The sequence below is a fragment of the Lynx canadensis genome, chromosome C2, assembly GCF_007474595.2.
Source record: "Lynx canadensis isolate LIC74 chromosome C2, mLynCan4.pri.v2, whole genome shotgun sequence".
NCBI lineage: Eukaryota > Metazoa > Chordata > Mammalia > Carnivora > Felidae > Lynx > Lynx canadensis.
Window position 1 is genome coordinate 90,816,256 of NC_044311.2, and position 270,367 is coordinate 91,086,622.

The following is a 270,367-nucleotide window of genomic DNA, read 5'->3' on the forward strand; positions in this document are numbered from 1 at the left end:
GTTCGAGCCCCGCGTCAGGCTCTGGGCTGATGGCTCGGAGCCTGGAGCCTGTTTCCGATTCTGTGTCTCCCTCTCTCTCTGCCCCTCCCCCGTTCATGCTCTGTCTCTCTCTGTCCCAAAAATAAATAAACGTTGAAAAAAAATAAAATAAAAGTGCATTTTGACATGTCATATATTAATAGCAAGCTCAACTTGCTTTGTCTCTGTCCAGAGATAGTACCAGGGAGAGAGATTTTAAGGAAGAAAACAGGACTTGGTGGGACTTAGTAAAAGAATGAAAAACTATTATGGGGGCTACATAACTGAGAAAATGATAGTCTGTGGAAACTAAGGAAAGGTTATTTATCCGGAAGCAGGGTATACTTAAAAAGTATAGTGATATCCAGAGGAAAAAATGTTCAGAAACGTGTAGCATTAGTACGACAGGACAAATGCACCCCATATGGCAGATTATTAAACTCAGGAAGGAACAAGGACCAAGTTAGAGGACCGGTCAGAGTTCAGAGTTTAGAGGTTAAGTGTTCTGGAGTAAAGAAACTCAGTTTTCCACATCAGTAGTAAGGTCTCCAGATATGGCTTCCTTACTCCTGCCTCTGTCAAAGATTCAGGGAGCATATAACCCTCTGCTGGGTTATTAGTAACCTGAGTCAGGCAGCAAAGCATTAATGAGGCACCAACTGCATACCAGGCTCTGTACTGTGAAAAATAATAGACTTATTCCTTTGTTGCCCAATCTCTGCTTCTGGCCACTTTTTTGGCCATGAGGGAGGGAAGAAAATGTGTGTCTCTAATTTTCCATAACCAAAGCACTTTCCTCTGCCACTCATACTAGGATTTTACTTTTAGGGTAAAGAGAAAACAAAAAAACCCCAAAAGGCTATGTCAGAGACAGCAGTAGAAAGAGGATCAATTGACAGCTACTATTTCAACTGAAGAACACAGATTATTTCAGACCCCCAGTACTCCACTCCCTACTCCCCAAAGAAGACACAAGAATGAGGCACAACACCTCTGCAGCAAAATCACATTGATTTTGGAGCTTTCTTTAATTTTTAATTTTTTTAATGTTTATTTTTGAGAGAGAAAGAAAGTACAGGGGAGGGACAGGGGTGGGGTGGAGAGGATCTGAAGTGGGCTCCATGCTGACAACAGAGAGCCCAGTGTGGGGCTGGAGCTCATGAACTGTGAGATCACAACCTGAGCAGAAGTTGGATGCTCAACCAACTGAGCCGCCCAGGCGCCCCTGGAACTTTTATCTTCCATAAAAAGTAACACTCCAGAAATGACAGACTAGTAGATTCTTACTTCTAAACAGACCACTTCTTGAGATGAAAAAAAATTTAAAGATGTTTCTTCAACTGTGTCTTTTGAAAGCTTGGCTCAAGACATCCTTCCAGCAGTTTTCTTACTCAATTCCTTTATCTTTCAGCTCTTGTTTAACACGTTTCAAATAACCAGGATCAGGGTAGCCAAACCTGCAGAAGGAAAAAGCCCTTTAGCTTCTTCACAAATGGTCTTAAGAAATCTGTACAGTAGATTCCTGGCATTAACATTCAGTGTTGCAAACATGAAAACAATCTTAAAGACAGATGACTTATAATCACTTGTAAGTGTGTAGAGGTGAGTCATTTAGCTGGTAAGTGAGCCTAGCTGTCTGCCCAGGATCTGCCTTCCAACAAGATGTTTTCATTTTCAGCTCATTGGTAAGCAGTCACTTTCCTAAAGTCATACTATACTATATTTTTATGGAGAATAATAATTTTCTACAGGAGAATTTTCAAATTTGGTAAATTTTCAAAAGTCTCAGGATGCATTCCTTTTTTTTAAAAGTTCTTTTTTATGTTTATTTTTGAGAGAGGGATAGAGTGTGAGTGGATGGGGGGGGCAGACACACACACACACACACACACACACACACACACACAGAATCCAAAGTAGGCTCCAGGCCCCAAGCTGCCAGCACAGAGCCCGATGCGGGGCTCGAACCCATGAGGAAACTGGACAGCTATATGGAAAAGAATAAAACTGGACCACTTTCTTACACCATACCCCAAAATCAATTCAAAATGGATTAAAGACCTAAACATAAGACTTGAAACCAAAAAATTCCTGAAAGAAAACATAGGTAGTAATCTCTTGGACGTTGGTCTTAGCAACTTTCTTCTGGATATGCTCAGGCAAGAGAAACAAAAGCAAAAATGAACTGTTGGGATTACAGCAAAATAAAGTTTTTGCAATAAAACAAAAAGGCAAAATACTGAATGGGAGATGATACTTGCAGATGATAAATCTGATAAGAGATTAACATCCAAAATACATAAAGAACTTATTACAATTCAACACCAAAAAACCCACACAAATAACCTGATTTAAAAATGGGCAGGGGACCTGAATACACATTTTTCCAGAGATATATAGATGGCCAACAGACACACAAAAAGGCACTTAACATCACTAATCATCAGGGAAATGCAAATCAAAACCACAGTGAAATATCACCTCACAGTTGTCAGAATGACTAGTATCTAAAAAAACAAGAAACAAAGTGTTGACAATGATGTACAAAAAAGGGAGCCCAACAGGTGGGAATGTGAACCAGTGCAGGCATGATGGAAAACAGTATGGAGGTTCCTCAAAAAGTCAAAAATAGAAATACCATATGATCCAGTAATTCCACTGCTGGGTATTTACCCAAAGAATACAAAAACATTAGTTTGAAAAGATATATGCACCCTATATTTATTGCAGCATTATTTATGATAGCCAAGATATGGAAGTGACCTAAGTATCTATAGATAAATGGGCAAAGAATATGTGATATGTATCTATATCTATCTATATGTATATACACTCTATAGCTATGTAATAGAATATTACTCAGCCATAAAAAAGGATGAAATCTGCGGCACCTGGGTGGCTCAGTTGGTTGAGCACCTGGCTTTGGCTCAGGTCATGATCTCACAGTTTGTGAGTTGAAGCCCCACATCGGGCTTGCTTATGTCAGCACACAGCCCTCTTTGATCCTCTCCCTCTCTCTTTGCCCCTCCCCCACTTGAGCTCTCTCTCTCTCTCTCTCTCAAAAATAAATAAATATTAAAAAATTTTTAAAAAAGGATGAAATCTTGCCATTTGCAACAACACAGATAGACCTAGAGATGATTATGCTGGGTGAAATAAGTTAGAGAAAGACAAATACGCCATATGACTTCACTTACACGTCGTATCTAAAATACAACACACACACACACACACACACACACACACAGAAACAGTGTCACAAATACAGAGAACAAATTGGTGGTTGCTGGAGTAAGGGAGGCTGCTGGTTGGGGGAGATAGGCAAAAGAGGTGAAAGGAACTAAAAGGTACAAACTTCCAATCGTAAAATAAACTAAGTCACAGGGATGAAAAAAATACAGGGAATATAGTCAGGATATTATAGATATTACGTCTATAATGTATATAATATACATTATATTATGTATATAATATATATATGTAATATAGTCAGAATATAATAACTTTGTATGGTGATAGTAACTAACTACACTTGTGGTAAGCACCACCTAATGTACACAATTGTGGAATCAACAGCTGCACACCTGAAACTAATATAACATTGTATATCAACTATACTTCAAAAAAAGACTTTATTGTATCCAATCCCACTGCTGTAAAGTCTCCTTATAGCCACATCCTCAAATTGCCGTATTTTATAACCTCTAAATCCTATTTAGCAATCATTATGTTTCAGAAGGTTCTCACTTTTGCGGGCCCCCAAAACGGGATGTTTTGTGGTGGATGTCATTCCATGTAATGACATCTGAGATTCCTAATACTCGAGACTCCCCCACCGTAAAAATCAGCTTTTGGTTAAAGGCCCTACGAAGCAGTCTCAAAACTTCGATTCCTTCCTCATTATTGGGCAGGTATGCTGTTCGTTGTACTCCAGAGTATGCCTTTCCTGGGTTTGGGTGCTTTTCCTGTATGAAGACAAGAAAATATCACCTGAAAACACTCCCATGTCTAAATTTTACTCTACAGATAGACATGCTCACTTGTAGATAAGGAAAATCAAAAACAAACAAAATATTAAAGGTTTGTGCATATTCCCAATAATTCATATTTCTCCTCTCTCCCTACATTCATGCTGGAAACACTATTCATCTTCTGATTTGCACCATTCTAACACATAATCACCACTCACTCTTTCTCTGCCTTAATAGACACAAAAGATACCTAAGTTATAAGCAAACATTGCTACCTTTATCACTATTTAAAGCCCTTGCATGAAAATAATACCCTGGGAAATCCAGTAATTGGCAAGAGAACAGTCTCTTGCTCTGTAATTCTAACATACTGGAAAGAAACCCATGTACCTCAAGAAACACTTACTGTTTGAATGCCTCCTTTCATGTTATAATTAATCACAATGGAGCCACAGGATTCATAACCTGGAAGTGAGTCTCCTAGGACAGTGACAGTCATGGTTCCCTCTGGCTGATTGCCTTTCTGGATACCATAGGAAGTCTGGCACACAGGACAGACCGGTTTATAGGACATGGCTTTGTTGATACAAGGGGAGCAGAATTCGTGCTTGCACTTGGGTAGCACTTCTTTGTTACTAATCATGTCCATGCAGATGCTACATATGTCCTCTTCCTTGTCCATGCCTGACGCCCCAGAACCGGCAGAGTGCTGGAATGTGGGTGAAGCTGTTTTTGAATCATTACTGTCAATGTCCATGGATGTTTCATGGTCCTCATTCCATTTGTCTCCAGCTAATGGGGACATCCCCACTTTTTTAAAGATACACTGCTTTGCCTTTGCAAGGTGATCTGGCAATCCAATCAAAGTCATTGACTCTTGATTCAGTACAAAGTGTACATTAGGATGCTGTTTCCTAAAGCCATCAGCAAACTTGGTCCCATGTAAGTGCATTCTCTCTTTGCCCAAAGGTTTCAGCGAAAGAACTTCTCTCATCACCTGACATGACACATGTTGATAGACATCAATGAAACTTGCATAAGCATGGGCAGACAGATCTAATTCCTTGTCCTTAGGTTCAAATAGGATGCAGGTTTTCTCAGTGTTTCCTGAAACCTTACATTGAGTGTCATACTTTTTTTCTATCTTTGGTATCTCCTGGAGTATTTCAGCTTCTAAAAGCTTATACTGAAAAGTATCAACTTCAATTCCATTCATCATGCATCTGGGAGTTGATATTTTCACAGGTCCCATGACAAGACTTTCAGAGTCTTTCAGAGCAAAAAAATATCTGGCAGCTGAAATGTCATCTTGGGTCCCAAGGAGAGTTAATTCTCCTCCTTTCTCCTTTATAAGGAGCTTTGTAAACCGATGATTCAATTCCTGTTTGATTTTATTTGCCTGCTTACTGTCTGCGAAAGCAACACATTGTTGCTCCAGAAGTCCTACAGTTTTCTGAAATTCACTGACAAAAAACTCCTGAGCTGCTCTGAGGTCACCTGGTTGATTCGAGGTGAAGTCTAAATAGACTATGTTCGAACTCTGCTGGGTTATTATTTTTACACCAAATCTGTTCTGTATTGAGTCCATTTTATCAGGATAGATTAATTGGAAGTATTCAAAGAAAGGCAAGGGAATTTCAAAATGGCCACTTTTTTCTTCTGCCCTGTTTTTTGGTTCAGGGGAATAAGGGCAGCCGTTCTGGTGCTGATGGACTGGCTCCTTCTCTGTTGTCAAAGAGGAAGATTCATGTTTCTGCCCCCTTTCCCGGAGTTGCTTATTCAAGAAGTTATGTATTTTTTCAATATCTCCGAAGGTACCACACACCTTCTCAATTCCATTGTGCCCTTCCATCTTTTTGATGTTGGGGCAGATGGTGGTTATGTGTTCCCTCTGCTCTTTAGAGAAGAGGTCACAGTTCAGGTCAGCTGTGACACTAAGAAAGATCTGAAATTTTAAAAGGAACAAACAAAATCTCTCAGACATCAGCTCAACAGTCTCCTGTCAGGACAGTGTCTAGAGACCAGACAAATAGCCATTATGTCTTTCCTTAGCAGAGAGGGTGACTTCTTTCAAACCCTTTTTGCGGAGGATGCCGTATGCTACAGCCCAGAGGTTCTCAGCTCTGTCTGCACATTAGAATCACCTGGGGAATGAAAACAAAGCAAAAGAAAAACAAACAAACAAACAAACAAACAAACAAACAAACAAAAAAGCCAAGGACCAGGTCCATCTCCAGAGAGTCTGATGTAACTGTAGAGCCTGGGCACGAGGCGTATTTAACAAGTGACGTGGACAAGAATTCTGGATTCTAGAGCCTCCCACTCTCTCCGCTATTGGGGAATGGAGTGAAGGGAAGGTACTTCTGCTCTCGGGCCAGCAGCTGTGGTTCTCACAAGAGTCTGTGAGCTTGGAAGGGAGTCATAAATCTGAAAAGGATGTTTTTTCCTATTCTTTTTTTTCCTATTCAGTTTTTTCACTTCTTCAATTCCCCTCCTTTTTAAAAACAGAAACAAAAACAAAAATTAAACACCTAACTGCATGCAGTATTGCTGGGCCCTCTAAATCCTGTCCTTTGAGAAGCTCTAATATAGGACAAAAAAACAGCAGTTAAGCTAAAAAGGACAGAGGCAAATTGAATGTAATCGAAAAGCCAGATTTCTATGATCTGCTCCCCTCAAGGTTTTTGCATGTGCTATTTCCTCCACATGTAACGTCCTTCCTCCAGATCTTCTTTCAAATGTTTCTCTGAATGCGGCCACTTCTTACACCTCCATCAGGACCACCCAGACTCCAAGCCACTGTCATCTTGCTCCCGGCCTGCTGCAAGCCCTCCTAACTGGGCTCTCACCTCCTGCCTCTGCTCTGGCCCCTTCTGAGGACACTCAGTCCTCCACACAGCAACCGTTACATTACATTTAGAAATGTAAATCAGGGGGCGCCTGGGTGGCGCAGTTGGTTAGGCGTCCGACTTCAGCCAGGTCACGATCTCGCGGTCCGTGAGTTCGAGCCCCGCGTCGGGCTCTGGGCTGATGGCTCAGAGCCTGGAGCCTGTTTCCGATTCTGTGTCTCCCTCTCTCTCTGCCCCTCCCCCGTTCATGCTCTGTCTCTCTCTGTCCCAAAAATAAATAAACGTTGAAAAAAAAATTAAAAAAAAATTAAAAAAAAAAAAAAAGAAATGTAAATCAGATCACCCTACTCCCCTGGTTCAAAATGATTGATCAGATGAATCCCCTAATATTGAAGTTAAAATCCAAAGTCCCTACCTTCATCCCCCCAAAACCTGACTTCTGGCTATTTCTCCAAATTCCTTTCCTGTCACTCTCTTCCTTGCCCACTGCCTTTTAGTCACACCTGTCTCCCTCCTTGAAGCCTTGGGGTTGAGGATAGAAGCTCCTGTCTCAGTGCCTTTGCACTTGTGCTTCCCTCTGCCTCAGACATTCTTACCTCACTTAGTTAGCTCCCTTACTTCATTCATGTCTCTACTCAGACACTATCTCATTTGAGAGGTTTTTTCCTGATATCTTATTTACAACAGTGGTCTCCAGATCCTGTGACAGTGCCTGGCACACAGCAGGCAGTTGATATTGATTGGTTGAATGACTGCATGGCTGGCTCCTTCTCATCACTCAAGTCTCAGGCCAAACGTCATCTCCTCAGAGAAACTGTCTCTGACTTCTGGTCAGAAGCAGCACCACTCCCTTCCCCTTCCTCACCCTGGCCCTGTCACCCTCTAAGGCAAAACCCTATTATATTTTCTTCATAGCACATATCACTGCCTGAAATTATTTTACTTATCTTGTTTACTTGCTTCTTGTCTTTCTATGTACCTCCCCACCCAGCAGGGACCTTGTCTATTGTGCTCACTTCTATGCCCCAAGGCCTAAAAGAGTACCCGCCTCCAAGTAAGTCTTCAGCAAGTGGTGGTTGGATCAATAATGAAAGATATGGTGAATGGAGAAGAAGGTGCAGGAACATACCCACCTCCTTCTTTCAGTCCTCACCTTTTGGACACAGGAATCCACGGCATTAGGAATATGTTCTTTGTTTGGATGCCTTTCACCAGAAGCATCTTGTGACTGTGCCAGCGAAGATGTTCTGGGTCTTGCATTCTTCTCTGTTGGATTCTCAGTGGGCTCCAGAAAAACAGTCACAAGTTTGTTGTCAATGATAATTTGATGCTTTTCTTTCTTCAAAACTCTCTCTTTAGCTTCAATGGAAACATTTAACACATACATACACATGGGAAAGGCTTCAAATAAACCTCTTATTCGCGCATCTGTACCCTGCCCCAGCAGCTTCCCAGGAAGGCTGCTCCCTGCATCCTGGAATGGTGGACTGATGACAGGGCATCTGTGCAGGAGCTATTCAAACTCTAACGGGGGCAGCTGTAGAAATGAAAGCTCATGATAATGGAATACAGTCTACTCTTTAAAAGTCGCGTTTCTGAAAATGTCTCCAACTTCCCATTTTAATGATATGGAATAATATTCATTATATAAAGTTAAGTGAAAAGAGCAAGAATCAAAAATAGAATTCCTAAATGACAAGAGTTTACAGGTATCTAGGGGAGGGAAAGGTGTTCTTCCCAGAGCTAAGAAATTTGAGTCAGGATGAGGATACTGGAAAGCATCAACTTTAAAATGCAGTCTGATCAGGGGCCCCTGGGTGGTTTACTTGGTTAAGCATCTGACTCTTGGTTTTGGCTCATGTCATGATCTCACGGTTTTGTGAGTTCGAGCCCTACATCGGGATCTGTGCTGACAGCACGGAGCCTGCTTGGGATTCTCTCTCTCCCCTTCCTCTGCCCCTCCCTCTGCCCCTCTCCTGCTCATGTTGTCTCTGTCTCTCTCATAAATTAATTGATTAATTAAAAAAAATGCGGTCAGATCAGATCACCAACCAACTGGGCACTACTGGGCTCTTGTCTCCCTGTTGGGTTGCATCTTTGGGCAGCAAGAGGCCCTCCCCCACCATTCCTCTCCCCACCAGACAGTGTGTAGCAAGCAAAACGGAGTCTCTTATGTCAAACAGGGGCCTGGGTCAAGCAATGACACAAGTAGTTAAAGGTACTGCAGCTAAGAGACATCGCTGGGCCCAGCATCAGCTGACACCCCAGAACTGATAACAAGCAGAAGCAGAGGAGGTCGGCAGGGGCCCAAGACCAATTAAATCCCTTTAAAAAGCAGGAGGGGATTTTTGCAGCAAACTGTCAGACTCTTCAGACATGACCTCTCTATGTCGGACCACTTAAAAAAAGGCAGCTGCAGAGGAAGGTCCTGCCCGACTGATCTACGAAGAGAGCTGAGATCCTTCACCGCTTGAAAATAATAAGCAGTAAGTGCTGAGAGCTGACCCCAACGAGAGAGAGGCCTTATCTCAACTGCGCGCTCACAGACTGATTTCACCTTTGGTTCGTTAACTTCCTACACCCTTCTGTTACTTTGTTGTGTGGCTCGTCTTCTGTCCCGTTCCGTGTGCTGTGTAGGAAGTGAAGTTTAAATCACATGGTGAAATGTCACTGAGTGTGGAATCCTGAACCTGCTTTATAATTGTGGTCAACTTTGCTATATATATATGCCGAATAAAGCTGACCCTTTGTGGAAAGACACAATTCCTGTGTGCACCTTCACCCCGAGCTCACGACCCGGTGCTGTGCTTTCTCCCGCCCTCTGTCTCCTACGTCACCTTGACCTGGGTCTGCTTGGAATCCCTCAGGGCCGGGTCCCTTTGCACCCGCAGCGGCCCGCTGCTCACCTTCCCTTTCCATGAACGTCACCTGGAAGGTGACCTGGTCCCTGGGGTCGAGGGGCTGGACGGTGCACTCCCCGCCGCCAGAGTTCTGGCTCTGGAAGTAGATTCCCAGCTTCAAGCGTGTTCGGGGGCTGGACTCGGACACCCGCACCAGCAGCGGGGACGGAGAACGGAGGGTCGAGGCCATGGCTCTCGGCGTCGTCGGGCTCCGGGGGTGCGTCTAGGCCCGGGCGCGAGTGCGCCGCGCCCAGCCGCCCTGGGCCGCAAAGTTTCAGTTTCGCTTTTCCGGAAATCCCTCCCCGTTTCTGCAGAGTCGTTCCCCCTCCTCTCTGGGCCGCCCTCCCTGCTGTGGCCCGCCCGCCGGGTGAGTAGGTCCAAGTCCCCCAGCCCCTGACCCGCCGCCGGCCTGGGGTCGGGGGGGCGCTGCCGCTTCTCTCCTGCGGGCTCGGGCGAGGTGGGGGTGGGGGTTCCCAGGGCCCTGCGTCCCCTTGTGAGGATGGGGACCGCGCAGGGCTCTACGTCAAACTAAGTTTCTCCTGTGTTTATGATTCCTTTTATTAACTCTTCTTGTTGTTACTATTATTTGCGGCTAAAATGTAATTCACATTGTGAATTCGGGTAAAACGTACCTACATTTCTTTTAAAATTTGAATTTGTTTACCTGCATTATGACATGTCAGCAGTTCTCTCCCTCCAACTCTATCCTTTAGAGTGGCCCTTGGGACTTTTGTACCCTGAGGCCTCGATTTGGCTAACAGTACCGACCTGGGTAACGTCCTGTCCTGCGTACCAGGCAATAAAGATAAGAGCAGAGGCCCTGACCTCAGGGGCTGGGAAAGGAAGGTGGACTTGTGAATAAAGAAGCAAAATCTTTTGGAGGCCTCCAAGAGTAAGTTGGAAGCAGAATCTTAAGAGTGAGGGGTGGGGAGCATCTGAGGCACTAGGATCCCTGGGTCTGAAGCACAGAGGGAGGGGCACTTAGTCTTGGAGGAGGTGAGATGGGACAGAGGAAGTGTCTGGGTCAATGCCGACCAATAGAAATAGGATAGGAGGTGTGTAGGTAATTTTAAGTTTTTTAGTACCCATATTTTTAAAAGTATATGCTCATTGATCAGTTAACACCTGTGTCAATTGACCTCAGTACAAAGTTGTTCTTTACAGCCTTTATTACAATAGCAGAAGATTGGGAACTCCTTAACTATCCATAAATAGGGAGACCTAGAAGTTTAATAGCTTATAGTGCATCTATACAATAGAATGTAAAAAGCAGCAAAAAGAATGAAGAAACCCTTTATGTGGTAACATGGAAAGATCTCAAAGATACATGACATGAAAAAGGCAAAATGCAGAAGAGTGTGTAAAAGATGCTACCTTGTGTGTAAAAATGCCTCTGAAAGGATCCAGGACAAGCTAATAACATTGATTGCATCTGGGAAGGAAGCTTAGGGGTACAGGAGGGAGACTTTTAAATTTGTTGTAAATGTGAACCAGTAAATATTATACCTGCTCAAACAATAAAATGTAAACTTGAATACATTTCAATCTTTATTTTCTTTAAGGTTATTTATTTATTTTGAGAGAGAGAGAGTGCACGCGCATGCACAGGAGGGAGAGAATTGCAAGCAGGCTCTGTGCTGACAGCACAGAGCTTGATGTGGGGCTTGAACTCACGAACTGTGAGATCATGACCTGAGCTGATACCATGAGTTGGATGCTTAAAGCTTAACTGACTGAGCCACCCAGGAGCCCCTACATTTCAATCTTTAAAAAGAATGTATTGCCTCAAAGCAACAGGCTCTGAGGCCCTGAAATGAAATTTTGTCAGTGGGCAAGGAGAGTAGGGGCAAATGTGAAAGTAATTTAGGTGGTCAGGACCCAGTGATGGGTTGAATATGGCACAATGGAGAAGATTCTAGATTTCTGATTTGAGTGGGAAAATGGTATATCACTTACTGTACTGTGGAATCCAGGAGATAATGTGTGGATTTTGGAGGGGCTGGTGAGAACAGTAGGGGTTAGGGAGTAGGGAGGGAGAGATTATGGGTCCAGTTTTGCAGAGGCTGTGTGTGAGGGGACTATGGGACATCCAGGTGAAGTTGAAAATTGAGGATCAGGAGAAGCATAGCCTAGAGATAGGTATGGAAGTCATATTTGTGACTGGTGAGTTGGAGCCTTGAGAGTGGATGAGATCACCCTTGGAGAGTGGGTCGAATGAGCTGAGAAGCACCGGTCAGACAGATTTCTGGGTCATTCAATTAAGGAGTAGACCATGGAAGTGAATCCAGGCAAAAGGCCTGTAAAGGCAAGGTGAGAGGTAACAAAAGAACCCAGGGAAGTTGGCATAGGAGAAGCCAAGAAGGCAGAGTTTCAGGAATCAAAGAATGAAATGCTATAGAGAACCGTCAAGTAAAGATTAAAACAAAAGATAGACTGCTGAGATTAACCATGTGGAGCAGTGCTGGGGTGAGATGGAGAGCCACACTACAGTGTGCTGAGCGTGCAGATGGACAAGAGGAGAGTCAGCTCCTTCATACTACCCATGGAGAGAAAGAATAGGAACCACTGATGGAAAATCGGGAAGGCATTTGTTCTTACTGTTGTTTTTAAATTGGAAGAGACTGAATGGGGCAATATGTTCCTTGTTTCTAATTTCTTTGGGCTTAAGTGAACCCCACTCCCACTGCCAAGTCTATCCCTAGGTCTTCAAGGAAAATCCCTAGATCTGAAGGAAAAACAAGTACAACAGCATCTAAAGCAAAAGCCCACTGGAAGCCCATAGCCAAGCAGACACTGAAGCCATCCTTCTTTTGTGAAAACAGCAGTGCCCTCTAAAGGCAGAAATGTATCTTGTCGTTGCATTTTGGGATTCTATTGGACTTGCTGCTTTTCCTGATTCTTAAGAATGATTAGTGCTCTGGGGGGGGGGGGGGGCGCCTGGGTGGCTCAGTTGGTTAAGCATCCAACTTCCACTCAGGTCATGCTCTCATGGTTTGTAAGTTTGAGCCCCACGTTGGGCTGTGTGCTGACAGCTCAGAGCCTGGAGCCTGCTTCGGATTCTGTGTCTTCCTCTCTCTCTCTGTCCCTCGCCTGGCTCATGCTCTCTCGCTCTCTCACTCTCATAAATAAATCAGTAAATCAATAAATCAATAAAAGAATGATAGTGCCGTACTGCTGTCGATAGTGCAACAAAAGTTTTCTGCAACAGAGGCATTAGAAATCATTTCAGAGGCCTGAAGGCAACTATGTGGGCAACAAAGGTGAGCAACTGTATCTTCAAGCATTGCCATCATCATTCTCCTAAAACTTGCCAGTCTTTAATTCCTCCCTATTAGAGGGACAATTTTTAAGATACATTTTTTGAGAGTTTCTGATTTTTATCCAGAATATCCCCCCCCCCTTTTTTTTAAGTCTTACTTGTTTTGAGAGAGACCACAAGTGGGTGAGGGGCAGAGAGTGAGAGAATCCCAGGCAGGCTCCATCCTGCCAGCACAGAGACCAAGGCAGGGCTCAATCCCACGACTGTGAGATCATGACCTGAGCCAAAATCCAAGAGTCAGCCAGCCGCTCATCTGAATGAGTCACCCAGGCGCCCCTGACATTCCGCTTTGTACTTTGATCAAGGATATTTATCACAAACTTAGTAACACACACTCTTCACTGGCACAAGCACAATTTCTTCTTTCTTCAGATACCCTTCAGGCGTCTTCATGCACTCGTAAGTCCGGTTTTTCCTCATTTTTTTTTCTTTTGAGTGCAGTGCTCAATCCTACCTCTTGGTTTCATCCTCCTCTCCTAGATATGTAAAAGCTTGCTCCATGTTTCAAGGCCTGGCTCTGCCCTTGCCTCTTCCCATAAAGGTTTCCCTGCTGTTGTCCACATAGCTCTTTTCTTTCTCTGAACTACGGGGAAGGTTTCAACTGGAACCTCTCTGTGAAGGATAGAAGGCGAACAGCAACAACAGCAGCAAAAACAATGTGTGCTTCTTCACCAATGAAATTAAAAACTACTCAAGATCAGAAATCATATTTAGTCTTCCTATGGTGTATTTTTACCAAATTCCCTGAGAAACTAGTCCATGCTTATTTCATCGTTTCTATTCATTCCTAGAAGCAGGCAACCATATTTGGGAATGACAAGTTTATGCTTGGAAACACAAAACAGAGTATAAACGGTTAAAGATCCCAGGGGCCTAGAGGATGGACTTTTCCAAGGTAGAAAGTGTAAGTATCTACACATGATGAACTTTGATCAGCACATGAATAGTTTTTCCTGTAACAGAATCCTGGGGTCTTTAGTTCTACTTGGCATTCTTCTTTGGTTTTAATAGCCCAATGAAAGTTTTTACCTTGCACCATGTGAGAGATGGGCAATCAAGAATGTGCTAATGTAAGCAACAGAGTCAACACGAGAATGGGCGTGGTTTGCTTGTTTGTTTGTTTGTTTGCTTTTTAGACAAACGGAGCTCAACGGGGCTTGAACTCCTGACTCTGAGTTCAAGACCTGAGCTGAGATCAAGAGTCAGACACTTAACCCACTGAGCCACCCAGGTGCCCCAAGGATGGGTGATTTTTAAAAAAATGTCATCTCGGTATCGTTTTGATTCTATCTACTCATTCAGCAATTCTGCCTTTGCAGGATGAGTTGGGGAAGATAGGAGAGGACTGAAAATCAGAGAATAGAGAAAAGGCACCTCATGTGTTTAAACTGAAAATTCTATGTTCAGGCTTGTGTCCTGAAATAAACCATTGAAAGTAGGTTCTTACTAGTAGATGGGGAGGTGTAGCTGATGAGGTTCATGTGCCCATGTCTCCTGTTTTGTCTAGTGAAACCCCGAAAACCTTTGGAGATTGGAGGCCTCTCTGGGAGTTTGGGGTCATTTTGGTTTGTGACCTTTGGACCTTTTCATGTGCTAATCTCCAACCCTTCATCTCACCCTGAATTAGAAGTTCATTGGCCTTCAGGGAAGTAGGGTAGGGTCAGTGTTTGCTGGGACATTTAGTATTTCAAGTATGTCAGGTACACAGATTAAACAAACACGCGTTCCCCTTCCCCCTCAAACTTAGTGCTTTTTGTGGGGTTTTTGTTGCTATGTATTTATTAGGCTGTAATTGTTATCAGTAATTCTGTAGTCGTTCATTTGCAATTTTTTAAAAACCATTTTATTTATCACAGGGTCCTGGAGCAGTGGCTTACAGTGAGAAATCAGGTAGGATCACCTCACTCTTGTTTCGGCGGATCTCTGCTTAGGCCTTTCCTCCTTGGAGAAAGGGGAATCTAGAAGCAGAATGTGTCCTCCCTCCCCAGGTGCTCAGGTGTGAGAGGACATCATGGTGACCCAGCACATTCCTCAGAAGGGAGACTGCTTCAGGGGCAGTGTGACACCAGCAGGCGTATTCTCTTAGTGCTCCCATTGATCTTTTGCTTTGCCCACCAGATGTGAGACTCTTCTGACCACAGCCCCAGAGCTGATATTGGCCAGAAGTGACCCACTGATTGTCCTTGTGCTTAGCAAGTTGTATGAGCCGAATGGAACCTGCCTAATCACAGGAGTGGCCCACGTGAGATTTTTGACCAAAGCACAGGCCAACTTGATTTGACTATTCATATGCTGCCACCAGAGACTGAGGCCACCAGAGATCTTTCTAGGTGGCTCAGATTAAAAATGGGAGTTGAAGTAAAATGTAATTACTTACTATTTTATCTGTTTTGTGACACACATTTTTTCACATCTCTGAAATAGGGTTACTCCCTAACGGTCCGTAGAGTGCCTTGGCTTAACTGGCATCGTTGTTTCCTCTCTCAGTGGCATGTGATAATGATGGCTTAGGCTTCATGAAATACAGTGTCACAGGTTGGTTTCTCCAGGAAGCAGAGACTGAGATGGAGTTAGGGGTACACAAGGTTTATTGTGAAAGGAAAAGAAAAGAAACCAGACTGGGTGGTGGAGACTATGATGAAAACCTGGCAGAGCTCTGCCAGCCTGAAAGTACCCATTACAGAAGCCCTATGTTGAACGTGAATGACCGGGCTCAGCCGTTGATGGGTGCCACCCTGAGGATGCTGTGACCTTGGCTGGAAAGCTGACATGGACCCTGAGGGACGACTAACAACTGGAAGCTGTTACCTTACCCTATTCCTCCCTTCATAACTGCATTGAAGTTTGGGGGAGGGGGGGTCCGAGCAGCACATCTTATCTGCCACATACAATAAAAATACTTCTTAGGTTTAATTCCACCAGAATTGTGCCATGAAAGTAGAGTATGATGAAGAATCATTTACTGTAGCACTATCAGTGCTCCACACACTTGCTGGACCGTGCCCCCACAGAAGCATTCTCAACCGGTGACTGATGGAAGTTGAATAAATATCAGGTTTTACCCCTCTGGTGGTAGAACTGAGACACCTGATCTGCACTGCCCCCTAGTGAAGTGAAACTTCATTTGCTTTGTAACACACCCTGTATTCATTTCCTTCCTTGCAGGTCTTACTTCCTTTTCACTCCGCCCTCTTCATCCTCACCCACCCCTGGTGTTTTCTAGGGTCACCTCCCGAATAAACTTACACTCAAATCCTTATTTCAGAGCCTGCTTTAAAAGAACCCAAACTGAGACACTGACAAAAGCAAACAAGTTAGGAATAAAGCCTCCATATATATTTGACTCATAATTAGGTCCTTTCCCATACATAGGCCTTAAGCATGGGTTCCCAGAATCACCGTATTTACATAGATTTTAAGAATTCGGGAGTCCCCATACACATAGTTTTCTCACCACCATCACTGTAACATACCATTTACTGAGTACTTACTGTGTGCCAGACACAAAACTAAGCACTTTATAGGTGACCTCTCATGAACAACTCTTGTATATCCGTGGCCTAGTTACATGTCTGGTTGAAAAGGAGAACCAGGAAGGGGGCGAGAGGAAGTTCATCTCTTTTGCACGTGGGAAGCTCAGTGTCCTGGTGTGAAATGGAATTACATCCTTTGCAAAGGAACCCTTGCTCATTTATTTTTTATTTTCTCTCCTTTTCCAGAGACTGCCACTCTTGAAGAAGGCTATGGTTGGCAAATTCCCATTGATCACAATGCCTTCACAATTTTAAAAAATAATGAGAGTCAGCTGTGTGAAGTCCTTCAGAATAAATTTGACTGTATCTGTACCCTCATCTCTCCATCCCCAGAAGGTAACAGTGAGTCTCTGCAAGTCTTCAGACAAATGCTCATTCCTGGGTTGGAGTTATCTGTTTGGAGGGATGACCTCACCAGACACACTGTTGATGCTGTGGTGAACGCAGCCAATGAAGAACTTATTCACGCGGGAGGCCTGGCCCAGGCCCTGGTGAATGCTGGAGGCCCTGAAATCCAAGAGGAGAGCCGAAGGTTTATTTCCAGATTTGGTAAAATACCAACTGGTAACATAGTTATCACAAGAGCAGGGAGGCTTCCCTGCAAGTTAATTATCCATGCTGTTGGGCCCCGGTGGGTGGCAAAAGATCGTCAGAGATGTATCTGTAAGCTGCAGAAGGCCATTAGAAATATTCTGAATTATGTCACCCTTACCGAGTCAGACGTTGAGACAGTAGCGATTCCAGCCCTGAGCTCTGGGATTTTCCAGTTCCCTCTGGACTTGTGTACACAGACCATTGTGGAAACTATCAGTTTTTATTTCCAAAGGAAGCAACTGGCTGGTAATTTGAAAGAAATTCACCTGGTAAGCAATGAGTACCCTACTGTTGTTGCCTTTAAAAATGCTTCAGAAGTAATCCTAGGGGTGAACAAGCCAGGATCCCGGGTGAATCAAGAAGCCACCCCACCTGTCAACACGATTATTGTAAACAATTTGACTCTCCAGATTGTCCAGGGCTACATTGAACAGCAGGAGGTAAGTCTTTGTTTCTGATCTCTTGCCCTGCCAAAGGAGATCCCTGATTACCTACCAAGTATTTTTTTTTAATGTTTGTTTACTTAGTTTGAGAGAGAGACAGGCAGGTATGGGGAGGACAAATGGGAGAGGGGCAGAGAGAGTGAGAGAGAGAATCCTGAGCAGCCTCTGCACTGTCAGTGTGGAGCCTGACTTGGGCTCAAATTCATGGGCTATGAGTTCATGGCCTAAGCCCAAATTGAGAGTTGGACACTTAACCAAATGAACCACTCAGGTATTTTTCTTAATACATACTATTTCAGATGCTGTTTAGAAAGCATCTTGTTAAGGCTAAGAGTATGAACTTCAAAGACAGTCCCTCTGGATTTGAATGCCAGCTGTGCCATTTGCTAACTGGGTGATCTGAATCGAGTTCATTTATCTTTTGGCCCTGGGTCTCCTCACCTGTAAAATGAGAATAATCATAGCACTTATATCTTAGAGCATGAATCAATACACATAAAATGTTTAGAATAGAGCTTGGCACATGATAACTATGATTATTATTGTCATTATTCTTAGGTAGCATGAGGAAATAGAACAATCTTTGATTCCAAGGAACTTGAAATCTATTATACTTTTTTTTTTTTTTTTTTTTTGGGACAGAGAGAGACAGAGCATGAACGGGGGAGGGGCAGAGAGAGAGGGAGACACAGAATCGGAAACAGGCTCCAGGCTCTGGGCCATCAGCCCAGAGCCCGACGCGGGGCTCGAACTCACGGACCGCGAGATCGTGACCTGGCTGATGTCGGACGCTTAACCGACTGCGCCACCCAGGCGCCCCGAAATCTATTATACTTTTAAAAAATGTTTATTTATTTATTTTGAGGGGGAGAGAGTGTGAGTGGGGAAGGGGCAGAGAGAGAGGGAGAGAGAGAATCATAAGCAGGCTCCACACTTAGCACAGAGCCTGATGTGGGGGTCAATCTCACGACCGTGAGATCAGGACCTGAACGCATATCGAGAGTCAGATGCTTAACAGACTGAGTCACCCAGGCACCCCTATTATCCTCTTTTTATCTAAGAAAAAAATTCTCTATTTTAAAAATCCCATTGGGGAAACAAACCATCTGAACATTTCTGAAGCAACCTATCACTATTAAACAAAAAAGTCTTGGGGCGCCTGGGTGGCGCAGTCGGTTAAGCGTCCGACTTCAGCCAGGTCACGATCTCGCGGTCCATGGGTTAGAGCCCCGCGTCAGGCTCTGGGCTGATGGCTCGGAGCCTGGAGCCTGTTTCCGATTTGTGTCTCCCTCTCTCTCTGCCCCTCCCCCGTTCATGCTCTGTCTCTCTCTGTCCCAAAAATAAATAAACATTGAAAAAAAAATTAAAAAAAAAAACAAAAAAGTCTTAATACAAAATAAATTCGCAGTATTTAAGAGTATGTAAATTTGTGACAAGAATGTAGTAGACCAAGAAAGATTACTTCAGGAGACATGGGTTTTGAATTTGATCTCAAGTTATGATGGGTATGAACTGATGAGAGTGGCAGCCTGGCTGCTTAGAATGACTTGATCAGAGAGACACAGAAGTGGTTGACAGACTGAAAATAATGGACTAGACAAGTCAGGACTGGTCAGGACCAGTCAGGAGATCTGGGTGAAGCTGTAAGTTGTATACTTAGTATACTGCTCTGTGTCAGGGGTTGTGGAGAATACAGAGGGTAACTTAGCATTTAGCCAGGGCTCATTGGGCACAAAAGTGAGGGCCCTGGCAAGGAGGAGAGAGAATCAGGGTAACCATGAACCTGGATATTTCTGGGTTAGTGAAGCTCCCCTGTTGGGCAGAGCACCTTAAGGATGGGGATCATGACTTGTTCATCTCTGTGGCCCCAGGGCCCAGTCTGGGCATGCATGCATGCATCTAGGTGTTCAGCAAATTATTGATGAAAAAGTTAAGGGGCAGCAGGGAAGAGGAAGAGAAAGAATATAAGGCTATATTCTTTTTATTTCTGACCAGTGATGTCACACTTAAGTTTCTCCTATGGCCACAATCAAATAGACTTAATCATAAGTGAGAAAATACCCCAAATCGCCAGCAAGACAATTAGAGAAGAAGACTGAGGGGACCCACCCCACAAGATGAAACATTTATTCAGTAAGTCATTAATATGCCACTTAAAGGGGCGCCTGGGTGGCGCAGTCGGTTAAGCGTCCGACTTCAGCCAGGTCACGATCTCGCGGTCCGTGAGCTCGAGCCCCGCGTCAGGCTCTGGGCTGATGGCTCAGAGCCTGGAGCCTGTTTCCGATTCTGTGTCTCCCTCTCTCTCTGCCCCTCCCCTGTTCATGCTCTGTCTCTCTCTGCCCCCCCCCCAAAAAAATAAATAAAAACGTTGAAAAAAAAATAAAAAAAAATATGCCACTTAAAAAAATTTTTTAAGTTTATTTATTTTGAGAGAGACAGAGACAGTGTGAGCAGGGGAGGGGCAGAGAGCATGAGGGGGAGAGAGAGAGAGAAACCCAAGCAGGCTCCGATTATCATGCAGAGCCTGATGCAGGGCTTGAACTCACGAAACGGTGAGATCATGACCTGAACCGGAACTGAGAGTCACATGCCTAACCGACTGAGCCACCCAGGTGCCCCATTAATATGCCACTTTAAAATTAAAGTGGAGGGGCGCCTGGGTGGCTCAGTCGGTTAAGCGTTTGACTTCAGCTCAGGTCATGATCTCATGGTTCATGAGTTCAAGCCCTATGTCAGGCTCTGTGCTGACAGCTGGGAGCCTGGAGTCTGCTTCGGATTCTGTGTCTCCCTTGCTCTCTGCCTCTCCCCTGCTCACACTCTGTCTGTCTCTCTGTCTTTCACAAATAAATAAACATTAAAAAAAACTTTTTTTAAATTAAAGTGGAGATATCCTAGTTGAATAACTTACCCCTTTCAGTTTACTTTTATTTTTATAAAAGTAAAATTTTATTTTATTTACTTACTGCCAGCACCATTAAGGACCTTAAAATTAAAAAAAAATTTTTTTAATGTTTTATTTATTTTTTGAAAGAGAGAGACAGAGTATGAGTTGGGGAGGGGCAGAGAGAGAGAGAGGGAGACACAGAATCCGAAGCAGGCTCTAGGCTCTGAGCTGTCAGCACAGAGCCTAACTTGGGGCTCGAACCCACAAGCTGTGAGATCATGACCTGAGCCAAAGTCAGACGCTTAACTGACTGAGCCACCGAAGCGCCCCAAGAACTATAAAATTTTTAAAGGGTGCCAGTGCCCCCAGATTGGAAATTCCGATCGCACTTTCAAAGCGAAGCATTCATTAACATCCATGAAAAGTACCTGGGTTGCCTGCAAAGGGGGCCAAAGCCGTCAGGATGATTTAGGAGGATTTGAGCATGAGGGGAAATAAGGCCACCACCCCCTGTCACACAGCTCTCAGGACTGCCTAGGAGGTGATTTTACTGAAAATACAGCCCATGTGTATGTGCAGCTCATTGCTGAAAGGACAGACAAAGAACTGGTAAGAGCAGTTGCCTGTAGGACAGGTGGGTGAGTGAGGCATCCAGGGAACCCAGCACGAGGGAGGCCTAGTTCCACTGAAGACTTTTTTCAACTCATTTGTACTTTCTTTAACCATGTACTGCTTACCTTAAAAATAAAAACATCAGGGGGCGTCTGGGTGGCTCAGTCAGTTAAGTGGCCAATTTGGGTTTAAATTATGATGTCACAGGTTTGTGAGTTCCAGCTTTGCTGCTAGCCTGGAGCCTGCTTCAGATTCTGTGTCTCCCTCTCTCTCTCTGCCCCTCCCTTACTCACACTCTGTCTCTCTCAAATAAATAAACATTAAAAAAATTTAAAAAATATAAATAAAAACATCAGGAGGTAGAAATTTGCTGAGAAATTTTATTTCCACTCTCTGTAAAACAAAACAGAATTCACACAAAAATAGTAAAATGGGGCAGGGAATGAAACCATTTCTTGATAAAGGTTAAAACAAATCGCAGGAGATGCTTAGAATCTTGGAATATAGGGGGTATAAGGCAGCAAGGAGCTGACAGATGTTTGCAATAAAAATTGTATCATTTATACATTTTACCTAATTTCTGAATTGGACAAATGGACTCATGGCAATCAAATGGTCATTCTTTGGACTTAAGAGTTTCTATCTACTGTCAAATGATATTTTGTGAATTTAGGGTCTTCAACAGTATTTTTAAAAGCTCCTCAGCAAAATAAAGATTTAAGAAAGAGTAATTTAACAAAGATTCCTGTCCATTTTTTTTTCTTTTCAGACAGATGTAATTGTTAATTCTGTAAATCCACTGTATGGTCTTAAGTTCGGACCTGTGTCGACATCAATTCTACAACAAGCAGGAGAAGAAATAGAATTGGAATTTAACCAAAAAATTACTGAGATACCTCAAGAGTCTCAGTTGGTACTGATCACAAAAGGATTTAAATTGTCCTGTCAATATGTATACCATGTGTTATGGCATTTAAGATACTCCAAACTGACAACAGTAAGTGCAAAATAAGTTTCTCTTTACATAGTTCCATAGTCTGTGTAGTCTTTCTGGATTTCCATCATGTCATTACATTTATGAAACGTTGTTAAGTGGGATAGTCCTCATTCTCTACCACCCTGAAATATGGAAAAGGTGTTGTCACAAGTTATCTTAAGAAGTTTAAGGGACGCCCGGGTGGCTCAGTTGGTTAAGCATCCGACTTTGGCTCAGGTCATGATCTCACGGTTCGTGGGTTCGGGCCCCACCTTGGACTCTGTGCTGACAGCTCAGAGCCTGGAGCCTGCTTTGGATTCTGTGTCTCCTTCTGTCTCTGCCCCTCCCCTGCTCATGCTCTGTCTCTCTGTCTCTGTCTCTCTCAAAAATAAATAAACATTAAAAAAATTAAAAGAAAAGAAGTTTAATTTAAAATATTACATAACCCATGTCTAGATTGTAAGTGAGCAAAGAGACATGGAAAGAGCAGGGCTCCCTCAGTCTACACACCCACTCACCTCACCACACCATGACCCTGTCGGCCTTTTCCTAAGAGGGCCTGGAATTCAGCCTCTCCATATTTCCCTCCATCTGTTAAATGCCAGAAGGATCTGGGATTTCCCTTCCAGCATTATTCCAGGTAAATCTATTACCTAAGGTATCTTCCCACCTATGCATGTGGTAGAGAGAGATTGGCTTTCTGGCCAGCTCTTCACCTGAGGCACATACAATGTACACATTAAAGAGTAGGGGGATGGGGTGCCTGGGTGGCTCAATTGGTTGAGCATCCAACTCTTTTTTTTTTTAATTAAAAAAAATTTTTTTTTAACATTTATTCATTTTTGAGAGACAGAGGGAGACAGAGTATGAGCAGGGAATGGACAGAGAGAGGGAGACACAGAATCCGAAGCAGGCTCTAGGCTCTGAGCTGTCAGCACAGAGCCCAGTGCAGGGCTGGACTCACGAACTGCGAGATCATGATCTGAGCCCAAGTCCGACGCTCAACTGACTGAGCCACCCAGGCACCCCAGAGCATCCAACTCTTGATTTCAGCCCAGGTCATGATCTCATGGTTTGTAGGTTTGAACCCCACATTGGGCTCTGTGCTGATAGTGTGGAACCTGCTTGGTATTCTTTCTCTCCATCTCTCTCTCTGCCCCTCCCCTGCTCTCTAAATAAATAAATAAATAAATAAATAAATAAATAAATAAAATTTAAAGAGTAGGGGGTACCCCCTCAGATGTGGAGAAAGGCAAACAGTTCCCTTCTCTGACTTTATTTTGTCACCATTTCTGGTCCTTTGACTAAGAGCCCTCTAAACCCAAACTGGTTCTCCAGTCACTCTCTACCCCTCAGTTTTCTGAGGCTCTTCCACAGACAACCTTCCTGTACTTGTATTCAGTCTGGATGTTGAAACGTTGATGGAAAGTTTAAATGTGCCCAATATATTAGCACTTCTTGAGGAGAAATCACATAGGACATTAGGACATATCTTAAAGACTCTGGATAAAGCTGCTTGCTTCTTTTACCCTCTGTCTCCTTTATTAAACTTCCAAGAGCTCTTTGTTTTGACCTGGAAGTGGCAGGTAAGTGGGGATAAACTGATGTTTGGCTCTCTGACCTGACCTGGGGAGATGGGCAAGGCTACATTAACTGGGAGAAATCACGGTGCCCAAATGTCCTGAAGAGGATAAAACAGACCCTTAATTATTTCTCATCATCTAACCTCTCATCATCTCATCATCATCTAACCTTATGGCTGCAATGGGTTCCCCATGGAGTGGGGCCTTTCCTGCTCTCTGAGGAGGCATGGACATGATCCTGAGGGAGAGTGGGAGGTTGGCATTGTAAAATATGGGGGAATCAAGGGGTAAGTGAAATTTTATTTTGACTCAAAGGCTGATCTGTTTTTCCTACAGACACTGGGAATGGCAGTGAATGAATGTTTGCAGAAATGCCTTGAATTAAATAACACTTCCATTTCCTTTCCTGCCCTTGGGACTGGAAGCATTGGTATATGGATGAATATAGCAGCTAAGATTATGTTTAATGAAGTTTTAAAGTTTGCCAAATGCCATTTGAAAAAACAATTAACCGTAAAGTTTGTGATCTTTCCAGAAGAACTGGAGGTCTATAATGTAAGTTAATATCTTAGAAATGTCTTGTAGTTTGTTCATTCATTCATTCACTCAGTAACATCTGTTTAGTATCTCCTGTGAAGACATGAGCTAAGCACCTGTACAACACGGTGATATTCTAACTTGGTGAATTTAATTTTTGTAAATTGCCCACCTCTGACCTAGTAAAGAATGTCATTATAGAAGCCATCTTTTCACTGCTACCTAACTTCCCTCTTTTTCCTTTGTTGGAATTTATTCTTCCCTCTGCTCCTTAAAGGTAAGTAAGTTTCTAGTTTTAGTATGAGGTCCTCTGCTCCTCTCTCTTCTCTCTCCCTACAAGAACACAAGTATTCTTATTCTTACAACTTCTACCATAACTTCTGCAAAGTCCTGTCTTCTGAGTCACCTTCAGACCTGTACACCTAAGCCTCTCTCATTTCCATTTGGTTATCTGATTGTCATCTTAAATCCAACATATTTAAAACAAATTCTATCTTCTTCTCTCCAATCAACTTCTTTGGGCAAGTTAATTTGCTTTTCTGTGCCTCAATTTCCTTATCTTTAAAGTGGGATAATAGGGGCACCTGGCTGGCTTAGTTGGTAGAGCATGAGACTCTTGATCTTGGGGTCATGAGTTTGAGTCTGTAGAACTGGGCGTAGAGCTTATTTGAAAAAAAAAAAAGTAAAATAAAGTGGGAATAATAACTACCCTCGTAGGGAGCTGTTGTGAGCATTAAATGAGCGTATACACATAAGACACTTAGAATGGTACTTGGCATACAGATAAGCCCTTCATGAAGGTCAGCTGTTGTTGTATCAGCTGTAAGGAGCTGTGACACACTGAATGCTGAACTGTATACTAAATTAAATGACTCGTTTGCTATCTTTTTTCCCCAATTAGATTATAAATTCTTTCACGGCACAGATATATTTGGCAGCTTTTGCCATGTCCTTGGTACTGTCCCCAAATTCAATCTGTTGTTTCTTAAGTTCTATGTAGATGACCTCAGAGGGAAGTTGGTTGTGTTCTGATGCAAAAGGGAGGGATGTGTGTGTAGGAGAGTGTGTCCATGTGTCTGAGTGCAGAGATCTGTGTGTCCAGCTTCCTTTGTTTTCACTTCAGCTCAGCTTTTTGTTTTTAGAGTGGCCAGATTAAGCTGAGTTTCTAACCTGTGAAAAGTTCCCTGATATAGTCAGCATAATTAGTATATAGTGCTGTGCTGTTCTGCCTTTAAAGTGCCGTCTCTGTGCTTTATTTTCGCTTAGCTGGCACTTTGAGAAGGGAGTGTCATGATGTTAAGGAAGAATAAAAAAGGAAGTGAAATAAGATACAGAAACTTAAAATAGGTTTTCAAGACATGTTTTTGATTCTGCCAATAGCAACATCCAAGTGCTAGCGCAACTTCCCAGGCGTGCGTCTGGGCTTTGGGTAGAAAGGGCCTTGCTCAGTTCTGGCAGGGAGAGTGGCTCCGAACACTAGTCCTCTGACTGCTCACTCTTCCACCTCCCAGCCTGTCTCCATGTGGGTGGTTGCCATTTTATCTCTCCCTACAAGAAAACCAACTTATTCTTATTCTAGCTTGCTCTTTCCTGGAACAAATGTAAATGTTCTTATTTCTTTTGCTGCCTGACTAGACACAGGGAGGTTTGTAGCATTTGCTGATATTCGTTGCCGACTTCAAGCTCTGAATGTGAGTTCACTGAAGGTGGAGTTGGGAAGAGATGTTCAGTGAGCTCTTGTGAGCCAATGTCAGCCAGCCCTAGTATACCACTGTGTCTCATCCACAGCTGACCTGCAAGGTGGCGGAGAGATACCCAGCCAAGTAGCCTGCCTTCCAGGCAAAATGAATCATCCTGTCTTTTAAATGAAATTCCCCCTAAAAGCAGAGCACTATCAGTGGGCCCAGATAAATGCCCCAGCCATATCCCTGAATTGCTCATTAAGTATCATAGCCCTACAAGGGGAATTAACTGCAGCTAGAAAAGAAGGTTCATTCTCTTCAATACACAAACAAGAATGTGCATGGCGGTTCAAATGAAGTAGAGAGGTCAACCACAAATTCGGGGCTCTCCTAAGGATTAATAATAAAAATAGCTGCCATGTATTGCATTAGTCAGGTATTATGCTAAGGAGAAGCTGTCTCATTTTATCCTCTCCTCAATCCTGTGATGAAGCCACAATTGTCACCCCCATTTTACAAAAGGGAAAACATACAAAGAGGTTAATAGGCACACAGCTAGGCAAGTGGCAAACCAAGATTTCATCCTGGGTCTGTCTCACCTCAAAGCCTATATGTTCTTTTTTTTTTTTTTTTTAAATTTTTTTTAATGTTTATTTATTTTTGAGACAGAGAGAGACAGAGCATGAATGGGGGAGGGGCAGAGAGAGAGGGAGACACAGAATCGGAAGCAGGCTCCAGGCTCCGAGCCATCAGCCCAGAGCCTGACTCCAGGCTCCGAGCCATCAGCCCAGAGCCTGACTCCAGGCTCCGAGCCATCAGCCCAGAGCCTGACGCGGGGCTCGAACTCACGAACAGTGAGATCGTGACCCAAGCTGAAGTCGGATGCTCAACCGACTGAGCCACCCAGGCGCCGCAAAGCCTATATGTTCTTAACCACTAAACAAAAACACAGAGAGGGGCACCTGGGTGGCTCAGTCGGTTAAGCAACCAACTTCCGCTCAGGTCATGATCTCGTGGTTTGTGAGTTTGAGCCCCGCATCGGGCTCTGTGCTGACAGCTCAGAGCCTGGAGTCTACTTCAGATTCTGTGTCTCCCTCTCTCTCTGCCCCTCCCCTGCTTGCACTCTGTCTTTTTCTCTCAGGAAATGAATAAACATTTAAAAAGTTAAAAAAAAAACAACAAAATAACGTGAGAGATGATACATTTTTCAGTTTTGTGACTCAAATGAGGAATATCTTACACAGTAATTTATATTATACCCTGAACATTGATCATTCCTTCAGGTTTTCGTCAATATTATAACCATGTTGGAATATGACTTGTATATACACATATGTAGAAACCTCTGGCCTTCTGATAAGCACCTATTTTATTCCTAAGTAAGCCTTTCAATGAGGGGTGTGTTTTCAGAAAGAGCAGAGAGCAACTTACACAGTTTCTTATAGGAGGCATTACTTTGGCAAGGTCCCTGCATTCCAGAGAATGGATTTGTCAGACATTTAGACTTGACCTGACTCAAGAAGATCAACCAATACCAAACTTCCAATAAAGTGAGACTTACATTCACACACTTAAGAAATTTCCAATTCATGAATGACAGTGAGTAAATGACTCCCAAGCTGACTGAAATACTCGTATCTACCGGTATTTCATGATGATAAGGTTTACTGGATGGAACAGAGTATCTATAAAAGTCGATGGATCATTGTTCCTTTGGCTATTTAACAAATATTTATAGCATATCTACTTTGCACCAGACACAATGTCTCAGAGTAAGGAATACCTTCTCTAGGGACATGCTGCTGACATCCTTCACGTTAGGTGCTATGGACAGTTGCTGCAGCCCTGAATCTGCCAGATTCCTGCTGTCTGGGTCCACTTTTCCAAACCACTTGCAGACCATCTGCTTGTTATTCATACTTTCTATGTTATTGACATTGACTTAGTAACAATTTTCTTTCACATTTAGTTCAAAAGCCTTGCCTAGTTGTTTCTAACCCTATAATACATCCTTACTTTTTTTTTTTAACTTTAGAGAGAGAGAGAGCAGGGGAGAGGGGCAAAGAGAGAAAGGGAGAGAAACTCAAGCAGGCTCCATGCTTAGTGCAGAGTTAGACGTGGGGCTTGATCCCAAGATCCTGGGATCATGACCTGAGCTGATACCGAGAGTCAGACGCTCAACCAACTGAGGCACCCAGGTGCCCCACATCCTGGTATTGAAAATGACTTCTAGAGAGAGATGTTTTTTATTCATTTTACACATGACAGATGTTATATTTATCAGCAGATAATGCTATCCCATTTGTTTTATTTCCAAGTCCTTGGACAGGGATGCAAAAGAAATACCCTGTCATGACCTCTCCAGGTACTAAATATGGTACGACTGAGGGCTTTTTGCTCTGGATATAGCAGCTGCAAATACAATTGATGAAGAAAATGTCCTACAGATTAAGAAACTTCATTGTTAAAGTTCAGGTGCAAAGCCAAATCTAGTCTTTACCTCATTATATACCATCTTTCCAATGAAGTAATTACTGCCAATTGAATCAATTTTAGATAAGGAAGACACTGGGTAGTGGCTCCAAACCCTTGCAGAGATTAGTTTTTTAAAAAAGACACTCTGTTAAAGGATCTGCATGGTAACACACACAAATTTTTGTCTATAGAATTATGTAATAATAATTACAACAAGAGCTAACATACATTGAATGCTTACTGTGTGCCAGGTAGAGTTTTAAGCACTTTACAAGAATTGATCACCTATTCAGTCTACAGACGTGTGTGCATATACCTTTTTTAAATGAATTTATGTTTTGTTAATTATAAGAACATTTACCTATGTTTCTCTTCTTGAGTGACACATCCACAGCTTTAGTTCAGTGTCTAACATGCAAGAAGCAGAGCATGAATGTTTGTGGAATGAATGATTATATTTTTCCTTGGAATACACATTCTTTTTTTTTTATATACCAGCTTTTGGTTTTCTTTCCAGTTTTTCTATTCTTGTTTCCCCAAGATACTCTAATAGATTGTGGTACTGCATAATTTGGGGCTGGAATTGCTATTCTCTAGCACTTACCAAAAGGCTGCTTTAGATTTGTGGCAGTGGGAATGGGGATTGACAGAGTGGATGAGGTCAGGTGTGGCATGTGCAGGTAGACGGAGGGATTTTGATGACAATGGCTGAAAGCCCCACTTATGACTCTCCTGTTTTTCTTCTTACAGGCTTTCAGTGCTGAAATGGCAAAGAGTAAGTCCAGGCTACGGGGTTTCAATAATTACAGTGGTGAGTACGAAATTCACAGCCTTAGAAGTAGAGTCTACCCACCAGAAATTCATTCTCTTCTTTATCATCTGAACTAATGGAAGGGAGAAGAAGAAATAAGCCAAATATATTTCACTATGCTCCTGCTTGGACACCAACCTGCTTTATATCTGATCATGATCCTATTTTTGCTCAGGCCAGTCTCATGATATGAATAGAGAGAAGCTAAGCCACAGTGGGTAATCCACAGTGTGGGTAGTCCATTCATAGATAGCTGTCTATACTTTTTCCCTAAGAAAAAGTTCTGCCCTTCATAAGATGACGAAGCCAATTACTCTTTCTGCTCTGAATGGGGTTACATCTAAATGGAGATACTCATTAGTCATTCTAGAAAACACATCTAGGTAATACCAAATAGTAATAAATGGATTAAGCTGATGCTACCCAAACTTGGGTAATCACTGGGATCATAACAGAAACTTTAAACAAACAAACAAACAAAAATATGTATAGGCCCCAACTGTGTAGATTCTGATTCAGGAGCTCTGGGTCTGGGCCAAGCATGTATATTTTTCAATGGCCCCCTAGTCAATTTTACTGCTGAACTAGGTTTGGGGATCACAGGACTAAACTAACCCTGGTTGGTGTTAGAGAAAGATTAACTTTGTCTCATAACTCCTTTTCTTTAGTGGAGTTTGAGTTGATGGAGTTAGAATTGCCTCCTGACAGCTAGGATGTATACTTCGGAAATAGTACACATCTACAGTATTCTGGAAATAGTATTAATCTACAGTATTCTATGAATCTTAAAAACACTAGACATTCAACCAGCAATAGAAACTCTCAGGCTATTTCCCAGTAGGGTCACAATGGTTTGCTTACACCCTTTAACAGAAGAGTTTGCTTATGGATATGCTGTGGTCCAGCAGTGCTGGAGAGCTGTGGTCTGTGGCTGTGCCTCTTAGGAACCTGCTTATTTATCTGTAAAACGATAATGACAGACTTTTGTGAGGATAATTGGAGATCATGTATGAAAAATGTTCTGTAAATGCAAAGCATTAAATAAAGGCCATGGAATAATGAGCAAGAGGATGGACAGACAACCCAGGTGCCCCAGAGGAGGGAGAGATTCCTTCTGACCGGAAGGGATCAAGAATGACTTCTTGGACAGGTGGATCTAAGTTAGGCTTTGAGGATGGCAGATTTTCAATGGCAAGAGCTGGTGGGGTTGGGCACCAGAGGTGAAGAAAACCCACAGAAGCAAATAAATGCAGTGCATATATGGGGAACTTCACTGAATCTAGGAAAGGTAGCTAGGAGTCTTAGATGAGGATAATATGGAAAAGGAACATACAAATGTCTCTATGTTGTTAGCCTGAATAGTAGGGCCAGAGGTTACCAGTTATGTCAGTAATTTTTGAGGGCAACTATAAAAGAATTATGATAGCACAGGACAATAATTGACATTTAAAATGGGTTAATGGTGATGATCTCAGGTTAACAAGGAAAAGTTAAACAAGAAAAGCAGGGAAATGTGTTTTCATTAGAAATATTTAAGTAATTAAATAAATAATTTAGCTAATAAATAACTAATGTGTTTTGGTGCTAGAAGAGTATCCCTTAGTGATCTGAACCAGTAGTTACCCAGAAGAACAATTCTTTTTTTTCTGGTAGTGATGAATAAATGAAATATCACCATGTATTACTTCTATTTTCTCCTAAAAAGCAATATAAGCTCCCAGGCAGAACAAGGGTTAAAAACAAACAGACAAGCTCCTATGCCTCCAATTTAAGAACTCTTGTCACTTCTTTAGTCTAAAACATTGGATTTTATTTTTATTCAAAGGAAGCTACCCTCCCTCTCTTACTTCTAGGTCTGTCTTGGTACTATTTCATAGTTCCTGGTACCACCCAACTGTTATGTAAGGGTAAAAGAAGCTAATTACTGCTACTAACCTGGGATCACTCCTGGGGAGGCAGACTGCCCACACCTACTAGCTCCATGACCACCACTTACTAGTCCTATAGCCATGGGCAAGTTACTTAATAACTCTGAATAAGTTTCCTCATTTGTAAGAGGGGCTGTTAATAGCAGCCTCCCCTATCCCGTAGGGTTGTTAGGAGTGAACAAAATAATTTATGTGAAGCACTTAGAGCAATGCCTAGAACATGGTAAGTGCTCAATTTACTTTTACCTTTCAAAATACGTTTTTGAGATTCTTCTGAATAGCTGAAGTTCACTCCTTTTTATTGCTATAATAATATTCCATTGTTGAAGAGCAATTGAGTCATTTCTAGTTTTTTGCTGTTACGAATGAGAATGTGAACTTTCTTGTACATATCTCCTGATACACACATGCAAGAATTTCTTTACAAGATATAATTATAGGAGTGGTTGTTCCAGTTTTACGTCCGTCACGAATATATACAGGAGCCCCTGCTCTATATCCTTCCACAAACTTGGTATTGTCAGGCTTATGAATTTTTGCCAACCTGGTGGGTAATTTTTCATATCCCTGATTACCAGTGAAGATGAGCATCTTTTCACACATATAGGGGCCCTTTGTGTTTCCTTTTTTGTGAAATCTTTTGCCTGGCTGGCTACTAGGTTCTTTCTTTTTCTTGATAATTTGAGAGAATTCTTTATGTATTCTAGATACTGCCTCACCTATCAATTTCCTCTCAGTTAGTCCATTGCCCCCTGAGTTGTTTTTTTTTTTTTTTTTTCAGTTTGGGTTCAGGGTCACTCTAATCCATCTAAGAGATTCTTCTTCTTTATATATATCTTTGCTTGTTATAGAGAGGGGTTTTAGAGAGGGGTACACATGGGTACCCCCTTTATTCCACATGAGTTGGAATAAAGTTCCATTATCTTTTCTGCTGGGATATACCATGTCAAGCAATAGGAAGTGCTAAGCTCCAGATTCTGTGGAGGTGTAACATGTCTTTTTCCAGACAGGTGATATATAAAGAGGAATCCCAGGTAAAAGAATTATGAGTAGTTCTTCCTTTCATTATACTTGGGTAACTTTCTAATTTTTCAAAAATAAATGTACTATTTTTACAATCAGAAATACTCATATTGTTCAAAAAGAATTTTCACTCTTTAAGTTCTATGGCTTTCAGAGATGTTTGATTTCAAACTCGGTAGTAGCAAGAGATTAAGGAAACTCCCAGTCAGCAGGAAATAAAGGCTTACCTCATTTTATTGAGCTTCACAGATACTGCTTTTTTTTTTTTTTTTTTTTTTTTTACAAATTGAAGATTTGTGGTAACCCTGCATCGGGCAAGTCAGTTCGTGCCATTTTTCCAACAGCATTTGCTCACTTTGTGTCTCTATATGACATTTTGGTGATTCCCACAGTATTTCAAACTTTTTCACTATTATTATGTTTGTTATGGTCATCTGTGATCAGTGATTATGACTCACTGGAAGCTCAGATGATGGTTAGCATTTTTTAGCAACAAAGTATTTTTTAATTAAGGTATTTACAGACATAATTTATAGACATAATGCACACTTAATACACTAAAGTATAGTGTAAACATAACTTTTTTCTGCACTGGGAAACCAAAAAATTCATTCGACTCACTTTATTGCAGTATTCATTTTATTGCGGTGATATGGAATCCAAACTGCATGTATGTCTATAATAGTTGGTTAACATCCAGGGTGATATCAAGGTGAACTCACCTGTGAATTGACAAATGCAACAGAGCAGCAGCAAGACATGAGAGAGCCAACCCCTTACAGGCACCACCGTTCTCAAGGAGACTGTAAACCACACATTTAGATTTCCTTTGTATCCAACACAGCTCTCAGAGCTAGGCACTTAATTGAAGTTGCTGCTGCTGGCAGTGGTCACGATATCCTCGGGGCAAATATTGGCATTGGTGATTTGTTCTGCTCCGGTTTAAGGCCCACCTGCCTTCTGTGGTTGTTCATGATAGTCTTTTCAGTCCCCCAGTTGACCAGAGAGGAGAAAAGAGAAAATGGGCTCAAAAGTAAATCTCCTGCCATCAGCCTGATGGGACGCAACATGGAAAAGATGAAGGAGGCCCAAGCGTGGATCCGAAGGATACTGACCCTCCAGGACCACCACATCATTGAGAATTATCATATACTCTACCTTGGAAAAAGGGAACATGACATTTTGACTCAGCTTCAGAATAATTTAAGGGTCTCTATCTCAGAGATTATCAGTCTGGAAAAGGTAATTTTAGAGATTAAAGGAGCCCAGGCTAGCCTCGTTGAGGTGGTTATGAACATTGAACATATGCTGTGTGAAGTTCAAGAGGAAATGGCAAGAAAAAAGGAGCTAGCCCTTTGGAGCTTGTCAGGTGAGTAACTTCCAACTGAGTTGAAAAGTCGGCTCTCCCAACTGTTCCTTCTTATGGGTGTGAGTGCACATGTATATATGTGGGTAAGATATAGCATGGGAGAGAGAACAAACCATGCTGGTTCTGTGTTAAGCCATAAACTTTTATAACTGTTTTTTGGCTCTCTTTCTACCAGCAAGGTTAATTAGAAAATCAACACACACACACACACACACACACATACGTGAGTGATTGGATTTACTTATGATGAAATGGATTGCCTAAGAAGCAGTTAAATGCCTAGCAGTTAAAACCCTAGGATAACATAAGCCCAGGCTCTGGAGAAAAAAGTGCATCCTTAATTCTACAAATGGAATGTTTAAATTTAGACAGACACATTACACTTGATTAATTAATTTCTTTGAGTTCTATTGCATTTATGTATTTGTTGCTAGCAGCATTAGGAACCCTAAAATTACTTTGAGCTCTCTCACCAAAGTAAATTATTCATTCTTACTGTGAAGTACACTCAAGTATCTCCCATGCAGCAGGGCAAAATTCATCATGATGACTGGGAATTTGGGTTCAGAGATATCCTTTTAACATAGCCCTAGAGCTAAGAAATTATACCACTGAAAATGCCACCTTGAGAAACAGAGACTTATTTCATTTATTTATTTGATTAATGTATATTGTGTCTATGGTATGTGCCAAGCATTGTGATGGGTGCTGGGGATACAGTGATAAGATGGATGTTGTTTCCACTCAAAATCCAAGTAAGGATACTGAGAAGCAAGCAGGTTAGTTATGAAAGAGGAGGGTGAATGTGCTCTGGGAGCACCTTGGAGAGGCACTGTGATATTGCGATTTATAAGATATGTTTGGTCATTCAGATGACCAAAATATATGGTCATGTACATTTGGTCTTTGTCAACATTTCTGGCTTACAACTCTCAAAGCCCTTGGATTTCCTAAGTGTTGAGAGTGATAAAGATGTCTTTTGTTATGTTAAAGAGGTGACTCTGGAAAGCCCCTAAGAACGGGGACTGGTCACTAGGACACCAAACTCTGTGGTTGGAGGATTGGAACTTTCAGTGTTCCCCCACCCAACCTCCAGGGAGGGGGCTGGAGGTTGAATCAGTTGCCATTGACCAATGATTTAATCAGCCACGACTATGTATGGACCTCAGTAAAAACCCAGAAGGACAGGTTCAGAGAACTGCCAGGTCAGCGAGCACGTGGAGAGTTTTAGTGCATATAAGTTGCATGTAGGGAGAGTGGCTTGCTAGGAGAGAGCATGGAAACTCTGCACCCTGTCCCCATTCCTTCCTTGCCTTATGCATCTTTTCTGTCTGGCTGTTCCTGAATAATATCCCTGTATAATAAACCAGTAATCTAGTACGTAAAATGTTCCTCTGAGCTGCTCTAGCAAATTAATTGAACCTGAGGAGGAGATGTTTTGACCAGCTGGTCAAAAGTACAGGTAACAACCTGGACTTGCAAATAGTGCCTGAAATCCACAGAGAAGGTCATTGGAATCTCTAGTTTGTAGCTAGTCAGTCAGAAGCACAGGTGACAACCTGGCTTTTGACTGGTGTCTGAAGTATGTGTGTGTTGAAGAGCAGTCTTGTAGGACTGAACCCCTAACCTGTGGAATCTGATGCTATCTTTGGATAGACAATAGCAGAATTGCTTGGTTGTACATATGGGAAACCCTCCTACACACAGAGACTTTGAAATTGGTCTCAGGATACCAATTTAGGCACTTAGCCCAGACTTGGGAGGTCAAGGGAAGGCTTCTCAGAGAAGGTGTCATAAATGGAGAATGAAGAATAAGTAGAGAGGTTCCTGGGTGTCTTAGTCAATTGAGTGTGCTGCTCTTGATTTTGGCTCAGGCCAAGATCTCATGGTCGTGAGTTCAAGCCCTGCTTTGGGCTCTGCACTAGACGTGGAGTGTGCTTGAGATTTTTCTCTCTTCTCCCTCTGCCCCTTCTCTGCTTGCTGTCTTTCTCTCTCTTTCTCTCTCTCTCAAAAAAAAAAAAAAAAAAAAAAAAAAGTAAGTAGAAATTAGTAAGGTAAAGAAACTTTTCAAGCAATCAGACCATAGCAGGGTCTAGATTATGAAAGACTTTATAAATCACATGGAAGAGTTCAGAGTTTTTCTTGAACAAATGGGGAGCCTTGAAGGATTTTAAGCAAAGATAAGGTCAGACTTGTATTGTAGAAAGATCACTGTGATGTTGATGGGTTGGTACAAAAATTCATATGTGAAATTTTAAAGGGCACCTTATTTTCACTTGTGTTTGTAAAAATAATTCAGGCAGATGTGGTCAAAGTGAGTGGGAGTATACAGTAAGTGTTTTATCCACATTCCCCAGAAAAACCAGTGTCAAAGAACATGCACAAAAATAATACACAAGGATAAGACCAAAGATTTTAATTTCTACTTAGTTTGAATTGTAATGACTGTGGATATTTAAATTGACTCTGATACTTTCCAAGAGAACAAGACGCAAAAAAAACACTGGCCTATAAAACTTGTGGCATTACTTTAAACTAACTGCATTCATAAGGTTGATCCACTCTCCCAGCAGTTGGCAATTTAGTCATGTGAGTCCCATGTTCTGGTGCAAGGTGGCATTTTTGATAGGTGATGACTAAGCATAGTATTCCACAGCAGTGTTTCAGAGTTTCCTACAGACTCACCCTCTCTTGATCAGATTAAGACCTTCATTAACAAAATGAATACATTTTCAATGAGTTATTACTACAAGAAACATCAACTATCCGTCAGAACAATAAAATTTAAATAATAGAAGTTAGGGATTTCCTATTTTATGCTGCTTTTTAAATCCTTCCTGGTGAGTGCTTCTTCGGTGCCCAACCCAGGGCCAGGCATATAATAGGAGCTCAGTAAATGAGTTGCTGAACTCAAGTGAACTGAATTCTATTACTATACTTTATTAATGTCAGCTATTGCTCTTGAGATTTAATTTACAGTCTCTTCCTTAGAAATTTCCTGGGTTTGGAGTTTCTCTGCTATGAAATTTTGTCCTTCCTGCTTTCCAGATTTACAACTTGGCCCCTCTAGTGACTTTCTTAGGATTTATTATCTGCTTTTTTGTGGTTAAATTGAGACCACTCAATTAAATAATGTGCTGGGAATTTTGTCATTTTTGTATACTTGGGTTTACGTCAAACTGAAAATAAACTGAAAGAAAAGAAGTCTTTTTGGTAGTGGTGGTGGGGTCCATTTGTCCACCTGTGTATTTTGTCCAGTAAGGAGTTGCTGGGCAATAACAGGTTGTCCCTTGAATTTAAAAAGGAAGGAACGAAGGAAAGTTAAGGGAGAAGGAACAAAGGAAGAAAAAAAGGAAAAAAGGAAGGAAGGGAGGAAAGACAGGACACCATAGACTCTGAATCTCCAAATTTTGCTCTTTGTGGTTGGGTGGCATATGAGTGATACATGTACCAAATATTCTGCCTTGCCACTTACAGAAAGCACTGATGAAAGCCAGGTTTATACTCCTGGGTATGTACCTATTAGCTATGTGATATCGGACAAGTCACTTAACTTCTCTGAGTTTCAATTTCCTTCGTTGTAAAAGTGTGTTAATTATAATTATTTCAGTGGTGGTGTTAAAATGCTCAAATGAGGTTGAGATATGAAATCTTTTTGAGAATCTTGAAGTTTTATGTAAATGTCATACTGTTTTTCATCATTCCTTAATGTTTTGTTATGCCTGTATCTTTTTGTTGATGAGCATCCTGGCTAGAAATATAAACATTACCTATTGGCAACACAATTCTATATCATCATTACAACATTGATGGGGGAAGTATATACTAATGCTCTTTTTTCTCTCACCCCCTCAGCCTCATAATCCAAATCATGTGAGGACAAATTTATTAGCCCCCTCTCTTATCCTATGACTTCTCATTATATGATACTCTCCTTGCATGCCTAAACATGTAAGGCATACAGTGTAAACTGGCTAATCTATTCCTTTAAACATCTATAATTTGTTTCATTGCATTTCTTTACAAACCTTTTTCATCTCACAGAGTATTGAGACCAAGTTTTGTGTTACTCGTTTTTAGGACAATGGACTAATTGGCAACCAAAAAACCAGGATGAAATGAAAAGGAATACATTTCTGAAATGCCTAAAGCTTTCAACTGAGGAAATTCAGAATCAGAAGAAACAGTTTGAAAGCTGTGGTTTCCAGGTTATAAAGGTATACTTAATTAAGGGAAGGGTTTGACCTGTCGTGGGTCTATAACCAAAAGAAGAATTCACCTGCTGATGACTCTAAGCCAGCTGCTCATTGACCTGGAACCCTGGGATTAAGACTGAAAGTGGGGCAGGGATGGGCACCAGGAGGTAGAAATGATGTCAGGATATACAGAAGCACCGATGAAGATTTGGGGGAAAGTTATCTGCCTATCTTGAAGCAAAGTGAAAGAAATGGAATAGCATTTCTTATAGCAATTATAGCAATTATAATTGTTTACCTATTTTTACTTCTCATTAAACTGTGGGCTCTTAAGAAGGCCAAGAATGTGTATACACTGTTGACCAATTTGTTACCACTTCTTGGCACATAGTGAGTGCTCAGTGAATTTTTATTAAATGGATTTATCAAAGAAGGGACAGGGAGTTTTGAAGAGACAGAAGTCAAAGTAGGAGAGGGTTGGGGCTCGGAGAGACTCTTTAAAAACTTTATATAAAAAGTAAATTGCTTGCAAAGTAATATGCACGTAAGAACCATTATCGTTGAAGTGGAGTATCAGGCACTTGAAATACGGGTTCTCACCCTTTTTTTTCAGTGTTTTCAGTTTTTCATATCCTTGGGTCATAGGTGGAGGAAATTGACAATGTGTTTCTCATGGCTGTCTTCCAAAGAAAGAAGAAAATGGTGGAAGAAAGAACACATAGGGATCCCGTGAGCCACAGGTTGTTTCAGCAAGTTCCTTACCAGTTCTGTGAAGCAGTATGCAGAGTTGGCTTTCAAAGAATGTACTCGATGCCCTGTGGTAGGTATTAGCCCCTCATCACTGGGGGGCTCTATATGTGGGAACTGGTAAGCAGACATCAGCAGATGACTCACCACTAATAGTATTTGTTGCTGTGGTGAGGGGATCGCTTGTAATTGGGATTTTGTGGTAAAGTCATTTGGAAAGGGTCATATTTTTTATTTTTCCTTCATATTTTTTATTGCTGATGGGTTTAATGTTGACGAAAGTGAACGGTGAGACTACAGTTCACTGTTTTTCTCTTTTCTGTGGTCATGTGTTTTATCTGCAGAGAGCACCCTGAAGGTCTTCTCTCTCTCTCTCTCTTTTTTTTTTTTTTTGGCTTATTTCCACAAAATTATTATCAACATTACCAAACCTCATCCCTTAATCAAAAGAGCGCTTTCCTGAACTTCATAAAGTTGCTCTTTTCTCTTCCATCCTCTTCATTTCCTGTAGGCTGCTAGTGAATGAATTAGATATCTGGCAGGGGAAGTAAATAACATCTTAAGATCCTTTTCAGCTATGGGGCTTCTATGTGTAGCTCTCATGTCTCTTTTCAGTTGTGCGAAAATATTGCATACTTAACTGCTGTTTTATCCCCTTCAGATGTCTGTCTCCAAAGGAGCCTAAGAAGTTTAGTGATGATCGTGATGGATACCTAATGATGAGGCTTGATTTTGCCTGATCTATTGACTATGTTCTTGATCTTTATCTTTCAAAATATATAGCATGACCCTTGCTGTGAAGCTAACTCCAACTCTTGATTTCTAGAAAGCAAAGGGTCTAGAAATCATCTTCTCTTTGCCCCAGAGAGAACATAAGCAATACCTGGAGTAAAAATTGAACATGGAAAATTCCTGGGGGTAAAAACTCACAAATGAATCCCCACCAAGAAGTCTTTGATTATAACTAGAAAAGTGATATTGGCAAAGTCTTAAAAATTCACAACATCCATTTGCTCCTAAACCCATTGTAACTGGCCTTCTCTGCACTCCCCCTCCCTACCCTTACCTAAACTATTCTAAGACCATCACTGTCCTATTTTTCAAATCCAGTAGTGCCTTCTTTTCAGTCCTGTGGCAGACACTGCTAATTGCCTGCCTGACATCTGTACATGTCTTTTTCCCTAAAAGACACATACATCACCTCCCAAGGAAGACAGCCTCCAAATCTCATCTTGTCTCATCATCAGCTTCAAATCCAGAAAGTCCTCTCTTAAAGCTTAAAAGCAAAGTAATTGCCCTAACCCACTTGTTATATAATGAGAGGAGAAGGAGCAGGAAAATTGCAATAAAAACTCCAATTTTTAGGGGTGTCTGGGTGACCCAGTCAGTTAAGCATTAACTCTTGATTTCAGCTCAGGTCATGATCTCACATCGTGAGTTCGATCCCCGCATCAGGCTCTGCACTGACAGTGTGGAGCCTGCTTGGGATTCTCTCTCTCCTCTCTCTTTGCCTCTCTCTCTAACAAAATAAATAAACTTAAAAATAAAACCCCTCCCATTTCTAAACGGTAGGAGGAAAGTCACTGGTCCATACCACTAATCATGCTGCTGGATAGGCATAGAGAGTATTCTCTATTCTGGGAGTGGTAAGACCCTTGTTTTCCACTCTGGGAAGAATCTTCCTTATGTATTGCCACCCTTGGTCATTTTTAGGCCCTCTGCCTATCAGGGGTCCGTGGATTGCCTCAGGGACTAGAATGCTCTCAGGCTACTGTAGCCAGGCTTGCAGTTTCTTCAGCAGTACAGTTCCTTTAAAACCTCAGCAGGCAGGAAACCTGTTTGCTTCTGGTCAAGTTTGTGTCTTTATAACCCAGCTAAAGGTCTTGTCTCCATCTAGTCTTTAAGCCTTAAGATTCTGGTCTTTTACCTACTGGCCTCTGTGCTCTGTCCATGTCCCTAGGTCTTAGCTTAACACCCACTGCCTGAGGCATTTCAGATGATTAGAGTCATTATGCCCATAATGTGACTGTACCAACATGTCTGTGGGGAGCATGCTTGACCAAAGGTGCTTGAGAAACACAGGAGATATTTTATTACCCCGAAGTTGTTTTGCAACTCTTTTTTAAACCTCGTTTTTTTTTGTTTTTGTTTTTGTTTTTTTTTTTTGAATGTATATTCTGAGACAGAGAGAGAGAGCGAGCATGGGCAGAGGAAGGGGCAAAGAGAGAGGGAGAAAGAGAATCCCAAGCAGGCTCTGCATTGTTAGCACAGAGTCTGATGTGGGGCTTGATCTCACGAACCGTGAGGTCATGACCTGAGCCTAAATCAAGAGTGAGATGCTTAACTGACTAAGCCATCCAGGTGCCCCTAACCTAGTTTTCATTTGGACTACAAAGTCTTTTTTACCCTGCAAGGTTCCAAATTATGGGACTCTTGGTCAATTCAGATGGCCACCTATAGGCACAGGGGCTTCTATTAATGAAGTTGTATGTATATATTTTCTATATTGCCTTGTATTCCAGCCAGTTCATCTCTTGCTTGTAGGGCTTGGCTGAATGTAGCAAGAAGGAGAATACATGCTTGCAATTTTTTTTATTGGGTTCATTCATTCATTCCACAAGTGTTTCTTGAACACGTTCTATAAGTCAGGCCCTGTGCTAGGTGAGAGGAATACCACAGTAAACAGAACACACAGAGTTCCTACCCTTAAAATTTATAATCTAGTGAGTCCATCTGTTACCCATTCTTTAAATGTTCATGTTTTCTGGAGTTCAAAAGGAATCCTTCTCTTTTGTAACCCTACAGTGTCACCCTGGGTGATTGCACCCATTCCTATGGCTTCAAACTCCTACCTCTATGGATGAGTTATGAATTTGTAACTCTGACCCCCTACCTCTCCCCTGACCCGCAGGTCCATATTTCTGACTGTCTTTTGAACATTTCTGCCAAGATGTTCCAGAGCCACCTCAGACTGAACTCTTTTCTTGGCCATACTTTACCCTGAGAAATATGCTTCCCCCCTCCCTCCCAGTACTCCCTAACCTGACTAATACCATCTCCATCTATCTACTGGGTCTCCTAAGCTGGAAACTCTACCATCTTCCACTCCTTCCTTCCTCTCATTCTTATGTCCAGGCAGTCACACAGCCCTACTGGTTCTCTCTCGGTGACCTTTGCAGCCCAGTCTCACCTTTCTATTCCTACTGCCTTTGTTGTTCTTCCCCTGGGCCTGGACAATCATCAGGTCCTTTGCTTGCCTCAAAACCAACCCTATCCAACCTACCCTTTACTCTGCTACCAGAATTATCATCCTAAAAAAATACGCGTGTTGCAGGGAGTATGGCCGGAGTTGCAAAAGATGAGCCTGCAAACAAAGTGCAGTTAAGTGAAGGTCCTCATACTCGAGTCGGAATGAGGCTGGTCATTAGAAAAAGGATTGGAAGTGACTGGATAGGCAGTGTTTCATTTAACATGAGTGGTAATTTTTCAGGTAAAGGAGGGGGGTATACTTTATTGTAAGGAGGGGCAGTGGCCTCCAAGTTATCATTTGTGAGTGGCGGTAGAGGCCATTCTGGTGAAGTGTCTTCCTCAGGCGCGATAGCCTTGATTTCTTCAGAAGAAGATTCATCCTCAAAACTATCAGATGTAAAATCCAACTCATCTCCTTCTTCTTGATGAGTTTTTAATTTAGGTGAACTTCTGTTTTGTTCTGAGTCAGACTGTAAAGGCTATAAAGCCATCTCCAAGAGCATAAAGACCAAACTTTTAAAGAAATGATATCTCCATTTTGATGAGCGTGCCTAAGTGTTTTCATAATCAATCTCCATTGTTTAAGGTTTAAAAGATTTTTTCTAGAAGGGGAAACCAATAGCAATGTTTTTTAAACAAGTACCAGAGCTCATCAAAATACATGCTTATTTAATATCTATTTTTCTAGTCGCCTACAAGGTAAAACCCCAAACCCCTTAGCAAAGCACGTAAGGCCCTAGCCCCACATTATTCACCCACCTTGTCACTATGTTCCTCAACACTTCAGCCATGAACTGCTTAAGAGTTTCCTAAATGTGCTGGAGATTGCCTTTATGCCTTTGCATGTGGAATGCCTTCCTCTCTCATCCTTTTTTAGCCCGCAAAGTCCCATTCTTTCTTCCAGACATAGCTCAAATGGCATGTCCTGGTTGACACCTTCCCTAACTCCTGCAGGCCCAGGAATTTGCTTCCTCTTCTGTCCTCCTGCACTTCTGGTATTCCTTTGTTACCACATCTGTAACTCCAGTAAGTATCAAAATTTACAGTTCCACAAAACCTGGGTGTGGGTCTTGTCTTCTTTATTGCTGTAAAATGGAACTTTACCTACATCTCATGCTCCTATGTCTGCAGATGAGGAAAACTCTTGATGGTTCAAGATGAACTCAGTCATTTTCAGAGTTTTCTTAGTCCCTTTGGGGTTTAAACTCAGTTCCTGCAAGGTGTTCCCCTTCTTCTCTTCTGAGAGTGCTTTAGATTATGGGACAGGCATTTGTGAGGAAGGTGGTTTGGTGCATGGTCTGCATCTATCTGTTCTCTGCCTCCCAATGTCCTCTGCTAGATAAGCCATCCTGGGCATCAGTCATTAGCACCCTCCAGTACTTAAATTCATGGTGCCCTTTGCTCTTAGTGTCTCCACAGGGCACTCTGTTTTTCATGCTGAGGGAATTCCTTTCCAAGCCAGTGTCTGTGCCTGTCCTAGAGCACAGGAAATTTTTGAGTGTGCACATCCTCCAAGCTGAAGTGCAAGGTCTTATATAGCAGTCCTCAGCTGTTCTGGACATCTTCCCCAGCCATTGCTACTTTTCACTTAGATGCCAGACTGGAGGAGGGGGTTGTACCCAGTAGAGTCAGGCAATGGTTCCTTCTACTTTAGAAGTCCCCCTCCCTGTTTTTCCGAGATTCTTGTTGTTCTGCCCCATCTCGACTCCCAGGGCTCTTTTGAGGGAATGGAGCAGTGAAGTGAGCCCCTTCTCAGAATCCCCAAGAGTTCTAGTCATGTCCTCTCTGGTTCTTCTCTTCCTACCAGGTGAAATGAAGAATTTTTATTTATTTTGAAGTGAGAAAATTATTCTGAGAATATCTTTCATCCTTCTCTCCTCTGTTACATATGGCATAAACACCATGCTATGAATTCTTTAGGTTTTTATTAATTTTTATTTATTTTTAAAGTTTATTTATTTTGAGAGAGACAGAGAGAGCATGAGTGAGGGAGGGGCAGAGAGAGAGGGAAAAAGAGAAAATCCAACCGGGCTCCACACTGCTAGCACAGAGCCTGATGCGGGGCTCAAACTCCCGAAACCATGAAATCATGACCTGAGCCAAAACAGAGTCGGATGCTTAACTGACTGAGCCACCCAGGCGCCCTGAATTCTTTAGGTTTTTAGATTTTTGGTTCAAAAAACCCTTTTCTCTCTCATAAAACCTAACTTTCAAGACCACAGTCTCTGCTTTGATTAAAATTAATTACATAGGATATAATTATACACACACACACACACATACACACACACACAAACACAAACACACACAACTGACCTTATTCTAAGCTCTATCCTTTTTTCCCTGAGTAATAAGTAGGAAGAACTCAATGGGTGGAGGAATCAAGAGCAAGAAGAAACTCCCAGGAAATAAATCTTTGATTTTTATCTCAAAATATTTGCTCTCCACATAAAATTGTGTTTACATATGGGGAGTTCCCTTTGTGAATTGTTGAGACCAGGGATCATGTCTTAGTCATTTTTTTAAGCCCTAGAGCTGCATTGTCCAAATGGTTGCCACTAGCCACATGTGGCTATGGTGCACTTAAAATGTGGTTAATCTGAATTGAGACATGCTCTAAGTGTAAATTAATTTCACTTCATTTTATTTATTTATTTATTTTTAATTTTTTTAATGTTTTTTTTTTTTGAGTTGGGGGTGTGTAGGGGTAGAGAGAGAGGGAGGCACAGAAAGAATATGAAGCAAGCTCCAGGCTCCAGGCTCTGAACTGTCAGCACAGAGCCTGACTTGGGGCTCAAACTCATGAACCATGAGATCAAGACCTGAGCCGAAGTCAGATGCTTAACCAACTGAGCCACCTAGGCACCCCAATATATACTGATTTTAAAGACCACTACCAAAGAAAAGAATATAAAATATCTCCTTAATAATTTTTATATTGATTACATGTTGAAATGATACCATACTGAATATAACAGATTAAATAAAAATAATTACATTAGTTTTACCTGTTTCTTTTTACCTTTTTATGTGGCTACTAGAAAATGTAATAGGACTAGAGAGAGTATACATGTTAGTACCCAAATAGGCAATATGATTCAACAGATCATAATGATCTTTTTTTTTTCTTTTATCAGACCCAAAATATGGAGTTGGTATATACTTCACCAAGAATCTGAAAAACCTAGCATACCAAGTCAAGAATACATCTGCCACAGATGAACTGATCTATGTGTTTGAAGCTGAAGTACTCACAGGCTCCTTCTGTCAGGGTCATCATTTAAATATTTTCCCCCCACCGTTGAGTCCTGGAGACATAGATAGCCATGACAGCGTGGTTGACAATGTCTCCAACCCTGAAACCTTTGTTATTTTTAGTGGCACACAGGCTATGCCTCGATATTTGTGGACTTGCACCCAGGATCATGTACAACCACAGAAGGACTCAGCAGGACCAATGATGCTATCTTCACAGCAGCCTTGGGAAAGATTCTCAAGTGGTAGCTCTGTTGATTAACCTCTGTTGATTAACCTCCACATCATTTTGACAACTGGCATGTCCTTACTTTGGAAGAACTATCCAAATAATGACCATCAGTAAGTCAGAGTGGCTTGAATATGTCAAATGGGTTGTCCATGTGGACTGATTGTGTTATTCAAGGAACCCACCACATCCTCACATCTTAGTTCTTTCATCTTTGTCTTCATCTCTTGGGATTGAGGTGAATAGATCCCAACTAAAACACTCTCAGGACCATTCCCTCTCCTTCAAGTTGTCCTTTCACCTCTTTTACTATAGGTAACAGCAAAAATGTTTTACATGTAATGAAGGGATTTTTCTAGCATACAATCCAAGCCTTTTTAGTTTCTAAAATGGATAGTGTAATAGCAGGATGCTTTTGCATTTTCCAGATAATCTTATATAGTGTTTTAGATATCAAAATAAATCACCTTTGTCTGAGTAACTGGCTTTGAAAAGTTATATGTAAAATGACATTATTCGAAGTGGAAGGACATCAAAAGGCTGATATTCTACTGATATCATATTTGGATTCAGCCATATCAAGCAATGCCATTCAAGCATCATGAGGCCAAATGATTAATTCACCAAATATTTCTTGATCATCAGATGTGTTTCATTTTTCTGGATACTGGGGACATGATGCCAGACAAGGCAAATATCTTCAGGCAGCTGGCAGCCTGAATAATCAGAAATGCAGCTATATGATTGAGTATAATAAAAGAGGAATTACAGATTCTTTGGAAAAATTTAAGAGGGAGAGGAATAAATTAATCAGGGGTTGGGAGGAAGGCCTTCTAAAGAAAGTGAAACTCAAGATGAAACCTGAAGTATTTGTAAGAGGTAGGTGAAAGAGGGATGCAGCAAATCAGGAGCAGAGATGGAAGAATACTTTATGCAGAGAGAAAAGCTCTTATCAAGGCTGAATCCACTGTGACTTTGCCCAAATTTGACTTCAGAGTTCTGTAATGTAAAGGCCAGCTAATCTCACCATTTATCTCTTGCCTATTCTGAAATCTGTATTTCCCTATGCTTCCAAAATTTCCTCACCCTCATATCCTTACACAGAACACTTCTTCCTCCTCTTACTGTAACCAGCATTCTTCCTCTTTTTTTAAATCCCCTTCACCTATTTCACCAACCCCACCCACCTCCCCTCTGGTAACAATGTTTGTTCTCTATAGTTAAGAGTATATTTCTTGGTTTCTTTTTTTTTTCTTTGTTTTGTTTCTTAAATTCCACATATCCGCGAAATCATATGGTATTTGTCTTTCTCTCCCTGGCTTATTTCACTTAGCGTTATATCCTCTAGCTCCATTCATGTTGTTGCAAATGGCAAGATTTTATTATTTGGGGGGGGGATGAATAATATTCCATTGGGTATATCTATACCGTATCTTCTTTATTGATTCATCTATCAATGGGCTGCTTTCATAATTTGGCTACTGTAAATAATGCTGCAATAAACATAGGGGTGCATATATCTTTTCAAATTAGTGTTTTTGTATTCTTTGGGAATAGTGGAATTACTGGATCATATGGTAATTCTATTTTTAATTTTTTGAGGAATCTCCATACTGTCTTCCACAGTGGGTGCACCAGTTTGCATTACCACCAACAGGGCATGAGGGTAACTTTTTCCCCACATACTTGCCAACATTTGTTGTTTCGTGTGTGTGTGTGTGTGTGTGTGTGTGTGTGTGTGTGTTTTAATTTTTAAAGAAGTTTTTAAATTCCAGTTTATTGTTTCTTGTGTTTTTTTATTTTAGCTACTCTAACAGATGTGAGGTGATATCTCATGGTGGTTTTGATTTTCATTTCCCTGATGAGTGATGTTGAGCATCTTTTCATGTGTCTGTTGGCCATCTGAATGTCTTCTTTGGAGAAATGTCTGTTCATGTCTTTTTCCCATTTTTCAATTTGATTATTTGTTTTTTGGGTGTTGGTTTATATATTTTGGATACTGAGTCTTTATCAGGTATGTCATTTGCAAATATCTTTCCTCATTTTGTAGGTTGCCTTTTAGTCTTGTTACCTTTGCTGTGCAGAAGCTTTTTATTTTGTTTTTCCCCTAAACCATGTCTCCATACTATCTACCTTCCCTAATGTGGCCTTTTCTCTCCCTCTAGTTGTGTAGGTTGCTCTGTCAGTATTCAGGTCGATTTTATGGGATTCAAAATGATTTGATAGTTATCTAATTGTGCTCTAGGGATGAGAGGAGTGTAGGGCCCCCCTACTATGCCCCACCATCTTAGCTCCTTAGAAGCTTTATTTTGATATAGCCCAATAGTTTATTTTTGCTTTTATTTCCCTTGCCTGAGGAGACATATCTAGAAAATGTTGCTATGGCTAATGCCAGAGAAAGTACTGCCTGTGCTCTTCTAGGATTTTTATGGTCTCAGGCCTCATATTCACATCTGTAATCCATTTTGAGTTTATTTTTGTGTATGGTGTAAGAAAGTGGTTTGGTTTTATTATTTTGCACGTAGTTATCCAGTTTTCCAACCACCATTTGTTGAAGAGACTTTTTCCCATTGTATATTCTTGCCTCCTTTGTTGAAGATTAATTGACCATATAGTTGTGGGTTTATTTCTGAACTCATTCTGTCCATTGATCTGTGTGTCTATTCTTGTGTCACTACCATACTGTTTTGATTATTACAGCTTTTGTAGTATATCTTGAAATCTGGGATTGTGATACCTCCAGTTTTGTATTTTTCCAAGATTGCTTTGACTATTCAGGATCTTTTGTCATTCCATATAAGTTTAGGATTATTTATTCTAGTTCTGTGAAAAATGCTATTGGTATTTTGGTAGGGATTGCGTTAAATGTGTAGATTGCTTTGGATAGTATGGATATTTTAACAATGTTTGCTCTTACAATCCATGAGCATGGAATATCTTTCCATTTGTGTTGTCTTTAATTTCTTTCACCAATGTTTTATAGTTTTCAAAGTATAGGTTTTTCACCACCTAGGTTGTTTATTCCTAGGTATTTTATTCTTTTTGGTATAATTGTAAATGGTATTGTTTTCTTGATTTCTCTTTCTGCTACTTCATTATTAGTATATAGAAATGCAATGAATTTCTGTATATTGATTTTGTATCCTGCAACCTTACTGAATTCATTTATTAGTTCTAATGGTTTTTTAGTGGAGTCTGTAGGGTTTTCTATATATAGTATCATGTCATCTGCAAATAGTGAATCTAATATTTCTTCCTTACCAATCTGGATGCCTTTTATTTCTTTTTCTTGTCTGAGTGCTGTGACAGTATTCTTCCTCTTGAAAGAAGCATGCTTCCTATCTCATATGGTACTGTCTTTGGATATGGGCAAAAGAGGCCCTGCCCTGAACCTCTGGTTTGAGAGGGCCCCACTCTGGTCTGCTTCTATGTGTTCTCATCTCTACAAGATAAGTAGTCTATAAGGTCAAGAGAATGTATCAATTATAAGCCTTCATACTTCACTTCTAAGCCACCCACTAGGTACCTGGAACCCCAAAGTTTCTTGACTGAACAGCTCCAAGTCTATTTCCAGGGCCTAACTCGACCTCTTTCTTGGTTCTGTCCTCTTGAGGGTGGACTGTGCCACAGTCTGCATCAAGAATGGCCAAAGAGTGACTGTTTGGGTCATGGACAGTAGGGCTGAAGCATTCATATGCCTGGGGGTAAGCTTGCGATATAAAGCTAAAATAGTGCTTAAATTATCTATAACCTTAAAGCTTATATTAAAAAAAAATAAAGGCATAAATTAATCAGCTAAGCATCCAACTTAAGAAAATCAGAATAAATTTGAAAGGTAAAAACAGAAAATAATGAAATGGATGCAAAAACATTACAACAGAGGGAATAAAGTAATAGCTATTTCTTTGTAAAGATTAAAATTCTTTTAAATGTTTATTTATTTTTGAGAGAGAGAGAAAGACAGAGCCTGAGTGGGGGAGGGGTAGAGAGAGCAGGAGACACAGAATCCAAAGCAGGCTCCAGACTTTGAGCTGTCAGCACAGAGCCTGATGCAGGGCTTGAACTCACAAACCGTGAGATCATGACCTACGCTGAAGTCAGATGCTTAACAGACTGAGCCACCCAGGTGCCCCTGTAAAGATTTTAAAAATATGCAAATCTTTGGTAAGATTGATAAAGAAAAAACAAAAGGTACAAATAAAGAATTTGAGGAATAAAAAGAGGATGTAACTAAAATACATTAGAGATCTAAAGGTAATAAGATAATGCCAGAAACAATTTTGTGCTAATAAGTTGAAAATTTAGACAAAATATAGATTTTCTCTTGAAAATATAACCTATCAAAATTGATTGAAGAACTAGAAATCCTGAATGTTCTAAAATCTATTAAATAAATTGAATCAGCAATTGAAGTTTTACCTACCAAGTAAACAAATACAAGCTAAGATGATTTTACTAAGTGAGTTCTACTAAATCTTCAAAGAACAGATAATTCCAATTTTATATAAAATCTTCCAGAGAACTTTTTAGAGAAATAAGAGGAAACTTTCTCCAACAATTTTTTCAAGGCTAGTTTAACCTTGGTACCAAAAATAGACAACGAGTATAGATATGAAAAATCCAGATACAAAGCACAAATCTGAAACTATTAACAAATATAGTTCAGTTCTGTATAAATAAATAAATCATGGTCAAGTTGGGTTTATTTCAGAAATTCAAGGATAATTTAACTTAAGAAAATCTGCTAGTGTAACTCACCATATAAATATATAAAAGAGTATGCTCATTTCAATGTATAGAAATAAGTCACTTAATAAGCAATTCATAAAAAACCTAGAGCATTATATTTCATAGTAAAACATTAGAACAATTCCCTGCAAAATCAGGAATGAGACAAAGGATGCTATCACCACTTACCTTCTCCAATGAGTTAGAACTCCTGTCAAACACAGTAAACAACAAATGAAAAACATGACTAGTGGTGGAGAAATAAAAATGTCATTAATCAAAGGAAATATGGTTGTCTATAGGAAATCCAAGAAAGGAGCACCTTGCTAGCTTAGTTAGTGGAGCATGTGGCTCTTGATCTCAGGGTTGTGAGTTTGAGCCTCAGGTTAGGTTTGGAGATAACTTAAAAATCTCTCTAGAAAAAAAAGAAAATCCAAGAAAATCTGGAGACAATTATTAAAATGAATAAAAGCATTCTGTAAGGTGCTAAATAGAAGTTATACATAAATCAATTTCATTCTTATGCATGAGAAACAATAAATGTAATGACTTTTTTTACCATTATAACAGCAACACCAAAAAAATAAAGTAACCAAAAATAAGTTTAACAAAAGATGTATAAAAACTTCATGAAAAAATCACAACATGTTTTGAAAGGCATTAAAGAAGACCTTATAAATAAATGGAACTATATACTATATTGTCATCCAAAGGGAGACTTAATATAATAAAAATCTCTATACTCTAAAAATAAATCTTATCAATTCAATGAAATTTCAGTCAAAATCATAAAAGTTTTTTTCATAGAAGTTGATGGAGTAATTGTAAAATTTATATGAAATAAAAAGACCCATGAAGAGCTGAGGCAATTAAAAGAATTGTTTTTAATGTTTATTTATTTTTGAGAACAGGAGTGTGAGTGGGTGTGAGGGACGGAGAGGGAGACACAGAATCCAAAGCGGTCAGCACAGAGCCCGACATGGGGCTCAAACTCATGAATGGTGAGGTCATGACCTGAGGTGAAGTCAGGTGTCCAACTGACTGAGCCACCCACGCTCCCTGAGCTGAGGCAATTTTAAAGAAGAAAAACAAAGTGGAGGTGACTTGGCCTACAGCATATCATGACTTACTATACAACTACAGTAATTAAGATGTGTTACTGGTGCAGGGACAAACAGACCAACTGAATAGAATAGAAAGCTGCAAAACAGACCTATACCAATATGGAAATTTTAGAATATATGTATCTTGAGTGAATATATATATATATATATATATATATATACACACACATATATATGTATACATATATAATACATTTACAAATATATATCAAATACATTTATAAAAAATATATTAAATATATAAATATATGATATACATAAAATATATACAAATAAATTTATAAATATATGAGATAAATATATCTCTCAAGTTTATATATTATATATACTATAAAAATGATATATTCTGCAATATTTATGATATACTTTTTCACATTGCAGGTTTTATGGTGTCCATATTTTTATGGTACATTTATAAAATTTTCCCTCAGATATTTGCAATTAGAAGCTAAGTACCATTTAAAAGTCATAATTCAGGTGATAAAGAATACTGTTGATTTCTTACTCAATTTTCCATATGAAGTCAAATGGCTATTTGATGCTTGCATTTTTGCTCACAAGTTCTTATTTTCTGAGTGTCATGTGACTATATACACATTTTTCTCAGTATAGAGCTTTGAATATGTGTATATATATGAATGACAGAGGTAAAGTTGTGGATCATTGGGAAAACAATAAACCAGTCTTAATAAATGGTCTTAGACAACTGGTTAAGGAAGTGGAATAATAAATTTGGATCTTGTGGGGATTCTTGTTGAAGTGACTTATTAGGGAGTGCTTTTGGGAATGTGGGAATCAAGGAGACAGCATAGGGCAGGGGAAAGCTAGCAAGAGTATAGTCTCAGCTGAAGACTAGCTTCAATATAATTCCAAGGGAAAGCTCTAGGGAAAAAATTGTACCGTTAGAGTAAGCTGAACACTGTAGCAGCAGTTGGCTTTTTTCTTTTTTTAAGTTTATTTATTATGACAGAGAGAGAACAAGCAGGGAAGGGACAGAGAGAAGGAGAGAGAGAATCCCAAACAGGCTCTGGCTGTTAGCACAGAGCCCAACATGGGGCTCCATCTCACGAACCTCAAGTTTATGACCTGAGCCAAAATCAAGAGTCAGATGCTTAACCAACTGAGCCACTCAGGCGCTCCAAAAGTTAGCTTTTTGAAGTAATGTCAGTTGTTGGCCTAGGTCTGTCCTTGAGGGTGGGAGCGGGAGCCTTCTAGCGAGCTGGCTCCTATTAGGCTTGCACTTCTTCAAAGATGGCAGTTGAGAGTTACCTGCCAGCACTCACATCAGGTTGGGGAATGGGTATATTGGCCAGATGGAGTAGATTCATTTCATTTCCCCACCCGTACAGGTGGGGAAGAGTGACCAATTGTCCTGATTTGCTTGATCTTCCAGGTTTTGGCACTGAAATTCCCACATCCTGGGGAAACCCTCCCAGGACACACAAAACATCCTGGTCTTCGATGGGTGTGGAAGGTTGGGGGAAAATTACAAAACCCATCCATATGACAGCCCAGAAAATAGGAGCTGAAAGCAATCATGCTTCATGTCAAATAGATATAGCAGATTCTTTGACATCTGTAATCACTATCAGTGTTTTTTCCCCTGCCCATTAATATTAGTAACCATGATTTGCAGTTTACAATAATTATCATCCATTGTTGCATTGTTCTGAGGAATATGACTTAAATGTGCAGTTTAAGTGCATTATAATCATAAGCATTAACAGTACACCTTTGGCTTTGCCTGTGGATTAACCGCTGTGCCTTTTACAAGTTGATTTTTTTTAACATTGTGAATGTGGTGACCATATTTTATAAGAGCAGAGATAATGAAATGAGAATGATTATAACACCAACAACAACATGATCCAGACATCACTGCATAAGAAAGATAAACAACTATGTAATATTAATGACCAATGGAAGACAATATATAACTGGATTAGGAAGGTAAATAACAAAAACAGAGCATACTGCACAATATGCAGAAAGACTTTTGGATTGGCTATGGTAGAGAAGAGGATTTGAAAGCACATACGGAGACTGAATCTTACAAGTCTGGGATAAGACAGACATGTACTTCAAAATCAAAAGTTTTTTAGTTTCTCAAAGATACCACTGCTCAACTGAAAATAGCAGCTACTGAATTAGCTTGGGCGTATCACATGAACCAATGTGCATTATTGTATTGTACTTTCTACTGCTCTATGGAACTAAAAAAGGTTACATTTCCTGATTTAAAAAAAAACAAAAAACCAAAACTCTCCTCTAGCCCTTTAGCCAATTTAACCTGAAAAATGGAGTTTCAAATTGGCTTCTTAATGTTTATTAAGATTTTTAAATGAAACCATAAACATAACAAAGGGTGTTATATCTTGTCCAAAGACAAAGTAGCCTTGGCTCATTTATCTGCTTTCAGTGAAAATGTTAATTTGGACAAATTCTATTCAGTCTCCACACTACTTACCAAAGAAAATGAAACAATCTCATTTGCTAAACACCTTATACATAACAATACTAAAAAAAGGTGTGGTTTACTCACCTGTGATGTGGAGGTTTTAATAATAGAAGTGTTTGCTCATTTCAGTTTCCTCAAAATATGCAGAAGCATTTAATTAAATTTTTGGCTTTATAGAAATGGAAGGAGTTAGCTACCTTAAACATGAAACATCTTGTAGGCACAAGATGACTATCATTGAGGGTACCTTGCTGGCTCAATTGGTAGAGTATGAGTCTCAATCTCAAGGTCATGAATTCAAGCCCCACATTGGTCATAAAGGTTACTTAAAAGATAGATAAATAAATAAAACCACATTATTTAAAAAAAGATGACTATTATTATTGTTAGCCATTAGAAAAGATGTTAAAATCCTGGCCTGCCATAAAATCATATTTTCATAGCGTGGAACAAGAAGAATGTCCTGTTCCAATTTGGAAATATGTTGAGGATGAGAATGGAAAGGACTACAGTGAAACAGAAATAAACATGCTGGTTCTCTAAAAATGTGTGATAATCTTGAAGAGGCCATAAGGAATCTAGAAAAAGATGAACCAACTGCACCTGAGTTATTCAGTGTTATACTAGGTTGAGTCAAAAACTCCAACAGATTTAAAAAAAAAAGATGAATTTTCTGGAAATAAAACTGTTTCAGAACTTTTTAAGAAGTCCCCCCCACCAAAGGCAACCAAGTTAAACAGAACTTTCTGAGTTTCTTTACTAAAATTGTAAACTTACTTGGAAGCTAACTTCAGTTTTCACAAGTTTAAATTACTTCTGTGCTCTAAAGCCATTTTCCCTGGAGAAGAGAAGTTTAACTTATGATGACATACAGTGTGCTTCAGAGTGTTTTTTAAATGATGAGGATTTTAGATATGGAGAGCTCACATGGTTAATTTATACATGCAAACACCCTGATTGACAAACATCTGGCTTACCAAATCAAGTCCATAGATACAAAGCAGGTAGATACTTTGGAGAGCTGGAAATGAATCCCTATAAATTTAGAAATGTGCTGTGCTCGTAAATAAAATTCTAAGTATTCTGTGCTCACTTTTTGATAGAATATGTATTCACTTTAGCTATTATGTAAAAAAGAAAGAAAGACCTAAAGACTCCAGGCAATTCAGATAAGTAGTAATGGAAAAGGAAACAATGAATGAAAAAATTTCCACTGTATCATAGAACAAAGAAACATACCATTGTTATTTTTAAATTTAATATAGGTAGTATGTTTAATTAGTCCTACTGTATTTACATTCTCCTTAAAAAAAAACTCTTACATTTATGTTTCTTAAGAATATACAATAGTAGATCACATGATACTCTATTTGGAAAACCCAAAAGACTCCACCAAAAAAACTGCTAGAACTCATCCATGAATTCAGCAAAGTCGCAGGATATAAAATCAATGCACAGAAATAGGTTGCATGTCTATACACCAATATTGAAACAGCATAAAGAGAAATCAAGGAATCTATCCTATTTACAATTGCACCAAAAATCATAAAATACTTAGCAATAAACCTAACCAAAGAGGTAAAAAATCTATACACTGAAAGCTATAGAAAGCTTATGAAAGAAATTGAAGACACCCAACAAGGTGGAAAAACATTCCATGCTCATGGATTGGAAGAACAACTATTGTTAAAATGTCGATCCTACCCAAAGCAATCTATACATTTAATGCAATCTCTATCAAAATAACACCAGCATTCTTCACAGAGCTAGAACAAATAATCCTAAAATCTGTATGGAACCAGAAAAGATCCCGAATAGTCAAAGCAATCCTGAAAACAAAAACCAAAGCTGGAGGCACCACAATTCCAGACTTCACGCTGTATTACAAAGCTGTAATCATCAAGACAGTATGGTACTGGCACAAAAATAGACACACAGATCAATGGAACAGAATAGAGAACCCAGAAATTGACTCACAAGCATATGGCCAACTAATCTTTGACAAAGCAGGAAAGACTATCCAATGGAAAAAAGATAGTCTCTTCAGCAAATGGTGTAGGAAAAATTGGACAGCAACATGCAGAAGAATGGACCACTTTCTTACACCATACACAAAAATAAACTCTAAATGGATGAAACACCTGAATGTAAGACAAGAAGCCATCAAAATCCTAGAGGAAAAAACAGGCAACAACCTCTTTGACCTTGGCCACTTCTTACTTGACATGTCTCTGGAGACAAGAGAAACAGAAGGAAAAATGAACTATTGGGATCTCATCAAGATAAAAAGCTTCTGCACAGCAAAGGAAACAATTAGCAAAACTAAAAGGCAACTGACAGAATGGGAGAAGATATTTGCAAATGAAATATCAGGTAAAGGGTTAGTATTCAAAATCTATAAAGAACTTATCAAACTCAACACCCAAAAAACAAATAATCCAGTGAAGAAATGGGCAAAAGACATGGACAGACACTTCCAAAGAAGACATCCAGATGGCTAACAGACACATGAAAAAATGCTCAACATCACCCATCATCAGGGAAATACAAATCAAAACCACAATGAGATACTACCGCATACCTGTCAGAATGGCTAACATTAACAACTCAGGCAACAACTGATGTTGGTGAGGATGTGGAGAAGGAGGAACCCTTTTGCACTGCTGGTGGGAATGCAAACTGGAGCAGCCACTCTGGAAAACAGTATAGAGGTTCCTCAAAAGATTAGAAATAGAACTACCCTATGACCCAGCAATTGTACTACTAGGTATTTATCCAAAGGTTACAGGGGTGCTGTTTTGAAGGGGCACATGCACCCCAATGTTTATAGCAGTGCTATCGACAATAGCCAAATTGCGGAAAGAGCCCAAATTACTCGGCGATAAAAAAGAATGAAGTCTTGCCATTTGCAACAATGTGGATGAAACTAGAGTGTGTTATTCTAAGCGAAATAAGTCAGAGAAAGATAAATATCATATGACTTCACTCATGTGGAATTTAAGATACAAAACGGATGAACATAAAGGAAGGGAAGCAAAAATAATATGAAAACAGGGAGGGACACAAACCATAAGAGACTCTTAAATACAGAGAACAAACTGAGAGTTGCCGGAGGGGTTTTGGTGGAGGAATGGGCTAAATGGGCAAGGGGCATTAAGGAGGACACTTGTTGGGATGAGCACTGGGTGATAAGTAAGTGATGAATCACTAAATTCTATATCTGAAAAAAAAACAAGTTCTTTTTAAAAAAAGAGAATATACAATAATATAGCTGACAAAATTTAAATATGCAAGAAATAGTTAAAAGAGTTAAAATAATTTCTTGCACCCAAGGACAGAAAAGAACATAAAAATATTATGTTAAAAAATATTGTTATATTTTTCTTACACATATTATTTACTTAACTGTCATTAGTCCTCTTATTACGAATTACCACTTTTGACTAGTCCTGTTGCTATTTTAAGTAATAGCATTTATGCAACAGAAAAGAAATATAACAGAATATATAATTTCAAGTAAATACCTATTTTTCATGTTTTTATGTTAAAGTGATAACATGAGTATAATTATATTATTATTTATTTTCACACCTATAAGATTGAGAAAAAAAAAGCCAGACATTTTCAAATGGTAGCAAGGATATTTAGAAGAGAAACTTATATACTGCTTGTGAGTATAAATTGGTACAACCACTTTGTGAAATCATCTAGCAATATTTAGTGTATTAGTTTTCTATTTCTGTGTAACTAATTACCAGTAAAGCATTTTCACAGTTCCTGTGGCCCAGGAGTCTAGGCTTAGCTGGTTTGCTGGCTCAGGGTCTCACAAAGCTGTAATCAAGGTATAAGTCAGGGTGTCTTCTCATCTGGAGGCTTGACTGGGGAAGAGTCACTTCTAAGCTCTCTAAAGTTGTTGGTAGAATTTATTTCTTCATGGTTGTAGGACTGAGGGCCCTGGCTGCTTTTGGGTTGTCAGCTGGAGGCACTTAGGTCCTAGAAGCCATTAGTAGATCCTTGCCACATGGCCCTCTCCTTAGGCAGTTCACAGCATGACAGCTCACTTCTTCAAGCCCCACAGGAGCATGTCTAGCCCCAGTTTGCTAAGATAGAGACTTATATAATGAAATGTAATCATGGGACTAACATCCAATTATCTTTGCCATATTCTATTGGATATTAAAATTAAGTCACAGATCTCACCCACACTTGACGGGTAGAGATTAATATGGCAACACCAGGGGGCAAAGATCAGGGGGCCATCTTAGACTTCTTCCTATCACAGTTAGTGAGGTTAAAGATGCAATATCCTAGGATCTAGCAGTTTCCCTACACACATGAAGATGTGTGCAAAAATTTGCATAGCAGCATCGTTTGTAAAAAAGAAAAACCCTATTGTTTTACAATTTAAAAATGTCTCAAACTACAAAAAGATGAAGTCAGAGAGATATTCACTAATAAAACACATTGCGTGGTATGATAACATTTTTGTAAAAGTAACATCATATATATATATATATATATATATATATATATATATGAATTTTGCTTCAGCAATGGCCTACTGTTGTCTAACAAATTCTCCCACCACTGAGAATCACTGGACAAAACACAAAAACATTAAGGCATGGAGGAGATACCATGGCAGTGAGAATTTATGGGTCCAAGATCTGTAAGAAAAGGGAAGCCACAAGAGGTGAGCCTGACATTTGCCATCACTTTTCCACCTGAGGTGATTGCTAATTCTGAAAGCAGTGGCTGAAAAACTGAGTGGAGCTTTTAGCTGTCTCATGGGGCTGAGGAAGCTGGGCCAAGGACAAAAGGCCCTCATCAGGAGTAAGAGTGAACTGGAAAGAAACTAGTTTTCACAAGGACTAAGTCCAGCTCTGAATAGTCTCAGTTCCTGATTGGAATGAATTGATCTCTCCTCAGTTTAACGATGGTTGGGTATACTTGCCCCCAAGTGTCTCCCTTACAACAACCTCCCTTTCCCCAATCCCCCTGCTCAAACTCAACTCACTCTAGAAGACACAACATTCACCAGTGGAGAATACTAATGTGGCAGGGAGAGATCCAGGACAAATGAACATTGCATAGCCTAGGATTCATGTAATGTAGTCCTCCCTTTCATACTTATAAATGAATTGAGCTACCAGACCTCTTTCACACTGCTTCTCTGCCAGTGTTTTAAATTGATCTGATAAAACATGTCACATGTGAGACTTTCTATTCTGTGACCTCTGCTTGGCTGGCTGGCTTCAGTCCTTCTTCTTTTGAAGGTACTGCTCAAAAAGAATTCCGTCAAATTTAACAGTAACAATTATTTGCCCAAATTTTCATTTGCGAGCCCTTGAGAGTGAAGCAACTATTTATGCTTCATTCAATTTCTTAATTGTTTTTGATACTTCTCATACATTATCAGGCAAAGGGGAGGGGGGGGGAAGGAATACCCAGAAGTTTCCTCACACGTGTTGCCTGTGAATGCCTTAGACATGAGGCACTGACTTAAATTTTTTTTTAATGTTTATTTATTTATTTATTTATGAGAGAGAGCGAGCGAGCAGGGAAGGGGCAGAGAATGAGAAAGACAGTCTGAAGCAGGCTCCAGGTTCTGAGCTGTCAGACTCACCAACTGAACCGTCAGATCATGACCTGAGCCGAAGTTGGACGCTTATCGGACTGAGCCACCCAGACAACCCACGAGGCACTGACTTTTAACACTTGTAATACGCCCTCAGCCTTCATTTATTCCATGATTCGTTCAATAAACGTGTGCTAGGTACCAACCATGTTAGAGGCTGGTTATGGACAGGTGAGGCAAGGATCCATCCGCCCTGGAAGAGCTACGAAGACAGGTTTGTAGACATACTTCTGCAATTCAAGCTAAGTACAGTCCTATGGTCCCTACACCACGATTCTCCAACCTTTGCCTTTGCCTACTACCCTCCTCCTCAGCGAAACCTCCCAAATCCTGGACTCTTCATTGGTTCCCGCTAACCTCTAGGGCTTGCAGAGAAAGACGGCTGGAAGACTACGTCTCCCGGCAGCCTCTGCATCAGGGCAGCGGAGGGGAGTGCGCAGGCGCATGGGTCGGCCCCCGCGCGCAGGCGCACTGCGAACGCCCGCTGAGCAGGGTCTTGCTGCTGGGTGCGCGGCGGCGGAGAGCGAGGGCCTGGTGAGCACCGGCGCTGGCCGGCTGTTGGAGCTTGTGCGCGGGAGAGGAACGGCGGGCAGGCAAGCGAGCAAGCGGCTCACCCCAGCATCGGCACCGGGATCGGTTGCCTTGAGTCTGGTGAGTGCGGGGCCCCGCGGCCTCGGCCCCTCCCCCTCCCGCCGGCGGATCCGGTAGTCCTCGGCGGGACCCGGGAGAGGCCCTGGGGCGAGGGCGGGCGCCAGACGGGCTCGAGCTTGGGTTCCTGGGCCCGGGCGCTCGCGGCGCGTCCATGCGTCACGGCCCGGCGGTCCTAACGGCCGCGCGGCCGGCGGAGGGGAGGGTGGGGGTGGGGATCGCTGGTGTGATCGCCATCGGGAACGCCGGTCGAGGCGAGGCAGGGCGGGGCGGCGGCGGGGCTGGAAGCGGCGCCGGGGACTGCGGGGCGCCGAGGCAGCGGGGCTGAGAGGAGGCGAGCGCCGAGCCTGCGCCGCGGCCCCGTGCGAGCGGGGGGCGGGGGTGGGCAGCGCCGGGTGCTGGGATTTGAGGCAGGAGGGAGCAGGGGGCGCGGGTAGAAATCCCGTCTCGGGAATTCACAAGTTACAGCCCGTGCTGGAGCCGGTGGTTGGGAGGGGGGGGCGGGGGTGGAGACGGACGACTGCAGTTTACAGATGTCATAACAACATGGGCCTGAAGCGGCTGACCGGGGTGTGGTAATTATAGGAATGACAGAACTTAGTCTGCACACAGCGTGTGTAACTGGTGATGCGAGGGAAACAGCGAAGTATTCGATGAAGCGCAAAATGGGAGGAGAAAAACTGAAGGATGACTGGAGTCAAGGAAGTCTTGAAGGAATGTTTTAGGTTTGAATGAAAGTATTTAATGTTTCACTTTTAAGGGAAAGATTTCAAAATCACTGATTTTTAAGGTTTAAATGCCAAGTAAACAAATTTGAAGTTTTTTTTTCTAAAACATGCTAAAATAAATATTACTTTTTCATCCTTTTTTCTTTTAAGAAACAGTTCCTTCAAAACCTCTGTTTCTCAGCAGTAGATGAGTAAGTGATTTTACCCTCTTGTTGCTTCCAGGCTCATTCTCGAGATTAACTTGTTCTTGTATTTGTAATATTTTGGAACGGATCCAGAAGTTATTTCCCCTTAAAGATTGTTAAGATGCAATTTTAACTTTTCGAAGGCAAATGATAGTGAAGTATATTGCATTTTCACTGAAATCATTTATTCTTGGGGGGGTCACTCTGTATACTTGATTATAAGATGGAGGATGTGCGAGAAGGAATGAACATTTGAACTCCTTTCCAGGTATTTTGCCGAGTACTTTAGGTATGGTAAAACATTTAATGCTTACAGTAACTCTGAAGTAGATGTTAATTTTTTCCATTCTACAGATAAAAGCTTTGAAAGTCAGAGAAGTTAAGTAACTTACCTAAGGTCATCTAGCTCTTTTTGGAAACAGCCTGAAAACCCAAGATCACTGCCATTTTAAGAATTATTTCTCCCCTCCTTACATACCTCTTGGTTGTATATGTGTGTGTTTTTTAAAAATTATTACTTAATACATTCATTCAGTATATACTTAATGAGTGATTGTATGCCTTCAGACTAGGGATACAGACGCAGCCAAAACGCTGTTACTACCCCCATGGAATTGATAGTGTGGAGGGGAAGACTGACATAGAGTGAATACAAGTATTAACTGCTTGGCATTTTATCAGTCATTATAACTGAGCAGAAATTGTAATGTACTCTAGTAAATAGCAAAAGAAGTTTAAATGGAATTAGACATGAGCCTTGAGTTTACAGTCTAGTAGAGAAACAAAACATATAAAAACCTAAAACCAAATGACAGAAGTAAACACCTCACCTGAAGTCAGTATACTTGCATTTTGTTACTTTAGGCCCTCTTCAGAGAACTATGATTTAATGTTATGGACATTGACTTTTATCTACAATTGGTACATAAGAAAAGACAACATGAAAAAAATCTTCATTGCTAATTTATTTATTGGGCCTTATGAGGTAGATACCTTAGAGACAAATTCTTTATAAGAGCCCAGTGGTAGGCTTTTTTTTTTTTTTTTAAACAAATGACTGTTTTTATTAGATCATTTGTCTTTTGTAAGCCATCCTGTTTATCCTGTTGCTCTTCACACTTTGGCTATTGGGAGTGGGGTGGGAGTTCAGAGCTGTGTCCAACTTTTGTAATTTTCCTTAGCCTCAGCCATGTTATAAACTATATCAGATAGTTTGGAATTTCTCTCAGTTGTTTCCTGGACTATTTTCTTTGTTCTTTGTTGCTCTCAATTTAGTTTCTACCTTTTCCCTTTCATTTGAGATTAGGGATTATAGCTTACCCTTCTTATCACGAGTGTTTTAACACAATGTTTGCTAAATTAGCGATTGTCTTGATGATTTATGATGTTTATGTTTTGAAGTCTGTCAGATTGTTTTTAGAAATATGTATGAATACTTTGCATAAAATCAATTAAGATTTTGGGCCATGCAAATAAAGGTGACTGACCTAGTGATGAAGGTTAATTCCCTATTACTCAAAGTCTTTGTTTTAAGATCGCTGTACTTTGCAGGTACTATGAATTCAGCCATAATAATGGAAGAAAACATTGGAAATGGTAAACAATTCAATTAGCTGATTGGGGCTGATTTCACTCCGTTCTTGCTGCAGTAAGCAGGAGGTGGCCCCAGGCCAACGGGGGGCCAGATAGGGCCTGCATTAGAAAATTTTGAGGCCCTGCAGTGAAAGAGCAGGGATGAAGACTGATGGAACGTGCAGTTCTGGTTTTTTTTTTTTTTTTTTAAAGATGTTACAACCCAACCAAATACAGATCTAAGTGATAAAATGTTTCTGACCTAGTATAGTAGATTAATTGGGGCAGTTCTTGAAAGCAGGCAATAATCCAGAATGTGGATAATGGGGATAATCTTCTTCACATAACAAGAATAATGCTGCCCTTCATATACAAAGATAAGTCTGCTTACTCATCGTGATTGATTTTCCAGCATGAGGAGGGATATTTGCTGAGTTGTCCATGAGTCTCTGTATTCTGACCAACAAGGCAGCTTGGGGTCAGAATGGGGGCTTGTAGCTAGGAAACAAAGACAAACAGGAGGGACTAACATCTATTGATGGATCAAGTACTACATTAATTGTTTTCACTTAATTATCCTTGCAAAACCACTTTGAAGAGGTGGTAACATGTATAGGGTGGTTAGGTAACTTGTCCTACTTCATGGAGTACATGATGGAGCTGGAATTCAAACAGGGCTATTTGTACTATGTTCACACCAACCATTGAAACTTGTTTTTTTCTTGGTTTGCAGTTCAGTCTTCCAAGCAGAATAAACTAGATTTAGTTGGTTTAGCATCATGAAATGTTACTGTGAAGATCTACTTCACTAAAGGCTGAAGGAAGACTGTTTAAGTTCCTTCCTTTATTGCCATTAAAAATACAATTTTTTAACTAGAATAATATGTGAAAAACAATTGTCCCCTGTTCTAGCCTCTGTACTATTAGAGGCTACCTTTTTTTTTTAAGCTGTTTACTCTCATTTATTAATAAGTTGTTTCTATTGCTTTTTCATGATATAGCAATTTCAGGCATTATTTATGGACTTTCTTCCATACACACACACACACACACACACACACACACACACACACACACAGCCTCTCCCTCCCAATCTCTCAGTATAATTATCATAGTCCTTTATTAAGTCAATATTCAGAGTGTTTACAATAACTATGTAAATATTCACAACCGAACCATGTACTATTATGATGTCATTTCTTCTGTTAACCTATTTGTGTTTTTCCAGGAGTTAATACTTTTTTTTCCTCTCTTTATTTCCTGAAATAGTTGTCTTAGAACTCTGTCTCTTTAATGCAATCTGGACTGGTTACTTTCTAGGCCTACTTGCCACCTGTTATCCTGGAACTTATCTTTACATCACTCTTAAAATTCTCTTTGCCTCTCTCCTGTTTTGGGTCTCTTGTTTCTCCTATTTTTTTTAGCCTCCTGAGAAAGAGTACCTGGGAAGTAAAAACTTTCTGAGATTGTGCATAATTGAAATAGATCTCTAGTCTAAACATTTCATCAGTAATTTGGCTGGGTATAAAATTGTAGGCTTAAAAAATTTGAAAGTCATAACTTGTTGTTTTCTTGTGTTCCATTGCTGCTGTTGAAGTCCAAAACCATTCTGAATCTTCTTTGTTTGTATGTGACCTTCCCATGAACCAACTGAGCCACCCAGGCACCCCAGAATATTATTTTTAACCCCTGAAATTCCATGATAAGATGCCTAAATAAGTTGTTTTGTTTTTTAATTTTTTTTTAACGTTTATTTATTTTTGAGACAGAGAGAGACAGAGCATGAATGGGGGAGGGGCAGAGAGAGAGGGAGACACAGAATCAGAAGCAGGCTCCAGGCTCTGAGCCATCAGCCCAGAGCCCGACTCGGGATGAGATAGTGACCTGAGCCAAAGTCAGACGCTTAACCGGCTGAGCCACCCAGGCGCCCCATTGTTTTTTTAATTTAAGGGCACTTCATGAAAGCTTACAAGCATGAATGCTTCATGTCATTTAGTTTTGGAGAATTTTTAAAAATTATTTTCTGGACTTTAGGTAAAAATAGTTTTCAAGTTAATTATGCTTCCCAGTTCTTGACACACTATCAGCAAACCATACAAGATCCTTTAAGTTTTTCTTTGATTTCTGAGTCCTACTTCCCCATTACCGTTTTCAGTAGGCATTCACTGCATTGTGATTGATATATTCCTTGATTATATATGAATCATTGAATAATTGTGAAATATGTAGTGGTGTGTGTGTGTACGTATTTAGTTTATTGTGTTATAGACCTTGTCCTGTTTCTTACTTTTTTTTATTCAGCATTGTTTTAGAGACTTTTCTGTTTTGTTGTCTGTACATATAATTGTGTGTGATGTAATTCCATAATACACATCTGGCACATTTTATTTTTCTTTCCCACCTGAGTTGCCTTTCTAGCATCACAAATACACCATGGTAAATATACTCTTGTACATTATTGTGGACCTGTGTGAGAAGTTCTCTGGGATATACACACAAGAGTGGGATTCCTGGGTTATAGAATAGGAGAGCTAGTTTATGTGCCTAGTAGAAGTATAGGAGGGTTCTTGTTTGCCCACATCTTTGTCAGTACTTGCTTTTATTCAACTTTGTAATATTTGCCAGCAATGGATATAAAGTGGCATCTCACTATTTCAGTTTACATTCTCTGATTACTAATGAGTTTGAGCATCTTTTGGATCCGTTCAAGTTTTCCCTTTTGAAAATTGTCTATTTTGTCCTTTGTTTCTTTTTCCTTTGGGTTACTGTCTTTTTGGTTTGCAGAGGTTCCTTGTGGAGGTTAGATTTGAATGGTCTGTTCTTTTAGGCTTGGAAAATATCTTCTCTAAGCCTGTCATCTTTCTGTTAATTTTGCCTGTAGTGTCTCTCATTGAATGGGTATTCTAAATTTGATGCCTTGTTTCTTTGATAATCCCTTCCTCATCAATTTTTTTTGTTCTCTCTTGGAATTTGTATTTGGGTATTGGAACTCTTAGGCTGTTCTTTTAATTTTCTTTTCCTTCTTATTTTCCATTACTTAGTCTTTTTGTTCTGCTTCCTAAGAAATTTCCTTAGTATTATCTTCCAACCTTTCTATTGAGTTTTAAATTTCTATCCACATTTTAAGTTTCTTAGAGCTCATTCTTCCAGTATCTTAAAATTTTTTTTAATGTTTATTTAATTTTGAGAGTGAGAGCACAAGCAGGGTAGAGACAGAGAAAGAGAGGGACAGAGGACCCAAAGGGTCTCCATACTGACAGCAGAGAGCCTGATGCAGGGCTCAATCTCACAAACTATGAGATCATGACCTGAGCCGAAGTTGGATGCTTAACCAGTTGAGCCACCCAGGCGCTCCTGCTATAGTATCTTTATATTGATTCACAGACACTATAATCCTTCTGAAGATAATAGTTTTTAAGTTTCCTCCCTCCTACTCCCATTTGCTGTTTCTTTAAGTTCCTTTTTTTGTTTCTATTGTTGTCTTTTCTGTATAGAGGCTTTCCCCAGCCTTCATCTTACAGGGTTTGCCCGTTCATATTTAAGAGTGAAGTGCCAAAAATGGAATTGAAAACTCTGTAGGTGTGGCATGTTGAAGGTGGCCACTTATGGGAGGAGGGGACACTTGTAGGTCCTTTCTCGTGGTCTCATCAGTTTCCTGGATCCAGAAAGAGAACTTCCAGCCTCTTGCCTGGAGGATATATATACCTGGCTGCTATGTTTTGAGAATTCATCTTAAAAAGTAGCTGGGGTTCTCACTGTTCATTGTGTTCATGTAATCCTGTTTTCTGTATGGCACCTGTACTTAGAGTCTCTTTAGTTTGGTTTCTGCAGAGCAATCCTCTCAAGAACTGTAGGGTTGGGGAAGGGATGGTTGCTGGCTCTAAACAGTGGGGGAGGAAATCTGGCTGTGATGACTGTAGATTTTCAGCTAACCTTCTAGGTTTTAGTCCCATTCCTGTCTACCTTCAAAGATGCCTGTGAAGCCTCCTGCTTGTGGGCAGTGTGAATCAGCTTTTTTGCAGGTGTTTAGGCTTTAGAGTTCTCCACTTTGCTAATAAAATATCATTTGACCATTTGTTTTACAGCTTCTAACAAGGTTTTGACATCTCATCTGTGATTCTGTTTTTTTCTATCCCGTGGTTCATTCCTTTAAAAAAATGTTAATAATTTTAGCATCGATTAATCTACCAGATTTACCATTTTATTTCTTTATATAAACTCTTTTTTTTCTATTTGAGTATAGTTGACACACAATATTATATTATTTCCTAAACTCTTTATTTTCTGATCTGTTCATTCTTTCCACAACATTTGAGGGACTGCTGTATGCTCAGTGCTATGCTTAGTATACATTTAAAATTTTTTTAATTTAAAATTAAATTTTATTTACTTATTTATTTATTTAATGTTTATTTTTGAGACAGAGAGAGAACATTAATGGGGGAGGGGCAGAGAGAGAGGGAGACACAGAATCTGAAGGGGGCTCCGGGCTCTGAGCTATCAGCACAGAGCCCGATGTGGGGCCTCGAACTCACCGACCGTGAGATCATGACCTGAGCCAAAGTCGGACGCTTAACTGACTGAGTCACCCAAGTGCCCCTAAATTTTATTTATTATTATTTTTTTTAATGTTCATTTTTGAGAGAGACAGAGTGTGAGTGGAGGAGGGGCAGAGAGGGAGACACAGAAGCCAAAGCAGGCTCCAGGCTCTGAGCTGTCAGCACAGAGCCTGACACAGGGCTCAGACTTGTGAACTGTGAGATCTTGACCTGAGCCAAAGTTGGATGCTTAACTGACTGAGCCACCTGGTACCTCTAAAATTACATTTTAATTTTTTTTTTAACATTTATTCATTTTTGAGAGACAAAGTGTGAGTGGGGGAGGGGCAGAGAGTGCCAGTGAGACACAGAATCTGAACGAAGCAGGCTCCAGGCTCTAAGCTGTTAGCACACAGTCTGATGTGGGGCTCGAACTTACAGACTGCGAGATCATGACCTGAGCTGAAGTGGGATGCTTGACTGACTGAGCCACCCAGGGGCCCCAAAAATTGATTTTTAAAAAGAAAATTTCTGAGGGGCGACTGGGTGGCTCGGTTGGTGGCGCCTGCAACCCAATCTTGGGGTTGTGGGATTGAGTCCCATGTTCAGTGTAGAGATTATACTTAAAAATAAAATCTTAAAAAAAATTACAATTTCTGATCTTTAGTTGTTAATATGTTTTGGGAAGAAAGGTACATCCTATATGTGCTGCTTCTTAATTTGAAATGTGAAAACCCTCATAAGTGCACATGTGATAGATATATTACAGAACAAATAAATTCAATAATGAATATGAATTGGATTAAGGCAAGTTTGTAAAGTTTTTTTTTAACATGAAGGAACTCTACACCAATTTTTGGGAAAGATTTATCTAAAAAAATCCAGCTACAAATAAATAAGGGAATAGGTAGTTTTTCTTAAAGATCTAAAGTATTCGATCAGAACTTTGATGAAATAACAGAACATTGAGATGACAAAATTCTAGCCAAAAGTAAAGAAATTTCAGTGTTTTAGGTAAGCTAGGAAGCTTCACTGTAGTAAATACATGCTTTCAGCTCTAGTTTTTGAAAGTTTTCTTATTGTATAAATAGTACAGTTGCTTACTGTAGAAAATTTGGAAGATATAGAAAAATATTAATTTGCTCTTAAAGTATTTGTATTCCACTTTAAAAATATAGAAAATAAGTTGGGTTTTTGTTTCTCAGCATCCAGATTTTTCATACGTTATTGGCCAGATTTTTCCCATGTTAGTGTTGTTTTTCTCATTTCTCAGAATATTATTATCATTTCCATAACCAAGCCCTCAGTTTGGAAGTTTTAGGTTTACAATTTTTCATTGTAACAATCACAATGCAGTGAACAGTCTTACACATACTGCTAATTTTATTTCATTTGGGTGTATTCCAAAAGTAGAATTACTGAATCCTAGGGTATGGATTTCTAAAAATCCTTAGTAAATATTTTCCTTTAAATGTTTGGATATTGAGAATGTCTTTGGTGAACATTGCAAGTTGGGAATCTGTAGATACTGGAAGGTGAAGTCAGAATTCAGGGTCAAGGGTTATAGTCAACTTCTCAGTGGAAGAAAATTTGAAGCTGGGACATGAGAGAAAATAGAGATTTCTATTTAGATAAATGGGGTTAAAGCTATAAGATGGAACCAGAGATGAGCACCTATGAATTATGTCTACAGCATTGACTTTTCACAGGAGTGGCTTAGGGCTGTGTTTTCCAGGCTTTGCCCCCACTGAACACTAGAATGTTGTCACTAAAATAAAGGAACTCTTTGAATCATTTTACAGGAAAAAAAATGAGTAGAATATTTTCAATTTTATTTTTCTTCTCTAATTTTTATTAAAATATTTTAAAGGGGCCTGCTACCACTTGATTAGAAGTTGGTAAGAAAGGAGTAGTATTTACAAATGAACTGAAAGGTTTTTTATACTTAATTCATTTATGCTTAAATTTATAAATCCATAACCTATTTTGTAATCATATTTTGTGGTTTTGGGTTTTTTTTTTATATTAAAAGCATGTCATGTTTTCTAATTAAATTATGCTTAGTTTATATGATTAACTGTATTAGTAATTTATGGTGTTTCACAAAGAATATTGTGAATGTTAAATATTTAGAGTTTTTAGTGTGTTGGGATTTACTGACTGGGTGGATTGACTCAGAACAGTAAATATATATCATCTTGAATAAAATAAAATATAAAAAGACATACAGTCAGTATGTTGGGTAAACATTGGTATAGGATGAAAAGAATATTGAGTGAATCAAGGTCAAGGGATCTTGTAGGACAAAGAAGTTCAAATTTGATCTGAGATATGCCAAAGACTCACTCTGGGTCCTTAAGCTTGAGGTAATACAGCGAAAAAGGTGTTGAGATTAATCAGAGAGCTGTATGAAGGATGAATTGAAGAACAGCGGAGTCCCAAGGTTAAGGAAGGGTGGGTTAGAGTTTTTTCAGTTATGTGGATATTAGGAAGACAAGGACCTGGACCAGACTGGTGGCAGTTGAGAGTGGACAGGGGTAGATAAAATCAAACACTTGGGATAGAATAATAAGGAAAATTTGATAATTAACTAAATGGACATGAAGGAAAAAGTGGAAGATTTCATTTTGGAAGAGTAGAGTGCATTCTGTTTTACCACCAGTTTTGCATCTGGTTTTTAATTTTGTTGCTTTCTTGGCTTTATTTCCTTAGAAACCATGGAAAATTAGGCACGATGGCTTTAATTGTTAAGGCTCTTGGTTCCTGAGAGAGTATTTTGAAAAATTATTGACAGTAACTTAGGTTTTTTAAATTAATTGTGTAGGTGATAATACACTAAAAATAATTGCTTAGGGTTAGCAAAATTGTTCATACTATTACTTTGTTATTCATTTTATAATCCTGTATAGATTTTGTTTCATTTCTTTGTTATCAAAGTTCCTTTCAATCCAATGTAAGCTTAAGTTTCACTGTATTTTGCATTGTTTTCCAGTAAAGCTTTTGCTTCACTATAATGTTTTTCAGTTGCAGAGGCGTATCAGAATTTACTTGGAAATCTTTAAAGGAAAAAACTAAACACCAGAGACCTAGTATGTGCTTCAGACTTATTAATCAAATTCTTTGGAAGTACAGCTGAGGTGCCTGTTTTTCAAAAAGCTCTCCCACATGGCAGATATAATTCCCTCTTTTCTCCATAAGGAGGGCGAACCAACCAATCTCAGTTATCAGTAGGGATGTAGAAATATTTAAGATTTTTCAATTTTAATATAGACTTTTTTTTTTTAGAGTAGTTTTAGGTTCATAACAAAATTGAATGGAAAGTAGAGTTCCCATGTACCCCACTACCTTCCCCACCATTAACATTCGCATTAGAGTGGTACATTTGTTGTAATGAAACTAACACTGATACATCATTATCCAAAGTCCATAGTTTACATTAAGTTTGCATTCATTCTTTGTGTTGTACATTCTTTGGAGTTTTGACAAATATATCGTTGCTGGTATCCACATAATCCAGTAAAGTATCATACATAATTTCACTGCCCTAAAAATCCTTTCTGCTCTGCTGTTCGTTCCTTCCACCGTGCAAACCTTTGGCAACCACTTATCTTTTAACTGTTTACATAGTTTTGTCTGTTGTAGAACGTCATTTAATTGGAATCATACCCATGTGTTTTTTCAAAATTCTCAATGTGGCAGATATATCTCTGTACCCCACAAAAAGGAGGAGAGGAAGATATTATATTAAATAATCTCATTTATGTATGTATAGTGGCATACAAATTTTTCTTTTATGTTTTTTTTAATGTTTATTTGTTTTTGAGAGAGGGAGGGAGGGACAGAGCGGGGGAGGGGCAGAGGAAGAGGGAGACAAAATCTGAAGCAGACTTCAGACTCTGAGCTGTTGGCAGAGTCCGACCTAGTGCTCTAACCCACGAACTGCAAGATCCTGACCTGAGCTGAAGTCTGATGCTTAACCAACTGAGCCACCCAGGCGTCCCATATGGGTTTTTTTTTGTTTGTTTCTTTAATTGAAGTTGTAGTTAATACAATGTTACATTACATTAAAAAATACAACATAGTCATTCCACAACTCTCTACCTATGCAATACTCACCACAAGTGTAGCTACTATATGTCACCATACGACAATGTTACAGTACCGTTAACTATATTCCCTAGTGACTTCTTCCCCTTCCTTCCATCCCTGTGACTTATTCCATAACTGGAATTCTGTATCTCCCACTCCCCTTCATCTCTTTTACCCATCCTCTCACTCCTCCATCCCCTCTGGGAAACCACCAGTTTGTATTTATGGGTTGGTTTTGCTTTTTGTTTTGTTTTTTAGTTTCTACATATAAGTGAAATCATAGGGTATTTGTCTTTGAGTTATTTCACTTAGCATAATCTCTAGGTCTATCCATCTTGTTGCAAGTGGCAAGATCTCTCTCTTTTTTTTTTTTTGGTTGGCTGAGTAACATTCCACTGTGTATATATACACCACGTCTTTATCCATTGGTTTATTGTCTATCAGTGGACACTTAGCTTCCTTTCATACCTTGGCTGTTGTAAACAATGTTGCAGTGAACGTAGGGTTGCACATATCTTTTGGAATGAGTGTTTTCGTTTTCTTTGGGTAAATTCCCAGTTGTGGAATTACTGGATCATTTGGTGATTCTGTTTTTGATATTTTGAGGAACCTCCATACTCTTTTCTACAGTGGTTACACCAGTTTGCATTTTCACCTTTTTCTCCACATCCTCTCCAACACTTGTTATTTCTTGTCTATTTCTGACAGATGTTGGATAATAACTCACTGTGGTTTTGATCTGTGGTGTAGAAATGTTTTTGAAGTTTTTTTTAAATGTTTGTTATTTTTGAGAGAGAGAGAGAGAGAGAGAGAGACAATACAAGCAGGGGAGGGGCAGAGAGAGAGGGAGACATAGAATCCAAAGCAGGCTCCAGGCTCTGAACTGTTAGCACAGACCCTGATGTGAGACTCGAATCCACAGACCACAAGATCATGACCTGAGCCAAAGTCAGATGCTCAACTGACTGAGCCACCCAGGCACCCCAAAAGGGTGTGAAAATTTTAAAGAAAATATTAACATAGAGTTTAAAAGGGTGATACACCATGACCAAATGTGTGTATTCCAAGAAGCAATCATTCAATATTAAGAAATCTATTAATATCTCACCATACTTAATAGGTCGAGATAGATAAACTTGACCATTTTAATAACTGCCAAAAAAGTCATAAAAATTCAACACACATTTCAAGTTTTAGAAACAAGTAAAATAGATATGAATGGGTGGTAGGTACTTAGATGTCATTTTTTAAGATATCTCAAAACCATACTGCAACACAGCTGGAGCTAATAGATTGCTGGTAGGAATGCATGATGGTATAGCCACTTTGGAAAACAGTTTGACAATCTTCTGAAGTTAAACATACTCTTATCATATGACCCAGCAGTGTCATTCCTAGCTTTTTACCCAAGAAAAATGACAATATTTTTTCACACAAAAACTATATGTGAATATTTATAGTAGCTTATTCATAATTACCCAAAACTGAGAACAACCCACATGTCTATCAGTTGGCAAATAGATCAAATGTGGAATACAGTGGAATACAATTCAGCAATAAAAGGAATGAATTATTGATAGATGCAACAAAATTGATGAATCTCAAATTAGTTAATACTGACTGAAAGAAGCCACATTCAAAAGGCTACATACTGGGTGGTTCCATTCATTTTACATTCTGGAAAATGCAAAACTATAAGGATAGAAAATAAATCATTGAGTGCCTTGGGTTGAGAGGGAGTGGATTTACTAGAAAGAGACCTGACAGAACTTCTTGTAGTAAAGGAAATGTTCTCTCTTTGTGTTTACTTAAATGTTAAGTTTTACTGAATGTAAATTATAAATTATACCTCAATAAACCTGGCTTTTTAAAAAATGTTTATTTTGAGAGGGATAGAGGGGTAGAGAGCATGCATGCATGTGTGAGAGCCATCCAGGAGCAGAGAGGGAGGGAGGGAGAGAATCCCAAACAGGCTCTGTGCTCTTAGTGCAGATCCAATGCAGGGCTAGATCCCATGAACCGTGAGATCATGACCTGAGCTGAAACCAGGAATCAGATGCTTAACCAGCTGAGCCATCCTGGTATCTTGTAAATACATATTTAATTCTTCACCAAGAAGACAGTATTGTAAAGATGTTGAGTTTCTTTAACTTACAGTTAGAATGTTATCTAAATAGCCGATGACTTTTTTTTTTTTTAATTTTTTTTTTTCAACGTTTATTTTATTTTTGGGACAGAGAGAGACAGAGCATGAACGGGGGAGGGGCAGAGAGAGAGGGAGACACAGAATCGGAAACAGGCTCCAGGCTCTGAGCCATCAGCCCAGAGCCCGACGCGGGGCTCGAACTCACGGACCGCGAGATCGTGACCTGGCTGAAGTCGGACGCTTAACCGACTGCGCCACCCAGGCGCCCCGCCAATGACTTTTTTTAAAGAAAGAAAAGATTGGACTAAGAGTTATTACTTTTTTGGCCTGGGAACTTCTTTACATTCTTATTGAGGACTCCAAAGAACTTTTGTTGATGTTATTGTTTTATATCTGTTAATATTTATTATATTAGAAATCAAAACAAATTTTACGTAAAGTGTTTTTTAATGTTTACTTATTTTGAGAGAGAGTGAGAGAGAGAGAGAGGAAGGGGCAGAGAGAGAGAAGAAGAGAATCCCAAGCAGGCTCTGCGCCATCAGCTCATAGCTCCATATGGGGCCTGACCTCATGAACCGTGAAATCATGACCCGAGTTGAAACCAAGAGTTGGATGCTTAACTGACTAAGCCAATCAGGTGCCCTGAATGAAATATTTGGAACACAGAAATACACAGTACACATTCTATTAAGCGTCAGAGTAATGATGTCATCACGTCATAAAGCTTCTGAAAAACTTATGAGTGAAAGTGAAAAATAGCATAGATAGTATCTTAGTAATATTATGAAAATAGTTCTCATGAAAAGCATTTTTTCACATATGATATTGTCAAATACGGAAAAGTTTGAACCAGTTTTGAGTTTAATGATGGTGGTGGGCAACTTCCTCATACATGCTGGTGTACATTTGGTTCAGCATTTTAGAGAGTACTTTGTCAGAATTTTAAATGCACGTGCTTTAGGCCTTTAGGTTACACTGTTTAGAATTCATTAATGGATATAACTGAATGTGTGCAAATACATGAAGGAGAATATTGGTTAAAGCATTATTTGGGATAAGAAATTGGAGATAAACCTGTCATTAATGTTTTGTGTCTAGTTATTGTATAAAAATTACTTTATTAAAAATAATTTATAGGCATTGAAATGGAAAGTTGTCCAGAGTTGAAGCAGAAGTGCAGAACTGAGTGTATAATTTCCCCATCCATGTACAATAAAAACCAGAAGGATATGTGTATAACCAGTTTTTGAAAGGATATGCAGAGAACCTGATGGTGGTTACCTTTAAGAGGAAGTACATTTCCATTTTTCTGTTTATGCCCTTTCGTAGTGTTCATTTTTTTAAAAATGTGAGCTATTTATTTAAAATTTATTTATTTTGAGAGAGAGCGAGAGAGCACGTCTGCGTGCACAAGTTGGGGAGGGGCAGAGAGAGAGAGAATCCCAAGCAGGCTCTGTGCTGGCATTGCAGGCGCCTGCTTGTGCACTGCCAGCACATAGCCTGAAGCGAGGCTTAAACTTACAAACTGTGAGATCATGACCTGAGCTGAAATCAAGAGTCAGACACCCAACCAATTGAGCTGCCCCAAGCCTTTTTATAATTTGAAAGGCACAAGTGCGCTGTAAGGATGATAGAAATTATTAGTTTGAGTGTTGAAATCATTTGTGAGTTCTCAGATGCCACCATTTAACAGAAAAAAGAAAGAAAAAACAGAGAGGTGCTGGCATTTCTCATGTCTGTTTACTTTTGCAGAGCAGTTGCTCTAATCAAATAGGACTTCTTGATATTCTTCATCAGTTGTGCTTTCTAAGATCTGTGCCTTTTTCTTTGTACTCTTCTGTTTTGTGCGTCTTTCTCTTTTAACTTCAACTGCTGAAATCCTATCTATCCTTTACAGCCTAACTGAAACACCATCTTCTCTATGAAGCTATCCCTCATCACTTTAGTCAGAAGAGATCTTTTTTTGAACCTTTGGAACTATTTATAGCCATTTCTTCATTACACAAATATCAGGTGTGAGCTATATATGGGCCAGACAGCGGGAGTATGCTTTCATCTTTTTTCTCTTCACCTTATAAGGTAATATCCCCATTGTGCACCTAAGGAAACCAAGGCTCACAGAAGTTTAGTATTTTTTCTACGTCGCCATACTAAGAAGTAAATTTGAAAAGAGAGCTTTAAGGCCAGCCCTCTTCTCTGGACTTGCTTCTTAAGTCACTTTAATAACAGAAGTAAGTGAATAGTAGTTTTGTATGAATATTCCTTCCCTGTTAGATTTTTTTATATTAAAAAAATGTTTGCAATAATTTGAAAATTTCAAGAAGTGTATAAAAATCTCCTTTTTACCCTTCATCCACATTCCACATTTTATCTTTTACTCCATTTGTTTTATCATTTATTCTTTCTTTCTGTATATGTGCATGTGTGTGTATTCCTGACATTGCTTTTCCTAAATTATGTGCCCTTCCAGCTCCATGTTGAGTGTAGGCTTCCAGTTATTGAAGTCTAATTGGCTTTTGGTATTGTTAAACTTTATCCAGGTCTTGCCCTGTTACTATAGACTTTCTCCTTTCTCTGACCTAAAACTTCTGATTCTTACAATGCTATATTGTGATATTTCAGAGCCAAAATGCTGTTTGCTTCAGGAATCCAGCTTTTTTCTCTAGATCATTTGTCAGCACCATTAAATGATTCCTTCAGGATTATTTGCAATTCTCATCTGCATTGCCCCCTGCCTTTCAGTCTAGTAAAACTCAATCTGACAAAATGCCACTGGGTATATGTATCAGTCTGCTTAGACTGCCGTAAAAAATACCACAGATTGGGTAGCTTAAACAACAGAAATTCATTTTATCCCAGTTCTGGAGGCCAGAAGTCCAAGATCAAGGTGCCAACAGGGTTGGTTTCTGGTGGAACTTCTCTTCCTGACTTGCAAATGACCACCTTCTTGCTGTGTCCTCACGTGGCCTTATTTGTGGGCACATAGGGGGTTAGAATGGGGGAAGAGATTTCTGGTGTGTTTCTTGCTCTTTTTTTTTTTTAAGTTTATTTATTTTGAGAGAGAGTGTGAGCAGGGAAGGGGCAGAGAACGAGGGAGAGAGAGAGAGAATCCCAAGCAGGCACTGCACTAGGGCCTAAGTCAGCACAGGGAACCCAGTGTGGGACTCAAACCCACGAACCGTGAGATAATGACCTGACCTGAAATGACCTGAAATCAAGAGTTGGATGCGTAACCCACTGAGGCACCCAGTGCCTCTTTTCCTCTTCTTATAAGGACACTTCTCACCCTCTCTTCCTCTTTTTATAAGGACACTAGTCCTACTGGATTAGGGTTCCACACTTATGACATCTTAATTAACCTTAATTATCTTCTTAAAGGTCCTATTTCCAAATATAGTCATATCGGAAGTTAGGGCTTCAATATATATAGTTGGTGAGGGTGGAGGAGTACAGTTCAGTCCATAACAGTAGAGCATCAGGTTTATAATCAGGAACGTAGGTTCATATCCTTGCTGTATCTTATATTATGTAACCCTGGCCAAGTCACCTCTTTTAGCCTCCTGAGTCCTTAACTGTAAAGGATGAGAATAATAATTTCTTGCCTCGTGTGTTTGTTAAGAGATTCAGGTAAAATAGATGATGCAACACAGCACATTATAAATCAAATGATTCTGAATTCAGGTGTGCAATAAGATCATCTTAAAAGGAACTCTTCTGTGAATTCCAGTCTGACTGCACAAGGAGCTCTACAGACCCACTCCCTAGTAAAAGTGGGAAAAACTTTAAAAACAGCTGTTTAAAGCTTCTGGAAATGGCCCTAGGCTTCCATTTGGAGGGAAGGTTTTCTTCTTGGGAGGAGCAGGACATCAGGATTTCTCTTCCCACCCCCAGGTGCCTGATGCTGATGCTAAGTTTTGGTATATGTGGTGGAGAGGTAGTTCTGGTGCCACCCACCCTCCTACCTACCTGGACAAAATACTCAGCGCCTGTAGGGGTTATCACTCAGAGAAGCGTGCTATTGTCTGTACTCCCAACTTGAGAGCCCTAGTTCAGAGATTTGGTTGGGTGGTTAGGGAGAAAAGCGGGTCATAAAATAGCTCCTCATCTCTTCTTCAAGGAATTAATTTACAAGGGAGCACTGATAAGAAGAATAGCTGACTTCTCAGAAGAAACAATGGAGGAGAGAGGCAGTGTAATAATACATTTTAAGTACTCAAAGACAAATACAGTCAACCAAAAATCCTATATATCCAGCAAAGCTATCTTTTTAAAATGAAAGCGAAATGAAGATTTTCCCCGATAAACAGGAACTGAGAGAGCTTATTACTTACAGACCACCTTGCAAGAATGCTAAAGGAAGCTTTTTATCCTGAAAGCAAGTAATCTCAAGAGAGTAATTTGAATCCATATGAAGAGTACCAGTAAAGGTAATTATGTAGTTTTAAAAGAGAATATAAGGACATATTTTTTCTCCTTTTTTCTTAAAACTGATTCTTGGGCTTATAAGGTGTGGAAATGTAGTATATTTGTAGCATATCTGTCAATAGCACAGAGGAAGTGAGTGGAGGCAAAGCTATGTCAAGCTAAGGAAATGAATATAGGTGATTAATTATTACAGTGCATTATTAGGTCTGTAACATTAAATATATCTATAACAATAATACCATCAAATGGAGGAAAAGGCAGTAGAACTATATAGCATAGCATTTCTATATCTTACTGGAATTAAGCGAGTAATAAATCTGAAGCTAGTATAAGTCTGAAGTTAAAATGTTATATGGTAAGCCCTTGAGCAGCCACTAGGGGGAAAAACTAAAAATACAGTGAAAAAGTCATTAAAGAAATTTTAGTGCTTCATTAGAAAATTTTCACCTAATGCAAAAGAAAGCAGTCAAAGTAATAAAGGAACAAAAAAGACATGAGACACATAGAAAATGAAAAAGCAGTTGTAAATAAACTGTAAGTAATAACATTAAACATGAATTGATTAAATTGTGTAATAAAAAAGGCAGAGATTTTCAGAGTATCCCAACTGTATGTTCTCTACAACAGATGTACTTTAAGTTTAAAGATACAAATACATTTAAAGTATAAGGATGGAAAAGATCTGTTATGCAAACAGCAATAACAAGAACACTGGAGTGGCTATTATAATATCTGAAAAAATAGACTAAAGCAAAACATGTTACCAGAGGTAACTAGTAACTAGGTTACTAGAGGTAACTAGGCATCTGAAGTGAACGTGGGGCATTTTCAAGGATAGATCATATACTAGGCCACAAAACAAATCTTAATACATTTAAAAGGATTGAAATAAAAAAGGTGGTCCTCTGACCACAGTGGAAAGAAATTAGAAATCACTAACAGAAATTTGGGGAACTCACAAATATGTGGAAATTAACACTCATAAATAACCAGTAGGTCAAAGTAGAAATGAAAAGAGAAATCAGAAAATACTTTGAGAAAAATGAAAATGAAGTTACTACCTAAGAAAACAGTGCTTACAGGGAAACTTCTAGTGATAAATGCTTATATTAAGAAAGAAGAAAGATCTCAAATCAGTAACCTTCCATCTTCAGTCACTGGAAAAAAGAGCAGCCCAAAACAAGCAGAAGGAGAGAAATAATAAAGATGAGAGTAGAAATTAATGAACTAGAAAATAGAAAAATGGTAGAGAAGATTAAGGTAACCAAAAACTGGTTTCTTGAAAAGATTGACAAAATTGGCACACCTTTAGCCAGACTGACCTAGAGAAAAAGGACTTAAATTAGTAGAATCAGAAATTACTGGGATTGCAAAAATGGAAAGGATTATAAAGGAATACTATGGACAACTGTATACCAATAAATTACATAGCTTAGATAAAATGGACAAATTTTTAGAAAGACAATTGCTGAAACATTTATATGGACACACTGAATAGTAGACCTATAGCAAGCGATGAGATTGAATTAATCATAAAGGTACCCACAAAGAAAAGCCCAGGCCCAAATGGTTTTACTACTGGATTCTACCAAACATTTAAAGAACAATTCTAACTCTTCCTAAAAATTGAGAGGGGTAATACTTCCCAACTTGTTTTATGAAACTGGTATTACCCTGATACCATAGACATTACGAGATAACTATAGACCACTATGTCTTATGAAGATAAACACAAAAATCCTCCAAATACTACCAAACCTAATTCACCAACATATAAAAAGAATTTTATGCCACAACCAAGTGGCATTTATCCCAGAAATGCAAGGTTGGTGTAAAGTTCACAAACCAATTAATGTAATGTATCAGTAAACAAAACAAAAAACAAAAGTCACATTGTCATCACCAAAGACATAGAGTTTTTGACAAAATCAACACTCTTTAATTGATAAAAACATTAAAAAAAAAAACGAATAGAAGGGAACTTTCTCAACATGAATAAAGACACCTATGAAAAATTCAAAGATAATGTCATACTTAATGTTGAAAAACTGAATGCTTTTCCCCTAAGATCAGGAATAAGACAAGAGTGTCTGCTTTCTCCATTTATATTTAACATTGTGTTAGAGTTTCTAACTATGGTACTTATGAAAAAAAAATACACAAAGTCATCAAGATTGGAAAGAAAGAAAGAAAACTGTCCCTGGCGGGTGACATGCTCTGGTATGTAAAAAATCTTAAGGAATCCACTAAAAAAATATTAGCACTGATGCACAAGTTCAGCAAAGTTGCAGAATACAAAGTCAGTATACAAAAAAATCAATTGTATTTCTATAGACTTATCATGAACAATCTAAAAGTGAAATTAAGAAAAAAATTCATTTGTAATAGCATCAAAAAAATTAAAACAGGAATAAATTTAACAAAAGAAGTGTAGAACACTGAAAACTACAAAATATTGTTGAAAGATTCTAAAGAAGCTCTAAGTAAATAGAAAAACATCCTGTCTGTGGTTTGGAAGATTTAACATCAAGATGGCAATACTCCCCACATTGACCTGCAGATTCAGTGTAGTCCATATCAAAATCCCAGCTCAGTTCTTTGTAGAAATTGACAAATTGCTCACTCCTAAAATTCACACGGAATTGCAAGGTGTCTAGAAGAGCCAAAACAATCTTGAAAAAGAATAAAATAGGAGGACTTATACTTCCTGATTTCAAAACTTAACAAAAATGGTACTCAAGATTATGTGGAATCAGCATAAGGGTATACATACAGATCAATGGAATAGAGTTGAATAAAACCATATAGATATGGCCAATTTGATTTTCAGCAAGGGTGTCAAGACGATTCAATGGAGGAAGAAAAATCTTTTCAACAAATGGTGCCTGCCTGGAACAAATGGGTAGCCAGTTATGAAAGAATGCATTTGGACCCTTACCTCATACCATATATAATAAATCACTCAAAATGAATGACCGACCTAAATGTAAAAGCTAAAATTTAAAACTCCTAATAGGAAATTTAGGATTTATAATCCCTAAGTATGACACTAAAAGCATAAGCAACAACAACAAAAAAATAGATTGATTTGGACTTCATCAAAATTAAAAACTTTTGTGTTTCAAAGGACACCATTAAGAAAGTGAAAGGACAACCTATAGAATTAAAGAAAATATTTAAAAAATATAAATCTCATAAGGATTTCTATCTAGAATATGTAAAAAATTCTTACAACTCAGTGATAAAAAGACGACTTAACAATGGGTGAAGAATCTGAATAGACTTTTTTTTTTTTTTATGGAGGATATACAGTTGGGAAATAAATTTATGTGAAATGACAGCAGATACCAAAAATTGTAATAGTAATTGTCGGCGAGGATGTGGAGAAATTGTCAACCCTTATGCCCTGCTGGTGGAAATGTAAAATAGCACAGCACTTTGGAAAAATATTTTGGCAGTTCCTGAAACGATTAAACAGAGTTACTGTGTGACCCAGTAGTTCCATTCCTAGGTATATACCCAAGAAAAAACATATGTCTACATAAAAACTTGTCCACAAATGTTTATGGAAGCATTATTCCTAATAGCCAAAAAGTGGAAAGAAAGAACCCAAATGTGTATCAGCTGATGAGTAGATACAAAATATAATGGGGTATATCCATATAATGGGATATTATTCAGCCATAAAAAGCAATAAAGTACTGCTATATGTTGCAACATAGATAAACTTTAAAAATATGCTAAATGAAAGAAGCCAGGCACAAAAGATCACACATGTGATTCTGTTCATATGAAATGTCCTGAATAGGAGTGATAGGCAGATGGTATGCAGTTTCTTTTTGAGGTGATAAAAATGTAAAAAAAAAAACAAAAAAAAAAACGTGTGGTGATGGTTTCACATGGCTGTGGAAATACCAAAAGCTATTGACTTGTACACTTTAATAAAGCTGTTAAAAAAAGTAACCCATTTCTGGTGTCCCTACAGAGTGAGGGTGGGCATGTATATATTTAAAAGACTGAGCTATTAGAATAACAGAGCTCCTTACCATAAGCTAAGCTCATTTGTTCCCTTCCTCTCTCATTTTTGTAGAAATCATGACCACCCCAGGAAAAGAGAACTTTCGCCTGAAAAGTTACAAAAATAAGTCCCTGAATCCTGATGAGATGCGCAGGAGGAGGGAGGAAGAGGGACTGCAGTTACGCAAGCAGAAAAGAGAAGAGCAGGTAAATCCTTTTACCCTTTTAAATTTATTTTAAAGAACTTAATGTTAACATATTAAGCCTGAAACCACTTCTATTTTAGTTTTGACGGTGTTGGATGTGTGAGTGTGTGTGTCTGTGTGTGTGTGTGTGTGTGTGTGTGTGTGTGTATCCCCTGTATCATAAAATCAACATGTTTTGGGAGTTCGGGAGAGGAGGTGATGAAAAGTAGAATACAAGAATAAAGAAATCTCTCAGGTTCTCATATTCCCAATATAACCACTGTTTAATATTTTGGCCTATTTGTTTCTAGTGTGTTTTATTTTTCTAAAGTTGGAGCTTCCTTAAGATTTTATGTGCATATTAATGAATTCTCAAGTGACCAATAAAACACTGCTTTTCATTACAATCTTTGATTTGAAAAGTTGTAAACATAGAAGATTAAAGAAGAGATAGTGAACCTCATAAAATCATCCTATGGATTCAGTAATTGTCAGTAGCAGGCCATACTTGGTTCATGTCTGTCTATCTTTATGTTTCTTTATTGTGTAGTATTTTAGAGTGAAATCTCAAGGAATATGTCTTTTTACCCCTAAATTCTGCAGGCTTCATTAGGACATTGATTTTTTATCTTCTTTTTTTTTTTAATTTTGGTCATTTTTAACTTGAGAACATCTGAACATCTACAGGAGAATTTGGGACTCTCTCTCATTTTACCTTCCTCTAAAAATGCTTAGAATGAACAGTCCATCCCCATCCCTTTTGGCAAAGAGATTTAAAGACATTTAGGTGACTTTTTTTTTTTAAGTTTATTTATTTTGAGAGAGACCAAAACAGCGTGAGTGGGGAAGGGGCAGAGAGAGGGAGACAGAGAATCCTAAGCAGGCTCTGCACTGTCAGTGGAGCCTGATGTGGGGCTTGAACTCATGAAACCATGAGATCATGACCTGAGGTGAAACCAAGAGTCAGAAGCTTAATTGACTGAGCCACCCAGGCGCCCCTAGGTTACTTTTTTTTTTTTTTTTTTTTTTTTTGCTAAGGAGAGATTTTTGAGCTTAGAAGGACCATTTGACCTCCACACTACAAAAGCTCCATAAAAGGCGAATAAATGACTCAGTCCTTTCATACCTGAGAAATACGGTAATCTGTCATAAATATTTTGCAGTTAACAGTGAGCTGTTTTCAACATACACTGTTTTTTTGAGTAACGCTGCATGGAAAATCCAAGTAGTTAAAGTCTAAGAGTACATTACAACTTCAGTGTTGTTGTTTTTTTTTGTTAGGGCTGTAGATGTTTGAATCAAACAGTGTCATTGTTACTGTTATTTTTGGGCAAAGAGAGTTTGTAATATTATAATAAAGTTTATATTAAGTGTAGTAAATTAAGTTATGAGTTACCACTTAGTCATAAAAGGATGAGTTTCTCTGGGTTTCTTATTACCTCTTTATTCATCTCTGTGTCTTGAGGTGGAACCTTTTCTTTGAATAAACTTTTATATTAGCTTCTATTTTGGTAGTAAATTTCAGAAATCATAATAGCATTGTTACATATTTATATTCCTATATATGAATACATAAATATATGTACATGAGCCCAAGTATAGGTCTGAATGTAGCCACCAGCTTATGCATCATATTTGGCATAAAGCCATTTGAAGGTGTAGTAATGATACTCTGCCATTAACAGTGTTCATATTATTCTCTTCTTGGTGATGGGTGATTTCATGTAATTAGACTTCATTGTAAAGTCTATGTAAATAAATTTTTTGTATTCACTTACCTGCCTGAAGGCAAATGCTCTCTGTCCTTAATATATCAAGTGGCAAGTATGGTCCCATATATTGGGCTATAAATATTTGTAGTTGAAATTCTATTGGCTTCATTGTATGAGATCTGAAATTTTGCTATGGCTTTAATAAGTTTCTGTGATAAGTTTTTGGAATACTGCTGTATTGAAAATCCTCATTTCTTAATTTCTTATGTGCCATGTAATGTAGAAACAACTGGTAAAAACTAATCAGGCTTCTTAATACCATAACAGTACTTGTTTCATGCCTGATTTGTAAAATGGTAAATATCAGTAAGATACAGACTCATTTAGGTACTGTTTATCTTTCCACAGTTGCTTTGTCATCTATTGGGAAACCTCACAGGTCTAGGCCAGCTGATGAGCTAGATGTGAGAGTAGCACAGGAGTTGATGTTGCCAAGTGCACAAAAGATAACTTGCTGCATCTTTATAGGGTTATCCTTTTAGCAGACTAACATTTAATTTTTGTTGTATCTGGACAGCACTTTAAAAATGACCCCTGTATACTTGGCACTTACAGACCAAACTAAAATTATTTTTGGCAAAATATTTTGCTAGTTGGTATCATTCTGATTGAGCCAGTACTTATAAATTTGAATTAAGCAGACTCTTGTTAACTCTGAGTGAATAGGTAACCTAGTGCTGCTTAAATAGAGATTGCCTGATGTTTCTAGTTATAAGAAATATCTTGTGAGGTGAGCAAGTTGATAAGCTTCTGGACAGGCAACTTCCATTAATTAACTTGGTTGACAAGTGCAGGCAACATGTAGTCTGTAGATAAGGCATACAGATCATGATTGTTTTGGCAGTTTTTTCTTTTTTTAAATCTATTTTTCTCTGAGTAATACATGTTGCTGAAAAAGGTAAATAGTACTACAGTACTTGAAACCAAACCACCAGTGTTCTTGGTCTCATTCCCAAGTAAGCCACTTCAATCCTCTTAACTATTTATTTATCAATTTAAAGTATTATCTATTGATGTTCTGTTATGCTAGGTGAAGATTTAAGCTCTTACACGACTTTTCCCTTGTGTCTATTCTCCTAACACAGTTATACTATCCTATGTAAGTTTCATTTATTGCTGAGCTGAGTAGTATACCGTGGTTACATTTCCTTTCTTTGTATTTGTTTTTCCTGGCATTAATTGTCTGATTTTTTTTTTTTTTTTTTCTTTACCTGCTTGGCTTTTTTTCTGATTCCTGGCTGCTTTTCCTTCTCTTTTACAGCTCTTTTAAGTTATTTTTATCTGATTTTCTACTTGCTTAAACTTCTCAGATAATTTATCACTTTCATATTTTTTCCTTTGGAGACCTCTTCCCTACATTTTCTGACCTCTAGCACCAGTCAGAATTGTTTGTCCTGTGTTCTTGCTGTATCGCTGTAGTCTTAGAACTTCCCTTAACTGGAAATTTCTCCTGTCTTATCTTGTCATCATCCTTGTGATGTAAGCGCTTTGGTGTTTTTATTTCAAATCCTACTTGTTTATCAGCAGTTGTGGTTTTCATGACCCATAGTAAAGATCGTAACAGTATCCTGCCATTCCATATTAAAAACACTGCTTGTGGATATAAATTTTGCAATGCCAATAGATGTAATTTTAGTGATTAGGCTTGATTTAGAAGTCCTGCAAATGCTTTAGTAGTTGTGAAACAAAAGGAAAGCGTAACAAAGAAATCCTTAAAAATAAACAAGAAGATTCAGCTGGGTCTAGCTCTGTGTCATGCTTGTGGCTAGACCACACAGAGAGGAAATACTTTAATACACTTTGAAATATGACAGAATGGTTAATTATTTCTGTTGGGTTGTATCTAAAGGACAAAAAGGAGTATAAAGAAATCATCAACTGCTTTCGTAATCATACAGGATTGATCTTGAAACTATGCATATTTGTGTATGGATACAGTACATAATTATGTTAATATTAGGAACCTAGATCTTTTAGCTTCCGAAAGAATAGAAATATAAAATCAAAGAGGTTATATAAATTTGCATTGGCGATATCATTAGGGATTCATTATGTGTTTTCTTTTTAAAACACATGCACACAAACCAGCTTTGTCCTAGAAAGGCTTAGAAGTAGTGAAATACCTATCAGTGAGCACCTCTAGCACCCTGAGATTGTGGTCATTAGAGAATTTTTCTCTTAAAGGAACAAGGTTTCTTGGAAAAAACACCTGATTCTTGATTAAAGGTAGGGAATATTCAAGGCAAATGTGTAATATTTTTTCATAACATAGAGCAAGGAAATTTAAGACCATTGAAAATTGTGTTGAAAAGAATTAGGAGATAGCTTGAACAGGTTCCCATTAGCCAAAAGTGGGATATTTTGAGTATTAGGGCACTTTGAGGACTTCTGCTTCCAGCCAAAGTGGAATAGCAGGGCCTAGATTTACCCTCCTACCTGAAGCAAACCCAAGAATAACCAGACAAAATACATGAAACACTAATTCAAGACACCAGACATTAGCCAGTGAAGGACAGTGATCTCTAGAGATGGGAAACAAATGAGTTGAGCCTTATCATTGCTTCAGCTTACTGCCCAACAGAGTTTCCAGGTTGCAACACAGGGAGAGGGAACTAAGGGCCAAAGCCTTTCTGAATTGAGGAGACAGAGCTGAGAGTCTGGAGAGACAAAGACATCCATTCATAGGAGGGAATACCAAAAGGGAGACTTGTGTCTATAGAGAGAAGCCTGGAGATCTTCAAAGTGTTTTTTTGAATATTCAGCAGAGTACTGATCAGCATATGTGCTTGAGGAGACTACTAAGGCAAGAGAAACTTATCATCCAAAAAGATTAGAGGGAACCGTGCCTGGCCCTTACACAGTGCTGACACTTGTTCCTGTTCCTATAGCCAGACTGGAGAAACTCATTTACGGGGCCATTAGGTATTCAGGAGAGTCTTGCCTCAGTAGTGGAGATTAATTAGCCATAAATTTACTACTGCCCCAGACCTACCTAACAAATCATAAAAGCAAGATCTGAGAGGATCAAACTGCAGGTTTTGGTTTTCCTGAATTAGTAGTCATATAGGAAAAAGAAATAACTGGATTTTCTCTGTCTTCATTTTCAAAATGAATTGGTTTCTTAGCATCCTCCAGAGGGAGCAGGAAAGTCTGTATTTTAATATTATTAGGAACTCATAGTGTTTAACATAAAATAGATGTATTTCAGTTTATTTTTTCTGTGTTTTTAAAAAAGCAACTTTATGGCTGTATAGTTGACATACTATGGAGTGTACACTTTGTTAAATTTTGAGATATGTATATGTAAAATCATCACTGTAATTAATATAGTGAACATATTTATTGCTATCCAACTTTCCTGGTATACCTTTGTAGTACCTTTTCCCCACCCTTCACCTATCTCCAAGCAACTTCTGATCTGTTTTGGTCACCACTGATTATTTTGCATAAATGGACTGAAAAAATATGTATTCTATTTTGTCTGGCTTTTTTCAGTCAGCTTAATCATTTTGAGATTCATTTATGTTGTTGTATCAGTAGTTCATTCCATTTCATTGTTGAATAGCATTCTGTTGTACAGATAAAGCCACAATTGGTTTATCTGTTCACCTGTTAATGGCAGTTTGGATTGTTTCCAGTTTCTGGTGATTACAAATAAAACTGCTATGAACATTCATGATCAGCTCTTTTTATGGACATGTATTTCCATTTTTCTAGATATCTAGGAGGAGAATGGCTGGGTTGTATAGTAGGTGTGTACTTAAGCTGTCAACTGTTTGCTAAAATGGGTTGTACTATTTTACCTTCACATCAGCAGCATATGAGAGTTTCATCGGCTCCACATCCTTCTGAGCATTTGGTATGGTCAGTCTTTTTCATTTTATCTATTCTAAGGTGTGCATAGTAGTATGCCATTATGGTTTTATTATGCACTTCCCTAATGATGGAAGTTGAAAGCATGTTTTCATGTGTTCATTTGCCCCTTTGTATATTTACTTTAGTGAAGTCTGTTTAGTTTTATTTTTTAAAATCTGCTTAGTATTTTAATTGAGTTATTTTCTGGATGCAAGTCTTTTGTTGGATATGTTTTGTAAATATTTTCTCCCAGCTGATGGCTTGCCTTTTTGTTTTCAGAAGTGCTGTTTGAAGACCAAAGGTTTTGATTTTGGAATTCCATGTATGTTTTTTTCTTTAATGGATTATGCTTTTGTGTGTCAGATCTAAGAATCTTTGCCAAATCCATGGTCACTTAAGATTTTCTTGTATGTTTTCTTTAAGAAGTTTTGTTATAGTTTAAATTTAGGTCTATGATAATTCACATTTTTGTATATAATGTGGAATAAGAGGAAAGGAGCCTTTTTTTTTTTTTTAAACATATGGATTTCCAGTTGTTCAGGTGTCATTTTTAAAAAAAATTTTTTTTTTCCAACGTTTATTTATTTTTGGGACAGAGAGAGACCAAGCATGAATGGGGGAGGGGCAGAGAGAGAGGGAGACACAGAATCGGAAACAGGCTTCAGGCTCTGAGCCATCAGCCCAGAGCCCGACGCGGGGCTCGACCTCACGGACCGCGAGATCGTGACCTGGTTGAAGTCGGACGCTTAACCGACTGCGCCACCCAGGCGCCCCTCAGGTGTCATTTTTTGAAAAGATTGTTTTACTTCACTGATTGCCTTGAAACCATTTACATTCAATTGACCATCTCTGTGTGGATCTGGCTTCTGAACTTCTATTTTGTTCCCATTGGTTTATTTATCTGTCTTATTTGCCACACTGTGTTGATTACTGTAGCTTTTATAATGAGTCTTGAAATCATATTACTAGCTCTCTAACCTTGTTCTTTCCAAAAATTGTTCTGGCTGTTATAGGTCCTTTGCATTTTTATATGAACTTCAGAATCAGCTTGTCAGTTTGTGCACAAAAGCCTGCTCTGGGGATTTGATTGTGATTTTGTTAGATGTGTAGATCAGCTGGGGGAGAATTCCTATCGTAACAATGAGTCTTCTGACTCATAAGGACCGTATCTCCCGTTTATTTGTGTCTAAAATTTCTAAATTTCTAAAATTTCTAAATTTCTAAAATTGTAGTTTTTTTGTCAGATTTTTCCCTAAGTATTTCATAGTTTCAATGCTATTGTAAATGATATCTTTTGAATTTCAACTGTTTTCAACTGTTCATTGTTAATATTTAGAGTCCCCTGGGACTCACTGAGAGATGGTTCCCCTTCTTGGAGTGCGTCTGGGAGAGATGGCATTGCCTCTTTGGGGAGAAAAGAGCTGGTGGGCACCATTTCCCTCAGTATAGGCACAGAGACACCAGCTGAAGGTGGCTAACCTGGACACTGGCTCTCTGCTGCACTTTACTCTAAACTCCATGCCTCTGTGCTTTGGTGCAATTGCCCTCCAGGGACAAACCTGCACCAGTCTCAGTGCAGTGAGACCCTCCCTCAGAGGACCGGCACAGCTTCATGTCATACCAGGTCCGTAAAGTTTGGAGTTTGAAAACTCAGCGGGCCTGCTTGGGATAGACCCCAAGGTGCAATATACTGCTGGGTGGCCAGATGGCTAGGACACAGGGTGAAGGTAGTGAGCTAAGGGATGCCTGGGATACACCAGGGGAAATTGCTCTTCTGGGAGGGCTTTGTGGTGGTGGGATGTGAGTTCCCCTCTCTGGTGACTAGGTGGCTGGCTGAAATAATTTTCCTCCCTTACCCCTTAGTATAAACTAACGTCAGTAAGCAGCACAGCGCCAACCGGGGTGGCTTACATTTGTTACACTAGGTTCTGGTCTCCTGCCCTCTGCAGGTGGAGCTTTACTAAGGCAGTTGTACTTGAGAACTAGAGCAGCGGGCCCCTCCCCCAGAAGACCAGCACAGGCCCTTGCACACACCGTGTCTTTTGACCATGAGTTCTGTGAAGTTTCAGCTCTAGTGGAAGTACCATCAAGTCTCTTTTAACAAGCAGACCAGAGCACACCTAGTTAAAACTCACCATACTCTGGCCAATGTTCTGATAATCCCCACTGCTCACTGCAGGAAAGGAGAAACTCTACAGAGGACTGACTTGAGGGAAAGAGCAGTCAAACACAGCAGGAGAGTGCACACAGCATATACCAGAGTCATTTTATTTTATTTTATTTTATTTTATTTTATTTTATTTTATTTTATTTTATTTTACTTTTTTGAGTCACTTCTTTTTTAAATTTTATTAATTTTGTTTATTTTTGAGAGAGAGAGAGAGGGAGAGAAAGTGCAAGCGGGGGAGGGACAGAGAGAGAGGGGAAGACACAGAATCTGAACCAGGCTCCAGGCTCTGAGCTGTTAGCACAGAGCCTGATGTGGGGCTCGAACTCACAAACTGCGAGATCATGACCTGAGCCAAAGTTGAATGCTTAACCGACTGAACCACCCAGGTACCCCACACCAGAGACACTTCTGAAGCACTAGGCCTTGGACAGTATATGACCTCTTCTTCATAAAGCCATTACTCTTAGTAGCAGGAAACATAACAGGCTTTCCCAACACAGAGAAGACAGAGACCTAGACAAAATACCAAGATGTAGGAATTCATACCAAAAGAAAGAACAAGTAAAAGTCATGGCCAGGGATCTAATTGAAAAGGTTATTAAGTAATATTCCTGAACCAGAATGTAAGGCAGCAATGATAAGGATATACTCTGGGCTTGAGAAAAGCTTAGACAACACCAAGGAGTCCCTTACCACAGAGATAAAAGACTAAAAAACTAGTCACGCTGAAATGAAAAATATAATAACCAAGATTTGAAAACAAATGGATATAATGACCACAAGAAAGGAAGAAGCAGAGGAGTGAATAAGTGACACAGAAGATAAAATTATGGAAAATAATGAAGATGAAAAGAGGGAAAGAAAAATACTAGATCATGAATGCAGACCTAGGGAATGAAGTGACTCCATAAACCGTAATAACATTTGTATCATAGGAATCCCAGCAGAAGAAGAGAGGGAAAAGGGGGCAGAAGATTTATTTGAGGAAACTATAGCTGAAAACTAATATGGGGAAGGAAACAGACATCCAAGTCCAGGAGGCACAGACACCTCCCATCAAAATCAACAAAAGTGGGCCAACACCAGGACATACTGTAGTTAAATTTGCAAAATATAAAGAAAAAAAAAACCTTAAAATCAGTAAGACAGAAGAAGTCCCTAATTTAGAAGGGAAGACAAATAATGTTAACATCAGATCTCTCCACAGAACTTGACAGGCAAGAAGGGAGTGGCATGATATATTCAGCATACTGAATAGGAAAAATATGCAGCCAAGAATACTGTGTCCAGCAAGGCTGTCATTCGGAATAGAAGTAGAAGAGTTTCCCAGACAAAAACTAAAGGAGTTTGTAACCACAAAACTAGCCCCACAAGATGACAGGGGACTCTTTAAATGGGAAAGAAAGACCAAAGTGACAGAGACTAGAAAGGAACAGAAAACATCTGCAGAAACAACAACAAAACAAGTAATAAAATGCCACTAAGTTTGTATCTATCAGTAATTACTCTGAATGTAAATGGACTAAATGCTCCAATCAAAAGACATCGGGTGTCAGAATGGATAAAAACCATCTGTATGCTGCCTACAAGAGACTCATTAAAAAATATTTTTTTTTAATGTTTAATTTGAAGAGAGAGAGAGAGAAAGCGGGGGAGGGGCAGAGAGAGAGGGAGACACAGAATCAGAAGCAGGCTCCAGGCTCTGAGCTGTCAGCACAGACCCCGATGTGGGGCTTGAATTCACGAACCATGAGATCATGACCTGAGCCGAAGTCAGACGCTTAACCAAGTGAGCCACCCAGGTGCTCCACAAGAGATTCATTTTATTTTTTATTTAAAAAAATTTTTTTTAATGTTTATTTTTGACACAGAGAGACAGAACATGAGTGGGGGGGGTGGGGGGGGCAGAGAGAGAGGGAGACACAGAATCAGAAGCAGGCTCCAGGCTCTGAGCTGTCAGCACAGAGCCTGACTGGGGCTCGAACTCACAGACTGCGAGGTCATGACCTGAGCCAAAGTTGGGCACTCAACCGACTGAGCCACCTAGGTGCCCCACGAGAAATTCATTTTATTTTTTTATTTTATTTTTTTTTTTATTAAAAAAATTTTTTTTTTCAACGTTTATTTATTTTTGGGACAGAGAGAGACAGAGCACGAATGGGGGAGGGGCAGAGAGAGAGGGAGACACAGAACCGGAAACAGGCTCCAGGCTCTGAGCCATCAGCCCAGAGCCCGACGCGGGGCTCGACCTCACGGACCGCGAGATCGTGACCTGGCTGAAGTCGGACGCTTAACCGACTGCGCCACCCAGGCGCCCCAGAAATTCATTTTAGACCTAGACACCTCCACATTGAAAGTGAGAGGATGGAGACGCATTTATCATGCAAGTGGACATCAAAAAGAAAGCCAGAATAGCAATACTTATATCAGACAAACTAGGTTTTAAAACAAAGACTGCAACAAGAAATGAAGGGGGGAGGCACTATATCATAATAACAACATATCATATCAACTATTATTATACAATAGTAGTAGGGGACTTTAACACCACGCTTACAGCAATGGACAGATCATCTAAGAAGAAAAGCAACAAGGAAACAATGGCTTTGAATGACACACCGGACCAAATGGACTTAACAGATATATCTAGAATATTTTTTTCTAAAGCAGCATAGTACACATTCTTTTTGAGTGCACATGGGACATTCTCTAGAAGAGATCACATACTAGGTCACATACCAGGCCTCAACAAGTGCAAAAAGGTTGAGATCATACCATGTATATTTCAGACCACAATGCTATGAAACTTGAAGTCAGCCACAAGAAAAAATGTTGAAAGACCACAAATACATGGAGGTTAAATCCATTTACTTGGAGGCACCTGGGTGGCATTCTACTTGGAGGTTAGTCATTCTACTTGGGGCACCTGGGTGGCTCAGTTGGTTAAGTGTTTGACTCTTGGTTTCAGCTCAGGTCATGAATTCATGGTTCAAGTTAGAGCCCTGTGTCGGAGTGTGCTGACAGTATGGAGACTGCTTGGGGTTCTCTCTGCTTCTCCCCTGTATGCTCTCTCTCTCTTTTTCTCTCTTTCTCTCTTTCTCTCTTTTCTCTCTCTCTCTCTCTCTCTCTCTCTCTCTCACACACACACACACACACACACATTCTCTCTCTCAAAATAAATGAACTTTAAAAAAAAATCTTACTAAAGAATGAATGGATCAGCCAGGAAATTAAAGAAATAAATACAGGAAACAAATGAAAACGAAAACACGACAGTCCAAATCCTTTGGAATGCAGCAAAAGGGGTCACAAGAGGGAAGTATATGCAATACCGGCCTACCTCAAGAAGCAAGAAAAATCTCAAATATACAACCCAACCTTATACCTAAAGGAGCTAGAAAAAGAACAACAAATGAAGCCTAAAGCCAGCAGAAGAAGGGAAATAATAAATATTAGAGCAGAAATAAATGATATAGAAATAATAACAACAACAACAAAAAACAGTGGAACAAATCAGCGAAACCAGGAGCTGGTTCTTTGAAAAAATTAATAAAATTGATAATCACCTAGTCAGACTTGTCAAAAAGAAAAGAGAAAGGACCCAAATAAAATCATGAAGGAAAGAGGAGATCCACAACCAATACCACAAATAAAAACACTTATAAGAGAATATTATGAAAAACTATATGCCAACAAATTGGGCAATGCAAAAGAAATGGATAAATTCCTAGAAACATGTAAACTACCAGAACTGAAACAGGAACAATAGAAAACATGAACAGACTGGTAACCAGCAAAGAAATTGAATCAGTAATAAAAAATATCCTAATAAACAGAAGTCCAGGGCCAGATGGCTTCCCAGGGGAATTCTATCAAACATTTAAAGGAGAGTTAATACCAGTTCTTCTCAAACTGTTCCAAAAAATAGAAATGGAAGGAAAACTTCCAAACTCATTCTATGAGGCCAGCATTACCTTGATTCCAAAACCAAAGATCCCACTAAAAAAGACAATTACAGTCCAGTATACCTGCTGAACATGGATGTAAAAATTCTCAACAAAATACTAGCAAATCAAATCCAACAGTACATTATAAGAATCATTCACCCCAATCAAGTGGGATTTATCCTTGGGCAATAAGGATGATTTAATATTCTCAATGAATCAGTGTAATACACCACATTATTAAAAAAGATAAGAAATACATGATCCTCTCAGTAGATGCAGGGAAAGCATTTGACAAAGTACAGCATCCTTTCTTGATAAAAACTCTCAACAAAATAGGGATAGAGGGAACGTACCTCAGCATCATAAAGGCTGTATACAAAAGACCCACAGCTACTATCATCCTCAATGGAGAAAAAATGAGAGCTTTTCCTCTGTGTTCAGGAACAAGAAAGGGATGTCCACTCTTACCACTGTTATTTAACATAGTACTAGAAGTCCTAGCCTCAACAATCAGCAAAAGGAAATAAAAGGCATTCAAATCAGCAGGGAAAAAGTCAGACTTCATACCTATTTGCGGATGAGATGGTACTTTATGTAGAAAACCCAAAAGACTCTACCAAAAAATTGCTAGAACTAATATATGAATTCAGTAAAGTCACAGGGTGCAAACAACATACAGTGATCTGTTGCATTTCTATATACCAATAATGAAGCAGCAGAAAGAGAATCAAGGAATTGATCCCATTTACAATTGCACCCAAATTACAAGATACGTAGGAATAAACCCGCCAAAGAGGTAAAAGATCTGTACTCTGAAAACTGTAGAACAAAAAAGACACTGAATAGCCAAAGCACTCTTGAAAAAGAAAAGCAAAGTTGGAGGCATTATAGTTCTGGACTACAAGTTATATTATAAAGCTGTAGTGATCAAGATTGTATGGTACTGGCACAAAAATATAAATATAGATCAATGGAACAGAATAGAAAACCCAGAAATGGACCCACAACTACATGGTCAACTAATCTTTGACAAAGCAGGAAAGAATATCCAATAGAAAAAAGATAGTCTCTTCAACAGATGGTGTTGGGAAAACTGGACAGCGACATGCAGAAGAATGAAACTGGACCACTTTCTTAGGCAATGCACAAAAATAAATTCAAAATGGATGAGTGAGCTAAATGTGAGACAGGACACCATCAAATTCCTGGAGGAGAACACAGGCAACAACCTCTCTGACATCAGCCATAGCAGCTTCTTACTTGACATGTCTCTGGAGGCAAGGGAAACAAAAGCAGAAATGAACTATTTGGACTTTATCAAGGTAAAAGCTTCTACACAGCAAAGGAAACAAAACTAAAAGGCAGCCTTCAGAATGGGAGAAGATATTTGCAAATGACATATCTGATAAAGGGTTAGTAATCTAAAATCTGTAAAGAACTTATACAACTGAACACCCAAAAGTCAAATAATCCAGTTAAGAAATGGACAGAAAACATGAATGAATTCCAAATTATGGAAAGAGTCCAAATGTCTATTGACTGATGAATGGATAAAGATGTGGTGTATATGTACAGTGGAATACTACTCAGCAATAAAAAAGATGAAGTCGTACTATTTGTAATGAAGTGGATGGAGCTAGAGTGTATTATTCTAAGCAAAATAAGTCATAGAAAGACAAATACCGTATGATTTCACTCATGTGGCATTTAAGAAATGAAACAGATGAACAGGGAAAAAGAGAGGCAAACCATCAAACAGACTCTTAAACATAGGGAACAGAGTGAGAATTGCTGGAGGGGAGGTTGTGGGGGGAGATGGATTAAATGGGTGATGGGTTTTAAGGAAAGCAGTTGTGATGAGCACTGGGTGTTATATGTAAGTGATGAATCACTAAATTCTATTCCTGAAACTAATATACTATAATGTTAACTAACTGGAATTTAAATAAACACTTGAAATTTAAAAAAAGAAAAAATTTTTGGCCATTTTCCAAATATATTCCCCTACCCCAATCTTAGAACTCCAGTGCATGTGTGTTAGGCCACTTGATGTCCCACAACTGACTTATATTTTGTACAGTTTTTTCAGTCTTTTGTCCATCTCTTTTATTTTGGAGTGTTTATATTGCTATGTCCTTAAATTCACTAATTTTTTCTTCTGCAATATGTAATTGGCTGTTAATCCTATCCAGTGTGCTTTTCATCTGAAAAATTTTATTTTTCATGTCTAGGTACTTGCTTAGCCTTTTTGTTCATCTCTTCCTCTCTCTCCTCATGGCTGTACTTTTACCTTTCAAATATGTGGAATATATAACAACATTTATAATGCTCTTTTTCCATTTTGCCGTTTTTGTCATTTCTAGGTGATTTTGATTAATTTTTCTCTCTTTTCTTCTTTTTAGTGCTTCGTAGTTTCCAATTGAATTCTAAGAATTGTGAATTTTATCTTGCTTGTTGTTGGAGTTCTTGTATCTTTAAATACATATAGTTCTGAATTTGTCATTGGGTTTAGTAAATTACTTGTAACATTTGTTTTTACGTTTCATTGGGCTGGAACTTTAATATCCTTTAATCCAGGGGCTAATTTAGCTTTAGTGCTGGGTCCATTTCCTTCTGAGTGTTGTACTAAATGCTCTTTATATGTTAGGAAGTGTTTTCTGTGTGTGTGTGTTTTTTTTAAGTTTATTATTTTGAGGGAGGGGGCAGAGAGAAAGGGAGAGAGAACCCCAAGCAGGCTCTGCTGTCAGCGTATGCCTGACATGTGGCTTGATCCCACAAACTGTGAGACCACAACCTGCGCCGAAATCAAGAGTCGATGCTTAACCAATTGAGCCTCCCAGGTACCCTAAGTCTTTTCTATCTGGTTGAAACATGAATATCTCTTGACTGATATAACTGTCAAAATTGTTCTGCATGTTTGTTGGGGGTGATTCCTTTCCCAGCTTTTCCTTACACACCTGTGCTTATTAGCAGGAAGCTAAAGACTCATGGGGAACTTTCTGCAGATTTTTAGAATTCTCTCTATATTGATCTGTTTATTACTCTGCCTGTGGATTCTAGTTGTCTTGGCCTCCTCATTTCTAAACTCTGTCTGCTCAACTGAGTGAGCCTGTAGGCCCTGTTTGGGTGTTGTCTTCCCTGTGCTGCAGCCTGAAAACTCTGTATAGGTAATAATCTGAGGCAGTCATAGGGCCAATCTTACTTCTTTTCTTTTCTGAAGATCAATGCCTGGTCTGCCTCTTATCCATTGGCCGAAACCTGTTATTTTATGCATTTGTCTGCTTTTAGACAGGGTTGCATAGGGTGAGAGGATAAGTTATTGGTCCTCCGTCATGGTTTGATGAACAAGTGAACTGCCTGGGACTATTGAAGATATAACGGAGGGGTGCCTGGGTGGCTCAGTCAGTTGAATGTCTGACTTCGGCTCAGGTCATGATCTCACGGTTCGTGAGTTTGGGCCCCATATTGGGCTCTGGGCTGACAGCTTAGAGCCTGGAGCCTGCTTCTGAGTCTGTGTCTCCTCCTCTCTCTCTCTCCCCCTCCCCCGCTTGTGCTCTGTCTGTCTCTCTCTCTTAAAAATAACATAAAAAAAAAAAAAGATACAATGAGACACCTTAGTGGCTCCCTTTAGGTAGAAATATTCTTGGCCTACACAAATTGACGATTTAAAGTTAGTGTTCAGGTAGTAGTCACATGTCATCACTGGTTATTGGACGGGTTAGAAAGGTTGTGAAGTCTCAGTCCATTATTTTTGAGGTTTAGGAGGGAAGTATTAAGACATTCTGACATCATTTTTATCATTTCCCACGATGTATTGGTAAGACCATAGTGTTACCAACTTCACGTAAAGGAAAGGGGAATGGCCAAGCATGCCTCGACTCCTTTTTCACCCTTACTCTTTTTATATGTCGTGCAGTGTTAGGCTTCTCTTAGTAAGTTTTACCACATCAGGTGTTGGTTAACAGCATATTGTGATTGTTAATTGCATTAGATTATAAGACTGGAGAATTCTGAACTAGTTCCTCATCATGAAAGTTGAAGGTGGCACAACCTTTAGAATTTTTAAAATGATTTTCATAAAGCTCCATCTTTTCCTTATTGCCTTTTAAGTGGGGAGCCTAGTTTTTTGATGTTTAACTCCTTTGTATTAGAATACTTGGTAATGATTTTTTATTTTTTAGTTATTCAAGCGAAGAAATGTTGCTACAGCAGAGGAAGAAACAGAAGAAGAAGTTATGTCAGATGGAGGCTTCCATGAGGCTCAGATTAATAACATGGAGATGGCACCAGTAAGTAAGATCATGAAAGAAACTCTTTTTAGTATGTTTCTGAAGATATGAGGCTTAGCTTTCTATTTGGGTTTTTTAAAAAGCGGTTAGTAAATGGCTACAGAAACTACTTGGCATTTCATTTTTGAAAAGAGGCCATATACTTAATATCCTGGTTCATTAGATGTTTTTTATAGTTTGAATAATATACAGTTAAACAGAATTAACTAAATTGTGAAGATTAATTCAGCTTTTAAAACTTAAAAAGATAATTGTAAAATTATTCCTTAAAAGTTGAATAACAAGGGATACTTTAAAGAAAATCCCAGTTTGTTATTCATTTCAGTTATCAAATTGGGCATGTTTATATGATTTTAAAAATTGGTTCCATATCACAGCTGTTGGCTTTTCTATTACAACCTGTTTTGTAACTTTCTTGAGGTTACATGAGGATCTAAAAACTATGCTTTGTTTATATGGATACCTGTATAGATTTCTCATTAATCAGTATGTTTTAATAGATCATATATAGTTTTCAAAAAAAAATCTTTCTTCTACCTCAGTGACCCAATTTCTTTCTTCATTTGCAACCACTGTTACTGGATTCTTATTCTTCTTGAGAAAATAAGTTTTCTTCCTCCTCCCCTTTTAAGCAAATTGTGACATATTGTGCACAGTATCCTATATATATTTTTCTACTTCATAGATCTCTAGTTTTTATGGACTGTTTTTTTTTTTTTTTTTAAATTAGGAGAGCAGTTTAAATCATTTTGGAATCTATGTAGATAGACATTGTAGCCAACACTATGATTTTTTTTAAATTTTTTTTTTAACGTTTATTTTTGAGACAGAGACAGAACGTGAACGGGGGAGGGTCAGAGAGAGAGAGAGGGAGACACAGAATCTGAAACAGGCTCCAGGCTCTGAGCTGTCAGCACAGAGCCCCGACGCGGGGCTTGAACTCACGAACCGCAAGATCATGACCTGAGCCGAAGTCGGACGCTTAACCGACTGAGCCACCCAGGTGCCCCAACCAACACTATGATTTTGTGGTGAATTCTTCTAGGCCCTTCAGAAAGTCAAACTGTCCATTTTTTTTAAGTGGATATTAACATGAAGTATTTCGTGGATTATAATACTAAGATTCTATAGAGGAAACAACCTGTAGGAGATTGATTGGTTGATTTTAAGGAATTGGCTCGTGTAATTGTTGGAGCTAGTAAGTCCAAAATCTGTAGGGCAAGTCAGTAGGCTGGAAATTCAGGTAAGTGTTGATGTAGTTTTGAGGCTTAAGTTTCTTCAGGAAACCGGTCTTTGCTCTTAAGACCTTCTTCAACTGACTGAGGCCAACTCACATTTTAGAGAGTAATGTGCTTTACTTGATTATACTAGTTTAAATGTTAATCACATCTAAAAATTTTTCTTACAGCAATATCTAGATTAATGTGTGTTCAGACAACTGGCTACTATAACCTAACCAAATTGACACATAAAATTAACTATCCTAGTACATTCCTTGGCAACTTGGCATGTATACACAACTCCTTAAACCATACTGAGACTCAGATAAATAAATAACAAAGTTATACTTCCATGTGACATGATATAGTTATTGTTTGTGCAAGTAAAAATGTACTAACCTCCCCGGAAGAAGATGCAAAGTCTTTGAGTGATGTTCATTTCTCTCCTTGATATCCTGTTACTTAAATGCCGGGATATAAAATTAACAGTACTTAAATACCATGAATGTAAAGTCAATACATCTTACATTAGGGAATAAGAGGGAAGAAAACGTGTGTGTGTGTGTGTGTGTGTGAGAGAGAGAGAGAGAGAGAGAGAAAGAGAGAGAGAGAATGAATGTGTATATCCAAGTGTATCCAGACATTCATAACAGAATCATATAGATACCTTTGTTTATTCAGGTATCAGTTTTGTAAGTTTCAAAGTAGTTACTTTTCTGACTGTTAAGAGCAGAATGCTTCATTCTCCCAGTTGGGATTTCCCAGGTGTTTGGTAAAGTGCTGTTTACCAACCAGTGCTGTTGGTAAGCACTGTTTCCCAAGTGCTGTTTCCCAACCAGCTATCATTGACAACTCAGTGCAGTTTTCTTCACAGTTCATCTTGTTGACTCTAATATTTCATGAAATGACAGGAATTTTATTTCATTCTGACAGGTGACCCTAAGAAGTAGGTTAACTGCTAATATTGGGGATGGGTTATAGTAAAAAATGGAAAAGTTCTAAGAAAGCAAGAAAATAATGGAAAACTGAAAAGTTTTAATAAAGAAAATAGAAATTTTAAGTAAACTTGAGTCAGCTGTTGAATTTGGTAGCAGCTAGAATCTGTGAATTACACAGGATTATTCTGTACTCCATAAATATTTATTGAGCATCTTCTATATGCCAGCCTTCGGTGATAGAACAGTAAGATGGACAGGGTCTTTGGTTTTCACAAATCTGCTATACTGGAGGAATCTGGGCAGTAAACACATAACTGAGAAAAATACCTGATAGTGAAAAGGGTTGGCATAGAATTAAAATAGAGTGATAAAGATGGAGCAGTTCCTTTAGATTTGGAGACCATGAAAAGCCTTCTTTTAGAATTTAACAAATTTGTCTGAAAGACAAGGAACAACCAACCATGTGATGAGCAAGGAGAAGAAGAATAATAAACGCCTTCTCTTAGTATTTACTCATAAGATTACTTTCTTATTGTCATGAGCTTCTTTTTTCACATTTATTTATTTATTTATTTATTTATTTATTTATTTATTTATTTAGAGATGGGGGAGGGGCAGGGAGAGGGAGAGAGCTGAGTGTGGAACCCACGTAGGGCTTGATCCCACAACTGGGAGATCACAACCTGAGCCACTCAGGTTGCCCCCATGAGCTCCTTAATGATAGACAAAATATTTGGCTTTGTCACATCATTGATCATTTCAGACATTTCTACATGTAAAGATTATCCTACCTTTGTGTAACTTTTCTAGATAAATATGATTAACTTAATAATGTTGGCCACAGTTTATACTGTCTTTGTTTTCCTTTGATTTAGAGTTAAAATTTTTATCATTTTTGCTTTTTTGTGTTTCCAGGGTGGTGTAATTACTTCTGACATGATTGAAATGATATTTTCCAATAGCCCAGAGCAACAGCTTTCAGCAACACAGAAATTCAGAAAACTGCTTTCAAAAGGTGAGTTCTGAGTATGTTAAAGTACAGTTGACCTTGAACAACAGGGGCTTGAACTGTGCAGGTCTACTTATAACGCAGATCTTTTTTGATAAATTGAGTACAATATTGTAAATATATTTTCTCTTTCTTATGATTTTCTTAATAACATTTTCTTTCCTCCAGCTTACTTTATTGTAAGAATACAGTATGTAATACATAACGTACAAAGTAAGTGTTAATTGACTGTTGATGTTATTGGTGAGGTTTCCTGTCAGCAGTAGGCTATCAGTAGTTCAGTTTTGGGGGAGTCAAAAGTTAAAAAGGATTTTTGACTGTGTGGGGATTGGCGCCCCAAGTTTTGTATTGTTCACGGGTTGACTGTGTATTTTTTCATTTCGATAAAAAATACTACTTTCCCATATTCTGTTTTTCACATCACAGGTAAGTTGCTTTGGAATGTGTCTATCAACAGAATAAAAGGACACTTATAGACATAAGTATAATTATGAGCTATGGCTAATTTTCGAATTTATTTATTTATGCAATCTTACCAGGACCAGAAAGGAGCATTATTTTAATTTCTGAGCTATTTTATAAAAGACCTTAAAGTGATAAGAACAGTAGTCAGTATTTCATGTTAATTCAAATTGAGAAACTCCATTCTTTTAAAAAAAAAACAAAACAAAGTGTTTTTGTTTGTTTTTTTAAAGATTTTATTTTTACATAATCTCTATGTGGGCCTTGAGCTCAAAACCCTCAGATCAAGGTTTGCATGCTCTAATGACTGAGCCAGCCTGGCACTCCAAGAAAAACTGTCAAAATATCACTTGAGAGGTGCCTAGGTTAAGTTGGTTAAGCATCCAACCCCGGCTCAGGTCTTGATCTCGTGGTTCACGAGTTTGAGCCCCGTGTCAGGCTCTGCTGACAGCTCAGAGCCTGGAGCCTGCTTCAGATTCTTTCTGCGTCTCCCTCTGTCTCTGACCCTCCCCCACTCATGCTCTGTCTCTGTGTCTCAAAAATAAATAAAAACAATTAAAAAAATATATCATTTGAAAGATCAGTGTTATTGCTGGGCATGGTAATTATTTATTGATTTTTGGTATAATTAGGGTAGACTAGAATATGATACTTTCGCCATTCTGGGCAAGTAAACAGAACTATGACTCTGAACCACATTAAAATGTTGATAGTAAACATTGACCTTAAATAAATAGCTGCTACCTTTGGCCCAGTACTAAGGTATAGTTTTTTGGAGTCATTAGTGATAAATTAATATATTCCTTGAGGGAACTGGAATAAAAACCTGTAACATATAATTTACATTTTTGTGTGATACAAAAATTACATTTCTCGTGTGACAGTTTATTAATATTTGAAGGCTATTATCATGTACACTTTTCCCACTCCTCTTGTCTCTTTTCAGCGTGCTAAGCCTAATGGCTTTCTCACAGCATGTGACCTTTTAGGGCCTTTTGCTGCTTTCTACTACTTTACTGCCTAGATTCTAGTTTCCTAGCCATCCCTCTTAAAAATGTGATAACTAGGGGCACCTGGATGGCTCAGTTGGTTAAGCATCTGACTCTTGATTTCGGCTCAGGTCATGATCTCAGGGTTGTGAGATTGAGCCCCATGTGGGGTTCCATGCTGAGCATAGGCCTGCTTGACATTCTCTCTCTTCCTCTCTCTCTGCCCTTCCCTGGCACACATGTGTGTGCGCGCCCTCTCTCAAAATAAATAAACATTTAAAAAATGTGGTAACTAGAATACAGTACTTCAGATGTGTTCTCGTTACCCTAAGGTGAGGGGACAGATTGCCTTCCTTGTCCTAGGACTGTACGTTCCAGTAATGTACTCCAAGATAGCAGCAGCAGTTATTTTGGTAGTCATGGCACAGTAAGGTTCACTGTATTTGCAGCCATCTAAACTCCCATAGAACTTCTTTTCATGCACATGTGTTTTAGGATTCATCTGTGAAGTCATGTAGATTTTTTAAAATATTTTTATAAATTTCAGTTGCTAAATCCTGCTTTATCCCCGTCGTTTTATTGCAAACTTCAGCTTATTGTTGTTCTTCCTATATGTTATTTCTGTAATCTAGCATATTAATTACTTAATCTTTATTATAATCATCAAATTTATTTGTACTACCTGAATAGTTAGTTGATAAAAGTGTGGAACCAGGCAAAGAACAGGTCATCAGAGCGCTCTCCAAATTAACATTGAACCATTAGTCACCTTTGTTTCATTAAAGCTTTGGACTTGTCTAAGAATCCCTACTAGTACTATAATCTGTCATTTTTCTTGCATCGCTCTGTGAATGTCATCAAGAACTTTGTCAGATCTCTTGCTGAAATTACCATGTTGATTGTTTAGGACATTTTCTGTTAACCCAACAGGTTTCTACCAAATGATTTCATTTATAAAATACTCTGTTGTCATAAATGAAAAGTGAGATTAAGTTGGCAAGTCATCCTTAATGAATTCTTTCTGGCTCCTATTTAACACCACAGCTGTAAAATTAAATCCTGCAGGCACATGCAGAGTCACTTAATCCAGTTTATTAAAACAACTTGTTAGAGTAAAACCCCATCTACAGAGAAGGGGCTAGAAGGAAGAATTCTGAAATAATAACAGTGGTCATCTTTGGATGTTTCCCCCCCCCTACTTTCTTAAGTTTTCTAAAATTATAGAAGCAATGGCTTTAATTTTTGAGAATTCTGCCCATCAATTTCCATGTTAACGTGTACTTTATTGTGAAACCTTTTGAGCTACCCTAGTCTCAAAGTGACTGTGCTCCGTTTTACATTTAGAATTTTACATTTTATTTCTTAGATTTCCAACATGAAAGAGATGCTAAAATGGAGGGAGGGATATTATGAAGTAAATTTGAGCTCATAAAGTCCTTGCATTGAAATGAAAGAATTATTTTCTTCTTTCCTTTTATTTTATGGGGAGACAGAACCTAATCCTCCTATTGATGAAGTCATCAGCACACCGGGAGTAGTGGCCAGGTTTGTGGAGTTCCTCAAACGAAAAGAGAATTGTACACTGCAGGTGCGAACCATTTTCATTTCTTGCCTCATATTTTAAATCCCTTTACAAACTTACATTTTATATACAGATTTGTTACTTAGGTTAATTTATACAGTGGGTTCGTTTTTGATATGATGTTCTTGACAACCAGGTTGCAAGCTGCTTTTGATAGCTTTGTCAACATCTAGGCCCTTGGTTTTACTCTTTAGAATTCATGTCATTTTTATCATGAAGAAGATTATTTTATGATGATTGTGGATAACATTTAATAGGGAATCGTTTGCAGTTGAAGAGTCACTATAAGAATCTAAGTGTGGACTACATAAAATTTGGTTTTGGAAGATTTTTAGATTACATTGGTCGGCTTTGTCAGGGCTGTGTAACATTGGCTAGGTTAGACTCAGTAATCCCCAATCCTGGTTCCAGTTAATTCTTCCCATTCCCCTGAAGAGTTTCCAGGGAGACAGCCTTATGAATCTCCATGCTTCCTGCTGTGTTAATTTAGTCTGTCAGTACTGTATTATATAGGGGTTCTAAGAGGAAATTCTGCAACTTCTGGATTAGATAGTTTTCACAGTAAAGAGAACCACCTGTCAACTGACTCGTCCTGGGAGTTATCTAGAAATTTTTAAATACTGTTTTTGGGTTTTTTTTTTTCCCTGAATAAAGTTGGAGTTTTAGTAGACTGGCAATTTTTCAGTAGCTGTACTTCCTTGGAGTAACCAATTGAATCAGTTTCTGTGTTATTCTTTAACCAATACCTGTGATATCTAAATTCTCACTTATAGGATCTAATCTGAAGGGCTTGGCCCTTTAGAAAGACTCTGCAACTATAAAAATTGGTTAGGTACAAAGTGGATCACAAAATGAGGTTAATTTTCCAAGTATATCTGACAGTAACAAGTTAATCGTAAAGGTAACTTTCACCCTCTTGTCTGCTTTTGCCTTATTCTCTGAGGCTGTAGGGAGGGGGACATTTTTATATAAATGATAATAACCTCTGTCCCCAGGTTCCTTACTCTCCAGAGGATTGTAGGTAATTTATAAAACTTGATGCCTTGTCTTGATATTTTCTCTCCTTTCCTCCCATCCCGACTTTTCTCCTCCTCTTACTCTCTTTGTTGCGGTGATGAGTTATTTCCAGAAGAAAAACAAGAAATCCAGAAAAGGTAGAGTACTTCAATGTCCCATCAGTTTTTCTTCTCCAGTTTGACACTGACTAATCCCCAAGTTCATTTGAATTAGGATTCTGTTTTGGTGGCTGCCTCTTGGATTGTAATTCTGGTCCCCATCTAAGGCCAGGATCATCGGACACCTGAAAAATAATCAGGTTCACCTAGAGAGCAAGGAAAGAGACTTTTATCAGAAAAAAAAAAAAAAAAAAAAAGGAAATCCAGACAACCAACACTGCAGAGTACCAAGCCTGAGCCCTAAGCAACCTGCCAAGAGAACCAGAGGGACCAAATGAAGAGCCTTACTGCAGTTTATCATTTGAAAAAGCTTTGTAGGAAGAGGGAGGTAGGGAAAATTATCATTTTGTTCATGTTTGTATCCTCTGACAGATTAGTTCGGAGATCATGAATTTACTCCTGGATTGAGCAGTTTTTAATAGGTGGTCACAGATGTCTAGTTTCTTAATGTGTATAAATGAAGGCCTAAAATGAAAAAAGAGAAATGGGTCTTTCCACATCTCCATGTTCTCCAGTACTCCCTAAAGAGTGCAGTATGTCCTCTTAGTGCCCTCTCCTGGCTAACACATGTAAATTTTACATCATTTGTGATTCTAATCCTAGAGCTTGTATCTTCTGAAGACGAAAGCCTTTGGAAATCTCTAATTTGCGTCTATCAAATTCTCAGATTCCACCCTTGTGCAAACTAATAATTAGGCTGAAAGATTGAGAAATCATTCCTCTGGAAGTGACCACCTCATGATTTTCAACTTAGCTGTCCAAAGACTCTGAGAGATAACCAGCTGTTTATTATATAAAGGTCATCATCTTCAGGTTTTCTTCGGTGTACGTTTTAAGTACAACATGGTATTCTCTCCAGTGTGGGCACTGGGTAATGTCAACCACTCCAGAAGCAGGAGGAGCAAGTATATTGAAGGAGACCGTAGAGCCAGGAGGCTTCGTGCTCACATAAGTAGACGTGCTCTGGGCAGCTCAGAGGGTACTCTTTCCTGTATCTTCTTAGCACTAGGATGGAAGTTGTCCCTGGTAGTATGTCTACTTACTAGAAATTTGAATAGTGTGCTTTTGGAATGTGGCTTCTGCCATTTCTCTTCCAGAAAGAGAGTAATAATATATGGTCATAATTATAGCTAAACTCACTGATAAACCAAGTGGACAAACTTAATCCCTTCATTCTGTAGATACAGAACTGTGAATCCTAGTGAAGTCTCTTTTCACTTACATTTTGGTTCTCCTTATGCCCAAATCAGTGAGGTACCTCACACCAGGGAGATAAAAATGCCTGCTTTGGGCAGTGCTTCCCAGATACTCCTTTGCTTTCAAACAAGGTGAACATGGGTGGAATCTAGGAGTTTGGAAACATAGTTTCATCTCCCTAAGAGCATTCTCAAGCTCGGTGACATGTAAGCCTCAGACATACTTGAACCTTTGATATGCGATTGGTCTGCCTTATGGTATATTCCCTGGGCCCACTTTGTTTGGTTTTTGAATCCAGGCCCAGCATGTTTGTACTGTCTTTTGCAGTGCTGAGATGTTGCATTCTGAAACCTTCTTACAGAAGCTTAGTATGAAAACAGCTAGAAATAAGGAAATTGCAACCTAGTTGCATTCATTAGGTACTCCTCTTAAAATTGTAAATTGAAATGAAATTGGTTTAGTTTCCCCATTTTTGCTTTTCTTGTCCCATGTAAAAGCTTAATGTGATAAACTGCAGTAAGCCTTCATCCTCCTATGTCTTTTCCCATCCTCATTGATCCCTCTACCTTTCTTTCAAAGGTTGCTCAGATGACTCAGGCACTATTCTCTGCAGAGTTTGATATCTGGGTTTATTTTTCTGATGTGAGCCTCTCTTTTCACTTGCTCTCCAGGTGAGCCTGGCATTTGCTAGGAACCAGAGTGGACCCGGCAAAGTGGCCAGCAACAGAGTCCTGATCCAAATGGAGAAAGGGAACCAGGCGTACCTCAACCTGGAGTGGGAAACTTGATAGGAGGTCAGAAGTACTTCAGCTTTGGATTCTCATTTTCCTTATTTAAGGAACTGAGCACCAGAAGGTAGAGACTGAGAAAGGGAAGAGAGAAAGTATCAAATCTTCAGTGTGTCCTTCAGATTTCAACTGTAGCCTTATTTAGCAAGTCTGGACAGTGAAAAGTAATAGTGGACTGATAATTTTTAAGCAATCACAGCATGACAGGTAGTTTTCCTTGCATGGTACCATTCTTGGAACACTAAGAAGATAGTAGTTTAAAGCAAAAAGAGGAAGTAAGGGTTATAGGTACTTTGGCTACTGCTTATTACTTAAGTGATGCCATTTCTTAGATTGTATTCATCATGTTACTGATGTTTTGAGTTTCACGGTTACTTATGTTACCTTTCCTGGCCATTCCTATCATAACTTTATGCAGTCATTTTTGCAACAGGACTTCCACATTTCACAGCTCTCTTTCACGTTAGATTCTAATATGGGACCCAAGGCCGAAACATTAACAACAACAAAATGATGGCAGTACTCAAAGAGATGTTACATAGTTTGAAGTACAACCAGTTTTTTACAAACATACATATTAAACACATTTGAAAGTTGTTTCTTCCAGCACTTTAACAGGGCCTGTATGCTGGGGGGAATTTTCTTCCTCCCTCCTCTTTCTCATTCCTACATATGTACATAGCACACAAATACACAGATGGGCATAGAAAGTGGCATAAATATAGCTTGATGAGTTTTTACAGGGTAAACGTCAGAGTAATCACTGTGTGTGCGTGAGAGAAAGAGAATGCTTTATTCATGTACAAACACGATTTTCAGTCGCCCCTCCGGTTCTGTTGATCATCTTCATCTGTCTCTGTCCCTGGTATTTTCCGATTTCTCTTCTTACCAAGGGAGGCCTTGAATTTTGCTTTCAGAGGTTATCATTATTGTGTACTTCTTAGTAATAAAGGTAATTCTGGTACGTTCTTCTTTTGCTGAGATATCCTAATTGCCAATTTTCTCCCATCTGTGTTTAGCCTGTTATTCACTTATTCCCCATTTTTCTAATCATTTTCACTCTATTTTGTTTTGCTTCTCCATTTCATTCTCTTCAGTAGCATCTGAAATTCCCTCTCATTTCTTGTAAGACCTTTGATACTAAACATCAACAGGCAGATAGCAGTTTGAAGTCTTGCAGCAGTTAGTATTCTGATTTTTTTCTCATTGATAATTCTTTAATAATCCTTTACTCAGGTTGCTGTTATTTCATTTGCATCAAAATCTCACTGCAGTCTGTTTTCTCTTTAATATGGATCGGTATGTATGCTGATCTTACTCATTCTCTACACACTGCTTTTTCCTCACAGTTTTCATTACTTTGACTGGTCTCCGTGGTATCTGACAACTCTTTGTTAAACTTGGAGCTTGCTGCCTGGTAGGAAGGCTTGCTTTTGGCTTTTGTATTCACATCATCTGTCTCTCTTAATCAATTTTAACTCTGCTAGTTAGTTTTCCTAGAAAGCAGAAGAAACTAGGTGAACCGTTCTCTTTTTTAGCATCCCCTAAATAATCTGGCGTGTATCTCTGGCATACTGTTATTTGAAATTTCTTGCCCTAGATACCAAAACTCCAAGCAATTGAAAGATTATTGTCAGTGTTACAGGTATGTGTCAGAGAGAAGGGAGTGGCCGGGCTTCATAAGCATACTTGATCAGGAGACGGTAATCAAGTCCTTGTTGGACCTTTTTCTGATAGTTTCCTCATTCATAAACCACAAAAGCCAGAATTCTCTGGGATGTTGTGAGGAACACAGGAGTATGTGAGTAATCCTTTCATAATACAAAGTACTGAACAAATGCAAAGTTTCAATTCAGCACTGGTTTCAAGAGTGATTTAATTATGGAGGTGATATATGATGGGATTTTTATTTTGTGATGTTCAAGTGTTTAGGAATCTGTTGAACTTCTCTTATAACAAAGTTACCAAAAAGAAAATATTGTCCCTTTAACTGTGGTGCTCCTAGTCTGGGCCTTCTGCTTACTGTAATATCATTGTCCCGTTAGGCTACTAGACTATACTGTGTCTCACTTGCGTATGTCACATTTATAGGTTTCTTGTAATGTCTCCTTTAAGTGTGTTCTGCTGTGAATTTGCTAGCATTCACATGGCTTTGGACTATGCCAATCAGATTGTCTTCCTTGTCTTCTGCCTCCTTCCCCAAACCCCAATGATGGATGATTTAGTTTTCCATATGACAACTGCCTTTCAGTTGACCCAAAAGCTTTAGAAGAGTCACAGCTCCACCTTTCAATGACTTTTTTGCTCTCCCTTTCAAGGGACATACCACTGATTTTTTTTTTGCATATGTGCTTCATTTAAGGATAAGTAGAAGATAGAACAGGAGAAGGAAAGAAAACTAAAGTTTAATAAGAACTCTTAAATAGAATTTCAGGAGTCATTCTTGGATTTCTCCATATTAGGCCAGAGAGTCAAATTACTACAGAGATGGGCAGATTAGTAAAATGCTGTACTTTTTGTTGGCTATAATTTCCTTCATATCTTCAGTTTACCTAACTTTAAGAATGCTCTCTAAAAAAAGTTTTAAACTCTGTGCCTTTGTTTGGAGGCTTCTCATTTGTCAGAAGCTCTTAACGCTCTGAAGTTGCCATTTCTATTAATTGTATACCAGTTAACTCCTTTTGGCCTACTTATTACTTAAAATATCTTTTGCCTTTTTTACTGTGCCTATATCTGGCACATTTTACATTAACATCCTCTCCCCTTTACACTTTGCTTATCCTATAGAAATTATTTACTTTTATTTTTTATTAGATAATATACATGGTTTAATCCAAAAGGTACATAAGGTTTTATGAGATTTCCCTTTCACCCCTGCCTTTCCATGTAGGTAACAAGTACTTACTTCTTACAGTTTCTTATAGTATCCTTCCAGAGATATTCTGTGCAATAACTAAACTAATGCATACATTCCTTCTTAACCCTTTTAGAAAATATAGTATGATACTGTCTTAATGTACACCATTACACTTTTCTTCTCATTCGTATCTTGGGAGATCATTCATGTCAGCATATGAAGCAGTCCCTCATTCCATTCATGGTCTTATGTCAGTTCTACTTTGACCTCCTGAATATTCTTGTAGTCTGAAGTATTTCTACTGGAATTCTCCATTTAAAAGTAATACAGAATCCATCTGATTATGTGCAAATAATGATTTCAGATTCTTTTCTTCATGTACAGAAAACCTTATTGTTATAGCTAAAAACAAGCTATTAAATGCTAATAAGATAATAAAATTATTTTTATCTTTATAGTTTGAATCAGCTTGGGTACTGACAAATATTGCTTCAGGAAATTCTCTTCAGACCCGGATTGTGATTCAGGCAGGAGCTGTGCCCATCTTCATAGAGTTGCTCAGCTCAGAGTTTGAAGATGTCCAGGAGCAGGTAAAAAAATGAAGCAAAGAAAAGCAGGTCAAAGAATACCATTTTTTCCTTTGGTCTTACATTCAGGGCCTCAGTTTTACCACCATGACAAGCCATGATTCATCACAGGAGTGTTCTAGAAATCTAAACCAAAATAGAAAATACCATAGTGAATGTAGGCAGAATTTCTTCTGGATTCATAAAACCATTTTCCTTCCCCTTCCAACGCTGAAATTTTTAAAGTCCTATATACTTTTTATATTATTATCATTTTTAAGATGTTATCTTTAAGTAATCTCTACACCCAGTGGGAGGCTTTAACTCACAACCCTGAGATCAAGACTTGCATGCTCCAGCAACTGAGCCAGCCAGGCGCCCTAAGCCCTGTATACTTTTTTAGAACATGTAAGCAGTTACTGGGCTTTTACTTGTAGGGATCTCTAGTAAGTAGCAGGTCTTTGCCACTTTTATGCAGAAAAAGACCTAGAAAACAGGTATTTTTTATTACTGCCAACTTTATCAAATTCATAAATATAAATCACTGCTAAATGAGTATGATTTTCTTCTGCAGCTTAATTGAGGTATGATTTACATACAAAAAACAGCATATATTTAAAATGTACAATTTGATAAGTTTTAAGATAGGTATATACCTGTGGAACCATTATCACAGTCAAAGACAATATATTCCTCCCAAAAGTTTAATAGCTTTCTGCATTTTGATGCTCTTACATTCTTTGATTCTTTGTTCATTGCTTTCTTTTGTAAATAAGCTTAAGATAACATTTTTAATCCACTGAATAAGCCATTTGAACCTCTGCTCTGTATTAAGGGCTATATGAAAGGTTACTATGGTGGTGGGGAGTCCCCTGAGATAAAAAATACGTATAAGAACTGGTTGGTTCCTCCTTTTAATAAACTTATACCCTGAGTGTTCACATGTATACTTAATAATATTACTGATCTTCTTCCCCCAGTCCCACAACTACTTCATTTGATTCCCTGATAATGAACTTAGAAATGTTCATAATGTCAGTGTGTATGTTGATTAGCTACCATATAATTTTGTAAAGAGTTATTGTGGTATTTTGGCATCTGAGAGAGTTCTGTACAACCTGTCATTAATGAGTAATTTTTTCACAGGCAGTCTGGGCTCTTGGCAACATTGCTGGAGATAGTACCATGTGCAGGGACTATGTCTTAGACTGCAATATTCTTCCCCCTCTTTTGCAGTAAGTTTCTATTCTTACTATTTATTTTGAGTAGTAAAAATATGGAAAGTTCCTCAGGAAGCAGTGCACTTTTAGAAATCATTTTGAATTTTCCATTGTTCTTTTTCATTACAGATACTTTCTTATTAACTTGTTCAGGTCATTTCTTCAGGCATTCTAGCTTACTCCAGTGCCAGTATTCTGAATTAGTGCTGTTAGAATTAATTCAACTTTATTTTCTGGAGAAAAGCTATTTAAAGACGTGTTTATGAGTAGCATTAAATGATTTAGTATTTATCTTATGCTATCAGATAATTAATGTCTATTATATAGTTTACCATTGTATCATCATGCTTATAGGTTATTTTCAAAGCAAAACCGCCTGACCATGACGCGGAATGCAGTATGGGCTTTGTCTAATCTCTGTAGAGGGAAAAGTCCACCTCCAGAATTTGCAAAGGTAAGGATTAGGCTTATGGAAATGGGCAGAAAAAAGTACAATTAAAAGAGTGTAGCAACAAATATTAATGTGAACAGAAAGATTGGTAATTTTGCATAAAATTTAAAATGTTAGAATTTTATCTGTTTCTACAGAAATAGGGCTTTTTGTTTCTGTGTTAATTTGGGATAAATTTTCATTGTAAAAATTAGCTCTGAATTAATCTTAAAACCTGGCAATTTTTGTTTATAGCACAGTAAAATTCACAATTTATTAGCTTTAGCACTTGTGAAAATGTCTTTGCTTCTTTGGTCCACAAAGAGTGTTTTTCAACAAGGAATCTCATTCTGAGAACTGGTGTATACTTCAGTCTCTGAAATTATTTTCCTTGGTCTCAGCATTCCCAAAGATGGAAATGCCACTTGGCCACTTGTTACTCCATTTCTAGAAGTATTAATATCACCCCAGAAATTACCAAGTGTGTGCTGCTTGCCTTTTGGAATTTCTCACCTCACTTCTGGCTTTTATTCCATTGAATTTCATTATCATGTCATCTTCCCTTTACAGGTTTCCCCCTGCCTGAATGTGCTTTCCTGGTTGCTATTTGTCAGTGACACTGATGTACTGGCTGATGCCTGCTGGGCCCTCTCATATCTATCCGATGGACCCAATGATAAAATTCAAGCTGTCATTGATGCAGGAGTCTGTAGGAGACTTGTGGAGTTGTTGATGTAAGATATCTTAAAGTGTGTCTGTTCTTTTGTCCCTATGTTAGTTTATTAGTTTCTAAATGCTGGTAAATACTAATTAATACACTGTACTAATTTATTGGGCTTTGGGCTACTCTCTTTTGTAACTTATATTGATGTCAAATCTGTTTGTTTTGAGGCTTATATAAAGAACTGCTCACCCTTTTGTTATGAGCAGTCCTTCAGCGGGAACATTTGGAAAACTGTGTAATTCCAGTTAGTGATAAATAACCTGAGACCAACCCCTGGATAGATAGCGAAAGGCATATTGCCACTAAAAGTCATTCCTTATCTTTCTGTCTCATTTAGAGCTTAATCTAGACTGGTGTTAGACTCTGAATTTTATTTTGCTGTATCTCCTTGTGATGCCTTTGTGTAAACAATTTACGGCTGTATTAATCCAATTTTTAGACAGTTCTTTAGAAGAAAAAATTAGACTGATAACATAATGGGGAAATGGTATGTTTACTAGCCACATGAAATTTAATTGAAGTAAGTACAAAGTAGATGAAAGGAGACATTACCCCAAATGTGATATGTGGAATGCATCAGATGAGTTTAATGTGCAGAATACAAAACTCTGAGAGTACAGCTGACCACAAACTGAGTACAGATGAACAGCATAATGCTGTTATGAATTAAAGGCAGATGAAGCTGCACGAGGCAGAAGTACAGCATTCAAAACCTGGGAAGTAACCTTTTATGTTCTTTAGTCACTAGATTATGGTGTATTTTAACCATTTCTTTTTAGTCATCAGATCCTAAAATAAATGTGAGAGAAATGGCCAAGTTTTGAGAAGAGTGATCAGTCTCATTAAAGGGAAAAGAGAATTTTTAAGGGAAGTTAAAGCATATTAACCTGAAGTTAAGATTTTCAGTAAGCTTTTTTCACATATGTACAGGGTTTCATGGAGAGTATATTTTTGACTGGTAAGTTGGCTGAGGTTTAATAGAAAGAGTTCACTCTTTGAAGTGTGGAGCCTGGCTCTCATTTTTAAGTTAGTTCACCTGTTGGCACATTTTCAACTCTGAGGCAGTGAAAACTGTATTCAAGAATGAGAAGGAAATCTTGGTATCCAGGTGATGAAATACCTGGGAAAGATTATTAGGAAAGATTTGTAGTTTTTATCCAAAAGTGCTAAATAAAGGGAAAGATAATTCCTCTAGGGGATATACGAAACCCATCCTCCTAGGGTTCTCTTAACAACTACCGTAGGTACCTTTCTGCTCTAACATCGTGTTACATTATTTGGTTTGGATTTCAGCCCTAAGGAAAAGAGACTAAGGCCAGAACTCTTGCATTGATATTTCTTTTTATGGTTGCAGGCATAATGATTATAAAGTGGTTTCTCCTGCTTTGCGGGCTGTGGGAAACATTGTCACAGGCGATGATATTCAGACCCAGGTATGAATAAGTGGTGACTACTGTTTCCCTTCAGAAACAGTACATTGAACCCTGTGATTATGTTTCTATTACAGTATTTAACTCCATGTTTTTGGGGAGAGTTTCATTAATGTTTGTCAAAAATGTTGCCTTAGGCAGCTCCTTTAGTACCTTCACTGTCTCTATCTGGTCTGTTTCTTGGAGCAATTTTGGGTTCCCTTTAGTTAGGTTTATTTCCCACTACTACTTGAAGTGGTTCTTGGGAGCATCTGAAGCCTCCAGTAGCAGCCTTTCTCTGTCATCTTCATCTCCTCTCTGATAGCTTCCTTCTTTTTGTGCATGCTAAATCTCCTATGTGAGGAGGATTCTTCCTTGTTCTTTTTTTCTTTTTTTTTTTTGAGAAAGAGAACAAGCAGGGGAGGGGCAGAGGGAGAGAGGGAGAATCTCACGCAGGCTCCATGCTGAGCAACGATGCAGGGCTCCATCTCATGACCCTGAGATCATGACCTGAGCCAAAACCAAGAGTTGGACGCTCAGCTGACTGTGCCATCTAGGTGCCCCTTCTTTCCTTGTTCTTAATGTCACTCCCATTCTATTCAACCTCTGTATCAAGATATATCATTCACAGTGGCTTGTTCTTGATCTCTCTGATGCAATGGCATTGTCTTTAAAATTCTTTTCCTAGGCTTCTGTGGTGTTTCAGTTATTTTGAGTCTCCTGTCTCACAAACCACTTCTTAGCACGCTCCTTTTCCTGTTCTTGTTTGTGGGATTATCCCCTGGAGGGGATAATTATTCATTGATTTTATTTATAACTTCAGCTATCACCCTGGTGCAGCTTGATTGAGAATTGAGAATAAGATTTTAGCCATAACTCTTTCTTAACCAGCTCTGAGTTAGGTGGAAGACATTTAATGTCTTCACTTTTCTAATCCCTAAAATTTGGATTTGTACTCAAAGGTGTCTTCCAAATCTAATATCTACTTCAAATTTATGCTTCAGAAAGGAACCCATTATTTTCCCTGGTATATCGGGGCCTCTGCTTATTTGTTATTTACCTCAGTGAATGGCACCAACACTTGACCAATCCAAAAACCTGGACATTAGCTGGATTATTTCCCTGTTTTCCACCTCTGTCATCAGTCACTAGCTGCCATCTCTACTCATCCCTTGCATTTCTTGCTATATTCCTGTATCACCAGAAGGATGCTTATAAAATGCAAATTTGATCATGTCATTCTCTGACCTAAAATCTTTTTATGGCCTTCTGTTGTCCTTTGAGGGTGTTTAAGATCCTTTAAAATCTGGCACCAGTTTTAATGGAATTCTGTGCAACAGAATGAGGAAGCCCTTAAGCACTGATATAGAAATGCCTCCAGGTTGGGGCACCTGGGTGGCTCAGTCAGTTGAGCGTCTGACTTCGGCTCAGGTCAGTCATGATCTCATGGTTCATGGGTTCGGGCCCATGTCAGGCTCTGTGCTGACAGCTAGGAGCCTGGAGTCTTTCAGATTCTGTCTGTCTGTCTGTCTGTCTGTCTGTCTCTCTGCCTCTCTCTTGTTTGTGCTCTGTCTCTCTCAAAAATAAACAAACATTAAAAAAAAAATACCTCCAGGTTATATCATTTAAAAAGAAAAACAAGGAGCAGAATAGTGTGTGGAATATATTAGTATTTATATAAAAGGAGGCAGAGAGGAGAGAAAAAAATAATATGTTTGATTATATTTGCATAAAAATTCTCCAGAAGAATACATAGGAAACTAATAATCTTGGTTGTCTCTGGAGAACTGGGTTGCTGGCATACAGGAATGGAAAGGAGGCTTTTAACTATATAGTCCTTTATTATACTTTCTGAATTTTTAAACTATTTCACTGTATTTGCTATTCACAAAAAGGTTCTTTCCCTCCCTGTACCATGCTCTGTGCTTCTGCCATGTTTATTCCTTAAATTAGCTATGACCACATTCAGCACTAAGATTTAACACAAGCTTGCTTCTCTCTGCTCAAAACATAGGCTTGCATCCCCATCCCTGCTTTTAACCACTGGCTCACACTAATGCACACTCTACCACTAATGTCGTCTCATTCTTCAGGACTTCCTGTTACTGTTTTTTTCTCTTGAGAAGCCATGTTCACTTAAGTTAGGTGTGCCTTCTTTTGTTTCATCCATCATACCACTTATCACACTGTATTGTAATTATCTAATCACTAGATTGTAAGCTTCTAGAGGGGGGAACGGTGTTGATCTTGTTCATTTTTGTATTTCTGTACAGTCTTAATAGTTCCTGGCACAGTGTTTAATACTGAATGAATGAAGTTCTGTATCTATACATCTACTTCTGATGTACCTCAAGTTTTACTCCTGGGTCTCCAGTAGCCTGTTAAATATTTCTGCTGGCATGTCTCCCATTTGTCTCTCTCAGTTTATCTTCTTCCCCCAGAAAGCCAGTTCCAGGTCTTGATTTTTTTCCCCCCCATTTCAGTTAATGAGGTAACTATTCACTCCCACTTGAAGCTTTGCAGTCATATTTGGTGTCTCCATCTCTCACACCTTGTATAGCAAGTCACCAGCTCTTGTTGATTCTTTGTGTTTCAGTATCCACATCTAATTACCTTAGAACCTTGAAAGGATTTGAAAAAAAAAAAAAAAAAAAAAAAAGAACCTTGAAAGGATTTGTACTTCACAGTTTTAGTCTCATTCTTCCTTGTAGCCTGTTGTTAATTTTAGGGGTACAGAACTCTTGCTTAATAGCCTCACTGCTCTATTCTTTCCTTATTTTGGTACTTTGTTGTAGCTTGTCTCAGCATTTTTTTGTTTCCAGCCTTTCTTATCTGCTGTGTCCTTCCTCCCTCTTCTTTGCTTATGAAATCCTATCCATATTTCAAGGCAATTTCCCCACACCCATGAAGTCTTTTTTCATGATTACTCTGCAAGTACTGTCTTTAACTTGTGACAGGTTTATTTTTTTTTATTATTTGACTTTTTTTTTTTTCCAAAAATTTTTTTTTTTTTTTTTCAACGTTTATTTATTTTTTGGGACAGAGAGAGACAGAGCATGAATGGGGGAGGGGCAGAGAGAGAGAGAGACACAGAATCGGAAACAGGCTCCAGGCTCTGAGCCATCAGCCCAGAGCCTGACGCGGGGCTCGAACTCACGGACCGCAAGATCGTGACCTGGCTGAAGTCGGACGCTTAACCGACTGCGCCACCCAGGCGCCCCAAAAAAATTTTTTTTAACTTTTATTTATTTTTGAGAGACAGGGCATGAGCGGGGGAGGGGGAGAGAGAAAGGGAGACACAGAATCTGAAGCAGGCTCCAGGCTCTGAGCTGTTAGCACAGAGCCCGATATGGGGCTTGAACTCACTCACTGTGAGATCATGACCTGAGCCGAAGGACCGAACCACCCAGGCGCCCGGTGTTTGGATGTGTTTAGTTTCTAGAGCACATCTTTGGCATTTAAAAAATGGCTTTGTAATATCTTTTATACTGTTAAGATTGTGCCTCTTTAAACACAAGTTTTAATATTTTTTGAGCTGTATTAATAGGCAACAAATGGCTTTATTTTAATTTGCGTGTCTTTCATTACTTGTGAGGTAATCTATCAAAATTGTAGTTTCTCTTAACAATTTACATGTTAAAGACAGCAACCATCTTATCTGTTGTAAATTTTTTTTTTTTTTTTTTTTGCATTACATAGTGTGCATTTTAAATTTTGTATTTTTTGACATGCAAATATGTCTATTTGATGAAATTTTAATTTTCCCCCTGTAATTTCTTCCATTGTTTTTATGCTTTGAAAGTCCTTCACTATCCCTAAACCAGCTATATACTGATAGTTCTGTTTTATGGTGTCTTTTTTATGTTTACTCTTTAAATTGGTTGTGGGTTTATTTGGTAATGGGTTAAGAATTTTTTAAAAATTCTTCTCAAAAATAAAAAAAATGTTTTTCAACCAGTTAACCTCAGGAAGAACTTTATTATATATTTAATTCCTTATAAATACCCGCATTTGTTTCTGGACTAGATATCTGTTCTATTAGTTATTCAGTGATTGATTCTTGTGCCTACCACAGATTATTTCAATCATTTTAACTTCATAATTTAGTTTTGGTAGAGTAGAGCTCCTTTGTGTATGTTTGTCACTCTCTTTCACCTCTGTAAGCTGCATGATAGCTGGGGTCCTATCCTTTTTTATCTTTGTGTCCTCTAAAGCACCTGGTGTACTTCATGTAGTATGTATTTGTTCATTGATGGCCAGGTACAGTGTTATCAGAGGACTTAAAAATCTGAGGCTACTTCAAATATTTACACATCCAAAAGCCTTTTAATATGCTGTAGGGATAGGAAGGTGAAGGACTAATACATTGTAGTACCTTATGAAGTAGCAGTTGTACAGTTACAATGTGTCTAGCAGAACTGCTTTGGTAATGTTAGAAATGAATTCTTATTGTCAGTGAATATTCTTTTACATATATAAAGTTATTTCTAAAATTTCAAGGGGAGACATTATTTCTTTGCCTATATTGTTCCTAAAATAAATGAGTTAAAGATTTACTTCTCTTTGGATCAATACAGATTAAGTTTCAAACTTTTCCTTTTAGGTAATTTTGAATTGCTCAGCTCTGCAGAGTTTATTGCATTTGCTGAGTAGCCCAAAGGAATCTATCAAAAAGGAAGCATGTTGGACAATATCTAATATCACAGCTGGAAATAGAGCACAGATCCAGGTAATCCCATAGCATCTGTCTTTTTTCTTCTATTTTTATTGATAAGGTTTAGGTTTTTTTCTGTTGGGCTTACATTTTTTTTTCCCATTATTGCCTTGCAGACCATTAACCTCCAACATTTTTATCTATTTTTTTTTTTATCCTACCTTACAGAAGTTTTATCCTACCTTACAGACTTTTGAAACTTATACTTTGGCCTTGGTTTTTCCCTGTGCCTTAAATATTTGATGATGTGCCAAGACCTGAGAGAGTGTCTTGTATTTTTGAAATGTTATGATGGTCTTTATACTAAATAGATAGGCTTTACTCTTGCCAAGTAAAATATTTTTTCCTAGCAGACCTCATCTATTGGATAACTTCAGTTTTTCATAAAACCTTTGGGGACCCATTTTTCTCTAAAAGGTTATCTGCCCTTTAATTTTGTTCTTCTGTTAGGTGGGAGAGTAACCCATGTGGAAGATAAGCAGTGGGCCAAAGGGTTTAGCACAGGCCATGAGAAAGGCTGAACAACTGGTTGTAAAAGATAAAACACAGACCTCTGGGACTTTAATTGGAGGGGAATCATAGAGATAGTTATCTCATCCAATACTCTCATTTAAGGATGAAACTGAAAAATGATTTGTTCAAGGGAACCCCTAGTAAATGACAGATCAAGATGAAGTGTCTTTCCACTAAACATTGCTGACTTTCTTCACTAGTGTAATAGAGTTCTTGATCAGGAAAGCATGGTTAGTCATCCCCAGAATGCTGCCAGGGACTGAGATTGATAGCTATAGAAGTTCATACCATAGCATGCATACAAGGGGATTTCAGTGATAGTTGATTACCTGCTGCTGTTCGTGTCTTATGTAGAGTTTCTCAGTTTCTTGATATAGGAAATTATACGAACCTATTTTAGGTTCTTGAGCTAAGGAGAAACATGAAAAAAGTAATTTGAAGCAGACTATTTTAGTGTTCATATATGAGAGGGGGTGAGTAAAAGTACTCTAACTATAGGCTCTGCTGGTAATCTGGGTGGGAGTTGGTAGGTTGGAATAGGATTGAGGCAGTGCTAAAAGGGAAGGAAAAGGGTGGCTCAGGAGGTTTTAAATTGAGATTGTAGAGACTTAGTGACTGATGAAATTTAGAATAAATACAAAAAAGAGCCTTTGTAAATACAAAAAGAAGTTTGAGAGGAGACCTGACCTGATATAGAGGGTAGATGATATGTTTGAAGTGATTAGCAGATCTAAAGCAGATTGTTGGCTATCATGGGCTGGGGCACCCAAAAGTGAGGACTGGAGGGTTACATCACAAGTGTCGGAGTTGGATGCTGTGAAAGAAATGAGACTAGCGGAGGAACAGAATTTTGAACTTCCATAATTTGTTACTGTGGGTGAAATGAGAGAGGACAGTCAAAGAGAAAAGAACTTGGGCAGAAAACTAGGAGATTATAAGAACACAGACTCCAGGGAGAGTTATCAGTGTACCAAGTACAGTTGAAAGGTCAGGGGTGAGAGGACTTCTAGTTAATTTTTAAAGGAGGGAGGCGTGTCATTAGTGAAGCTAGCTAAAAAGTTATAATTAGTATCATGAAATTTTTGCAAGTTTTGTAATTTCCCTTTTCATTTAATTTTTAAATTTCAGACTGTGATAGATGCCAACATTTTCCCAGCCCTCATTAGTATATTACAAACTGCTGAGTTTCGGACAAGGAAAGAAGCAGCTTGGGCCATCACAAATGCAACTTCTGGAGGATCAGCTGAACAGATCAAGTAAGTACTAGCCAGGTAGCATCTTGTAAATCAAAGGAAAAATTATTATGTCTACTAGTTATGAATGCTCTATGCTAATCTCTTGCAAGATTGTTCTAAGTTTCATACTAGACTCAAATTCTTCCATTCCCTCCTGCTGAAATAATTCCAGGATAAGAGAAGTAAGGCATAGTTGAGGTTTGAGACAATATTAGTATTTATAGGGTGGCTTTAGCCTACTCTGGAGCTTTTTTGTCAGAAACAGGTAGTCTAGAAGGTTACTTGTAGAAGCCTTAAGAATCTAACCTTGGTACCTAATTCTTGCCATTTTTAAAAAAATTATTATTATTATTATTTTGAGAGAGAGACACACACACACACAGAAGTGTGAGCAGGGGAGGGGCAGAGAGAGAGGGGGGGAGACACAGAATCGGAAGCAGGCTCCAGGCTCTGAGCTGTCAGCACAGAGCCTGACACAGGGCTCGAACTCTTGAACTGCGACATCATGACCTGAGCCGAAGTCGGACACTTAACTGACTGAGCCACCCAGGTGCCCCTAATTCTTGCCATTTTTAGTTTAGAAGTCTTACTAGAACTGGATCAGACTTGAAAGAGAAGTCTATCTTAGAATAAAGTGCCAAATTTAGTAGAGGCAAGTGTCTCCTGAGGTCCTGTAGTATTCAATAGAGAGAGATCTCTATTAGCTTGAGACTTAAATGACTCCTTGGGTGGCTTATAATCTTACTGGCTAGAGAAGGCATAAATATGGACAGGAATCAATTCCTCAGAGGAACATCATATAATTAAATGCTAAATTATGGGCATTCAGTATTTCAGATAAAAAAAGATTAATGATGAAGAGGAAAATGGAACTTAGACTCTTAGTCTGCCTTAACTTTCTTTATGCCGAATTCAAATGAGGGGAAGATGATTACAAATAAGTGTTGGGGGCACCTGGGTGGCTTAGTTGGTTGAGCGTCCGACTTCGGCTCAGGTCATGATCTCACAGTCTGTGTGAGTTCAAGCCCTGCTTCGGGTTCTGTGCTGACAGCCCAGAGTCTGGAGCCTGCTTCAGATTCTGTGTCTCCCTCTCTCTCTGACCCTCCCCCGTTCATGCTCTGTCTCTCTGTGTCTCAAAAATAAATAAACATTAAAAATAAAAAAAATTAAATTAAAAAAACCAAGTAAGTGTTGAAGTACTAATCCCTTCCTCATATGTAATATCAGGAAAAATACAACTACTCATATTGTTGCTTTGTGGGTTAAATGTTCACACTTAACTATAATTTTTAGTGCTCTGTTAGGAATTTAAAAATGTAAAAGGTAAAGTAGTCCTAACATTTCAGGAATTGGTTAGATACAGAATATAACTATATCTGAAATAATATTTAAATAGACTAACACATTGCAAGTAGCTATTTTAGTAAAGTTCATAATGGACGGGTTTTCGAGGAAGATTTCAAGTGGTCTTCAGAAGCATTTTGTATGAGATTAGGCTTTTTTCGACCTCCTGGAGATTCTATTTCTGGGGTACTATGATTATAAATATGCCACTACTGGTAATGGCATTTATCCCAGTAATGGCAGTAATAAGTAATGTAGAAGATACATGTTTTCTTAATTGAAATGGTTAAACTGTACACGTATTTTTTTTATTTTTTAAAAAAATTTTTTTTTTCAACGTTTATTTATTTTTGGGACAGAGAGAGACAGAGCATGAACGGGGGAGGGGCAGAGAGAGAGGGAGACACAGAATCGGAAACAGGCTCCAGGCTCTGAGCCATCAGCCCAGAGCCCGACGTGGGGCTCGAACTCACGGAGCGCGAGATCGTGACCTGGCTGAAGTCGGACGCTTAACCGACTGCGCCACCCAGGCGCCCCTGTACACGTATTTTTAAAACATTTCTAGGGGCACCTGGGTGGCTCAGTGGGTTAAGTATCTGACTTCAGCTCAGGTCATGATCTCACAGTTTGAGGGTTCAAGCCCCGTGTTGGGCTCTGTGCTGACAGCTCAGAACGAGCCTGCTTTGGATTTTGTGTCTTCCTCTCTTTCTGCACCTCCCCTGCTTTTGCTCTTTCTCTCAAAAATAAATATTAAAAAAATAAAACATTTCTAAAATACCATGGTATATTTCATTAGAAACTATTCAGGGTTATTTTGCTCTGTTAGAGAAGAGTAAAAAAGGCTACTATTCCTTTTTAAAATTCAGCATAGTTATTTAATATTAATGGAGTTCATTATCAATCTCCTAGCAGTTTCTTCTTAAACAGATGAAGTTAGTTGAAAAATTATTACAAAAATATTACAGTCCAAATTACAGAAAATAAACGAATAAAAGACATCTGGGTGGTTTTTGCTTATTCTTACTGAGTAGACAAGATTTAGATGCAAGAAACAGAGTAACTTGGAAATAATCCATAATTTTAGGTTAATATAATCAAATGCTAAATGTGCCTTGGTTCTTAAGGGATAAAGAATATCCCTTAAGAGGATATCCCTTTATGAGGGATAAAGAATATGGCCTTAAATTAGAGAACGTTTCATGAAAGAGAAGAAACTCACCATTTGGGTAGAGATTTGGTTATTTTGGAGGAGAGAGAATAGCAGGGGAAGTGTGAGGGAATGTGCACAGATAATGTTATTGGAAGAGGCAAATCAATATTGCTATAGTTTATTCTTCTGCAAGATGAGGAACTGATGGGCTTTGGAAACTGGGATGAAGGCCTTAGTATATTGGGAAGACTCTGAGTGTCTTTAGTGTTAAGAGTAATACAAAGAACATAGTATTTTGAGCAGAGGAAAGAGCAGTTGGATGTTCTTAACATCTTCATTAGTGTAGTTAGCGTATAGTGATGGCCAGGATTAAAATAATACTTATAGTAGGAGTTACAGATCTTGATACTGGAAAGAAGGATCTGTAGGACTTGTTTGCAGGCTATAAGCAAGGAAAGGGAAGAGTCAAAGATAAATGGGGAAAATGGTAGGTGGGTGCCCCTTTCATAAAAATTAGGACACAGAAGAAGCAACAGTGGTATATAATAGATTAATATAATAGTGATTAATCTCTGTGTACTTTTTCTGTATGTTTTTCTGTGTTTTCTAAATTTGTAACTAACATAATCACAAAAGAAGCTTGCTTTTTGTTTTTTAAGAAAAACAATGAGAATGATACAGATACGTTAAAGGAATGGTTGACAGGTTTTGGTGACTCAAAACTATGGTGTAAAGGAAGGAGAAATGGTCAGAAATAGCTTTAAGCCTGATTTCTGTTAATAAGAAATTCTGTTAATTGTCAGTAAGCATTTAAATAAAGTTAGACATTATTAAATTCATTCCTGAGTAAATAATAAAGCTAAATATGGTATGAACTTACTTAAAAAAATTAAGACTTTTTAAAGGAACATTTTTAGTTTTACAGAATTGAGATGATAGTACAGAGTTCCTATATACTTCCCTCCCCTGCAGTGTCTTCTATTAACCTCTCACATTTAGTGGAGCTACATTTGTTAATGAACCAGTACGGATACATTATTAACTAAAGTTCATAGTTTATATTAAGAATCACTTTTTGTGTTGTACAGTTCTATAGGTTTTAGTGAATACATGTCCTCTTTCTGCCATTGTAGTGTCATACAGTGTCACACTGCCCTAAAAATCCCCTCTGCTTCACCTATCGTCACTACTCCTTTACCCCCACCCCTCAAATCCCTGGCAACCACTATACTTTTTTATTGTCTTTGTAAAAGTTTTGTCTTTTCCAGAATGTCATATCTTTGGAATCATATAGCGTGGAATCTTTTCAGACTGGCTTCTTTCCCTTAGCATGTCTAAGTTTCCTTCATGTCTTTTCATGACTTGATAATTTATTTTTATGACTAATATTTCATGTCTGGATATACTACAGTTTATCCATTTGCCTATTGAAGTGTATCTTGGTTGCTTCTAGGTTTTGGCAGTTGTGAATAAAACTGCTGTAAACATTTGTTTACAGGTTTTTGTGTGGACCTCAATTGGGTGAATGTCCAGAGTACAATTGCTGGATTGTATGAAAAGCTTTATAAAAAACCACCAAGCTGTCTTCCAAAGTGATTATCCTTTGTTGCATTCCCGCCAGCAAAAAAAAAAAAAAAAAAAAAAAAGAGTTCCTGTTGCCCCACATTGTTGTTAGCATTTGGCATTGTCAAGCATTTTGGATTTTAGCCATTTTAATAGGTGTGGCATCATTGTTTTAATTTGCAGTCCTCTAATGACATGATAATGATGTTGAACATCTTTTCATATCTTACTTGCCATCAGTGTATTTTTGGTGAGATGTACAGGTCTTTTGCTGATTTTTAAATTCAGTTAGTTTTCTTGGAGTTTCAAGAGTTCTTTATACAAAACAGAACTGGCCTGTTGGGCCCATGGTGGCTTTAGCACCTGTTTCAGAGGTGTGATTATCTACAGGAACAAAAATGAAATCAGTCAAAAGTATACTATTTTGACAAGTTGCTCATATTCAAAGAAAGAGGGTGTTCTAGTTTCTTGGAGTCCAATAATTGTGGAGGGGAAAAAGTGGAGATGGTGCTTGAGAACTAGTTTTCATTTATTTGTAGCTTTATTTGTGATAAAGTGTAGCTTGGGTGGTTGAATGGGTGTGCCTGTTTTTATTTCTACAGTTGAGAATGACCCACTTAGTTCATGAAAGCTTTATGAAATTGAAAGCCTTGTTTGACTAAATTGTTCTTTGTATTAATTTAGGTACCTCGTAGAACTCGGTTGTATCAAACCACTTTGTGATCTCCTCACAGTCATGGACTCTAAGATTGTACAGGTTGCCCTAAATGGTTTGGAAAATATCCTGAGGCTTGGAGAACAAGAAGCCAAAAGGAATGGCACTGGCATTAACCCTTACTGTGCTTTGATTGAAGAAGCCTATGGTAAGATAGAGTGTTTTAAAATGTCCTGAAATTGTTTTTCTTCTTGCATTTCTGGCTTGTCCACATCTGTTCATGACAGCAGACTCCTTTGAAAGATTTGTTCTCTTATGAATAATGTTTAGTATGTAGAATTGGAAAAGAATATGCATTAAGTGCGAAGAGAAGTGAGTACCCTTCATAATTTAGCCATTTAACACTGGGCTTTAAGTATCTTCCCAGGTCCCGGGCTCTGCTTGCCCTTGGTACTCTTTCTTACTGAGAGAAAATAAGAAAATTTCTTACTCTTCCATCTGAACCTTTAAGAACATCCGTATCTACTGTAGATGATGTACTGTAGATGATGCCTGACTCTATTCCAAGATTTACAGTTCTAATTTTGAATTGCATCTCTCAGTTCCTGTGTTTTAAAAAATTTTTTTTGATAAGAAATTTGTCAAATTGGTTCCCATACAACACCCAGTGCTCATTGCAACAGGTTCCTGTGTTCTTAAAGTGTTCCTGACTCTAAAGGTTTCTGAGTTTGATCTTAAAGAGTCACTGCCTTTTGGCTTCTTCATTCTTCCAGTCTCTCAGTCTTAACTATTAATCATTGGTTTAGCAATGTACATTAACCTTTTAGTTCCCTAAGTGATTTTTAATGTATAGCTGGGATTGAAAACCACTACTCCAGGGTTTGCTTATTCTTACGATTGGAATTAGGGATCACAGGTTATGTTCATCTTCAAGTTTATCAAATAATGCAGAATTGTTTTCAAAATGATTTTTAACAATTTACCATAAAAAATACTGCTTATAAAAGCTATAGCCACTTAGTGTAAGACATTTTGAAATATATAAAAAAGAAAAATGTTCCTCTACCTGGAGATCTTTCTCCACGGAGATAACGATTAATATTTTGATGTATATATTTTTAACATGGATATGTATATGCTTTTTTTCCTTTGAGCAGTGTTACCTTTTATTTCCAGTATTGCTGTAGTGGTTAGGTTGCTTATGCCTGCAAGTAAAAGAAAGCTCAGATGGGCTTGAACTTAGTAATGGGAATGTGTGGGGTAACTGTTCTAGTTGGACTTACTAGTTTAAGCAGTAGGAGTTGATTCTGGTTATTTTAAGGTATTATACATTTGTTGACATATTGGATAGCTCAGAACTTAGAGCCAAATAATTAGGCCATAGTTATAGTTCATTTGGAACACTTCTGCTACTGGCCTTAGACACTGGATGATATGGTGACTGTTAGGGAAATCACTGCTTCTGGGGACTGGTTGTTGCTTGCATGTGTGTTTAAGGTGTCAGTTTGTAATACTAGCATTCAGATGTAATCCCAGTGATACTTTATATGCTGTTACAAAATACTAAAGAGGTAGAAGTAGAGAAGAGAATCTTCCTTTAAAGAAAGGAGACACGGCAAAATATAGTGTCATTGGGGTTTCCAATACATATATACAAAGAACGTATATGTATACATACACACAGAGATTTTTCTTTCTTCTTCATTCTAGGTCTGGATAAAATTGAATTCTTACAGAGTCATGAAAACCAGGAGATCTACCAGAAGGCCTTTGATCTTATTGAGCATTACTTCGGGACCGAGGATGAGGACAGCAGCATTGCACCCCAGGTTGACCTTAGCCAGCAGCAGTACATCTTCCAGCAGTGTGAGGCTCCTATGGAAGGTTTCCAGCTTTGAAGCAATACTCTGCTTTCATGTTCCTGTGTCAGACCAGGCTACCCAGTCAAGTCCTCTTGTGGAGCCCACAGTCCTCATGGAGCTAACTTCTCAAATGTTTTCCATAATACTGTTTGCGCTCATTTGCTTGCCTTGCGCACCTGCTCTCTTACACACATCTGGAAAACCTCTGGCTCTCTGTGGTGGAATACCCTTCTAATAAAAAGGGTAACCAGAACGGCCCACTCTCTTATGGAAAATCCCTAGGCTTTGGAGATCTGCACTTAAATATTATAAGAGTCATGGGAATATACACACATTAATGTGGCTCCCTTTCTTTGTGGGGGAAAAAGAGGACTCCTCCTCATTCCCTTTAAAGTGGGGAAAAACACTGATATTAAAAGATGAGACTAAATCTTTATCTTGAATTTCACACAACTACTTGCAACAAGGGAGATATTTAGACCTGTTGTGTACACTTCAGAGTACTTTTCATGAGTTCTTCCACAGTGAACCCTTGGATTACCTGGTGGCTTTTCTAGCCAAATTTGCATTAATCCTTACTGAGACTGGATGGTTTTCTTTCCTCTATTGGCGCCATTCTTCACAGATATTAAACCATCCGCTCCCTCACCTTCAGCCTTCAGTGAATGTGCTTTCTAGTTGTCAGGAATGCTGAAGAATTTAACACTTTGACTCTTAAATGTGATACTGGTTTGAAGATTCCCTTAGAGCAGAAAGGAGAGGGCCACATATTAATTTGTATGGCTATCGCTTCTCTTTGGACTTAAGTGTCTTAGGATTTGGAAGTGGTTCAATTCTAATGCTGGTATGAAGATCTAGAATCCTTAGTAATCGAAACAATATCCTATCATTCAATAAAATAAAAAACAAAAAAAAATCCCTCCAGTTTTCCCAAACTCAACCAGTGTGACTAGAGGCTGTGTTTCTGCATTAAAACAAATGTTTCAGGCTTTGTGGTCCTGATGAGGGTCCTCATTAAATTGGAAGTTCACCTTAGGTGCTTTTCCTCTCTGTGACTGGCAGATAACACATAATTTTTTTTAAAGGTAACCTAGGGAAATTTTTTTCTTAGGTGCAGCTTGATTCTAACGTATTCATGCTGCATTATATGATCCCTTTAATGTAGCATCCTTATCTTAAATAACCACCTTCTCAACATGACTTGTTCAACACAAATAAGGGCAGTGATCTTTTTTTTTTTTTTTAATAACCTCATTGTTCCCTATTCATTTCATCTCCTACTAGTACTGCCCAGTCAAGTCCCCCCATAAAATAAAAAGTTTTTCTACCTTCTGGCTCATTTAATGATAACTGCAATGTACCTGCAACTGGCGCTTCCAGTACTGTCTTCAGTGATCCACATTTGTGCTTGGACTGGAATGAAAAAATAAGCTTAATTGCCAAGAGAACTGCAACTGAGTTCAATACGACTTCTTGGTGCTAGATGGCCATCTTGACTCAATGTTTGGACACACTATCAGGAGAAGATGTTTTTGTTACGCTGTTCAAAATGAATTCTGAAGGAAAAGTCTCTCACTTCCGTTTCAGAGACTACCCTTTTAAACCTCTTTAATCTTATTCTCTTCTAGAATTCATTATAACCCCAAAATGTAACTATTTGGAAGTTCCCCTGACAGGCTATTCTACATCTCTGGTAAATCCTGCTGAACATTAGGGATATTCAGAGCTTTCATACCTCATCATGTTGTTATTTAAGCAGCCAACTTATGTGACCTGATTTAAACTTTAAAAAATCCACTTCAAAGTAGAAAGATACAAAGACAAAAGGACATTTATCAGCCAAGCGTGTGATGCATTCTTCACATCTAGTCTGTAGTTGTGTCTGTGCTCTGGATGGATACCGTCTGATGTCTGTTACTGATGGAACAGCCACTGCAAAACTAGTCAATTCCCATCTATAACTTACATTTTCTAGTGCTGCTTTGTGCTGAAAGGACATTTTAGTTTACTGCACTTGACCTGTAAAAGACTTTGATTCTTTGTAATTTTAGGGACAAATTAGGTGGTTAATTTAAAGAAAAACTTTCAATTTTGCCTTTACATCACATTAAAACTTCTTTCAGAAGGGTAATAGAAGCACTGATTATAGTAAAAATCTTGTTTTTAGCTTTGACTTTTTTTGTGGCTGAGTTTTTTAAACTGTACATCACTGGTAACATGTCATTTCTCTAGGATGTTTTAAATCATATACCTTCTGTTGGATAATTTAAAAATTCTCATTTTGATATTGGATGGAAAAAAGATAAAGCACACAAAATTGTTTCCCCAGATTAGTAAGAACAGCATCCATTGGGAGTTTTGCCATTGCAGGTGTCTTCAGTGAATGAATTAAAGTCCATTTAACTACTGTGGTCTATTTTCTGTCTAAAATAGGAATTTATCTTGCTCCTGTCCTAGAAGTTCATGAGCCATGAGATACGAGCTAAATTTTTTTTGCAGTAAAATGGTTTTTTAATATAAAATTGGAATTAACTGAAAGGTAAATCCCAGCATAACTGTTGGAATTGGTAAAGTGGCAGCCTTTCTGGTTATAGAAATGAGACTTTAGGAGGTAACTAAGAACTAATTTTAGTTCTCTGCCTGGTAGATTCTATTACTTTGAATTTATTGAAATGTTACTATCATTAAGATGTTACTCATTATAAAAGCATGTTAATTTCAACATAGGAAAACTCTTCTGCAATATTATATACTGATCAGGGGAGAAGTGGCTTGGTTATTCTCCCCTTCCTTTTTTTTTTCTTCCTCCAAACTTTCAAAGTATATTCTTTGAAATGAAAGGTGGGGGGAAAAAAGCGTTGAAAGCATTTGGAATATAAAGGTACCCTGTATTTGAAGGACCAGATTAGATTGAGAAAAACCAGGAAAGGTTTTAAGATGATAGGTATGAAAAATAGATGGAGAGAGTTTTCTATGGAATACTTTAATTCATGTTCTTGTCACTAAGTAGGACTCTTAACCTTTGTCAGTTGTGCTGTTTTGAAAACTATTGCCCTAGGATTCCATCTGCCAGATAAAGCTAAATGGGCTCTGGGTCGTTTTTCATATTGTCACAAATATAAACAATGACAATTACCCCATAATAAATCTTAATTATTATTCAAAATTGTTGCTGATTTGCCTGAGAAAAAAAATGTAGTATATTTTATACACCAGACTTTGTCAACTAAATCCTGTTGTACATGGCTGCTCACAGGCAACCTTGAATTTACTTCTCTAGTGCTAAACATTTCAGTTACTTAAAATCCCCTAGCTTGTGGTTGCATTATGAAAGGGTTTTCCTCAGGTTGAAAATTTTTTCTTTCTTGCTGATTAGTTTTGTGGACATTTCTGTATCAATAGGCAAGTCATTGCTTATTGATATTTTAGGGCTTTGGGCTTTTTATATATACTGGAAATGTTGATGTCTAAGGATGTTTTTCACTTAAGGAAAAGGATCCACTTTTAGAAAGGGGCATTGTTTGCTTTTCATATTTATATCCTATTTTCTACCTCCTACATTCCAAAATTTGCTCATTTGCAGAGATAGGCATACCTATATATGAAGTCTCAAATCTGAATTTTTTGCCATCTGAAGTTAACAGTCACTTTTCTTCTGTTGTTAGGTGAGCAGAGTAAATACATATCTGCCTAGCTGGGAAATATTTTGGCTACCTTTCTCTATCATCAAAAGTTAAAGTTATCAGGATACCTGGCTGGCTCATAGAGCATTTGACTCTTGATCTCAGGGTCATGAATTCAAGCCCCACACTGGGCAAGGAGCCTACTTGAAAAGAAAAAAAGTTAAAGTTACCTTACTTAACAATATTTTAAAAATTAAAAATGAAATATTTGTTTCCTTATGGGGTGCTTGGCTGGCTCAGTTTGTCGAGCATGTGATTCTTGATCTCAGAGTCATGAGTTCAAGCCCCACACTGGGAGTAGAGATTACTTAAAAAAAGTTCTGTATTTAAGTTAAAGTAATTGAAGGCCAGATGTGGCACCAGTGCAGTAAGTCTGCTCAAATATAGAGTATTCAAATAACATGGCTTTATTATCAGAAAAGGATAGGTAATAATAGTGGGTACCAGGACATCACAAGAATGTGTGATAAAGTAAAGCAAATATTGTATGCTAATTTAAAACTACCAAATTCCTACTAGGTATAAAATGCATTTGGAAGTTTGGGGCAAGAAGAAAAGATTAAGGGTAGAAAAAGAAGTCCCAGTCTGTTTTCCCGTAAGTCAAAAACGCAACTAGTCTTTGAGCCTCTGCTGTGTGCCAGGTGCCTGTGTAAGGGCTTCTGTTTTTTCTCTTTCATCTTACAATTGCTCTTTGAGGTGGATAACTGTCACTAGGACAGAGGTGAGAGAATCAAGACTTAGGAGAACTTACTTTGCCCCAAGGTCACAACTCATAGACACTGTCCAGTGGTGGGACAGAGCCCTGCAGGTTGTGTCTGGAAGAAAGTAGCAGGCATGGTAGAGGTGTTCTGTACCAGGAACTCTCAGAACTGGACTTAACAGCCACAGCTGGACCAGCTTTTTGTTGGACCATTCTTTCTGACTCTGTCATCAGCACCCTTAAAAGAACTAAATCAGGTATGAAGTTGCTTTTAGGTTGCGTATTTTGGTAATGTAGACCCTCTCAGCCCAAACTTCTTTCCCCTTCTGTGGTGCTAAAATTCTGTATATGACCTGACAACAGAAGTTAAAATATATATGCAAGTGATTGATTTTGAGTTTAATAGCATAATGGGTAAACTTAGAAACATGTTTCCATTGAACAAACTCAATTGTAGAAGGTATTGATTGACACAGAGAAGGAAAGGCTTTGGAATGAAGAAGTCTGCCTTAGAAAGCAGTGCCATCCATGGACATGAATTTAACACAGCTGACTTCCTAAAGGAGTATCATCCCGAGGAGTATCTAAAGTTAGATCACCTTTTAATGTATGTTGTTGAGTATGTTCTTACTTCATCATTATGACCACTCTATGTTGTTTTTCAAAGTGTTCTTACACTTTGATTTGGAATGGATCTGATGATTCTTTGTACTTGAATGTGGTCTGTCAGGCCATGGGTGAGTGCCTTGCACATAGTAGACTATTCAATAAATACTAAATGACTGAAGGAATATGGATCTATGTGATATTAGTAAAGAGTACGGTTACAAAAGAAAACTCAAAGGAATTTTATGCTGCTGTGTGAAACTAGGAATTAACTCTTAGACTTAGTGTCTCAACATATGTTTTATATGTGGTTACCTTTCAGGAGGGCATAATTTGACATGAAGTTTACAAAAGTAGACATTGTCACAGCAGTTCATTATATAAAAACAAACCTATGCCTTCTGAGAAAAGTTATGGGTGTATTTTACAGGATAACTAATATATATATATATATATATATATATATATATATATATATATATATATATATCTCAACCCTGTTTGTATATACCAAAAATAGCTTATCAGTCTCTTCTGATACAGTCTAAGGTTAAGGAAAAAAAAACCACTTTTTTCCAGTTACATCCAACTTACGTGGAAGCTGATGGTCGAAATAGAGATTTTTTTTTTCATTTTTACTATTGTATGTATTGCTCAGATTGTACTGGCCAGGTATTTTTTCTGAAAACAGAATCTTAAAATATAACTAGTTCCTGCAGACTACACTGTCATCTATAGTACAAAATGACTTAGTTTACAAATTTATTAAAGCTAGGGTAGATCATCATTGCCCCTATTTCATTTGCCAATTTGAACAAGTGTTTTTCTCATTCTACAATCAATATATGGTCATTTCTGTCATCTTGAATGTTTATGCAGAGAATAAAATTACTCTCTAAATTCCTTTATACCCATTTAACCTGAAGAAGCCAGTGAAAAACCGCAATATGGATCATTGCCTTCTCTAAACCATTTGGGCCCAGCATTATTTAGAGTGATGGGTGAGGAGAACGTAGAAACCCAGAAGACCAGAGTGGTGGGGAAAGGACAGCATAAGGTTTGAGAGAGATGTGGGCAGGCTGGTGTGTAAACTACCATGTAAAGAGTGTAGAATATTCCAAGATTAAGTTGTGATTATGAGAAGAATCCTCCAGAAGTCAACAGTGATTGTGGTTTAGGGATAGACCCAGTTTTTAGATTAACACCAGTTGAGGATTTTGGTGCCCCCTTTCACTTTAAAAAAGGTCTCTGTTTAGATAAATTTTAGGCCACTCCATATTTAGCCCAACTATTTGTATATATTTAAATTGCTAGTGGTCTTAAAAAGTGTACAGAGTTCTTGATTTTTGAGGACTGGATTTGGTTAATTGGAGCTGGCGTGAAGGGAGTCAGTCAAGACATTCCTTAATGTAGGAATCACTCCCAGTCCTGACACAGAACTCAAAAAGCAGTATTTTAATTAAAAAATCACCTATTTGTGGCATTTCTATTTAGAATATCTGCAAACTTTACTGAGGGGCAAGGGAAATAAACCTTTAAACCATTGAGACCTTGAGTTCTAAAACTTTTATGGAAATCTAAAGAAATCGAATTGATTTCTACAGAGAGGGAAAATTCCAAATTACCTTAAGAAGATTAAGGGCAGCAAAAATAGAAATTATGAAAAACAGACTGTGAGGAACTTTGCTTGAGAGTAGCAAATACAAAGCTCTAATTACAGTTTCTGCCCCTTTGGATTTACCTGTATCAGTATTCTCTACTCCTACAAACTCCACACTCTGATGCTCCCCTCCTCCCAAACTATGAAATTCTTAGGCCTAATTCATAAGGACTACGATATCAGGACTACATGTTAATATTAGAACATGACTAATAAAAAGGTTTAACTAGTTACAGGCCTAGCTTTAATTTTCTTTACACAAGTTCCTGATGTTATTTGTAAACAAAAAATTCCAGGCATCAAGAAATGATTTTAATTGTGGAAATTTCTTCAAATTCTGAGAAAATATTAAAAATTATTTCTGGATATTCCTACCAACACATTCTTTTAAATTTCTTTTTTTAAACTCTACCCCTAGGGGCGGCGCCTGGGTGGCTCAGTCGGTTAAGCGTCCGACTTCGGCTCAGGTCATGATCTCGCGGTCCGTGAGTTTGAGCCCCGCGTCGGGCCCTGTGCTGACAGCTCAGAGCCTGTAGCCTGTTTCAGATTCTGTGTCTCCCTCTCTCTGCCCCTACCCTGTTCATGCTCTGTCTCTGTCTCAAAAACCAATAAACGTTTAAAAAAAAAAAAATTAAACTCTACCCCTAACCTAGGGCTTGAACTCACCGCCCTGAGATCAAGAGTGGCATGCTCTACTCAGTGAGCCAGCCAAGTTCCCCCCCCATCCCCCTCATTGTTATTTCTAGTGGGTTATTAAAATCTACTCCAGCACCAACAACCCATCCTAGCCCTCATGTCAGATTTACTTGCCTAATTTTCACTTTCTTTACTCTCCTAGTGCATAGGACAGTTACTGGAAAAATAAGAATTTCAATTCTTTGGAACAAAGCCTACAGTTTGTTCTCTATAGCGCTTTTAAATTTTTTGATGAGTCAATAAAAATGAAAAGTCTCAACAGATGCAGAACTTGAGTGTTTCTAAGCTTCCAGTAAAAATCACACTAATCCAGGCTAATAGGAAAGGAAAGGGAGGAGGAAGAGTTTAATCACAACTGAACTTTAAGATATTATATAAAAAGGGAACACAAGTTCTCTTTTTAAGATGTTATGAAGAGGAAGGTCCACATTAATAAATAGCTAGGAAGAATCCTAATTTAATGTAATAAATAGATGTTCCAATTCACTTAAAAGATGGTCCTATTCCCAGCACCTTGTTATCCTTATACAATTAACCTGCGCAAGCTAAGGCTAAAGTTTTTGTTCAATTCCTGTCCAAATTCCAAACTAAGTCGTAGGGTCTTAAAGTAATGAGGTTTTTACTATGTTCGGTTATTATACGTGATCTAATTATGTCATTGTGCCTTATTTAAAGGCTAGACTTTCAATGATCCCTAATACAAGATAGAAGCCTGTTGCAAATGCATAACTGTTGACTGACAAAAACATCATTAAGAGATACTTGCGCCTCGGGGCGCCTGCCTAAGTTGGTAGAGCAAGCCACTCTTGATCTCCCCTGTCTCCAATTCAAGGTTCAAGCCTAACGATGGGCGTAGAGTTTGCTTTAAAAAAAAAAAAAAAAAAAAAGATAACTTGCCTCTAGACTTCAGCTTTGCCAGAGGGAAAAACCTTGTAAAGAAAACAGTACCTCTCTTGAGCACTCTTTACTAAGAGATTACAGGTAAGTAGAAACTCAACAGGCTTCAATCTTTTGGTAAACCTTTTTCTTTCTTTTTTTTTTTTTTTGTAAGTATACACCCAACATGGGGCCTGAACTCAGGAACCAGAGATCAATAGTCTCATGCCCTACTGATTGTGCCAGCCACGTATCCCAGTACACCTATTCTTGTTTAAAGATAGTAACTTAACATCTGAAACGCATATATCGTTTACATAACACTCTCACACTTTCAAGGCCATTAAACTTTTGACCCTCTAAAGCCAATTACGAGTTAACCTTATACATTTCTTAACCACGTTCTACGAATCTGTCATTTTCGGTCTCAAGCACCTGTACAGAGCTCACCTGTTTTCTTATAAAGTTTAAGGCATTAGGAAGTGCTAAAACAAACGTCTGCTCGTTCCCCCCCGCACAATGTCATGCTAAGTACTGGCCTTTGGAGGCCCACAACATATACTCTATCCTTCCCCAAACGTTTCGGCAAAACTTTTAAACCAGAAGCTTTATAATCTGGACATAATTTCGGCTAAGCTGCCCTTGCCTATTTTCAGCTTTACGTACACGCCACTAGGCTCTATACCACACGAGTACAGAGGAGCAGAACCGACGCCACCCGAAAAGCAGAAACTTGGCCAGTCACCGGCGTCTGGGGGGGGGGGGGTCGACGTTGGCTACGTGCCAAACGTGGGCTTAACTTTTCCGCTAAGGGAATCGGAAAATTCAGTCCTTCCTCGTGACACGGTTTCCAAAATGAAATGAATGTTGTTTGTAATATTCGCCGCTACCCACGCTAGCCAGTCAGGTCTGGGAGAAGCCCCGCTCACCTCCTCACTCGCCAAAAGTAGTCAAATGTATGCGAGTGGCAACCGCGGCGAAGAAGACCGGAAGGAAACGCCGGCGTCTCCTTTTGCGCAAGTGCAGGCAGACCTCTCTTATTGGTCACCGCGGCTGGAGATTGGTGCGCACATGCGCTCTGCTGACCTGCCAGCTGGGTGTGATTGAGGCGGCGGTGCACAACAGTGTTTATCCGCGGACTGTATAGCCAACCGTCAGGGTCGCAAGTAGTGGTGCCTACGCAGGTTTTCTTTTTACTTTCTGAACTCTCTTGTTTAAGCCGTTGATTCATTCATGCTTACTTAAATACCGAAAGTCTGTCTGCCTGGTAGGCTTGCTCAGTGTTCTCAAACATTGTGGAATTGAGGGAGGGGCTGTGAAAAAGTGTAGATCACCCACGCCCCTCGTTGCTTTGCACGGCTTTATACGTTCGCAAAATACCCAACACTAATACCTTACTTGCTGACGACGCATAGCACTCTTTTAATAGTATTTCTCAAGTACTTGTTTACAAAGGAAGCAAGGAAAAGGGGACGTGGTCCAAGCCGTGCTGCTGTATCATTGTATATAGTTTAAAGACCGTCCAGAAATTAAAATCATTAAAAGCTGGTTTATTTTTGAATCTCATATTTTTATCTTCATTTTGCTGGGCAGAAAGTCGGAATATTGCGCTGCCTCGTTCAGGGCCGGACGCTTACCCAACCTACTTGGAGCTTCAGAACCATGGCGACAAAGGAGGCAGGAGATGGTGAAGCAGAGTCGAGCCTTCCCTCAGCCAATGGGAGGAAGCAAATGTCTGAAAAACCAAACTATGCTCTTAAATTTACTCTCGTGGGACATACGGAAGCAGTATCATCAGTTAAATTTAGCCCTAATGGAGAATGGCTAGCAAGCTCTTCTGCTGATAAAGTAATTATAATTTGGGGAGCCTATGATGGAAAGTATGAGAAAACACTTTATGGTCACAGTCTGGAAATATCAGATGTTGCCTGGTCATCAGATTCCAGTTGGCTTGTTTCTGCCTCAGATGATAAAACGCTAAAGATTTGGGATGTGAGATCTGGAAAATGTCTGAAAACGCTAAAGGGGCACAGTAATTACGTTTTTTGCTGTAATTTCAACCCACCATCTAATCTCATCATTTCAGGATCTTTTGATGAGAGTGTGAAGATATGGGAGGTGAAAACAGGAAAGTGCCTCAAGACTTTGTTTGCTCATTCTGACCCAGTTTCTGCTGTTCATTTTAATTGTAGCGGGTCCTTGATAGTATCAGGTAGCTATGATGGTATCTGTAGAATTTGGGATACTGCATCAGGTCAGTGTTTAAAAACACTTATTGATGATGATAACCCTCCTGTCTCTTTTGTAACATTTTCTCCAAATGGTAAATATATTCTAATTGCAACCTTGGACAATACTCTTAAACTGTGGGATTACAGCAGAGGCAGATGCCTGAAAACGTACACTGGCCATAAGAATGAGAAATACTGCATATTTGCCAACTTTTCAGTTACTGGTGGAAAGTGGATTGTATCTGGTTCAGAAGATAATCTGGTTTACATCTGGAATCTTCAGACTAAAGAGATTGTACAGAAATTACAAGGTCATACAGATGTTGTAATCTCAGCAGCTTGTCACCCTACAGAAAACATCATTGCATCAGCAGCATTAGGAAATGACAAAACAATTAAACTGTGGATGAGTAACTACTAAACCCTTTAGAAATCAAGTAGTAGAGCCAAGCTGGAAAAAAAAAAGTTATTTAAAAAGATGGTTTCCCCTTAATTTTGGCATAGTTTTGTATTTCTTTTTAACATTGTCTTACAAGATTTCAGACCTATAATCTAAATTTGTAAAGCAAGACAACTGGAAAAACAAGTCTAGAACCTAGGGCTTCTGACTTTTAATCTGTTATTAATCTCTTATGTCTCTTCCTGAACAGATTCCCATTCTGTTCCTTCCAGTGAGTATTTTAGAGAATCAGTGTACTTGAGAAATATTTAGAAGTAAGGTTCACAAGATAGGATGACTATTAAGTGAGGAGAGCAAGGGAGTTTGGAATAACTCCAGTGTTTCTGATTTGGCAGATCAGATAGATGAATAAGAGCATAAGCCTGGGATAGTGGTGGATTGGAGATGTATGATGGATGCTACTCACACACTTTAAGTGATAGCCTATGTGATGGGGCATGAAATGGTTCCATGGAATCGAGTCTATAAATTGGGAAAAATAAGTCATGGTTAGGTTTGCTCTGAGAGTCTAAGAATTTTAAGTTTTTATCAAGATAAAAACTAAAAATAAACCAAAACATTATGTCATTTTACTGAAGAACCTCTCACTACTTTATGTGCCCTCGTGTTTATCAAGCAAGCTAAATGTCTGAATGAGGTGAGGCTATATTCTCTTCCACTATGTGTCTGACCTACTAACTCCTACCTGTGCTTCAAACATGGTTCAGAAATCACCACTTTGTGGACCATCACTGCCTGCCTGACTCCAATCACAGCTGACAGCTGAGTTAGGTTTTCTTGTTCCTTCCTATAGCTTCTGTTATAAAGTTCAGAATATATCTTTTACCAATTTGTATTGTAATGGTTTCACAGGCCATGTTTCCAGTAAATTATGAACTCTGTCAAGTATGTTTTTATTCATTTTTGTATTCTATTTATAAGGGACTAATGATGAATGACAATGTATTATACCACCATCACCACCACTACCACTTTATTCACTCCTTGCCTGCTTTCAACACATTTTTGGAATTAAGTCCCCATACTATTACTTTTGTTGATTAAAAGTATCTGACCATAAAAACTGAGAACAAACTGAGGGTTGATGGGGGGTGGGAGGGAGGAGAGGGTGGGTGATGGGTATTGAGGAGGGCACCTTTTGGGATGAGCACTGGGTGTTGTATGGAAACCAATTTGACAATAAATTTCATATATTAAAAAAAAAAAAAAAGTATCTGACCATAGGCTAACATATTAACTTTAGTCAGACAGGGCTTTTAGGAAATATAAAGTGGAAAATGGTTTCTTCCCACTTTCCCTACAGAGACATGATAAACATGGGGGGAAAATCTAGAAATTAAGCAAAAAATAATACAATAATTGAAAGTAAGAGGACAAAGCAGTCTTAATTTTTTTTGTATTCTTTAGTATCTTGTAATAGTGCCCATTAAATCTGATTTGCCTGACAAATTCTGAGGAATGTAAGGTATTAGAGTTATTAGTAGAGTATGACTGCCAAGAAGGTATTGTGTGAGGGTACTTGGAGAATGGGGATTAGTTAAGGACAAGTCTGAAATTCTTGGCAAGAAATTTATATTTAACCCATAAAGAAGTATTCAAAGTTACTGAATAGCAGAATGACAGAAAATGAAAAATGATCATGTGAATACTTGCTGCATGGTAACATTCGTGAATTTTGGTTTAATGAAACTTGTATTATAGTAAATCTCCAAGGTAACACTTTAAAATATTACTTTAGAAGTTAAAAATGTATTGTTCTATGAAGAAAAATACTTATTTTTAAAATAAGTAGATTAAAATCAACTTGGTATCTAAAACATTAAGGTCAAATTATTCTAAAATAAAGTAGATCAACAGACATCATCAGATCATGAAATTATATTTGGTGCATTACCTTTTACTTAGTATTTTATTAAATCAAGTTCCAATACAGCTGCATATATTACTTTCTGTTACAATCCTCTAGAGACAACTAGCAGGTTGGGATGGCTGTGAGGACTTGTCATTCATGTCATCCATTAATACTATGAAACGTGAGAATATATGAAATACCAGCATCCATACCTAAATATGAGACAGCTGGCATCGTAAAGTGTAAATGAAATACATCCTGGATGCACATGCTTATCTTTCAACACTAATAAATAAGAATATGTATTTGATAGATTTTCGTAATTGAGAAATTTAGTGTAAAGGCAAAAGGAAAAGGACCAATTGTGAACTCTAAGCCATGAAGCAGAAGAGGTGACTGCTGGCCCCAAAGCAACTTTATGGTGCTGGGATTTCAGAGTCCTCAGAAACTCATGACCAGACCATTCTCATCACCTTCCCAGGACCTTTTCCAAGACTGCTCTCCTACAAGCCTCTGTCAACATGCCTGAAGATGGCAGAGTGTGATCTAGCTGCTTCCCAGGGCTCTCAGAAGCACCATGATATTTGGGGAGGTTAGCTCTCCAAGATGCCCCTGGGCAGTATACTGAGCTGGCTTTCCTTATCCCTCTAGAAATGAGTACACATGAGCGAGAAATACAGAACTAGAAGCCATTTTGGCTTCTGTAGAGAAATCACTTTCGTAATGAAAATTAAAGTAAGATATGGCATCTCTCTAAAGAAGAGTTAATATTAAGGTTTAAATAACTTGCCCGATTTTTCTCCAAAAAGGTGAAAGGCTGCATTTAACCTGGATCAAAGCCACAAAAATATAGACAGGTCATTTTTTTAAGGAAATTTATTTGTACCACTACAGCAGAAATTTATGTCTGTGTAAACCATACTTTCATGAAACAGATCTTCATACCATATTCTTCTTAATAACAGGCTAATTGCTGCAACATTATTCCTGCATTTTCAAAAGCCAGCCAACATGGATACCTCTGCTACTCTGTTTTGGCCTTCATAGCTGCTTCCTCTCTCAGGCGAGCTTTCTTTTCTAAGTTCAGGCTTGTTAAAGACTCGTTTCTTCTGACAGCCTAAAGTGAAACAGATTTGAACAAGTGATTATTTGTGTGGGTTTGGGGAGGATGTCATTACCCTGCACTCATGTCAATAGATTAACTGTGGCAGGGCATGCCCACAATGGTCTGCTGTGTGCACACTGGGCACAGACACATCCTCCCCGTGCCTTCTGCTTCCTCTAACGCTTCACAGTACAGTAGCCCATCCAGTCAAGCATGAGAGAAATGCTGCACCTCTACCTTCTCTGTCTTTCTGGCATGTTTCTGTAAATCTAGCTTCTTCCAATTAAGTCCCTTATCTTTTTCCCTTTTTTCTCTCTTTAGTATTAATACCTTTTTGTTTCCATTTCTATCCTTTCTTTCCTTTCACTTTTTTTTGTTGCTACCATTTCTCCTATCCTAACTCATTTGTGTATTTTCATACCCTTCAAACTCCTTACTCCTCTTTTACCAAAAATATTTAGCTTTGGAGATCCCAGACTTTACTAAATACTACGACTGATGACTCTCACCAGTATCTATCCCACTACTCCAACCTGTGGGAGTAAACAGCAGTGGGGGAGAGGCAACCATTCTCTTCCCTTGTTTCCTTCCACGTGACCTATTACATGCCTGTGAAGCTTACATAAGCTGACCAGTTTCAGAAGTTTTATACCAAATAAGTGAAACTAGCACCCTATACATAAGGTGGAATTTTCTTCTGTGTAATTTCACATGTAAAGAATTAGGTATGGGAAGGGGTAGGAGAATGGGAATGGTACCTTGATGGTAAGGACAGAACATACAATGGCTAACTTCTCTCTTCTATATAGCATTAAGTCTAAAAGTTCTCCATTCTACAGTAGCATTTACCAACTTTTAAGAAGTGGATAGTTCCATGTGAAACAAATGAAATGGCTTTCTGGTACATAAAGGAGAGAAAAGAAACTCTTAAAGTACATGGCGTATACCCTAGGATGACACTAGAGGAAATCCCAGGGGATAACTTGTTTCTAGAGTATTTAGACTCAGCTTACTATAATCAAGTATACAAAACCAATACAGACTTCTTAGAATTCCAGAAGCCCCTACGTCCTGTCCACATGCTTCTACAGGTTTCAATCTGAGAACTAAGCATGAGAAGTCAAATAGGAAATCAGAAGAAAAACTCAGGTGGGGCAGGAACAGAGATGTCTTGGAAAGAACTTCACCTAGTCCTGCACACTTGTCCCTCATGCTCCCATAAGGTCAGCCTAAATGGTCAGTATTTTCCATTCCAAGAGTCTGAAGAGAGCCAGATGTTCATTTCCTTTTACTCTGCACTCACTGGGGATAAGGAAGTCAGTTATCACTGGGTTGGCAGAAGAACCTTTTTAATATTTTATAATAGATATAAGACATCTCTTTCCACATGGAAGTTGTGATATATAAAATTAGACATAGTATTAAAATAAGGGTTTGACCAGTCCTGCTGCATATAAAAAAAAACATATTTTAATCACAAGATAGTACTATGAGTTTGGGAACTTGAAAAGTTGGCTCTACATTTTTATCCTGCCACTTATTAGCTATGTGACTTTGGGAAAGTGATTTAATAGCTCTGAGCTTCAGGTTTCTCTTTTATAAAGTATGGATACTAAGAGAACCACTGCTTAGGTTCTCAGGGCATTGTGGTGATTCAGTGAGTTTAATAGTATCTGTGACATAATGAGGACTCAATAATTGGGAGCAATTTTACTATCAACCTCAATTAGACAGGTCTAGATTCAAACTGTGCTCTGCCATTCAGGAGATGGGCAAGTGAGCAAAGCTTTCTAAGCCACGTTTCCTCATCTATAAATAAGGTGCTAATAATAGTATCTATTCCGCTGTGCTGTTCTGAGGTTCAAATGAAAGAACAGCCAAGTGCTTAGAAGACAGTGAATACTCAATTAATGATAGCTATTAATAATGATGTATGTTAAAACAGAGATTTCTGGACTTGAATACCTTTGTACCTGTTTAGGAGCTATGGTCCTTACACATATGGCCCAGTGTGGCTGAGCTTCAAGTAAAGAATGGTGACAAGAATGCTCACCAGGGTTAAGGAAGTTCGAGTGTGGATAAATAAGCCCATGTACCGGGAGTGCGTTATAGATATGTAGGTGTTATCATTAGATACAACAGTGTCATTTTGCTTGTTTCACAATTTTTTATGACATCTGTGATAACCACTTTTTTTTGTTTACTTCATGCAAAAATAATTCAGTCCTTCACTTTGCCAAAGTTAGGGTTTGCTATTTATCCCCAGACAGGATATCCCAGGTTTGTCCCTACTGTGTCTTATTTTGTTTCTTATCATTTCTCGTGTAGAAAGTAACCAACTCTTTGCAGAGACTAAATATGAGGGTCAACCCCTGATTTCCTCTAGATCCTTTGTAGAAAACAGAGACAGAGAGGAAGTCCACTCTCACCTTCTTGCCCTCAACAACCATCAAGATACATCCGGCCACGGTCAGGGCAATCATTACATAGCTGATCTTCACCCGGATCTTGTTCTTTGCAGCATCAAGCATCTCAAACCTAGTAATACAATGAGATCATGACAGACAGTTAACATTTCTCTTTCTGAAGTTGCCAGTAGGAAATAAGCTCTATGTCTGACAAGTCAAAAGTGGAGTGGTACCCATAAATATAAAAAAGATGTGAGACCTGGAAATCTTGTAGGATTTGGGGGAGGATGGGGAGTTTTCATTAACTCATTTTAAATTTACATATAAAATCCAACAAGATAGCACAAACTTAAAGAAAAAAAGTGTGAAGACAGAAAGTGGATCCAGGAACAAAGGGGGAAAAAAAGGGGCAAAATGTATTAACCTATGCTTGCTATGCTCGTCTCCAATTTTGGCTTTCAAGTTTCACATTAGCAGCCAATGTTAAAAGTGAAACCAGAAGATATTTCTCCCTGGGGTTCTTAAGAAGATGCTATGTGATATAATGATTGTCTGAACAACATCCTGACAACAAATACTGCAATGAGCTTCATGAGTTTCATATGTTTCAACATGAATCACAATTCAGACAGAAAACAAACATGGGAGAGAGTTAAACAATGCACTCTTTATACCCAAGTTTTTGCTTTCTGCCTTGAACCAGGAACAGATTTAATAATCTAAATACTTCTAATACTTAGATTTAGAACCAGGAATAGATTCTAGACAATATGTGCAACAGAGAAAGATCCTTTAAGCAATGCTTCCTTAATGTTTACCTTTTAACTAATGTTTTGCTAAAATCGCATGACAGTGAACTTGAGACTGCACTCTTTGGCAAGTACGTCTTTGAACCTGTCCACTGAATACAGACCCATGTGCCTTAACAGAACACTGAGGGTTGGATTATCATTCTTGTGTGAAAACTAAGACGCCTAACAAGGAAGAGTCTAAAGAGAAGGCCATTCCACCTTTGTGATTCTGTATGGAGGCAGTGAGTTGCAGTTCTATTACATGAGCCTGGTAGATACTCAGGGCAGCGTATGAAGAGTCCAAATGGGCCCCAGAGAGAGCAATGGCCTACTCAGTAGGGATGTAGATAGGAAGTGATTATCTCCAGATGATGGGATGGGAGTGCTAACTTCCTTCCTTCCTCTCTTTTTCCCCCCAGATTTTTAATACACATTACTTTTGAAATCAGGAGGAAAAAAATACTTTAGAAATGCTTGGAAGGAGGCACAGCGTCCAGGCATTGCAGGAGGCAGAACCCTGAAAGCATACACACTGTGATATAAGAGCTGGGACCCAGTGAGGTGGCAGTGTGAAGGGAGTTCTCTAGGCACTGAAACTGGGCCAGCAGGGCAGTGGGAGGAACCAGGGACAACTGCTAAGGACAGTGAATTGCTCTGTTAAGAGCATCTGAGAGCTCACCAACCACAAACTCACTACCCATGCTGACAATATTTTATGTGAATTGGCATGGATATGCCAATCTAAAGTGCTGCGATACTCATGAAAAGAAACATATTTTACTTTTCATTACAAGAATTTCAGTCAAAATATTTTACATTAAAAGAGTAAAATGCATTTAAATAAGGCCATGAGGTTGCCCTCCATCCCACAGAAGCAATCAGAGTGGGCAGTGCCTGTTCAGAACTACCAGCACAAGGATGAACCCTTCCTCAGGCCCAGAGAAGAGCATTCTATGGTGACTCACTAGGTAGTACTTTGGGCTTAAGGGGGATCTTGGAACCACCGGCAAGGCAGACTGAAGGTGTTCCATGGCAAAGTCTACACAGCACCTATTAGGGCCCTGGGTATACACCAGCTTGTTTTCTGCTGGAATATTCAGGAAGAAATTAAGACACAGGCAGGAACTTAACATCATTCTTATTTCCAACTTGCTCTTATTTCCCAGGAGAGTACACTGTCATCTTAGCTAAGAAGGACCAGGGCTTTCCTGCTGAAGTAATTTTAGTGAAAATAATGTACTATTTAATTTGACAGACAGAAGTAGAACGGCTCTGTTAAAGCCATTGTAAACAAAAAGCAAGTAAGACTTCTCTTCCTGGGAAAAGATACCCTGAATGAACTCAGATATTTTAAAATCATGCCTTGGAACCCAAAACCAGAAGTTCCAGGAATAGTTTCTTGCTAGAAGGGAACATCTAAGAGCTTTTTTCCCAACTCCCTATCAGTAAAGATGATGATGCCCCACAGGGGAGATGGCATCTACTTCTCACAATCTCTCTTGGCTGAGATGCAAACCAATCAGGGTCTTTAACATCAGGAGGCTGGAGCAGTGGTTCTCAACCAGGGTTTCGTTTTGTTTTGTTTTGTCCCCCCAGGGGATGTTTGGCAATGTCTGGAGACATTTTTCATTGTTACAACTAAGTGCCACTGGCATCTGGAGGATGACCAAGCAAGGATGCTGCTAAACATCCTATCATGTACACAACAGCCTCCGACAACAAAGGATTATCTGGCCCAAAATGTCGATAGCACGGGGACTGAGAAACCCTGAGTCAGAGGAATCTATACTTATCTCCAGACTCTGAAAAAGTCCCAAGATCTCAGCCACAGCTGGGTTTAAGAAAGTTGGTGATAGGAAGCACGCTTTCTGGGATCCCAGAAAGAGAATATGTTGCTCTTAAATACTGTTATGCCTTTGGTTGAATACTTGGGTGGATTTTATAGAATATAATTATTGTCAGTGATACCTAACTGATATACCTAGATTAAAAACAAGCTAAAAACAGTGAACATCACTGCTTAGTCAGATTTCTGTAGCTAGGAGAGGAAATCAATCAGTTGACTTTTGAGTACTTGACAGCTCTCCACTAGGTGCAACATAACATATCAATGAGAAGGCATGGATTTTCCAGCACTGTTTTTATTGCAGGTACTTGCCAAAGAGGAAACATTTAGAGAAGTTAAGACTGTTCTAGGATTTGGCTGAAAGGTTTTCAATAGGGACTCAAAGGAACTGTTTTTCCTTTGAAACGGATCAGTGAGAAATAAAAGCTGCTTACAACCCCTAAGTTCAGCACTCACGAGACAGTCTCTGGGATTTCATCTTCCTTTTTGAAGCGACCTGACCATATCAGGATCTTCCTCTCCCAATGTGTAGGTTTGTGTAATGGCACTCTGTGGCTGTAAGTGTCTATGAAAAAAACAAGACAAGACATCTTACTTATTTGAGGTTATTACTCTCAAATTTAGCAATTAAAAAGTGCTATTCGTGCTTTTTAGCTATCCACTAAACAGAACCATTGAGAAACCTCAAGCGAATTAGAGCTTTGTTTGAATGGAATTTCTTAGGATGCCGCGTTTGTCAAATGAGATACAAAAATCTGTGAAGGCTGAGGTAAAATAAAAGCATTATTTCCTAGCCATTGAAAGTTGAAAGAACACCATAAGCAAGTATATAAAGATAAAGATTAACTAAGAAGGGAACAATGAGAAGCTTATTTGACTTCAGTAGAAAAAGAACAAGGTTATAAGGTAAAATAAGATCATCAAAGATCCTGAATGCCAGGCTAAGCTTTTTAAACCTGATTTGGGAACTTTGAAGCAAGGAAGAAGTTAATGTTTTAAAAGATTAATCTGCATAATAGATGGAAGAGAGAAAGGAAGGATAGGATAGAGTGGGCAACAAGTCCAAACAGGACCTTGTAATACAACAGTGCGGTGATATGGTCCGAACTGGAGTTGGAACGGTGAGAAGAGAGACAAAAAAGTCAATCTGAAGATGACTGAAAGAATTTGGAGACTGATTAAGACAAGGAAGGAATCAAATAGCCTCAAATGTGAATGAGCAAGACAACAATAGTACTGTTAAGCAAAATCAGGAGACTGAAAAGAACCAGTTAGGAGAGGAAAAAGCATGGATACCATTTTATATCTATCTATTGGGTCTAAATTTACAACATCTGAATAGGTTTCATGAATTAAGTCAAAAGCAGAGATAATCATCAGTGCAAAGGGAGAGCCAGTGAAGATGATTAAGACCCAAGAGACTGTCCAGGAGAAAGAGGCAGCAGACGAAAATGAAGTGGCCAAGGAGGTGGATGAACAAGAAAGGCACACAACCACAGACTGTAAGAGAAAGTCTTTCAAAAAAATAAATAAATAAAATAAAAGGAGAAGTCATTGAAGATAAGGAGCAGAAAAAGTTAGGGAATCACAAAATGTTAGGGTTAGAAGGGACCTTCAGAGATAATCTCATTTAACTTCCACGTGCTGCCTACATCTCTCACAGACAGACCATCTCCTTGACTGTTACCTACTCCTTCATACTCCTTCCCACTGCCACACAGTCGTGCTATGCCTCTCTCACTTAACCAGAAGGCAACAGCAAAGGGAACTGGGAAGTCACTAGGAAAAAAAATCCATAAAGAACCAAAGGTGAGAAAAGAGGTTTAGAAGTATAGAAATGGCATTGCTGTAGTTTTATTTTTTAACTCTCCCAGCACTTGGCACAACTCTATAGTTGTTTTTTTGCTTTCTTTCCATTGTAAGTACATTAAAGATAATTTGGAAAGTATAGATATAAAAGTAGAAGATAAAAACTATCCCTAATTCTCCTGTTGTAGCATAATCACTATATTTTTACTTTGGTAGTGTTTCCTAAGTCTTATCCCTGTGTGTGTATGTGTCATTTATATGTATATCATGATGTGCTTAAACACGATATAAAATTTTGTATCCTATTTGTTCATGGACATAATGACAAACATTTTCCATGCCAGTACATGGTATTTACAAGCACCATTTCCAACAGCTGTACAATCTCATCAAGTACATCTAACATACATAATTAATCATTCCCAGATTATTTGACATTTAGATTTAGTTCTCATTTTCCTATTATAAAAATGGGAACATCTTTACACTCAGAGATTTTCCACATTTGGGGTTATTCCTGAGGATAGATACCCAGAAGTGAAACACCAGGTTGAAGGATATAAACATTTTTAAGCTCCTGATAACTATTCTTTGAAGATAGTTCTTTTCCATTCACCAAGACCTGCCTGACCTGAGCGTACACCCATGAAGAAGGAACAAGCAAATAGCTTGTGGGACCCTACAGTTTATATATTATGCTCCTTGTTTCCACAGTAGTGACAGTGACAAGGGTTTGAGTTAAGAATAGGAGTACTGATGGCTGAAATTAATGCCCAAGCCAGAGGCTGGTGCTAGTTATACTGTATCCCAAACATCATTTCCTAATGTGGTTCATCTTTGGGGTTCCTAAAAGATAACTTCTAGATCACTATTTACTTTGGTGCATCCATTCTTCAACAAAAAGCTCCAATCTAATCCTGGAAATAAGAGATGAAAGTGACAAGTGAGGAAAAGGAAGAAAGCATTGCTACATGTGAGCCAGTAACAGTACAATTTGGGAGGCCTCAACTATAGGACAGGGTATGACAACCCTGCGATGACTTGTCTTTTAGGTTGTTTTGATTCCAAGTTGTTCCATTCATCAGGAGCTTCTATAACTGGAAAAACGAATACATACTTACAGGGTGGAGCTTTTGGACTTTCTTGTGGTTTGGTGCAAAATCCATTTATTCTCTTCAAATCAGAGTTTCTGGTAAGTCTTAGAGATGAGGAAGCATCTCTTTCAAATAACCTAAAATAGCTTCCTAGAAAAAAGACAGGAAAATGTTTCAGAGAAAGAAAATCTAATGGTGTCTCAAAATAGGAAATACCTACAAGGTTTATATTTCATTTATAAAAATTAACTCATTTAAAAAGTGAATATACTACTGTGCATGTAAGATACATATATTTAATTTTTTTAATGTTTATTTACTTTTGAGAGAGAGAGAGAGAAAAAGTGTGAGTGGGGGAGGGGCAGAGAGGGAGGCAAGAATCCCAAGCAGGCTCAAGGCTCTGAGCTGTCAGCACAGAGCCTGATGTGGGGTTTGAACTCACAAACCGTGAGATCATGACCTGAGCCGAAATCGGATGCTTAACTGACTGAGCCACCCAGGCTCATATATATATATGTGTATATATATATATATATAAGATACATATATTTAAAGTGTGATCCTTGGTGCTGTTTTAAAATATACATGTTTTGCTCATCAGGAAATTAGCAATTTGTAATATAAACATTTTATCAGCTGTTTATAAAAGTACTTCTCACACGTATTTTGTCATAACAATGCTCCTGATGGAAATATTACATATTACAGCACTGAGTTATTTAGGTAAAGATTAGAACCTCTCACAAGTGATAAACCAAGATGCCAAATTGCCAATACGACTCTGGTATACTCTGGGTAGGGGGCTGCAATGGCCAGCAAGGGGCTCTAGAAAGCCTTGTTTTGCCTAAGCCATAATTCCCCAACTGGAAATCAACTTCAGGTATAGTAATTGTGTGAAGTTTTTAAACTCTATATTAAAAAATGTATAAAGCTATATTATATATATAGCTAATTTTAAAATCTAAATTCTAAGCACAGAGATCAGTTCTATAAATCTCCATGCACTCACCACCCAGTGTCAACAATTATCAACACATGGCCAATAAATAGTTTCATCTGAACACCCCTCCCTACTTCCTACTGAATTATTTTAGAGCAAATCCTAAACATCCTATTAGTTCACCTATGAATACTTCAGTATGTATCTCACAACAGCAACTTTTCAAAATCATTATCCAGAATACCATTAGCTCAACTAAAAAATATTTCCTTGATCTTAGCATATTATGATCAAATATTATATTTCCCCAATGGGCTCATTTTTTTAATAGTTGATTTATTCTAAATAAGTGTACATTGAATATGGTTGATGTGTCCTGTATAGGTCCCCTGCCTTATCATTTGTTGAAGAAACTACATCATTAATTCCATAGAATTTCCCTCATTTCAAATTTTGCTGATTGTATCCCCATGGTGTTGTTTAACATATTCTTCTAATTCTTTTTCCTCGTAAACAGATTTTTGGGGCTTCATCAGATTTAAGTTAGAATTTTTAGAAATAATATGCCATAGGTGGTACTGTGTTCTTCCTACTGTATCTTATCAAGAGGCATATATCAATTTTATTTTGTTAAGATTTATCAGTAGATGCTATCAGTCTGACTCATCCCTTATAAAGTTCTCCATCAATCTTTCATTTAATGTTTTTATCAGACATTGATGATTGTTACCTAGATCTATTGTTTCATTATAGAATATAAAATGGTCATATTCTACATGAATTACTGGATTATTCTAAGGTAAAAGTCCACAGGAAATGTGGAATGAATGCTTGATTCTTTCCATTTGCCAGTTTCAAATTGATGAACTGTTTTCCTTGCAGCCTCCACAGGCGACCTTTTGTTTAAAAATAACATAAGGAACGCTTGCATTTTAACACATTATGTACTCCAGCCCATTTCAGTCATTTTTCTTTTTGATGCTCAGATATTCCCATTTTTAGCCACTAGGGACCCTTCCAAATTGGCTCCTGAGTACTTTCAACAGGTGCTGAGTAATCATTGATAGCTTCCCTACTTTCAGACATGATGCTCCAGATTTGTTTTGAATGCTTCCTGTCTCTGATTTAGAATCAGACATTCCTTCAGGGTGCTATGGTTTTTAAAGAGGAAGTATTACTGGGTTTGTCATTGTTTCCATGCCTTCTCAGTTAACAAAACTAGGAAATACATTCATTCCTAAAACAAATGTATGCCTAAGAATTTAGTTTTGGTTAGCTATTTTCACCTTTAGCCTTAACATGAAATTTTTAAATCAATCATAATTAATCAGAATTCTTTTTTTTTTTTTTAGTGTTTTTATTTATTTTTGAGAGAGCATGAGCAGTGGAGGGGCAAAGAGAGAGGGAGACACAGAATCCGAAGCAGGCTCCAGGATCCGAGATGTCAGCACAGAGCCTGACGCGGGGCTCGAACTCATGAACTGTGAGATCATGACCTGAGCTGAAGTCAGACGCTTAACCGACTGAGCCACCCAGGTGCCCCATAAATAAATCAGAATTCAAAGCAGAAAAAGCCAGAAATACTTTTGATGCGAGAAGAAAGGGGAGTGATTCTGAGTATGGGGGTCACAGTACAAGAGAGACCGGGGCTGATAGGATTCAGAATCAGAAGACCCCTAGGGTCCTAGATACATGGAAAAAGGGGACCACTATGAAGTACAATGGAACAGAAAAGAAAGTTGGAAAGACACCAGTGATAAATTTACTAGTATCCTGGCACTCTGTGATGCTCTGGGTGACAAAAAAAGGAATGCCTAAAACTTGTCTTTAATGCAACCAAAATGTTCCCTCACAGCTTTGTGGATAAAAGCTCATAGGAAAGTTCAAGTAGTTTTTAAGATCTATTTGTTAGTAGACAGTCTGTCTGTACCTTTGTAGTTCCAAACTCCTACTTGGATGTCTTTGTAGCTTCAGAGTTGGAGCAATAAGGGGGAGGCAAGAGAGGGAATAGGAGTAAAATACGTTTTTTTTCCCCAAAGCTGACTAGAACCACGATTTGTTTTTTTCTCTTACGTTAAAAAAACTTTAAAAAGTTTATTATTATGTTTAAAAATCTTTAAAATTTTTTTAATGTGTACTTATTTTTGAGAGAGAAAGAGACAGAGAAAGAGAGAGAGCACAAGCGGGGGAGAGGCAGAGACAGAGGGAGACACAGAATCCAAAACAGCCTCCATGCTTTGAGCTGTGAGCATAGAGCCTGGCACGTGGCTTCAACCCACGACCTACGAGATCATGACCTGAGCCAAAGTTGGATGCTTAACTGACTGAGCCACCCAGGCCGCCCCTATTTATTTATTTTTGAGAAAGAGAGAAAGATAGAGCAAGCTAGGGAAGGGCAGAGGGAGGGAGAGACAGTCCCAAGCAGATTCCACACTGTCAGTGCAGAGCCTGACTCAGGGCTCAGACTCACAAACCGTGAAATCATGACCTTAGCTGAGATCAACAGTTAAGCATCCAACTCTTGGTTCAGCTCAGGTCATGATCTCGTGATTTGTGAGAATGAGCCCTGCATCAGGCTCCACACTCACAGCATGGAGCCTGGTTGGGATTCTCTCCCTCTCTTCTCCCCCAAAATAAATAAACATTAAAAAAAATGAATGTAACAATTTAAAAGATATTACTATAGACTTAAATGGGTATATGTTTATATTTGTGTAAAGATTTTTAAAATAACACTTGATACATAACTCCATTATCATAAAACTAATCCTTTTAAAGTGTACAGTATCATGGTTTTTAGCTTATTCACAAAGTTGTGTACTGATCACTACCATCTAATTCTAGAAAATTTTCATCATCCTAGAAAGAAATGCCAGATCCATTAAGTCACTCTGTTTCTTCCTCCTTCCAACCCTTGGAAACCACTAATCTACTTTCCATCTCTATGGATTTGCATATTCTGGAAATATGGAAAATTTTTGATGTTTTTTATAAATAGAATCATGTAATGTGTGGCCTTTTATGAATGGCTTCTTTCACTCAGCATGTTTTCAAGGTTCATCATCCATGCTGTAGTATTTATTGTTGTTTTTTTTTTTTTACGGACAAATTTTATTCCATTGTATGGATACCCTAGACTTTGTTTATAGTCAATGGACATTTAAGTGGTTTCCACTTTTTGGCTATTATGAAGAATGCTGACATGGAAAATTATGCACTTTTTGAACAAACATCTTCATTTCTTTGGGGCATATACTAAGGTGAAATTGCTGGGTCATACGGTAACTCTGTTTAATCGTTTGAGGAACTGTTTTCCAAGTGGTCACATTTTACATTTCCATCAGCAATGTTTGAGGGATCCAATTTCTTCACCTCCTAGTCCACATTTATGTTTTTTAATAAAAGCCATCTTAGTGGGTGTGAAGTGGCATCTCGTTGTGATTTTGATTTGTATTTCTCTACTGGGTAATGACGAGAATCTCTTTATTTGCTTGTTGGCTAGTTGTATATGTCCTTGGGGAAAGGTTTATTCAGCTTCTTTGCTCATTTCTTAATTGGGTTGTATTTTTATTATTGAGTTGTGTTGTCTGATGTATGACTTGCAAATATTTTCCTCCATTTCATGGGTTGTCTTTTCACCATCTTGATGATGTCCTTTTAATACAGAAGTTTCAAATTTTGATGAAGTCCAACTTATCCTTTTTTTTTTTCTTTTGTTGCTTGAGACTTTGGTGTCATATACAAGGTCACAAAAGCTTACTCCTACGCTGTTGTCTAAGAATGTTATCGTTTTAAGTTTTAACATTTAGGCCTGATCCATTTGGAGTTAATACAGGTATGCTGTGTGTGGAAGGGATCCAACTCCATTCTTTTGCAGGTGAATGAATATCCAGTTTTCCCAGCATCATTGGTTGAAAAAAGCATTCGTTCCCCTGTTGAATTATTTTGGCACAATATAGAAAAAATTGAGCATAAACGTGAGGGTTTATTAGTAGACTCTCAATTCAATTCCACTAATCTATATTCCCTTGTATTCTATCTATGTTCTGTGTTAGCTTGGTGGCTACCTAATCGCTGAACAGACATCCTTAAATGCCTGCCACCAAGAAGTTTGCCAGACTTTGCCAAAGGGCTCTGTGTGCCTGTTGCAGCATGCTCTAGGGTGGGTGAGGGAGAAACTGTTCCCACTGAATTAGCTGAGTTGGGTGAAAAAAAGGCAAGCCCAGTGAATGGGTGTTTCCAGGGAAGTTCCAGACAAGCCAAGAGTAACAATTCTCAGGGGTTGTGGATTTTAGGGCGCTCCAAATCCATTCTGCCTTCTTCAGTGCCTGCTAGAACTCCTGGTTTTCATTAGCTACTGTGATTGACAGGCTACTGGTTTTCAAGGCCACTGTGAAGCTGACAGGACAAAGGAAACTGTTAAAACTATTATAAAGCTTGCTATTCTTACCATGATTAAGTCATTTTTCTTGGATAAATACTACTCAGACTACCACAAGCCTCTGGTTATTTTCTAGAGTTCTGAAAAAGTTGATCTTAAGAATTTTTGGTGGTGTTTTCATAGTTTTTATATATAGGAGTGGATTTTCAGAGGTCCTCTTATGTACCAGAAATTGGGACCTATGTTTATGTAAAGATTTGTGGTTATTTGCTAATTTCTTTCATAAGGGTATGCATTTTTTCATTTTCTAATTCTGTAATCCCAGAAGGCCTTGCCCAGGTCTGGGTAACCACCCCACCAGTGCCACCTAGTGGCAGTAAGTGTGCACCATAAGGAAAGTAGATAAATTACAGTATAATTGATTTCCACATCTTTCCTCATTTTAAATGTGGATAATGTAGTATTTACTGCAAATGGAAAAACAAATGTGACAGCATTTGGCAAGATGCTTGAAATATAGCAGGCACTCTAAATTTTAAGGTTTTTTTTTTGAAGTACTACTTAAAACAATAATTTTCAAAACATTTCCATAGCACTTTTCAATTTTACCCCTAAAGTGGTCAGAATTTCTGACCATTTTATGCTAATTTTATGAATGAAAATATTCTATAAAACTTTTCAATAGTTTTTCATAGCTCTCGGGATTAAAACAAAATTACATAATGCTGTGATTCTCAAACTTCAGCGTGCACCAGAACTACCTGAATGGCTTGTTTAAACACAAAGCACTGGGGACACGTACCTTCAGTTTCCAAATCAACAGTTCTGGGGTGGAGGCTGGGAATCTGCATTTCTTACAAGTTCTTAGGTGAAGGTGCTACTGCTGATTTGAAACTACACTTTCAGGCCCACTGTGTTTGGGGTTTTAAAAATAAAAAAACTGTGCTAAAATATACATAATAAAAGTTTACCACTTTTAAGTGTACAGTTCTGTGGCATTAAGTACACTCACACCGTTGTGTTACCATCACCAACATCCATCTCCAGGACTTTTTCATCTTCCCCAGAGGACCCCTTGTTTAATGTGACCTACAAGGCCCCATCTCACAGCATCCTGCCCCATTCCCTTCTGGAAGGCACTGAGACAGAGAGGAACAAGGTTAACTGGCAGTGAGCTACAAGGTCCACAGGAAACAAATTATTTCCTTAGGTATTGCTTTTCCCCATCCCTCTTAATTAGAACAGAGGCAGTTTAGCAGAATAGAAGACAAGGTAACTCTCAGCTTAGTTTGGGTAATGACGATAAGGCAAAAAATGATAACAGGTACACCTACTTACTACCAGTCAGATAAATCCATGTTTGGAGATACTCATTCAACAAATAATAACTGAGTACCTACTATGTATCAGGCATTGTTATAGACAACATATAAAAGAGATAAAAAAAATCGATGCTAATAAAACTTGCATTCTACTGGAGAGAAAGTATATGCACATACATATATACATACATTGTTAGACAATAAATGCCAAGAGAGAAAAAAATGAACACTGGGGACAGGACATAAAGTGAGGCACTTATGTGCTTGGAATGGAGTGTGTGAGATTTTAGATAGACTACTAAGGTAAGCTCTCTTTGAGAATGCCACTTTTGAAGGAAGTAAGGGAGCTAGCTATGCAGATATCTAGTGGCAGGATATTCCAAACAGAAACAATTTAAGAGCAAAGGCCCTACAGTGGTTCTAGGAACCACAACGAGGAGGCCAGTGTGGCTGGAATGGAGTAAGGGGAGTAAGATTTGAAGTGGAGCTGGTGGTGAAAAAGTCACTTGAAGGCATGAGAAGTTTACCTGGATCAGAAAATATCTGCCAGCTTTTTCTTACTACAACTTCATACTGGATGCCAGTAATTTTTACCTCTCTAAAGTATAAATGCCGTTCAAAACATATGCAAATATGATATTTTACACATTAGAAATAACAAATGTAAAAAAAATTAAAACTGAAATCACTAAATTATGAAGTACTTAATGTGATTTGTTATTCTGCAATTACAAAAAACAAAAGCATAAAAAAGTTTTAGTATCATTAAGATGTCTTTTCTTCCTTTTCTGTCTCAAAGAGATAAAATATATTGCCCTACAGACATCCAAGCCAGAAATTTTCCATCCTCTGGTGAATTACAATTAAAAACAAACATACAAACCAAAAGAAAAATGGCCCTTTAACCCTCTGGTTGCACTTGCAGCCTGCCCCTGGCTGACCAGTTCTGTATCCCTGGGGCCCTAGCAGGAAGTCGAGATGAATCCTCCCTGCCGCCTCTGAGGATGTGACTGACAAATGGCTGGTTAACCTAGAGTGGAGGTTCTCAAACTTTAGTATGCATCAGAATCACCCAGAGGACTTATAACAGATTACTGGACCCCAGTTTCAGAGTTTTTGATTCAGTATGAGAGGTCTGAGAATTCCCATTTCTAACAATTTCCCAAGTGATGCTGCTACTGTTATTCTGGGGGCTCACAATTTGAAAACTAGTACCTCAGAGGTTTTACTAGGAGCTGGAAGCTATAGTTGGTCAGCTGGGATGAGGCTGGTTCAAGTACTGGCTTTCGCCTCGTTTTCCCCTCCTTTCCATAAATTGTCTTTCCAACCTCATGATAGACAGTGCAGAGAGGTAGGGATCCTTTTTTCTCAGAATCTTTCAAGACACTCCTGGAGTGAATCATCAGTGATGTGACATTAGACATGATAAATGGAGGTTCAATGAGTGCTGGGAGAGGAAGAGACTTTTAGAAGATATCTAATTTAGTGTCTTATAACCTGTATGAAAATCAGTTGCTAAGCGTGTTGCAAGTATGTTGCTAACTATGAAGTCTGCTAATCATCTGCTTAAAAATAAAATCATGGCATTTGTCAAAATCCATAAAACTATACATCACAAAGAGCTTTTAACATATGCAAATTTTAAAACATCAACCAGGATGTTGGGAGAATCCAAGGATGGAATTCAGGCTGTGACAAATGCGCCAAACTATTAGAAATGTATGACATGACCTAACTTCACAACCTTCAAGGTGGGGGAAAAAGAAGCTGACATGAGTAACTTTGGAAAACGTTGTGGCTGGAAACTGTACCAAAGATAAAAAGAACTATACATAAACACTGTACTCTAGTTGGCAAATTTGTTTCTTACAGGAGCATGGATTAATAATCCTGAAACTACTTTACAAGTATAGTAGGATTGAACAAATAAGTAAATAAATGGTAGGTAATGGGGGTGCCTGGGTGGCTCAGTTGGTTAAGCATCTGACTTGATTTTGGCTCAGGTCATGATCTCACCGTTTGTGAGTTTGAGCCCCGCATCGGGCTCTATGCTGATAACATGGAGCCTGCTTGGGATTCTCTCTCCTTCTCTCTCTGTCCCTCCCCCCCTCACAATAAATAAACTTTATAAATAAGTAAGTAAATAAATGGTACATAATAAGAATCCAGAGAAAGAAGTTCCAAAAGCAAGGGTAGAAGGCTAGAATGAATGTGGTGCTGGATCAGTCAGAGAATTCAGTATTAACTCCTACAGGTTTATAGATATTTATTGAAGCATATAAATATATTTATATTTCACATATATTTTTATGTATATAGAGAGATAATAGACAAAAGATATAAACACAGGGGCACCTAGGTGGCTTAGTTGGTTGAACATTCAGCTCTTGATTTCAGCTGAGGTCATGATCTCATGGTTTGTGGGATCGAGCCCCATGTTGGGCTCTGCACTGACAGCTTGGATTCTGCTTAGAATTCTCTCTCTCCCTCTCTCTCTGCCCCTCCCCCACTCAAGAATGCAGGCTCTCTCAAAATAAATAAACATTAAAAAAATCCTAAGTGTCTGTGTATACACATGGGTTACTATACATACATGTATTTCCTAGCTCTACCCGGTAGGAGGGCATGGAATCAGTGATACTTCAGTAGGAACAAGCACACTCAGTGCCCAGATCTGGATTTCTAAATATCATTATCCAGTCAAAGGAACTAGGGCTCCTTGGAGACGAATGGCTGACTCTAGGCTGGAATACCCTGCAGTGCCAGAAAATAAGGAAGTATTCAAAAAACACAAGGATGTTTTTAGATCGGGGCGTGTAAAGGGACACAGGAGCTGATCGGATAGAACCTAACCTGGAATAATTTGAACAACAAAATAATGTAGTAATAGATTATATAACTTAAGGTATAAAATATATGCATCCATATGGATATAAAAATAGCTGAATAATAAACAAGGGAGAAGGGACAAATCTTCCTTACAGAAAAATCCCAAATACATGTAGATATTCTTCCCTCTGGGATTCCTTTCTCCTTGTGGAAAAGTGTGAGTTGGACTTGGTGACTTGTTTCCAAAGAACAGAGAATGGGAAGGGAAAAACAGTAACTTTACAAGGAAGAAACAAACTGGTCAAGGTTAAAATCGTAAATCATGTGGATATCGTCTAATATGATGTAATAAAAAGGGCACTTGACCTCTGCTAGTTATTCTTTCCTCAAACCCATAACCCTACTCTCACCCTAAGTGAGCATCAAACAAACCCAAATTGAGACATATTCTACAAAATACCTGACCAGTCTTCTTCAAAACTATCAAGGTCATGAAAACCAAAGAATGTGAAACTGTCACAGACCAGAAGAGACTAAGGAGACATTGACAACTATGTCATGTTGTGGCATCCTGGAACAGAAAATGGGACATCAATAGAATAGCTGATGAGACCCGAATAAAGTCTGTCCTTTAGTTGATAGTAATATACCAATGCTAATTTCTTAGTTTTGACATATGTAGTATAGTTATGGAAGATGTTAAAATTAGGGGCAACTGGGTGAGAGGTATACAGAACTATCTCTGCAACTTTTCTGTAAATTAAAATTATTCCAAAATAAAAATGTTTCTTAAAACATGGGTACTTGGGTATTAATTATATCTTGTTTTTACTCTATATGGGTTTTATGAATATTTTATATTTACTTGATATTTAATATTTTTAAAAGTAGCAAAAATTTGATGTTATCTCTATAAAAATGTCATTCTCACTTGCACTCCAATATGCTTTTGGAATGGGACAGAGAAAGAAAGGAATGGAGTAGGAAATGTGCCCAATTCAGAATAGACTTAAAATGTGTAGATGAAGGTCATGTGACTAATGTACGCTGATGGAAATGAGATGAGAAAATTATACATGTTGGTATATATCCTGTCACACCTTGCTATTTTCAAGAATAGTTGACATCGCCTGGGAACTTGTTAGAATAAATGCAAATTCTCAGCTCCTACCCAGACCTACAGAATCTGAGTCAGTATTTTTTTTTTTTTTTAAGAGAGAGAGAGAGAGAGAGAGAGAGAGCGTGCGTGCGTGCAGGCAGGGTAGAGGAGCAGAGACAGAAAGAGAGAGACAATCTCAAATCTCAAGCAGGCTTCACACTCAGCAGAGCCTCAGGTGGGAGCCTGGTGTGATCCCACCACCCTAAGATCATGACCTCAGCTAAAATCAAGAGTCAGACACTCAACTGTCTGAACCACCCAGGTGCCCGTGGGAGCCTGCATTTTTTTTTATTTCTTTTTTTTTTTAATTTTTTTTTTTTAACGTTTATTTATTTTTGAGACAGAGAGAGACAGAGCATGAACAGGGGAGGGTCAGAGAGAGAGGGAGACACAGAATCTGAAACAGGCTCCAGGCTCTGAGCAGTCAGCACAGAGCCCGACGCGGGGCTCGAACTCACGGACCGCGAGATCTTGACCTGAGCCAAAGTCGGACGCTTAACCGACTGAGCCACCCAGGCGCCCCAGGGAGCCTGCATTTTTAATGAGATATCCAAGCGATTCATATGAACATTAAATTTCAAGAAGCAAACAGATACCCACATTCATTCAACAGTTGATGAGTACTTACTGTGTGCCAAACACATGGAAATGAATACCACATATTCTAAAGTCTAAAACAGTACTATTTACTCAGCCTCAGCTAGGAGCTTCATAGTAGAACAAATTCGCAGACCTCACCCCAAACCTTCAGAATCTCCTGGAGTATGGCCTAGAAAAATGTTTTAATAAGCCCTCTAAGTCATGCTTATGCATACTGAAGTTTAAGAAGCCATGCTCTACAAAAGTGAATTTCAAATTTTGCATACAACAATCACCAGAGTAGCTTTAAAAAAAAATGCAGAGCCATCCAATGAAATCCCAGTGTCTGGGAGCAGGACTCTGGCATCAATATTTTTTTAAATTCTCTATGTGATTCTAATGTGCTACCACGTTTGAGAATCGCTGTTCTTCAACACAATCAGCCAGAGTCCCTGTCAAACACAGGTTACATGGATGACAGGGCACCTCCAGAGCTTAATACCTAACTCTGGCAGAGTTCAAAATTCCTCTTTTCAACAGCTAATTTGCTGAAAAGAAGCTCTGATTTACTTCTGACTTCTGCACATCAGTAATATGTAACTCATTACATCAAAAGTCTGGAATCCCTGTAGAGTTGTATGCCCAGCTTTCAGATTTTACAAAAGTATGCGACATAGACTTCGGAATCTCCCTTCCAGGCTCCCATCGCTCACAAACCTACCTGCCTTCTTAATGAGGTCCATGCTGATGTTCTAGGGCTTGGAATTTAAGTGATGTCACGGGCCTAACTCATTCTGGCTCTGGATACTGTGCCTATCCATGCTCCCCCACAGTGAGAGTCCTTTTGTTTGCCAAACGCCCAAAAGGATTTGGGAAATAGGCAGAAAAGCTTTCAGCAGGAAAACAACAGTAACAATGGTGATTTTATACAGTAAATCTGAGTGCAGAATGCAGGACAGGCCAGGGGTGAGGAAAAAGTAGGGGCAAAGGAAGCAGGAGTAGGAAGACATAGATATGGGACCTTCCTTTTAGGTTATGTCACAACACTGTAGTTCAAGTGGTTTGTGTGAAGAAATAAGACAGCTATACGTCCTAATGGAGAGTACCTAAGAGATGTGAAAAATACTAGGGAGGAAAAATGGCAAGAGAGATCGACATTATGAACTTTGGTGGGCTGACTAGAACCCTAGTCACCCTTTGTAACATTGCTTCTATGGGAAAAAAATTTTAGAGTTCAAAAATAGATTTATAAATAAGCCTTTGGAAATGGGCCAGTTTTTTTGTTTGTTTTTTGGTGTTTTTGAAACCTGGCCAGTTTTTAAGTGGGGAGGAAACTACAGGAAAAAACTCTTTACAATTCTATGTATCTGGTGGCCAAACTTTAGTGAGATGGGGCCATAATTTGGTATCCTCCCATCTACCCAATAATGGCTATTTGAAACTCTCTTGGTCTTAGCTGTTGACCTAAATCCACTTTGTGACAGAAACAGATTCCCTACTTCTCCATCTGTTTTTTTTGTCCTTCTCTGCAGGCCTTTAAGAACACTAGGCCTTCCTTCACTCTAAACTAGTGAAGCATTCCATCTGTGATCCCTCTTACTGAGACATGTTGTCCCAAACTTATCTCACCACCTCTAGATTCTTCCCTCTGCCCTTTTCCTGCCAAATGTCTCCCTGCTTTAAAAGAAATAAACTTTAGAGAAGTAACACTTGCTCATTATAGAAAATTTGGAAGCTTAAAAAAAAGTATGATGAAAAAATAAAAACACCTAAAATCACATCTTCCAGGGATAACAACTTGGTGTATTTCTTCCCAGGCATCTTCCTATGTTTGTATATAACATATACAATTTTCATAATCAAATACTATATCTTGCATATGTCAAAACACTTTTCCAAGAGATTAATTAAAAAATACCTTTGGTGGCTATATAACATCCAACCCATGGATATAACCTGAATTCAATCATTCCGTTGGCCGGATTTGTTTCCCAATTTCACTATTACAAAAATGAGCAGTTTTCTACACAAATCTTTGATGGCATTTCTGATTATTTTCTTATGTAGAATCCTGGTAGTGCAGGGTTAGAGAATAGGAACCCTTTTAAGACCAGAACAACTGCTTTCCAGAAAGGCAGAACTGATTTACACTTTACTGGTAGCTGATGAGAACTCTGGTCTCATTATAACACAGTGGCACTGAGGGTACACTATCTTAGACAAAACAATCACTTGTTCTCAACAGTTCCTATAAATAAAAAACTAATCTCCTTCCTTTCATAGTTCAAATGACTGAATAAGTGGCATGTATTTAATTTACCATCTTGGTCTCACCACCCACACATTTTACTATAATGTTTCTTCCCCCGCTCATTTTACTAAAATTGCTCTAACATTAGTGATTTCCCTCTGGTCCCATGAATGTTTTTAGAATCTCACCATTAGCTCATTTGATTCTATTCTTCCCATCTTTGTGGCCATTTGACTCTACTAATCTCAGCCTTCTACAAGACCTCTGACCCTTCTTACCTTATACTGTTATATTCTCTCCCTTCATCTCTGACCTCTATGATGTACCTTCTTTAATGTCCTCTTTACCACTTCCTATTACTTATACTATGTCAGGCCTCCAAGATTCGGTCTTTGCCTCTCTCCTGCATTTGTCTGTCTCAGGGAGGACTCCCTCCTTTGTCCCCTAGTCTTTGACTGGGAGATCCCACATTTACCTATAACTCAATGTCACCTACCACTCAGTAATTCATGACCCTCTCTGCCACAGCAGTATCCCTTCCTAACTTTATTTCTGACAATGGCGCAACACTCCTACAGTCCTCCACACTCAAAAACTTTAGTTTTGGGGTGCCTGGGTGGCTCAGTTGATTGAGCAGACTTCAGCTTAGGTCATGATCTCACCATTTGTGAATTTGAGCCCCACATCGGGCTTGCTGCTGTTAGCATGGAAGCTGCTTGGGATCCTCTGTCCTCCCTCCTTTCAAACAAACATTAAAAAAAAAATTATTAAACCCCCCCCCCCACAAAACTTCAGTCTTCCTTAAATTATCCTGTTTCACAGAGCCATACTAATTTCTTCAAAACACTTCATATATATATATATATATATATTCACTTATTTATCTTTTATCATTTTCATCATCACCTCACACATAGATTTCTGTAATATCTTCACAAGCAGTAGCTATTCACGTATGTAGCAGCCAATGTAATTTTCCAAAAATGCTTCTTTGGGAACTTCCGCATAAAGGCTTCCTTTCTGCCCAAATGCGTGTAGTTCAAAACACTCAAAAGGCCATACCTTTTCTATTACTTCCTGACTGAAATCCAAGGTAATCCTTTCTTCTTACTACCCTTTCTCCTCCCACAACCTCTCCAGACTCATTACTGCTCCTATCTTTGCTCTTGTCTGTCTCCCGTTCGGTTTCAATGGAGCCTTCAGTAGATAATCTTAACCTATACATCTATTCCTTTCTTAAAGCCAGTGGTATGCTGGGTCATGGGGGGAGGTCAGTGGAGAAAATCCCTGATTTGTAGTGTTTGCCAATAACCCTGACCACAGCAGATTTCAAGTTACCAATGTAACATGACTAATTGTGAAATTGGGAAGCAATGTGCACAAAACCAACAGGAACTGGCTCCATGACACCATGGCAGCACTTAAAATCTTTTCTTCAGTCTAGAACTTAATATATACTGTATTACATAAGCTCTCCAGATGTATTATATAGGTGTATTTGTTCATTGTAATAAACTGCAGCCTTACCAAGAGAGGGAGTCCACTCACTTTAGAGTTTTCAGAGTGTACAGGGCATATAATGTGTGCTCAATAAAAACCTGTTGGCAACACCTGGAGTGTGTGATAAGCAAAGCCAAAGAGAACTAAAAATGGGCATGTATTCATTTAGGGTTGGTTAGCAAGAACAAACAAAACGAACAATGAAGGCGCAGAATGTACTGGAAATGAAATCGGAATGGGAGCCAGGAGATACTGGTTATGTCCCAGCTTTGCACCTGTATGATTTTTCTGGGGTCAACTCAGTTTCCTTCCGAGGCCTTAACTTTCCTCATCTGTAAAATTAGCGGGCTACACTTCATGACCTCTAAGTTATCTCTTGATTCTAATGCTGCAGAATGTCAGTTAAACTGACAAGGAGGCTCCATGGTCCACTGTATTGGTATAACAATGATAATGATAAAATCATTTTAAAATCTGTTGAAAAGTCAAAGAAGTGTAGGACAACAAAATTTTTCTGAAGGTGTGAAGAAACATTCTTGTAAGGCCATACCATTCCTTTGACCTAATAATTATTCTGCAGAAATTAATAATTGTTAATTTTAAGTTTTTAATTTTTAAAAAAGCTAAAAATAATTATTCAAAGAATATCAATTGCCTGTCTACTATAAGCTGGACATTGATAAATGCTGAGGATTTAGTAAACACAATTTAGTCTTTACCGCCATGGAACCTACAGGAGTATAGTTCAGTAGTCATTTAGTTCCAAATCATTTTATCAGTGCCTTTTAACTTAAAGAGCACAGATTGTTCTAAGGAATGGATGCGAGATACAGATCCTCTCTTCCCCAAAAAGGTATATAGTCATAAAAACATGAATATAATTTCAGAGGTTCACAGGACCTCTCATCTGAGAAGGGGTCCAAGAACCACAAGTTAACAACTCTGACCTATATCTACAGCTACACCCACAAAATGACAAGTTCAAGCTCATAAAAACCTATATTCTGTTTGCTAAGAAAGTACAGCAAAGATTTCCAACAGAAACATTTAAAAACAAAGGTCCATCGTTTAAAGGAGTAAGCTTTGGTTATTTGAAATTTCACTCACCTAGAGTATCTTATTCCAAATAATATTCTGGATAAGTGAAGTATGCCTAGATTATGTTTCTATATGATCTGCCATTCCTTTGGTTGTCTGATAAATCAGTCTTCTTACTGAAAATCCATTTGCACATGAATGTGTGCTTCCATTTCCCAAGTAAATCTGCATTTCATGACACTTCCATTTCACATTAAAGAGACCCAATTAGGGCCGCCTAGGTGGCTCAGTCTGACTCTTGATTTCAGTTCAGGTCATGATCTCCTGGTCATGAGATCAAGCCCCACGTTAGGGCCCCTGTGCTGAATGCAGAGCCAGCTTGGGATTCTCTCTCCCCCTCTCTCTGACCCTGCCCTGCTTGCGCTCTCTCAAAATAAATGAACAAACATTAAAAAAAAAGAGAGAGAGATGGGGCACCTGGGTGGCTCAGTGGGTTGAGTGTATGACTTCGGCTCAGGTCATGATCTCACAGTTCATGAGTTCGAGTCCTGTGTCGGTCTCTGTGCTGACAGCTCAAAGCCTGGATCCTGTTTCAGATCCTGTGTCTCCCTCTCTCTCTGCCCCACCCCTGCTTGCACTCTGTCTGTCTCTCAAAAATGAATAAACGTTAAAAAAAAAAAAAAAAGAGAGAGAGGCCCAGTTAGTCATGACAAACACATATACAGCACACACATATCCTGTATAAGCAGCTTGAATGAAGCAAAGAGCACAAGTTCCTGAATTAGAAGGCACTTACTCATCTCCCAGTTCTAACGTTTTATGGCTAAATGATCTTGGACAACTCATTTAACCATCTGACCTATGTTTATTCACTTGTACATTGGAGAATGAATGATAAGACTTACCTAAGAAGGATACTATAAGAAATCATTCAAGTAAAATAATGTATGTCAGAGTATTTAGCTATAAAATGGGCACAAGTGGGTGAAAAGGCAGATCACTTAGAGTTGCTCACAAAACATCAGACATTCAAAGACCCTTTGGAAAGAGTTCTTCATGTAACATTCTTAGTGGATCTATCTGGAATAAAGTATGTTGTTCTTTTTAGCTCAAGGAATTTTGTTTTGATTGATTGCCCAATACTGAAGATCTTGAATATCAAAAGTCTGCAGAGAGGCTTTTGAATCTTTATAATGCATAAATATATCTTCAAGAAAGGAAGATAAACTACTTATAAACCTTTAGTCTTAGTTCCTATGTAGTCAAAGTCTCTTTAACTCAGCTATTTTAGTTTTTTTACAGAGTAATTATTCTTTCACTTACCTTGTAACAGCTAACAGGTCAACAGGGTGTACACAAAAGATTTTAGGTAAATTAGTTCAACGAAGCTGAACAAATTAAGGCAATCAATCTCTTTTAGTGGAGGGAGTGTTTATTTTAAAAGAAGTGTATAATATTCTCTAGCTTGAGACATGTTTTCCAGTCCATTCTCCATTGGAACACAAAATAAGCCATAGAAAGGGTTTTTTTTGTTTTTTTCTTTTTTTACATTTCTTCATTTACATTTGTAATGTACATTATTTCAATAGGCAAGTTTGGGGTGATTCTTCCTTTAAAATTTGAAATAGACAGCTTTTTAGTAATTTGCTACCAAGGAAAAAAAAATCAATCATCAGATCTTACCAAAGCTCATAAAGGTGACCAAAAGTGGTTTGCCCTGGTGCCTGGAAAAGTGTCAAGAGGCAAACTGTCTGATTTCTCGGCCACTACTAAGCAAAGTAGTTCCCCAAGCTCTGGTAGTTCCCCAAGGAGACAAATTAAGCTCTGACTCCAAATACCCATTACACAAATGTCTACTAGAAAAATAAACTGCAGATTCTACATAACACTTTCCCCCAAGAAATCCAAAGTACTTCACTGTAGAACTGTTTAAAAGAAACGTATCTCCCATTTTAGAAAAACAATTACTATTATTCTGTGAAACCTTAAATCCCCTTTCTCATCAGACACTAAGTGGGTAGGAAACCGAGACTCGAGGTTTTCCCTGAGAGCAGAGATAAACTCTTGAGATGGTGAGAGACTCAAGTAGAGTTATGGACGGGAGAGGTTAGGGTGGAAACCTGAATCAATCAAGCAAATGGGGGGGGGGGGTGTCTCTAGGGATGGCAGGTGCCTTAAGAACTGAGCTCAGAGGAGACAGGGATGGGGCGGGGCGATAAAAGAACGGGGAGCAAGGGCTCTTTAAGTTAGTGGGAGCCGGGTGGACGGATGGCCAGGCACCAGGGTCACTCCTGGCCAACTCCAACTATCTGCTTAACAGTTGCTCTCTCCCATCACTTTGGGTAGGGTTCTGAGGAACTTGGGAGTACGTGATGAAGTCAAGCAGTTACCAGGCCTGGGGGAAGCTGCAGGATTCCTCAATCTCCAGCAGCCACGCTATCTTCCTAATCTCCCCAAGCCCGACCCGCGTCTCACCCGCCGCCCAGCGCAGGCTGCGCAGGCTCCCCATGGCCGTCTACTCCGCCGACCGGACTGCGCCTCGCAGGCGGTGACAGCGCGCGGGCCCGTTCAATGTCACCAAACTCCGCAACAGGAAAGGGGTGGGCGGTACTGGCGGACGGGACATGTGGGACTGGAAGGAGGACCCAGCAGGCCGTGCGTGACGCGCGGGGCGTGTGGGCAGGGCTTGCGTGACGCACGGAGCGTGTGGGACGTGCGTGACGCGCGGAATGTGCGGGCTAAGCGCCCGGTTCTCCCTCAAGCGGTGCCGCCTCCGCGACGCGACTTTAAGAAAGCTTTTGTAAAGGAGTCTGGGTGTTAGAGGCCTTTGCATTATCATTCTCTGTGTCTGAGAAAGTATCCGTTTGAGATAGAAGAAATGTGATCCCTGCAGAACTGTGAACTGTAGACTCCGAAATCACACTGCCTAGATAAACCCAGTATTTCAATACTGTTTTTCCAGCGTTTTCAATGAATATATTGCTTTTATCAAAAACATGCAATTAAAATTAAGCTCCTAGTGATCAATGGACACTATGTCTTAGTGACTGTGAGCGTATTTCTCAGTCTACGTGAGGAATTCACATGTATGCTTACTATTTCTTCAATTTGCCTATTTTTATAAAACCAAGCATTTCCACACCTGAACGCTTTATACAGCCCTTACCCCCACACTACCAGTAATGTTTTTTGTTTTGTTTTTTACCTTTATTTTTGAGAGAGAGTGAGGGAGGCTCTGATGCGGGGCCTGAGATGACCTGGGCCAAAATCGGATGCTCAACCCACTGAGCCACCCAGGATCCCACAGTAATGTCTTTTTTAGAAACGTCTCTTAGCAGTCCCAAATTCTTAACGAACAAAGGCCTTTGTGCTGAAGGGACAAGAGGTAAATAATGAAGTGGGAGGGTTAAGAAAAGCCTCACTTCTACTCTAGATTTCCTCTTCAAATGATCAGGTTGGTGCCACCAAGGGGAAAAAAAAATGGGATTGGAGTAAAACTATCCCTTCAAGTTCTGATACTCTCCGATACCTCTAGGCCAGTTCCAGAGGCCGTGTTAAAAGGGGTGGGAACAAAAAGAAGGATACCACGGGTACAAGTTTCGGTGCAGACGAGCACCAGGGAAAAGACAAACCTTGCCTTAGGTTTCTCGCTTTCTTCGGAATAAATTTTGTTAGGCGGCGACGCGGACACCTTTGCTCCGTGGTGATTGGCTCCCGGCGGGGGCCTCGCGTTTGTCCAATATGGCGGCGCCCAGTGGCGGTGTGAACTGTGAGGAGTTCGCCGAGTTCCAGGTGATGGGGTTTTCCTCATGTGGCAGGTGTTACCCCCCAATTGTCCCCGGATCCTGTTCCCTGCTGTGGCCTGGGAGGGAGTGCGGATCAGTTGTGGAAGAAGCGGGCAGTTCAAGGCTCCTTTTCCCAGCCATTGGAGGTCATGGGGGCGCGGGCTTGGCCATAGCGAGGCAGCTCCGTGGGGGTCATGGTTCTCCTTGCGACGCCCAGGCCTTGAGTAACCGTCCCGGGAAACTACGAGTGGTTCCGAGGTGGTAAAACCAAGCTTGGGCCGGGTGGTAGAGATTGTAACAACCTTTGAAGCCATCCCCTGAACTCAGTTCCTAGCCTCTGCCATCCCCCTCCTGCTTTAAGTTGACCACTCGTAGGAGATAAGAAAGTGAAGGAAAACTTATTTACTTGATAAAACAAAATAAAAACTTGGTACAAGTCTTACTGTTTTGATAGGGCAGAACGTTTGGAGTTCTTGAAGGGGCGATTAATTTTAGTACCTGCTGTGGTGCTTCTGCCTTCCTATCCATTAGAGGAAATGTAACACTTAAGGAAAATGTATTTTAGGACTAATACCGAGCCATGATTTAAAGAAACGGGTCTGGATTTTAACTAAGTTGCTATGAAAGTTATTTTAATGTAGGTGTAAACGTGCTGATGTCTAGATAAAGAGTTGAACTTAAAAAATCATGACCTTACAAATGTATCTTTAAAGATAATGAAAAATAATTTCACGTATCACTGACCTGTCTGTAGAAGTTTTGTTCTATGAGCCATTTTGTAGGGAGTGGTATTCTTGAAGATAACCTCAACAGACTGAATTATTTGACAAACATTATTTGGCCAAAGAAGTTTATGTGGGGTCTTTCCACTTTTTTCGTGCCCTCTTCACCACTTCAGCTCCTCCTCACAACAGATGAGCACAACAGCAGCCAACTTCAAATGTGATCAAAGTGCTGGACAAATACTGATACTTGTAAAAATCTTAAATAAGATAGAAAAAGGTCGTTAGATTATGAAGTACATGGAATATTTAAGATTAACAGGCCTGTTTATGGCCTTGATCTTTCACATTAATTAGTACTATGAATTAGTGAGCTCAGATAACTGAGCAATGATAGCCTTAGGTTTACTAGAATGAGCACTGGTTAGGGAGTTAGATGTTCTGGGTTCTAATACACCTTCTGCCATTAACAGTTTTTGGACCTTGAGCTAATTGCTTAACCACTTAGGAATTAATTTTTGAATCTGCAAAATAAGATTTTGTTAAGTGACATTTAAAACTGCTCCATCTTTATAATTATTTGAATCTCTAAAACTAAATTTCTTTTTTTAAAATATAATTTATTAAGTTAGCAAATATACAGGGTATACAGTGTGCTCTTGGCTTCGGGACTAGATTTCTTTTTTTTTTTTTTTTTAGCACAAAATGTTTGTATTTATTTATTTTTTTATATATATATGAAATTTATTGACAAATTGGTTTCCATACAACACCCAGTGCTCATCCCAAAAGGTGCCCTCCTCAATACCCATCACCCACCCTCCCCTCCCTCCCACCCCCCATCAACCCTCAGTTTGTTCTCAGTTTTTAACAGTCTCTTATGCTTTGGCTCTCTCCCACTCTAACCTCTTTTTTTTTTTTTTTTTTTCCTTCCCCTCCCCCATGGGTTCCTGTTAAGTTTCTCAGGATCCACATAAGAGTGAAACCATATGGTATCTGTCTTTCTCTGTATGGCTTATTTCACTTAGCATTACACTCTCCAGTTCCATCCACGTTGCTACAAAAGGCCATATTTCATTTTTTCTCATTGCCACGTAGTATTCCATTGTGTATATATACCACAATTTCTTTATCCATTCATCAGTTGATGGACATTTAGGCTCTTTCCATAATTTGGCTATTGTTGAGAGTGCTGCTATGAACATTGGGGTACAAGTGCCCCTATGCATCAGTACTCCTGTATTCGGGACTAGATTTCTATGATTCATCGCTTATATACAACACCCAGTGTTCATCCCAACAAGTGCCCTCCTCAGTGCCCATCACCCATTTTCCCCTCTCCCTGCCTACCCCACCCCCATCAGCCCTCAGTTTATTCTCTGTATTTAAGAGTCTCTTATGGTTTGCCTCCCTCTCTGTTTGAAACTATTTTTTTCCCTTCCCTTCCCCCATGGTCTTCTGTTAAGTTTCTCATATGAGTGAATTCTGCATATGAGTGAAAACATATGATATCTGTCTTTCTCTGACTGACTTATTTCACTTAGCATAATACCCTCCAGTTCCATCCACATTGCTGTAAATGTCAGGATTCCATTCTTTCTCATTACCAAGTAGTATTCCATTGTATATATAAACCACATCTTCTTTATCCATTCATCAGTTGATGGACATTTGGGCTCTTTCCATAATTTGGCTATTGTTGATAATACTGCCATAAACATTGGGGTACATGTGCCCTATGAATCAGCACTGCTGTATCCTTTGGATAAATTCCTAATAGTGCTGTTGCTGGGTCATAGGATAATTCTAATTCTAATTCTAATTCCACACTGTTTTCCAGAGTGGCTACAGCAGTTTGCATTCCTACCAACAATACAAGAGGGTTCCCCATTTCTCCATATCCTCACCAACATCTGCTGTTTCCTGAGTTGTTAATTTTAATGTTTATTTTTGAGAGAGAGACAAAGTGTGAGTGGGGGAGGGGCAGAGAGAGAGGGAGACACAGAATCCGAAGCAGGCTCCAGGCTCTGAACCGACGCGGGGCTCGAACTCATGAACCATGAGATCATGACCTGAGCCGAAGTTAGATGCTTTACTGACTGAGCCACCCAAGTGCTCCCTGAGTTGTTAATTTTAGCCACTCTGACTGGTGTGAAGTGGATCTCAATGTGGTTTTGATTTGCATTTGATTTGATTTGTGGTTTTGATGTGTGTGTTGGCCATCTGGATGTCTTTGGAAAAGTGTCTATTCATGTCTTCTGCACATTTCTTCACTGGATTGTTTTTCAGGTGTTGAGTTTGTTAAGTTCTTTATAGATTTTGGATACTAACCCTTTATCCGATATGTCATTTGCAAATAACTTCTCCCATTCTGTCTGTTGCCTTTTAGTTTTGTTGATTGTTTCCTTTGCAGTGCAGGAGCTTTATATCTTTATGAGGTCCCAGTAGTTCATTTTTGCTTTTATTTCCCTTGCTTTTGGAGACGTGTCGAACAAGTTGCTGCAGCTGAGGTCAAAGAGGTTGTTGCCTGTTTTCTCCTTTAGGGTTTTTATGGTTTCCTGTCTCACATTTAGGTCTTTCATTATTTTTATGTATGGTGTAAGAAAGTGGTCCAGTTTCATTCTTCTGCATGTTACTGTCCAGTTCTCCCAGCACCATTTTCTAAAGAGACTGTCATTTTTTCCATTGGATACTCTTTCTTGTTTTGTCAAAGACTAGTTGGCCAGACGTTTGTGGGTCCAATTCTCTGTTCTATTCCATTGGTCTATGTGTCTGTCTAAAACTAAATTTCAAAGGTATCTGTTAAAAGACCCAATAGTGCTTAGAAAACACCTTTATTTTTTCTTTTGGAAGGGCAGATAAGATGTAAGGGGAACAAAAGCTAAATTCTCTTGTAGAACCATTCCATTCACAGAAATAATGTAAATAAAAAGATCATAAAATGAATGTCATTAGTGAAGCCTGGGGTAACTTTTTAAATAGTCTTTCTAGGGCTTTTCCAAATGTGTGGTTTATAATGGGGAACACCCTGGGTTAAAAGTCAGAAGATCTGATTTTCCAGAGCTGGCCTTGGCATATCACTTAACTTCATTGTAAATAAATATAAGAACATTTGCCACAACCCTCATAGGCACGCATGAACATAAGTGAAGGTAATGTAAAATGTAAAAATTTAGTATAACATTTAGGTTTAGATGAGTTAGGTAAAATTATAAGCTGTGGTTGGCTGGCACACTCACAAATTCTTAATCAAAGATAATATTTTTTAAAGCTGTGAAACCATTATATTTTGTATAGAAGTACCCTAAATGTGAAAAGCACTGCACTGAGTACTGTGGAAGAGAAACAAGAAATCATGTATTTTTATTATAAAGATTTAGGTACTTTTTCCTTAAAATTTTATTATGAAAATGTTCAAATGCTACAGAAAAGTTGAAAGAATTTTACAGTGAATACTTACGTACATCTAGATTCTATAATCAGTGATTTGCTGTATTTACTCTATCACATACTCATCTCAATATACCCATCAATTCACCTCTTTATTTTTTTGATGCATGTCAGTGGCAGTTGCAAACATCCATATTCTTCACTCCTAAATGTGTCACTGTTCATATCATTAACTAGTATTCAATATTTGTTCACTTTCATTTTGTAAAATTTACATGCAGTGAAATGCACTGATGTTAAGCATACCAGTCTTTTGATATTTACATATACCTGTAGTACAAACTTCCATCAACATAGAGAATAATACCATCACCTCCAAAAGTTTCTCATGCCCTTCCCAGTCAATCCCAGTCCATACATCCCTCCTCCTCCCCTCTTACAGTGTACTGCTACTATCCTGATTTTTTCCATGTAGGTGCATGTTTTAAAGTTTGAGTCTTTGAAGTATTTTGAGTTTTTGCAGTTCTTACTTTTCTATTATAAAAATTGGACTTAGCCCTCCTGAAAAATATACTGCTTCCAAAATGAAATAAAGTCCAGAAAAGAATGTTTAAAATTGAGTGTCTAGAACTCCATTTGAACACTCATTTAGCAAGAATTTATTGGATGTCGTATTAGTCTGCTAGGGCTCCCGTAACAAATTCCACAGACGGGGTGGCGTAAACAACAGAAATTAATTTTTTCACAGTTCTGGAGACTCAGAGTCCAAGATCAAAGTCCTGTTAGGGTTGTTTTCTGATTCATCATTTCTTCCTGGCTTGCATGTTGCAGCCTCATTGCTGTGTTCTCACATGGCCTCTTTGTGCGCAAAGAGAGAGAGATCTCTGGTGTCTCTTCCTTGTATAAGGATATAAGTTCTGTAGGATTAGGGCCCCACGCTTATGACCTCATTTAACTTTACCTCCCTATAGACTCTGTCTCCAAATTCAGTGACACTGGGGATTAGGACTTCAACATATGAATTTGGTGTGGTGGAAGACACAATTCAGTGTATAACAGATACCTGTTAGGTACCAGGCACTTGGGGAGACTCAGTGTACAGAAATAAAATAAGGAACATAATGCAAGCAGGGATATAAAACATGTAGAAGATATTTAGAATATGAATAAAATGCTATAAAGGTCAGAGAGATCAAGAGATGGTAATTGAGTTGGGCCTTAGGCAGGACCAGGGGAATTCTAAGTAGAAGGAACAGAAAATTTTATGTATCTGGGGGAAATAGCCAATCATTATTGCTGGAATTCAGGATTTACACGGACACAGGAATTATGAAAAAGATAGGAACCAGATTATGGAAGGGCTTGAATGCCAAGTGTGAGATTTGGGAGTCATTTTTGAACAGGGGCGAAATGGTCAAAGAGATGCTTTAGGAACATTCATCAGTACTGCCACAATCTTTGTTCACACCCTATCATGTCTGCAATTAGCTTTGCAGTCCATCCTTATCTTTAGTCATTTCTTTCTCCAGTATATCCCCCTTCAATCTAATCTCCATGACTTTATACTATTGTCTTCTAAGTTTTAGAATCTGAACCATGCATCTAATTTCAGGCATCTGTGACCAGGTCTAAACTACTTAACATGACATACAAGACCTTTTAAAACCCAGTCCCAATGTCTTCTCCCTAGTTATATCTCTACCCTCTCTTATTCATGTTTCTCTCTCCCCAACCACTGCCATCTCCAGCATACATTTGAACTCTTCTGTCCAGCCACAGAGGCCTACTTTTCCCTGAATGCATCAAGCTCTTTATCATTTCTGATTTTTTTCCACCGGTTGCCACCCTGAAATCCCTTCTTCCTGACCCCTATCTCTGACCCAGTTCATATATCAGCTGAACAAAATAAACTAAGTATTTTTTCCCAGAATGTTTAAGTTTTTGTATTTCTGTTGGGAATATTTATTCATTTATACAGCATTGATTTTGCTAATTAGGTTCGGACAAAATAGACTGTTTTCTAGCATCCATGATGATTCCTTTTGTAACATGTCCAGCTGCTCTCTGGGCCTGGAGGTGCTGGGTGTCAAGAGGGCAAGTCTCTGTTTCTAGCGTGGTGGGGGGGGGAGGGAGCATAGTGTGAGCATTGCTATAAAAATGTGGTTTGAGGAGCAGAATCTGAAAAGAGCAGCATGTGAATGGAATCTACTTCTTGGTACCTTCAGGCAGAGGGTGAGGAGGGGAAGGTTAATAAATTCCGGATCATTCTTTGGAGTATATTTTTATTTTACTGTCATGTAATCGACCTTTTACCACTCCCCATATACCCTGCCCAAAATAATTAAAGGAATTTACCTGAGGATCAACCTTAGGAATAGAGTGTAGGAATAGAGTGTTCTCTACCCCTCCCTACTAAATCTGGGCACTCCTTAAATACCAAAATTGGCCTGTGAGAGGATGAGATTTTCACCGCACAATTACAGATAAGACATAAAATGCAATTCTAAGATAAGTGTCTGAATACTTTTAAATGGCCAGCCTAAAATTAGAGATTCATGATATATCAGAATCTCTTCTTGTTTTGAGGATTAAAGATTGGAGAAGCTGGAGACATTACAAAATTTGGAGAGTTACCTTTTCTAATGCTTTGACATTTAGAAGTTAATTAGGGTTCCAGGTCTTATACAAAGATATAGTCTTGAGAGAGCCACTGAACTGTGTGTATTTCTGTATTATCTCTGTGGACTTGTGTTTTATTGTGTATGATGTCTGCTCAGGGATGTCTTCTATATATTTTCTTAGTGAATTTGTGAGAGAGAAAGGGAGGGAATGAGGGAGGATGCCACTGGAGCCAGGCATCAGATATTAGTCTGTAATTCCTTATGAATAATACACATGATTTATTGGGAGCACTTGTGTGTCTGTGTTGACCTTTATTTGCTCTCAGTCTATGAGGGCCAACCAAGCTTTTCTCTAGACCCTTTTGGAGTTGCCTTAAGAACTCTGGCCTTTTTTTGCACTGTAAAGAAATGTGTGCCTAGTGAGGTGTTTTATATTTCTTTTCCTTCTCCCTTTGCAAGTTTGGAAGAAATTCCTTTCTGAATCCTACCCCCCCTTGCCCTTTTAGTTTTTTTAGTATCTTTTTTGTGATATTTAAGAATAGCTTATAGTTTTTTTTATCAGTTTAGAAATTGTCATTATATTTTCTCGAATTCAGTACTATCCAGTAGAACTCTTTGTAATGGTGGAAATTTGCACCATCCACTAGCAACATGTGGCTCTTGAGCACTTGAAATGTGGCTAGTGCAACTGAGGTACTAAATTTTAAATTATTTAATTTTAATTAAAATAACCTCATATAACTAGTGTCTACCCTATTAAAACTCAAGTTTTAGATCATATGTTGATGATTCTCTAGCACACAGAAGATTGATGTATTTGAAAATCCACAGTTGTAGGTTCCATTGGTAAGACTGTGAAATTGACTGATTCATTACCTAGTTAATGCAGATAAATTCCCACTGCTTTATAAAACTTAACTGTTTTAATGGAGAGGAATTTAGCTATATAGCTAGTGATAAAACTCAAAACTGGTTAAAGTTCACAGTAAATAAAAATTCCAGGGAATGTCAAGCTATGTAATCTTTTACCTGGATTGCTGTGTCAAATCTCCTGATACTTTTGCATCTACTCCTGTTCCTATCTAATTCATTTTCCACATTTTAATACTTTAACCTAAGCAGTCATTTCAGAATACAGATTTGATCATGTAACCCCACCATACCTAAACACTTCATTGGTTTTCCGTTCTCAGGAAAAAGACTAAAATCCTATAATCTGACCTATAGTGGTGGGCCTCAGTTTATACTATGTTTTCTCTTACTGTGTACAGAAGCCACATTAACTTTTCAGTCCATTAAACATTCTATTCAGATGACTTGTTAAGATCACCCAGGATTTCCATCTTGCTAAATCTGAAAGTTAATTTCTGTTCACATTTTTCTTGACTTCTAGGAACATTTAACACAGGTGACCATTCCCCCCCTGAAACCTTTCTTCTGACTTCTATGATATTAGTTTTTTCCTGTACTTTAAATGCAAGAGTTCTTTCTTGACACCCTTCATTCCCAACAGTCTCCCTCAGTGATCTCTTCTCGTCTCATGACTTTTAATAACATCAACTTGTTAATATAACTCTAGCCTTGTTCAGTGTCAGACTGGTATTTTCAACTTTCTATCCAACTTGTCTATGCAGATATTTAAGAAGCATCTGAAACTTAACATGTCCAGAGCAGAACCTTAAAAAAAAAGAATCAAACCTTTTTTGTGTGCAAAAATGCAGTCCTGATTCAAAAGGAGAATTAGTACCATGGATTCCCTATATACCCAACCCTTAACTTCAACAATCAATTCATGGCCACTCTTTTATTTATATTCTGCCACTCACCCCATCCTAATCAGATTATTTTGCAGCACATCCCAGATACCATATCTTTTTTGGTAAGTTTTCAGTCTCTATTTCTAATAGATGATAATTTAAACACACTACCAATATCACATACAATTAACAATAACCCTAAGTATTATCAAATGTCCTTTGAGTCGTAATAGAACTTTGATCTCATTCCTTCCAAATCTTTTCTTCCCTCAGTCTCTCCCCAACATCAGTTTAACGGCACTACCATGGATTTAGTTGTTCAGGCCTCAAACCTAACAGTCATCTTGTTTTCTCATTCCTCACCACCAATTCATCAGTTTAGCCTATCTGCTCTATTTTCAAAATATATCCTGAATCCAGCTTCTTCCTAATTCTATTGCTACCTCTCAATCAAACTATCTATCTCTTGCCTAGACTACCATAGTAGTCTGCTAAAGAGTCACCCTGTTTCCATTCTCTTCTCTATAATCCATTCTTCATCTACAGGCGAAGTTATCTTTTAAAAAAATTAGTCATGTTATAGCATTCCCTTGCCTTTAACCCTGTTGCCTTTAGAACAGAGTCCTTAATTGTTTCCATGGTCTCTGTTGTCCTTCATTTTCTGGTCTCCTCTGACCTCACTTAATACCACTTTTCCCCTTATTCACTCCCAGCCCACTTGTCTTCTTTTAGTTCTTCAAATACCCCAAAGGTTGTTCTTGCCTCATCATTTTTGACTTATTCCCCCACATGTTCTTTTAGTTGGCTTATTCATGTCATTCAGTTCTCAGTTCAAATGCTGTATCCTCAGAGAGGCCTTTCTGGATCTCCTTATCCAAAGTGTTAGCCCCTCAGCCCCACTGTCATTCTTCATCCCATTACCTCAGTTTGTTTTCTTTTTCACAGTATTGTTCAATACTGAAATTATCTTGTTTGTTGAGGCACTTGCTTATTACCTGTCTCTCCCTATGAGAATTTTGCTCTTTGAGGGTCAGAACCTTTAGAATGTTTAGAATAGTGTTTAGAATGGTGCCTGACACACAGTAGACATTACTAAATATTTTTTGAATGAAGACTGAGTTAATAAATGAACTGTGCTGGGTTCTGAATGCTTCATATGTTTGAAGAAGAAAGATTGCTGAGGACTCTCAGCCAAGGAAAGAGTTTTATCCAAAAGGTATAACTTAAATCTTGGCCTCAGAAGATCATTTTGATATAGATGGGAGAAAAGAGAGATTTTTAAAAGAGGTTTCTTTCTTTCTTTCTTTCTTTCTTTCTTTCTTTCTTTCTTTCTTTCTTTCTCTTTTGAATGGTCAAGTTATAGGTGTGCTGAAGTTGGAAAGGAAGGTTCCTGTCTACTACTTCTGCTAATTATGTACTTTTTGACACTAAATGGTGCTTCTGCCTTTTGTTTGGAATTTGCCATTCACACATATATCCTCCGTTGTACACAAAACACTCAAAGTGGTGGTTGCTTAGTGAATATGTTGATATTATCCCTTAAGAATTCCAATTTATAGAGAATAATAGTACTATTGACAAAAATAGAAAGATACTGGAAGAGGGGATAAGATAGTGAAGCTGGTTTTAAACCTGACATTTGCCTGTGTTTTATTAGTCTAAATTATGAGCCTTCTACAAGCTATTTAACTTCTAGATTGAGATCTAGAAAAGGCTATTAAAATACCGATTGAAGATTAATAGACTGATAGGAACAGAATCTAAACTGCAGACTTAGACTGAATGGCTTAAATGGTTATTATAATTGGAAACACCTAAATGTTCATTATTGGGGAAGTAGTCTTACAGACTGTGACACTTCCACAGGATATTTATGCCACGATTAAAAATATCTTCAAGGCACTTTGAGTAACAAGGGCAAAATGCTCATGGTATAATGTTATATGATATATATAATGATATAATGATATCATGTTATATGATATATATAATGATATAATGTTTTATGATAATGTCATAAAAGCAGGACTTTAAAGTGTTACAAAGGACCTCCAGTTGATAAAAATATTCATAGATGTGTACGGAAAAAACTAAAAACATCTTATAACATTAATAATAGTTAACTGTGGATGACTTTTATTTTTTTAAACTTTTTTGCTAGTTTTTCTAAAATGACTTGTAATACTTTAATCATAATAGAAGTTTTTATTTTAACAAATGGATGAAGAAAGAAATGAAGTTGGTTTCAGTCATGGATTTCAGTTTGGCATAGGAAAGATAGGCTGGTATGTTGAAGGAGGCAGAGAATCAAACAAAGTTGCTTTTAATACACTTTACTATTGAATGTTAACTTGTTGGGTGTTTTTAATATATATATTTCTAGCATTATATACTTCTATTTCCCTGATGATTTTTCAGCCATCATGTTTTGCTGGGCTGGGGGGCGGGGAAGAGAATTTAAGAAACAATTAAAAAAGAAAGAGAAGAGTATAGTGCTGGAAACAGTTTGTGTTTTCTGGAGACAGAGTGTACCTGATGTACAGCCTTTCTCTAGTGACAAGTGAAAAGAAGTACCCTAATCAAAATGTAGAGAGAAGGGACTGTCCTATGTAGGTATTCTCACCAGAGTCTTTTTAAGTCCCCTGCCCTTTTAGTATTATTTTTCTTTTGGTTGGTTTTTTGAGAGTTGGAGCCTTTTCAGGAGGAAGAGATCCGTGGGAAATGTGAGTAGGGTCACTAAGAAAAGGTAAAACTAATTTCTGTTTTGTTCTATGAATAAGAAAGCCATGAAAAGACTTGATTCCTTCTATAAAAACATGCTTTCTCCTGTACTTCTCCTGTATTTTTGTTACAAAAATAATAAAACAATCATAGTAAAAAGCTAAAAAAAGCAAAAAGCCTAAAAGGTCATAGGTTAATTTCTAAGTGAACCACTACTGAGTATTTCTTATATAGCTTTACAGAATTTTTCCATCTAGTACCACATTTTAGAATGATAGACATAGAGGCAATAGAGCAAGCAATTATGCTGGATTGTCTGGGACAATTTGAGGTAATTGCGTTTACTAGAAACTTTTGTTGGCTGTATGCTTGGATGGAAAGAGCATACACTGTTTGCTAAGCATGTGCCACCAGGTGGGGTTTAAAAATGAATTAAAGCAGTCATGACCCTTGAGATGGTCACATTTGAGCCAAGAAAACAGGGTTGGTGCCCATTCTTAGAATTACGATTACATAACCTATTATTCTCGTAATAAAGATTTTCCTGTGGTTGCACTAAATTTAGCATGGTTTCTCTACTCCTAACTTACAGGATTGTAAAATATCCAAGAGCTTTATGGATTTTTTTTTTTGTTTGTTTAAATGTTTCTTTTTTAACACTTAACTTTCAATTCAGGTTATTATTCTTTTATTTTAAATATATATAGGAATTACTCAAGGTGATGAGGACGATTGATGACAGAATAGTACATGAATTAAACACTACGGTTCCAACAGCTTCCTTTGCAGGGAAAATTGATGCAAGCCAAACCTGTAAACAACTTTATGAGTCTGTAAGTGTATCTTTTGAGTCTTTTGTGCTTCCTTTATGCCTTTCTTTGCAGGCAAAATAAGAAACCAATTGACATATAATTAAACTGGATAAAAGTATGACATCTTCATGTTTTCTTGCCTACGTCTGAGGGTGTGTATAAGTTTTGATCTGGTTGCTACAAACTAAGGAAAACATGTGATCTTATGCACAAGTCTGTGGAGAGATGGTTCTAAGGAATGAGAGCATTTTTTGGCCCCTTCATGGGCAGCCTTTAACTTTAGAAACCTTATGCACCAGGGAACAAAGGAGGAAGTGAAACAGTCAAGTAAAACAGTGAAACAAGAGCAAGGGTTTTGAATGAGTCAGTCCTAAGAAGCCAGATACCTGATACAATGAATTAAAACCTTTTATACTTTCTGTATCTTTTTTCTTCCCTCAATCATCAGGGAGGGGAATAGAAGCATTTGGTAGTTGGGAGAGAAGCCACAGATCTTGTCCTCGTATGAGGCTTTGGGTTCTCAAATATATATTTTTTCATAGACTCTTAAAGAGTTTTTTTGTGTTGCTTTATAATTTCTAAAAACAAAAGGAAATAGTAATGTGGCCAAGTATTTTTTTATAATTTACTTATATCTTTTCATTAACTTGGAAGCTAATGTTCAAATGGCATTTGCTTTTCTATGATCTCCCACAAGATTACTATTTGGATTCTTATAAAGAAGATATTACTTAAAACCTAAAATTCTATTTCTCAGTTATGAAAAAAAAAGTCAGTTTTATTCATATCAATTAAATTCAAAGCATTAATAATTGCTGATGTTTTTGTCCTGCTTTTATATGAAAGTGTGTTGTTTTATTGAGTGGTTAGGTGATTCTTGTGGCTTGAGAAATTGCAAATCTGTGAACTTTAATGAGTAGAATCCAGTATTGGAAGTAGGGAGCATGAGTCCAAGCCCTATTTTATTTTGAGGTTGTTCACTTAGTTTCTTTGGGTAGCTCTGTCTGAAGAACTAGGAATTTATGATCACTTTAGTGATGCCCCCCTCACTACCCATATAATCTCTAGAAAAGAATCTCACTTGTTTTCATTTATAATCTTTTTTTAACCTAAAGATTTATAGTGTAGGGATTAGCAACATAGATTCCAGATGTAGATTAAGTCCTACCTCTGCTTCTTCCTAGCTGGTAGCCTTGAACATGTCACATAACTTTTTGCCTCAGCTTCCGTATTTGTAAAATAATAATATAATAGTACCTAGTTCATGGGGTTGTTAGAGGATTAACTGAGGTAATATAAAGTGCTAACTGTACTAAATGTTTTATATATAAATGCTTGCTGCTTCTATTATTATTGTTGTTATTATTATCCCTTTGTTGCACTAAGATAATCTTGCATATTGGAACCTTTTGTTTTGGATATTTGAGACCTTTCTGTTTTGGATATTCTCGTGTTTGTGTTTGGGTTTTTCTCTGTCTGTATCCTAAAGGGATCCAACAACATGAACATTAGAGGAAGGATTGTTTATCTAGTAATTTTGTGCCAGGGATCAGACCTGCGGCAGAGTGCCTATGCTAATAAGTACCACTGAGTTCCCTTAGATATTATCTCAGTTAAGAGTGGAGCTCTGTGAAACATCCAAATTGCTTAAGGTTACTCTGACTTCTTTTAGCCCCTGATGCTTTCCTTCTATAGCTGATGAAGAAATGTTTGCACTCTCTAATAATAATACTTCTTCATAGCAGATGATCAACAAAGTTATTATGAAGTACTAATTGTAGAAATTCCAAATCTTAGAAGAATACTCTTAATGAAAATAATTTCAGTGAGATCCCCTTATTAAAGGGTATCCCTTGAATCTATGATTTTTTTCTAGCTGTACATTGTTTATTGTTTATTCTCAAGATAAATGTGAAAATCAATGCTGAACATTAAAAAGTCTGTGAATTTGGAACAGTGTTTTACAAATGCAAAACAATTACTAGTGTCACAGTGATTGATTTAGGGTAATTTTTAAGGATGTCTCTTTAATATAATGAATCTTTGGAATATATGTTTAAATGATATGCTTCCCCTTGCATCTTTTTGTCAGAAATTCTGGAGAAAGATTTAAAAAAACACAAAGGGCCAAGACAAAAACTTACTAACTTTTGTTTTATTTTATTTTTTTATTATTTTTGTAAATTTTTAATAGTTTATTTATTTTTGAGAGAGAGAGAACACACATAAGCAAGGGAGGGGCAGAGAAAGAGGGAGACACGGAACACAAAACAGGCTCCAGGCTCTGAGCTATTAGCACAGAGCCCTACGCAGTGCTCAAACCCACGAACTGTGAGATCATGACCTGAGCGGAAGTCGGCCACTTAACCCGTACTGAGTCACCCAGGTGTCCCATGTTGTGTTTAAAAAAAAATTTTTTTTTAACATTTATTTGTTTTGAGAGACAGAGGGACAGAGCGTGAGTGGGGAAGGGGCAGAGAGAGAGAGGGAAACACAGAATCCAAAGTAGGCTCCAGGCTCTGAGCTGTCAGCACAGAGCCCGATGTGGGGCTTGAACGCAGGAACTGTCAGATGATGACCTGAGCCAAAGTTGGCCGCTTAACCAACTGAGCTACCCAGGAGCCCCCTGTGTTTTGTTTTTAAATGATGGTTAAACCAAGGGTCAGTGTCAGGGTTCTGACAAATGATGTTTCGGAAATTAGAATTTAGTGTAGAGTTAATTTAGAATCAACCTTTGTTCAGGAAAGAAAACACCCAAAAACTATGATCACGAAAAGTGTTAGCATTGTTTCCCTTAAAGGCAAAAAGGATTGTTTTTAAATAATGGTTAAAAGATAGTAGGTGAGGGGCGCCTGAGTGGCTCAGTGGGTTAAGCGGCTGACTTCGGCTCAGGTCAGGATCTCACAGCTCGTGGGTTCCTCGAGTCTGCTTTGGATTCTGTGTCTCCCTCTTTCTCTGCCCCTCACCTGCTTGTGCTCTATCTTTCTCTCTCTCTCAAAAAAGTAAATAAACGTTGAAAAAGAAAAAGATAGTAGGTGAAAATTTGACTAAAAGAAGTTCTTAGAGTTTTGGTAAAGTATAATAAAACTGGTAAGTCCTAGATAGACCCCTGTTAGACTAGCTTTGAATCACTCTCTTGCCCCATCCTAAATGCCTTCATTCTGAAATTGCATACCCCAAATCAAAGGAAGTATGGTTATGATATGGTTATTACTCAGGGATTTTCTCCTCTAACCAAAGGAGCTGCTAGTTATCAAGCGTCCTCATTTCTTTGACATGTGTACAGAAAGAAGTCTATGCATATTCCTCTTGCATATGGCTCTTAATTCTGAATTTTCTTGAAGGTTGATCATGAAAGCTAGACTAAAATAATTGATAGTACAGAATAAAAGATGATGTGCTCAGTACTTTCTGTCCATAGGGGAGTGAGTTCACAGTGGGGCTAATCTGAAGGAAAAGTATGCAGGTGAAGGTAGGAGGGTGGTCTTCAGTGAGAAGTGTATCTGCAGGAAAGGGGCCAAGTTAATGAGGGGAACAGTGGAGGAGAGCCTAACCAAGGAAGGAACCTGTGTGGTGAGAGAGGCTGAAAGGAAAATATTGAACATTTTAATAAAATGTACACAATTGGAATTTGATTTTAAAATTCAGATAGAAAAAGTGAAAATACTGTGACAGACTCCTACTTAGTGCTAATGCTATTCCACCAATTATTGGAGCTTTAGACAAAATATTAAAGTGATTAAATAGCGTCTGACATCTGATCAGTGTATTGAGTTATGTTATCCTTAGATTTTAGAGGTAGAAAGGATATTAGCGATTATTTACTCATAATCCATAATTTTGCAAAAGAGGAAACTGAAGCCTGGAAATGTTAATTATTTAGCCAGTCTCATACAGGGAGAGCTTCTTAACTCTAAGTTAGGATGGTTCATTTCTTCTGTTTTGGGAATTTCCCTACCCTCAATGGCTCCTTTCGTTTTCTGGAATTATATCTGAAGGAGGAAACAAGTAACAGAAGCAGTGTATTAGCCAATGAAATATAGGCCTTGGACTGTCCTTGTGAATCCTAAACCTTACAATGAAAAAAAATTAGCATATTAGAGTAATTGAGTATAGGTGGGGTTAATGCCTCTTAGTTTGATTTTCTTTTCACATAGGTATGATTTATAATCAATGCACTTTTAGTATTGTCGCACTCTAGAAATGCAAAGGAATTTTTCCTGGTGCATATTAGATCAGTAGTTCTTAACTGCAGGGTCCTGAGATGATCATTTAAGAGATATATTTCAAATAACTTAGAAAGAATGCTTATAGGATGGTTTAGTCCTGTGTTTTATATACAAATATGTATAATAGGTTATTCCTAGTATAACTCATTAGCATAGCATTAACATACTCTCTTCAGAGGGAAGAAGGAATGATATAACATGATTAATTAGATGGAGGAAGTTAACACCTAAATTTTAGTTGGAAGTGAACCACCTTTGTTTGTGTTCCACTAATTATAATGGCGATTGCACAGTGCTTGCTTCAGCAGCACATATACTATAATGGCGATTACATATTATTTTAGTACTTTGCTTTTACTCTCCCCCAGGTTTATGGGGCATCATCAGAATTTGGTATGATCATGGGAGTGTGTTCGAATAATGATCATCAAACTTCGTAAATGAAGGAAGAAAATAAATGCAAATTGTTGTATTGGATTTGTTATATAAAGATGAAACTTAGTAAAGAATTGCCCTGCCAGATGTCCTTTCAGTTGGCACACACAGTTGATGGAGCCAATAATCTGTACTTCATATACAATTTTCCCATATTAATACTTTAAAGTCTTGAAAAGGGCTCTGTCTTGCATAGGTAAACATTCTTTGTTTTTCTTTAGTGTAACGAATTCCTTCTCTACATCACTTACTTCACAATTTCTTGCACTTAGTGACAACACAAGGCTGAAAAAACCAATGAAAGGACAAAAAAAAAAAAGAGGAAGAATAGCAGCAGTGGCCCCGAAGGTGTGTGAGGGTGGGTAGAGGGTAGAACACAAGGGATGGAATACTGGGGACAGGAATGTAGGGAGAAGGGACTGAAATGAAAAGTCCTGTGTGGGGAATGCAGGAAGAGGAGTGGGAAATCCCAGAAGTATATGGAAGGAGGAAGACAACCGACCTCATACTTTACACCATGAGAGGTGTTTCCTTTGATCTGTTTTTTGGTGATTTAACTGGTTCAGCACAATCTTCTCTTCCATAGATTCAGTTTTTAAAAATTGTTTTAGAACTATTATATTTCTGTAGCCTAAAAATAAGGATTTTTTAAAAACCTCTACAATGTAAAAAATTGGTATGATTTTTCTCTATTGTTCCTTTGTTCCTTTAGTTGATGGAAGCTCATGCCAGCAGGGACAGAGTCATAAAAAATTGTATAGCTCAGACCTCAGCAGTAGTAAAACACCTCCGAGAAGAGAGAGAAAAGAATTTGGATGATTTAACGTTATTAAAGCAACTTAGGAAAGAACAGACAAAGGTAAGTTGAATAAGCTTTAAATTTCTGAGCAAAAGATTTTCAAAATAGCTGTCAAAATAAATTTAGCTATCAAAATAAAGACAATTTTTTAACACCTTATTTATTTGTTGAGAGAGAGAAAGCATAAGCAGGGGAGGGGCAGAGAGAGAGAGAGTGACAGGATCTGAAGCAGACTCTGTACTCACAGCTCAGAACCTGGAGCCTACATCATACTCTGTGTGTCCCTCTCTCTGCCCCTCCCCTACTCACGCTCTGTCTCACTCTCTCTCTCAAAAACAAATAAATGTTATAAAAAAAAAAAAGAAAAAGAAATGGTCATTACTTTAAAAAAAAAAGGACCAGGGACGCCTGGGTGGCTCAGTCGGTTGAGTGTCCGACTTCAGCTCAGGTCATGATCTCACAGCTCATGAGTTCGAGCCCCGCGTCAGGCTCTGTGCTGACAGCTTGGAGCCTGGAGCTTGCTTCGGATTCTGTGTCTCCCTCTCTCTCTTCCCCTAACCATCTCGCATCCTGTCTCTGTCTCTCAAAAATAAACAAACATTAAAAAAAAAAAAAAAGGGACCAGATTAATACTTCATTTTTAGTGGGCTTAATTTTATTACATTTAGAAATTAGTCAGTATGTTAATTTGCATTTCATGAATATATGCAGTGTAGTAGCTTTAGCTTAAAGAAACGTGTAATCATATTTTCTTTCCATTTTTTTATATAGTATACTGTTAAATATAACAAAGGATATCCTTATATATAAAAGGATTAACAAAGACCAACACCACATCAGAAAATCTAGGGAAATCATATCTGTATCTATGTTTAAAGGCTTGACTTAAGAATAAACTTTTTTAGGGGCACCTGGGTGGCTCAGTCGGTTGGGCGTCCAACTTTGGCTCAGGTCACGATCTTGTGGTTGGTGGGTTCGGCCCCATGTCGGGCTCTGTGCTGACGGCTCAGAGCCTGAAGCCTGCTTCAAATTCTGTGTCTCCTCCTCTCTCTGCCCCTCCCATGTTCATGCTCTGTCTCGCTCTGTCTCTCAATAATAAATACACGTAAAAAAAAAAAAAAAGAAACTTTTTTAACGTATTTACATTTTGAGAATATTTACTTCTGGTTTCGTCTGTAGAAATTTGCTGAAATGCAATACAAATATTTTCAGAATATTACTCTCTTTAGCTATAAAAGTGTAGTATTATTTGAATATAACCAGGTACACTAGAACCACATTATAATTTATTTCCCTACACAAAGAAGTTACTATGGATCTTTGGTTCTTTTTGGATACTTTTTTGTTTCCACTTCATTTCCCAGCCTTGCAGTTTTCACTTTTAAGAAAACAGCAAGTGTCCACTGAGTGATATGTCAGAGGAAGCCTTTTTTCCTCAAAGTCAGCTGTAATGCAGATAGGGTGTGCACCTCAGAGTATAAGAAATGGAACAGGACTGTTCCTTTATAGCCCTTAATGGTGACATGTCAAGAAAACATTTGAAATGTGTGCCATATTTTATTAAGTGCAACTCATTGCTGTCTTCTTTTGTGGGGAGCTGCTTAAAGAGTGACTTTTTATTTTGATATAATTTCAAACTTATGGTAAAGTTGCAATAGTATGGGGGACTCACTTATACCCTTTACCTATATTCACCTATTGTTTGCATTTTGCCCCACCTGCTTTGCGATACATTCTCTCCACCCTCCCCTCCTTCTGCCTCCTCCTTCCCTCCTTTCCTGTTTCCTCCCCTTTCTACCTCACATAGGCATTTTTATTTACTGAATCATTTGGCGAGAATGTTGGGTACAATGTTCCTTTGCTCCTTACATACGTTGGTGATTTCCTAAGAAGAAGGGCTTTTTCCTATATGACCACTGAGCAATTATCAAAATCATGTCTGTATTTCAAGGTAGCACAGTAGGTGACTTGCTGACTGGGTGACTGAAAATCCAGTATGGGACAAAATTGTGTTTTTCATTACTGAACAGTCATGAGGTCTGCCCTTTGTTTAGTAGATGTAGCCAAGCTTTGAAAAGGGGACCTTACCATCACTCTCAAGCCTATATTCTTGTAGCTGCCTGCAGGTGAGTGTGTGCACTTGCTCAGTCATCCCAGGGCTGCAACATGTCTTACTGGAATCAACCACCGTCTTCATGGCTCTCTTTGTTCATGACGACTGCTTCAGTCCTGTATTCCACACCTGCTCATTCATCTGGCAGTGGTGGGGTCCTCAGACAGTGAACTTAATGCTGTAATGATCATCTTAGTCATTGTTTATGAAGGCTTGTAGATAATTTCTATAAAGCTGGTTAAAATCTAGTTATTTTGGATTTTGTATTTCAACAGACTCTTGAAGGTTTTGACAAAGAAAACTACAGGGCAGGGCTATTATATCAGAAACTGAAAACTCACTATTTGCAAATTACATCAGACAAACACTACAATTACTCCTGTTAGTGGAGAGCAAAGTTCAGAACCACTGAGTCCTTGGGAGTGATTTGTTACGTAATTGATCCACCCTCATCTCTGCCCTTCAGCCTCTAGGGCCCAGAGAAAATCACCAGGATGACCATTGCAAGGAGTAGTTTTAGAAACCAGTCAGCAAGTTACAAAAGGTAGCTTTCTAGTCAGATATTGTGTAGGACTAGAGGGTGACTGTGAATAGTACTTAACCAAATAAGAAAGCTTGAATTTTTTTTAATTTTCAAGCTTTCTTCATTTTCATGAAGATTATGGAATCAGAAAGAGAACTCTTAAAGATGTTCCAGGTCTACCTCTTCATTTTTTTGAATGAGAGAACTACAACTTAGGTACTAACTGATATCCCCAGCTAGTAAGTGGTAGAGCTGGGACTTTAACCCATGTCTTCTGACTCTGGATTCAGTGCTTTTACATTAAACTGTGACTGATAGTCAAATTCTGACTACTGTAGAGAACATACTTTATTCATATGCAGAGATGCCAGTCTAAAAGTCCCCAGTTCTGTCCCTGAGTCCTTAACTCAGAAAAAGCACATTCCTTGCTGGAACTGTGTAACTGCTGTCACCTATTGTCACCTATTCAAACTTCCTTTGAAAGGAAGTGTACCTGTTTAAGACCTAGAGCCTCAAAACAACCATCTCTCAGGGAGCATTTTGTTGGTGGCACTGAAATTGTATTAGAAGTTGGTTGTAATATCTGAAGCATTCAAGAATAGAGAAAACATGGGTTATAAAGGCAGGTGGCCCTAATGAAATGAATCTCTTCTACCACTTGGTGGCTTTGTAAACTTGTAAATTAATTGCTCTGAAATAATCTGATTTTTGGTTTGTAAAATGTAGTTGAGATTTCTTTATTTTTAGAGATGAGGATTAAATGATATCGTGTGTGTAAGAGCCAGCATATTACCTAATGTACTTAGTAGTTGTTTTCCTTTCCTTTTTGAGACTCTGGGACCCCATATTTTTTTACATTAATCCTCCTTACAATATCTTGGAACCATTGGTTTCTACTTTTTGTTTAATCACTACTTACGGGGGTAGGGGAGGAGGAGTATGCAATGGCATTCTCTTTTTGGAAGTTGTAATTATTCAGAGATTTTCTTATATATTGTGAAAATCTGCCTCCCTGTAGCATGTGATTATTGCTCCTTAATCTTCACTCTTTAAGTATGTAGGAGAAGTCTAAACCCATTTCTCCGTGACCTGCCTGTAAATATTTGCGAGCAGTTATGAAGACTGTCCTAGTGGCATGTCGTGACCCTGTTTTTTGATTGAGTTTACTTCTTTGGCACTCAGTCCAGGCTTTGACAGAGCAGTGAACCTTCAATAATTTCTGATCCATGTAGCTGATTAAAATCTGAGGTTGCTTTGATGTCAGCAGATGGGCTTCTTCAGGCTCGTTACTACTTTACAGAACAAGACTGGTTGTCAGAAATGCAGTCCTTCCTCTCATTCTAGTTTCAGTCCTATGTACCTGACTATACTCTGACACCAGTTCTGAGTCTAGCAGAGGACTTTACAAGGAGCCATTGGATCAGTACTAAGTTCCTATCTTACTAGTGTTACATGCACATTGCTTAAACATCCTGCCTGAACTCTGCTCCTAACTGGTCAGGTTCATTGGCTTGGGTCCCTGACTCATGATTGCCTAGATCTTGTCTGGCTCTCTGGTATTTTGTTCCCAAATCTCCTGGCTTGAGTCTTAACTTTGGCCTGAGGAAATCATCCTGGTTTTAACCTCTTGGCTGCTTCAATCTGTAGTTCATGCTTTTTGTCCTAATTTTCCTGAATAGTTTCAAGCCTTCTTCCTGGAACTAGCAAGCTTCTTTCAAGTTTCTCCCACTAGAAGTGACTAGGAGTATGATGCCCCCCCCCCCCCCCATCTGGGCCTGGCAATGGAATTGGCTACTTTTCTGATAGAGTAATTAGGTTGGCAGTTATCAGGAAAGTTAGAAAGACTGTAGCTTTAGTATCAGACCTCTGGCTGTATGCTCAAGGTGTGGAAAACTCATGCCTTTCTAGATCATTTGGGCCTTAGATATTCCCCTTCTTTCTCTGTTTTTCTTCTTGATTCTTTTTTCTTTATCCAAATCAGGTTGCCACCTCCTTCTTTTTATTCCTCTGTGCTGTCTTTGTAAATCTGTATTATAGGATCAATAACTAGAACTAGAATTATTGAGTTCAAGGACATGTGAATTTATGTTTTTATAAATCTTACCAAATTGCCCTCCATAGAGGTTGCAACAATATATACTCCTACTAAAAATGTGTATGAGTGTATCTTTTCCCATACTCTCACTAGTAGTAGGTTTTATCAGAGGTACTCATTTTTGAAAATTTTTGTCATATTATGGCTTGATTTGAATTTTTTTATACATTACTAACATTCTATATTTAAAAAATGTTTATTGGCCATTTGTGTTCCTGTTGTGAACCACCTGGACATTTGATTTTTTTTTTTTTTTTTTTTTTTTTTTTTTTTTTTTTTTTTGGAGCTCTCAAGGTGAGGGGCACCTGGGTGGCTCAGTCTGTTAAGCGCCCAACTCTTGATTTCCACTCAGGTCATGATCTCACGATTTGTGAGTTTGAGCTCTACATTCAGCTCTGTGCTGACAGCATGGAGTCTGCTTGGGATTCTCTCTCTGCCCCTTCCCTGCTCGAACTTTCTCTCTCTCTCTCTCTCAAAATAAATAAATAAACTTAAAATAAAGCTCTCAAGGTGATTGTAATATGCTTGAGAACCACGACTTAACAAGATTTAATAGCAGATTAGATACCAGAAGAATGGGCTGTGTCCAAGATCTAGCCCAGGTGATACAATTAACGAAGAATGGAGGAGCAGTAGCTGCTTTTATTAGGAAACTATAAATAGAATTTGGTTTTAGTTCTTCAATTTGAGTTTTTATAACTCCAACTTTTTTTTTTCTTTTTTACAGTTGAAATGGATGCAGTCAGAACTGAATGTTGAAGAAGTTGTAAATGACAGGAGCTGGAAGGTATTAAATAATGCTGTCTTGGAGGGAACTATGAGGGAAACTGAACTAGCAAAGGGAAACCAAGGGAGGGGGGCAAGGAGAAGGAGTCCCTTAGGGCTCTCAAGAAGAATAGACATCCTTTATTTATAAGCAGCTGAAAGTTTTAACTTTGAGAAGGGTGCAGTTGGCATCCAAAAATAGCCACCGTATAAAAATCAACTTTATAGTCGTATGGTAGTTTTTATGACATGTCATGGTAACAGAATTGGAGACATTTTGTATGTTTCCTAATACTAATAATGGGCATATTTGTTATTTAGGGTTATTACTAGTTAACACAGAACCTTCAATGGCCTTATTTGTTATCAACCTTTTTGAGGCCCATTGGTTTGCATAAATTTTTATATCATTAGCTACCCTTCACAGTGACTTGCTTTCTGACATACCTGATCATGAAACTTATTTGTACATAACTTTACTGATACCTGATAATAGAGCTTTTTATGGCTGCTAGGTTCACATGTTCCTTATTGCTGCCTGCACAGTTCTGAATAGGAATGAGATTGGAGAACCAGGATTCGAGGACTTTACCTGTAATCAAAAAATCACAAAATGCTGACTTCATTTGTATGAAATGGTATATCTATATACCCTTCTCTAAAATTTTAAAGATTTCCAAAGGGAAAAATCTATGAAATCTGAAAGAATGAGCTGAAAATTCTGTTTTATCCTTTGAAATTAAGCAATGGAATGAGGTTAAACACAGACGTTAACTGAACCCAAACTAGAATGTACCAACTTGTAGAGCTGTGAATAAATTGCAAAATACAAATTGATTTTCTTTGCTATATCATTTTTCTTTATTTTGTCCTCTTTGACAAGATTTCCTATTCCTGCTCTTTCTACTAACATGAGAAGGTGTTTGCTACTTGAAAGATTTTGGCGATATTTGTCCATTTATGTTCTACAGAGAGATAATATTTAGTCTTGGGATGGGATAGGGGAGGGGTACAATGAATATCTGATTTGAAAAACTCAGTGGAGAGGTTGGTATATGTCAAATGTAGTGGGAAGAGTGAAGCATTTTTAGATTTGATACTAGTTTTAAAGAAAATATACTCCATCCAGTCTACAAAAACCCAAGTTGTCTACTTGATTTTAAAAAAAGAAAATGTAAGCTGTGGCTCAGTAAGCCAGCAAAAGTTATGAAGGCATTTAGGAAAAAGATTTGGAGAAGCTTGGCCAAGTCATACATGTCCCAAATATTGTCCCAAGGCCACTAATCTAAAGCCTCGCCTGGTTTGAGCATTGAGAACTTGAGGGAAATGTCAGGACTGGTAACTGATGAGAGATGAACTGTAAGACGAAAGGGCCAGAGAGAGTATATTTAATTTCTGCATTTTTTTCTTTTATTTGTGAGTTAACACATATCAAAGAGGATATAACATGTAGAATGTAAGGAATATTAATAAAATGAACACTCTTGTATCTTCCACCCAGCTTAAGAGATTGAATAATACCAGTACCATGAAATCTCCCTATGTAGACTTTTCTTTTATTTTTATGGTAGTCCACAGTGGCCAATATAGGTTGTTTTGTGTGTGTGTGTGTGTGTGTGTGTGTGTATGTGTATGTGTATGTGTTTTAACCTTAAAAATGATTTGTTCTTTGGGGCGCCTGGGTGGCTCATTCGGTTAAGCGGCCGACTTCGGCTCAGGTCATGATCTCTCGGTCCGTGAGTTCGAGCCCCGCTTCGGGCTCTGTGCTGACAGCTCAGAGCCTGGAGCCTGTTTCAGATTCTGTGTCTCCCTCTCTCTGACCCTCCCCCGTTCATGCTCTGTCTCTCTCTGTCTCAAAAATAAATAAAAGTTAAAAAAAAAATTTTAAAAAAAATGATTTGTTCCTTATGTCATTGAAGTATGAAGGTAAATTCTAAGAAGAAATTCTTTTAGATTTTTGTAATTTTTTATTTGGACACAAAATTTTTAGACATGATTAAATATTTTTAAATATTAAAGGATATATGGTAAAAATTCTACCTCTCATTCCTCCCTTTCAGCCACCTCCTTTCCTTTCCTTCTAAAAGGATGGTATTTACTTTTAGATATTTGCACAATTCTAAATTTATGTATGTATATACACACACACACATTTTCCTGTTTGTTGCATATATAGAGGTGTTACTGTCCATACTTTTTTTTTCCTTAATATATCTTGGAGATCTTTTCAAATCAGAACATACAGAGCTTCCTTATTCTTTTTATATTTGCATGATATTCCATTGAATGGCTATACTAAAATTTTTATTTAACACAGCCCCATATTGACAGGCACTGAATATAGAATGTTCTCTTAACATTTATGATACATAATTTGTTTAGGTTTTTAGAAAGAAAGTTAAATAGGGGCGCCTGGGTGGCTCAGTCGGTTAAGCGTCCGACTTCGGCCTAGGTCATGATCTCGCGATTCGTGAGTTTGAGCCTCACATCGAGCTCTGTGCTGACAGCTCAGAGCCTGGAGCCTGCTTCAGATTCTGTGTCTCCCTCTCTCTCTGCCCCTCCCCTGCTCATGCTCTGTCTCTCTCTGTCATTCAAAAGTAAATAAATGTTAAAAAAAAGTTTTTAAAAAAGAAAGCGAGTTAAATACATCAAACATTTTATAAATTTACATAGTTTAGCAAAAGATTGATTTCCCTGTAAGTATACCTACTTGTGAGAAGGATCTGGTACTCTTTTAGAAAATCACAGCAGATATCCAAATAAAACCTACATTATAAAAAGGAAAAAAGCTTTATCGTAAACTTATTTTTAGATATTTTTGTTTAACTGCACAAAATATGTCCAGAATATGGAATGAAAATGTTTGCTAGTTACTATTACTCAATAAGCTAGCTTGTGATGATTTTTTCCTTGAATAATAGGAATTTTATTAAAAAGCTAAAATTGTCTTATAAATGGACATCAAAACCTTCTGTATTTTTAGCTCCTATAAGTTAGTTTGAACTACTGAGGAAACTTCTCTGTTCCCTAAATCTGTTGACCTGGGATAAAAATGGTTTTGTCCTCCTGAGACATGCTAAATTTAATTTAGTTCCAGATTTGATTTATACACGATGGCTCAATGACCTTTGTTTCCATTTAAATATTTTAGGTGTTTAATGAACGCTGCCGAATTCACTTCAAGCCTCCAAAGAATGAATAAAAAGATACTTTTTTATAAAAGGACCGGGACATCTCATAAGAGCTAAGCATGACAGATATCAACAAGGTGGGCTTCCTAGGATGATTTCTGAGCCAACAGTCCAAGACCTTTTGTTGATTTCAGCCCCACTTAGCCAAGACCTTAAGTACAAATAATTCTGATAATTATGGAAAAATCAACTGCTATTTTATACTGATTCTGTAAAAAAAAAAAAAAAATGTTTTGTAACTATTAAAATAATTTTCTGACTCAGTGTACATATTTATTTGATTGTTTTCCAAGTTGAGATCATAAGTTCTTAGAATTTAAATACGGTTTCAGTGTCTAATTTTATTTGTATTATACCTTTTTGATTTTTATAAATTTATTGGCAAGAATATGGACCTTTTTTGGTCACTGATAATTTTATCCTTTTATTTATGTTTGTGGGGTTTATTGCTCCCATTAAGTAAGAGGGCAATATTATAAGCTGGAAACTGTCCAAAGAAACTTTCTTTTGATACCTTAACTTGTTTTCATATGCAAAAACTAATTTTGGGTGGGATTTTCCTGGAGACAATATTTCTATGGATAATGAAAACCGTAAAATAAATCTGGGAAAGGCAGAGGAGGTCTTGCATGATAGTATTCAAATGAGTCAGTAAACCTATCATTGTAGAACTCAGTCATTGCAGGAAAAGCACTTTCTAGTACAGGATGACTTTATTGGTTTTCTGTTGCTGCTTAACAAATTACCACAGTTTAGCAGTGTAAAATCACATACTGTTTATCTGTTTACAGTTCTGTAGGTCACAAGTCCAGGACTGGGTTCTCTGCTTGGGGTCACATAGACTGAAATCAAGTCAGGTAGGCTGGGCTCTTGTTTGGCGCCTCTACAGAGAGAATGTGTTTCTAGGCTTATTCAGTTTGTTGGCAGAATTCAGATCCTTGTGGGTGTAGGACTCATGTCCCCATTTCCTTGCTATTATCATAGGCCACTCTAAGTTCCTAGAAACTACCCACATTTTTTGGCACATGGTCCACTCCTTCTAGCTAGCAATAGTGCATTGAATTCTTCTCATTCTTGGAATCTGACTTCCTGTTTTGCTATAAACCTGCTTTCAAAAGGTCTATGTGATTAGATTAGGCTTGCTCTGACAATCTTTTGACCCAAAGTCAAATGATTATAGCCTTAATCATACCTGCAAATCCTTTTTGCCAAGTAAGGTAACATCACAGATGTAATATCTGATGTTCACAGTCTAAAAGGATTAGAGTGGGACATCTTGGAGAGCTATTTTAGGATTCTGACTACCATAATGATTTAAACAAGCCATCTGGCTCTGGTACAGTTAGATTGACCAACTGGGTTGTAGGTAGGCATGTGTGTTGTGTGTGTGGACCCTCATCAGATTATGCATTTAGAAGTGAGCAATAAAGGCATAGAGTGCTCACCGTTCTTTCAACAGATCTTTTGAGCACTTACTGTGTGGGTCAGATACCATCTTAAGTGTTGGGGATATTAATAAAATCCACTTTTGTGGAGATTATAATCTAGTCTCCTTAATAAGGAAAAGTGTCTTAGGACCAGCAGTATAAAAGATTTTCTACAGGACTTAAAGTGAATGGTGCCTGACAGAAAGCTGATGTTTAATTTTTTTTTTCGTGCATTTATATCTTTCAATTGAAAGGACACATGCCAGAAAAAAAAGTAAGGTTCAATAAAGATCTTCCTGATGCTCAGGAGGGAATTGAAAAACAATCCCTAGAGAGGATTCATAACAGCTTTTTCAGAAGTTCAGGTCTGCTAAAATACTATCTAGCTAATCCAATTATGTTACTAGGATGCCTGAATAATTCCAATGTAACATGAAAAATGTGCGGTTATGGCAATGAGTGACTTTTAGTATAATGAATATTAATATATTTAGTTTGTGATGAATGGGATTTAAAGCCTCAAATACAAAGAGAAAGGGATAGCACACTGTTCTTGAAAGTTGATTTGCCTGCTGAAACAGTGTCTTGCATATAATTGCTGCCTTAACAATAATAGTTGATTTTGTTGGCTTGAAGGGTAGATAGGATTTAGCTAGAGGGAGAGGGAGAAGAAATGGAGTGCAAAAGTTCAGAGATGAGTTTGACTCTTTCTTGGCAGGACTAGCCATAGAAGAAACACCAATGGTAATCTACTTTAACAAGTATTTGAGTGTCTCACATATTCTAGGCACTGTTAGCCAGTACTAATACATCACTAGAAAAAACATAAAAAATGCCCGCTCTTAAGGAACTTACATGTGTTGAAGGGAGACAGACAATAGTAAAGAAGTAAATTATATAGTTTGCTAAAAGGTGATAAAGCTATATACCAAAAAAAGAGAATCTGGAAGGGGGAGGGGAGAGTGGGTGGCAAATGACTGATTTCAGCTGATTAGAGAATATTATAATGCCTTTGTCTTTGAAAAGCTGATTTAAATAGAGACTGAAACATACCAAGTAAGTGCGGTAATAAAAAGGAAGTTTTCTAATAAGTTATTCTCTCTCTCTTTTTTAAGTAAGCTCTGTACCGAGCGTGGGGCTCAGACTCATAATACCAAGATCAAGAGCCATATGCTCTACCAACTGAGGCAGTCAGGTGCTCTGCTCATTCTCTCTTTTAAGTTGTGCTTCAAAGATAACTGGTTTGGGAAATGGTATGATAATGTACCCAGTGCTACTGCAGTAGTCTCTGCTTGTGTGCCGTCCTACCTATTTAAGACCATGCAGGGATAAATAGGGATAAAACATTAGTTCAACATGTGGTCTCATTTCAAATCAAGAAAAATGAATATTCTGCCTAGAGTTATGTGAGCATCAAATGTTAGCGATTACTTAGGTTACTCCTAATTTCTGTGTGGACTTAGCCTACTAGTTAAGCCTTGATTGTCTCTTAGAAAAAAAAACAACAACAAAACACTGCTTATATACTTGAGTGTGAATATTGAAGAATAAAGAAAATAGTCAAAAAGTGACTACTGATAGCGACAGCGTTTCTAGAAGAAGCCTAATTTACCCAACAGCATTATTTTGGGGGAGGAAACACAACATGTTAATGAGGTTTAAGCCAAGATAGCTCCCAGCTTCTGAATGCAGTGGCCAGCTGAGAGTAATCCCTGTAAAAAGGAAGAGGACTTAGCCTAGGTGACTTTTTGGATCTCCTGATGCATTAAGAAAGGGCAGCAAATCCACTGGCACTTAAAGATAGTTGCTGTAGATGGAGTGGTTTTTCCACTCCAATTTTAAAAACTGGCAGGCAAAATTTGACTCTTGCTTAAAATTCTTCAGTGGCTTCTCCCCAAGGATAAGTACCAAGTTCTTAAAATGGCTTTTGAAGTCCTTTGTGCTCTGGCTCCTGCTTACTTCTAACCTCATCCCTCTCTACAATGCACTTTATTCCCCAACTACTTCTGTTTCCAGAAAAGACCTAGTGTTACCTCAGAACTTCAGCACATGCACTCTTTTCCCTGGCCAACTTCTACCCATGCTTCATGTCTCAGCTATTGCTTCTTTCAGGAAGCCTTTTCTGGCCTCTCAAATACAACTTAGGGGTCCTTATTATGTGCTCCCATGATAAACACCTCTATCATGATCTTTATCATGCTCTTCAGTTGCTGGTTTACCTCTACCCCACCAGTTTTTGAGGGCTGGTGCTGTGGAGTACTCAGTGCTTGGGATAATTAGGCCTGAGACACTGCTAGTTTTCTACCCTACATCCATTTTCCTCTTCCTGATCAATAAAATCCTGATTTTGTCTGTAGCGGCAGTATGCCCAGTTTCCCTTGCAGCCCCAGATAGCAGTGAGGTAGTTTTTGATTTATAAGCAGAAGACTGTTGGGGTATTTTTGGGAAACTTTCCTGATACAGGCATTGTCCTTTCTTCCTTTTCCCTGGAGTATGGTTAGGTTTCCTAGAAATAAGAAGGATGAGGGCTGTTTGCTCATGGTGGTGATGAACATGAAGATAAAAACCACGTGTTGAGGATGGCTGAACCGAAAGACAGAAGGAGACTGGATCCTTGATGGCATTGTGGCTTGCCATTCCAGCCCTAGGCTATCTGTCTCCAAACTTGTTATTAAGTGAGGGCAGGAATTTGTAGTTTATTCATTCAGGGCTATATCAAGAGTGGTTAGCTTATTTGGTTAAGCCTTTATGTTTAGGATTCTGTTACATGGAGCCAAATGCAGCCCATAAGTGGTATGTTCAATGAACGAACAGTATACTACTTACTAATAATAGCTCATTTGTTCATTGCTTACTACAGATTAGGCATCATTTTAAGTATTTTACATGATTGTCATATTTAGGAGATGAACTTTGGGAGATTCTAATAGGGAAAGGCTAGAGAAGACCAGGCCCTATATGAAGGAATGGCCAGAAGTGTGGGAAGGAATTTTGGGGAAATTCATCTTCTTTCCATAAGAAGAGTGCCTTAACATTAAGAGCTAATCCAACCAGGACCTATTCATTACCTCCTAATGATTTGGGTCAGATCTCATTTAAATATTGCAACACATAAATGCAGGTTTGTTTGTTTTTTTTTCCTTCCTTCCTTCCTTTTTTTTTTTTTTGCACAATTGTTAAACCTACATTAAATCCCCCCCCCCCCTCTCCCCCCTCCTAATCAAGCATGCCTTACTTCTCTAAGGACAAAATATTCCTGTCTGTCTGTCCATCCATCCATCCATTCCTCCATCCATACGTTTGCCATGTGGATCAGATACCAGCTACACCACAGCCCATTCTAGGGAAGACTCTGGTCCACAGCTCTTACTGAAAAACCCCTCTTTGTAGCCAATTTTACACTATGCTGATTCCACCAGGGCTGCACAACTGCCCAAGAACTGCCAAGCCTTAAGTTGGGCCAGTGTCTGAGGACATGTCCTGGGTCAGGAAGGTGATCTGGACAATTAAATTCTTAAAAGGTTTGAACCAAGAAATACTGAGTAAATGATGTAGTTAGCAGTGGAAAGAAAGCTAAGCTAGAAGGAAAGTGATGAGGTGCAATAGAAGCCATGATGGTCCAGTGTTCTGAGAAAGCAGGAGCTGTGAGGATGCACTCCATGAAGCAGAGAAAATTGTACAGAAGAAAGGATGCCAATTAGAGCTGGTAGAAAAGTGGACAGAGACAGATGCAGACAGCTGCTTGGGAAATAGCTGAGCCCATTAATAATGGAACTCAAGAGTAAAAAACCCATATCCATAGCTCCTCAGGTTCTTAGAGCTGCCTTGGATTCTGCTTCTTGGATCTCCAGTTGTGAGACCCAGTTCTATATGGATCCCCCTTCACAAGCCCTGGTTGTTTGGCATGTCCTAGATTCCTAAGCAGATGCATCTTTATGATAAATCCCTGCATTACATAAAATAAATTAAGTTCTCTTGAATCAAAGGAGCCTATCAAGAATGTTCCCACTGAGTCAGGTGGCCAACCAGTGTCTCCCTGTTCAAGCAATCCATTGACATTAGGACAATTTTTCCTTATCCAGTACTTCCTCATATTGTCCATTAAAGCACAGGTATGTGCTTGGATAGTTCCTTGGGAGAAACTCCTCACTGTGCCTGAACTTCCAAGTTCCAACAAGGGAAGCCTCAGAATCTTTCAGGGTCCAGGATGAGTCTTTTGCTTTTTTCTAAAATAAGAAACCAGGCAGAAAATGATAGATTCACTCCCTCAGGTAAGTGAAGAAACCTGTTGCCCAAGACAGAAACAGCAACAGAAAGGCATTGCCTAAACCTCTGAGTAGTATCATGACAATACTGGTCATTTAAAAACACAGTCTTTGGCAGAGAATTTGGGAGGGCCTGACAGACAGCTGCGGTTGAGTCTTTCACCCTTGCAAGGCAAGAGTACATTCAGTTTCTCTCTTTGGGGTTATACAAAATAATTTTTGCAGTAGAGTACAAATTCTTGCTCCCAGATTCCATTTCAAATTTGGTTGGGGGAAATACTTCAGAAATGCAATTTTCCCTTTGATTGCAATGGTAGTGTATAGGAAGGCAGGGGTTTTTTTTTGGGAGAAGCTTTATTTGGATAAGCCTTAAATGGCCAATGACCTTTTGAAGACTTTCCATCAGCTGGATAACCTACAGTTATCAGTTATAGATGTATTTTCTGTTATTCTGGGAATCCCAACAGTTCTTGGGAAATGTCTATTGTTCAAATACCATTTCTTTAGGTTTTTTCTTAAGTTTATTTATTTATTATTTTGAGAGATTATAGAGTTTGTTTGTTTATTAGTGTGTGCATATGCAAGCAGGGTGGGGGAAGGAGAGAGAGAATCCCAAGCAGGCTCCAACTGTCAATGCAGAGCCGGATGTGGGGCTCAAACTCACAAACCAAACTGTGAGGTCCATGACCTGAGCCAAAGCTGGACACTTAATGGACTCAGGGCACTCAGGTGCCCTCCACTTAACTTAGTTTTTAAATAAGCCACTCCCTTTAAAAAATTATCTTCCATGTTAAAATTGTTTTTTGAAAAAAGTTTAGTTTTCAACAATAGTAAAATCTTTCAACAATATTTCTAAAACGTTTCAACAACATAAATGAAAAGTTATTTCACACTGTTTTTATTTTACTTGGACTAAACAGATTTGGGTCACATTTTCTGATTTTTTTTTTTTTTCTGTTTTCATCATCTTGTTATATGTTGGTCTCAGCTTATCAATAACTAATGTTGTGACTGGACCAGCACTTGGAGTTCTTATTATAATTGCAAGATACCCTTCAGCCCTTAGCAATAACTATCAGAAAACTTTGGGGGGGAAACTTTATACTTATAAGACCTGGAAATTACATAGCATACCTAGGGCCACAAAGCAAAGTGACAGGGATAGAGAAAGTGACATTGTACATCCTGGAGTTCTGCTTTTATTGGTGTTGAGGGTGGGGGCCTAGGGTTTTGCGGGCTCACTCTTTATTGGTGAATTTAAAATGTAAGAGTGGAAATCTAAAGCATGGGAAGAGAGAAAGAAAACAAGTGGCCCAAATTGTTCGTTATTTAAATTAACCAAGATGTCTAAAACAAGGGAGCCCACATTTGGGGGAGGCAGCTTGGTTCTTTAGCTAGTCTGTGTTTGTTCCAGATAGCCATCTTAGAAAAGGATGAGTCTTTGAAGTGGATGCCTCACCAAAGCTTATGTCAGGCACTCACATTACAAAAGCAAAACAAACAAACAAACAACTGTCAGGGTTTAACCTACACATTTATTCAGTTTTTTTTTTTTTTTAATTTTTAAAAAAGTTTATTTTTTGACAGTGTGAGAGAGCAAGCAAGGGAAGCAGTAAAGGATGAGGGAGAGGGAGAATCCCAAGCAGGCTCTGCACTGTCATTGCAGAGACCGATGAGGGGCTTGACTTACAAACAGAGAGATCATGACCCAGCCATAATCAAGAGTCAGATGCCCAACTGACTGAGCACCCAGGGGCCCTATTCTGTTTTTAACCTACTATTGGATAGAGAAGTCTTTTGTAATAAATTTTAAGCTTTGAAATATATTTCAATTCTGTTAAGGCAAGTATTTTTCCCTTTTTTCCTTATATCACTGGAGTATTCAACCCTGGCTGACATAAGAATCATCTAAACTCTCAGATTCTTATTCAATTGGTCTGCATGGAGGCCCAATTTGGGACTTTAAAAATTTATAAATTAAGTGATTCTAATATGCAGGGATGATTGGGAATCACTGCACACATTACTTGATCTTTTCTTCTATTTATTCCTTTTTGTTGCTATGTTCTTGCTAATATGAAGTCTACTTAACCAGCAAGAGGATATGTTTATTCATTTATTCAAAACTTTGATTTCTGACAGCAAGAACTGTAAATTGTCTTTACATATGTTCTGCATGTCCATTATTAGAGTAATTCTTAAACATGTGGTATATTCAAATTAGTATATACCAAAATCAGGATAAAGTACAAATAAATCCAATCAATCTGATTATAGAGTTTTGTATATCCTTCACCAGCTAGCTGCTCTGAGTTTATAGCTGCAGATGTTTGTGCCCATCTTTGCATTGTTCAAAAAAGGATTCTTATTATTAGGCCAGTGGGATCATTCTGATAGTCCTTGTAACTAAGAACCCTATGGCATTAATATTAGCCAGCCAGTAGAGATTTCTTCGTTCACTGATTGAACTTTATGTGCTAGGAGCTGAAGGCAGATAAATAGGATAGTTTATTATGAAATATCTAAGCAGTGGTTATAAAATATATATATATATATATATATTCACTATTTCAAGCTCCCCCTTACCTCCTACAAGGGTCAGAATAGCTGAGCAAATGAATTCTGAGCTTGTGTTAGTGGAGTGTAGGGGTTAAGGGCATTGTTCCTGGAGGCAAATAGCCTGGGATCATATCTTCACTTTATTAACTAGCCGTGAGGCATTGGGCAGTAACTTAGCCTCTGTACACTCAGTCTTCTGTAAAGAGGGGATAATAACAATATTTATCTCATGAGGTTGTTATGTGAATTAAATGAGTTATATGTGTAAAGTCTTTAGAACACTATCTGGTATATAATAAGCACTTAATATATACAATTATTATATGGGGCAGGGTTGGCATAGTGGCACTACTAGGGTGATGAACAGAGTACAGAACACAGAGGGAGACATTATTTAGGGCATCTTTAAAACAAATGTCCTCTTTTCCTTTCTCTTTCCCTCCTTTCTCCTTCCCTTTCTTCCACTTCTTCCTTTCCTCTCCTTCCTGACAAGTCAGCCCAAAATCCATTAGGTAGGCCCAAGGAAGGAATACTATGGACAATCATATGCCAATAGATTAGATAATACAGATGAAATCAACAAGCTTTTAGAAAGGCACGATATCAAAAACCAACTCAAGGAGAAAAAGTCAACTAAATAGACCTAAAACAAGAAAGAGATTAAATTAAGTAATCAAAAACTTCCATAAAGAAAAGCCCAGGCCCAAATAGCTTCATTGCTACATCTACCAAATATTAAAGAAGAATTAATACCAGTCTACAGAAACTCTTCCAAAAGCAGAAGAGAGAGGAAAACTTTTCAACTCATTCTATGAGACAAAGTATTACCTAGTATTACCTAGATATGAAAGCCAAACATACATCACAAGGAAACTACAGATTAATATCTCTCATAATTATGGATGCAAAAAATCCTTAGCAAGATGCTAGCAAACCAAATCTAGCACATAAAAAATAATTATATACCATGACTACATGGGACTCATTCTAGGAATGTTAGGTTGATTTAACATTCAGAAATCAATTAGGGGTGCCTGGGTAGCTCAGTTGGTTAAGCATTTGACTTTTGACCTCAGCTTAGGTCATGATCTCATGGTAGTGAGATTGAGCCCCAAGTCAGTCTCCATCCTGGGCATGGAGTCTGCTTAGATTTTCTCTCCATCTCCCTGTGCCCTTCCCCTGCTTGCGTGCTCTCTCTCTCTCTCTTTCAAAAAAAAAAAAAATTTAATGTAATACACTATAGGAAAAGAATAAAAAGCAAAGCCACATGAACATCTTAATACATGCAGAAAAAAAACATTTGACAAAATCCAATATCCTCTCATAATTAAAAAAATACTAAAAAACTAGAAGAAAATGTCATCATCTTGATAAAGGCATCTACTGAAAACCCCCGCAGCTAACTTTGCACTAAATAGTGAATGACTGGATGCTTTCCCACTAAGATCAGGAACAAGAAGACAATGATACACATTCTCACCACTTCTATTTAACTTTGTACCAAAGGTTACAGTGTGATTAGGAAGAAATAAAAGATATCCATACTGGAAAGGAAGAAGTAAAACTATCTCTTTTTGCAGATGACATGATCTTGTTGTATATGAAAATCTTAAGAGGGGTGCCTGGGTGACTCAGTCCACTAAGCTTCCAGCTTCAGCTCGGGTCATGATCTCATGAGTCCAAGCCCCACGTTAGGCTCTGTACTGACAGTGTGGAAACCTGTTTCAGATTCTGTCTCTCTTTCTCTCTCTGCCCTCCTCTGCTTGCACTCTCTATCTCTTGCTCTCAAAACAACAAACAAACAAACAAACAAACAAACAATCCTAAGAAATCTACCAGTAAACAAGTTCAGCAATATTGAAGAATTCAAGACTAATATACACAAAAAATTGATTGCATTTCTATACACATGCAATGAACAAGCTAAAATGAATTAAGAAAACAATTTCATTTACAATAGCATCCATAGAATAAAATACTTAGAAATAAGTTTAACAATAACGTGCAAAACTTATACTCTGAAAACTATAAAACATTGTTGAAAGAAATTACAGAAAATGTACATATTTGAGGAAACATCCCATGTTCATGGATTGGAAGGTTTTAATATTGTTAAATGACACTACTCCTTAATTGATCTACAGGTTCAACTTAATTCCTATCAGAATCTGAGAAGAACTTCTTTGTAGAAATTTATAACTTGATTCTAAAATTCATATAGAAATTCAAAGGATCCAGAAGAACCAAAACATTCTTGAAGAGAAGAGCAAAACATTGGAGGGATCACACTTGTTGATTTCAAAATTTACTACAAAGCAACAGTAATCAAGAAAGTGTGGTACTGGTGTAAGGAAAGACATGTAGATTAATGGAACAGAATTGAAGGTCTAGAAGTAAATTTATGTGCCTGTGATCAACTGGTTTTAACAAGGATGCCAAGACCATTCAATGTAGAAATGAAGAGTATTTTCAACAAACGGTGGTGGAACAACTAGATAGCCACTTGCAGAAGAAGCAAATTGGATCCTTTCCTCATACTATTTATAAAAATTAAGGGGGTGCCTGGTGGCCCTCAGTTGGTTAAGCGTCTGACTCTTGGTTTCGGTGTGCAGGTTATGATCTCACAGTTTCATGAGTTTGCGGCCCCACATCTAGCTTGCTCTGACAATGTGGGGCCTTGCTTGGGATCTCTCCTCTCCCTCTCGCTCTCTGCCCCTCCCCCACTCATGCTGTCTCCATCTATCTCATATAAATAAATTAAAAAATTAACTCAAAAGGGATCAAACACCTAAATGTAAACATTAAAACTACACAACTTTGAGGCTCCTGGATAGCTCAGTGGGTTAAGTATCTGACTTTGGCTCAGGTCATGATCTTGTGGTTTGTGAGTTCGAGCCCCGGGTCAGACTCTGTGCTGACAGCTCGGAGCCTGGAGCCTGTCTCAGATTCTGTGTCTCCCCCTCTCTCTGCCCCTCCCATGCTCATGCTCTTTCTCTGTCTCTCAATAATAAATAAACATTTAAAATTTTTAAAAAAAACTACACAACTTTTAATAGAAAACATGGGAGTAGATCATTATGTGCTTGGATTTGGCAAAGGACCCTTAGATTTGACACCAAAAGTACAACCACAAAAGAAAAAAAAAGATAATTTGGAGTTCATTAAAATTAAAAACTTTGACACTTCAAAGGTCAGCATCAAAAAGTAAAAAGAACCACAGAATGGGAGAAAATATTTACAAATCATATATCTGATAAGGGGCTTGTATCCAAAATGTGTGAAGAACTCTTACAACTCAATAATAAAGATAAACAGCCTGATTAAAAAAATGGGGAAAGGATCTGAATAGACATTTCTCCAAGGAAGATATGCAAATGGATAATAAGTTCATGAAAGGATACTTGACATCATTTGTCATCAGGGAAATGCAAATCAAAACCATAATACAATATCACTTCATACCCTTCAGGATGATTTGACTCAAATAGGCAGATAATAACAAGTGTCGAGAATGTGGAAAAATTCAAATCCTCCTGCACTGCTGTTGGGAATGTAAAATGGTGCATCTACTTTGAAAAATGGTCTGTAAGTTCTTGAACAATTAAACATATAGAGTTACCATATGAGGGGCAGAGGGAAGATGGCGGCGTAGGAGGACGCTGGGCTCACTGCGCGTCCTGCTGATCACTTAGATTCCACCTACACCTGCCTAAATAACCCAGAAAACCGCCAGAGGATTAGCAGAAAGGAGTCTCCGGAGCTAAGCGCAGACGAGAGGCCCACGGAAGAGGGTAGGAAGGGCGGCGAGGCGGTGCGCGCTCCATGGACTGGCGGGAGGGAGCTGGGGCGGAGGGGCAGCTCCCCGGCCAAGCAGAGCCCCCGAGTCTGGCTGGCAAAAGCGGAGGGGCCTGACGGACTGTGTTCCCACAGCAAGCGCGACTTCGCGTCTGGGAGGTCATAAGTTAACAGCTCTGCTCAGAAAGCAGGAAGGCTGGAGGACAAAGGGAGGGAGAGCTGCTGAGCCCCCGGACGACAGAGCTCAGTTTGGTGGGGAACAAAGGCACTTGCCAGCGCCATCTCCCCCGCCCATCCCCCAGCCAAAATCCCAAAGGGAACCAGTTCCTGCCAGGGAACTTGCTCGCTCTGCGCAAACACCCAACTCTGTGCTTCTGCGGAGCCAAACCTCAGGCAGCGGATCTGACTCCCTCCCACTGCCACAGGGCCCCTCCTGAAGTGGATCACCTAAGGAGAAGCAAGCTAAGCCTGCCCCTCCTGCCCCCGTGCACCTTGCCTACCCACCCCAGCTAATATGCCAGATCCCCAGCATCACAAGCCTGGCAGTGTGCAAGTAGCCCAGACGGGCCACGCCACCCCACAGTGAATCCCGCCCCTAGGAGAGGGGAAGAGAAGGCACACACCAGTCTGACTGTGGCCCCAGCGGTGGGCTGGGGGCAGACATCAGGTCGGACTGCGGCCCCGCCCACCAACTCCAGTTATACACCACAGCACAGGGGAAGTGCCCTGCAGGTCCTCACCACTCCAGGGACTATCCAAAATGACCAAACGGAAGAATTCCCCTCAGAAGAATCTCCAGGAAATAACAACAGCTAATGAACTGATCAAAAAGGATTTAAATAATATAACAGAAAGTGAATTTAGAATAATAGTCATAAAATTAATTGCTGGGCTTGAAAACAGTATAGAGGACAGCAGAGAATCTCTTGCTACAGAGATCAAGGGACTAAGGAACAGTCACGAGGAGCTGAAAAGCTCTTTAAACAAAATGCAAAACAAAATGGAAATGACAGCTCGGATTGAAGAGGCAGAGGAGAGAATAGGTGAACTAGAAGATAAAGTTATGGAAAAAGAGGAAGCTGAGAGAAAGAGAGATAAAAAAAATCCAGGAGTATGAGGGGAAAATTAGAGAATTAAGTGATACACTAAAAAGAAATAATATACGCATAATTGGTATCCCAGAGGAGGAAGAGAGAGGGAAAGGTGCTGAAGGGGTACTTGAAGAAATTATAGCTGAGAACTTCCCTGAACTGGGGAAGGAAAAAGGCATTGAAATCCAAGAGGCACAGAGAACTCTCTTCAGACATAACTTGAATCGATCTTCTGCACGACATATCATAGTGAAACTGGCAAAATACAAGGATAAAGAAAAAATTCTGAAAGCAGCAAGGGGTAAACGTGCCCTCACATATAAAGGGAGACCTATAAGACTCGTGACTGATCTCTCTTTTAAACTTGGCAGGCCAGAAAGAATTGGCACGATATCTTCAGTGTGCTAAACAGAAAAAATATGCAGCCGAGAATCCTTTATCCAGCAAGTCTGTCATTTAGAATAGAAGGAGAGATAAAGGTCTTCCCAAACAAACAAAAACTGAAGGAATTTGTCACCACTAAACCAGCCTTACAAGAGATCCTAAGGGGGATCCTGTGAGACAAAGTACCAGAGACATCACTACAAGCATAAAACATACAGACATCACAATGACTCTAAACCCGTATCTTTCTATAATAACACTGAATGTAAATGGATTAAATGCGCCAACCAAAAGACATAGGGTATCAGAATGGATAAAAAAACAAGACCCATCTATTTGCTGTCTACAAGAGACTCATTTTAGACCTGAAGACACCTTCAGATTGAGAGTGAGGGGATGGAGAACTATTTATCATGCTACTGGAAGCCAAAAGAAAGCTGGAGTAGCCATACTTATATCAGACAAACTAGACTTTAAAGGCTGTAACAAGAGATGAAGAAGGGCATTATATAATAATTACAGGGTCCATCCATCAGGAAGAGCTAACAATTATAAATGTCTATGCGCCGAATACTGGAGCCCCCAAATATATAAAACAATTACTCATAAACATAAGCAACCTTATTGATAAGAATGTGGTAATTGCAGGGGACTTTAACACCCCACTTACAGAAATGGATAGATCATCTAGACACATGGTCAATAAAGAAACAAGGGCCCTGAATGATACATTGGATCAGATGGACTTGACAGATATATTTAGAACTCTGCATCCCAAAGCAACAGAATATACTTTCTTCTCGAGTGCACATGGAACATTCTCCAAGATAGATCATATCCTGGGTCACAAAACAGCCCTTCATAAGTTAACAAGAATTAAAATTGTACCATGCATACTTTCAGACCATAATGCTATGAAGCTTGAAATCAACCACAGGAAAAAGTCTGGAAAGCCTCCAAAAGCGTGGAGGTTAAAGAACACCCTACTAACGAATGAGTGGGTCAACCAGGCAATTAGAGAAGAAATTAAAAAATATATGGAAACAAACGAAAATGAAAATACAACAATCCAAACGCTTTGGGACGCAGCAAAGGCAGTCCTGAGAGGAAAATACATTGCAATCCAGGCCTATCTCAAGAAACAAGAAAAATCCCAAATACAAAATCTAACAGCACACCTAAAGGAAATAGAAGCAGAACAGCAAAGGCAGCCTAAACCCAGCAGAAGAAGAGAAATATAAAGATCAGAGCAGAAATAAACAATATAGAATCTAAAAAAACTGTAGAGCAGATCAACGAAACCAAGAGTTGGTTTTTTGAAAAAATAAACAAGATTGACAAACCTCTAGCCAGGCTTCTCAAAAAGAAAAGGGAGATGACCCAAATAGATAAAATCATGAATGAAAATGGAATTATTACAACCAATCCCTCAGAGATACAAACAATTATCAGGGAATACTATGAAAAATTATATGCCAACAAATTGGACAACCTGGAAGAAATGGACAAATTCCTAAACACCCACACTCTTCCAAAACTCAATCAGGAGGAAATAGAAAGCTTGAACAGACCCATAACCAGCGAAGAAATTGAATCGGTTATCAAAAATCTCCCAACAAATAAGAGTCCAGGACCAGATGGCTTCCCAGGGGAGTTCTACCAGACGTTTAAAGCAGAGATAATACCTATCCTTCTCAAGCTATTCCAAGAAATAGAAAGGGAAGGAAAACTTCCAGACTCATTCTATGAAGCCAGTATCACTTTGATTCCTAAACCAGACAGAGACCCAGTAAAAAAAGAGAACTACAGGCCAATATCCCTGATGAATATGGATGCAAAAATTCTCAATAAGATACTAGCAAATCGAATTCAACAGCATATAAAAAGAATTATTCACCATCATCAAGTGGGATTCATTCCTGGGATGCAGGGCTGGTTCAACATTCGCAAATCAATCAACGTGTTACATCACATTAACAACAAAAAAAGAGAAGAACCATATGATCCTCTCAATCGATGCAGAAAAGGCCTTTGACAAAATCCAGCACCCTTTCTTAATAAAAACCCTTGAGAAAGTCGGGATAGAAGGAACAACTTAAAGATCATAAAGCCATTTATGAAAGCCCACAGCTACATCATCCTCACGGGGAAAACTGAGAGCTTTTCCCTGAGATCAGGAACACGACAGGGATGCCCACTCTCACCGCTGTTGTTTAGCATAGTGCTGGAAGTTCTAGCATCAGCAATCAGACAACAAAAGAATCAAAGGCCTCAAAATGCAAAGATGAATCAAGCTTTCGCTTTTTGCAGATGACATGATATTATACATGGAAAATCCGATAGACCTCACCAAAAGTCTGCTAGAACTGATACATGAATTCAGCAAAGTTGCAGGATACAAATCAGTACAGAATCAGTTGCATTCTTATACGCTAACAATGAAGCAACAGAAAGACAAATAAAGAAACTGATCCCATTCACAATTGCACCAAGAACCATAAAATACCTAGGAATAAATCTAACCAAAGATGTAAAAGATCTGTATGCTGAAAACTATAGAAAGCTTATGAAGGTAATTGAAGAAGATATAAAGAAATGGAAAGACATTCCCTGCTCATGGATTGGAAGAATAAATATTGTCAAAATGTCAATACTACCCAAAGCTATCTACACATTCAATGCAATCCCAATCAAAATGGCACCAGCATTCTTCTTGAAACTAGAACAAACAATCCTAAAATTCATATGGAACCACAAAAGGCCCCGAATAGCCAAAGTAATTTTGAAGAAGACCAAAGCAGGCGGCATCACAATCCCAGACTTTAGCCTCTACTACAAAGCTGTCATCATCAAGACAGCATGGTATTGGCACAAAAACAGACACATGGACCAATGGAATAGAATAGAAACCCCAGAACTAGACCCACAAACGTATGGCCAACTCATCTTTGACAAAGCAGGAAAGAACATCCAATGGAAAAAAGACAGTCTCTTTAACAAATGCTGCTGGGAGAACTGGACAGCAACATGCAGAAGGTTGAAACTAGACCACTTTCTCACACCATTCACAAAAATAAACTCAAAATGGATAAAGGACCTGAATGTGAGACAGGAAACCATCTTAGAGGAGAAAGCAGGAAAAGACCTCTCTGACCTCAGCCGTAGCAATCTCTTACTCGACACATCCCCAAAGGCAAGGGAATTAAAAGCAAAAGTGAATTACTGGGACCTTATGAAGATAAAAAGCTTCTGCACAGCAAAGGAAACAACCAACAAAACTAAAAGGCAACCAACGGAATAGGAAAAGATATTTGCAAATGACATATCGGACAAAGGGCTAGTATCCAAAATCTATAAAGAGCTCACCAAACTCCACACCCGAAAAACAAATAACCCAGTGAAGAAATGGGCAGAAAACATGAATAGACACTTCTCTAAAGAAGACATCCGGATGGCCAACAGGCACATGAAAAGATGTTCAACGTCGCTCCTTATCAGGGAAATAAAAATCAAAACCACACTCAGATATCACCTCACGCCAGTCAGAGTGGCCAAAATGAACAAATCAGGAGACTATAGATGCTGGAGAGGATGTGGAGAAACGGGAACCCTCTTGCACTGTTGGTGGGAATGCAATTTGCAGCCGCTCTGGAAAGCAGTGTGGAGGTTCCTCAGAAAATTAAAAATAGACCTACCCTATGACCCAGCAATAGCACTGCTAGGAATTTATCCAAGGAATACAGGAGTACTGATGCATAGGGGCACTTGTACCCCAATGTTTATAGCAGCACTCTCAACAATAGCCAAATTATGGAAAGAACCTAAATGTCCATCAACTGATGAATGGATAAGGTAATTGTGGTTTATATACACAATGGAATACTACGTGGCAATGAGAAAAAATGAAATATGGCCTTTTGTAGTAACGTGGATGGAACTGGAGAGTGTGATGCTAAGTGAAATAAGCCATACAGAGAAAGACAGATACCATATGGTTTCACTCTTATGTGGATCCTGAGAAACTTAACAGAAACCCATGGGGGAGGGGAAGGAAAAAAAAAAAAAAGAGGTTAGAGTGGGAGAGAGCCAAAGCATAAGAGACTGTCAAAAACTGGGAAGAAACTGAGGGTTGATGGGGGGGGGAGGGAGGGGAGGGTGGGTGATGGGTATTGAGGAGGGCACCTTTTGGGATGAGCACTGGGTGTTGCATGGAAACCAATTTGACAATAAATTCATATATTAAAAAAAAAAAAAGAGTTACCATATGAAACAATTTCACTCTTAGGTATATACCCAAGAGAAATGAAAATATGTATGGACAAAAAATATGTGCAAATGTTTATACATTGTTCATTACATTGTTCATAATAGTCAAAGCAACTCAAATATTTATCAACTGATAAATGATAAACAAAATGTAGTATGTCCATAAAATTGAATATTACTTGGCCATAAAATGGAATAAAACATTGGCACATGCTACAACATAGATGAATCTCAACAACATTATGCTAAGTGAAAGAAGCCAGTTACAAAAACCCATATGTGATTTCATGCATATAGAATATCTAGATTAGGCAAATTTGTAGAAACAGAAAGTAAATTCATGATTTCTTTAGGGGTGAGGATGTGGAGGAGGATGGGGGATGATAACAAAAAAGTATGGTTTTCTTTTTGAGGTGGTGAAAATGTTCTAAAATTGACTATGTGATGGTTGCACATATTTTTAAATGTACTAAAAACTATTGAATTGTATACTTTAATTGGATGAATTATATGGTATATAAATTATATCTTAATAGAGATGTTAGAAAATTCTGAGAAAAAATGGCAATTAAATGGAACACTTGGTTTTGGACTGGAGCTTTTAGCAATAAAAGACATTTTGGTAATTACTGAGGGAACTTAATATTGTCTGGGGATTAGATGTTACCAAATGTACTAACAGTACATTAACTGTTGATTTTAGTACATTAACTAAAATCAGTTAATTTCCTGATTTTGATGGTTGTATTTCAATTGTTCAGGAGAAAATGCTTCTTTGTAGGAAATGCACACTAAAGTTTTTGTTGGTGATGGGGCATTGCTGTAGGTAACTTACTCTCAAGTGTCTGGGGAAAAAAGTTTTTTTGCAACTTATCTGTAAATTTAAGGTTATTTCAAAATATAAATAAACATATATTTTTTAACTTTATTTTTATATTTTGAGAGAGAGCATGCACGAGTTGGGGAGGGACAGAGAGAGAAGGAGAGAGACAATCCCAAGCAGGGTCCACACTGTCAATGCAGAGCCCAATGGAGGGCTTGAATACACGAACGGTGAGATCATCACCTGAGCCAAAGTTGGCGCTTAACCGACTGAGCCACTCTGGTGCCCCAAAATATAAATATATTTTGTAAAATACCTGATTTAATTTTAAAATGTGAGGCTAGGGATGGAATATTGGATTCTTAGCAACCATAGGGAACTGATCACCCATGATCTAGCCTGTCTATGGTGGGAAGGTGGTGGCAGTGGTGGTGGTCTTATCCTTTGACTTTGAGAAAGAAAAGATAATTAATATTAACACAGTAGAAGAGAAATAGTTGAAGAAATCAATTTATTTGAAAAGGAATGCTTCTTTATTGATAGTTACATATATTAGCAAGGATCGTTAATCAGTAGCCAGTGGAAAATACCAGACCACTTTTGGAACATGCTCTGCTAAAAGCCTGTCAGCTCATCATCCTCGCTTTTGCCAGTCTGGTAACCAGTAAGTGTCAAAGATGAATCTTGTACTGGAAGACCTTTGAATACTTTAATGTGAATATATCTATTATCACCTACTTGCACCTAAAAGATAAAAAAAGAAAAAACAATGAAAAAGAGATTCATTCAAATGGATCTCTGTCAAGTGAAAGATCTACAGACTATAAAGACTTTACTGAAATAAGCTTTTTGGGAACAGCATTTCTAGACCAGCATTCTTAGACCCTTGATTTTCATAAATCTACCCTCTTATTTTATGAGAAAGGGTATGGCTAGAGGCATAGATCCTTATTTTATTTTATTTATTTTATTTTATAAAATTTCCTACAGTCTGAAAGTTCAGAGTTGCATTTCATTTTCAAGGATGCACAGAACAAGAAAACATGTGACCGTCATTTTGTTGATTCTGTTTTCTGACTTCCAAATTGGGAGACTTTATTTGCTGCATGGTTTGAGAAGGGAGGAGAAAATCAGAATTGTCCTAGAAATTTTGGGATGTGTGGTTACCATATCTATAGTAGAACCTGCTTTGTAAGTACCCACTAGTAGGACTAAGCAGGGCCCAGGGGGTGGACAGTGTAGTGTCCCTCCTAAAATAAAGGGATCTTGCTGGGAAGTCATTGGTATGGAAATTGAAATGGTAGTTTGGGCAGGAATCTGGGACCTAGAAAATCATGGTAAGAATTTCTACCTTTGTTCTTTGTTGAAACAATGAAAGTTTATCTTATAATAATATTTTTTACATTCTGATGTTCCTTCCTAATTAACAAATACCATTTATCAAATGTTTACTATGATTCAGAGGCTATGATGAGCATTTTATATACTTCTTACTATGAGGTCTGAAGGAAGGTGGAACAATGACAGTTTTACAGATGCAGAAGCAGATTAGGAGAGATAAAGTAATTTTCCATAAATTTCTCAGCTAATAAGTGACAGAGTCAAAATCGAAATCCAGACTCTAACATCAACGTTCTTTTCACTCTACAGTGTAACCCTTTAAAAGCATTTATTCTGTACTTGGAACAGGGCATCAGCCTTTGCATACATTGTTAGATGCAGCACAGCCAGTAGTTAAGCATCAGACCATCTGGATTCAAATCCTAGCTCTGCTCTTACAATTATATGACCTTATTAGTTACTCCATCTTTCTGGGGCTCCATTTTTTTGCCAGTAACATAGGGGAAATGATCATACTTACCTCATAAATTTGTTGAGAGGATTAAAAGAGATAATACATGTCCAGCTCTTAGAACAGAGCATATTATAAGTGCTTAGCAAATTTCAGTTCATTTATTCCACACAACACCTGGCAAAGTAGGTTATTATTTGCATTGTGCAGACAAGGGCATTGAGGCTCAGAGTAGATGAGGAGCTTCAATTACACAGGCACTGACTAGTGAACAAGTCAAACAAGGGTTCAAGGGTGCCAGAACTGTCTGACACCAAAGCCTGCAGCCCTTCCATTCCACCACCTGCCTCTTGATAGGTACTTGAGAAAGAACAGAGGTCACATCACCAGCAAGACCTTAAATTTAGAGAGTGGTTCAAAGCAGAGATCAACAACTAGATACAGTGGCCAGGAAGTAATGAGGGAACTGTAATCCAGTAGGAGAAATCTGACGAGGCAGGTGGTCTTAACGGAAGAAATTTTCAACTTTTCTGATAAGCTTTTAAGGACATACATGAGCTGGTTAATATATGAAGTTTATGAACTTGGACTAATCATAAATTATTAAAACCATGATCCCAATTTTGATGGCATGCTTCTTGTCTTTGAACAAAATCATTTTTCACTGGAGAACATTCTTTTTCAGCTGTGAAGAAAGCAGATTGAGAAAGGAGGAAACAATGCCAGTGCTTTCTGAGGATAAAGCAGGATCTCATTCATGTGCACCACCTCAGGACCTGGCATATACTAGGAGTTCAAATATGCTAGGACTGGGATGATCCATTTATATAACTCAGTGTTGCAATTTTCCTATGCTTAGCTGGTTAGGACTGGTTAATTTATTTTTTGGCTCAAAACATTTTTCAAAAATGTTATATCTTAAGTAGTTATTGAATAAGCCAGAGTGTGTGTTGGTAAAATGGTTTTGTCAAGATTAAGTAAATGCATTTGAATGTCTGTTGTTATTATTTATTAAATCAGAATTGTCATCTCAATACAAAAGGATGGAAATTGTTCCCAAATATCTATGGTTGACTTGAAACGGTTCCCTCTCAACTTGATAACGATTTTCTTCAATTACAACTGGATAGTGCATCATTTAATTTACTGATGTAGCTATAAAATTAATCTTAAAATTATTTTAAATGTTCCACTGTTTTTAATTGTACCTGCAGTGTCACAAATTGACTCCACTTATTTGAATTGTCAAAATTATTCAAATTGTATTAATCAAAAGGCTTATGTAAAGGACAAAAGTGGTTTAAGTTATTTTTCCACCTTAAATTACTTTAAGTCCTTCCGAAAATCCATTTAATTAGATATATAGAATCACAAAGCTTTGAGGTAGAATAAGCTTCAAGATAGCATGTGGTTCAGCTCCATGCCTTCAGGCAACTGAGATACTATCCTCCCGCTTCCCATAGGAAGCAGCCATGGCCACAAATTAGACATGCTTGGACTGTTAATGAAATCTCTTTCTATACAATTTCTGAAAATTGTAAATTATAAAATATAATTGTCATTTGGAAGAAATCAATGTAAGAAAGCCTTCTAAATCCACAGGAAACAGATGGTTTGAATATCCCATCATCTACCAAATTTGAGAGTCTACCACTTGGGAAGTTTCATGTGGGATAGACATCTTCATTTAGCACAACCAGAGGGACAAAATATATGGTGGAGGTGACAGGGAACATCATACAAAATGAGAAATACAGTATCTTTTAGTGCCAAGGTGGATGTTGAACTCTAACCTTAATGTAGTAATTTATTCCGGCAACCACTTGAGTTTTGTACTCTATAGCTTCAAATTTTTGGTAAGTCTCATTTGTTTTTTCTTCAAGCTGAGGTTTAACCTTAAGAAGAGAAAAGAGGAAACACATTATCAAAGCTATATTGGACTCCATTTATGTGATTTACAAGCCTGGGAACCTCGTGTTTCTGAAGGTCCTTAAACATGATAATGACAGCTATTTCCAGTATTTCAAGGATAATAAGATTACATGGCCTAACTAAAATGTCAAATTTTGTTGCGTTACATCAGCTTGTGGCAATATATGGTAACGTTTTCACTAGTAAAACTCTAATATATGTATCTTTGATTGATAAAGATGGGAGAGCTATAATTACTACTTTATTTAAAAATTTTTTATTTTGAAATAATTTCAGACTCAAAGTTACAAAAATAGTGTCAAGATCCTTAATTTAATCACAGCTCTAATACACTTTGCCACGTAAGATAACACATTTACAGGATTCAGGGATTAGGATGTTGGCCACCATTCTGTCTACCACAGGGGGATTATAAGCTTTGATGGCAGCATTCCCAAACCAAACATGACAAGGGAATGAAAGTCTCAAATTCAATATGTGAACTTTCACTTAATCTACCAGTTTTCAGTATTGGTCCTTCATTCCTGCCCTCAGCTGAGCCTGATAATGCTAGTGTCCACTGTGTTCTCTCTGACTCAATTTCTGCTAAGAGTAGATCTTCAGAATTCTGTGAGGGTGGAGGATGGGTAATAGGTTATCATCTTTCAGCTTGGAAGGGAGTGAAAGGGAAAGATCTGGGGGCAAGCTCCTCATACAGATCTGTCATCAGTTTTCCTGGTGGGAGCCCCATGCCTCACTCTTGTCATCATAAGTTTCTGGCATTGCTAGTGCTTGAGCCACTTTGGAATTCTGCACCATGAATCCACTTACTTCTGGCTCATCATTCCCGTCTGTGGTTTAGGCTTTGTCTAGATGGTCCAGTAATTTTCCCTTGTTCATCTGTTTTCCATCTTCCAAAGTTTTGTCAGTATCTCTGAGGTGGTATTTGCCTATCTCCTGTTGTCTTTCTATTTGTTGGCTTTATACCCTTTACCCTGCAATATTTTCCTATCATTTAGAAGGAAAAGGAAATAGACGTGTATGCTCGATTATACCTTGTTTATTGGGAATTTGCCTCCCTGCCCATCACTAAAGCATTTCACATGTTTTAGGCAGGTCTCCCATGCATCTAGGGTTCTCCCAAGGCCATATCAAGTCCTTCCCATCAGTGGGCAGATGTCCTGAATCCTTTTCTATCAGCACCTCAGTTTGGGTACCAGAACTGTTTTCAAATATGTAGACATTTCCAAACTCTTTGAGTTCTCAGACTACTTTGGAGGCTACAACACTTCATAGACCACCACCCATTTCTCCTGTGACCTTCAGAATAGATGGGAAGAATGTGATACTGCTTTCTTGAGATGGAAAATAAAGCTCCAAAGTCGACAAAGGAAGAAGACAAATCATGAGGAAAAAAGAAACCAAACAAACGCAAATGGGAAGAGGTAGGGTGCAGGAGAGCGGGGAAAAAAGTAGACAGGAGTGCCGAGAGAAGTCAAGTAAGGAGAGGAGTTACTGTCCTGTTGCTTCCTCTGTCTAACCCTTCTGAGCCAATATGGGGTACCAGTCAAGTTAGGAGCTAAGTTGGAAAGGGTTAATCTCTACACTAAACCCAACATTATGTATTTAAACCTCATTTTACAAATGAGGGACCTAAGGCTGTGAGGAGAACATGACTGCTTAAGGCTGAAAAATTGTTAATTACAGTTATTTAAGGTTTTAAATCCCTTGCTTGATAGCTTAAGTATCTGATTTATCAGTGGCAGTGATCTGTATTCCTTCTGGTTTCCAGTCTTTTGGTCGTGTTTTTTTTTTACTGCCTATCAGAAAATTTTATTTACGTCTTAAAATCGATCAAAATCTGCAACCTTTCCACTGCATCTATATAGTCCACAAGTCCAGAATTTTCCATAAGAGAGCTGACTTCAAATGTCCGGTTTGTTTCAGTAAGTGCATTGGCACCTATCAGACTGTGTGTCATGATTTCAGGTTCACTCTACTTATAACCTGTAGCCTTGCTCTCTCTTCCCAGTAGAACAGACTGGTATTATTCTAACGTTGGATGCTATGAACCTGGGGTAATGAGGCTTAAGCTGAGGAGCAGGAAAGGGGGAAGAATAGGAAGGAACTGGCCAGTGAAACTTTAATTTTCAGAAGGCAACTTGGTGCTGAAAGACTCCCCAAGGGTGGGTGCTGAGAGGGTAAAGCCAGCTGGGAGTGGTGGTCTGGGACCTGGTGGTACATAGACAGACCTCGAGCTGAACACAGTTGACATTCACTTTCCTCAGCCTACCATGCATGGTGGTGGCTGAGATGCTGGAAGAAGAAACAGTGTGGGTTTGTCATTTGAGCCCCAGCCAGTGGAAGGATCCTATCAGGAAGGAGCAGCTGGCAAAATACAATTACCCTAGAGTTGTTCACATTTTTTTTTTTCTTTTCTTTTCTTTTTTTTAATTGCTGCAGAGCATGAATCTTGGTGAATGGTTAGTTCTCTGGGATCTGAGGATTCTAGCCATACTGCACCTAACACCTATGGCTTTTCCCTATCTGTAATCATTCTGCAGAAATATTGGGCTATGCATAATTTAGGGAAGAATGGATAGAAATGTGATAGAGGCAACATGGGTAAGCTATATTTTGGGATGTTTTACAGAGTAAGGAAGGAGAGTTTGGGCAGTAGCATGAAAGTATAGTAGGGCTGATGAGAAGTGACTTAGACATTTGTCATCTGACCATGTTTTGAGGGAAGGGACAAGTATGGGGCAAGGCAACTGGTATGCAAGAAATGATGGCATCTGACATGAGAGAAGAAAGGTGGACTGAAGAACAGAGGGCAGAGTCTTAGGCTGGAGGGAGGAATGAGATCCAGCAAGAGAAAAGGAATCAGAGTGTTCTTGCACCAGATGACTGCAATCTTTTAAGAGAAGAAACTGAGATACCTACTGGAGGGGCCATGGGGATGGAGGGATTGAGAAACCAAGGAGAGAGAAGGTCCAGGTCCACCTTTCTGGAGTTTCTAGAAAAGGGCCAACAGGCTGTGACTGAAAGCATGTTCTGGAAGCCCTAGGGTCCTGTTGCTGTTGTTTGCTGGCATGAATTCATAAATTTGTAGTGAGTGAGTTTCTGTGGTTCTGCAACTTCCTAGGCAAAGTTCTCTGGATCTGGAGCACAAGCTGAAGAGGAAGTGGTGGCAATGCGAGTGATCTCTAATTGAGGACTGGAATGCCAGAATTTCATGGGGTCAACAGAAATCAGGGGTGGAAGAGTGTATGAAGCCACTCACCATGGGTCCAGGCTGGATGAATGCTCAAGTTGGTTTAGGCATGTTATGATGAAGATGGGAGGGTGAATGCCTGAATGATTGTAGTGTGGCTGAATGGCAGGCTCTCTGGGTGTGGGGCAGTGGGATTGATGAGGAAGCTGCTGTCATAGAGAATACAAATGTGTGGGTGAGTGACAACTGTGACATACTAAGCTCCAGGGTGTGATGTCCATGATGGTATGTGGAGGGGGTGTTTGTATGGTATTATGGTCTGTGCTTGCCAGGAATGGCATTCAGTAATTAAGTTTGATTGAGGTGTGCGTGTGTGTGTGTGTGTGTGTGTGTGTGTGTGTTGTATCTACCTGTGCATGCATAATAATAGCTCTTATTTCTAAAAATAACTGTTGAAATAACATTTATTTCCTGCATGTAAAATTACTCAGAATTCTCATCCATTGGTTTTTTAACATATGATGTAAGATATGGATCGGCAGTAATGATCTAGAGGCTTTTGCTGGTAGGGCCACTCGGTCCTTAATTACATATATTACAGTTTTTCATAGATGGGGTCAAGTATAGCTTGTTATTTCCTTGAGTGTATCTCTTATCTCCAATATATTTTGTAAATCTCTCTAAAGGCAGAAACCATTTTTGTGTCCCTTCTGTCCCTATAACATTTCACATGGTACTGTGTATATAATGTTTTCTGAATAAAGAAAGTGAGGTTGTTTTTCTTCATGACAACTTGTCTTTCAAGAAAGGAAAGAGGGTAGAAGAGAGGGATAGCAGAGATCCTCAACTAACACAAAGAACTCTGGGAAAGGGGATTTCTTCTACGTGTACTCTGGACCCGAGAATCATTATTATCCTTTAGTAATACATGATACACAATTACCATTCAGTCTCTGCTATCTTCAGAATGGGGACACTCTTTTCTTCTGCCTTTGGAAATGTTCAAGTCTCCTCAACCCCAAGCTCTTTGTTTGATTTTCTTCTCTTTCTGACTTTGTCCAACATCCCTCTTTCATTTTGATGTCAAATTCCTTAAACCTGCAGTTCTCATTTTTCTTTGATGCTTTCTCCTCTCTATGAGATAGCTTTCTCCATCCTGCCTTTGCCTCCCAAATGGAGTTCTTCCTTCAGTTGGCATTCCACTAAAAAGCTCTTTGATAAGGACAGTGAAAGCTGATAAACGTCAGCTCCTCTAAGAAGCTCCTCTAAGAAGAAACTTCAGCTCTAAGAAGCTCCTGCATTTTAATAGGTGACTTAAAAAAAAAATAATAAAAAACATCAAAGATATAAAATTACAGGTAGTAAAATGACAGGTAGTAGTGCTCTTCCTTGAGACCCCCTAAGATCCTACTAAGTGTATGACTACCAACACCTACCCATTTGCCTGGCTCTGACTGGGCACCTAACTAATTCTATAATCTTGGAGAAGGTGTTGATTATATTTCCTCATCTAAAAGTGGTTTTGGTAATAACTGCCTTTTGGGGTTGTTTGTAGGGAGATAAGTTACATAATTGATGGGAAGTGCTTCCTAAATGACTATTCCTCCACCTTCTAATACTTAATTGGGAATTGCCCCCTAAGGTTCTCCTGTGAGAGGGGAGCTAGCTAAATGATAACTGGGAGCTTAATACCTGATAAGCTGAACTACTATACAGTAATTCTTCACTTGAAAATTAGGGACTTTGGGGCACCTGGTTGGCTCAGTCAGTTAAGCTTCTGACTTTGGCTCAGGTCATGATCTCACGGTTTGTGAGTTTGAGCCCCACATCAAGCTCTCTGCTGTCAGCACAGAGCCCACTTCAGATCCCCACCTCTCTCTGCCCCTCCCCCACTTGTGCTCTTTCTCCTCTCTCTCAAAATAAATTAAAAAACTTAAAAAAAAAAAGAAAGAGCTTTGATGGGCAAACTCTAATGTGTTTCCTCTTCCAAACCTATGATTTAAAAAATATTTTATATTACATCCCAGTTATCTTGACTTCCCTAAATGGAGTGTAAACCCCTTGAGGGCAGGGGCCATGTCTTAAAGTCCTTATGTATCTTCTTTTTTTTCCTTAGTTTTTTAAATTATTTATTTATTTTTGAGAGAGAGACAGAGTGTGAGCAGAGGAGGGGCAGACAGAGAGGGAGACACAGAATCTGAAGTAGGATCCAGGTTCTGAGCTATCAGCACAAAGCACGCTTATGTATCACAATCCTGGACACCTAATTGATATTCAAGAAATGGTTCATTCTGGGGCACCTGGGTGGCTCAGTCAGTTGATTGTCCGACTTCGGCTGAGGTCATGATCTCAGGGTTTATGAGTTCAAGCCCTGCATTGGGTTCTGTGCTGACAGCTCAGTGCCCGGAGCTTGCTTCGGATTCTGTCTCCCTCTCTTTCTGCCCCTCCCCTACTCATACTCTGTTTCTCTCTCTCTCTCAAAAATAAATAAAAATTAAAAAAAATGATTCATTCATATTTATTTCTCAAATTGATTTAAATCTGAGGCTGGCTGCTTGCACAGATAAGGCAATTTACCATACCTTGTATTTCCCTCAACCCACATACTTCTCCATGTTCCTGCCACTTTACAGTGGAAGGTGGTCAAAATCTTAAGACAGGCCAGCTTCTTAACCAGGCAGTTATTAACCTCTTTGAATCTCAGTCTGAAATCTCACCTGAAAAATGGACATGATGATTTCCTTCCCTGCCCTAGGGGTTATGAAGATCAAATGAGAGGTTGGCCAAATGGATGACAAGGCTTTTAAAACTGCAAAGCACCTTTCTGAGGTGACATAGCTACTGTTAATATCTATCTTTCATTCTACCTCCTTGATGGGATAAGCCTTGTCAGAGTAAGCCTGAGGTAAGCAGCAGGAAACACACCTGCAAGTTAATTTCATCATTTAAGATGTGGCTCACAGATGAGTGTTTTTAACAACGCAAGGCCTTCTTATAACTTTATAGCTTCTTGTTAAAAAATTTATTCTTGCTAAGATAGGCTTTTAAAAAATGATTAAAATTTTCTGCATTCTCTCTATCAAATCTGTTATTCCCCAACTTTCTTACAGCTCTGGTCCCTGGAGAGTCTCAGGGGGATTTTCTGGGGTCAGGGGTGATTTCAGGTGAAGATTTGAAGCAAATAACTGTGATGCCTCACCTATGCATGTTTCTTTCTTGTTTCCAAGTCATTATTATGCACATCATCTTATTTTGCCCTCACAGCTCTGCCAGCAGAGCAAGAGGTGTGATCTTCATCTCACAAATGGAATTGAGATTTTTTTTTCAGTGCCTTGCTTTTAGAAAGCCCATCTCCCACAGGTCTCTTGGATATCATGCATCTCTAGTCCTGTAGGCCGGTGAGGTCATGGACAGCAGCAGGGCCATCACCTGGAAGCTGGTTAGAAATTCAGGCTCTCGGGCTCATCCCAGCCAGATCTACTGAGTCAGAATCTGCATTTTAACGAGACTTCCAGGTAACTCATGTGCACACTGAAGTTTGAGGACACTGACCTGATATAAGGACTCAAAAAAAGGTATTAATGACTTAATATTCTGCTTTACAAGAAAAATAAGCTCCAAAGTATTTTTTAAAAGAACTCTTAAAAGGGAAACATTTAGTCCCAAAGAACTAGTGGTAGAATTCCAGGCATCTAGTCTCTAGAAAGCATTCCAGAGCCCTAACATAGAGGATCCTATCTCTCTCATTCACACAAGAAGCTGATATTGTTTGCCAGTGTCATTGAAAGAAGTTTCAGAGAGAAAAACAAGGAATGAGATAAGAAAATAGGGCAACAATTTACAGGCCTAAAATGGCAATTTACATATTTTTTCTTTTCATAAAATATGCAATATAATAAAATTTTATTATTTAGGTGATATCTAATCAAAGAACACTTAGAAAAATGTATCAACTTGCTGAAAACATTGAGTTCTGTTTTCACCCTTATCAATTTTGGAATCACCATAGACTATGCCACTCCTCTTCCATACTAGTTTAATCATCTTCTATACAAAAAGACTAAAATATTTTCTATTTATTCAAATTGGCAGGAAGTTTGTAAGTGGTATCTTTGCAATATTGTTCTTCATTTAACCCATTAAAAAAATTCCCTGTAGAGAGGGTAAAGTCTAGTTTGTCAAATTGTTAGCAACCTCAGACTTTAATTACATGTTGGCTCCATTTGGTAAGATCAGAAACTGAATTAGTAATCCTAGAATCATACACTGTAAGCCTATAAAGATGACCTAATACAAATTCTTCTTTTATAAATGGGGAAACTGAGGCTCAGAGAAGTGATGTTACTTGCCTGAGATCGCTCTCATATTTGGGATTATTAGAGGTTTCATCTGAAAAGGTTTTTAGTTGTAGGGAAGCCTGAACAAAACACAACACATTTCCCAGTGTTTAGTTTTCATGTTCACCCACACACTTAACACATCTGACCTAGGAACCAAGATTTTGAATCAATCCTTTTCATGACATACATCAACTCACCTCGTTAGCAATCTCTTGGATTTCTGGAGTGGCAGGTTTGGCTTCACTTAAGCCTCCAGGTATCATTTTGACTAACTGCTTCTTTGCTAGGCAGGATCCGGAACTGAAGTGATCAGGTAAGCGTGGAGACTCTGGTTTTTAAAGAGTCAACAAGCCACGCCTCCAGAAAGTATTCTTTTTCACAAAGAGCAAATAGGCACAGGGAGAATGAGTATGTCTTGAATCAAGCCATGCTGCTTCCTCAACAGAATATGCTAATAGGAATTTGGAAGAATGAGGGCTGGGGATGGACAAATGGGTGTGCCCAACAAGTCACCATGTCACAGGAGTCAGACTTCCTTACATTCTCTTTGACAAGGGTTCTCTCCTATTGCATCTGAGAAATGAAATCTGAAGCCATGACCAGGGTTTCCTAATGTTTTAAAGGCTTTAATAAAAAATTTTGTGTTTTAAGGGTGTATTTACTAATAATGTCAAGGCTGATTGTTTAGAATTTACTTGACTTTATAAAGAAAGTAGAAGGATCAATCTGGAGAAACTTGCTGGATATTTGTATTTTACCTTTTTTTTTTTTTTTTTTTTTACCATTTCTAGAACTGCAGTAAAACACAAAGAATAAAACAACAAACACCTATACTCCTATTATCCAGATTTAAAACTTTTAACATTTTATCTTACCTATCGTCCCTTTGTTCCTTTTCTTTTTTTTTTTTGTTTTGTTTTGTTTTGTAGTTGTTTTTAAGATAAAATATTACTGACCTCCCACTCCCATCTCCCAACCTTACCCCCCACAGAGGTAAACTACATACATTGTGAGTTTTACACATTTACTTAGTAGTGTGCTTTTAAAAATTCATTTAAATTGTAGGCTAAACATATATTCTGTGTTATGCTTTTTTCTTGCTCAACATGTTTTTGAGTTGTTCCATATTGATACACAGATAGACCAATGTAGTTTATTTCCTTTAACTGCTTCTTGTGATAGATTTATCTAACTATCTGTATATCATCTATTGTCTCTATCTGACTGCTATGTGCTAGTCCACATTTTACATATTTATTCCCCTATTTATGAAGACTGGCTTTTCTAGTTTTTTACCCTTAAAAACAAAATTGCATTTTTTTCCCCTTTTGTACATGTGTGAGGGCTTCTGAAGGCAAATTATCTAGAAACAAAATTGCTGTTTTGTGTTAATTTTTAGCTGTATTATTTTATTCAATTTTGGAATATGTAACACATACATATGATAAAAATGTTCAAAAGGAACAAAATAATTTACAGTATAAGGAATTCTTCACTCACTCTTCCTCAGCCACTTTTCTATTCTTTAGAGACTATTGTTACCAGCTTCTGTATCTTTCAGAGATATTCTTTATGTACCTATATATATATATATATATATATAATTAGCTACATACATACATATACACATGTATGTACTTTCCTTGTATAAATGGTACAAATGGTATCCTATCACATAATCTATTATGTGCTTTGCTTTATCCCTAACAATATTTTGGAGACTGTTTTATATTTATATATAATACTTTAATATTATAATTCATTAATATATAATATGTTATATAAATTATATATTAGAAAGGTGCTTAATTCTTTATAAGGTTTGGCAGGTGCTTGACAAATTTTTGGAGATAGGTTGGTGTCTTACTGGATAATGTAAGGGGTGCTATGCAGATGGATGTCCATGGAATGCCCTCACTCATGTATTGAGAAGAAGAGGAAATGTGAATGACACGGTGCTCACTCAAGAGGCCACAAGTCATCTTAACACGTTGGCTTAGCTCTGGCCACAGATAATCCTTGACATCTTCTTGTGACCTTTCTAAGTCAGGTCCTCTCATATCCAGGCCTCTAACTTTTTTTTAGAGCCACAGTCCATTTCTTCCTCTCTGTTCACCAACTTCAGGTGATACTTGTCTAAACTCCCCAGTGGTCAGGCATAGGGTAAGCAGCCTATCTTCTGTTCTCTTTCTAGAGTCTATGACTGTTAATCTTGGGTAATCCCTCTTGATTCTCAATAATTTCTTTTAGTAGCAAAAACTACCCCAAAGCAAATATTGCTTTTGTCTTTACATTTCCATTATAATATCCTAGCTCTCCTCGAAGGGAGTATGGATGCCTCTGATAGGGTAGAGTCACATACAAGGAAGTGCAGAAAAGAAAAACACAACAATTACTATCTCTGTTAACTAATTAGTTAAACACACAATTAATTAAATGCACATTGTAAAGTATCTTTAAGATTGCTCTATTGGATGTTGTTGTTTTGGGTATCAATTGTTCAGGCTATCTTAATGGGACTGGACCTTCTCATATGTTTTATATTTCTTGTCTTGGAGCTCATATTTCTATAGGAATGATCTTTATTGGAGGTTTCCCTTGTGGGGGGCTGGATTGTGGGCTTCCCAATGGGGTGGTTGCCTCTACTGGGCTTTTTGGGAGTACACAGGCTCAAAAGTGCTTCTTATTTTACTGTTGACTTTGGGCTCTTGAATCATGAGCATACTGAGAATTGGGGCTTATCTCCAGCATTTGGTACAGGCTTGGGGTTCTGGACTTCCCTAGTTGATGGTGTTTCCACATACGGCTGGGTAAATATATGAATTCATTCATTATACACTCCATCATTTCTACTCCTAGATATTTACCCAAGAGAAGTGAAACATATGTCCACAAAAAGACTTGTGTACAAGTGTTCATAGCTGCATTTTAATAGCTCCAAACTGAAAACAATCCAGATGTCAATCAACTGGTAAATAGATTTAAAGAATTGTATATCCATCTATAGAGTACTACTCAACAATAAAAAAGAGAAAAATAGTAATACATTCAATAACATAGGTAACATAGGTGAAAAAGAAGTCAAAGTAAAAAGAAGTCAAGTTAAAGAAGCCAAACACAAAACACTATGTACTGTATTATTCCATTTATATGAAATCCTGGAAAAGACAAAATTATAGTGACAAAAACAGTTCAGAGGTTGCCAGGGGCTGGGAGTGGGAGAAAGGATCTACTGCAAAGGGGCACAAGGAAATATTTTCAGGAAAAGGAACTGTTCTATATCTGGATTGTGGTGGTGGTTATGCAACGGTATACAATTTGGAAAATTCGTCAAATTGTACATTTAAAATGTGTGGACTATATTGTATGTAAATTACACCTGAAAAAGGCCGAAGTAAAAAAGCACTACCTTTTAAACACCTTGTTTATATGTCTTTTGGTCTTGCTTTTATACTGCTTCCTCTAATGTTTTTCATTAGAGTTTCAGCTACCACTGCGTCAACATGTTGCCTTAAAAATGATTTTAAAAACCTAGTTACTACTCCTGGCTATCCTCAGGTTAGGGGAAAAGTAGGAGGTAAGGCTGATTGAGGACAGGTCATGGAAAACAGGTGAAAGATTTTATACTTTAGTTGTTAGGTAACAGAGGTCACTAAAAATCTTGAGTTATACAGAAACTATGTGTACTTTAGAAAGAAAATTGGAAGCAAGCTGTAGGCTGTATTGGAGGACAAGATCCTAAAGATAGAAAGACTGATTAGTGAGTTATCACAAAGGAACAATGAAAAGTTAATCCTGATCCAATGTTGTGTCAAATGGATTGGAGAGGAATGGGTATGACAATTTATAAAAACAGTATTAGGAGGAAGTCAAGGATAAGAAAAAGGGAGTCCGTGGCTGATGATGGTTTTATTTGGATGACCAGGAAGATAATTATACCATTAATAGAATTTGGATATACAGGAACAAGAGCATGTTTAAACAAGTTGGTCAATACTAAAAATATATAAAGATACAACAGAGAAAAGAAAACCACCTCTCCCCCTTTTCCAGGAAAATCCTGGGGAGAATGAAGACTTAGCAAAATAACTTAATCAAAGGATTGCTAATGTAATGCAGAAATCACAAATAATGAACCCTGATATTTCAGTGGCCTTATAGAAATTTAATTTTCAATCATATTTCATAAAGCGTCTTGTGAAAAAAAAATGCTAGACTGGACATTGCCAGCTCAGTAAAGATGAGAAACTAGAGAAGGCTGGGGAACATTAAAATATCAATGATCTTTGGGGCAAAAAACCATAAGTAGTGCTGGGTACATGAAGATCTTGCTTAATTTGAATTGATTCCATCTCAGTATGTCACCAATAATTTAAACTTCTGTCTTGTTACTTTGCTAAGAAGCACAAAAATCTCTTCCATAGTAACCAGATGTTAACTACTATGAAATATAATTATTTTTCTTTTTTTTTTTTTTTTAATTTTTTTTTTCAACGTTTATTTATTTTTGGGACAGAGAGAGACAGAGCATGAACGGGGGAGGGGCAAAGAGAGAGGGAGACACAGAATCGGAAACAGGCTCCAGGCTCCGAGCCGTCAGCCCAGAGCCTGACGCGGGGCTCGAACTCCCGGACCGCGAGATCGTGACCTGGCTGAAGTCGGACGCTTAACCGACTGCGCCACCCAGGCGCCCCTATAATTATTTTTCAAAAATGGTCTAGGACAGAACCTTTTTATGTGATATAATTTATAATCTCTTTCTAAGAAGAAATTAGCTGTCTTGATAACATACGTAAACAATTTTCTGATGAACTTAATAGGATTAAGGCTTGTTCGACAAACCCAGTTATTTTTCATAAAATAAGTAGTTACTTTTCATAAAAGATAAGAATAAGTTTCTCATACTGTTCACAGAACTTTGAAGCTCAGGCTTCCCTTGTCATCATTAGGGCTAGACAAGGACCCTGCAGAGAATTGCAGAACCAGCCTTCAAGAAGGGGTTGGCCTCTGCTGGGACTGAGGGAGGTCATATCAGTCCTGCCACTAAAATCTAAGCAGGATACACTCATGTGGAATTTAAAAAGCAAAATAGATGGATATTGGAGAAGGGGATAAAGAGAGAGGGCAGGAAACCTAAGAAATTCTTAACTATTTAGAACAAACTGAGGTTGATGGAGGGAGGTACGAGGGGATGGGCTAAATGGGTGATGAGCATTAAGAAGGGTACTTGTGATGAGCACTGAGTGTTATATGTTAGTGATGCATCACTAAATTCTACATCTGAAACCAATTTTACCATATATATTAACTAACTAGAATTTAAATAAAAACTTGAAAATGGAAAAAATAAAATAAAATCTAAGCAGGGTAGACCTGGAGGAGGGGCTGGGACAGTGGAAGGAAGCATCAGGAGGAAGATGAGGAAGCCTCAATGGAGAGAGAGGAGTTGGTGGCCAGCAGCCCCTGCCCAGTGGATATTTTTATGTTAGAAATGCACATGGGGAGCGCCTGGGTGGCTCAGTTGGTTAAGCGTTGGACTCTTGGTTTTGGCTCAGATCATGATCTCATAGTTTCTGAGTTAGAGCCTCACATGGGACATCTGTGCTAACAGCATGAAGCCTGCCTGGGGTTCTCTGTCTCCCTCTCTTTCTGTACCTCCCCTGCTTGTGCTTGCATGTGCTCTCTCTCCCAAAAATAAATAAATAAACAAAAAAAAAAATAAGAAGAAATGCACATGGGCTGTTGAGGCAGTTGGTGGCTGGCTGCCGGCGACCATAACAGACCTCAAACCATCCAGTTCCATCAATACTCATGTAACTAGAATCTCTGCTCTTGCAGCTCTCTACTCCAATGCCGTATACAGGGCAAATGGCCCCTTTCTCAAACTCAGCTTTTGTCAATCTTTCCTCCCCCAGAGCTAGTGTAGTGGTTTTCAAATTGCCCTCAAGGCACTCTAAAGGTTTCTCGGAGTTTTTCTGGAGCCTGGAGGTGAGGGTGAGTGGAAATGTGGGAGGAGGAAAGAGTAGTTAACTATCCATAATGGCTTTGCCTCTGTTCTTTGCTTCAAGCAGAGTGGTGTAGCTATGCACAGAGAAGAGGGAGTTCTGTACCTCCCAGAATTCCTTTCAGGAGGAGTGCTCTATTCTTACAAAAAAATTTCCTTGTCCAGGCCTTTTAGGGAGAAAGCTGTGACCCTGTGGTCTGGGCATTGACTGATATCGTGGCTTGAGAAAAGCAGTTTTTATTCTATATTCACAGAGAAAAGGAGACAGTTCAGCCAGCCAGGTGTCAGGACCCATGTTTTATGACGAGACTACTCTCTGTGACTTTGAACCTCAAACCTGCAAAAAGTTGACTAAACTTGCAAAATTCTTGGCAGAAGTGGATTTTTTTGTTTGTTTGCTTTTGAGGTAGAGCTCATTGTCAGAGTTTCATGCCTGGATTGCTGTGTAGCAAAATAGAATGGACAGAAGGGAATCAAGAGGGTGAACCCATAGGGCTCAGCCAAACTCTTGGGCAGACATAGAGTTTCCTCTTCTCCAAACTGGATCTCTTTCGCTGGAGAGTCCCCAGTTCCCATCTGGATTGCATATATTTGGGATTCCATGTGGGACTCTTTTTTTCCCTTTTTTTTAAAAATTGAAACATAATTTACATGTGGCAAAATGCATACATTTTCAGTGCACAGCTCAATAATATGTGCTTAAATTTTTACAGTTGTATACACCCATATAATATTATGGAATATTTCCATCATCCTAGAAAGTTCCCTGATATCCCTTCCCAGTCACTGCAGTTTACTCAACCAGTGGTTTTCCAGTTTTTAAACTTCATATAATGTACTCAAACTATAGATATTCTTCTGCATTTGGTTTCTTTTGCTCAGCAAAATGTTTTTACTATTTACCCATGTTGTTGCTTTTATCAAATAGTTTGTTCCTGTTTTATTGCTGTATGATATTCCATTGCCTGAATATGCCATGTTTGTTTATTCTACTGATGGGCATTTGGGTTGTTTCTAGTTTTTGGCTGTTTTGAATAAATCTACATTAAGCAAGTCATTTCTTTTGGGTATATAGCTAGGAGTGGAAATGAAATCCTGGGATAGAAGGAAGGTGTATGTTTAACTTTATTAGAAACTGCCAAACAATTTCCAGTATGGTTGTACCATTTTAAACTCCATCAACAATTCATGAGAGTTCTGATTGCTCCATCCACTTTAAAATTTGGTATTGTTATGCTAGTCTTCTAAATTTTAGCCATTCCTGTGGGTATAGTGCATCTCACTGTGATTTTAACACAGTGTTGTGCTCATCACAACAAGTGCGCTCCTTAATCCCCATCTCCTATTTCACCCATCCCACCTCCATCTCCCTTCTGGTAACCATCAGTTTGTTCTCAATAATTAAGAGCCTTTCTTGATTTGTCTCTCTTTTCCCTTTGCTCATTTGTTTTGTTTCTTAAATTATACATATGAGTGAAATCATATGGTATTTGTCTTTCTATGACTGACTTATTTCACTTAGCATTATAATCTCTAGCTCCATCTACGTCATTGTAAATGGCAAGATTTCATTCCTTTGTATGGCTGAATAATATCCATGTATATCTATATATCTATCTATATCTATATCTATCTTCTTTATCCATTAATCAATCAGTGGACACTTGGGGTGCTTCCATATCTTGGCAATTGTAAATAATGCTGCTCTAAACATAAGGGTGCGTGTATTTCTTTGAATTCGTGCTTTTGTATTCTATTTATTGGGCAAATACCCAGTAGTGCCATTACTGGATTGTAGAGTAGTTCTATTTTTAGCTTTTTGAGGAATCTCCCTATTGTTTTCCACAGTGGCTATAACAGTTTGCATTCCCACCAACAGTGCATGAGGGTTCCTTTTTCTCCACATCCTTGCCAACAATTGTTTTTATGTTACTGATTTTAGCCATTCTGACATGTGTGAAGTGATACCTCATTGCAGTTTTGATTTGCATTTCCCTGATGGCAAGAGATGATGCACATCTTTTCATGTATCTGTTGGCCATCTCTGTATGTCTTCTTTGGAGTAATGTCTGTTCATGTCTTCTGTCCATTTTTAATTGGATTATGTGTTTTTTGAGTGTTGAGCTGTATAAATTCTTTATACATTTTGAATACTAACCTTTTATTGGATAAGACATTTGCAATATCTCACATTCTTTAGGTTACCTTTTAGTTTTGTTGACTGTTTCCTTTCTGTGCAGAAGCTTTTTGTTTTGATGTGGTCCTGATAGCTCATTTTTGCTTTTGTTTCTCGTGCCTCAGGAGACATTATCTAGAAAAAAAGTTGCTATGGCTGATGTCAAAGAGGTTACTGCCTGCCCTTTCTTCTAGGATTTCTATGGTTTCCTGTCTCACATTTAGGTCTTTCATCCATTTTGAATTTATTTTTGTGTGTGGTGTAAGAATCATTTGGATATTTTCTTTCATGAAGTGCCTATTTAAGTCTTGCCCCCCCCCCCACTCCTTTTTAGATAGTGAATTTTCTCCCAGTCTGTAGCTTGTCTTTTTATATTCATAATGGGTATGTTTTGATGAGCAGAAGCTTTTAGTTTTGATTAAGTTCATTTTTGTCATAGTTATTGCCTATGACATGTTTTTTTTTTGTTGTTGTTTTAAATTTTAGTGAAAGAGAGAAAGAGAGAGAGAGAGGGAAAGGACTGAGGGAGAGAGAGAATCTTAAACAGTCTCCACACTCAGTGCAGAGCTAGAGGCAGGACTTGATCCTGTGACCCTGGGAACATGACTTGAACCGAAATCAAGAGTCCAATGTTCAACAGACTGAGCCATTCAGGTGTCCTTCCCATGACATGTTTTAAAAATATTCACCTACATTAATACTCAGGAAGATATCTTCTTATATTTTCTTTTAGACACTTTACGTTTTAGCTTTTACATTTAGGTGTATGATTCATCTCAAATTTATTTTTGTATAGTATGTGAGGGAGGTCAAGTTTCCTTTGTTTTTCTTTACAGATAGCTTGTTGTTCCAATACCACTTAATGGGAAAAAAAATTCATCTTTCTTTCACATTGAATTTTATCAATACCTTGGTCGAATGTAAGTTGACTACATAAATGTGGGTCTATGCACTTATTTTAAGTGCCTTTCCCCCTCAGGGCCTGGTAAGCCAAGAGAAAGGGGAAAGGCAATGAATATCAGGTATCTTGCCAAGGAAGTCTAGATCCAAAGAGTAAGACATGTGGAAGGAAATGGTATATTGTTGTTAAATTTGTTCTTCCCCTGAGCCTAAGAACAATGTTCTATTGTATATATAGGTGTGCTCTTGGTAAAGGCATTAAATGCCACACTGTAACTGGTTATGTAGACTTAGGAAGTGCCAAAGCCAAAATTGTGAGGCTGTCAGATTTCCATCCCTTCCCTAGTCCCCTTAAATGTTACTATACTCATCTATTTTCCTTATCTATTAAAACTTACTCTTGCAAAAGAATCTGCAAATCTTGCACAAAAAAGTATAGATGACTAACAAAAATCATCCATGGATATTGACATTTTGGCTGAAGTAAGTGCTTTGAAATATGAATATGAAATATAATGGTGAATTTTTATGCATGGGAAGAGCAAACACATTTTGAGAAGTAGATCTGTTGATCATATCAGTTTGGTGACCACCTCCCTTTTTTACATATTAAAGCCAGTGTTTCCTTGCTTCAAAAACTTGTTCTGACTTTGTTAGACCCAAGTGTCTCTTCTTCCTCAATCCTTTCCCGGGGACCCATTTCTATTCATTCCAACAATCTAAAGTTGGCAGAAGTTGCTCAGTAGTTTACATTATGGAAAAAACAATGTTGCATTAAATAATTTCGTTTTATTATTTTTTTAGTGTTTGTTTATTTTTGAGAGAGAGAGAGAGACAGAGCATGAGCGGGGGAGGGGCAGAGGGAGACAGAGACACAGAATCTGAAGCAGGCTCTAGGCTCTGAGCTGTCAGCACAGAGCCTGACTCGGGGCTCGAACTCATGAGCTGTGAGATCATGACCTGAGCCAAAGTCAGATGCTTAACTGACTGAGCCACCTAGGTGCTCCACATTAAATAATTTTAGAGAAGAGTTGAAAACTTAAGAAAGAATGTATTTAATTGTCCCCAGGTGTTTTTATTTACTTAAATGTTCTCTAGATTGTAAAGTCTATTTAAATATACAATTTAGTGATGGGGGGTGGGAGGGAGGGGAGGGTGGGTGATGGGTATTGAGGAGGGCACCTTTTGGGATGAGCACTGGGTGTTGTATGGAAACCAATTTGTCAGTAAATTTCATATTAAAAAAAATAACAAAAAAATACAATTTAGTGATTGGTAAGCATCTACATTAAATCTTCTTTAATGGTTCTTTCAGCTTTGTTGAGGTATTGTTGGCAAAAATGTAATATATTTAAAGAGTACATTGGGATGTTTTGATGTACATATACATTGTGATAGAATATTGTGATTATTCAATGTACATATACATTGTGAAAGAATTCTCAGAGTTAATGAACACATCTATCAATCCATCCCTCACATGGTTACCTTTGTGTGTGTGAAAACACTTAAGTTTTACTCCTTTAGCAAATTTCAGTTATGCAACACAGAATTATCAACTATAGTCACCATGTTATTCATTAGATCCTCAGATCTTATTCATATTATACTTGAAAATTTGTACCCTTTTACCAGCCTCTCCCTATTTCCCCACCCCCCAGCCTCTGGCAACCATAATTTTACTCTGTTTCTATGAGTTAGACTTTTCTTTCTTTCTTTCTTTTTGTTTTTAGATTCCACGTATAAGTGATACCGTATAGTATTTGTCTTTCTCTGCCTGGCTCATTTCGTTTGGCACAATGCCCTCCAGATTCATCCATATTGCCACAAATGGCCAGATTTCCTTCTTAACCAACGGAGCCACCTAGGCACCCCCCACATTTCCTTCTTTTTTAAGGTTGAGTAATGTGCATGTGTTTGCACTTGTGTGTGTATATATGTATGTGTGTATGCGTGTGTGTGTGTGTGTGTGTGTGTGTGTGTGTGTATTCACATTTTCTTTATCCATTCATCTGTCAACAGACGCTTAGATTGTTTCCATACTTTGGCTATTATGAATATTGCTGCAATGAACATGGGAACACAGGTATCTCTTTGAGGTAGTGATTTGTTTTGTTTGGATATATATCCAGAAGTTGGTTTACAGAATGATGAGGTAGTTCTATTTTTAATTTCTTGAGGAACCTCCTACTGTTTTCCACAGTGGCTATACCAGTTTGTATTTCTACCAATTCTTCAGGGTTCCCTTTCCTTCACATCCTAGCCAGCATTTGTTATCTCTTATCTTGTTTTCTCTCACTTTTATTGAGACATTATTGACATGTAAATGGTGTAAGTTTAAGGTGTGATGATTTCACATATGTACAGATTCGAAATGATTATCACAATAAGGTTAACACAACCATCACCTCACATAGTTACCTTTTTGTGTGGTCAGAACTTTAAACATGTATTCTCTTAGCAACTTTCATATATACAACACAATATTATTATCTATAGTCGCCATGATGTGCATTATATTCCCAGCACTTATTAATCTTTAACTGGAAGTTTTTACCTTTTAACTACTTTCACTCATTGCCCTCATCCCTAGCAACCATCAATTTACTCTCTGTTTCTATGAGTTCCATTTTTTTTCCAGATTCCACATACATTGCCTTTCTGTATGACTTAGTTCACTTAGCATAATGCCCTCAAAGTCCATCCATTTTATTGCAAATAGGAGGATTTCCTTCTTTTTTTATGGCTGAATGATATTCTATAGTATATCTTGTCTTTTTACAGAAGTGTTTTTTTTGCTGTTGTTGTTGTTGTTGCTGTTGTTGTTTTAAGTAAGCTCTATGCCCAACGTGGAGCTTGAACTCATAATCCCAAGATCAAGAGTTGCATGTTCTACTGACTGAGCCATCCAGGCACCTCTCTTGTCTTTTTGATAGTAGATATCCTAACTGGTGTAAGATGATATCTCATTGTAGTTTTGGCTTGCATTTCTCTCATGATTTGTGATCTTGGAATACTTTTTTAAGTATCTGTTGTCTATTTGTATGTCTTCCTTGGAAAAATGGTTATTCAGGTCCTTTGCCCATTTTGTAATTGGGTTATTATTATTATTATTTTGTTATTGAGTTGTATGAGTTCCTTGTATATTATGGATATTAGCTCATTATCAGATGTGCAGTTTGCAAATATTTTCTCCCATTCCATAGGTTTTGATAATGGTTTCCTTTGCTGTGCAGAAGCTTTTTAGTTTGATGTAGTCTCACTTGTTTATTTTTGCTTTTTTTTTAAACCTTTCCTTTTGGTGTGAAATCCAAAAAAATCATCAGTAAGACCAGTGTCAAGGAGTTTACCCCTTATGTTTTCTTTTAGAAGTTTTACAGTTTCAGGTCTGATGTTCAAGTCTTTAACCGATTTTGTATTGATTTTTATACATAGTGTGAGATAAGGGTCCAGTTTCATTCCTTTCATGTGATTCTACAGTTTTTTCCAGCACCATTTTTGAAGAGACTATTCTTTCTCCATTGTATATTTTTGCTTCTTTGTCAAAAATTAATTGGCCATGTACACCTGAAACTAATATCACACTGTATGTTAAATAACTGGAATTTAAGTAAAAACTTAAAAAAATTTATTGACCATATATGCATGGATTTATTTCTGAGCTCTCTATTCCATTGATCTGTGTGTCTGTTTTTTTGCCAATACCATACTGTTTTGATTATTAGCTTTGCAATATAGTTTTAAATTAGGAAGTATGATCTTCCGGCTTTGTTCTTCTTTTTCAAGATTGCTTTGGCTATTCATGGTCTTTTGTGGTTCCGTATGAACTTTAGGATTAAAAAAAGTCTGTGAAAAATGCGATTGGAATATTGATAGGGATTGCATTGACTCTGTAGGTTACTTTGGATGGTATGGGGCATTTTAACAATATTAATTCTTCCAGTCCATGAACACAAGATATCTTTCCAGTTATTTGGGTCTTCTTCAATTACTTTTATCAATATTTTATAGTTGTCAGTGTGCAGATCTTTTTTTTTTTTTTTTTTTTTTTTTTGAGAGAGAGAGAGAGTGCACATGTGAGTGAGCAGGAGAGAAGCGGAGGCAGAGGGAGAGAGAGAGAGAGAGAGATTCTTAATCAGGCTCCATGCTGGACGGGGCTTGATCTCACAACCATGAGATCATGACCTGAGCCGAAATCAATAGTCAGATGCTCAACTTACTGAGCCACTCAGGTGCCCCCAGAATGTAGATCTTTTACTTCTTTGGTTAAACCAATACCTAAGAATTCTATTCTGTTTGATGCCATTGTAAATGTGATTGTTTTCTTATTTCTTTCTGAAGATTGGTTGTTTGTGTATAGAAATGCAACTGATTTTTGTGTATTGATGTTAAATCATGCAACTTTTCTGAATTTGTTTATTAGTTGGAACACAATTTTTTGATAGGATCTTTACAGTTTTCTCTATATATCATATCATCTGCAAATAGAGACAATTTTACTTCTATTCCAATTTGGATGCCTTTTATTTTTTGCCTAATTTCTTTGGCTAGGACTTCTACTACTATATTGAATAAAAGTGGTAAGAATGAGCAATCTTGTCTTATTCCTGATCTCAGAGGGAAAGCTTTCAGCTTCTCACCATTAAGTATGATGTTAAATGATTATCACTAATTGAGCTAATAGTTATTCTTTTAAAAGTAGAAGGTACATATGAAATGCATTTCTTAGCCTATCATATCCTAATTATTGGATTCATGGCATTCTAGTTTCCTGGAATTTCCTGGTCATCCCTGACATCTCTGCCCATGGAAAATTCTTGAAACTGCAAGAAAAATCTTTCCGTTTCAAAAGGTAACAAAACTTTTAGCCAGGACAAAGCAAAGAAAAAAAAGTTCTGGCCACAGAGGGCTTTGGCTTTCCATTGATAGTGGCTGCCAGTAATGAGCAGAGAGTGAGGCCCCCAAAGGAGATCCCCTGTAGGGAGCAAGATGGAGTCACTCAGATCAAGCAGGAGCCTGTGTCAGACAATGACTCAAGCGGCTAAGGGTATAGCAGTTAATACCAGATATTGCTGAGACCAGAACCAGCTGATGACACACTCAGAATTGATAACCAGCAGAATCAGAGGAGGTCTGCAAAGGCCAAGACCAATTAAATCCCTTTAAAAAGAGGATTTTTGCAGCAAACTGTCAGACTCCTCAGACACTGACCCCTCCTTGACCACTTCAAAAAGGCAGCTGCCACTGAAGGCTCTGCCTGGTTGATCTTCAAAGGGAACAGAGATCTTCCATTGCTTGAACATAATAAGCAATAAGTGCTGAAAGCTGACCAGAGCTGACCAAGGCCTTATCTCAACTGTGTGCTCACAGACTGACTTTGTGTTTGGTTTGTTAACTTCCGACCCCTGTTCTATCTTGTTTGTTGTGTGACTTGTCTTGTGCTTTGCTTTGTATGACATGTAAGAAGCCAAGTTAAACATATTGGTGAAATGTCATTGAGTTTAGAATCCTGAACCTGCTTTGTAATTATGTTAACCTTGCTTTATGACTAAATAAACCTTTTTAAAATAAAGCTGACATTTTGGAAAGACACCACTCATGTATGTGCCTTCATAGCATGTGCATCACATCTCCAAAAGGTGCATTCTGAACTTCATGAATTAGAGGTTAGTACCTTGCAGGCAGTGGATTAGGGATGGATATGCACTAGGAGTAGGGAAGGCTGGGGTGGGGATATAAGGTAGCTTTTAACCCATATCTGCTTTTATGGTGCTTGACTTAGCTAACTTCAGAGAGGCTTATTTGGGTGCTCTGAGACTGCAGGTGGGAATAACATACTTACAGCTAACAAGTCTGGGTGTCACGCTGGCCCAGGCCACCCTTCTTGGTGCCAGGACACTAGGTGGCATTGGGAACATAGATTGGAGGGTTGTAGAAACAACAAGGTTGTCATCCTTCAAGAATAAATCTTTCAAGAACCTATAGTTTTTCTCAGTTCACAAGTGAGTGTAGTAGCAATCATTCTCCTCCTTCTCCACAGGGTAAAAGAACTTGTGGTCTCAACAACCCCAGTGGCTTTTAGGTATTCTCAAAACAATGCAGAAGAGCTTACATGACTTCAGAGATCATTCCAACTTTTGCTCAGTAGCCTGGTCTACGAGTTGTGGGTTGCACGTTTGCCCTTTGAGTGGAGAGGGAAGAGAATGTTAGGGGTCTACCCACTGTGGATACTCTTCAAATGAACTGGCAATACTGGAGTTGGCTCAGCCAATTTTTATGACTAAGAATAAGTGCCAGGGTGGAGTAATATTAAGCAATTGATGTTGCTGCACCTCTTCATAGTGAGAAAATTCTGTCCCCGCCCAAACACACACTGGGATCACAGGCATCTCCCAACATGACTTTGTGTCAGTTTATATCCTGGGAAAAATTGACTCATGCATAAGCAGAGGGCCATGCTCTCAAAGGGTTCTGGGAAATGTTATTTTTGAGTTTGCCTTTGTGGATTGTGTTGCTGAGTTCAACTTAGCAGTGCTTCCCAACATATGATCTGAGGACCACCTGTACCATAATCCCCTGGGATGCTTCCTGAGCCCTATCCCATATTTATTAAATTAAAATGCCATGGGGAGTGAACCCTAGAATCTGCATCTTATTATTTTTTATTTTTTTATTAAAAAATTTTTTTTAAGTTTATGAGAGATAGGGACAGCATGAGTGGGGGAAGGGCAGAGAGAGAGAGAGGGAGACACAGAATCTGAAGGAGGCTCCAGGCTCTGAGCTGTCAACACAGAGCCAGACAAGGAGCTTGAACTCACAAACTGTGAGATCATGACCTGAGCCAAAGTCAGATGCATAACCTACTGAGCCACCCCGGCGCCCCTAGAATCTGCATTTTAAAGAAGCTCCCTAGATGATTCTTATGTGCATTAAATTTAGAGGCCTAGCAACTTACAATGTTGGTGTCGTAAGTTTATAGATGCGGTAGGGAGGTGAAAAAGTTGGAAATCTGGAAGAGCAGTTTCACTGCTAGATGGAGGCCATTTTTACAAAGAGAGAAACAAATGAAAACAGCCCATGGAAAGAGTTAAGCAAATGTTAGTAACGTGTGGCATTCATATCAAGTTACAGGCATAGCTTCTGAGTTCCTGTTGTGAGCATCCAGTGGGGGACCTGTAATGTGCCAAGTACTTACTAGTCCAGTGCCATGTCCCCAAATGTAGTTGAGAATTCTGTGCCTGGGGCAGGTGGAGCTCTTTAATCAAAAGGGGACAGATGATGGTCATAGCACTATCACATCATCTATCAAAAGCCTAACTGATCAATATTTCTCCACAACCTGTGGAGTCCCTTTGACTTCTGTGTCATTTCCATTTGTTTTTTGTGCCCTATAGATAACCAGTGTGTGGTTTGTTTGTTTGTTTGTTTTCAGCTCTGTGGTTCTTATTACGATTGCAAGACACCCTCGGTAATAACCATCAGGAAACTTGTGGGAAAAAACTATACTATTTACATGTTCTGGAAATTACATGGCACACATGGGGCCACACAGTAAGGTCACAGGTGGAGAGACAGAGAGAGAGGGGGGCATGAGAGAGAGCAAGCACGGGCCTGGAGTTCTGCGTTTATTAAAGTTGAGAGTGAGGTTTTGCAGGATCATTATTTACTGGTGAATTTAAAACAGAAGAGCAGGAATTTAAAGTGCCGAAAGAGAAAAAATAAATGGCCCAAATGCTCAGTTGTTGAAAACCAACCAAGATCTCTAAAACAGAAGAGACTTGGTGGGGGTAGGGGATAGGAGAGTGGCCTGGTTCCTTATCTAGTCCCATGGTTGGCAATGCGTTTATTCAAGATAGCCATCTTTGAAGTGGATGCCCAGGCAATCAAAGCTTCTGTCAGGCACTTGCATTACCAAAAAGAAAAACCCGGGGCGCCTTGGTGGTTCAGTTGGTTAAGCGACTCTTGATTTCGGCTCAGTTCCTGATCTTACAGTTTGTGAGATCAAGCTCCATATCAGGTTCTGCACTGATAATGCAGAGTCTTGGGATTATCTCTCCCTCTCTCTCTCTGCCCCTTCCCTGCTTGCATGTTCTCTCTCTCTCTCTCTATCAAAATAAAGAAATAAACATAAAAAAAAAGAAAAGAAAAGACAAACCTACTGTTGGGGCTTACACTATACCATTTTAACCTTTCCAGTGTTCCTTTTCCTTTGCATGGATCCAGCCACCCTGGGAAAGAAGAGAGGGCAGTTAAGCTTTAAAACGTCTCTTATTTTACATTCATTGGATGTATACATTCATTGATATTTGGAAAATCCATATTTTTATCAAGGGCTTTCTAAAGACTGAAATAGAATATTAGCAATACAAACCTTACACTAAACTCAGTAAATGAGGTCTTGGTGTAATTCTTCTGAGAGGCTAGAAAACTCTAACTTCAAGGCTCATTGCACAGAAACCCAGGGGCAATGTTGCTAGGAACTACTCTAATACACTGGCAGTTATGATTTCACAAGGTCTCTCAAATTCACCCTCCCTTGCTGTTTCCCAGGTGCCACTCCAGCCAAGCTTTCATCACACCCTTACCACATTATTGCTGACACTTCCTGGTTGGATCCTCCCCTTCTAGCACCTTCTGAAAGCCAAACTCTTTCTCATACACTTAAAAAAATGTTGCTCCATCTTGGGAACTTCCCATCATTTATCAAGAGCATTCTAAATTCTTAAGAATATGAGAATAGCACTCGAGTACTCAGGGTTATTCCTGAGCCAGCCTTCTCTTTCAGAACTTCCTTGCAGCTGGGTCTTCTTCATGTCTCTCATACCTCTTCCTCATTCTCATTTTCACCTCCATGCTCTTGCTCGTCCAGTGCCCCTTGACAGGGATGTTCTTCTTCTTCTCCATCAGTTTGCATTCACTACTGCTTCGAAACCACGCCACACAGAGCCTCTGTGTTTCCCCCCTCGTTCTTGGTTTGCATTGCATATTCCTGTTACCTCACTTACTGCACTTACGTTCCACTTATCCTCTCCATGATCTGATTGTAATCTCTTCCATGACAGAGACTGCTGTCTTGGCTGTTACCCAGCGTATCTCCTAGACTGTCAAACAGAGCAGCTGCCGCACAAATGGGTGAGCAAGTCCATAGGTCTCGCCACTTTCTGATTGGGAAAAGGGGGCTACTGGTCACTGTAGACTTCTGGAGTCCTTGAAGGTTGCTGGCTGAATATGTCTTGTTCAAGTTCTCTGCTTTGCAAGAAAGGAAACTGAGGATCACTTTGGATTCGCAGTGCTTGTTAATCACAGGACTGACACTAAATTTAACTACCAGTTTGAATGGCCTTTTCTTAAGAATCCCATATAAAGAAAAACCCAGTCAACCGCGTGGCTGGCGGGTTTTAACACCTTCTGATGTCCATCTGCCTATTCATGTCTCTCTAATGATAGAACACAATTTCACATATGCAAGAATGGTAAGGGTAACATTTTCCTTTTCTTTTCCATTTTTCCTTTTCTTTATACAGATAAGCTGGGCTTATATTTTCCAGATAAGTTGAAAAATATTTTCTGTTTTTTCATGCAAAATAGCTGTGCTCCAGAGACACGAGTTTACTGGCAAGAAAAGCAGGGCACCCCTGCCAATGTTGGGTAGCCAAAGCCTTGGCAGCCTCTGTCTTGGGCAGCAACTGAGGACAAGCCAGGGAGCTGGCCAGAATTGAGAGACCTGTGAAACAATTAAAGTGGGGTTTGACAAGCAAAGAGAGCCCTTATTTGGCCTTCATTATATTTCTTTACATATGTGGCATTTTTAAAAAAGGTTATTATTTATTTATTTGGGGGGGGGAGAGAGAGAGAGAGAGAGAGAGAGAGAGAGAGAGAGAGAGGCAGAGAGACAGGCGAACAGAGGATCCAAAGTGGGCTGTGTGCTGACAGCATTGGGCCCAATGTGGGGCTTGAACTCACGACCCATGAGATCTTGAGCTAAGTGAAGGTCAGACGCTTAACCGGCTAGACTACCCAGGTGCCGCCACATATCTAGGTTTAAATATAATTCACACAACCCTAATCACAGCCTTTAACATTGTGTCTTGAACTGATTATCTATTTTTTACCTTGCAGTATGTTTAAAAGGATTTGAATCAGCATGCCTAGGTGCTTCAAACACAGCAACAATATGACCAAATGTAATTGAGGCTATTGGGAATGGAGGAGAGAAGGGAAATAAGAGTAAGAAGAAAAAAAATGAAGCCGAGGTGAAGTTATTACACTAAGTGCTGGCTTTTCTAAGGTAGGGTTAGTTGCCAGAGGCAAGTTACAGATTTGGATTTTAAGGTCCTTGGAGCCAAAGCAAAGAGGGAAATAAAATTAGGTCAATAATTCATGGAGAAGAAAAAAAATAAAACAAACTAGTTTCTTTTGATAAGCACAGCTATTCCCTGATAGACATTTCTTCCATGGTCCCACAAAGAGGAGATATGTAAAGCAGTGACAGAGCTGTCTTCAACACATCCCTATGGTAAATGCAAGTTCCAGAAGACTTAGATATCCTGTTTTCTATATACTGGCTAGTCCAGAAAAAGCAGTTTCAAGTAGCATGATCAGCATGAAAATTCCTTGAGTTACTTAATTCAAAGATAACATCTAAAGTATCTAGAATACTAGATTCATTGAATCTCTTGTAGATATTCTTCCATAAACGTTTCTTACAGATGGGCAGCCAGGAGGTAAATGTTATACCCCTTGACAAGTCGCTGGGCTTCAGATTCTCTGCACTGCTGGCCAAGGGCTGGTCCAGATGTTTCGACAGTTTGATCAGTCATTCATCTAATATGTTCTTATAAATTAGTTGTTTGGCAGTCTGTATGCCTGGTCTGAATTTAGGCTTAAGGCCTAGTAGTTTGATCTAAGCTGGTACAGGTATGAGGCTTCTAGGTTACACAATTCCAGGGATGTTATTCACAGCATATTCTTCAAAAAAAAAAATTTTTTTTTAACATTTACTTATTTTTGAAAGATGGAGACAGAGTGTGAACAGGGGAGGGGTAGAGAGAGGGAGATACAGAATCTGAAGCAGGCTCCAGGCTCTGAGCTGTCAGCACAGTGCATGATGCGGAGCTCGAACCCACAAACAGAGAGATCACGACCTGAGGCAAAGTCAGCCACTTAACCGACTGAGCCACCCAGGTGTCCCTATTCATACTACCTTCTAAAATGGAGCTCACGTTTGCAGGATGTTTTTACTAAGGATACTTTCTTATTTTCAGTAAAAATGTGCATAAAGGGGGAGAAGGCTTTTATGGGATGAATTTAAATTCACCCACGTTTTCAAAGGAGGGCTCACTGGAGGTAGAAAGCCTAGGAAGTAATACAATGGGTTTTCAAGTTAGAGATGGCTGGGTTCAAGAATGTGGACATGTGACTTCACCTTTTTGAGGACCAGTTTCATTGTCTGTGAAATGTAGCAACAACAACCACTTCACAGGGCTGTGAGGATTAAATAGAAAATGTATGTAGAGTATTTCACTCAGTGTCTGGCATATGTATAATGTTCTATAAATGGAAGCTAGTTGCATTTTCATTTCCAGATATCCTAGCAACCGTCCTTACATTTTGCATCCTCAGCTGCATCTTGAAGGATCTAGAAATATAAAAAGAGATGAAGGAAAGAAAACAGATTAGAAGAATGCATTTGTATTTTTGGATTAATTTTTAATATTTGAGGTTAATGAGATTAAAAAGTCTCATCATTATAACCAAACCAGGCTGGGTACCTAAGTATTTTTTTCTTCTTTTTTTCCTTATGTAAAGTGGGTCCTTAGTGGAGATATTGGGTGAGTAATGCTGGATGGTCTCTTGATTGCAGGGTCTACTTCTGATGACTTCCTCCATCTTCTGGTTCTTATCTTTCTGTGTCCCATGACTTGGTCCTCCCATTTCCCAAGTCAGAAAGATGGGTGTCACCCTCCACTTTCTTTGCTCACTCTCAGCCCCCTTATCAAGTACTCACCACCTCCTGTCAGTTACAATGGACTCCATCTACTGCTTTCCATTGGGATTGCACCACCCTCATTCAGGCCTTGATTATGTCTCTCTTGAATAATTGCAGTGGCTTCCCCTGTCTCCTCCTTTGACTGTGCTTCTCTTCACGCATACTCTCCCCTCTTTGCCTATGCTCCATTCTTACACAACAGCCAAATATGTTTTCCAAAAAGCAAATGTGGGGCACCTGGGTGACACAGTCAGCTAAGCGTCTGATTTCGACTCTGGTCATAATCTCAAGGTTTGTAAATTTCATCCCCTGTCAGGGTCTCAGCTTTTAGTGCAGAGTCTGCTTGGGATCCTGTGTCCTCCTCTCTCTCTGCCCCTGCCCTGTGTGCACACTTGTTCTCTCTCTGTCTCTCTCTCAAAAATAAACATTAACAACAAAAAAAAAGCAAATCTGAATATATTGTTTCCTTAGTTAAAATCCTTTGATAGCATTTTATTGTTCTCAGGATATAATTCTCACTCTTTAACATGGCTTGTAAGAACTTTAAATTTTTTTAAAAAGTTTATTTACTTGAGAGAGAGAGAGAGAGAGAGAGAGAGAGAGAGAGAGAGCACAAATGAGAGAGAGGGACAGAGGAAGAGAGAAAGAGCATCCCAAGCAGGCTCCATGCTCAGTGTGGAAACACGTGGGGCTCGATCCCATGACCCTGGGATCATGACCTGCGATGAAATCAAGAGTTAGAGGTTTAACCTACTGAGACATCCAGGTGCCCCTTATAAGACCTTTCTGGGGCGCCTGGGTGGCTCAGTCGGTTGAGCGTCTGACTTCAGCTCAGGTCATGATCTCACAGTCTCTGAGTTCGAGCCCTGCATCGGGCTCTGTGCTGCCAGCTCAGAGCCTGAAGCCTGCTTCGGATTCTGTGTCTCCCTCTCTCTCCGCTCCTTCCCCACTTGTGCTCTGTCTCTCAAAAATGAAATAAACATTAAAAAAATTTTTTTTAAAAAGGACCTTTCTGATTTGGTTCTTGCAAAATTCTCCTAGGGTGCCTTATTCTTTGCTTCTTTGCTCATGCCTTCTCTATGCTTCCATTTGCCTGATTCTTCTTTATCAGGCCTGTTATGGACTAAATTATGTATCTCCCCATTCATATGTTGAAGCTCTAATTTCTAGTACCTCAGAATATGACTGTATTGAAAGATAGGGCCTTTAAAGATGTATGATTAAGTTAAAATGAGGTCACTAGGGTGGGCCCTAACCCAATATGCCTGGTGTCCTTACAAGAAAAGGAACTTAGGACACAAATATACAGGCCATGGAAAGACAAAGAGAAGATGACCATAGAAAAGCCAAGGTGGGAGGCCTCAGTAGAAAGCAACCCTGCTGACACCTTGATCTCAGATTTCTAGCCTCCAGAATTGTGAGAAAACAAATTTCTGTTGGTTAAGGCACCCAGTCTGTGGGTGCCTTTGTTCTGGCAGCCCTAGAAAACTAATACAAGGAAGGCCTCGCTGAAATGTTATTTCCCATCCCATCCCTCCAACCCACCTCTGACATCTTTGTGTCTCTGCTGCATACTCCTGTAGCGCTTTGTAATTTCTCTATCAGAGCTTTTGCCACAGTGTTTTAGAATTGCCTGTTTTGCTTTTTCTGTTGTTTTCGATTGTTTATTTCGCTTTTGTGTGTTTGGTCTGTACTGTCTAAGCCATAAGCTTCTTAGGCAGGGACCATATCTGTTTTGCTCACAGTTTTATCCTTAGTGCCTCACACAGTGTTTTACACATTCCAGGCATTCAGTAAATAGTTGAATACAGGGGGTGAATGAATTGAGGATGATTAAAATCCTGGAGGTTAAACTAATGTTAATTGAAGGTCACCTAGAGCTAGAGACTCAGGATGTAATTTTGACTGTCAGAGTTGCTTAAAAGAACATTAACTAGGTTACAGTTCTCAGCCCAAAGATAGAAACCATCCTCCTTATACCATTCTAGTTACAAAGCAATACTCAAAACAAACAGAAGATAGCAGAAGATGACATCTTTGAATGAAGCAAACCACTTTAAAACTCTGAATGGAGCTTAAGATAACTGATTCAGATATACAAAGAAAAGCAGAGTGGCTGTAGGTTGAAATCAGGCCCTGATTCAGTAATGACGGGTGGGTTCTTATCCTTCACATTCATTATTCTTCCCCAGGCATGACTGGGTCAAGTTCCATTCCTCCTTCTAAGTACCATTGTTCTGCCTCATCTAATCTGCAAGCCTGTATGAGTAGGTGCGGCTGTCAGACAGCCAGAGCAGAGCCTGGAGACAAAGGGTGGAATCAGGAGTTATGAAGTCCAGGACAAGTAGTCAGACCAGAATTTTACGCAATCAGTTCCTGATGACTCACTTAACCTGCGAACCAGGGCATTGGAAGCCTGTATGACATATTCAAGTTACTTCCTGGTTCTGTAGTCAACTGTGGTGAGGCAGTACCCTTACACTACAATCTCCTCTTTGGATCAGCAATTAGTGTACACATGATTTGCAAAATGCTTTTACTAAGCATATTAATATCTGAGAATTAAAAAAAAAAAACCAAGATAGTGTATTTTCTACGGGATAGCCAAGAAATTTAATTATTGCAAAACATTTCTTTGGTGAGCAAGGAAACCTAACCAGGGCAGAGATGATCTCAGCAGATGTTTCTTTTCTTTCTTATTCTTGTTGTTGAAGATCTCTGCTCTCATTTATGTTTAAAAATCCTTTTGCTGAGGTATAGCATGTAGATGGGGCACAAATAAGAAGCTCAGTCAATGCTTTTTGTCTTTCAAATAACATTATTTCTCTGATTATGAAAACAATATATACACAGTGTAGAGATGTTTTAAAATATGGAAAGAAAATAATTATCATTAATAATTCTCCTAATACCATCACACAGGGATCCTTTTTAACATCTAGGTGAGGAACTTTCCAGCCTTTTTCTATAGGCTGTATTCAAATATGTACTTTATAAAGTTGTAATTGCATAGGTTATCTGGGTTTATTATTTTTACTGTGAATATTTTCCTATATCATCACATATTTTATAATTTGACATTTAACAGCTGCATAGAATTTTACCCTGTGATCTTACTCTATTTAAATAATTCTCTATTACTGAACATTTAGGTTGTTTCCAATTTTTTGCTAAAATAAATAATGCTGCATAAACATTGTTCTGTATAAAGTCCTGCCCACATATATGATAAATCGATAAATGATTAGAGGATGTTGCTATTCCCAATTTCCTTGGCGAAGATGATCAGATGTCCTGATTTTGTGGGTCAGTGTTAGTTTATATTTTCAGGTCCCTGGATCCTTGGTATTAAGGGAACATAGGCCACAGTAGAGGGAAATACTCAATTGAGGAAAGTGCGGTTAGAAGTAAAAGTCAGTTTACCAACCTATTTCAGTAAGGATGACAATAATAGACACAGAATTATTTAAGAAAGATATCTGAGAACCTAGGTAAATACCAACAAATAAAAGTGTGGCCAGATAATATATCAGGTATTTACCTATATTTTTACTCTTCTGCTTTTCCCTTGCCCATTCAAGCTAGTGGTCACCCTCTGCTCATCCATTCCTCAAAGGACAGATGTTGCATGTTAGAAAGCAGATGTAGTCTGAAAGACTTTCTGGCTTCTGTTTCTAAGAGATTAAATTCTAGAATAGAGAGTGGGTAGACAAGCTGTCTGTCTGAAATTGTAGTGAGACTTGAAAAATATTGTCCTGACTAAGGAGAAGGGAAGTGGTGAATGAACAGAGATTTTGAGAGGGGTTGGAACAAAGGAGGATGGTAGAAAAAACCTTAAAAAAGAAATAGCTTCAAAGTATATCTAGGTGTGTGGGTCCTAGGCAGCCTTGCAAAGATTCCGGTGCCTGGGATGTCAGACAGGAGCAGAGAGGCGTGCTGACTGGAATGGTGGGCATCTGCACTGTAAATTGGGTGCACTTGAGAGTTGGAACCAGGTTGTGACTCCTATTCCCCATCTTTGGCACTACATAAGTTTCTGGAACAATGGCACCCAGAGTGAGTGAGGGAAAAGAATTAAGTCAAAGAATTAAGACTGTTTCCCTGTGAGATGAGAGCTCAAAACAGAAGCAGAAATTTAGAAAATCATTATATTCCTTTAATACTTGTGCTTATGGATTGAGATTTATACCCACTATAATTTCCATATTTTCTGTAGAAATTAATAAAATTTTCAAAAATTCTTACGAGAAAACTAATGGGAAGAGTTATGGGACAGAGTTGCAGGATATAATCCGTGCAAATTCTGATAGTATCATGGAGTTATTTAAAAATATCTGACATTCCTTTACACTGTTTCAAAGGAATGAAGTAGTGCTTTGGGCATTTTAAGAATTAGTTTATGGGGCGCCTGGGTGGCGCAGTCGGTTAAGCGTCCGACTTCAGCCAGGTCACGATCTCGCGGTCCGTGAGTTCGAGCCCCGCGTCAGGCTCTGGGCTAATGGCTCGGAGCCTGGAGCCTGTTTCCGATTCTGTGTCTCCCTCTCTCTCTCTGCCCCTCCCCTGTTCGTGCTCTGTCTCTCTCTGTCCCAAAAATAAATAAACGTTGAAAAAAAAAGAAAAAAACTATTCTCTAAAAAAAAAAAAAAAAGAATTAGTTTATAATATTTAGAAACTTTAAAATTTGCTTTAGAACTTTAAAAGTATACTTTTTTATATTAATTTTCAGTGCAGGTTAACGATGTCACATGTTTTACAATTTAGTGAAATCAAATAGAGGCTTATCAGAGTCCCTAATGTTCTGGCTTAATCTAAGAGTTAACTTTGTAGTATTTAGAGCAAGAGATATTTTCTCTGGCTATCCTGCAAAAATCACATTTCTCATTACTGGATTTGTGATAAGGATTGGCCAGAGAATACTGCAGGCTATACTATCTGGTAAATTCTCAGTGGGCAACTTCACTTTCAAGCTTTTTCACCTGATTTGGTTCGCCAACTAACTGTCAGGGAACTTTAATTATTTAAACATAAGTTACCTGATGCGTTATAGGGAGGAGATCTGGAAGCGAGACAGAAATAGCCATGGATAAATATGAGAGTTAGAGAGACAGACAAATAGAATGGATAACTGCTTTTCTAGGGAGCTCTGAATTCAGTCCCAGATCTTCTTTGGTATCTAAGCGGCCTGGGGTAAGGCCCCTGATTCCTCATGAGCCCCAAGGGTGATAACAGTCTCTAGTGACTTCCCAGGTGGGACAGGCTCACGAGAGATGATGTGACTGAATGCTGCAAGGGCCCTGGCTCACTGTGCTCACTCAATGTTCCCAGCACTGCCCACCCCTCCCCCCCACACACCCCGCCTACCTCCTCTTTTCTGCTGAGGCTCCTTAACAGAGAAATAATTTTATATGGAGAAAGGTCATTTTATAATCCCCGTCTCTTTCCAGAAAAAGTGTGCTGTTTTTTGTTGTTATTTTTCATTTTTAATTTTTTTAAGTGGCAGAAAGATACCCTTTATTGAGCCTCTCCAGTCCTAGTTCTCTTTCTCCTACACAGTCTTGGTTCTCCTGAGATGTCCAGTCCCCTGTTTAGCAAGAGACCCACTTTGCAGCCAGCAGGGGTATTTTTGAAGATGGTATCAGGTTTGACAATGTGCCGGTGGTTGCCACCTCCAAAGGGATGCTCCACAGAGTTCATGGCCTCACCCCGCAGGCGTGCTCAGAAATTTCTCTTTGCCTTATACTTGTGGTAGGCACAGCAACCGAGCTTGTCAGTGCAATCCCCTCTGGCCACCACGCCGACCACAGCTTTGTTGGCTGAAGAGATGACCTTCTTGGAGCCTAAGCGCAGCTTCATTTGGGTCTCATTGGTCTTGGGGTTGCAGTAGGTGATGACGGACGGCATCGTTCTTGGAGGTTCTGGCCAGCTTGCCTCTGTCATCAGCTTCTCCTCCAGGCAACATATGATGGTGCTCTCAGGAATGGTGTCCATTGCGAGCACATGGCCAGTGCTGAGCTGGGCCTTCTTGCCGCAGTACGCGAACTAGCCAACGTGGATGCCCTAAGCCGTGAAGAACAGCTCTGTTTCTTATACTCGTAGGGATCCCTGAGGACACACTTGGCAAGGAGTGTGTCACAACCCAGAGCATGGATGACATCCTTCCTGATGCCCTTGATGTAACTGTGTGGCTCAGCAAAGTAGGTGCGCAGCAGGGACCACTGCTATCCTCCAGAAGTTTCAACGCTGCTCTTCATCATGTATGGATTTAAAAGCAGGTAACTTCTTTCTCTCCTTCTCTACAGTTTGAAGATATTTTGCACAGACTGACCATAACTTAGGATTCCCTATGGTTTATTCTTGGAGCTAGTGTAACCAGTTATATGGTTATCGAGTTGATCATATCTAGGCTCATGGTCTTAGGTGGACAGGGAAGAAGGACAAATACAGGGATTCTTATTCCCTCTCATACTTTGGATCCTGACCATGTGGAAGAATGGACTGAGGAAGTCAAGTCGAGGTCTTACCTGGAACTGGCTGTTCCACGAAGTAAGTGTTAGGTTAGCCATATATATATATATATATATATATATATATATATATATATATATATATATAGTAGAGTTCATGGAAAACTGATGTTCTTTACCAGCAGAAAGGGGAAGTGAGGTTTTTGGAGGGCTTTCCAACTTGGAATTTTCCAGTCTAAGCAGCTGTAAGGCAGTGATCTTCAGGTGTGAGAAGACAAGTCTTGGAATCACTTTGTAGTAAGAGGAGGAGAAGGACATACAAAGTTTGAAAACCCATATGTGTATATGTGTTTGAAAGACCAAACATAACTACTTTAAATAATATAACTTTCATAAGAGAGGTGGTCTTTTTAATTCTTATTTAATGAGTATGTGAGTAAATAAAGTTTGAGAAACTGCTTTAGGCTGTAAAAGAAGGTGCCAGAGATGTAAACCAAGTTTAACCCCAGAGTTAGCTAAGTAGGGAATGAATAGCAGCTTCATTAGCAGAGACATAGAGAGCCAGACCTGAGAGACCATCCAACCCAGCAGTTGCCGAACTATAGCCCTAAGAGCCAAATCCAGGCTGGCTGCTGCATTAAAATTTTTTTTTTATTTGAGAGAGAGAGAGAGAGAGAGAGAGAGAGAGAGAGAGAGAGAGGTGCAGAGACAGAATCTCAAGCAGGTTCCACACCCAGCATGGAACCCATGCAGGGCTTGATCTCTTGAATCTGAGTTCATGACCTGAGATGAGATCAAGAGTCAGATGCTTAACTGAGCCACCCAGGCGCCCCAGGCAGGCTGCTGATTTTTATTTTATTTTATTTATTTATTTATTTATTTATTTATTTATTTATTTATTTATTTTTTTGCAGTTTTATACCTTTATTTGAAATCAGCAATTAGTTCTCATCCACATTAACAGTCTGTAGATTTTTAAAAGTGGTGACAGGTACATAGGTAACCAACGTATAGAGCTTGTTTGGTGAATCCTCACCCTCGTTACGTTTTCTGGACAGCCGCACACGGATACGGTATGGAACATTCCTTATTCCTTTGGCCCAGACGGCTTTGTTGAGCCTGGTGTCGATGCGCACATCTGGGGTTCCCATCTCCTTCATAGCAAATTTCCGGATCTCTTTGAGTGCCCGAGGGGCACGCTTCTTGAAACCCACTCCATGGATGCGCTTGTGAATGTTGATGGTGTATTCTCTGGTCACTACCTCGTTGATGGCAGAACGGCCCTTCTTCTTCTCGCCACCCTTCTTTGCGGGAGCCATCCTGCCAGGCCCGGGTTGGAAAGGAAGACCGCGAGGTATTGTGGGAGAGGGAAAGCAGCGTCACACGTACAACTCGGCTGCTGATTTTTAAATGACTTACTAGCTAATAATGGTTTTTATGTTCTTAAATGGTTGAAAAAAAAATCAAAAGAAGAATAATATTTCATGACATGTGGAAACTATGTGAAATTAAAATCTCAGTGTCCCTAAAGTTTTATTGGAACCCAGCAATGCTCATTCATGTATTCTCATTTGCTGTTTTCATGGTGCAGGGACAGAGTTGAGTAGTTATGACAATTTATGGCCCAGGAAGCTTAAAACATTTATTATCTGACACTTTACAGTTTCAGGTACACAGCATAATGATTCAACAATTTTATACATTATTTAGTGCTCATTAGGATAAGTGTACTCTTAATGTCTTTTATTTCACTCCTCCCCCGCCCCCCCCCCCACTTTCTCTCTGGAAACCATCAGTTTGTTTTCCGTATTTAAAAGCTTTTGTTTGTCTCCTTTTTTCTTTGTTCATTTGTTTCTTAAATTCCATATATGAATCATATGATATTTGTCTAGAAATCATATATTTGTCTTTCTTTGAGTTATTTCCTTTAGCACCATACCCTCTAGATCCATCCATGTTGTTGCAAATAGTAAGACCTCATTCTTTTTTTATGGCTGAGTTATAATACTCTTTTGTGTGAGTGTGTGTGTGTGTGTGTGTGTGTGTGTGTGTGTATGTATCACCTCATCTTCATTCATTCATGGATGGTTGGACATTGGGTTGCTTCCATATATCTTGGCTATTGTAAATAATGCTGCAGTAAACATAGGGGTGCATATCTTTTTGAATTAGTGTTTTCATTTTCTTTGGGTAAATACCCAGTAGTGGAATTGTGGAATTATTGGATCATATGGTAATTCTATTTTTAATTTTTTGAGGAACCTCCATACTGTTTTCCACAGTGGCCATACCAGTTCGTATTCCCCACCAGCAGTGCACAAGGGTTTCTTTTTCTCTACATCCTCACCAACTTGATATTTCTTGTGTTTCTGATTTTCGCCATTCTGACGGGTGTAAGGTGATATTTTATTGTGGTTTTGATTTGCATTTCCCTGATGAATAGTGATGTTGAGCATCTTTCCATGTGTCTGTTGGCCATCTGTCTGTCTTCTTTGGAGAAATGTTTATTCATGTCCTCTGCTCATTTTAATCATATTATTTGTTTTTTTGGGTGTTCAGTTGTATAAGTTCTTTTATATGTTTTGTATATTAGTCCCTTATCAGATTTCTCATTTGCAAATATCTTCTCTCATTCAGTAGTTTGCCTTTTTGTTTTCTTAATGGTTTCCTTTGCTGTGCAAAAGCTTTTTATTTTGGTTTAGTCCCAATAGTTTAATTTTACTTTTGTTTGTTTCCCTTGCCTGAGGAGACATATCTAGAAAAATGTTTCTGTTGACAATATCAAACCCATGTGTCCTTCTAAACATTTTATGGCTTAGTGTCTTGCATTTAGGTCTTTAATTCATTTTGAGTTTATTTTTGTGTAAGAAAGTAGTCCAGTTTCATTCTTTTGCATGCAGCTATCCAGTTTTTCCAGCATCATTTGTTGAAGAGACTATGTTTCCCTATTGTATATTCTTGCCTCCTTCATTCATAGATTAATTGACCGTAAGTATGGGTTTATTTCTGGGCTCTCAATTCTGTTCTGTTGATCTATGTGCTTGTTGTTGTGTCAGTACCATGATGTTTTTTGGTTATTACAACTTGTAGTATATCTTGAAATCTGGGATTGTGATACATCCAGCTTTGTTCTTCTTTCTCAAGATTGCTTTGGCTGTTTGAGGTCTTTTGTGGTTCCATACAGATTTTAGTATTATTTGTTCTAGTTCTGTGAAAAATGTTGTTGCATTAAATATGTAGATTGCTTTGGTTAGTATTGACATTTTAACAATATTGCTTCTTCTAATCTGTGAGCATCATATATCTTTCCATGTATTTGTGTCATTTTCAATTTCCTTCATCAGTGTTATATAGTTTTCAGAGTACAGGTCTTTTAGTTCCTTGGTTAAATTTATTCTTAAGTATTTTATTATTTTTGGTGCAATTTTAAATGGGTTTATTTTCTTATTATGTTTTGCTGCTATGTTTACTAGAAATCTTCTTAATTTCAAGGTGGAATGGACTTTTTGTTTTTGATTTTGCCAATAATGTCTAGTTTTATTACATTGTGATTATCTTCAATCTCTTTTTAGATAGTACCCTTCTCTTTCTCCATTGATGTATTGAAGAAACTAGGTCATTTATCTCATGATGTTCCATATCTTGGATTTGGCTGCTTGCCTCCTCATATTGTCATTTAACCCATTTTTTGTTTTTTTTATAATTCATGTTTCTGTAAATTGCTGGTTACACCTCAGGCTTGATTAAATTCAAGTTTAGTGTTTTATGCAGTAATACTTCATGGGGATGCTATATACTTCCTATTGCAACAGATCATGAAGCATGTAATGTCTTGTTCCACTTCAGTGATACAGATATTATTCATCGGGTTTAGGTGAGTAAGCTTGATCCTCCATTATAATCTTCATTATCAACCTTTTGTGTAATGGTTTTAGCATCCATTGATACTGTACCTTTGACCTATTATTTCATTATGTATAGCAAAATGATGATTTTCCTGTCATTCTTTTTGCTGGTTTTGGTTGTTGCGGTTCTATTTATTTTTAATAGCTTTATTGAGGTATAATTGATGTATAATAAAATGTACATATTTGAAGCATAAAATTTAATTAGTTTTGACATGTTTATATGCCACTTATGACTATATAATACATTATTAAATATTATATATTAATAACTACATGTTTTCTATGAAGAATTTTTCACCATCAGCTATTTGATTATCCTAAAATACAGTTAGTTCATATAGGGAAAGTCAAGCGAAATGCTTGATTCTTTCCATTAATTTATCAGTTAACAGATAATGAGTTGATGCCCTGGAAGCTTCCATTGGTAACAATTAAAGTTTTTTTTTCCAACACCTTTTTTTTGGGGGGGGGTGGAAGGGTAATATTATGAAGCATGCATTTTTATACATTTGAAATGTTTCAGTCAATTACAGTCACTATCTTTTTTTTTTTTTTTTTTTTTTAATTTTTTTTTCAACGTTTTTTTATTTATTTTTGGGACAGAGAGAGACAGAGCATGAACGGGGGAGGGGCAGAGAGAGAGGGAGACACAGAATCGGAAACAGGCTCCAGGCTCCGAGCCATCAGCCCAGAGCCCGACGCGGGGCTCGAACTCACGGACTGCGAGATCGTGACCTGGCTGAAGTCGGACGCTTAACCGACTGCGCCACCCAGGCGCCCCACAGTCACTATCTTTTTATTCATGTTCATGTTGTCCCATCTTAGGCTATTGGGAGCCTCTTTGAGTTGGCCCTTAATATATTTTTGTACAATTTCAGTAGTCTTTGATAGCTTCTTTGCTTTTTGGCACAAAAAGATGTCATAGATTCATCTTGAATATTTTCTACCACAAACCTGGAATCAGACAATTTTCTAAAGAGTCCTGGTTCCTTTTATTGGGGAATGGTAATTAGAGCTATGAGCTGTTCTTTATGTTTTCATTTTTAGTATTCTAAAATGATATATTGGTTTATTACTAATGGTATACATTATTGAATTAATATTTTTTATATTAATTGTTTAAGTTAATAGTGTTTAGGTTTGTTTTTTAAATATCAGAACTAAGTAATAACCTATGGCTATTTAAAGTAACTTTATTATATCTTGCGTATTTACTCATGTAGTCAGATTTTACTTACCACAAAAACTATTTATAAAAGAGCACTGGAGGGGCGCCTGGGTGGCGCAGTCGGTTAAGCGTCCGACTTCAGCCAGGTCACGATCTCGCGGTCCGGGAGTTCGAGCCCCGCGTCAGGCTCTGGGCTGATGGCTCAGAGCCTGGAGCCTGTTTCCGATTCTGTGTCTCCCTCTCTCTCTGCCCCTCCCCCGTTCATGCTCTGTCTCTCTCTGTCCCAAAAATAAATAAATGTTGAAAAACAAATTAAAAAAAAAAATAAAAGAGCACTGGAGGGGCACCTGGTTGGCTCAGTTGGTTAAGTGTCCGACTGTTGATCTTGGCTCAGGTCATGATCTCATGAGCTCTGTGCTGACAGCATGGAGGTTGCTTAGGATTCTCTCTCTTCTTCTTTCTCTGTCCTTCCCCGGCTTGTGCTTGGGTGCCTGTGTGTGTGTGTGTGCATGTGTGCTCTCTCTTTCTCTCTCTCAAAATGAATAAATAAACTTAAAAGAAAGAGCACTGGGACAACAAGTTGGGAGACCTGGGGACTCAGGCTCACTTTATAGGTGGTATGAACTTGAGGGAACCACCAGCTCTCTCTTTTAAGTTTCTTTTATTTTTTTTAAAAAAAATTTTCAATGTTTTTAAATTTATTTTTGAGAGAGAGAGAGACAGAGAGAGAGCAGGGGAGAGGCAGAGAGATGGAAACACAGAATTTTAAGCAGACTCCAGACTCTGAGCTGTCAGCACAGAGCCTGACATGGCATTCGAGCTCATTAACTGAGAGATCATGACCTGAGCCAAAGTCGCCACTTAACCAACTAAGCCACCCAGGCAGGACCCCTCTCTTTTAAGTTTCTGACTCCTCTATACCTAGGCAGGGATAGAGGCATTGGCCTATCTCTGTGGACAGCTGATAGCTGTATATGCTATTTGCTGTATCACCCATTTGTTGGGCATCAACTATCAGTCTATCCAGATAAGTAAAGGCAGCCAGGAGAGAATGATAAGAATGGCTAGATAAGTTTGAGACATTTGTTCCTTTTCACCTTTCAGATCAAAGAGAGAGGGAGGGGGAGGAATGACACAGCAAACCATAGCCATTTCTTATTCTTTTTTTTAATGTTTCATATATATATATACATATATATATGTGTATATATATATATATATATATATATATATATATATAATCTATTGTCAAATTGGTTTCCATACAACACCCAGTGCTCATCCCAACAGGTGCCCTCCTCAATGTGCATCACCCACTTTCTTCTATCCCCCACCCCCCATCAACCCTCAGTTTGTTCTCAGTATTTAAGAGCCTTTTATGGTTTGCCTCCTTCCCGCTCTGTAACTTTTTTTCCCCCTTCCCCTCCCCCATGGTCTTCTGTTAAATTTCTCAGGATCCACATATGAGTGAAAACATGGTATCTGTCTTTCTCTGCCTGACTTATTTCACTTAGCATAATACTCTCCAGCCATTTCTTATTCTGAGTCTCTCAAGCCAAAGTTGTTCTGGTGGAGAAGATGTGATCGTTAAATTGGATTTGAAATTAAAATTTTACTAATACTAGAATTTTTGATAAATAAAAGTGACTGGAAAGAAAGACAGATTCTTCCCAAAATCTTAAGGGATGGGAAAGAAATTTCAGCAAAGCTTGGTCAAAGGCAGTGAGGGATGGGAGAAAAGCAAAACTATTTGAGTTCATAGCCCACTGTGTTCAGAATGTGCAATAAACTGGGTGTATTTGGTAACCATAATGGGAGAAGTTAAATTTTTCTTATGCATCAATATAAGAAACAGAGATTCTGAATAGAAAATTTAGAAGGATTTTCTGTACTTTAAACTTAGAGATTGATAATTTCCTTTACCTACTCATCTCAGGCTTTTCCTGTAATTCGGTTATTCTCTGCTAGGTGGCAGAAGATATCCTGGTTATGCCATCCAGGAGCTCAAATTCTAATTTTCTGCTCAGATTTTCATTGTAGATTTTAGCTGTATATTTTTCAAATAAAAAATAGCAGCATTATTTGAGTATTTTAATAAAAACTTTAAGTATGCTTTAATACGAATAGGAAATGTTGATCAATCATACATATATTTTTTAAATCTAAAAGGTAAACTACATAGAAGTATTTTTCACTGTATTGCTGACTAATCTTGTTCTTATCTCTAGACTGACTAGAATGCTATTTCTTAATTCCCTCTGATTTACTTTTGTAGTAATGTGTCAATAGTAAATGGCTGGCACAGTTCTGAGACTTCATGTAAACAGTATAATTCAAATTTGTTGCAGTTTCCTTCTGGTACTGGTTCTAGGATGTTGGGGTTTAGGAATAATTTTGTGTCTGTCTGTTTTTACTTGTACATAGGTTTCCATTTCTTATTTTCAGAGTTTCACTTTTATCCCTTCTATTGGCAAAATCAAGAAATGAAAATCTCTGACCTGCTGAGACCAAAAATCCCCATTCTACCAGGTTACCTTCTTCAATTAGAGGGCAGTAATTTTCCACTGATTCATAGAATGACATCACTTTTTCTTATCAGCTTTCTAACTGGAAACTCATTTAAACTACTTTACATATGAGAGTACTTATCTTGCTACATCCTAGCCACAACTCTGAGTTTCTACAAATAGTTGTAGAAAGTTCTATACATTTTAAGACAAAATGTTAAGTTTCTGAGCAATAGTTCAACAAATATTTATAAACAGTTTTAAAAAATAAATCACCAGCTTTTTATTACAATGTTTCTAAACATTCAGAAAAATGTCCAATAAATATTCCTATACCAACCACTCATATTAAATAATTAATATTTGCCACATATTTAAATACATCTTTTTTTGTGATACATTTTAAAATTGCAGATACTGTGACCATTTACCCCTAAACAGTAGAGTCACATCCCCTAAAATGAGGACATTCTCCTACATAACTGTATCATCACCCCTAAGAAAATTAACAATACTTCCTTAATTTTATCTAATAACCAGTCCATTTTCACATTTCACATTTCTCTCAAATTCAAATTTAACACATTATTTTTCGTTACTATTTAGAATTATTATAATCTAGAAAGGCCTTTAAAATTTTTGAAAGAATAATGATACTGTTTTTAAAAAGTTTATTTGGAGAGAGAGAGAGAGAGAGAGAGAGAGAGAGAGAGAGAGCACCAGTGGGGGGTGGAGTCAGAGAGAGAGAGAGAGGGAGAGAGAGAATCCCAAGCAGGCTCTGCATTGTCAGTGTGGAGCCCGATGTGGGGCTTGAACTAATGAACCATGACATCATGACCTGAGCTGAACTCAAGAGTCAGATGCTTAACCAACTGAGCCACCCAGGTTCCCCTAATAATACTGACTTTTTGAAGAGATCAGGATAATTGTCTTATAGAATGTCCAATATTTTGCATTTGTCTGGCTTTTCCTTATAGTGTCATTTGATTCTAAGAGAATATTGTCAAATTAATTTTATGGCAACCAGTTCCTACTACCATGTGAAAGTTTTCAGAAGTTGCAGTAGTTTAAAGCCACAAAATGTTTGTACTGACTCTTTTATAGTTCTGGAAGACTTGCAACCCGAGAATGTCAGAGCAGGAAAGCCCACCCCCACTGACACATTAGAAAAGGGGAACATAGAAATCTATTGCTGCCATAACAAGTTACCACAAATACAGTGGCTTAAAACAGCACAGATTTGTTATCTTATAGTTCTGGAAGCCAGAAGTCCAAAATCAAGCTGTTAGCAAGACTGCATTCCTTTATGAAGACTAAGGGAAACTTTGTTCCTCACTTTTTCCAGCTTTTGCAGGCCATCTGCATTCTTTGGCTTATAGTCCCTTCCTTCATCTTCAAAGCCAGCAGTATAAAATCTTTAGATCTCTCTCTGGCCCTGACCCTGACTTTCCTGCTTCCCTCTTCTGCTTATAAAGACTACTGTGATTACACTGGGCCCATATGAATATAATCCAGGATACTCTTTCTATTTCAAGGTCATCTGATTAGAATCTTAGTTGCATATGCAACCTAATTCTTTCTTGCCATGTAACACAACACATTCAGAGGTTCTGGGGATTAGGACGATGATTCCATTATTCTGCCTATGACAGGAAGTGACTTGACAAGTTACTCTCAAGAGTCTTTTTTTTTTTTTTTAATGGTTAATTTTTTTTTGAGAGAGAGAGACAGAATGTGAGTGGGTGAGAGACAGAGAGAGAGGGAGACACAGAATCCGAAGCTGGCTCCAGGCTCTGAGCTATCAGCACAGAGCCTGATGCAGGGCTTGAACTCATGAACTGCGAGATCATGGCCTAAGCTGAAGTTGGACGCTCAACTGACTGAACCACCCAGGCCTCTTTTCAATACACTGCAACCTTATATGTTTGTTTTGCATTGGAATTGAGTAAAAGGTGATCCTATGTTGAACCCTCTTTAATAGAGTTTAATAAAAGAGGCATTGGAAGGATTTTATGACAAAATTATATTCTTATAACCATGTGGATACACAGCTGGCTTTTTTCCCACTTCCTCTTTTTGAAAAATTTTCTTTAAATTCAAGTTAGTTAACATATAGTGTATTTGTTTCAGGAGCAGAATTTAGTGATTCCTCACTTACATATAACACCCAGTGCTCATCCCAACAAATGCCCTTTTTTTTTTTTTTAATTTTTTTTTTCAACGTTTATTTATTTTTGGGACAGAGAGAGAGAGAGCATGAATGGGGGAGGGGCAGAGAGAGAGGGAGACACAGAATCAGAAACAGGCTCCAGGCTCTGAGTCATCAGCCCAGAGCCTGACGCGGGGCTCGAACTCACGGACCGCGAGATCGTGACCTGGCTGAAGTCGGACGTTTAACCGACTGCGCCACCCAGGCGCCCCAACAAATGCCCTTTTTAATGCCCATCACACAGCTAGCTCATCGCCCCTACCCACATAGTGTTTGTGTATCTTATAAATCTGATGTCAGATCGTTTCATTTGCTAGTTTTATTTTGATAAGGAAGGTAAATGTTTTAACTATGATCGGAGAATCTAAAGGCTTAAATCTTATAATTCAACTCAACCTCTTACATTCTAATTTTCTTCTTCTGTCACTTCAAGTTAGACTGAAAGAATCCATAAACATTGGTGGCTCACACATACCTCCTTCTGGATTATGTTTAAATCAGAACTGAAGTGGATCATGCTGTCAACATGCATACTCATGTAGTGTTAAGAGTGGTGTTGGAGTGGTGTAGGGCAACTCAGCATCCACAGGGCTCTTTGGGTGCTGACCTCTTATTCTGATAATTTAAAAAAATTTTAAATTTATTTTTGAGAAGGAGAGCAGACACAGGAGGGGGAAGGGCAGAGAGAGGGGGGACAGAGGATCTGAAGTGGGTTATGTGCTGACACTAGAGAGTCCGATGTGGGGCTCAAACTCATGAACTGTGAGATCACCACCTGAGCCTAAGTTGCGGACGCTCAACCGAGTGAACCACCCAGGTGCCCCTCCTATGATAATTTTTATAAGCGCTAATGCAATAGAAATTTTGTTTCTGGCTCAAATATTTTTATCAAAATTAAGAAAATCAGAGTCATTGAGGCCTCATTAAATACAGTAAAATCTGTCCTACTAGTGTTGGTGGGTTATTCTGAAATAGCAAATGAAAATTGTTGGGTATTATTGATCAGATCAGGTAGGGAAATCTAGGAAAGGGAAAATGAGGTTTTAGTTAGTAGAGTGAATTGTTTTAAGTTAGTGAATTTTGGGGAGAAGACAAAATAAGAAGGAAGAAACTAAAGAATCTTGGGTATACAACAGTTTGTTGAGCCAAGAAAATATCTGGAGTTGAACCAGGTATATTAGAGGCTTTGGTTTAAGTGTGAAATCTCTACTCTCAGCTTCCCTGATTATGAGGCCTACTCTGTAAATTAATGATACTATAATGGGAAAATCCACAACCTCCACCTTGGGGGAAGGTCTGGAAGAAGTTTGGGAGAGGCTTGTGCAGTAGACCAAGGAAGTGATTTTGAGGGCATGGTCTTGGATTCTAAGTAACAGTGACTATATAAGCTTGGGAGCTCAAGAATGTCTTGGAAACTTCAACTATGTTGAATGTCCCACCAAAGTGGTTTTGCCAGGGGAAGTAAACTAGTGTTTTTGTGTGTCCACATTAGGTCATTTATTCTGCCCAGTGGCCATTGCTATCTGGGAAGGAACCTTAAGATGATGGGAACTTAGAACTTATTCTTTGGTGTGTTCTTAGATCCTGACCAAGAGGGCCGCCTGCATGGGAAAACAGAGAAACTAGAGATACTGCAGGATGTTTGGGAATGAGGAGAGTGCATCACTCACATTAAGGAATCTTCAGGAAAGAGGTCCCCAGCAATGGAAGAGGGTCTCTAAAGAACATATGAAAGTACTAATGAGCAGGAGTCATCTGTAAACGTGTGCTGGGTATCAGTCAGTATGGGTATGGGTATCCCAGTTTACTTTCTCTTCCTCTCTGTGCCCCATCCTTGGAGAGGATTGCCACATGTGTAGGGAAGCAAGGGCATAGCACCTGTGGGATAAATAAGGAAATGGCTGACCACAACCCCTTCCCTGAGTACTGGCTTCTCTGTCTGCAGGAGGCCTGAGCTGAGGGGATAGGGAAGGAGACTAAATTAAACCAAGTTTGACTGTAATAAGAAACTGGACATTTGAATTACTGATTAGGACCTCGTGTACCTAACAGCTATCAGAAAAGTCATACCCAAGTTTTCCACTTAGGGAAAGGAGAACTCGCTCACGGAGCAGATTTAGATGGATAGGGACACAGAAATAAAGTTATTTTAGGATTATATCCCATGATTTTTGCTTCTCTGATATGATTATTACAGTTGTGAAAGTTAAAGGCATAGATGTCTGGTGCCTTAATTAGGATGCTGGGGGGAGAAGGGAAGGGTCAAGAGACGGGAAAAGAGGAGAGATTGAAGGTTGCTAATAATATTCTGTTTTATATTTGGGTTAAAATTTACTTACCACATTTATATAACAAAGAAAGTGATTTTTAAAATTATTCTTTGAATGCTTTACCTTCCACATTATTTAATATTAAATATTAAATAAATCACTTAATATTGGCCAGGATGTAGGGAAATGGATTAACACTCTCCATAGCTTATCCAATCAAGAATTCTGATGGATTTACGTCAAGACCCTACAAATGATTTTTTCTAATCTACTTCCCACTATAATCTTGGCCTTATTAGTCCTTAAATCATAACTATAACACCTCAGGTAAGGCTGTGTTTCTTTCTCATTCCATCCCTCCCTCCCTTCCTCATTTTAATGATGTTATATAGCATTGCAAAAAAAAGAGAAGCAAACAGATGATACTATTTTCCTTCGCTATATTTTCTCTTCCTTTTCAATGAAACCTCATTCATATTATTCTGTGACGTCACACTATTCTGTGTCCTACTATCCCCCTTAACATTACTTCTAGACTTGATTATGTGTTTTGACATAGTACACACACTTTTCATATCTGTTGTTTATGGGCTCTCCCACAATGGGATTATAGTGTAATTTCCTTAGCCATCCCCTGGATGTTGTGCATCTGGATTTTTTCTTGTTTGTACCACAGAACCTCAACAGTGTATAAGTGATCCCTTGGTGCAGTCTCCAGGCATGTGGCTCAGGTGGGTTCTCATGTAGCTGGAATATGTTGCTGCTAATTAATTTTGTTTCCTGTTGGATTATTTCCTTGGGAGTGTATACATAAAAGAGAAACTATTGGCACAGAGGCTGAGAAGGATCTGTTTAAACACTTTTAAACCTTTTGCCCAAGGACAATCCAGAAAATGAACCAGCCCACAGTTAGTTTATCTAAGGATAGATCATAATAGATGACATCAGAAGATCCAGGCTGTCTTTCATCAGCCTCCAAGACCTTTTTCATATAGTTCAGGGAATTACTTCTTGAACTTTGTTGTCTTATTTTTATTTTCCAACTAAAATTTTAGCTGTTTGGCAGACTTTCAGGTTCTTTTTGAGTGTTTGATGGACAGACTTCTCTTGTGAAAATGAGGCCAGTCAAATCACTGAAATTCTATTGTGTGATTTTTTTTTTTTTGGCTGATTAATTCTTTTTTATTTTTTGGATGCTTTTTAACATTTTCTATCGTGGAAATTTAAGAAACTTACAAAAATAATGTGGCACCTGGGTGTCTCAGTCAGTTAAGTGTCTGACCCTTGATTTTGGCTCATTCATAATCTCACGGTTCATGTAATTGAGTCCTGTGTTGGGATCTCTGCTCACAGTGCAGAGCCTGCTTGTGGTTCTCTCTTTCCCTCTCTTTCTGCCCCGCTCTAAAAAAAAAAAAAAAAAAAAAAAAAAGAGAGAGAGAGAAGGAATAGAAAAATGGAGTCCCATGTACCCATTACTCAGCTTCACCAACCATTAACTTTCTGTTGTTCTTTCTTCTCGTATACTTATTGCCTCCTCATATTGTGATATTTTAAAGTAAATCCCAGACATTGTATGATTTCACCCATAAATACTTCAGTGTAAATCTCATCTTATTAAATGACCACGGTGCACATGGCAAAGCAAACGGGGTAAAATGTTATCAATAAGCAAATTTGGGTAGAAAGGATATATGTGTTCTTTGTACTACTTATTTTTGTAAATTTTCTGTAAGTTTGAGATTATTTCTAAGGAAAAAGTAAAAAAATGACACCCAACCAAACAAAAAACATGAACATAATAATATCACAGCTGATGATTCAAGGAATAGTTTTTCTTGTTTTACTATAAATCATGCTCTTGGAAATAAATTAAGGGAGAAAACTCAGATAAATATTAAAAAGAAAATAAAAACCAGTCACAATTCTAACACCCAGACACAATCACTATTAATGATTATGTATTTTTCTTATGTACTAATGATTATGTATTTTTCTTCAGTCTACACACAAACATATGCCTATCATTAAAAAAGTCAAATAGTACTAATGAGCTTATAACCAAACACATAATTCCGTACTCATCCTCTCAAGTACTTGCTCCTGCTTGCTCTCTCTTATCTGCTAGCAGGCTCTAATGGCAAAGTGCCAGCTGCAGCTCTGTTTTCAGCATAGTACTTTCTTATCTACCACAGCTGTTAAGATGAAAGGGTATCATATTTTGCTTGCTTTTACTCAGGAGAATGTGTTTTTCATTTTGTGTTTGATCTTAAAAATGCTTTGTTTGTGGGGCAGTGTATACTGCAGATTGGTTCATCCATCATCCACTTTGGCCTCCTTCTAGCATGTCTTCCTATACTCTATAGGCTGGACAGCAAAAGCCACATTTCCAGACCCCATTGCAGCTTGGATTTTGCACATGGCCAGTGAGAGGCTTGGAAAGTTGATGTGAATGGGGCCAAGTACAGTGGCAGAGGGGTTTGATTCCTCAAGCTACAAGGAAGAGTCTAGCGTCCAGTTCCATGTGCCATGGGTGCTAAGTGGCAGGCGGTGGAAGTAATGAGGTTTTTGCCAGAAGAACCCCATGGAGGGATTAGATATTTCTTCTGACTGCATTGTTCCTGATTGTGTAGCATCCAAGCTTGGATCATCAGAAGTTTATAAGCATCTTGATAACTTATAACAAATCTAGGATGAATTTTATGGTCTCCAACTCAGCCACTTGATAGAAGAAATGACTGAACTCTATGATACTTCAGATTCTAAAAGCAAAACCTCCAAACTTTAGTCATCTGTGGTTCTATGATTTTCCATATTTTCCCCATACTCTTGAAGGTGATACTTTTACAGGAGTTATTTTTTTTTTGACAGATAACCAATTATGGCAGCTAATATTATATTCTCTTTACATAAGAAACTAAGACAAATAAATTTGGACATTAACTACCTCATCTAAGGACATATTATAGTTTATCTGTTATGATGTTTAGAATCCAACTCCTGGTTTTCCACTGCTCCAATACTTGACCTATTCATGACTAACAATAAAAAGAGTCCCTAAGAGTCCTGGAACCATTTATAGCTGTAGCAGGACTTTATAGGAGTGGGTAATTTTTATCTAATACAGTTTGTTTATTTGTTTAAAACTTCACTACATGGCTATTTTAAATTATTTTCTTAATTTTTTGGATATAATCTTGTGCTTTAATGTACAAAATTTGAGAACTATAGACATTTCTAAAGAAGTGGAAATGATTAGTCCATCACCAAGCAGCAGTGCCTTTACAATGTGAATGTTTTCCTAGGTCAGATAGAAACAAAACATTTAAAGAAAATTGGGAGATTTTGAACAATAACCATATCTTTGGGTTGATATCAAGGAGAATAACACATTCTTCCAAAAACATTTCCTGATACTTTTGTCAGTGATCAACTCCTATATTGACCATGAGGTTTATTCTTGGGCTTTGATCTCTTACCTATTTTCAATATACTCACAAACATTTGCACTCTACGTTCTGGGAACTCAGTCTTTGAGTTAATTGTTTTATTGGTTCTAGCCTCCTACTCTAGCTAGTTATCCAGGTAGCTAGTGTCCCAATTTCAGAAGGAGATAGTTGGTGATGTGCTTCTATTACTCCCCCAACCCCTTACTGCAATCCAGCTCTTGGTATAAATAAATATCCCTGCCTCCACTCCAAACTCCCCCCACTCTTGTGCATGATTCAGGGGAGGGGATGGATGTGGTGGTCATTCCAGCAGAAGAATGACCCCCTAACCCCACTTGATGCCTGGGTCACAGTTATCTTGCTAGTCCCCAGGTACAACTTCATGCTGGTTCTGTCCAGCTTCCTGCCTCTTTTTGGCTTCTTCTAGTAGTTCTCCACTTCTCATACCACTAGCTGAGCAGCAACTCTCAAGGCTAAAACTCTTCTCCCTGTCCTTTGAATGCACTTTTGTTCCTGTGACTCATCCTACCCTGTACTTGTTATATCCCTGACCCCTACCTCACTCCTTGCATGATAACAGAGTTCTCATCCAACTGCTAGTATTTTCCCATGATCCAGGACAGGAAACCAGGGTTTCCTGGACACCAGTGATCTCATTACAACAACTTCCTTCCACCTATCCCAATCCAACCCACCTTTGAGGTGCACCTTTGTATCCAACGGACTCCTAAAATGACCATTCAGTCTTAGACCAGGGATGATTAACCAGCACCCCTAACTAATGCTCTGTTGCTCTTCCAGCCCAGATATGTTCAAATGCAGTAAATGGCAGAGGGAAACTGGTCTGTGCAGAGCTAGCCCACAGCTTCTGTGACTTTAGCCAGGCCCAAAGAGATAATATTGCTCTGAAATGCAACTTTTTGGAGAAAAACGTAGAGAAGTCCAATTTCCCCCAATTGAAATGAATGCAGTTAGACACAAAATAGCCATGTAGTGAAGTTTTAAACAAATAAACAAACTGTATTAGATAAGAATTACCCACTCCTATAAAGTTCTGCTATAGCTATAATTGGTTCCAAGACTCTTAGGGACTCTCTTTATTGTTAGTCATGAATAGGTTGACTATTGGAGTAGTGGAAAACCAGGAGTTGGATTCTAAACATCATAACAGATAAACTATAATATGTCCTTAGATGAGGTAGTTAATGTCCAAATTTATTTGTCTTAGTTTCTTATGTAAAGAGACTATAATATCATGTAGTTGATGATTATAGGGACTTGAAGAGTGATAATGTTGCATGATGATCATTACCTGTAAAATTCTAATGTAAATTCTTAAAATCTTCTAGGAAACTCTCTCATTTGAGTGAAAATCCTTCATAATTATAGAATTCATTTTTATTTTCAAAAGAAAAATAAACAGTTTCCATTGCCAATGGACTCTTAAGAATCTTTTGGAAAAACTCTTGACTGACTTTATAAAAGAGAGAAAACAAACCCCTGTTTTTGGAAGCTACTGTTTTTCAGGTTTGTTCTACTAACATATAATGGATAGAAAATGGCTGTTAATGATCTAAAACCAAAACCCAGAAAGACTAAGAACACAAGGTTTATAGTTCCCCAAACAGATTTGAAGGAATAGAATATTGGTCAGACTTTTTTTCGGGGAGGAGAGAGATGGAGCTAGTTGGTGGGGAGAGCACTAGAGGGAGACCAGGTGGATCTCTGAGAAAGGCGCTGGACTGTTTCTCGAGCTGAAAATGCTCAGGAAAGGGGGAGTAGAGTAAAAATGTTGTATTAGTTTCCGTTGCTTCTGTAACAGTACCACAAACTTAGTGGCGTAAAACAACATAAATTTATTATCTTACAGTTCTGGAGACCAGCAGTCCGAAAAGGCTCTTACTGGACTAAAATCAAGGTTTTGACAGGGTTGGTTCCTTCTGGAAGCTCTGGGGAAAATTTGTTTTCTTGCCTTTTCCATCTTCTAGAAGCCTCCGTGTCTCTTGGTTCATGGTTCCTTTCCCTATTTTAAAAGCAGCAATAATCTCTGGAGTCTTTCTCACATCACATCATCCTTACACTGATTCTCCGCTTCCTTCTTCCACTTCTGAGGAGCTGGTGATTACACTGTGCCCACCTGGGCAATCCAAAATGATCTCCTTACCAAGGTCAGCTGATTGGCAACCTTAATCCCATCTGCAGCCTTAACTCACTCTTGCCACGTAACGTAACCATCATAGGTTCTGGAGATTAGGATGTGGGCATCTTTGGGGGGCTGTTATTCAGTCTTTGACAAATGTCTGTACAGATTTGGAGACACATGCCCTGTTTTCGCTCTGGCACCTTGGAAGCTAGTCTCTATGAATTCTCCATACCATCATGGGGA

The 270,367-nt window shown here is 38.6% G+C and overlaps 8 protein-coding genes, 2 long non-coding RNA genes and 1 pseudogene across 17 annotated transcripts; 4 read left to right on the forward strand and 7 right to left on the reverse strand.

The window, feature by feature from the left end:
- Nucleotides 1–1,283: 1,283 nt before the first annotated feature.
- DTX3L (deltex E3 ubiquitin ligase 3L) lies at nt 1,284–10,015 on the reverse strand. 2 transcript variants are annotated; one of them, XM_030330396.2, is made up of 5 exons: nt 9,745–10,015; nt 7,992–8,197; nt 4,396–5,934; nt 3,766–3,983; nt 1,284–1,475 (listed from the first exon to the last, which is right to left on the reverse strand). In XM_030330396.2, the coding sequence occupies exons 1-5, from the start codon at nt 9,926–9,928 to the stop codon at nt 1,406–1,408; spliced, it is 2,217 nt and encodes a 738-aa protein (XP_030186256.1). In that variant the 5' UTR covers nt 9,929–10,015; the 3' UTR covers nt 1,284–1,405. The 2 variants fall into 2 exon arrangements, with proteins under 2 accessions (XP_030186256.1, XP_032450638.1); XM_032594747.1 differs by having other exon boundaries at nt 4,396–6,133; nt 9,745–10,013.
- A 4-nt stretch (nt 10,016–10,019) lies between these two features.
- On the forward strand, nt 10,020–46,260 carry PARP9 (poly(ADP-ribose) polymerase family member 9). 3 transcript variants are annotated; one of them, XM_030330394.2, is made up of 12 exons: nt 10,045–10,105; nt 10,452–10,630; nt 13,849–13,961; nt 14,914–14,947; nt 16,777–17,624; nt 21,893–22,120; nt 24,019–24,237; nt 29,127–29,187; nt 33,127–33,507; nt 37,588–37,724; nt 38,349–38,523; nt 44,837–46,260. In XM_030330394.2, exons 3-12 carry the CDS (start codon nt 13,938–13,940, stop codon nt 45,214–45,216), a joined length of 2,487 nt encoding a protein of 828 aa, XP_030186254.1. In that variant the 5' UTR covers nt 10,045–10,105; nt 10,452–10,630; nt 13,849–13,937; the 3' UTR covers nt 45,217–46,260. The 3 variants fall into 3 exon arrangements, with proteins under 3 accessions (XP_030186253.1, XP_030186254.1, XP_030186255.1); XM_030330393.1 differs by lacking the exon at nt 10,452–10,630 and having other exon boundaries at nt 10,020–10,105; XM_030330395.1 differs by lacking the exon at nt 10,452–10,630 and having other exon boundaries at nt 10,054–10,105; nt 13,852–13,961.
- Nucleotides 46,261–59,599: 13,339 nt separating this feature from the next.
- Nucleotides 59,600–129,472, forward strand: KPNA1 (karyopherin subunit alpha 1). 4 transcript variants are annotated; one of them, XM_030330532.2, is made up of 14 exons: nt 59,600–59,782; nt 81,553–81,686; nt 97,590–97,697; nt 100,771–100,870; nt 103,809–103,903; nt 110,373–110,504; nt 111,627–111,715; nt 112,055–112,154; nt 112,701–112,864; nt 114,209–114,287; nt 118,867–118,992; nt 120,619–120,746; nt 125,467–125,645; nt 127,148–129,472. In XM_030330532.2, exons 2-14 carry the CDS (start codon nt 81,558–81,560, stop codon nt 127,333–127,335), a joined length of 1,617 nt encoding a protein of 538 aa, XP_030186392.1. In that variant the 5' UTR covers nt 59,600–59,782; nt 81,553–81,557; the 3' UTR covers nt 127,336–129,472. The 4 variants fall into 4 exon arrangements, with proteins under 4 accessions (XP_030186392.1, XP_030186390.1, XP_030186389.1 ...); XM_030330530.2 differs by lacking the exon at nt 59,600–59,782 and adding an exon at nt 77,257–77,464; XM_030330529.1 differs by lacking the exons at nt 59,600–59,782; nt 81,553–81,686 and adding an exon at nt 87,206–87,295.
- LOC115524158 lies at nt 107,600–128,714 on the reverse strand. Its single transcript, XR_003971959.1, has 2 exons — nt 128,661–128,714; nt 107,600–110,627 (listed from the first exon to the last, which is right to left on the reverse strand). It is a non-coding gene; the product is annotated as an uncharacterized LOC115524158 (long non-coding RNA).
- LOC115524159 lies at nt 116,786–117,253 on the reverse strand. Its single transcript, XR_003971960.1, has 2 exons — nt 116,927–117,253; nt 116,786–116,884 (listed from the first exon to the last, which is right to left on the reverse strand). It is a non-coding gene; the product is annotated as an uncharacterized LOC115524159 (long non-coding RNA).
- Nucleotides 129,473–136,368: 6,896 nt separating the features above from the next.
- WDR5B (WD repeat domain 5B) lies at nt 136,369–139,096 on the forward strand. 2 transcript variants are annotated; one of them, XM_030330533.2, is made up of 2 exons: nt 136,369–136,704; nt 137,114–139,096. In XM_030330533.2, the coding sequence occupies exon 2, from the start codon at nt 137,183–137,185 to the stop codon at nt 138,170–138,172; it is 990 nt and encodes a 329-aa protein (XP_030186393.1). In that variant the 5' UTR covers nt 136,369–136,704; nt 137,114–137,182; the 3' UTR covers nt 138,173–139,096. The 2 variants fall into 2 exon arrangements, with proteins under 2 accessions (XP_030186393.1, XP_030186395.1); XM_030330535.1 differs by having other exon boundaries at nt 136,695–136,787.
- A 1,825-nt stretch (nt 139,097–140,921) lies between these two features.
- On the reverse strand, nt 140,922–167,767 carry FAM162A (family with sequence similarity 162 member A). The gene is made up of 5 exons (XM_030329783.2): nt 167,591–167,767; nt 149,144–149,266; nt 146,670–146,778; nt 143,598–143,706; nt 140,922–141,180 (listed from the first exon to the last, which is right to left on the reverse strand). The coding sequence occupies exons 1-5, from the start codon at nt 167,622–167,624 to the stop codon at nt 141,088–141,090; spliced, it is 468 nt and encodes a 155-aa protein (XP_030185643.1). The 5' UTR covers nt 167,625–167,767; the 3' UTR covers nt 140,922–141,087.
- Nucleotides 167,768–168,848: 1,081 nt separating this feature from the next.
- On the forward strand, nt 168,849–195,332 carry CCDC58 (coiled-coil domain containing 58). Its single transcript, XM_030330190.1, has 5 exons — nt 168,849–168,907; nt 180,819–180,944; nt 186,300–186,446; nt 191,845–191,904; nt 195,034–195,332. The coding sequence occupies exons 1-5, from the start codon at nt 168,857–168,859 to the stop codon at nt 195,082–195,084; spliced, it is 435 nt and encodes a 144-aa protein (XP_030186050.1). The 5' UTR covers nt 168,849–168,856; the 3' UTR covers nt 195,085–195,332.
- An 18,845-nt stretch (nt 195,333–214,177) lies between these two features.
- CSTA (cystatin A) lies at nt 214,178–225,252 on the reverse strand. Its single transcript, XM_030330191.1, has 3 exons — nt 225,138–225,252; nt 217,269–217,370; nt 214,178–214,427 (listed from the first exon to the last, which is right to left on the reverse strand). Exons 1-3 carry the CDS (start codon nt 225,201–225,203, stop codon nt 214,299–214,301), a joined length of 297 nt encoding a protein of 98 aa, XP_030186051.1. The 5' UTR covers nt 225,204–225,252; the 3' UTR covers nt 214,178–214,298.
- Nucleotides 225,253–251,554: 26,302 nt separating this feature from the next.
- On the reverse strand, nt 251,555–252,572 carry LOC115522878 (annotated as a pseudogene).
- Nucleotides 252,573–253,376: 804 nt separating this feature from the next.
- Nucleotides 253,377–253,837, reverse strand: LOC115523928 (60S ribosomal protein L31-like). The gene has a single exon (XM_032594748.1). It carries the CDS (start codon nt 253,790–253,792, stop codon nt 253,415–253,417), a length of 378 nt encoding a protein of 125 aa, XP_032450639.1. The 5' UTR covers nt 253,793–253,837; the 3' UTR covers nt 253,377–253,414.
- Between the last annotated feature and the right edge of the window lie 16,530 nt (nt 253,838–270,367).

Bases quoted from the DNA above. Each gene is read 5' to 3' on its own strand.
- DTX3L (XM_030330396.2), bottom strand. From the start codon at position 9,928: ATGGCCTCGACCCTCCGTTCTCCGTCCCCGCTGCTGGTGCGGGTGTCC. The intron at 8,198-9,744 runs GTGAGCAGCGGG...TTTCCATTGAAG, and splicing joins GACGTTCATGGAAAGGGAAG to CTAAAGAGAGAGTTTTGAAG. The intron at 5,935-7,991 runs GTGAGGACTGAA...TTAAAATTTCAG, and splicing joins TGGATTCCTGTGTCCAAAAG to ATCTTTCTTAGTGTCACAGC.
- PARP9 (XM_030330393.1), top strand. From the start codon at position 13,938: ATGGACTTTTCCAAGGTAGAAAGT. The intron at 14,948-16,776 runs GTAGGATCACCT...CTCCTTTTCCAG, and splicing joins GGCTTACAGTGAGAAATCAG to AGACTGCCACTCTTGAAGAA. The intron at 24,238-29,126 runs GTAAGTTAATAT...TTCTTCTTACAG, and splicing joins AAGAACTGGAGGTCTATAAT to GCTTTCAGTGCTGAAATGGC.
- KPNA1 (XM_030330530.2), top strand. The intron at 110,505-111,626 runs GTAAAAAAATGA...ATTTTTTCACAG, and splicing joins TTGAAGATGTCCAGGAGCAG to GCAGTCTGGGCTCTTGGCAA. The intron at 125,646-127,147 runs GTAAGATAGAGT...TCTTCATTCTAG, and splicing joins TTTGATTGAAGAAGCCTATG to GTCTGGATAAAATTGAATTC.
- WDR5B (XM_030330533.2), top strand. From the start codon at position 137,183: ATGGCGACAAAGGAGGCAGGAGATGGTGAAGCAGAGTCGAGCCTTCCC.
- FAM162A (XM_030329783.2), bottom strand. From the start codon at position 167,624: ATGGGGAGCCTGCGCAGCCTGCGCTGGGCGGCGG. The intron at 146,779-149,143 runs GTAAGTATGTAT...TTTTTTTCATAG, and splicing joins AAGTCCAAAAGCTCCACCCT to ACACTTACAGCCACAGAGTG. The intron at 143,707-146,669 runs GTGAGTGCTGAA...TTGTATTACTAG, and splicing joins GAAATCCCAGAGACTGTCTC to GTTTGAGATGCTTGATGCTG.
- CCDC58 (XM_030330190.1), top strand. From the start codon at position 168,857: ATGGCGGCGCCCAGTGGCGGTGTGAACTGTGAGGAGTTCGCCGAGTTC. The intron at 180,945-186,299 runs GTAAGTGTATCT...TTGTTCCTTTAG, and splicing joins GTAAACAACTTTATGAGTCT to TTGATGGAAGCTCATGCCAG. The intron at 191,905-195,033 runs GTATTAAATAAT...TAAATATTTTAG, and splicing joins TAAATGACAGGAGCTGGAAG to GTGTTTAATGAACGCTGCCG.
- CSTA (XM_030330191.1), bottom strand. From the start codon at position 225,203: ATGATACCTGGAGGCTTAAGTGAAGCCAAACCTGCCACTCCAGAAATC. The intron at 217,371-225,137 runs GTGAGTTGATGT...TCTCTTCTTAAG, and splicing joins TCCAAGAGATTGCTAACGAG to GTTAAACCTCAGCTTGAAGA. The intron at 214,428-217,268 runs GTTAGAGTTCAA...TTTATCTTTTAG, and splicing joins GAATAAATTACTACATTAAG to GTGCAAGTAGGTGATAATAG.
- LOC115523928 (XM_032594748.1), bottom strand. From the start codon at position 253,792: ATGGCTCCCGCAAAGAAGGGTGGCGAGAAGAAGAAGGGCCGTTCTGCC.